At 36.8% G+C, this 259453-nt stretch overlaps 6 protein-coding genes and 2 long non-coding RNA genes across 40 annotated transcripts; 4 read left to right on the top strand and 4 right to left on the bottom strand.

Moving 5' to 3' along the window:
* Positions 1 to 21908: 21908 nt before the first annotated feature.
* On the bottom strand, positions 21909 to 53386 carry LOC135088591 (PDZ and LIM domain protein 3). Of its 4 annotated transcripts, none has more exons than XM_063983493.1 (11): positions 53156 to 53386; positions 52530 to 52646; positions 41986 to 42134; positions 39230 to 39310; positions 37385 to 37568; positions 27046 to 27192; positions 25313 to 25357; positions 24358 to 24446; positions 23191 to 23326; positions 22824 to 22892; positions 21909 to 22512 (listed from the first exon to the last, which is right to left on the bottom strand). In XM_063983493.1, the coding sequence occupies exons 2-11, from the start codon at positions 52623 to 52625 to the stop codon at positions 22426 to 22428; spliced, it is 1083 nt and encodes a 360-aa protein (XP_063839563.1). In that variant the 5' UTR covers positions 52626 to 52646; positions 53156 to 53386; the 3' UTR covers positions 21909 to 22425. The 4 variants fall into 4 exon arrangements, with proteins under 4 accessions (XP_063839563.1, XP_063839564.1, XP_063839562.1 ...); XM_063983494.1 differs by having other exon boundaries at positions 52530 to 52643; XM_063983492.1 differs by lacking the exons at positions 52530 to 52646; positions 53156 to 53386 and adding an exon at positions 51052 to 51244.
* Positions 53387 to 53679: 293 nt separating this feature from the next.
* LOC135088608 (calcium uptake protein 1 homolog, mitochondrial) lies at positions 53680 to 70818 on the bottom strand. The gene is made up of 10 exons (XM_063983514.1): positions 70442 to 70818; positions 70240 to 70366; positions 69542 to 69701; positions 69236 to 69273; positions 67955 to 68069; positions 63890 to 64050; positions 63076 to 63211; positions 62829 to 62934; positions 62014 to 62231; positions 53680 to 55407 (listed from the first exon to the last, which is right to left on the bottom strand). The coding sequence occupies exons 1-10, from the start codon at positions 70684 to 70686 to the stop codon at positions 55253 to 55255; spliced, it is 1461 nt and encodes a 486-aa protein (XP_063839584.1). The 5' UTR covers positions 70687 to 70818; the 3' UTR covers positions 53680 to 55252.
* On the top strand, positions 55835 to 192559 carry LOC135088609 (uncharacterized). Its single transcript, XR_010261063.1, has 2 exons — positions 55835 to 56063; positions 191591 to 192559. It is a non-coding gene; the product is annotated as an uncharacterized LOC135088609 (long non-coding RNA).
* Positions 65471 to 67356, top strand: LOC135071306 (carbohydrate sulfotransferase 11-like). The gene is made up of 3 exons (XM_063965098.1): positions 65471 to 65938; positions 66352 to 66601; positions 66680 to 67356. The coding sequence occupies exons 1-3, from the start codon at positions 65747 to 65749 to the stop codon at positions 67354 to 67356; spliced, it is 1119 nt and encodes a 372-aa protein (XP_063821168.1). The 5' UTR covers positions 65471 to 65746.
* On the top strand, positions 71284 to 111897 carry LOC135088559 (2-oxoglutarate dehydrogenase complex component E1). 6 transcript variants are annotated; one of them, XM_063983400.1, is made up of 23 exons: positions 71284 to 71413; positions 72860 to 72984; positions 74115 to 74249; positions 78799 to 78949; positions 79049 to 79116; positions 82571 to 82673; positions 84039 to 84117; positions 84486 to 84662; positions 86033 to 86181; positions 91018 to 91103; positions 91806 to 91985; positions 93131 to 93311; positions 93932 to 94150; positions 94811 to 95004; positions 95484 to 95737; positions 96496 to 96608; positions 97411 to 97598; positions 97898 to 97991; positions 98368 to 98560; positions 103388 to 103525; positions 106134 to 106298; positions 108250 to 108360; positions 110411 to 111897. In XM_063983400.1, exons 2-23 carry the CDS (start codon positions 72898 to 72900, stop codon positions 110508 to 110510), a joined length of 3165 nt encoding a protein of 1054 aa, XP_063839470.1. In that variant the 5' UTR covers positions 71284 to 71413; positions 72860 to 72897; the 3' UTR covers positions 110511 to 111897. The 6 variants fall into 6 exon arrangements, with proteins under 6 accessions (XP_063839470.1, XP_063839467.1, XP_063839469.1 ...); XM_063983397.1 differs by lacking the exon at positions 82571 to 82673 and adding an exon at positions 80979 to 81111; XM_063983399.1 differs by lacking the exon at positions 82571 to 82673 and adding an exon at positions 79868 to 79985.
* LOC135071460 (trans-1,2-dihydrobenzene-1,2-diol dehydrogenase-like) lies at positions 131407 to 134125 on the bottom strand. The gene is made up of 5 exons (XM_063965243.1): positions 134035 to 134125; positions 133514 to 133718; positions 132939 to 133224; positions 131851 to 132622; positions 131407 to 131493 (listed from the first exon to the last, which is right to left on the bottom strand). The coding sequence occupies exons 1-4, from the start codon at positions 134041 to 134043 to the stop codon at positions 132385 to 132387; spliced, it is 738 nt and encodes a 245-aa protein (XP_063821313.1). The 5' UTR covers positions 134044 to 134125; the 3' UTR covers positions 131407 to 131493; positions 131851 to 132384.
* LOC135071459 (uncharacterized) lies at positions 135301 to 135949 on the top strand. The gene is made up of 3 exons (XR_010257255.1): positions 135301 to 135388; positions 135476 to 135644; positions 135793 to 135949. It is a non-coding gene; the product is annotated as an uncharacterized LOC135071459 (long non-coding RNA).
* Positions 189886 to 229024, bottom strand: LOC135088587 (alaserpin-like). 25 transcript variants are annotated; one of them, XM_063983472.1, is made up of 10 exons: positions 228954 to 229024; positions 225666 to 225760; positions 221786 to 221929; positions 214487 to 214690; positions 213952 to 214050; positions 213440 to 213580; positions 212556 to 212765; positions 212306 to 212453; positions 208600 to 208732; positions 189886 to 189978 (listed from the first exon to the last, which is right to left on the bottom strand). In XM_063983472.1, the coding sequence occupies exons 1-9, from the start codon at positions 228970 to 228972 to the stop codon at positions 208602 to 208604; spliced, it is 1191 nt and encodes a 396-aa protein (XP_063839542.1). In that variant the 5' UTR covers positions 228973 to 229024; the 3' UTR covers positions 189886 to 189978; positions 208600 to 208601. The 25 variants fall into 25 exon arrangements, with proteins under 25 accessions (XP_063839542.1, XP_063839545.1, XP_063839552.1 ...); XM_063983475.1 differs by lacking the exon at positions 208600 to 208732 and adding an exon at positions 207742 to 207876; XM_063983482.1 differs by lacking the exon at positions 208600 to 208732 and adding an exon at positions 207122 to 207246.
* Between the last annotated feature and the right edge of the window lie 30429 nt (positions 229025 to 259453).

Below are 259453 nucleotides of genomic sequence, written 5' to 3'. Positions count from 1 at the left end.
CGACCTCTAGTTAACACGTTGCGGGGGACAATGTTCGTTCTCCATACATTGTTCGCCTAAGAACCAACAATTTTGACATATTACTACCCGAAAGCGAAATAATACGATTCTGGGTGTAATAACAATGATTCCTGATGGACACTTGCCATAAAATTAATGATTAAGAATATTAAATCACAGCGATTTTATAATGTCGTTTATGACAACATGGCGTCTAATGTATTGTGTGAATGTATGAACACCGATTCGCGAAAAATGTTTTGTATTGTCGTCACGCCGAGTCGCAGCCAAATAGTATAAAATAATAGAACAAGTTTTAGAAATACAACTCAGCATTCCACTTTTATAATATGCCCACATATTGCACGTAAATAAACAACATGAATCGTAGGTTGTTTCCACCCTTGTCATCTGACACATGAAATAAACTCCTATTGTATTATAGATATCGAAGCCGAATCGTATATAATAATAGAATGGGTTTTGGAGATCACTCGGGGTTCCACTTTTATAAAAAACCTACATATTGCATAAAAATAACACGAATCATGAGTTTTCTTTTCACCATTTACATCTGACACGAGATAACAAACTCCTATCTCCATGACTACCGTCGTAGTCTATGCCAAAGACTACAATATTTTAAGCAAGAAGTTTCAAACCTTAGCGGCTACAGTAACCCCTGGGCCACATACATCATGATAACATTCGGTCGACACCGGAACGAAGTCTTGCGATTATGCAAAAAAGCATCGTATTCTAGTGCGGCTATATCACGTTCAACCGGGGTTTTAATTCGACTAAAGTCCTGACTAAAGACTGGAAGAAAATACGCCGCATTGTATGAGCACTTCGTGTTCGTTAAAGCGGCTTCAGATCTAGAGCCCACATAGTTTTCTTTCCAATAATATCCGCAAGTAGCGCTGCATGATCTTTACAACAAAAACGGCAATAGTTATTAAGGTGCCAAAATTATATGATTACTTTGGCACGGTATTATACACGTTCGAAGTTTTGTCATTTTCATTCATTTCATCATCATCATCATCATTTCAGCCACAGGACGTCCACTACTGAACATAGGCCTCCCCCAATGACTTCCACATCGCACGGTTCGTAGCGGCCTGCATCCAGCGCCTTCCCGCTACCTTTATCAGGTCGTCGGTCCACCTTGTGGTGGGTTGACATTGCAGAATATGACTTTTGGTAGGTTCATCATAGAATTCGGCGGGGATATCCTCACGGAGGAAGTTCGAAAAAGGGCGGAACAAGATCTTATAATAATGCAAGGCCGAAGCTGTAACGCGCGTGCTCCTACGTGTAATCCGGCGAGTATGCAATAAATAGTAATGTCTGGTAAATAGTGGTAATACGTATCGTTCGTTCGTTCGTTTCAGCCGAAAAGACGTCCACTGCTGGACAAAGGCCTCCCCCAAGGATTTCCACGAAGACCGATCCTGCACTGCTCGCATACAGGCAGCTCCCGCGACCTTCACCAGATCGTCGGTCCACCTAGTGGGAGGCCTGCCCACGCTACGTCTTTCGGCTCGTGGTCGCCACTCAAGAACTTTCCTGCCCCAGCGGCCATCAGCTATACGAGCTATGTGCCCCGCCCCGTCTATGTCTATATGCGCTACGATTACAAGGTATCATTTTGCATAGTCGCAAGACTTCACTCCGCTGCTGTCAAATCAATGTCGCATAATGTTATCGCAATGTGTGTGGCCCTTGGCCAAATCACAGAAGCCTATGCGAAGAAAGAGCACTTGAATGACAATGAAAATCAGGGTTACCATTTTATAAGATCTCCTCACTATTGAGGGTAACAAAGTAACATTAATAATCTAGCCATTAATTACATTTATTACCTATACGAGAAAGTAAAGCAACATGCGGTTTTATTTTAATTTGTAAAATATTTGTAACAGTTTGTTCTAAGTTTCGTTTTACAACAGTATTGCTGTTTCAGCTGTCACTGTGAAGCTTTGGGAAAATAAATAAATAGAAAAAATATTAACATAAATATTTATTTAAGTTTTTATGTTCATTATCATAATATGCCAATTTAAGTTACACTGTGTGACAGTCTTTGACACTAAACAAACTCTTCAGCTTAATAATACCTACCTACAGGGCGTTTTTATAGTTACTCTTGCTGATGAAACAAGAAGGGTTGATTCTATTACTGAAATACAACTACTTTTCTTACAGGACCAATATCAAATTCTCAAAAAAATTCACATCCTCGTGATGGTGATAATTTCTATGGAGAGGTTTTTTTTTTATATTCGGTCTCTTGGGATAAGTTATTCCATTTGAGCAGTAGAATTAATCCTTTTTATTTGATCACATATAAAAATAACACAAGTGTTTAGGAAAACTTCTTCTTTGGTATGGTATCACTACGGAGTTATAATGGCGGCAACTCTGTATCACTGACTTGTAACTTTCAAACAGTATGAATAATAAGGGCACCACATTGGTTTTCTTTCTGAAAAAAGGCTTTCACTTTTAGTACTAACCCTTTAGCACTATTTCATTGAAATAAAAATACAATAAACGCACAGACATGGACCTATAAAAAAAGTCGGACGGATTCTCATCAACAAAATACTGTGACATTAGGATACACCAGCTTGCCTGTACGTACAGCCCGGCACGCACACATTCACACCCTGTTACACCACTTCGAGTGCAAACTTCACACAGTTGACACATTTAAGCAGCGAAAAAACAACACGAATACGACATGTCTTGTGTGATGAAATTGTGTAAAAACCGTTCTGTTCGAACAAACAAAAATTAAGGAATCACATTTCACAGGCAAAATAATAATCCAATCACTTATTTCCCGACATTAAAATATTGAAATTAATTGAAATCAAACGTCATTCACTCGAAAAAATAATACGTCAAAGACCAGTGTTCTCAGTTATTTACGTGGGAAAATTACCCGAAATATGGGAAATTAATAATAATTTTAGGACTTTTTAGTTATTTATTACGCATACTATGGAAATAAAATAATTTATCATAATAATTGTGTTTTAATGGGATATATTTTCATAGGCAAATTTGATCCTTCCCAAAAATGTGGAACTGCAAAATTCAAATTTTCTTACATTGATTTCAAGTCAGTGTCAGGTTGTATGTTAAAAAAAATCTATCAGAGATAATATTGATGATGCATAAGATTATGATTATAATGTACACAAGATTCGTAATTTGTAACTGCGTGAATCATTTTTGATCAACATTATGTACATAACTACATACCCTGACACACTGACTTGCAAACAATGTAAGAAAATTTGAACATTGAAAATTTCGCGCCTACCTCAACGCATTCACCTTTCATCCTTTTAAAATGGCACGGAATAATTCTGTCTACATTTCCAAGTAACATCTGCCGATCTATGTTTTTCTTAAAATAAATGGGTAAAATGTTTTGGCTAACATGGCATCCCTAAATTCACTCACACAATAGACAAACGCCAAAATTTTGCGTCACAGTTTTGTTGTAGCGCGAGTTCCGTCCGCCTTTTTTTATAGGTCCATGCGCACAGAAGACTGAAATTGAGTCAACTGACGTGACATTTATAATTTGTTGACATTATGACAGTTTGACAAGACTAGGGATTGAAAAAGTTTTAATTGAAAAAGTAAAATGACAATTTATTAAAACGATTCAAAAGGATATAATCGATTAAAAATATTTATAAAATGTTCTGATACTTGCCTGTAGCGATTATCCAATCCTGGTTTCTACTGAAAAACTACCTCGTGGCAAGATTTTAATAAAATAATAAAATCTTTATCTTCTCTTTCACAATCTATAAAAGTTCATTTGGTCTATTATTATACATGTGCTATGAATGAGGGTTTTCGCGATTGAAAAATCCGCGAGATGGCAATACGTAGACGCGAGGTCGAAATGCTGCATGATTGGTGGATTTTGACATATCTGTCAATGTCATGTTAAAAATAACCAATCATGCAGCATTTGGACCTCACGTCTACGTATTGCCATCTGGCGGATTTTTCAATCGCGAAAACCCTCATTGGCATAGATTATGAGAGACTGGCAACTATACTAGGTTGATATATGTTTCTCTCACTTCAACTGGCATTGGATTCAACATCGGATTCTGACACTTTTACAGTTATGATACCATGAATATCAGTTTATGGTCCTAATTATTTTTATTTTATTTACGACCTTCGACCAGTTGGACACTTTAGATAGCTTCTTGTAATAGTGTCAATATCTTTTTAGCTTTTAACGCAAATCTAGTCTTCAAAGCAGTTTAATCGATTTATTTTATTTTCAAAATCGATATTTTATTGTCTATGATGGCCGCAGGAACATCACTATACATGGACTCCCAGCAATAAAGTACGGTAATGCCTCGTACAGATTTTATCGGCAAAAATTATGGAACTTGATAGGTTTTAGACCATGCCACGCACCAAAACGTCCGGAAGTTGTAATAGTATTATAGAATAAACGTTAAAAGACTTATTTATTTAATTTTTCAATGCTTAAGTGTCCATTAGAATGAAAGGGTGCTTAATGTATTAAAAAAAATAGAAAATAATTATGATGGGTTAATGTTTTTGGGCGGTTTTTAGGCGGTTTCTGACAATGTCCTTTGACGAGTTGTAAATTCCAATGTAAACACATAAAAGGTTGGTAATTGCCAAACATTGACCTTTGTTAACCTCGGCGTGGTGTGTGTTGAGCTAGGTCGATTAGTAGGTTCTACTTTAATGTAAGAATTCATCACGATACGTACCAAAATAGTCGTGACGCTGGCGACAATAGCATATTAAAATATTTTTAATACGTTCTGCATGGTATTATAATGTGACCTGCGTTTATTTATTACTTACCGGTTTATTACGTCGATAATTATGTAAAATACCTGTTCTTAAATCAAATATTGATATTATATTCGTAATTGCATATTTATGTTCAAAGAATGATGAAGTTAGTCTTTTGTTATTATAATATTAATAAGTAATAACAAACCTTACCAAGTTTCTACATATTATTATGTAGATATTTGTACTAATATTTCCATAGTAAACAGTAATCTATAAAATTGAGGTATTACTGTAAACGTATTTTCCTTCTAATAGGTATTTATTTATGTAATAATATTTATTAATGTAATAATAACCATTAATATTATTGAAAACTTAAATAGTACATAGGTAAGTACTCTAAATTGAACGAAGTATCAAAATAAACACCATGACATCTTATGTAACAGTATTAGGTGCCATTTTCCAATCAAATCAAATCAAATCAAATCAAATTTCTTTATTTGCGTAATTCCAGGTACATAAGTGGTCTTACATAGATTTGGTAGGTTTCACTGAAATTTGCTCAAACTAGGAAGCGTGCAAATATTAAAAAGAGTAGTAGACTTTATATCGAAAATAATACTAACATGTCATATTACATTAATTGATTAAAAACAGAAAACTAATAAATTATCATTAATTAAATTATAAACTAATACAGAATGTCATATTGAAAATTATTGTCATATCATATTGAAAATGTCACCTCAGGATAATAATGTACTTATTGTATGTCACTTAACATTACAATTAAAATATTCATTTAATGAGTAGAACGACCTCTCCACAAGCCATGCATGCAGTTTGGTTTGAAACTGAGATCCGCTAAGCCCTCTTAATTCCGCGGGCAATGAGTTAAAAACTTTAATGGCCATATAATAACAATTTTTCTGGACCATTGTCAACCTGCAAAGGGGAATCTGAAGTAGGTTTATAGGACGTTCCCTCAATTGTTTTACAGTGACCACCTGTTTTGCTGAAAAAAGACCTAAGTTATTTTTAACAAATATACAAATCTGTTTGATGTATAGGCAGGTAAGAGTCAATAGTGACATTTTTTTGAACAGTGGTCTGCAAGAATCTCTAAATTTAGCACCACAGACAGCCCTTATACATTTTTTTTGGACTCTGAATACCATGACAATATCAGTGCAGTTTCCCCATATGATAAGACCATACTGCAGTACTGAGACGACATAGGCATGATATGTTTGTAAGGCTACCTCCACCGAGACTGTCTCTCTAAGTTTACGGAGTACGAACACAAACCTACTTAACTTTTCACATACACTATCAACATGAAACTTCCAACAACAGTTTTCGTCAATTGTAATACCAAGAAATTTGATCACCGGGACTTGCTGAATCAGTTGTCCAGCATGGGTAATGTCAATATTAGTACTTCTTGAATTATAAGTTTTAAATTGCATCATTTTAGTTTTTTCTATATTAACCCTTAAATTATTTACCTTTAGCCAGTTCATTGCCTTGTTTATTGTAACCTGCGCCTCTTTCTTCAGTACTTCCGCATCTTTGGCGCTAATAATAAAAGTTGTGTCGTCAGCAAACAATATAGTCTTGTGATTAGTAATGGAAGGCAAGTCATTTATATAGAGTACAAATAAGGTTGGTCCTAAAATGCTTCCTTGCGGAACTCCAAATTTATTAAGTTTGTATTCTGATCTATAGTTTACCTGTCTCACCTTTCCATTACTGTTTTCCGTTTTACTAATTTCTACGCATTGTTTTCTGTTATCTAGATAACTAACAAACCAATCCCTTACAGTACCTCTAACACCGTACTTTTCCAACTTTGATATGAGCCTCCCATGATTAACAAAATCGAATGCTTTGCTCATATCAAGATATAAAGCTATCACAGGCATTTTTTTATCAAGACTCTGTGTTACAGAATGTACTAAAGAAAAATTGGCCAAAGTAGTGTTATAATTTTTACGGAAACCGTTTTGTTCACTTTTCACGATACCATATTTATCGATAAAATCAGTAAGTCTAATATGAACTACTTTTTCGAAAATTTTTGATATAATTGGAATTAATGTTATCGGCCTAAAGTTATTGGGGTCTGTCTTATCACCTTTTTTGAGTATAGGTTTAACAACTGAAAATTTTAGTGAAGTCGGAAATACGCCTTCACTGAACGATATGTTAATAATGTAGCTCAGAATCGGAGCAATATGAAACGCAACTTGTTTCAAAATCATTGTAGAAATATCATCATATCCAACAGAATTGCTGTTTTTCAGCCCCATGATTATTTTGTGGACTTCTTCAGGACAAGTAGGACGAAGAAACATGCTAGGCTGGCAGCCGTCAGCGACAAATGTACTATTATATTGTCCTTGAATATCACAATTGGTGGTTTCGATAAATAAATTATTGAAAGTGTTTGCTATTTCAATCGGATGTGTTACTGTTTCGTTATTATATTTAATTTCACTAATATCTGTTTTAGATATTGAGTCCGATATATGTGATGTAATAATACTCCAGGCTGCTTTAGATTTATTTCTGGAATTAATTAATTTTCTTTTATTCCCCTGTCTTTGTATACCAGAAATGCATCGACGTAGAATTCTGGAATACATTTTATATTCATGTTTACGCAATGGTTTGTCACTTTTATTGGCAAATTGATAATTTTTATACAAATGTCTTTTAGTTTTGCTGCATTTTTTAACCCCTTTAGTTATCCATCTAGCATTATTGAATTTTTTAACTATCTTGACCTGTATTTTGGGAAAACATAAATTATAAAATAAAGAAAATATTGAATGAAATTCGTCAAATGCTTTGTCAGTACTTGTTTCTTCCAGTATATTGGAGAATGACAAAGATGTGATACAATTATGAAATTTTTTAACATTCTCACTACAGTAATCCCTTTTAGTCTGAAACCATTGTGAAATCGGGTTTTTCATTTTAATGTTAAACTCAACAAGTTGGGCGGTGTGATCTGATATGGTAAAATCATGGATCGAACATATAGCATGTTTTGTATTACTAATAATGTGATCTATACATCTATTGAGTCTGGTAGGTGCAGTTACATGAAGTGTCATACTATAAGTGTGTAACAGATTTGTTAGCCTGGTCGAGTGTCGAGTTTTGTTTATAGTATCAATGTTCAAGTCACCTGCAATGATTATTTTTTTTCTATTCTTTCTCATCAACCTAGATAATAACCCTTCAAGTTTAGAGAAGAAAATATCTAAGTCTGAATCTGGGGTGCGATAGATAGATAGTACAACCAGATTACTATTTTTAATCTCAATGCCACAACATTCAAAATGTTTGCAAGTAGCATACTCCTGAGCCAGACCTATTGTATTGAATAATACATGCTTTTTAACCAGAATACAAACGCCTCCTCTCCGTTGTTTTGGTCTAGAGTAATGATTCGCTAACTTAAAGTCTTTGAGCCTTAAATTTTTCTCATCTCCAGGTTTGAGAAAAGTTTCTGTGCCGCATATTACACTAATATTTTTACCATTTTCCCGAAGCTCATCCAAAGCTATTTCAAGTCTATTTAATTTATTTAATATGCCTGCAAAATTTTGGTGAAATATCAGTAGTTTGTTATTATTTTGTTTATTCACGAAAAAACTCATTCTTTGAGGAACTACCTGTGGGATTAGTATCAAGTGGAGTTGCCTTAGGTGATAATACTATATTTGGAGGGTGCCTGACCTTTTTAAAGTAGTATGGAATCGTACCCTTTAAGAACTGATGAGTTTTCGTAATGGCTGGTTGAGATTTGCAGTTTGAATTTCTTTTTACGCTCAGTGGTAAGGTCGTTCTTCCCAAATTATTTATAAAATCAGTTTTATACTTTGGATAGTCAATTACAACATTTAACTTGATGCACAAAAGGTTTTGAAATTGAGTGTGTCCGATATTTATCTGACTAGCGCTAATAAAGGAACTGTTTGAGAATGAAGATGTTAGCAAGTTCAATTCATTATTTAATTTTTTCTCATTTAGGTACTTGTTATCATTAACAGGCAATACAATAACCTTACAATGTCTTAATTTGTTGAGCGCTACACAATAACTTGAAAATACAATATTAGGATTTGAGTCATGGCGACCAGTCAATAAAACGATTATGTCGTCTTTAGTCAGTTTTCCGGATTTCCAATGAAAGTAGTTACCTAACATGAAGTAATTAAAAAGTTCATTATGTAAATAGTAACAGATTGTAATTGTAATTGTAATTGCTTTTTCAAGGGCATGACGTGTGTGTAAAAAGGATACATCGTAGTACCGAATAAATTCAATTTTTATTTTAGTGGAACATTTTCTCATACCTACGTGCGGGCTGCATTTTAAACAATGTCGCACGTAAGCCATGTCACGTTTGTGTTATTGCTAATGTGACATTACACTTAACGTGCCATTTTATCGCCGGAGTCACGGATGTACAGAGCTTCATAGCTGACTTATGCAATATGCGTTATATTTATTTGTTATCTAACAGTAGGATGGCTAGTTATGTACCTACCTACAATTAAAATGTCATACAGTATCATGTTCAGGGTATGAAGTTGATGTTTTAATCGCACGGTTATTGCAGTACGTGCTCGAGCAAATGGATGCATGATTCATTGTCATCAATATATTTTCAGCTTAAAATAGTAATATTGCTTCATCGTCTGTTGACTGCTTACGCCAGAGTTACTTAAGTTAATACAATTTAAACTGAAATGCAGTGTAGCATATAACTTCAATATATTTTTTTAAATGTAGCCTATTCTTTGAATATGTATTTCTTATGGTGGGTGTGGTCATTATCATTTACAAAAAATGTGGTAAAACATCCTGTTTCTAGTACCTAGTAACAATTAGATAACTGTTTATTATTGTGTACTAGATACGGGAATTCCTCTTAGTCATCATAAGGATAATGTTCTTCCTTATATTCAATTTATAATTAGTTTAGTGTAATCCAGATTTTTCAGCGTTTAGGCAGATCAACAAGTCTTAACATTGAATATACGTATGAGAGTTTAAGGAATTCTCAACGCAGCTTGTTTTGACATATCTTTTGCGGAATGTCCTTCCACACGGCCAAATTCAAAACACTACGCTGAAATAAGTGACGTCAGCAACTACATTGATGCTATTTTTGGATAAGAAAACACGGACAAAAAACTTGAGTTAGCAGAGAAAAATATAAAGTAATACAGAGTTATTGAAAAAAATACACAATTACATTTCCCAGAAAATCGATTTTGCATAAATCGAATACCGTGACGAGGTGTTAACGTGCCTTGAACTAGTTTGTTGAGTCACTGATAAAAGTATTATGTGTTTTTAATATTATTGTGCTATTGATTGCAGCTTGGCCGTTCTGGACGAAGTTGGTGGTGGTCGCCGTGGGCTTCACTGGCGGAGCGGTGTTCATGTACATCCAGTGTCGACAGTACCTGCACCTTTGCAATAGGTGGCGGGCTCACAATAGGTAAGTAATAATTGTCTTTTACATTTATTTTAATATTCATCATCATCATCATTATCATTTCAGCCATAGGACGTCCACTGCTGAACATAGGCCTCCCCCAATGCTTTCCATGTTGATCGATTGGTAGCGGCCTGCGTCCAGCCGGTTTTAATATTGATTTATTTAAAATTTTATTGCTCGTGATGACTTACTTGACTTATGGTCCTATGTCCCCTAGATGGGGCAGAGGGCGTCCACAACAGTCCTCCATCTCGTTCGGTCTTGAGCTTCTCGCTTGATCTCGCTATTTTCTTGATCTTGCTATTGCTCGTGATACGGGGTACAAAAGAACCACTAGACACCACGCAGAAAATTAGACTACGCTGTACAAGTTTATTTTGTAAGCTTTTCATACTAGCAGTTTTTCGATAGTATTACTTGGGGCATGCAGGCGGCATTTTCTTCGCAATTAATTATTATTTAAATCAATCTGCACGCCGTACCTACATGCCGCAATCTTGCCGACCGTTAAAGTCACAAGAAGCCCGTATATCTTTGATGGTTCATCTCAAAAAGATAATGTTGGCAGGGCTAAATGAAAATAGTGGAAAGAGGAGACTGAGGCGTTTCTTGTGTCAAGTAGAATAGGCATGAGTGGACTGCCGCTAGCTGAAATGGCGATATTATAAGATCCTCGTATTTAAGAATGCATGTTTCCTATTTGGTGAAGAGAGAAATATGCTTTATTTATTATATTTCTCCAGGATATTGTTAATCCAAAACGCGCCAGAAAAGCTGCCGATGGCGGGGTCGCCGCCGGTGCGCACCAAGCGGCGCGAGCGCAGCGCGCGGGGGCAAGTCGTGGCTAATATTGAGCCACCGCCGCCGCCGGCTGCGTACCACGAAGAAGTATGTTTTCAAATCTATCTATCTATATAAATAAAAATGAATTGCTGTTCATTAGTCTGATTAAAACTCGAGAACGGCTGGGCCGATTGAGCTGATTTTGGTTTTAAAATGTTTGTCGTAGTCCAGGGTAGGTCTAAACGGTGAGCAAATAAGGAAAAATTGCGATGGCTTATTTATTGTCTTAAGGCGGTGCTGTGTGGTTTTTGCAAAGCAAGATAGGACCACTCCCATTTTTTCCGCGGATGTCGTAAGAGTCGACTAAGGCAGAAATATACGAACATTAGGTCTCACCAACTTGTTTACGTTTTACGTGGAATATAGGCTACCTATATCCTCCATGGAGACTAAATAACCTGTACTGTCTAACTTTATCTAGGCATTTTATTGATTTTGCTTGATAAGTCCATCCATTTGTCATCTAAAATCGTCGATAAGATTTTATCACGGCGGGCATCCTAGCCCGGCTGGTAATGATGTCGTACTAAATCCTTTAGTTCGTAAAAAAATGTGTTCCTTTTAGGACGAAAGCGGCGGCTTCGAAGCGTACCGCGCCGACCCGCAACGAAGGCTGTCGGCGCGCGCGCCGCGACTCCGCGCCGAGCCCGACGAGCGGCGCTACTCCGACACGCGCCTCGTGCAGCCCGTCGCCGTCGCCGTGGAGGAGCCGCCGCCCGCGCACGCCGCCGAGGTCAGTGCGAGCTTGGTACACCATGCTGTGACGTCAGCACCAGCTGCGCCGAGCCCGACGAGCGGCGCTACTCCGACACGCGCCTCGTGCAGCCCGTCGCCGTCGCCGTGGAGGAGCCGCCGCCCGCGCACGCCGCCGAGGTCAGTGCGAGCTTGGTACACCATGCTGTGACGTCAGCACCAGCTGCGCCGAGCCCGACGAGCGGCGCTACTCCGACACGCGCCTCGTGCAGCCCGTCGCCGTCGCCGTGGAGGAGCCGCCGCCCGCGCACGCCGCCGAGGTCAGTGCGAGCTTGGTACACCATGCTGTGACGTCAGCACCAGCTGCGCCGAGCCCGACGAGCGGCGCTACTCCGACACGCGCCTCGTGCAGCCCGTCGCCGTCGCCGTGGAGGAGCCGCCGCCCGCGCACGCCGCCGAGGTCAGTGCGAGCTTGGTACACCATGCTGTGACGTCAGCACCAGCTGCGCCGAGCCCGACGAGCGGCGCTACTCCGACACGCGCCTCGTGCAGCCCGTCGCCGTCGCCGTGGAGGAGCCGCCGCCCGCGCACGCCGCCGAGGTCAGTGCGAGCTTGGTACACCATGCTGTGACGTCAGCACCAGCTGCGCCGAGCCCGACGAGCGGCGCTACTCCGACACGCGCCTCGTGCAGCCCGTCGCCGTCGCCGTGGAGGAGCCGCCGCCCGCGCACGCCGCCGAGGTCAGTGCGAGCTTGGTACACCATGCTGTGACGTCAGCACCAGCTGCGCCGAGCCCGACGAGCGGCGCTACTCCGACACGCGCCTCGTGCAGCCCGTCGCCGTCGCCGTGGAGGAGCCGCCGCCCGCGCACGCCGCCGAGGTCAGTGCGAGCTTGGTACACCATGCTGTGACGTCAGCACCAGCTGCGCCGAGCCCGACGAGCGGCGCTACTCCGACACGCGCCTCGTGCAGCCCGTCGCCGTCGCCGTGGAGGAGCCGCCGCCCGCGCACGCCGCCGAGGTCAGTGCGAGCTTGGTACACCATGCTGTGACGTCAGCACCAGCTGCGCCGAGCCCGACGAGCGGCGCTACTCCGACACGCGCCTCGTGCAGCCCGTCGCCGTCGCCGTGGAGGAGCCGCCGCCCGCGCACGCCGCCGAGGTCAGTGCGAGCTTGGTACACCATGCTGTGACGTCAGCACCAGCTGCGCCGAGCCCGACGAGCGGCGCTACTCCGACACGCGCCTCGTGCAGCCCGTCGCCGTCGCCGTGGAGGAGCCGCCGCCCGCGCACGCCGCCGAGGTCAGTGCGAGCTTGGTACACCATGCTGTGACGTCAGCACCAGCTGCGCCGAGCCCGACGAGCGGCGCTACTCCGACACGCGCCTCGTGCAGCCCTTCGAGGTCAGTAAGAGTTTTGTTTTTATTTTTGATCAGGCCAAGGTCAAACACTATACTGCTTAGTCATCTTCTCCTATGTTATTGCCTACTTTCAATAGTAGGTAACCTACCTAAAATATAAGTTTTTGAGATTCGTTCCTACTGGAACACGCCAAGGTCAAAAGCCATGCTGCCTAGACATATTCTATCCATAATCCATAGTATCGCCGAGGTCAGTAATTTTGTTCCATTCTTTTCTTCTGGAACAGGCTAAGGTTAAAAATTACAACATCTTCTCTAGGGTGAGATCAGAACAAAGCGGCATTTAGTGATGTCGTACAATGTTGGTGTTTTGAATCAAATCCATCCGTATTACAGGATACTGTCACAAAATCATTTTAATAGTTAAAACAATATTTTTATTTCTAGTTCTTGTATAATAAATAATAATAATAAAAAGCTTTTATTTCCACAAGTTTACAATTTTATAAATTAAGTTAGAAGCATTTGTCTTCACTCTTGTGGCACCCCTGTATGGGCAAAAGCCTCCTCCATTCCGCTCCATTTCTTCCTGTCCTGGGCTAGGTCGAGCCAATTTTCTCCCGCTACTCTCATTATATCATCAGCCCACCTTTCTTTGGGTCTCCCAACATTCCTCTTCCCCTTCGGTCCCTTCCATTCTGTTGATGTTATAGTCTCCATCTTCTATCTTTGTACCTTGCTAGGTGTCCAGCCCCCAGTACAGCCAGTTCTTGTATAACGTGTTTCTTATTTATTGCAGCCGGGCGGCGTGTACCACATCAGCGTGGACCCGCTAGAAGCTGACATCCGCTCGCTGCTAGCATTAGAAGCGCGGCGGGCCGCCCGCGCCGCGCGGTCGCTGCCCAACCTGCGGGCGTCGCGCGAGTCGCTGCTGCCCCCCCAGCCGGGCCCGCCGGCCCCCCCGGGCCCGCCGGCCCCCCCGGCGCACTCGGCCCCCCCGCCCGCCTCCTGAGGCCGCCGCCCGCCGCGCCCGCCGCGACGCCCGCTCACGCTCACGCTCACGCTCTACCACGACGACACAGTCTATTAGACGATGATAATAGTAAGATATTTTTGATTTTTAGATGCTGATCTTATCTTATCTTAAACTAATTTTATAACTAAAGTCGGGTCGCCGAATTTCGTCCAAGGGGCCATCCATAAAGTACGTCACACGAATTTCATGATTTTTTGACCCCCCCTCCGTCCTTGTCACAGTTGGTCACATTTCTGAGACCCCCCCCTCCCTAGTGTGACGTCACATGTTTTGCAATTTCAATTTCAAATTATTAAATTAACAGCAGTTCCGAAATTACTTTTAATTCCATTTAAATTAAGTACTTTTTTTATGAAATCAACATTATATCAAATATTTGAAACAATGTGAATGTGATGTGACGAAACTTAGGACCCCTCCCACCCCTTGTCACACTATGTCACACTTTGTCAACCCCCTCCCCCCCTCTTTACGTGTGACGTACTTTATGGATGACCCCCAATGACCCCGAGCTACCCATTCTTATCGCTCGCGTGTAGTTATATTGCTGTCGCGACTGTGCGACGGGTGGCCGCAATGTGTGCGAGCGGGTCAGTGGACGAAATTCTACGTGCTCGGCGACCGGACTTTAGTAAAAGTCGTGGGGTCAATGACCTAAGACACTTTCAGTTTTAAAATTTGTTTGAGATAAGTAAATCATCAACTGTCACCCCCGTTTACACTCACGAAGTTGACCTTTCAGTCACCGTTGGACGCATTCCAATCGAAAATTTGGCAGATACGGTGTAGTAGGTTACTTGCAAACGTGTAAATGTAAATTGGATCAAGAAAAATGTCTTGCTATTATCGTTCATTGTGCGAGTGAGGGAGTTCAAAATTCGAACGTGGTGCGGTTAGACTCTGGATTATGTGAAGTCGCGTCGCCTGCCTGAGGCCGCGCCAATTGCCCACAATGACACTAGGGCCACAGTTGAAGGTAGCAGTAAAACACCTTACTAGCGCGTCATTTTTGCTGCGTGTGTGAACGCAACGGCTATCAGATCTCGTCATTCATGTGATTTCAAGTAACCTGAGTGGATTTTATGTGTGCAAAATTATACGCTAGTTATAAAATTTTACTCTATGTTCATAGTGAGTTATAACTATTGAAAGTGGTGCGGTTTAGACTTTATTCGTTTTGGAATTACGCCGCCATTTTGAAGTAGTACTTACGCTTTATCACGAAGGTATCGCGTACCGAGAATAAGTTGAAGAGAATAGTAAAACATTTTATTAGCGCTTCTAATAGCTTGCGAGTATAGACGCAGCCGTTACATGGACTTCAAGGCATATTACTGCCAGACTTGTTTGCCTCGTGAGAATTCGTGTATCGTAACGTCACATTGTAAATAAGTATACGCGAGCTCATGTAGTGATGGAATGTCTTACTATTATCTTTTACTGTGCTCGAACGAGTGAGGGAGTTCTATACATTTATTGTGGTGTGCGGTTAAAGACTTTGATGGTTATGGAAACGGGCCGCGCCAGTCGCGACTTACACAGTGGTGAAACTGTAGAACCATAGGCGACGAGCTTAGTAAAATATATGGATACTATTCTCTCGTATTGCACTTGTTTGTTGCCGAGCAGATAGAACTTCGTCCAATGACCCCAAGCTACTCATCCTTATCACTCGCACGTATTTGTGTTGCTGTCGCGACTTTGCGACGGGCGGCCGCAGTGAGTATGCGAGCGATAAGGATGGGTAGCTTCATGGGTGGATGGGTCATTGCACGAAATTTTATCTGCTCGGCGACCGGACTTTACACGAATTCTAATCGGTCTAGATGACAGTAGAGGTTTGTAGCGGTGAGTTTATGTAACGCTAGCTGTTCCTTATATTCTACTATGCTCAATGCAAATGTGTTCCTTAAACAGGACTTGGTGCGGTAAGAGACTTGGTCATTTGAAATCGCGTTATTTTCTCAAGAAAGCCAGTCCTATATTCGACGATTTACACGAAATTAAAATTAATTGCTAAGCTCGAAGTCAAATTATTAACTACATATTCCGAACGCGTCTATTGTCGCGATTTTGGGTTCCAGTTAGTTTTCAATTAAATGACCGAATAATCTCAGTAAGGCAGGTAGATTGATAATTATCTTTATTCTTTATTATACAAAAAATATGTTGCACTACAAATTACTGACTATTGTGTTCTTTAACGTTCGGAATAGAACATTAATATAACAAATAAGGTTATTGTAACCCATTGTCCTTGTTACAGTGATGGGGTCAGATTCAGATAGGTATCGGCTTGTTTACGGCTGTAAGCCCAGCTCTCCAATGATTTACGGTATGCGAAAGGGAACTTAAATGTCTGAACAATATACTAAAATGAAGACAAATGATGATTTCGGCAACCGGCGTTTGCCGAAGTATTTCCCTTTATGGCGTAGACGTCGCGAAACCGCATCCGTAGCTTTGCTGAAATGACTCCTAACTGCGTTCGGTCAAGACATCCGTGGAATGTCGACGAATTCCGGTTTTAGATGTCGTTCGTCTAGTCTTTAACTAGGATAGCTTCTAGGGAGCGATTCTTCATCGGGTACATTTTAAAGATATTTACGCTAGTGTCACGCGTAGCTTTTTGAACTACCAATACGGTATTACAATTTTATCCAAGATACCAAACCTTGGTACCTAAATCATCAAAAGCCATTATAAATAAATATCTTTTTTATAATTGAAATCTTCGCTCCCAAAATCGACTCGCCGACATTTACCATTTTATATTACTTGTGCTGTGCATTATGCGATCAACATTGTATATAGTAGAGTGAAATGTAAATAGTTAATATACATTATTATTATAATAACGTGAACGATTTGTCCCTTAGATTGTAGATTGGCTGCGCGACATTTTCTCCCACCTATGAACTCTCTTATATTTCATATTTTAAAAGCATTCCATCGGAAATGGCACAAATCCTAAATGGATTGTGATAAACAATAATGAAGCGATCACCAAAAACAGTATAAATACGAATGAAAAATACAAAAATAATGTCATGAGTATACTGCATTATGTAACAATTCGTGAGTTATGAATATTTGCATATTGTTTACTCCTTTTTAAAAAAGTCAAGTTCGCAAAAGTAAGGAACAATGTGGTGTCAAGTTTGTTTAAAGGTCAATTAATGCTAACATCTTTCTCTTCCTTCCCAATGTCAAATCGTTTGTAAGTGTTCGTTCCATTATATTTATAGTCTCAACGTAACGAATTCATAAACAAATCGTATTATTTAAAACCAAATACATTGAATTTATTTATACCTTTACTAATACGAGCCTACAGTATAGTACGTGCAGTGGGTTTCTGGAAAATCAATGAAGCGTGGAAATAGCGCTTTAGCTATTCTTATTGGCCATTGGCTGTATTTATATTATTCCACTAACTATACCCGCCCATATATTCTGAAGTATTATTTCAAGTTCCAGCATTTTTACTGTGATGCGTGGTCACCCTATTCGCGATAAAAATGACTGTCGTTCGATGGATTTGAGTTTTAACATAAAATGTTTAGCCGTCATTAATTTGACTGTAGTGAGGGTTCGCCCTTTATTATATGGGAATAACATACATTACAATATGAATCATTTCAATCATAAATCATTCTGATAAGGGGCCGTTCAAGTATTACGTAAGCAGATTTCTTACCATTTTTTACCCCCCCGCCCCCCTTGTCATCAAAAGTAAGCAAAGCACTTACCCCCTCCCCCTATGCTTACGTAAACATTTTGTTATAAATGTTTTTTATATTGTCATTTTTAAAATAGGAAAATTCATGAAAATATTAGGTTTTTACTGATACACATAGAGTAGGAACAAAAAAATATAATCTGAAAAAAAAAAGAACACAACAAACATAATTGCATCAATTATGCATCAACATAAACACAAATGATAACTTTCAATGCTTACAATACGTTTAGTATCCAAACAAAACGCGCGCGGGAGGCCGGCTTCGCGTATGATAATATTTTATGCGGACTACGACTCTCAAATTTCAATGGGCAATGTTCGGCACGAGAGTTAATTTATTAGACAAGTGAATAGCGCACGGTAATTTCCCTAATGTGCGGTAATTCCCCTAATCAGTTCTCAAGGCGAGTGCCTACGCATATGTATTATTTGCGGGAATCCCCGAAAAAACGTAAATAACTAACGATGACGTAATCATCATCTAGACCCCCCTACCCCCCCATGTCATCAAAATAAGCAAAACAGAGACCCCCCCACCCCCCCTTGGTGCTTACGTAATACTTGAACGGCCCCTAAGCCGTAAAGAAAATTAACATACGTATATGTATAGCAGGGGTGGCCAACTTGATTAGACATAAGATCTACTGTTTACTAACGAAACCCTGGGCGATCTACCACTTACATACTTCTTGAAATCTTAAATGAAACAGCATAGTTTAGTACACAATCATGTAGTATTTTTTGCCTTGCCACGATCGACTGGACTAATAGTCGCGATCGACCGGTTGGCCACCCCTGATGTATAGCGTGGCTGTACACCACAGTAAAAACGCTGCTGCCTTGTTATTACAATCACATTATACTTATTAGATTTAGCGTATTTGTAATATACATTTATGTTCTCCGGAGAAACGGCTGTTATACAAAGATTTCTTGTATTGTTAGACAGGCTGTTCATATAAGATATGGCTCCCTAAGTTGATAATAAGCATGAACATTCTTTTACTTGATCGCGAGCGAGCGAGAAGAGTAATTGTAGTCGAAAGTTGTCATCATCATTAATTAATTAATCGATGAAACGTGACAATTTGAAGTTATTTTATGTAACCATTACTAACCATAGCTCAGTTTTTGATCTGAACAGCCTGTCTAGTAGTATATTTAGAATTCTTTGCTTTTATTTCAAAAGTAACAAAGAAAATATTATAAAAAATAAACGTACTGATTTTTAATGTAATGAGACATTTCATTGTCATCCATAACATCAATACTATTTTGGTTTACGATTTCTTACTTACTTACCATTTTAATCATCCTATATCATATGATTGATATTATGGTGCCGTGGATTTACCATACCATTATACCTCTTTCTCTTATTCGGAGATTCCTCACTTATTTATAAGTTTATATTATCATCGAATCTCTTGTTAACTACATCTTGTCATACAGCTCTCTTCCATATAATTTATTTACATGCTTTTCTTTTATTCATAACATAGTGAATCATATTAGCAAAACATTATGGGGGAGAATCGGTCTTTCTTCTTTCTTCCCCTTTTCTAGAGTGGGTGGGAATGTCTCTCATTAATGTGATATAGGTAATTCAACAAAGGATTTTTTAAATCAATGAAATTATGTGCATTTATTTAGCATTTTAGTAGTAGGTATGTAATTTGTAGTATGAAAAAGAGTCGATAGCATGTCCTGAAGAAAATCCATTACTTGTTATAATCTGGTTCGATATAGTTAACTTAAAACAATTTAAGAGAGGAAAAAAGGAGTAATTATGTATATGAAAAACATTTTGGCTAAACCATTTTTCCGAACCACATTTTACTAACTTGCAAACTTTGGTATGCTAGTTATGGTTGTCAATAAAATGATTACCCACGTAGTAAATGCCCTGATAAAGTCAATATTATGACCGAAATTTCCCCACAGTGTTGTAATATGTTGAAAATGTTCGTTCAGCTACGTTATTTACAAAAAATAATCACAAATTTATCTTAGCTGTTGTTTCTTAAACATGTAGACGGATATTATGTATTTAATTTCTTTTATGCACATCCGTAAGTGCTGTTTATTTGTATATAACATGTACCTAGTAATAATTGTGACGTATTCATAAATTAACATTAAATAATATTATGTTTACAAATCACAAGGAGCAGAATATTATATCGTAAATATCGTAGCTAGATCATAGTTACTTATTATATAGAATGGAAATTTGGTGCTAATGAATTAAAAGATTAATATCAGTCCAAAATTAGATTTATTACCAATGAGTTTTACGTTAGGCCAAAACATTATTTTAGACAAACTTATCATATTTAGCTACCTTTGTCATTGTTTCTTACAGATTTTTCGCCCATTTTAATGCACAATTTATATTTTTATCTGTTAATAAATATGTTAATCTTATTTACATTAAAATTAAATGTTTCAATTTATGGCACGTGTTATGAAAGGACACTCAAGTTTAAATCTTTACTCAAGAACACACTCAAACCTGTGTTCAGTCAAGATATTGAAATTCAACCAAACACTGGTTTGAATCTATTTTGAGTTTAAATCGAGTCTTGTGTGCATCATATCACGGGCCCAAATCAGCGACTGTTAAAAATACTTCCTCGGGTTAGGTTTATCAACCATCTTAACGTAATTATAACTCATTTTTACTGTGTATTGTGTTAATATTTCTTATTGTATATGATTGATGTATGTTCGATATTCTGAATTATTAGGTGTATTTATTATTATCTGTATGAATGCGATAGTACAGTCAATATAATTATGTTTATTTTGCAGTATGTATGGCAGTTTGGCTGTTACTTGAAATTTTATTCTAATTTCACAACCAATTTTACAGTTTACATTATAAACAGATAAAAACAAGATAAGTAGGTAGTGTTTTGTTGATACTGTGATTTTTGTTTATATTTTGACAAGTGATTGACTACTCATGTAATTTATTTGCATAACCTTCCATTATTACATATAAATCTGTTTTTGTCTGTTTGATACTGACTGTTATCTTGTATACTTGCAAAACACCATACATTTGGTCTTCAAAATATCCAGGTAGTAACTAGTCCATAGTGGTGATAAAACTAAATTGGTTTTCAAAAATATCGACATAGATGGCCTTAGACGATTTAGATGATATCCTGTTTCCACTCGTGAGTGTTGTAAATTTTATTGTATAAATAAATACGCTAATGATAATACGGTCACTCCTTGTATATTTGAACTAAGATTAAGTGGGCTATATGTGGGTGCTTGGACACATTTTGATTAATAATTATACGCATTTTCATAATTCATTTTGCGTACTTACTTTTTTTACATATCACATGTCAAATTTGAATTATATTAATCGATAATGTAAATAAAGCTTTCGAGTAATTGATGTATGTGTATTCAGGTGCAGTAAGTCGACAATTCTCCACGAGTCTCTTGCGCAGAAAATTGACAGTCGTAGTCTTTATTTGTCGAACGTTGGAAGACGTAGTGCCTTATTTAGTCGTTCCAGAGTTACGTTGAGAACTATCGAGTACAAAAAATAATGTTTGTGCAGTTTTAACGTACAATTCCCTTCCTTGTATCCAAATGTAGATATGTACAAATTTTCTGCGCTCGAGCGATTACCCGTCTGTGTATTGTGATATAAGTTATTAAGTGTTTTACTTTTGCTCAAAATTATTTTATCCCTTTTGATCTGTACTTATCATTCATGAAATTTGTAAGACTGTATTTTATTTTGTTGTGTAACATTGTTAGTTAACTTCAGGTTATAAATATAGTTATTTTGAGATTAATAGTGTTTAATTTATTTTTACTTTTAAGGGGCATATTAAAATAAAACAATGTGATAGATAAAAATAAATAATTTATTTCAAATTGTCGAATTTAATATTCGTAGAGACGACCAGAGCTCGGGTCGAAGTGACTAGACTGTACACTCAACATTTTCATTGTATACGTAAACAATATATTTCTGTACAAACAGAAAATCAACACTTAGTAATAATAAACGTTACATTGCTACTTAATGTAAATATAAATTATATCACTAATACTCGAGTATTAGAATAATTAAATCCACCGAAAAATATAACACACTGCCAGGAGTATTATAAATAAATAGCCTCCTAAATTATTTTTGTTAGTCTTATTCGTTGCTAATCCAACAAGTCAATTATATCTAAGTTAGGCGCTCGTCTAACCGCCATAAAACTGGGAATCAGTCAACTGGTGCGGGCGATCGTCTTCGTTAGCGCACGCTACGTGTGCTAAGCGCTAAGAGACGAGGGTCGACATGATAAGGGAGTGATAACGTCGGGGTGTTCGCCGTAGGCGTCGATGGGCGTGGCTTCATTGTGACCCGCCCTAGAACTCTGTGTCGCCCAACACGTTGTACATTAGTCGCTTGAAGGAGTTCGACTGCTGGATATGCTCTTCGTGGAGTGAGTTCACCTGTTAAACAATATTAATATTTAAATTAAGATATTGTTACTTTAAATTATTAACGGTATAAATACTTTTCAGGAAATTTAATCCTGGCAAGGAGAAAATGGGTTGCGAACATAAACAGCTCATTTAGTCTTCACTGTAGAAGCACGACCCTCTTTCATTGACCAGAGGCAAAACAAGGATTTGGCCTACGCTGGCCAGGCGGGTTGGAGAAAAATAACTCAAGACAAAAGTAATTATTGAAAGGTAAGATGGCTTCAATTTATTATTATTTCAATTCTAAGTATAAATGTAATGAGACGAAGGTAACTTACGAAGGTCGTTTGTTTTCCCTTCGGTTGCGCATCAGCCTGTTTCGTTGGTTTCGGGGTGGGCGCTGGCCTCTATAAAACATAAAATAAAACTAGTTTACTGTAACCACTCAATTGATAAAGTTTGAGAAATAAAAATGTATGTGTTGCCCTATTTATTAAATAAGGTTGTCAGTTAATTCTGAAAGTCTACGAAAAGGTTAAAATTATGTGAGCAAGAAACATGCAGTAATAAATTGCATCATGCAATTTCAGAACTTCAAAATTAGAACACACTGTGAAACTGTGTTTTAAAATAATTGGAAAAAGTTTCCATTAGGTCCATAGACTTTAGTTCTAGAATACAAATGAGCAAAGGAACGCAAGTTACCTTGTTGGGCGGCGCGGTGAAGACCTTCGGCTGCACGGGCACGGGCACCTCCTGGACCACGTCGCCCAGCCCCTCCTCTTGTAGCGCGCGGAACGTCTCGGACTTGGCCGGGTCGTACAGCAGCGTGGGCCTGTGGCTGCGGTCCGTCGGGCGCGGGGCGTGGGCACGGGGCGTTAGTTTTTAGTCGGTTAGCGGGCGCAACAGAGAGAAACGAATTAGACCCGTCGAAGGACGTTAGGGGGCGCGGAAGCGGTTAGTGCACGAACGTGTTTAGTTGTGTTTGTTTTTCAGGAAGGACAGGTCGATAAAAATACTAACATTAATCATGTAGAATAAGTTCTAGTCATTAAAATTAAATAGTGATAAACGTACTTAAGAACTAATTGTGTTCGCCACGCATGTTCACACACAATGTAGTCGCGTGACATGGGGCGAGTGAAGTGCTATGAGTGCGACACTTCGTTGGACAGTTCGGACGTCGACGTCGACACCATGCTCGACGGGAGTGTAGCGTGAAGTAGACAGATCGAAAGAGTCGAAAGATAGCGAAATAAAAATAAATAAGCATTAATGCGTCATGAAGATGGGCGTCGACGTGTTTTGGCGGCGTTTCTAGTAAAACACTTGCCTCTTGACAACGTGCGGCCGCCCGTAATGGCCGTTAGCGCTATGTGAGCAGATAAATATTGCGTTATTACATATTGCTAAATGTTCACTCGCTGCCACGACCACTGCTGATTGGCTAAACTCGATCTAGTAATCATAGTTGTGTAAAAATTTTGAAAAGTCGAATTTGTGTGATATGCACATAAAGCTTGGGAGATCTATTTCAACTAAGTTCACGGACACCACATGACAATTTTAAGACAAACAATATAATACAGTACATTTAATTCATATAGAAATTGTCCAGGCGTATGTCAAATATTGTCTTGGGTAACAGTTTCAGTTTGGCACCCAGCCATGTTATTGTAATTCGGTGCCAAGATATTCGGCGGCGGAATATGATGACACTCGCATTTTTTCACAATTACATGATATAAGGAGAGGGGTCAGTTGATTTTAAAATGTATTTAAACAACAGGGTCTGTATAAAAGTTAAAATATATTTATCGGACTGAATTGATTTAATATACAAAGGGTCGGATAATATTTAAAAATACTCACGGCAAGGGCGACGACTGTTGCCTAATCGAGTTGGCGATGTTTTGGTCCGAATACAGATTAATGGGAGAGTTGAACTGTTTGTGCACCACCTGAAGCGACAAGGAAACACGTTAATTGTCTTGACTATACAGAAGCTGGACGATACATTCAACATAATAATTGAAAATCGAAGAAATTGAGAACAAGTAGCTATAATGGATACGTAAAAGTTTTATGGCACTACGCATAAATTTGTGGTGTATGGGCTCTTACTTAACCATTTTCGATCAGTTTTTACAATTAATGATGAATAAATGGTTTATTAGTTCTTATAGCTACGTTTCTCGATTAACACATTGAGGAAATAAAAGATGAAGATGACCGAACGATGAAGAGAAATAAAAACTGTACATCGATGCAACAAGAAGCTCAAACAATGATGTATAGACACGTGAGAAAATCTACCATTGATCCATTGCAATAATTAACAGAAAATTCGTGCTAAAATTACTTTTTGATACCGCGCACATTGCTGAAGCTTGCCCCGAAATCTCGATTGGATTTTTCCATAAATGGGATGCTTAAAATAACATTGTTATTTGCCAAGTTAGCTGCACCAATATACCTACCTTGGCAACAATTCTGCATGTAATTATGAAATTGATACTCAATTTTCTCAGAGATCATAATATGATTTCACGTAGGTAGCATTCAAAGAGAGGCATATCGCTACTGGCACAGACAGTTCGATGTCGATGTTAGGTTTTCAAAACTGCCAAAGACTTAACGCAGACTATATTCATGCATATTCCCAACTTTATAACTATCCTGCAGATTTTTAAACGGTTCGTTCATTATTTACAGTGCGTCTATCAAACATTGCAGTGGATCAAAAGTGTAAAAGACGATCGGCTTCGTAACAGAAGTTTGTTGCGTCATGCTAGAAGCTGTAACGTCACACAACTCGTTGAACCACCTTGTTCTCATCGCCGACCACTCGCTGCAGCACCGACTCTGCCACCTGATTTTATTAAATATCTATTACACAGTGCTATGCGTGCGCTAGTGCATTGAATGCTACTAGTTAGTGGGTTTACTTGAGTTACTATCGCGTCTTGTGAAAGAAAAAGTTTAAGAGTGTATGTACAGATAGTTTGGTAAAAGAATTTAAATACTGAAGTCTGCAATGCAATCATATCATACATTACAAGTTACATAATTTAAAAAATCAAAACTATACTCTTACAAAAATAGCTGTATCTCGAATCAAATATGTTATTGGATATCAAGTGAGTGTGTTCGTAGTTGTTTCTAAAAGATAAGTGTTATTTCGCCTGCTGCTCTTTAACTAGAAATGTGTATGTGTAAAGCATATAGCTAGTGTGAGATAGTAAAAGTGCGTGCATATAGAACTATCTACAGAAACAACAAGGCCTAAGAAAAGTGTGACATTATGGTCCTTCGAACCGGATATAGTGTATGTGATCGTTTGACATTACATTTTGTGTAACAGTGATTTTAAATGCAATTAGCTATACTTATTGTATTCAATGTTGTTATCTGAAATTACAAAGTAATTTAATAATATTCTTGAAACTAATATAGTACTAATTTAAAAGACGTTAAAGTTAATTTACAACTTGTCATCCACCAAAATTAAGTGGAACGTGGACGAATTAACATTGAGAGTAAACTAAAAATATTGAGCAGCATTTTACATCGAATTAGATAAAATTTATTTTCCCACATCTGTTTTTTTGGGTCAAATTCAGTGAGCGCTTTAACCATTATTTTTTGATAGTTACAAATAGTGACAATCTCTTCTAAAACATAATAACCAATAGCTTGGTGCGAGTTTTACTCGATAGCTATATTAAGCAAGTTGAATTTAAAAAGAGTTTTAGTTTCGTTTAAAGACTTTCTGCTAAAAACCCAAAACATTAGTGAAGTTTCACTCGATAGCTTTTGATAAGTAAGTTCGTATAGAAAAACTAACTTTTCATCTTTGCCCTACATCATCGTCATCCAAAGTTTTGAATCTATCCATCTCTATCACGAAAACAAAAATGCCAGATTGTAACAATGGCAGATAGATCTGAAACTACGTAAAAGTCTTGAGGGTGTAGCCTTTCTGGTTCGATTTAATACAGCTATTGTTATTATATCAAATTAGATGACATATCATCAAAAATCGATAAAAATGCTTCGATAACAAAATACTGACTGAGTTTCTTCCGCCACTTCTTCTCAGCAGGTAGTAGGGCAAGCTATATTCGGGAAGTGTATAAGTGCCCTGGAAAGGGCCTATGTACGGAATAAACTATTTGATTTGATAGGATACCTTGGCCGCATCCTGAAAGTGTGAGCCTTCAAAAGCTATCGAGTATCACTCACGCTCGTATTCACAAACGATGCTTGCTTAAGTGAAGCAGCAAATCGAACGCACAGCGTATGTATGTCACCCTGTGCGTTCACGCGCACTGAGACCTCATAGTAATGTTTGTGAATACGGGCGTAACTTCAAAGGCTATCGATTATTATCACCGTCTTGTTGATGTTTTATGTGTGTATAGTCTGGTCCGGGAGCACGTAGAATTTTGTCCAATGACCCCAAGCTATCCATCCTATAAGGATCCTATAAGGATGGATAGCTTGGGGTCATTGGACAAAATTCTACGTGCTCCCGGACCAGACTATAGTGTTCCGTACCTTTTGCTTCATGAGTGTGTCGCGGTAGTCGTGGTGTGGGGGCGCCCGCATGGCCGGGTTGGGGTGGTGGCGGAGGTAGCTCTCGGTGGGGCCGGGCTCGCGGCGCACCTTTGCGCCGGGCAACACTAGGGGGGTGGTGCGGTAGGGCTGGAATATGAGGTGACGTTTAGGTGTCGAGGACTGTTAGATATTTTACGTACGTGATGAGTGATCGCGTTTTGTTTTGCGTCGAAGCAAAACGGTATTATTTAGGGCCCTCGCCCACGGCGACTTTTCGACAGCATCGCCACAGAATAATAATAAGTACTACGTACAGAAGTTTTTCTTCGCGAAGGTATTCAAAAAAATGTATGCTCAATGTCATCAACAATATGGTGTAATTTAGCTTGTCTTAAGAGTCGAGCACCGTTTTGTTGACATACGTCAGTGATCGGTACTGTCTTGATGCCATAGGGCTGACTGCTACAAGAAGCTACTGTGTCGCCATCTAGCGCACCACCACCACACTTGCATTCACTGCTCTTCGCGGCAACGCGCAGCTACATGCGGCCGCCAGTTATATAGTGTAAGAGCTAGCACCTAAATATTTTATAACACACATAACTGTGACAATTTATTTCACGTGGGCGAAGCCAAAAAGCTAGTAAGAAATAAAAATTCAATTCAGTAGGTATTTCAAACCAAATTTTATTACATAAACAAACATTATACTAATTTCATTATGGGCCCTTAGTATGTGAAAACTGCAATTGACGATATTTCGCACTGTTTTCAATATTATGTATTACATAACGTATGTGTGATGGGATGATATTTTCGAAAACACGATTAGAAAAAATTTTTCTCGAAAAAAAACATTTACCTCTGGATTTTTTTATAAAAGTTTAATATGACCGTGTTTTACAATAAAATTCCTATAAAATCACAAAGGTATCATGTTTGCCTCTTTGATTTCCTGGCTGTTTTAGATTTCAAAAACCTAAATATATTAATTTATTAACTTTCTGATAAAAATGTGAATGGCTCTTACGATGTCCCCCCCTTAAATCAAAATGTCTTTATTTGGTCTATATGCCCATCATCACTACGTAATAATTATAAAAAAAAGTCGCTTTCCTGTCTGTCTGTCCCTATGTATGCTTAGATCTTTAAAACTATGCAACAGATTTTGATACGGTATTTAGAGTTCCGTAGCCAAATGGCAAAAACGGAACCCTTATAGATTCGTCATATAGTCTGTCTGTCCGTCCGTATGAAACAGCCATTTTTTTCCGAAACTATAAGAAAAATACTGATGAAACTTGGTATGTAGATGTATTCTGTGAACAGCATTAAGATTTTCACACAAATTAATATAGAAAAAAGCAATACATTTTGGTTTTCATTAAACCCATACGTGTGGGGTATCTATGGATAGGTCTTTAAAAATGATATTAAGGTTTCTAACATCATTTTATATGTATGTACATACATTGTACATCATGAAAACTTCCAACGAAAATTGGTTTGAACGAGATCTTGTAAGCAGATTTTTTAAAATATTTTTGAAAAAAATTTAAAGTTGCTACTTATTTCCTCATGTACGCGTAGAGGTATTAAATTGAAATTCATATCAAATACTCAGGTCTATAGTACCTTTAAGCTGTAACAAAATCAAAGTTATATACCAACTGGCTTGTACGGAACCCTAGCGAGTCCGACTCGCACTTGGCCGGTTTTTTTTTAAATAGAGTGATTCAAGAGGAAGGTATAATAAATAATACATTGTACATTGTGGAGTAGTGGCGGGTCACTAGTACTATGATAAATCTAACTTCATAAATTGATTTTTTTTTTTTTATTTTATCTTTATTAAAGAAACATACAGCCTTATTTGACACATGCAGCTTAAAATTAAGTGGGTTATACATTGGCCATTAAAGTTTCTAAAGCTAGGTTGTACAGTCAAAGTTGAAAAGGAGACAGATGTGTAGCATAATTTATGCATGCAAAAGAAAATATTAACATTAAAACATTATAAAAAATTAACATGGATACACTAAAGATCAAGTAGATTGAAGGAGACGGCGAAACTTCACAATGCGTTCATGAAAGATGTCTAAATGACAAAATGCTGTATTATATTTGTTAGTGGCTCTAATGATGAAACTATTTTTACGATAATTTGATCTACAAATGGGTATACTAAAAGTGTTCCTGTGTCTGACTCGAGGTTTAATACATTTAAAGGCTAATTTACTTAATAAATAAGGACTATCAACCACATTATTTATGATCTTATATAAAAATATTTGATCTCTGTGTTCACGGCGGCATGCCAATGACTGAAGCTTTTCCGAGCTGAAATTTTTAAACCTATACTTCAGACGTCTCACAAATTTTGCTTGAATGCCCTCTAAGAGGTTTATGTATTTTAGGTACTGGGGATTCCACACAACCGAAGCATATTCCAGCTGAGATCTTACATAGGCATTGTAAAGTAATATTACGGTGTTCACATTTTTAAACTCTGTACTTTGACGGAAAATAAAACCAAGTAGTTTGTAAGCCTTAGCGGTAATTTTGCTGATATGAGATTCAAAATACAAACCACTGTCCAACTGAACTCCAAGATCCCTAACTTCTTGGACCCTCTTTAGAGTCTCGCCATTGAGTGATTCTTATAAAATCTCAAAAAATGCTCATAAGGAGCCTTTAAAATGTCTCATTATTTTTTTGCCCTATCAGTGCTTTGTGAGACAAACATATTTTGGCAAGTGCTGAGAAGAAACGAAATACTCAGTCACGACTACGCTTCTTTGTCACTTTGTTTACCCAAAATTATGCAAGCATCTATAATAAAAATTATAGATGCCTAATTTTTAGATATTTTTTTATTTCTTTTTTAGAATCTTTAAAACATCTGTTATTGAATTTTATTGTTGCGTATATGCGTAGCCTGGTAAACAATTTTAACAAATATTCTACCGGAAAACAAGAGCACGGAGTTTGTGGAGGTAAGGTTTTAAATAAATTATATATTTGTCTTCCTGGATTAAACTGAAGGAATTTTTCAAAGTTATGTGTAAAACTTGCTCCTAAACTCCGTATATATTCTATAAATTCTCTGGGAGGCATTTTCAAACTGGCTATTAGACTTGCACACGTCCGTCTGTTTTTTGTAGGATTAATATAATTAAGTAACATTTATTTTTTGCATTCGGCTCTTGGTCTAACTCATACGAAACACGAACAACTAATGAACTAACAATGAACAAAGTTGATAAATTAGTAATATGTAAATAATGAATTTGTTTTACGAGCTGTCCCGGCGTACTTCGTACCGCAAATTAATATACAGTTGTTTAAGTGATTTATAAAATCGCAATATTAATTTTTGAAAGAAGGGTCATTGTGCTGGTTTTCTATCTAACTTCGGTTTTCGTCCATTTCACTGAGCTGCCATAAACACATGCGTAAAATTTGAATACAAAGTATTGTATTCACAGAAGGCAGTAGCCATCCCGCGCTAGTTTTGTTGCAATCTATAATGCCTAAGCAACAGTTCTACCTAAATGAAAATGTAATTTAAAAAGTAGTGAGTTCCAAAAAATTACGTAAATGCGCGGCCATACACCGGTCACCGGTACATTGCAGAAATCATCGCGCTAGAAAAAAAACGTGCTGACAGGAAAAGTTTTTGGCACGTATGTCTAATTATTGATAGCATTATAAACACAATTTTAAGTGTTTATTAAACTTCTTCATACAAAATTAAATCTTAGATGACTAAGGGTCATTTTTTTAAAGCATAGCTCAGGTCATATAGCAGGCAAATCAACTCGGAAAGGGATCAACAACGTATCGCCTTTTGTGACATGGAGGTAATAGTGGAGAGGAAATATATGTAGATCTATACAAAAATTCGACAAATTAATGACAAACAGCTGTTTATCTCTTTCTAACTTACCCCTGGTGATGTATAAAAAAAAGAAATAGAAAATGTTTGGTCAGTACTCATTCTGGCAACATTTTCATGTGACGTCAATAACTACCTGACTTGTGCCGAGTAGGTACCTACATACAAGATTTAAGAAAACAACATATTTATAGGCAATCAGCTGACAACTACACGCACACACACACACACAAATACCTGTCAGCTGATTGCCTATATTGTGGCCATGTTGTTTTCTTAAATCGTGTATGTATTTATAATGCGTGTAAGTGTGTGCGTAATGTACCTACCGAGTACGTTTATTTTAAAGTTACGCCAAGTCCATGAGACATTGATATACGTCAGTGTTTTGCGAGCTGTCATTACCCTTCGCGCGCTGTCATCGGCGAGGCAAGGCGTTTACGTTACGGTGCGGATTGTGTGTGCGTTGCAGTATGGACTTTAGTTGACTGCCTTTATGAGCACTCGAACGACATAAAATAATATGATACATTTATGTAAGGGTATTTTAAGATCACAAATTTGGCAACTCCGATAGTTGGACGAAAACCAGCGCAAAGACCCTATCCTGTTTGACACCTATAATAATTGACAATAGCTGGCTCGGCGAACTTCGGCAAACTAATGTGTGACGTGAAGTGCCAAATCGCGGAAAATGTCGGAAGAAATACATGAATTTGCATGAATTATCATGAATAACAATAACCACTTAATTTACCTCTCAGTGTCCTCAGGCAACTTAAAAAAAGTACATTGTGTGTTTTTATTATTATTTAGGTAGTTAAATACTGCACAGTATTTTTTACACAGTATTTTTTTTTCCATAATACAAGAGTACGCGTGCGTGTGTCAATGCTCGCTCGTATCTCGTACGCCTTGTCGAATCGCCTCCTGTAGGTGGGCTATCGTGCGTGTTTTGTTTTCGATGTGAACTCGCGGAGATGAACAGGCCTGGCATCGCTATTAATGCGCGTTAGTCGCATTTGCAAGGCAATACAGAAGTGATGTCTAAGTAAACGAAAAGTCGCAGTGGGCGAAGGCCCTTAGGCGAATTAACATTTTTAAGGCCTAGTTCAGACACAGACATAACCACACGGTTTATGGGTGGTTCTCATTGTTAAGGCACTGAGGTACTGACACGGTTTCTTTTTGATGCAAATGTACGAGCACTGCCCAGCAATCGTGTGTGTCTGAAATAGGCCTAAGGGCGTAAGGGTTCTTTTAAATGAGACTAAGCCAGACGTTACTCGTTCGTTTGCAGGAAAATACGGAAAATTAAAAAGGCAACTTCCTTAGATAAAATATGACAATTCTGACAAGGTACGGTCTTGCAAACGAACGATTGACGTGTTGTTCACATGGACTGCTCGTAATTTAAGAGCCCTAAAACAATGTAGAGACGGTACAGTCTAGATTCCATATAAAATGTGTCAAAATGCTGTGCTTAATCTGAAATTAAAATGATATAAAAATGAAGATGGTGATTCATGAAAGTAACAGCATGGTCTTAGTGCGCTCACGCGGCGCGCGCGCAACGCCTAATCTAATTATATCCGAGGTTGTTCCATGTGGGTTATGATTTCTGACACTATTCCGTTATATTTATCGTATATGTGGGTCGTGGTCAACTAAACATATTAAAGGCCTACTTTGATATACCAATGTCGTGAAATCTCTCGGGCATATAAATTTAACTGGAAACCACTTAAAATAATAAAATGAAAAACAACAAGATGGAGGCAAAAGTAATAGCAAATAACTTCTGGCTTTGAACTTTGTTTACAGCGTTTTTTCGCGTTTTGTAAACGTCTGAGGAAAAAAACTGTTTATTATGATTATGTTATGGAAAATTTTCTTTTACTTTTGTTACTCATGCCACTTTTGTTTGTAAGGATTATGTATGTACGAGTACACGACATGGTGGAACCTATTTTGATAGGCTACCATTCTAATATACAGTCAACGCCATCTTGTGGCGGACGCAGTCTCAAGGAAGGAAGTCTACTAGCATTTCACAAATATCCTGAAGGATTTGTTACAGTTTACAGTTATTTGTGGCGGCCTTAGCTATTTCTCGCGAAAATGTTTACTTTTAACGCGTTGGCATGCAGCGTGCTATACGCACAGTTTAATCGGTTGGCACTGTATACGATGGTAGTCACCTACATAGGTCGTTCGTTGTTACAAATTTTCCTTTGGAAAAGGGTTCTCTTCTGGTTATACACTAGTAACACTTAGGAACTGTTATAGTTATTTTTAAATTCACAACTTATGATATACATAGAACTATTTAGTTATGAGGAGTACCTACAACAAACACGTGTAACTTCTCAGTAACACGCATCATTAGGAACAGATGGCGCTAAACGCAATTAAACAGTCACATTACCATCCACAAACGCCTTGAAGCTTTGATTACCCGTGAATCATGTTCTTAGAACATTACAGGGGTATTGTAGAAGAAAATGATGGCCGAGAAAAGGTGCCAATACGAAATCCAGCTGTTTATTTGCGTCCATGTTTACAAGAAGCTTTCGCCACTGACGCAATGTTCTATGTTAGTCATGCTTCCAATAGATTGTGCTTTGAGATGGATAATTCGATTATTTATTGGTATTAGTTTAGAGTTAGCAATATCCGTTCGCTATTCAATTCTAGCAGAATAATATTATGAAATTATTTACCAATTCTTGACTAGCAGCATCGTTAGCACTTTTCAAAGTGTAGAGACGTGTTTTGATTAGAAATTTATTTGATTAAAGGTCTGCCTGGTATCTAATATGCCTATATCTTTAGATGGATTCAATTCGAGCATTTAGCGAGACATGACATTTCATTTTCAAACCATGTTTTCATAAAAACTTGAACCCCTTTCGGCATCAAAATAAATAATATCGGCTTTAGGTTTTCGTATGCTTGATTTAATTTTATTTGAATCACTGAACGACTCAAAAGCCCAATATGAGAGTCCTAATTTTGAGATTTTATGCTAACACCGTACTTAAACATCTAGTTATTTTCAAAGTTGGATTGAGCTTTTTCATGAAATTGGACCATTTGTGAAACATTATGTTTTCAACAGTCAATTTGGTATGTGCATCAAGTGATGATGATGAAGATAATACTTTTATTTTTAAACATGGCACATAAATATGTAATTGAGAACTTTCGTAAGGCTCTTTTTATGAAAGTAACATTTCATATAGGCACACTGAATGTCCGTGATCAAATCGCAGTTCGTCACGTGTAAGCGTCTTACTGAAAGTTCAAGTGGGTGTAAAAATTACGTGACGTGGCATTGACTCGAAAATAGATTTACAGCTGCGATTTCATATCAAATGGAAGCCGTATTTATTAATTTCGAAAAGAAAGTATAAGCTGAAAGTATTTTGTCCTTTATTTAGTACACAGCTTGATGTTGAGTGAGATTTTATCTTTAGCAGTGTAATGTAAAAGAGGGCTTGGATTTTGTTTTGATTACGTGTTCGAATATATTGAGGATCGTGACGTGTTGTTTCGATTAATTAGACTGAACTTTCTAGAACTTTTTATTGTAAAAATATAAGTGAACTAAGCCTAGTTAAAGTGGAAGAGTGTATGTGATTTGGAATTTATTTGACCTAATCTTTTTATTTTATCCTTAGTAATGAGTTATGTTATTACGAACCCAACTGTAAATTGTTACTTACTTAATCAGAGGGTTAAGTTGTCTCTAACATTTTTAGCGATTCTACGGCATTTTTTGTTTTATTATTTTGATTCATAAAAATGTTAAAGCACTTAGCCATACATCATGTCATAGTCCATCAAACAGATCGTAAACCCGAGGACGCCGTTAATTACAAATTTTCCACATATCACAACCGTGCTTCATCACGGAAAATAACGTCGTAAAAGCTGGCGAGTTATTACATCACATATTTTGTAACAGCGCGCGACTTCAAGTGCTCCGAAATTAGATTGTGTTTGAATATTCCGGTTAATCGGTTAAGCTGATCCGTTGGAGCAGTTCCATTGATGGTTCACATCTTATCTTTAGAGTTTCAGCGTAGTAATGTTAGCGGTTGGCAGTTGACAGCTATGTTAGGTAGAAACGCACCCAGTTTGTGACAACTTCCTCTTCAGGATGCATGGGGTCCTGGTACCCATTGGGGAAGAAATTGGGGTTGACCGCCATTATGTTGAAGCACTTGCGCAGACGCGTGTCGTTCAGCGCACCGTCACAGACTGCCGCTGGAGCGGTCCCTCGCGAGTAAACAACGCGTTTTCAATGCATTCTATTTTGGAAATTAGGCGGGAAAATGGCGACGTGGGCGAGAGCTTCCGCGCCGCAGAGCCTTGCAACACGCGTAGCATAAATTTATTAAATTTATCAAATTAAAATGTTACGTCTCGTGCTAAAATAAAACAAGTGAGTTCAACATGTTATTTTAAGCATACTAGTGTTAATCGTAAAATAGTTTATAAAGTATTTGCTCAAATATTTCAAGAGTTTTCGAGATTATTCAGAGATTTTGATTCAGCTTAAGGCCGCCTGCAAACCCTTTATTATTAGGTACTTATTATATTATTACTTTCCTTAAACATTTCTGCGTTTTTTTTTTTTCAAATAATGAAATTATGATTTATGAGTAAATCAATCGTAGATATAAGGTCTGCTAGCTGTTCTGATATATTAACAGAATAGAACAGGACCTTTATATTCCTTTATAGGGCAGTGAAGCTTTGAGTAGGTACCTACTGTTTGAAATCTTAACTACGTATCCAAGGAGTTTAAAAAATGATTTCAATCAGTCTAGACTCTACATTCTGGTAGCAATGGAAAGCTTGAAGCTTATGAATGGACGTCTATAATTCTAATTCCATTATCCGTTGTTTGTACTTTGATTGTGGCCTCATTACTCATAATCCGATTTGAACAGCGTTAGAAATGCCGCCGGCGTCTATTAAAGTGATCGTGATTCACAATACCGATTTAGCACGCTCCAGAACATTCTGGAACCACGATAAATACCTGTACTCATAACATGTTCTAGGCGCTTTGCCCTACGGCTTGTTTCTGTAATGCCACCGTCAAAAACTAACTAATTAATAAGTAACATCATTAGACCTAAGACTTTCTGGCGCGACGCCAAATTACGTCACGCATCGGTTGAACGACGTTTGGTTAACCCATTTCGTTTTAACACCAAGGACGATTAACATAATATCCGTTTTGCAAAAGAGGTCGAAGCGAAGACGATTTTATAGGTTTTTCTAAGTCATAACCACATTTCAAGCTAAAATCGTCTGTACTCTCCGTTAAAAATATTTTGTACTATCTACAGAACATACACATTTTTGTGATGAAGATTGTTTGTATTACGAAACAAGGGTTGTATTTCAATTAACATTTGCAGTCTCCGGATACTGAGACGCAAGAGCAAAGTTCGTTGACTGTCACGTGTGTTTTAAAAATAATACAAACACAAATAATATTTTTATGACTGATGATTGCCGCTATAGCTATTTGACATTGACCATAACCTAAGCGTTAATGATGGACGTCAAATACTAATGCACTGATACATAAATGACGCATGATATTTGGCCTAATATCAAAACATGAATATAATTATGATTAATTGATATATCAGAGGGATATAGACAGATAATTTTACGGAGTCAATGGTGTATTGCCTGAAGATATCTTAACAGTACTGTTACTTTACATAATTTTATGCCGTTTATTAGCTATACCATACTGATCGCATGTCTGGTAATAAAATATGTAGGCATATTTCAGAATAGTGTCATTGCCAGTACTGTAAAGATACTTAGTGCCAAGAAGTGTTGACTGCAGTTCATATTGCAGTGACATAATGGATTTGGTTGGACTTACTAATTTTCATGATTGATAAGCGAAATAATTAAGGAAATTAAGATTTCAAAAGAAGTAGATTTCAACGGCGTCAGAAGATTATCTATTTAATTTGCACAAATTGCCACGTTGGAATTATTATGTTTTCAGCAGATATATTCACCTACTAGGATACAAAGCTTATAGTGACATAGTTCAAGTTTTTTGTCACCCACATTTTGGTATTAACACAACAAAACCAATATTTGGGGACGAAGAAAGTTTTGATACCTATATCCAGCACTGAGGGCAGAGCAACTCATTTCTTTCTAGTGCTAACACCAGATGCCAAATGGAATATTCCATTGGCTTCGCCCCTAATGGTGGAATAAAGTCTCAACTTTTTTCCCGATGTCATTCGTCATTATTGCAGAAAAATGAAATGCGGCGTCGATGAAAGAGTGCATTGCAAGTTTCTAAATACTACGACGTTGAGTCGTGCGTTGCGATGTCGCTGATTTCTGCGACGATCATTTGTTTGTTTATGTGTCACCCTTACTCACCTGGCTCTGAATAGACTCGTCGCAGGTGTCGTCGGTGCGCGTCGAAGTGGGCGACAGGAGCATGGTCCGGTACTCGCCCTCGTGTTGCACTGGGTACGAGTTGTACGGAGGCACCGGAGTGCGAGGGAGGGATTCCGGGCCCGCGCCGCCGCGCCATGCCGTCGCAGGAAGAGGGCTGGGGGTCCTGGTTTGTACAGAAATACAGATTAGTCTTACATAAATAAATAATATCCTTTGATATAATTTTAAGTTGTACCTAAACTAAATGTAAATCTAAGATATGGTGTCAGATAGAGACACAAACAATTATGCACAATCCGCGCACGTTGAATGCAGAGCGCAAGAAGAAAGTGTTCCAAAATCTGCATTAGATTCGCGCGTGAACTCTAATTGCTTTTTACCTTGGAAAACAAGATCGAAGCTCAAAACTCGATTCCATCTCAGACATTATTATTATTATTATTGGTTTTGGGCCTTCATTTGCGCCATCTCGACCAGGTTTGATCTATTGTGGCAGCCCTTGTCTTTAGAGTTCACTGCTTAGTCCCGTTGAGTCTATAAATTTCCAGATTCTTTGGAGCGTGATATCTGCTATCTCATCCGGGTGCATGATGTGTCGCCCGAGATGGATACTTCTTTTGCTCATAAGCGAGCCGCATGAGCAAAGAACATGCATGGCCGTTTCTTCTTCTGTGTGGCAGAATCTGCACAGAGTTTCCTCAGTCATGTTCATGTTTGATTTGTGTTTGTTTAGTTTGCAGTGGCCGGTTAGTATTCTAGTCACTGCACAGGCTTTGTATCTTTTGAACTTTAGCAGTTCCTTAGTTACTTTGTTGCTATATCCCTGAATGAGTGCTTTTGAGTGTTTTTGTCCCGATGTAGACTTCCACCACTCAATAGCCTCTTGTTTCTGATAGACATAGATTCTGTCCTAAATTTTGGACTTACATAATTATTGCACTCCAAGTCTCCAACTAAGTAATCATAACTCAATTTTTGCATGAGATGTTATCGAGTTTTGTGCTTCTTTCCATAACACAGGCCTCGACTCAACAAATACAAACATAAATGTTTGCATAGTGTGGGGATCGAACCCGCAACCTCTAGCATGTACTATATCCAGCACATAGGTACCATTGGGGTTATGCATCCCATTTTAACTTTTTTGTAAAGCATTTAGCACCAGAAAAAATAACTGCAACGCAGTAAGGAATTTTTACAGTATTTTTAAATGCGTGTATTTGAAGTGCCAGGTGTCTTTTCATCTTTTACGTGTCATAAGCTATATTTGAAAAAAAAAAAACATGGCGCAGTCCCGGTTTCATGACTAATTATTCTTGTTTTGGTGCAGTTTATATGCCTGGGGTGGTGTGAGTAAGCGTAAACTTTCATTATACATAATGTGTGCCTATGTATATTGCACAAATTTTGCATTCTTGCGGTATTCGTTTTATTCATTTCTGATTAATTGCGATTACCAAGAAAATCTGGGAACTATTTAAGTTGATAGAATGCTTGGGTTTCAAGTCTGACGTATGACTGTAACACTGAACAAATACTGAAAATGTGCCAATATACACTAATGTAAGTTAATAACTACCTCTTGTAGTTGAAAATGTTTAATTGATTTTCAACTTGGCAAACATGTTGATATTTGATATGATAAATTGGAATGTTAGGAAAATACGTTATACAATGTCAAGCTTGTAATGTAATATTTTAATGAAATCGGCAATGTTTTCTATTTAGAAAGCGCCTGAATCGTTTTCCATGTTAAAATTGCAAAGGTTAGGTTTGTCTACAGATTTGGGCTACCTGTAGTACAATGTATATGATATGTCCTACCTGTAGGGCGGTGCAGCCGCGTTGGGTATGGGCGACCTCGGCGCGTGCGGGGTGCCAGCGGTCGCGTCACGGTCCACGTCCCTATTACACATGCTACGTGAGCGACAACGAATGACACACGATACGATAGTGAAAGTTACGCCAATATGATTCGAAAACTTAAGTTCATTTTAAGTAAATTGAACTAAAACTAAAAAGGTATTAATTATGTTTATAATTTTTATTTTTGACAGAAAAAAAAACAAAGCCAGATAAAGAAATTACATTATGTGAATCATGTTGGCGTTGCTATAAGAAAACATACATACTGAAATATACAAATGCATTGCTAGGAGATACAAAATGCAATAACTAAATACAACAATAGGAAAACAACATTAATAAATTACCAATCATGTTCTATGTAAAGGACAACATAAAGTTTACATACAACAAAATAATATACGAGTTGTTACATGCAAATAAAATGTGTGCAAAAATATAAAAAGGTACTTTTATAAAGGAATGATATTTGTGTAAACAGAGAGATAGGTATTTTTAAATAAAATATTTTTTCTCAGGACACCATCAATTTGTTAATAGGGATGTTTCCTGGGTCAAAAAGCAAGAGTTTTAATTAGTCCGTCAGTTAACTTATCAAAAAATACTCTACACGTATTTTTCACTTTTTCAAACTAATGAAAATTTAAAGAGATAAAGCGCGCCAAAGTTCATAAGAAGAGGCCCATGACGTCAATGCTTGCATAAAAGTGCCGCACGTTGTGACGTCGTGCGGAACTTCAACGCACCATAACTATGTAATTATTTGTTAGATTGACAAATAAAAATATATGTGTCCAATATTTTTTGATATTAAACATGACGGACTAAAAAATTTTTTTTTGGAAACTAGCCTATTCTAGAAGATTGTTTAAGGCATTACAACATCAATAGATAAGATATTTGGAATCATGCCTTATAGTTTCAAAGTTGGAATTAGATTAGCTGGATTTGTGGTACGGAATCAATTTATACCCCTAATTCATTACGACATGCTTTCACGTAGTTTATTCAAAAATATTTTTCCTATAACAGTTAAAGAATTTCCTCAGCGATCAATTATGAATTTTATGAAGTCGGTAGAGCTTTTAGATCTTACACGTATTACTTTTTTTCCAAAACGATTGGTTCCGTACCACAATGAATAAAATTAATACACCTAATAGACACCTAGGGAGATGTTCTTACTCGGCGTACTCGTGATAGAATGTAGGCGTGGGCACGCGCCCTACAAAGCTGCCCGAGGCTCGCGGCACCGAGTAAAGGTGCGAGCTGGATCCGCCCCTGTGGTCACACTAGCCAGTTCAATGGGGCTATTCCTTATAAAATTAATACACCTGACAGGGCTAAAGACACTTAAGGAGTTGTTTAACTCGGTGTACTTGTGATAGAACAACGTGGGCGTGTGTACGCGCCCTACAAAGCTGCCCGAGGCTCGCGGCACCGAGTAAAGGTGCGAGCTGGATCCGCCCCTGTGGTCACACGGCCGGTTTAACGGGGCTAATCCTTACACATACACACCACAAAATATAACAGAAGACAAACTCCATACTAAACGCGCTCGAGCCACGCACACATTGACACCGCTCTAGCAAGACTGTCTTGGACGAACGCGAGCGCGACGTGGCGCGACAGACGTTCGCCACACGTTCGCTGTGGTTCGCTTGAGTCACGCGCCGGTCAACCGCCTGTGATATTATTTTGTTTTGCGAAATTGACGAAAATGAGTGAACAGAAAAAGTCGTATTATAATTGTTCGGTATTTGGTTGCTTAAACTCATCATTAAATACCGAATTTTCATTTTTTAAATTACCAGTTGATTCGGGGAGGTAAGTAAGTTATTTATTTGTATTTCAATAAGTAGTTCATTTGTTAAACGTTGACAAATAGAAGGCCAACTCAATTACCTACTATCAGGAATATTGAAGTGTGTTTTAAAGAATTATTAGTTAATGGTGTCAACTACCCACTTGCATAGGTATCTTTTCATACTATTTCTCATGTATTTGTTTGCAAATTATTACTATAAATTATCGTACAAACATAACTACCTACATAATTATACGTGGATATCTGTTATTGTCTTTCTTCCGTAGTATTAAGAGTTACATTATTCTATTGCAAATAAATAAACGTAACAAAGAAGTTTTTGTTAGGTAGGTACATAGGTAGGTAAGCGCCCCGGCGCGGCTCCCGGGCCGAAAAGTGAACATGACCTTTTGACCTTGGAATGTTGACAATGTCGAAATCGTCGCAAGATATTATCGTGACTTTGTAATCAAATTCAATCATTAAACTTGAGATATTATTTTAGTTATATTTGTTTTTATTCTGTTCACCCTGTTCTATTCGCAACAATAAATCAAACAGTATACGATGTAAGTATTTAAAAAAAATGCCACTACCACGACAGTTTTTTACCATAAGCCAAAGTTGACAACCCTAGCGCGACGGCTGAGTCACTCAGTAAGGCAGTCAGAATTTAATACGCCGAGTGTATTTTTGACGAACTAAACTTTGGACGATTGATCATGCCATACTGAATAATCGGCAAAAGAAACATTTTAATTTGTCGCAAGATCTGTCACATTATTTTCCCTCTATTTATGGCTGATCTACATTACAATTAACGTCTCCAGTAATCAACTCCCAAATTCTAGTACTTCCTATTTTCCTTCCAGCTCAAATGCCAAATATTTAAACAAAACCACCGTACCTCTGTACAACCAGCTTGATCTGGTTAGGGGAGTTCTTGAACAGGTTCTGCGCGTCCTCGTGTCGCAGGTCCCGCGCGTCGTAGTCGTCTATCTTGGCGATGATGTCGCCTCGCACCAGCTCGCGGCCGGCCGGGGTGCCTGGGGTCACCTGCAATGTTCATGGTGGATGTGAGATAGTGCTGATATGTCTGGTCTGTGAGCACGTAGAATTTTGTCCAATGACCCCAAGCTACCCATCCCTATCGCTCGCGCGTAATTATATTGCTGTCGCAACTGTGCGACGGGCGCCCGCAGTGAGTGTGCGAGCGCGACAGCAACGTAATTAATTACGCGCGAGCGATAAGGATGGGTAGCTTGGGGTCATTGGACAAAATTCTACGTGCTCAAAGACCGGGCTTTAGTCTAAAATTTGGGGGTTTTATAATAATAGCTATAGGGAGTATGGGTCGGAAACGAGACAAAGTGTTAAAAGAAGTTAAATTGCTTGAATTTTTTTTATCCATAACGAGGAAGCTCTTGGCCTGTATCTCACCTGATGGTAAGTGACGATTAGGGTTTCTGCTCGAGCTTTCTCGAACTCGAGAAAACTCGAGAAATTTGGCTTCATTCGAGACGAGAAAAAAATTACCGGTGCTCGAGAATTCTCGAGTTTCGATTTTGAAGCTTTAATATTCTTGAAAGCCTATTTTCTTAGACAAAAGTAAGTTTTTAATTATTTAATAGGTCAACGTTGCTTTTAGACTGGCCTAGTCTTTCCTTTTTTAACTGATTTGATGTAAGAAGAAGTAATGATCTCAATCGAAACTAAGTAAAAATGTTCACCAACTAGTATGCTATATTTATTATGTATGTTTAATCTGACTGATTAAAAGACTGAATAGACAGTCACCTTACCTAACAGACGTTAGGTTTTAGGTACTCGTGCCTCCTCGTAAAGTTTATTCAAGTCGTTATCTGTAAGAAATTTAAAAATTAATTAAAAAGTTTTTTTTTGTTCATAAAAAAAAACTATTTATCGTAATTTTGCTATTTGGACTTGTGTTCTTTAGAAAAAATTATTCAATTGTAGCTCCAGATTTTATTGTTATTTATCCTTAAAGAACACGCGACTTTATGACTTTTGCTATGATTATTAGTAAAAATTAATTATGAAAGAAGATTTTATTTTTTGTTTATTTCCTTACCAAATTAAGTGGTACTAAATTCTAATATTGACTGTTGTGCATGAAAGTAGGTAGGTATATTAGTTTAAAAAAACCTGTTTTTATTAAATTTTAACCGATTTCAGCAGTTTTCATTAAAAGACTCGAGACCCGAGAAAACTCGAGACTTTGGCCTCGAGAATTCTCGAAACTCGAGAAAAAAAATTGGTCGAGAAATCAGAAACCCTAGTGACGATCAGGCCGAAGGTGCGAGCTTCACCCGGAATCCTCAACCACGGAGGAACTGGCTATCTTACCTCTAACTGCCGGAACACAATAATGCTGTTAACATTGTTGTTATGGCGACAGACTTAGGTAAGATGGTGGTAGCTAGCCAAGCGGACTTAGAACAAGCCCTACCACCAACCAAACCGAACAGAAAAATCTGCCCCCACTGGAAATCGAACCCTGGACCTCTGCGTCTGAAGCAGGTGGTCTTACCACTAGACCACAGAGGCGGTTAATTAAAATGTTTTATCAATAAATTGTTGTGGCCTGCAACGTAAGTATGACGTTGTGTTGATGATTTTTTTTAATGACAATGAACTTTATTTGACGAATATTAATAACAGTAAGACAGTTCTAGTAGGATCTAAAAGATATGTTTTGCGTACCACATACCTAGGTAGAGCTGTATTTTATTACTCATAATACCTAATTAGGCATTAGGCAGGCAGGGCTTTTATCTGACTTGACATCAACGTTGTGACGTTGGCTTAGCATTTTGATTAACTAACTAGCCCTTAGCAGGCAAGGTTAGTTACCTTGGAAATTTTCAGAGATAATTTATTTAGATACACGTGTGTTAAAAGCCAGTACTCCCAATGGCACAGTCGCAACATCAAACGTTTCTCTAAACGTAAACATCAATTTTCAAGAAAAATCTAATTTGATTAATGGGCAAACGAGCACTAGCATTCCAATATTGATTTAAGCTCCTCTGAAAAATAATTCAGGCCAGAATTCGTAGAGACTGTACTTCAAAGACGTTAATTTTATTAGATTTCTGACTGACTGATGTGTTTCTGAAATTAGTTTACGTCGTGGTTGACCTAAAACTCTAACTCGTTAACCAAATATTTGGTCTCTAACATAAATGCATGCTACGGATGATCCACACTCGTAAACAAACGCAGTGACATACTTTAATGTCACACGAAGGTTGAGCAGACCATGACATTCTATTCGGATTGAGAGACCAGTCGATTTCGGTGACAAGGAATAAACAGCTGTTAAAATGTCTTCCGATTACATAGTTCTAGAATCTATTTTCAGAGTTAACCTTTCAGTTAAAAAATGCCTAACATGCCGGCACGTTTTAGTTTTTCTAAGAAGTCGTTTATTTTTCAGCTGGAATCTGTCTGAATGGAAATAAAGCTTAACTTCTAAAGGGTTTGTAAAGGGTGCTGTGAAAAGTGAGCTAGGACGACCTTGTGAGTGGGCAAGGGGGGAGGGTGGGGCGTATGCACCGCTTCTGGACCGCCGCCAGGCTAAATGCGTCGACCGGCGACGCCGCGCCAACCTGACATTTTTATTGAAAACAACCGCCGGATCGAGTGGAGGCCGCCTATCGGCGCGGGTCGACCTGCGCAAATCCATCACACTTCCTCAAGTCAATGGCGAGGACGTGCGACTATATTTACTCTTGTCCATCAACAATGTGCGCGTGCGACGGATGGCGTTGCGGAATTCTAGCGGCGACGTCAATACTATCGCGGCCAGCGGCGTCGGCTTAGGATAGGCTCAATGCAATATCAACAGTGCCAAATTCCAGATATATTACTGTTTTTATTTTAATTGAAATCATAATATGCCAAAAATTTCAAGAATTGGGGTCTTATTCATATCACCAGAAAAGGGTTTCGACAACGATTCCGAGATCACAAGAAGAGTGATTCGATGATTGATCAAAAGTAATTACATTTATAATGAGGAAGCAATAAAAGGTGACGAAACTCTATTAGGACATAATTGATTATTAAACTACTAATCACCGTTTTTAATGCATCGTTAGTATTATTCTAGGTCATAAGCAATGCCAAACCACCTGCGTCTGATGAATGAAATGAAAACGTGCGTGCGCAGGTGATCTACGGTGTTAGGTCTAGCTTCTACGATAATCATCTTTGTAGATGTAATCTTGCAATCTATTTTCGCACTTTAGTACCTATTTATATCACAAATACATTTATAAACAGAATAATGTATACCTCAGGTGACCTAAGCCTAATTTTTACGGTAGCTTTTCGATATAATATTCATTACGTGGTAATATAAAAGCTGATTTTTATAATAATATTTGGGCCCTAATTAGAAGTTGTTTCCTTATCAGCCAGATAGTTTTGACCGTTCTTCTAACCCCAGACACTCATTATGACCCAAACTTCACGGTGCATGCGCTGCGCTGATAAATTTTCAGCTTTTATAAAATGACGTAGGTCGGGCGTTCACTAGCTCTTGGTCTATAAGTCATTATGTCACTTCCTTTAGGTATTTTCTGAAATCATTTTTACAGTCAAAGTTACAGAAATAAGCTCATCGAGTCTACGTCATAACACAAGGTAATTCGTTGCATCAGTTATGTCATTGGCTAATGTTGGAAAACATACCTAATGAAAATTCTTATAACATTTAAAACTACATTATAAATATTATGTAACTCCCTCGCATAAATCAAGAGCGACATATTGCTGCCAAAAGCTGTCATTGTGCGCAGTGTTTACTAATTACACAGTTGTTGGAGGAAACATAATATGAATTAAGCTGTATTTATTTATACAATCTATTTTCCTTTAAAAAGTATGGTTGGAATGGAAATACATGATTCATGTAATATGTATAATGCGGGAAAATAAGGTGACTTTTTTCTAAAAGGCATGCATCTGCTACTTCAGGAAGAGAATACTTGTTAATTTGTATTGTGTATACCTAATTGCCATTGGGGGAGGCATACGTTCAGCAGTGGACGTCAATATGTGGCTGAAATGATGATGATGATGATACCTAAATGATAGAGAGTGAATATTATCTAGACTATACGAGGGGCGGCTGAAAAGTTTTGAGCCTAGGGTATTAAAAATGCCGATAGAAAAGTATAAAAAATATATTTTCCTATTTAATCTCCCTCTACTACAACGGACTTCTTACATTTGTGTAAAGAGCTTTTAACCCACTGAAAAAAAATTCGCAATCTTTGCCTTCGAAATGAGCCTTTAACGCCGCCTTCATTTCTTTGTCACTCAAAAATCTTCGTTCCTGAAGGTCTTTTTTCCAATTTGAGAATTAGACAAAATAGCTAAGGATTCGGACTAAACTGTGTGGTGGGTGATTAATTTCTTGAAATCCAATTTTACCCGAGGCAAGCCATGCAACATGCGCCATGTGCGCGGGCGAATTGTCTTGCAATAACAGATTTCCATTCGCCAGTTTGCCTCTCAATATTTCAACAACCACTTGACGCACTCTTATCAACATTACAGTATAATAATCTCCGTTTATAGTAGTTTTTTTTAAATAGGTAGTCAATGAATAAAATTCCTCCACGATCCCAAAAATAGTGACTATGAGCTTGGGTGTCGATCGCTCCACTTTGAATTTCCGCGGCGACGTTTTCCCTTTTAAATCCATTGCATTGACTCTTATTTTGACTCTACATCGTACTGCCGGATCTATTACTTATCAATAGTGATAATGTGAGAAAAATAATTGTTAGGATTATGGCCAAAGATGTCCTAAAACTCCTGCGAAGTTGTGACTCGACGCTGGTTGTCGAGCGGCGTGAGCATTTTTGGCACCCATCGCGCGCAACCCTATTTCATGTGCAAATTAGTATGAAAAATATCGCCAATACGTTCCTTGCTAATGCCTATGGCTTTAGCTATCTGTCACAGCTTTATTCGCTGATCTCTAAAGCAAGATTAATTAAATTTTCATTATTTTATTCGTTAATGGCGAAATCTGGCCGCCCTGACTTGCGGTCATATTTTAGCGACTCCCTATATATATATATATGCTATGCTTGAACTATCGGATCCAATATTTCATGATGGCAAATGAAGGCCCAGACTCCCCATAAACTGTAAACATCTCATCAAATGTTACCGTCAGCGTTTTGTTCCTTTTTTTGAGGAATTTTGTGACAACTGTGTACTTCAATTTCGTACATTGTGCGGATGACTGAGACATGATGATGTTTACGAATTAATTACTAAAAGCGTGATGACGCTAATGAAATGAAACTTTGTACATATACTATGGAGGTTATTGGCAAATTAATTAAATTTAGCGCGAGTCAATAATAACACTTGAAGATACTTAGGCTCAAAACTTTTCAGCCGCCCCTCGTATATATTTTTTTTTGTTAAAAAAGATTATTAGCAATTTGTATTGCCCAAATTACTAATAGTCCCGTGAGCCCCTCGTGGTAAGCTAAATAAGCTTGTGTTACGAGTGGACTCACCACAATAGTCGAGCGGCGCGGCGGTGGGATTCGAACCCGCGTTCCTCGGATCTCGAGGCGGCCGCTCCGACCCCTTCACCGTTCGGCTATCGTGTATGGTATTATTTAGGTAATTAATTTGTATTATAATCACTGAATAAGGACTTGCTATATTTTGATTGCGAATGTGAAAAACCGAACAATATCGCAGCTTTATTTGTTGTGGTTTATTTATTTGTTTTATACAGAACCTCATATTGTTTTTAATTTTATTATTACAATAAAATCTATTCTAAATGCCAGCAAAAATCTAGCACTTCAACATTTTTTACCTTACGGATGCAAATTATAATAAAATATTGAATCATCTGCGAGCCAAATGTAGAGGAAGCTATCAACTATTTATATTACGGAACGTAAAAGAAAATGGCTCAAGGCTACCATCTGTCGATCGGCTGATTTATAACCGACTTTCAGGAGATAACTCTAAGTGCAACGGTGTGTGTGCTATATACAAAAAACATTAACAAAAACCTTCGGCATTTTCGCGTGAGATACGCATTTTGCGCTCTCCTTTATTTAATTTGATTTAATTAAATCTTTACCTAGACATAGTGCCCAGGATTTTCCTCTGAAAAACTATTTACAGATAAGTACTTATGATCATTAAAGATGCTCTTAGGTCTCTCTTAAAGACACAATGAATCTAATGAAATTATTCAGATGATGGTTTGTTAGGAAGCCATCATCATCATCTCAGCCATAGGACGTCCACTGCTGAACATAGGCCTCCCCCAATGCTTTCCATGTTACCCGGTTGGTAGCGGCCTGTCGGTTAGGAAGCCATGTGGTCCGGAAAAATAGAAAATAGGTAGGAAAACTCCCAATTTTCCGGTAGATCGTAAAAGGAGACTAAAGGACAAATAATGTCCAAATTAGGCTTTCCCAACTCGTCTTATCAGCTTGTTGAGGGTAAACCAAATCCTACGATGATAATAGCACATGGAAAGTTTCATCAAAATTCGTCCAGCAGTGTATAGGGGCATGACACATCCATCCATCCATCCTCACAAATTCTCACGTTAATAATAATTAGCATAAATTAATAATATTTCCAAATTAATTTATCTCATAGTTTATTGGTGTTACCTTTGCTTGGGAATTAAAATTACTTTCTAATTACTCTACGTAAATTTTACAATCATTATAATTAGTACTAGCGGCCGCCCGCGTCTTCGTACGCGTGGATCCCGTTTTACCCCCTTCGTCTATCTTACATGGTTTATATTTTTTCATACAAATGTTTTTTCCCGCTAACTCCCGTTCCCGTGGGAATTTTGGTAACTAAACTTTAAGTTTACTAAGGTACCTGCATGCCAAATTTCAAGCGTCTAACTTAAGCGGTTTAGATTTTTCATACAAAAGGATTTTCCCGCTAATTCCCGTTTTCGTGGGAATTTCGGGAATTCCTTTCTTAGTGCACCTCTACGGTACCTAAGCTACGTCCTTTCCAAATTTCAAGTGCCTACATTTAGCCATTTAGGCTGTGCGTTGATATGTCAGTCAGTCATTAAAAAATGGAGTAACTTCTCCTGTTTTCCCAAAATTTCCCTTCACTACTTTGCTCCTAAGTATACTATAACCTGCCCAGGAGCATGAAGAATAATTGTACCAAGTTTCGTTAAAATCCGTCGAGTAGTTTTTGTTTCTATAAGGAACATACAGACAGACAAACATTTTACTGATTGCATTTTTGGTATCAGTATCGATCACTAATCACCCCCTGATAGTTATTTTGAAAATATATTTCATGTACAGAATTGACCTCTCTACAGATTTATTATAAGTATAGATAAACATTGAATTAATTTGTATTGTAATCGTTAAAAATAAGAATTTGAATCCCATACAGCATTTTTATGTAACTATGAATAAAAAGTTAGTCTCGCTAATCAGCAAAGAAAGCTTTCTAGCTGTCACCACGCGTCAGTATGCTTTCGATATAAATAAACCGAAAACAGCGCACTGCCCGCTGTAATAGAGGCTGACTCATAGTAAAAATTCGTAGCTGCATAATTTTTGATACATTTCCACTGATGCAATGTTTCGTTTTCGCTTGTTTATGTTTAAAATGGCTCAACCTCAATTCGATAGTAAGTATACGTTTGTTTTAAATAGTTCGTAAACAGACCACTCTTACGAATTCGAACCATTTTAGAAATATTTTAAATACCTCAACTGGTAGGAGACGTTGGAACTAATGGATGAAAGGATCCTCAAGAAGCTTTAATAGCCATAAATAAAATAAAATATGTACACTGATCGATTAGTTTTGATACTAAACAATCAAAATAAATCATCTTATTTTGTCGCGAAAATAAATGTTATCCTCGAATTTACTAAATTGGATTTAAAATCAAACTAAAAATTGATCCAAAACAGTTAATTTGAATTTGAAAAAAAAAAAAAGAAACAAAGTCGTGACGTCGTCGCACTGAAGTATTGCCAAAGCATAGAAGTTAAGCAGGTTTTTTTCATGAAAGTTTGGACTCAATCATCGTACAACATAAATGTTTATAAAATATGGTAGCGTAAATCTAAACGGTGAGGTGGATTCATAAACTTTGACAAAATCATAAATGTTTTAGTAGGAACCAAAAAAATTGAAAGAATTATCACCTTCAAAGGTATTTATTTTGGTGAACCAACAAGCAAATGTTTATTTTGTGCCATCATTATTTGGAATAATTATTTTTGTATGATAACAGAGTTCATTAATTAATAATGATTTAATGACAGAGGACCTTCATAAAGCATTGCCTACACGTGGTCCTTATGTCCATATCCGCAAACACAAAACTGAAAGTCAAATATAAACAAACATAAAGCATTTTTTAAGCTTACTTACATCTAAATAGCTATAAAATCATCCCAAAACATTACATACTTTCATATATTTTATAATTAAATTAACTGCGCTTTGCCCATTGCCTAGATAGAGTTTACCTTTTGCTCTTGACGTGTGATATATTTAAACGTAATATCTAAACGAATTCGCCTGCCAAAACAGTGTGAGGGCACAGAGGGCTAGGTTACATCAATCTGAGAGTATAATGACCGGAGACAAATAACTCTTATCAGTTTTTGTTGAACATAATGAGGTCGAGTCCCGACGGCGGCTGTCGAACGCCGGCGACCGATACATATCCCAGAATACATCGGATATAAAGAGACATCGCCGACGAACTAGACACTCGTTCTACATAATCTCATAAGAATTCTTTTTAATTGCCTCGCAATGATATTTTGAGACACACATTAGCCGTCGAAAGCTTCTAGAGCGCTCACGAAATGTACATGGGTTGATTGTTTACGTGGAATGGAGTCGCACTCCAGCGGTTTGTTTACACCGGTTAGCGTCGTACCCTCGTGACGATGAGCGGGGTGGCGAGGTCGGCGCCGCCCACGAGGCGCAGCCCCCAGTTGGTCTCGCGGCTCTCGCGCCGGAGGGTCACCACGAAGGTATGCAGCCGCCCCATGGCGGAACTGAGGTCCGATGCACTGCGCGGCGCGCACTCGATGCGCGGTGTGCGGTCACGGCGGCTATACGCGACGTTGTGCGCGCAAATTTAGCCGCAACGTAAACTTCGTCCTACCCCTCCCCTCAGGTTTGCATGTAACCCTGCCTTCGCAATCGACCCAATTCGATTTACCGAAACCGAGGGTAATTGATGATTCGAACCGTCCAGCGGTTCCAGCAGCGCACGACAGTTTGTTTACCAATAACGAAAAGTAACGCGATTCGACATGACTTAAATAAATTATGATTTTATTGCAACTCAGATGCCAAATGTTTCATGGCTTTGCTGTTATAACAAGTGCGATTTAAATCTTAGTAGCAAAATAAAAAGAACAATCAGTCGAGAATGCACACCATTGCATATTACTCAAACCGCTAAAAACTCCGATTAAACATCTCAAAGATCAATACGAATATGAATTTATTTTAGGCAACTGCTTTCTCTGCAGGTTGTTTGGAAGAGATCGCTTCTGAGCGAGAGCTTCTGAAGATATTTCTTGATTATTAATTTTCGTGTGATGAATGAATGATGAAAAGCATCATATAAAATGGCTTGAAATACATTGCAAGATTTTTAAAAAGATATAAAAGAATGTGCCACATAAAAGAAACAACGCTTTGGATCAAAAACTGAGTTATGAGTTATCTTCTCGAAAAGAAATTATCGGATGAATGACACCAATTCCTAGATTAATTTTAATAATTTGGTTAGATCTAGGGATAAATACGTATCTACTATTTAAAAATAGGAGCTAAATTAGATGAAAGAGATGTCAGTTGAATTTTTCGTATATTTAGACCACGAAATGTCTCAGACATTTAAAACTTACTTAGAAGAATCTAAGAACAGCTTAGAATGGGTACGATGCATTTCCATGCTCAACATTGTTCTAACTTGGACCAATACCAATCACATGTTATCAAAATGCAATCAAGATCAGATTTTTTTATGCGATCAGTCTAGTATGTATAAGACTAGGCGCAGATGGCGCAGACCACCGATTTTTAGTTGACCGATAGTTGTGCCCGATTTTAAAATGTATGAAGAATCGGCCAAATCAAATCGGTGTAATGTGCGCACTTCCATACATGCCCATAGTGATTTATTTATTATTTATGATCAACTGCCCGACTAAACTATCGGTCGACAAAAAATCGATGGTCTGCGCCCAGGTTAAGCTAAAACAGTGAATACTTCAACGCAGTCAATTGTTTTTTCGTCCACCACACGCATTAGGCCAACGTGTAAAAGAGGCAACTTATCAATGTGTAAAAGAGATAAGTAGCAGCTATAATAAAGTCATGAGTAGGTACTCAACTCACCCTCGTCCTTAATGTCCCGTAGTATCTAGGCTCGTCGTCTGGGTCGCGGCGCTGGTGCGGCACGCGCCAGAATGGTGGCCTCTGGTACATCGGCATTGTGCTCCTTTGGTTAATCTACTGAGAAAACATAATTATTAGTAAAGATGCAGAAACAGCCATAAAACAGAAAATACAATTGTTGTTTCTAAATAATGCGGGCAGCGCAGGACCGGTCGTTATGGAAAGCCTCGGAGAAGGCCTTTGTCCAGCAGTGGACGTCATTTGGCTTAATCGAAGGAATTTATATCACTACCACTTGAAACAAATAAAGACAACTTATCACATTTATTTGTACCTGACTGTACTTGTTTATGACATGTTTATCCTTCCAGTAAATAAAATATAAATGCAATCATTTATAAATAAATTCAATTTAAACACGAAAATACAACTCTATAAAACTCATAACTGCCCTTTAGAGTAGTTAAAATTAATTGAACATGAAGGTTATTCATAACCGCTCCTGGCGTGCCACGTAGGCGTTTGGCAGCGGGATTTATGCTATAAATCACAGTTTCGATGGCCGCAAAAAACATGGGAAAGTGGCGCCACTTATTATGGAAGCGAGAGTACAGGGCTGGACTCACCAGAGGGCGTCGCGGCGATGGCTCCCCGATGCGGTCTGAGGCTTGTATTATGCGAATTATTCCGGGCAAGATTAAACTATGTCTATTTTTCGCTGTAGCGAGTGGCAGCCGCCGGCCCGTGGTCCGTGGTCCGAGTGATGTACGAGGCGCGAGCGCTCTGTTTCTGGGGCAACCCGAAATTCGCAACAATCCCGCGGACTCGGTTCAACGCTCGGTCTTATTATGACGTTTTTAGAGACCGCCGAGAGCTTTACGAGCGGGACTTTTATTCCAATTCAGCCGGGATATTGTTTTAGCTGCATAACGAGACTGTTGGCTCAAACGCCGCTCCGTTTTACATATTTGAGTGAGATTGACATGATGTTTATTAGGGTAACCTCTTTGGCTCTGTAACGACGCTGTTTAATAAACACTTTCAAATACACAAGCAGTTATCGTAAATCATTAAAACTATAAATTTTTGTTAATAATTTATGGTTATTTGAGGTCATGTAGACGTTATTTTATTAATGTAAAAGACAAAATGAAATGAAATAGTTTAATTGAGAGTAAAAAATTACAATAAGATCTTATTTAATTTTATGTACACAGCAAAAGTAGCGAATTACGGACAGATAAACTTATAAAATACATTTTATACATAATCTAATTGATTTTGAATCAACGTCATAGTTTTAACTTAAAAACAATTTGAATGCGACAATAAAACAATATTAACAAAAACGTAGCTACCTTTTTATATACATATTACGTACACAAAATATTTAACGAGATTTATTTTATAATAAATTATTAATTTACAAAACTTTTAGAACGTGTTCAAAAAGATGTAACTAATAATATAACAAATAACTAACAATAATACATTATTTATTGTGTCATTTGGAACAACTAATAATAAAACAAAATATAAATTCGTATAATTAGGAAGGATATTTATTAAAGTTCTATTGCATTCTGAAATATTTTATCGCATAATTGATTAGTAAGTCCTAAAAACAGTATCAAGAGGAATTTATAAGCATCTCTAAATTTTTATTACTTCTTTTTTGTATTTTTTGTTTTTCGAATGAAATGCTTAATAAAACATTGTAGACATACAAAAACGATTGAAATAAATCACAATGCTCTATCTCTGGATTTTTTGACACCCTGTTTTCTACGAAAAGCAATTAACTGCGTAACGATATCTTTAAACACCTCTTCTTATACACAACTATGTTATTTATATACAATATCACAAATATTAAAGACGACCGAACGGTGCTAGATTATTATGTGATGTAGAGATTTCATATAATCAGATTATTTGAGAGAATAAAAACCGATAAATGAATGTCTTACAAATAGTAAGCATCAATACACTTTTTTTGTTTTTATTATGAGAAAAGAGTAAAACCTAATGACCAGTAAAGAGAGCTTAATATATTTTTGACAATACACTCGAATACCACGACCCAGTATTTTTTTGTTTTTGAAGCCAACTTATACGTTTTTTTAAAATATTGTGTATTATAAATCGTGGAACAGGCATGACGAAAGATACTTGCTTCATAAAAGCGAAATTTTTTATATAACCATGGTGTTTACACACATATTTTAATAATTGATATTGGGACAGCGAATATGAGAAAGACAACAACAAATATTTTTTATCCTCGTTTCTGTGGTTATTATTATGGTTATTAGCAAAAACGAGGATTCATCTTTGTTTACTTAGAAAACCTCACAATTTGAAAATAAATAGTTTTAAATGGATTCGAACGAATTGCTATTATTTATCTTGGCTTTTGAAGCCTAATCAAAGTGCTTTAATCATTAAAAATAGTGCTGCTTCTTTACATAGGATAAAACAAGTTGGTCCCGCTGTTTTTTAATGCAGTTTTCAGCAATAGATAGAGTGATTAATGAGAAAGCTTTAATGCATAATACATAGCTCCCGTGCGAAGCCGGACGGGTCTCTAGTTTATAACAAAAGTGGCAATTTATCAGAATGTAGCCCAAAGCAAGTACCCAACGTTCCCTACATAATCTGAATAAAAACTGTAAAAGTTATGCAATACTTGCGTTATCGGAGCCGTGCATTCGAGGGTGTCCTTAAAAGTCTAGTATAGCGGGCTTGGTGTCTCGCGCGCATTTGATGAGAGAGTGCATCAGTTTGACGAAGCCGGTGTCTTTGGGCTTCTCGAGACCTCGGAGGAGGCGGTTCTTCATGACAGCTACAAATTCGCGGTTGCTTAGCTGCCCGTCCACTGCAAGTAAAATGGTTATGTTCAAGTTGTGGTCTGTCTTTGTAACTAATTTTTATTTTATTTTATGACTGGTAAAGGGATTGACCACGGGCCTCAAAATTAACTGCCGGAAGACCCAAGAGATGCGATCTGGAGTGAGGAATTGCACACCATTACGGATTGGTGCAGAGGATGTGGAACGTGTCCACAATTTTACCTACCTCGGGAGCGTCGTGTCAGAGACTGGAGGTACCGAAGAGGACATCACTTCGCGCATTGCCAAGGCTAGAGCCACCTTTGCACAACTTCGCCCCGTATGGCAGTCACGGAAACTGACCCGGTCAAGATCAAAATCTTCGGGTCCAACGTTAAATCCGTGCTGCTCTATGGGTGTGAAACGTGGAAGGTCACCAAGGTCATCTCGCACCAGCTGCAGGTCTTCGTCAACCGCTGCACATACGTAGATTTCAACGATTTAGGCGGCCAAAACCCAGTTTTCCAAAATCAATCTATTGAAAAATAAACCATGTACGCGGGTAGTACACACTTCCAGGAATACCATGGTACCTTTTTCAATGTTCAACGAGCGCAAATCTACCCTCTAGAGTAGTCTGAATGCGATAGTTCGCTTAACGTGTATGTATTTGTTTTCGGGCGCTCTTAAACTTACAACTTTTGTAAATTGCATATTTATTTTCAAAACCATTGTTTTCGAGTAACAGTGTAGTCCAGTCAATGAATGCTTTAACGACGGTGTAGAGAGAAATCCGTGGAACACAATTTCTGACCTCGGGACTTTATTTAGACTAGTTAGGAGGTGAACATAGCAAAAGTCCCCGCCCTTAGCCCTTAAGCCGGCGGGGAGAGGGGGGTTTAAAGGTACCACTTTTCGGTTTTTTGCTTAATCCTCGGAAACTATGCGTCCTAGTGACATGACTACTATGAACCAAAAAAAGCTTATTCAATTTGCTACAGGTGAGATAGTCAAGTTTTTCTATATCTTGTATAGTTTTCGCGGCATCTGCTCTAGAAGGTCTGTAATATTGGAAATTTCATTTTTGTATTACATGTTCCCATCAGGAGAAAATCGACTAAATCAACATTGAGCTAATATTATAGACATGCGGGACCATGTTAAGCCTAGTTCCAGGGAGTGGACTGCACCGTGCGTATATTTAGACGAACCACTTGGAGCCACTTTTAGACTCGTCATCACTCAAAAAGTACTGTGCATTAACACTTCAAATTTGGCTCATGTGTTGAGACTTGCAAGATAAACATAAGCTTCAAATTTCATAAATATATCTCAAACGGTTCTTTAGGTATTCACGTTCAAAAATCGACATTTAGGGCACTAAAATCTATCCATCACCTGTGAAATGTTAAAAATTACTGATTTTTTATTTGTTCCTTTGTATTTACACAACTACCTATCTGGATGCCAAATTTGAACCTTCAAGGTCATCTGGAAGTGGTTAGAATTTGGTCTTATAGGTCAGCCATGTAGATTTTTGGACTTTAATACCTAAAGAACCGTTTGAGGTATGTTTATGAAATTTGAAGCTGATGTTTATCTTGCAAGTCTTAACACATGAGCCAAATTTGAAGTGTTAATGCACAGTACTTTTTGAGTGATGAGGAGTCAAAAGTGGCTCCAAGTGGTTCGTCTAAATATACGCACGGTGCAGTCCCCTCCCTGGAACTAGGCTTAACATGCTCCCGCATGTCTAGAATATTAGCTCAATGTTGATTTAGTCGATTTTCTCCTGATGGGAACATGTAAGACAAAAATAAAATTTCCAATATTACAGACCTTCTAGAGCAGATGTCGCGAAAACTATACAAGATATAGAAAAACTTGACTATCTCACCTGTAGCCAATTGAATAAGCTTTTTTTGGTTCATAGTAGTTATGTCACTAGGACGCATAGTTTCCGAGGATTAAGCGAAAAACCGAAAAGTGGTACCTTTAAACCCCCCTCTCTCCGGTGGCCCAAGGGCTAAGGGCGGGGACTTTTGCTATGTTCACCTCCTAACTAGTCTAAATAAAGTCCCGAAGTCAAAAATTGTGTTCCACGGATTTCCATCTATAATGCTTTATTGACTGGACTAGTGGTGGATTGCGATAATTAAGGATAGAGCCTATGTTTTTCAACAGTAATTTACTTAGTTTTTGTTTTCCTAAATATATTTAAAAATTGTCAAAGATAGCTGTATCAGAAATGAGATTTTTTTTCTATTTTTTATTTTAAAGTGGTCGTTTAACTAACTTCAGGGTCCGTCCGAGCAATAATTTCTTTATTTTTTAATAGTTTACATATTGTTCTTAAAATCTGCAAAAAAGTTTGCCGCGGAAACCCGCGCTTTTTTAAATTAACAGCATTTGAAGATTTGGAGAAAAAATTGAGCAAAATATCATTTTATTGCTACTTTGTATTAAATCCATTTACTTTTTATTTTAGGCCTCTCTAGTGCCTCGGGTACTAAAGTATTTACTCGGAATTACTTATTTGACCAGATACAAAGGCAAAATTTACCAAGTTTCAGTGATAAACTTGATTTTTATGAAGATTTTCTTTTGAGTCGTTATGGAGACACAGAAAATGCTGAAAAGAGTTTGAAGCAAAGTTCTTCTTATGTGAAAAGCTAATTCAAGAAGAGGTGGATGAAAGCCAATAAACATGAAGAAGTGTTTTTTAAAAACAAGCCGCAGAAGCCCCGAACAAGCATTTCCGGTCATATCGGCTTAACTTTGCTAGAAAGTTATCTAGAAAGGAACGCAATGTAGATAGGCTTTTATTAACATCAGACTCCTTGATCAGCTCCAGGAGACACAATAAGACCTTCTCGCAAAGCATTCCTTCCTGAAACAATGGAAATGTTGATGTCTGCCAAGCCAAGTAGCAAGTAGTGACCCAATGAGGAATGCTCTCAAAGTGAGATTGATATACCTACCTACTTATTGTTATTTTATAAAAATACAAAAATTTGCCAAGTGCGTGTCGTTCCAAGCGCAGTGTAGGGTTACGTAGTTGTCAGTCGTTACCATAATATATTTCAAAAGCAAGCAATTACTTCATCTAAAGTCACTTTTAATATTTTCTTCTAAGGATTTTTTATTAAGTATGAAATTTTACGCGAGTTAAACGACTATTACTCTTGAACAAACTGGTCTATCTTAACCGTCATAGTTTTCCTTAAAAGTTCATGAAAAGCACTATTATTATGAATTTTTCCAGATTTTTCAAACTAACACTTTAGTTTTTAGAGGGGGGGACGCCATTTTAGAAAAAAAAAATTATCACTTTAAACTTTAATATTTTGCAAACGGATCACTAAATCAAAAAATAGTCTTAAAAACCCCTAAGTCATTTTAAATGACCTATCCAACGATACCACACACGATGGGGTATCAATGATAACAATGAAACTTTTTAATATATATTTTTTTAAATTTCTATATTTAAGTGAAAAAATGTTTTATTATCATCTATACTTATAATAAATCTGTAGAGAGGTCAATTCTGTACATGAAATATATTTTCAAAATAACTATCAGGGGGTGATTAGTGATCGATACTGATGCCAAAAATGCAATCAGTAAAATTTTTGTCTGTCTGTCTGTCTGTCTGTCTGTCTGTCTGTCTGTATGTTCCTTATAGAAACAAAAACTACTAGACGGATTTTAACGAAACTTGGTACAATTATTCTTCATACTCCTGGGCAGGTTATAGGATATTTAGGAATTCCCACGGGACCGGGAATTAGCGGGAAAATCCTTTTGTATGAAAAATCTAAACCGCTTAAGTTAGACGCTTGAAATTTGGCATGCAGGTACCTTAGTAAACTTAAAGCTTAGTTACAACAGGATATTGCAAAATTCCCACGGGAACGGGAGTTAGTGGGAAAAAACATTTGTATGAAAAAATCTAAACCGCGTAAGATAGACTCTTCAAATTTGGCATGCAGGTACCTTAGTAAACTTAAAGCTTAGTTACAACAGGATATTGGAAAATTCCCACGGCAACGGGAGTTAGCGGGAAAAAACATTTGTATGAAAAAATCTGAACCGCGTAAGATAGATGAAGGGGGGGTAAAACGAGATCCACGCGTACGAAGTCGCGGGCGGCCGCTAGTTAATAATAAAAGAAATCAGTCAAAAATGGTTTATTTTAATTTAATTTTGTACTTATAACTAATTTCAAGCAAAAAATATTTTTGGCCGCCTAAATCATTGAAATCTACCTATCTGCCTTCGCCGAATTCTCGGCATATACTGGCCTGAGAAAATCTCCAACGTCGAGCTATTGGAACGCTGCCACGAAATTCCGATCGACCAGCAGATCAAGCGCCGCAAGTGGAACTGGATTGGCCACACTCTCCGAAGGGATCCCGATCACATCCCCAAGCAGGCTCTGGATTGGAACCCCCAAGGAAAACGCAAACGTGGTCACCCCAAGCAAACTTGGCGGCGCACTGTGGCAGACGAGGCGAAGAAGATCGGCAAGACTTGGAGCGAGATCAAACACATAGCTCAAGACCGAACGCGATGGAGGACTGTTGTGGACGCCCTCTGCCCCATCTAGGGGACATAGGACCATAAGTCAAGTAAGTCAAAGGGATTAACGTTGTAGATTGACCGTTAAAGCATTCCTAGTGTAAGTGTTTAGAAATTAGGTTCCTAAACCTACCAATAGATGGCGTTGAGCGGAGTTAACTCGCACAGTGCCCCTTATAAAGGCTAATAGTTGTTTGAGAAGTTGGCTTTTATTTAAGAAAAGCATTCCTAACAATTCTCTGACTGATAAACACACCACATATACACCTGGAAATGTGTAATTTAATGGATAAATTCAATATGTGGGCTTGTTGTTGGAAGTCCCTGCGATGCGGTAGCACGTCACGAGTCCGCATCGTATGGTCAGCTGCGGACCATTGGTGTATCTAGGGTATTTTTAGGGGGGGCCTGGCCCCTGACATGCCATGATACGGGGGGTTCGATTAGTATCATAGCTCATGAGTGAGTACTATCACAGAATAATAATAAGTACTACGTACAGAAGTTTTACTTCGCGAAGGTATTTAAAAAAATGTATGCTCAATGTCATTAACAATATGGTGTAATTTAGCCTGTCTCAAGAGTCAAGCACCATTTTGTTGACAAACGTCAGTGATCGGCACTGCGCCGAAGCTATAGGGCTGACTTCGGTAAAATGATGTGACGTGAGGTGCCAAACTGCGGAAAATGGCGGAGGAAATACATGATTTAGCATGAATTATGATGAATAATATTAACTACTTATTTACCTCTTAGTGTCTTGAGGCAACTTAAAAAAGTACATTCTGAGTTTTTATTATTATTTAGGCAGTTAAATACTGCACAGTATTTAGTACACCATTTTCTTTATTTTCTTCCATCATACACAAGAATACGCGTGCGTGAGTCAATGTTCGCTCGTATGTGAGGCCTTGTCGAATAGTATCCTGTAGGTGGGCCCTCGTGCGTGTTTTGTTTTCAATGTAAACTCGCGGAGATGAACAGGCCTGGTACTATCAACTAGCATCTTCGAATCAGTAGCCGAACATCCTGGGGTGAACATCGCGATGTGATAGCGCGTCACGTGTCCGCCTCGTCAGCCGCGGGACAACACTCACTGTTCTCGTCGAAGATCGTGAACACCACGTTGATGACGTGCGGGTCGAGGTCGACGTGCGCGACCGTGCGCGCCACGTGCCGCAGCGTGGGCTGGTCGATGGACGCGCGATGTGGTAGCGCGTCACGTGGCCGCCTCGTCAGCCGCGGGACAACACTCACTGTTCTCGTCGAAGATCGTGAACACCACGTTGATGACGTGCGGGTCGAGGTCGACGTGCGCGACCGTGCGCGCCACGTGCCGCAGCGTGGGCTGGTCGATGGACGCGCGATGTGGTAGCGCGTCACGTGGCCGCCTCGTCAGCCGCGGGACAACACTCACTGTTCTCGTCGAAGATCGTGAACACCACGTTGATGACGTGCGGGTCGAGGTCGACGTGCGCGACCGTGCGCGCCACGTGCCGCAGCGTGGGCTGGTCGATGGACGCGCGATGTGGTAGCGCGTCACGTGGCCGCCTCGTCAGCCGCGGGACAACACTCACTGTTCTCGTCGAAGATCGTGAACACCACGTTGATGACGTGCGGGTCGAGGTCGACGTGCGCGACCGTGCGCGCCACGTGCCGCAGCGTGGGCTGGTCGATGGACGCGCCCGCGATGTGGTAGCGCGTCACGTGGCCGCCTCGTCAGCCGCGGGACAACACTCACTGTTCTCGTCGAAGATCGTGAACACCACGTTGATGACGTGCGGGTCGAGGTCGACGTGCGCGACCGTGCGCGCCACGTGCCGCAGCGTGGGCTGGTCGATGGACGCGCCCGCGATGTGGTAGCGCGTCACGTGGCCGCCTCGTCAGCCGCGGGACAACACTCACTGTTCTCATCGAAGATCGTGAACACCACGTTGATGACGTGCGGGTCGAGGTCGACGTGCGCGACCGTGCGCGCCACGTGCCGCAGCGTGGGCTGGTCGATGGACGCGCCCGCGATGTGGTAGCGCGTCACGTGGCCGCCTCGTCAGCCGCGGGACAACACTCACTGTTCTCATCGAAGATCGTGAACACCACGTTGATGACGTGCGGGTCGAGGTCGACGTGCGCGACCGTGCGCGCCACGTGCCGCAGCGTGGGCTGGTCGATGGACGCGCCCGCGATGTGGTAGAACGTCAGCGCCGTGTCCACGTCGTTTATGTTGTTGAGCAAGTGGAAGAACTTGAGGTAGTCGTCCTTTGTTATTCCGACGCCGTGGTCGCGGAACCTGGAATTTAGATTAGGGCGTGTTATTTTTATTTATTTGAACAACATTTCACTGGCGTGACAGGAGGTCGCAATGGGTCCTGTCACGCCAGTGAAATGGTCTGTCACGGTAGTGAAAAAATATCTATTTGATATATGAGATTGAGAGTGGAAATGGCGCGGTCAACGGCGCTACCGCGCGGCACCGCTAGCAGCATTAGCTATGATAAAATGGGAGACACAGACAAAGGACACCTTCAAACTTATGCGTAACTGTAACGTCCTTCAATTTACCTATACGATGAACCAGCTATTGTAAACAGTGTACTGACAGGTACTGTTAATTGTGAAAAATCTAAAACGTTAAAATAACGGTATCGTTATAGCCAATAAGCTGCTGTCATAGTGACATTGATATAACGTCAATGTCACACTAGAAACGTCAGAATAGAGGGACGCGCGGAGACGACTCCGCGCGCTTTTGTGTTTGATGAATTGTATTTAAAATGAGGAAATTTAATGTAAAATGTAAAGTATCCAGTGTTTTATTTATGAGGATAGATCTATCGGCCTCTTATAGACTACAAACATTACAATTGTTCTTGAAAGGTGTACTTACGCTTTCTTGACACGTTTTAGCATTCTCGCCTTCTTCTTGGCCGGGTAGCCTGCGTATGCAAGTAATAGCTCGGCGAAATCAGCTTCAGTGATACGACCATTTTCATCTGGAATTATAAAATAAATGTCTCAATGTTGCGCTCTAGTCTTTTGGCCTGATTTGTGAAGAAAGTGATGGGACGTGTAAAAGTGCCTTTTAAAAACCTACTTGCAAAAATAAAATGAGTTTTAATTAAGTTTTTACGAACCTGGCTGCTTCCTCTGAAATTCAAGGGACAGTATTTCTTTTTGAAGCTGTTGTTGGAAGTCCAAAAACTTCTCGATGGTCAACTTTTGGTTGAGTTTCGGCCCAAAGAAGTATGTCGTGAGCGCAGAGTTGATGCCCTGTAAATAAGTAGCAGTTTAATTAACGACAGAGAAAAAGAACATGGAAATAGGAAACTAAGATCGCAGAAGACGCAAGAAAATGTTTAGAACCTGTATGCTTTTTTTCAGCCAAAAGACGTTAACTGATGGATTTCTCCACTTCAACCTAGTTACAAATTCTCCATTAGCACTGAATGTAGATTTGTGGAAGGAAAGTTTATAGTCCCCCATTGATGGAACAAGTCGATAGGGAATAGTAGAATAAGCCACATAACCAAGACACAGGTCTTCTTTTGGTTGAAAAAAACGATGCTTTTTTTTAACCTTGAATGTGTTGCCAGTATTGGTGATGATGATGGAGCTCGTTACTAACGTCTTAACCCTTTACAAGGCGGAGAAAATATTGTTGCCATCATACTTTAAATCTTATTCCATTGTCTTGAGGTTCAAAAACAACGAAAAATCTGAACTAGCTATGTCGGTATTCGGTAACTCGAAAACTAAGATCGAAGAAGTTGCAAGACTTACGCCCGTATTCACAGACGATGCTTGCTAAGTGAATCAGAAAATCGAACGCACAGTGTTGAATAGAGCTCTGTGATTGGTTCGTGTGTCATGCTGTCCACGTCCACGCGCACTGTGAGACATAGTAATGTTTGTGAATACGGGCGTTATTTTTGAACCTTTTTTTCTAACCTTAAAAGTGTTGCCAGTGTTGGCGTGGTCCCGGTGCCGGGATCCGATGGAGCTCTGCTGGCGAATGAGCGCGGCAACTTTCTCGAACTCCTCACAGTCCACGTCGCCATCGCCGTTCAAGTCGAACATGCGGAACGCTATCTCGAAGTGGCGACGAGACGCTATGTGAAGAATGTAAGTTGAGTTAATGGTGTTCGGAAGGGTTTAAAATAACGTGGTATGGTATGTCTACTACAGGAATTGTTGCAATTCACCAAGGCAAGTGAGCTTTACATGTATGGAGGCTGGCAACCATCGCTACTGGTTGTTTTACAAAAGTTTTTACAGACATTACACTATCTTTATGTGCATGTACACGTGCACACGTAAGTAAAGCTCACTCGCCTTCGTGAGTTGCAAGAACTATAGTGACAGTTTTATTTTCATCCGGGACAAACTAGACCTTCATTGGTTGGGTTTATATTGGCGGTCAAGCTGTAGATCCTGGCTACACAGGAGTTGCAGCGGTGGGAATAGTCTCGTTACAGGTAGTGACAGTTTAATTTTCTCCCGGGACAAATTTCACCAACACTGGTTGGGTTTTCATTGGCGGTCAAGCACATCCTGACTACACCAGAGTTGCAGCGGTGGGAACGAGAGGTGGGCATTGTCTCGTACTACAGGTAGTAAGGGTTAAGTTTATACAGAACGAAGCTCACAACTCGATTCAGTTTCAAGCAAATATTGAGACGTTTGATTTGATTAGTTAATTACTATAATAATTAGTGTGACGAACGATCAATTGTACCAGGAATAATCGTTCCATTGCCATTCATGCCATGCCAATTAGTACAGAGGACGAATAATAAATTCTTCTTTCGCTACAAGAGAATGGGCACGCCTAGGTGATAATTTCCACGTGTCTACGTCCCGACTTAGGTAGGTAACTTTAAATTACAGTAAAATTCCTTCAATAATCTAGCAAAATTCATTGGTGATAATGATATTATTTAAAAAACACTTTGTGGTACGCTTAAATGTAACTACTGTTATTAGCGAAAAGTTGCATAAGTATGTAAATTGTAACAGCTGTGTTAGAAGAGATTAACGATTGCTACTTGTTCGATAATATAATGGAAATACATTACCGTGACAAAAGTGATCGAAAATATAGATCGCCAAAAGTTTTATATTGCTCATATAATTTTTATAAGTTTTTATAATACGGAACTGATAAGTTAATTTATTATTTTAACAGGTTTTTTACCGGTAAAAAAGAGCAAAAGCGCTAAGCGCTACGTTTTACTGGTGGACCCACGATAGGTTTAAAAAACTGAAGTTTTTACGAACAAGACCTCAGACGACAAAAGCGAATCATCATGAGTGAAGCAATCTGTAAGAGTACTAACTAATAATATTACCATTGTAGTGTATCTGTGTCATTATTTTTCGTGATAAAGAGGACCATTGTCAATGTGATAATTATATGTTTCATACACATTTTGGCCATGAGATAAATTATTAACCATACGAATCGTCATACTTTCATATCTCATAAAGTTTTCATCTTTCTTTCCCGGTGAGTAAAATAAAAACTTCGGTAAACAACTCGAGTATTGAAAATGGCGGTGGATGGCGGGCGGGATGAATTTCGCGCGCGGGACAAAATCATTACATTCGCTCATGCTCTGTGCGCCCCTCGCGGATGCTGCGTACTGGACCTGTTAGCTCTGACGTCTCCGATAACAACCAAAGTATCTAATTAAACCATGTTGTGCATTTAACGCTCCATTAACAAAAAACAATAGCACGTTATTTACCTACGACAAATCGTTTCCCCTAAGCTCTATAACACTTCAAACCACATGACGCGCCAATATGGTATTCTCAGTGAAACGGTTCAGAACGAGATTGAAAACAAAAGGCTTCTACTATCTGAGATGCGGCGCGAAAACTGCAACTTTCGTGTTTTGGGCGGCACTCTACATGGCGGTGATGAAAATGACAATATTCAAAACCAGTGTAAATACGCCAATTGTACGAGAACCTGACAATTACACAAAGTGGCTGGTAAGAGTTCACTTTTATAACATCTTAATTATAAGGCGGACATAAATAGGAAACACTAAACTGATATATTATGAGGGTCTATCTGCTGAAGAAATTAATTTAAAAAAAAATATATCAACCGAAAGTTAACCAAAATAAATCGTTTATTGCTGAGATAAAAACACGCATAAAGGTGATAATGTGTATTTTGCGTTATCAGAGCAAGTGAAGGACATTGTTTGCGTACTTAGTTTTGATTTGCGATTTGTTTGGAAATAGGAATGAGGCAAGGGTTAAGGCAGAGAAGGATGGAGAAGGCAATAAAAAATCACATTTTTGTGTATGAAATAAAATAGTTAATAACACACCTTATGAAAACTAAGGTTTTCCTTCCAAGTATGACCTTCCTGATCGATTTTTGTGTTAAGTTGCAGGGCCCAGTTTTAGGTGATGACGAAACAGATACAGAAGTGTCCGAAGAAGAATGGGCAGAGCCAGATAATGCTACGATAGTTGAACTAGAGAAGCGTAAGGACAGAGTCAAGAATGTTTGTCGATTGCATGCCATCAACACCAAAGTAATTAACAGTAAAGAATTCCTCGTGGATCACGTGCATAGTCTAGTCTGGTGCAATATTTTCAAAGCTGCCAGCACATATTGGCTGTACAAATTCAATATTTTGGGTAAATATTTTTTTTATAGTTGTTAAGGTTAATAGCTAATGTCAATTTCATGGATAAAGCTTTTCGTTTACATTTCAGGAGGATACGACAGAAAATTCTTAGCAAAGACAAGAAAAATGCCGCTCATATTAGCAAGAAAGAAGTTTCCTCGGCCGAGCGAAGAAGAATTGAGGGACGCAATCAACACGCCAGGTGTTATATCGCTCATAGTCGTTAGAGACCCTTTCGTAAGACTTCTATCGGCGTATAGGGACAAACTGGAACACTACACACCGCCCTTCTACAGAAAACTAGCAGGGACAATAGTTGCAGAACACAGAGACAAAGCCACAAAGATTTTCGGACCAATAAAAAGTATCGGACCCACTTTTTACGAATTTATCGCATATTTGACCAGTAAAAAAAATAGGATGAATTTTGATGAACATTGGAAACCGTACTACCAGTTTTGTACGCCGTGCGGTGTAAATTTTAGTGTTGTGGCAAAAGTGGAAACTCTGTCGAGGGACTCTGCGTATGTGATACAGCAGTTGGGGTTAGGGCCCGTGCTGGGGAAAAAAGTGAGTGACGAGAAAACCCGGCTTCGTATCTATTTAAACAAGTCGAAGGACGGGCGGAACACAACGGCCTTATTGAAGCATTACTACAGTCAGATTGACAACAAAATGCTTGATGATTTGTTAAAAATATATGGATTAGATTTTGAAATGTTTGGATATGATGCAAAAGTTTATAGGACATATGTTAGAAAATAAAGAGTTTATTCATTATTAACTTGTGGCTAAAATTTTTTACCCATTTCTAAGTTGAAACATAGTACTAAGTAGTAATAAAATGCATTCTGCACCTAGTCTTTAGCAACAATCAGACAAATAGACATAACCAGAATCTAACGTGAAATATGTACAAATACTTAAATGTAACGTAAAACTAAAAAATATAGCAACAAAAAATATCCTGAGGCAAATCAATTGAGAATATGGCCGGACCGTGAATTTAGGGGGCTCTAGGCTAATACTACTTAGGGGCCTACCTACTATACTCTTTCACATTATCGTCTATTTTTGACTTTGACTTGACTTAGCTGGGGGCCCCTTGAATCATCGAACCCTGGGCTGAAGCTCAAAAAACCATAATAATTATGGTAGATTCCAGCCCTGATTGTGAAGGCAATTTGTTTCTCTGAAATAAACTTCGCCGAATTGGGTTCAAGAAAAGTGCAGTTTGGTGTCAAAATTTTACAAATCGTAAGTCCATGTCATGTATGTTTTTGGGAATATAAAACTGTGATGCGCGATGGCTTTCTGCTAAGGATAATTTTGATTAAATATATGAAAAAAAAAATGTACTTACTAGATAAAACGGTGAGCAAGAATATGTAGTCACTAAACGTGATGAGTCCTGATGAACCAAGTTTGAAAAATATTGAATCCTCGTCAAGATCAAGATTCAGGCGTTGGCTGATACTCTGTACGGACCAAAGAAAGAGGTAATTAGCACATCGTAGGTAAATAGAAAATAATTGAAAAGCGGAATTATTCTAAGCACCCAAATGAATCTAATGATCACAGAGTACTTAGTACGCATTTTCAAACTAGGTAATGAGAATATGTATGAAATCTTCAGGGTGGAATTTATGAAGTTCTAACGAAAAAAAATCCTGTATCTTAAAATGCAGGGTATCTATTTTTCACTAAATAATTAAAAGTCTAGTACCTACAAAAATAACAAATTCCAGAAACATATCAAAATTGCAGTCTGAATGTTGCATGGAGATTCAAAGTAGTAGGAAATAATAAAATTAAAATATGCTAACCATGCTAGGAGACATACTGTGACTTTGGAAATAGCATTGACCTAACGAAATCCAAAAAGCGTTTAAGGTAGGAAGGTGGCGGGCTACACATTAAATGAAATGTGAGTAGGTTTTCCTAAAACTATAGTGTTTGGTGTTCACTAATCTAGGCATTTTAAAACGTGGCCAATGGCACTGAATAAGGGAAAATAATCAATTCAAAATCTGTGCACATAAAAAGAAAAGTATTACAAAAATCGAGAGCAGCATAGAAAAGGAAGAGGAGATAGACAGTACCTCATCGATGTTCTGAAAAGACAAGAAAGTGACGTGAGTGGCCGGAAGAAGGTGCCGGTGCAGTGTTGACAATGACAAGTTAGTAAAATATTCGACTAAAATACGCAAAATTTAGGGTAGTAAATAGAATAAACCAACATTTATTTATGATGCTTTAAATGAAGAACAGGAATTGCTTTAAAATGTTGGTAATTTTTTTGTAAGCAGGTTGGTAAATAGAATGTTAGAATATTGAAAACAAAAATTTATTTGCAAATTGGAAATGTGCAACATATCAATAGAGTATACCAGTTCAAATCATGTATAAAATCAAATTATACTTCATAGATTAAAAAAAAACTAATTAGGTATGATATGAGAAGAATAGACACATTACCAGTATTAATTTCAATGTAAAAGTGCTTATTTCAAAGTTTGGAAGTATTCACTTTTAATAGCAATAAATAATTTTGATTTTGACAATAAATTTATAAATAGGGAAGATAAAATAAATAAATTATGTGCCACAATTAATTATTAAATACTATGTAATAATACATTACCTTTGGGTCATATCTTCTGTACTGATCAAGGCCAAGACCTGTAAATCAATAATTACATAAATAAAAATAAAAAAATGCATGTAGTTCACATACTAAACTACAAATAACAGTTCAGGAATTATCTATTTCAAAGTTGTACCTACATTCTAATGGTCTTATGTCTATTTTTTGTTAAGTAAAGGTTGGCATACATCTGCTAAACTAAATTATAATTATAAATTATTAATATGTGTACATTAATTTTAATTAATAAAATATAATTAGTGGAATTGATTAATAAAGTTAATAGGATTACACATTAGTTACCATCTGGCTGCTTGACTCCAGGTGTCATGGAGCGGAGAAAGTCATCCGGTGTCATAAACACCTCATGCTGATCATGGTGCTGAGCTTGAAGGGTGGCAAAGTATCGGAAAACCTTATCTGGAGTAGAGTACTGCCTCATGCGATTTTCATACTCGATGATCTACGCAGCAGCGTCCAAGGCAAAAATTGCACATAAGTATTTAGAAGCCTTCACCGAGAAGTGAGTTTTACAAGGGATTGAAGAAGTGTTAAAGATCAGAGATGAGTAAGTAAGCTTGTTTGTTAGTGTCAGTCAAAACGTTAGTGCCTTCAAGAATAGTGTTAGTAGCACCCAAACTAGAACAATTATAAAAAAATAAATACCATCAGGCTGTTTCATGCCAGGTGTTATAGCTCGTAAAAAGTCATCAGGAGTCATGTAAACCTCCGTACTATCGCCATAAGTGAGTTTCACAGTGGCAAAGTACCTAAATATTTTGTCTGGGGTTGAATATGACCTCATACGATTTTCATATTCAATTATCTGTGGTAAAAATAATAGGTAAATTGTTATGTACTGGCAAATGAAGTTAAAATACAATAGGTAGTGAATTTAAGACATTGCATGAGGGCCTAATAAAATAAGTAGTTATTTAATTTTATCAACTCTACAACTGACAGTGAATCTATAAATATAAAACAACTCTACATTTATTCACCTTTCTATCTCTGAATCCAATTTTTTCTTTCCTATATCTTTTCTTTTTGGTGTCGATTTCACTATCAGAATCTGAGTCGGCTATTTCTTCAGCCGCTGTAATTGATGGAAATACTTGATATCTTAACCTGAAATAAATATACATTGAGAAAGAGAGGGTCAAAAGTATACGTAAACACTTCACCATGTAAAAAAATACCAACCAGATTTTGTAAGATGCGTACGCAGTAGTAGCAAATAGAACTGAATAACACATGTATTTGTATGAATACTTTCGGAGGTTATCAGTGTTGTATTTCTTTTTATCATGACTATATTCTCGAGACAAAATTAAAGATTTATTAGCTGTTGGAGTCACTACGTTGACAGGATAGGTCAATTTTGGTATTTTTCGAACTGCTGTTATACCCCTGGGGATTTTCATTAGTTGTGGAGAAATACAATACATGTTTTCGTTTAGATATAACACAAACTTAAATTTGATATTAATAAAATGGACTAAAAATTTTAATTTTCTTGCCACTTCATGTCTTTTAATTTTTTCTTTGACAATATTATTCCGAAATGTCAATGTCAAAAAAGGTTACTGGTTATGTCAGTCAGTCAGCTGTCAGCAGCCATTGATATGATAATTAATCATGAAGGCAGTGTATCATCAGTGATGATACACTGCCTTCATGATTCATCACTGAGAAAGTAATTTTTTGAACAAAAGTTTAGCAAACAGAGCGGCTTGCCAATATAGTGCAGAAGAAAGGTTTACGTATTGTGACGTTATGATTAAGTAAGTTCACGCAACAAAAGTTGAGGCCATCAACACACACAAGTATAATATTCACAAGAGCGAGGGAGATTGCTATTGTTATCAATATTTGAACTTAGATGTGAAAAGTATGTATTTTAAGTACATAATTATTCACTTTTTCCACTCGACTATCGTTTAGCAACCTTTAAATGGAATAATTCCACTTACAAAGTGGAATTAATGCTCTATCCTCCCAATCATAACTCTTTGTCCAATAAGATTAAGCCATAGACACGATAGATTCACTGAAAGTAACAAGGAGGTTTTTTGAAGGGAGTGAACGTGAAGCATGATGCTTTTTCTTTGAATTTTTAACTCTATCTATCAAATTTGACGGCGCTTGCGAGATTACATACGAGTAGTGTCAAAGGTAAAAATTAGTTCAAGAGAAATTAAATCAGAAATACATCCGCAGTGTGTTATAAGTGCAAGAAAAATGTATTAGTTCGGGTTCTAGTGAGCATTTTAATAAATTTTGTATGTTCTTGAAAACCGAGTTATATAACCTTGAATCACGGGACCACAGTATTGATCATTTTAATTTTATCGCAATTCAGTTATTTTTGTGAAACGTGTTAAAGCTCAGGTAAGTATCCAGAAGCCCATTATCAATATCTGCGTTGCTCCTCATTGTAGGTACTCTAAGTGGTCTTATAGACCCAGACTTAAAATTAGCCACATTCATCAAAATTGTGCAATGCCAGGCTACGTTATGTTTAAAAGCATGTAATACAATAATTTCGATTGTAACAATTAATACACCATCACTTAAATGATTGAACTTAACATAATTAGAAAGTAACCTTTATAGCCACCATGACACAGTTTCTGCTAAAATTTGATTTCCTTTCTAAAATTATTAGGCATTTATTAATTTAATTTAGAAATATACAATTTTATGCATATTTAAGTGCATATAAAATAAATATGACAATATTTTTTGAAACAGTGTCCCATATGTTTCACATGTTTTTCCAATATCAGTTAATATGTTATAATTTTCCTTGCCTTGGCCATCATCTTAAATGCTAAATTATGAATAACTATCACTAGCTGAAACTGCCTAGAACTAATTAACAATATTATTATGCTAAATTTCTCTGTCTTATCCTGGTAAACTAAATCTGAAAAACAAAATACTCTTTTCATTCATAACAAATGGAATACACAACTCCTCTTTATTAAGAGCTGTTGACTTAAAATACTTAATTACTTTTATGATTGTAGGTATGAATAACAATATCATATTTTTGTGTTGTCCATGGAACTGATAACAATTAATGATAACAATATTTACTTCAAGAAACTGGTACAAAGTTGTTAGTTTACGAAAGAAAAGAGACTATGTTTGTAGGGCAGTAGACATTATGAAAGGCCACAACGTTCATACTAAATTATTTTAATTAAATAATTTATTTTTAACCTCATCACATCCAAATAGTACAAAAACAAATTAAAAAAAAATTGCATTATTATTTCAAAGTTATGTATATTGAAATTATTAACATAATATTACTTAGCTATCCAATAATTTCACTTTAGGCCTTGAACTATATTGTTTATAAAAATACCATAGTTCTAATACCAAAATAGATCTTTCCAACATGAATTTGAATGGTTGCCAAACTGGGGAGGTGTGTTATGTCAGAATGCAATCGAGTTTTTTAAATCATATTTGTAATTTGTATGGAATTATGTCATTTGATTATTCCTATTGAGAAAATGGGAATTAATTTACATAAAACTGTAAAAAAAATCAAGTACCTAAGTGTAATTGTTTTAAAAATATATTTTTACATTATTACCTTGTCCACAGATCTGACACTTGACTAGGGGCCCCCATAAACAAACAACATGCATCGTGCAAGATTAGTATTTCAAGCAACAAACAAAGTAGGCAACACAGAAAGATTTGCGTCATGGCTCCTCAACAAACCACAGGTTTGTGACATAATAAGCTACAATTTATAGTAATAAGTCTTATTATTTACGGTTTTGTGGCAGTGACATATCTAAATTGCAAGACACCTAAGTAATAAACACTTTTACTGTAAAAGTACATTACTGCATTGATTTTTTAAGTAAGTTTTTAGTCCAATTTTTTATGTAAACGGCAGGGTTCGAGGATATATATCAAGGGATATATATCAAGATATATATCGGATATATATCCGATATATATCAAGCCGGTTTTGATGATATATATCAACTTTTAAAATTTGTTACTGCATTTGTACTTTTTGACATAAGATTTTTATTTTTTTAGTTGATTTTGCCGTATTTAAAACAGGGTTCGAGGATATATATCAAGGGATATATATCAAGATATATATCGGATATATATCCGATATATATCAAGCCGGTTTTGATGATATATATCATTTTTTAAAATTTGATACTATATTTGTACTTTTGACATAAGATTTTTATTATTTTAGTTGATTTTACCGTTTTTAAAAGAAGATTTTATGTTTTTGCTTTATTTGTCTGATTTTAAGTTTTAAAAACATTAAAAACATGTTTATGTAACACATATGCAATAGTATTCATAAATAATACAATAAAATAATAGTATAGCTTTCATACAAAATTGATATATATCAAAGTTGATATATATCGGATATATATCATAAATATCCGATATTTTGATATTTATAATAAATATCGGATATTTTCGAACCCTGATTTAAAAGAATATTTTATGTTTTTGCTTTATTTGTCTGATTTAAGTTTTAAAAACATTAAAAACATGTTTATATGACACATATGCAATACTATTCATGAATAATACAATAAAATAATACTATGGCTTTCATACAAAATTGATATATATCAAAGTTGATATATATCTGATATATATCATAAATATCCGATATTTTGATATTTATAATAAATATCGGATATTTTCGAACCCTGGTAAACGGTATATTTTCCAAGGACATAGCAGTTTAGCTGTTACAATATTTGTATTATCTTGACCTTGACATATTCCTTGATAAGCCTGTTGCACTATGTCATTATTTGACCTATCTAATGTACCACAAGAATAACTTTTTTCCATATTGCTGTAGAATGCCGCTGTGACAGTAAACGCCAGCAGGTGGAAAAGTTCCACAGCGGCTGAGCCTTTCCTCAATGGCTCCAGTTCAGCGTACGTGGAGACCATGTACAACTCATGGCTCACTGACCCCAATTCCGTGCATGCGGTGAGTTTTTTAGTTTAATTATTAGTTCTGAGTTCATATACTATAAACACATTTTTTTAAACATCTTTGTATGTTTGTAAGCTACTTAAAATGTGATAAGCTGATTATAAAGTAGAAATGGTATGAAGGATGAAAACTATTTGCTTACATATTTAATGACACTTAAGTGGAGTAAATGTTTGTTGCCAGGGATATGTATTAAATAGTCGTTTTCTCTTGTAGATAGCAAAAACGTCTAATTTAATTAAGTGTAGATAGCTTTAAAAACATATAATCCGTGTGAAAACATGCGTTTAAGTCGCGTTTAAAGACAGCTCGTTAGGCAAAACTTAATTAAATAGTTTTATCAATCAAAACAATTACAATGACCCGTTACGACCATGACATAGAAATTGAGGTCTTTTGAAATTCGAGGTTTGTTCTCTGTTACCGTTATGTACGAGTATGAGATGAAGGTCAAATGTTCATTCATTTTTGTTACTATCAAAATAGCGCACACACACGTCAGTTTGAGTATTCATAAAAATAAACTAGGTGTTCTACATAATGTGCAGTCATTAGGGGCGCAGCAGTAAAGAAAAACGTTGCAAAAACGGGAAATATTATTCAATCTATTTTCACGCGTACGAAGTCACGGGCACAGCTAGTTAATTAATAAAAAATATCTCAAGTTGCTGTGCACCTTTTTTATAATGAGTATGAACTTAGTAAACATTTTTAAAGCGGTTTGTTAACTTATTGTTTTCCTCTTTGCCGCAAGTCCGCTGCGGAAATTGTGACTCACTATACTTGCTGTTCTCGTGATTATGACGTCATAAAATCTTAATTTTAAAGAGTAAATAACTGATGCCTGTTGTGCGGATTTCACCTGTTATGTTCTGGTGTTTTCGAGTAAAACAATATAACAATTTATCCTTATGATTTATCATTTATCTGTTTCTTCTTAAATGATGTCATAGTCCGATTTTGTATCTTGAAATGTTGATAGGCGCTCCCGGAACCGAAAAGATGTTTTTCAGTTGTTTTCATCTAGGGTTGAACAAATTTTAATTGCCTACAAACACTGAGATAACGTGTGTTGTGTCTAGAATAGTTTGTACTCTGAACCTTAGTAACCAAGATCGAGATTAAAATATGTAATTGATGACTTACTATAATAATTGATTTTGCGTATAATCTTGTAGTGTGATGAACAATCTTAAAATCCAACGTAAACCTTCCTAACCACTAGTTCTACTACACTCGCGAGCAAAAGTATGGAATCACTTACATGAAGTTGTTTTCACGCGATCTTATGTACAAACGAATTTGTTAGTTACAAAAAAAGTAGCACCATTTTAAAGATGAAACTTTTAACTTTAAATTGATACCAAATTCATTTAAATCACACCAGTATTTAAAAAGATATCCCGGCTGATGTGAAGAAGTAAGGAAAAAGACATGTATCAACTGTTTGATACGTCGCGAGTTGCGGCCTATTTACCCCCTATAAAAGCACGTGTTTTCGGATTTTTGCTTTCACACGTTGATCCATACACATCTCCGCTTCTTTTGACACTTTACCTGGGATTCTACACCTTCAGAAGCAGCAAAAATCTTTGCACTATTGCAAGAAGGGCTCAGCCAGCGGGCTGTCGCACGTCAGCTCCACATAAGCCAGTCCTGGGTTTCGAAAGTTTTAAGACGCTTTCGGGAGACTGGTGGCTTTATCCCGAGACCAAGTTCTGAATAGCACCGGTGCACATCGCAGAGGGATGACAGTTTTTTCATGTCGACCTCTCTATGAAATCGTCATTTGACTGGTATCGACGTCCAGCAAGAGCTCAGAAATGTTCGTAGGATAGCTGTTACCAAGTGGACAGTTCGTCTAAGATATAAGCAATAGAATTTGACTCCAAAAAGGCCTACCACAGGCTCGAAACTGACGGCAGGTCACCGATAAGCACGCTTTCAATTTGCTCCTACACATCTCGATGGGAAGTCGAGCAGGCCACCCCCATAAGCCACTGTTTCAGCGAACCAGCACTGCACAAATCGCTCCCCAGGCCGCCTATAAACCCGAGCTCTTCGACTGCTGCACTGCAAACACAGTCTGCATTCATCGGAGAACAAAACTCGCCTCCATTATTCGCTTTCCCATCAAAATAACTGCGAGATAATTGAAAGCGTGCTAGTCGGTGACCTGCCGTCAGTTTCGAGCCTGTGACAGGCCTTTTTGGAGTCAAATTCTATTGCTTATATCTTAGACGAACTGTCCACTCGGTAACAGCTATCCTACGAACATTTCTGAGCTCTTGCTGGACGTCGATACCAGTCAAATGACGATTTCAGAGAGAGGTCGACATGAAAAAACGGTCATCCCTCTGCGATGTGCACCGGCGCTGTTCAGAACTTGGTCTCGGGATAAAGCCACCAGTCTCCCGAAAGCGTCTTAAAACTTTCGAAACCCAGGACTGGCTTATGAGGAGCTGACGTGCGACAGCCCGCTGGCTGAGCCCTTCTTGCAATAGTGCAACGATTTGTGCTGCTTCTGAAGGTGTAGAATCCCAGGTAAAGTGTCAAAAGAAGCGGAGATGTGTATGGATCAACGTGTGAAAGCAAAAATCCGAAAACACCTGCTTTTATAGGGGGTAAATAGGCCGCAACTCGCGACGTATCAAACAGTTGATACATGTCTTTTTCCTTACTTCTTCACATCAGCCGCGATATCTTTTTAAATACTGGTGTGATTTAAATGAATTTGATATCAATTTAAAGTTAAAAGTTTAATCTTTAAAATGGTGGCACTTTTTTTGTTACTAACAATTTCGTTAGTACACAAGATCGCGTGGAAACAACTTCATGTAAGTGATTCCATACTTTTGCTCGCGAGTGTACTTTCTACCAGTATAAGACCCAATTTATGCATGAAATAAGTTATGCAAGGTTACTCGTCAAACTGTCTTTGCGTGCAAGGTCAATTTGCGCGAGTATCCTAATTCCATCTGGTTATCACTTGAAATCGCTGGTCTACGTTGACGACTCATCATGCGGTTGTATTTGTGCAAGTATAAGTTAAAGACATTAACGTTTGAGCAGTTAGGTCGAAAATATGACGAGCAAATATTTTAGATGTCACAGAATGTTACAATTCTACAGCTTAGTGCGTTACATTTAATTTTTTTCGTTAGTAATGTACAGTCGCGGAATGAAAAGGTTCGTCACCTTAGTGTCGGTTTTCGCTTGCACTAGGTACTGTAAGAGTCAAACCTGCCAACATAACAGTGCAAGAAACAGTGCTGCTAACATTTAAATAAATATTCATGACGTTTGCTAACGAATAAGGTTTTGCTTGTTTATTTTTCTATCCCATCAGTGCAATGCAATGATGACATTGACCAATTGATAATAGTTTTTTTTATTTTATAGAAATAATAATGGCAGGTTGAACCAACAAGAAGGTTTTAGTTTATCAATCATAATAATCTTCTTGACAAGATAAATTGTCAAACAAATTTGATCTGAATAATTTTGAACTTTACTGACGAACAGTTAAAGATTATTTTCTCTAACTCGAGATTATTCTGTAACATAGTTTCAAAAGGTAATATGTGATCGCGATTCATTGAAGGAATCAATTTGAAAACTGACGAACCTTTTCATTCCGTGACTGTACACAGACGAAATAATTCATATGATCCCAAAGGTCAAAATGAAAAAAGTTACTATTCCTAACGTTATTAACTGGTTACGATTACAAATAAACATTATCCCACAAATAAGTAAGTAAATACAGAATAATAATGTGTAAAAGTTACAATTTAAGCCTGCGAAGCCAATTTCGGCGAACTGTATAGCCATGTTTGACGGTGCATAGACGTCATCGAGATACAATTGCATGCGTCATCATTATTGATGTCCTTTTGGTTGGGCTGTGATTAGCTAATTGTCATCATGACATATCTACTTATCAAATTGGGTGCGTACACTCGACTTTGTTATTTCTGTGTCACTTGTTTACCGGCAGAATGCCCTCGGAGTGATAAAAAATGCAAGAACCAGTCTTTGGCGGTCGATTTCGATCGAAGAAACATGTTCTTTTAACTGCAATATTTTTTGTTTCAAGGGAAGCATTTTAGTTCAATTGTGTGTTATTTAAACGTTTATTTTGGATAAAGATCTAAAGTTAGACATAAAATTGAGACGGCAAAAAGTCAAATTCCACATCTTGTAGACACATGCTGTGTTTTATGCCGTAAGGCCGATTCTTAGTAATATATGACTAATTTGATCCTTAACGGTGAGACTGATGAGATCAAATAAGCGTAATTACGTAACATTTACGTAAACTTCCCTTTTGCGTCGGATAACAGCGTAAGTTACGTAACTCAACACTCGTTTGGCCTCTCCCTAACACTAACCCACTAACTCTGGGTTGCACTATATCTTAATTTAACTGTAACAAACGTCAACTCCAAACAAAAACACCGGTTAAGGTTATAGTTACGGTTAAAGTTAAGGTAATGCAACTCAACTTTGTATTTCTTCTGACCTCGTATATGTCTTGCAGTCGTGGGATGCATTCTTCCGCAATGCGACCAACGGGGCGCAGCCGGGCGCCGCCTACACCTCTCCGCCGAACCTAGCGCCATACAACAAAAATGAAGTGCCACTCACAGCGCTGGTCCCAGCCTCTGGTGGCATGCCTTCCATCGCCTCAGGTTTGACAGATTAAACTTCACAATACACTCAATAAGATGTAGAGGTAATAACGTATTTGAACTCGACCGTCAGTATTGCAAAATGAATACATTTCACAGGATCCCCTATCAATGAGAAGATCATCGACGACCATCTTGCCGTGCAGGCCATCATCAGGAGTTACCAGGTGAACAATGCTCCTTCTTACAACTTATCAAATATTGTACACAGAAACCTAAGACACGTTCCTTATGGTTTGCACATTATGTTTAGTCTCATATTTGCCATTCCCTTTGCGCTAGTTCCCTTTTGTATTAGATCCTCTAATGTGCTACTTGACACATACTCGTATGCTATGTTGCACCTGATAGTGTTGCATTGTCATAAAAACGTTAAATTCTGATGATACGTACATAAATTGCGTTTATAAATCATAACCGATAAGTTAATATCGGTGTTAAGTTGATACGCAACTAAGCCATCTTTAGAATATACGAAAGCCGATAAAACGTCATTATCAAAACTCTTGCAAAACAATGTACGGCTGTTTTAAATAGGCTATATTAATCAAATCAGAAATTAATCATAGATTAGAATACAAACTTATGAATTGTTTCGATAAGGCGACAGAAATTCTAAGATTTAATTATGTATTTATATTCGATGCAACTGCATGTGTAATAATTGGCATTGCGGTTTCGTTGGTGACATTATTGTGATCGAGTCCAAATTGTAAACCACGACCTGGCGACTGTAAAAAAATAGGCACCACGTTGGGCGCCATCAATTGTTAAAACCCCACGTTGGGCGCCAACATTTGTTTCGAACCCCACGTTGGGCGCCAACTTATTTTGTTGGTGCAAATGAACGCGATGTCGTCGGGTCGTGGTTGCGACTGCTTGGGCTATAGTGACGATGTGGTGGCGGGTGCGTGGCAGGCTCGCGGTCACCTGGCGGCCGACGTGGACCCGCTCGGCATCACGACGGCCAACCTGCCCCAACTGGGCATGCGCGCTCCAAGCTCCGAGCTCATCATGAGGAAATATTTCAAATTTGGTACGCTTCAGTCGAACGAGAAGTGTCGCTCTCGAGATATTTGGAAGCAATCACTTTCGTAAAAGATCATGCCATACAACTAACTAGCTAAGCGTTGTTTTGCGTGTCACATGATTGTTGTTTTACATTCAGCGATAATATTGCATACATATGTACCTACATACCAAAAAGACCGCGACGAGCGACTGCGGCGATCCTCTTTTCTCGGATAAACTTGTTATGGTGATTGTTTTCAATTACGAAATTAAAGTAGGTTCATTTTATGATTAAATTTCGTAATGCACAAAATTGTATAAAATTTTTGTTTGTTTATGTAACTCAAAAGATTTATATGTATATGCATGTGTATGAGACATTACGCTGTTACAGATATTCCTAGTTAACTTGTTTGCTGTAGTATATCATATTAAAAATCGTTTTAGTAGAGTAATTACCTAACACTACAGTTATTCGTTTCACAAAATTATTCCGCCGTTTGAACTAAAAGTAACAAAACATAGCTTACATTGTGTTCCAAGTGTTCCTTCTAAATTTTTTTCTACTAACCATCTCTGCGGACCGATGTCAAAAGAATTGCTAGTCTCAAAAATGATATTTACCAAAAGTACCTAATCATAGGTATTTTAAATAGTTTTTAGCTTCACGTTAGCATGCGTACTAGAGTACAATTTGTATTTATTGGTTATATTTGGTTAGGTTTCTTTATTTTCTTTTATTTTTTTATTACGGTTGGCTGATTTTCAAGGTGGCTCATATATTTTAGCTTATATATTTTGGGGAACAGCGAAGTACCTATTACGTGAATAAACAAAATGAAATATTTCCTTCGAAATGCTAATACATTTTCCTCGTAGCTCGGGCGGTAGCCTTATCTCTAGATCTAATAAAATGTGACCCGTTTGCAACTAAACTCGGAGTGTGGCTTTTTGAGTATCGTGAGCCTGTGCACATCGCACTGTCATTACAATGTCGATTGTTTTCACGTGGCCATAGTCCCGGGGTCACCTCGTGGCGCACCTCGATCCCCTGGGCATCTCGACCGGGGATCCCACCTCGAGCGGCGACTGGCACGGCGGCTTGCGCGCCTTCGCCAACGAGGCGGTTATTAGACAACACGTGCGATTCGGTATGAAGTGTTCCAATACCAACATATTGCTATTGAGGTTCAGCGGGATGTCAACTGGCATTGCATTCAACCTTACACCATGTCTATTCAAATGCGACAAGTTATCTAATCTACAAGACGCTGTCGCGATCATGTTAGCTCATTTAAGATAAAGATGCTCTTATCGCGGTGAAGCATTGTTATGGAGAGATATGATTATACACAAACGTCCTAGGCGCCGTTTTTGAGCGCAAACCAGTTAACATTTTCTTAATTTTCAATTAGCAATATGAGTTTCTAAATCGGTATAGGGCTCAAAGCTTCGTTTCCACACGCAATGTGACAGCACAAGCTCTCTACATAAGGGCAGTCCGTCCTTCTGTCTTGTCGCCTTATTACACTAGTAGAAGGGCTTAGAATTTGGTACCTCTGGCTTTTAGTTTGGTGCTTGGTTTTATAAATTGTAGTTTTGGAATTTGAACACCTTACGCGGTGCTTGGGCTGTATAATTTTTATAGCATAATTTTATGATCTATTCAAATTATTTTTATATTATGTAAATGAGTTCAATCCTATTTTTGTACCGTATAAATGTGTATTTTATGTAAGTATAATTATATTCCGTCTTATTTGTAAATACATATAATAATATTAATAAAATTGAGACTAGCTTTTTGAATAAACGTTCGGTCGGCTTTCTACAAACTAATATGTAACACAATTAACAGTCAATATTGTTTACATTAGGAGTTCAAGGTGTTAATACGATTAATAATGTATTGATAGTTTTTATACACTATATTCACTAATGCAAATCATATTCCTTTACTAGAATAATCTGAATGTATAGTACTGTTTAGTTAATCCCTGCAATCCTACATAGACGTAACTTGAATGTTACATTGTAAATGTACTATTAAAATTAGAATAAGTCACTGAGTAGGTAGGATGACCCGTAGAAAATATGTCCGATCGGTTTATGTGTTGTCTTTTTTTTTTCGTCCGTGTATGATACAACAATTTTGAGGTGAAGCCCCTCACAGATGTCATCGTAATAGTGATAATATCCAACGCTTTATGTTCACGTTATCATCCACACTTGACAAGAAATAATTCTTGTCGGCAAGGTACTTTAATTCGGCGCACATTGTTTTGTTGTCAAATAAACTACTGTTGAGTTGAGGGAAATGTATTTAAATGTGTATCTATATTTATATGCACCAGAAGGAGTCTTCAACACACTCTTACGAGTGGACATGCCGTTTTTATATTTTATTTATTAACTTTAAGTTCAAATATTATAATGTGTATGAAGCTTATAATGTCATACTAAACCAATTTTGTCAGGCTTTGAAGTGTTTGTTTGAACATGTATTATATTTAATTTCGCTTATTATATTAAAAATATACAACTAACATCAATATAATAACAGCAGTCACACTTGCATACTAAACCAGTATATTATGAACTAAAAAACAGATCCGAGGACACCATATAGCGAAACTCGACCCGTTGGATATAGCAAACATCGATTCGACGACTAAAAACCCGCGGGAGGTGATACACAACAGCTACAGATTCGGTAAGGAGACGCATTGAAGCACCCTGGCCCGTCGGTGTCCTCCGGTAGTTATGGCGGCGCGATCAAGGCGATACTTTATGAACAGATCTCGAAGGCCTATATTACGATACGCTCAAGACAAGATTCAATCTCAAGCATAGATTCCACCGTTTTTTGAGGCATGGTAGTTCGACGAACCCTGACATTTGCTGTGATTTGCTATTGGGGTGAGCCTACTCCTAACAAGCATTATATTTACCTTTCCAGTTACCTTATGGGATTAATAACGGGACCATTACTAATGTTCTTAAAAAACAGCCTTTGGCTGAAAAATATTTATACTAATCCCAGGAAAAAATGTATGCTTGAGTTGGAATCGAGTTGGAGCGTCGTTTCGTAATACGGGCTCAACACCTTCATTTAGAAACTGTCTCCTTCATTTTCTATTTCAAACTGTTTTTTAAAAAATCTTTGGACTTTGACTTTATGTAAAAACAATACTCATTGCAAATATTGTTAGCTGAATGTCTGTAGCGGTTTAGGAGTATTATATTTACTTTATAATGTTTCTATGATTTGCCTTTTTGTAGTATGATTTCTGTTCGTAAACTATTTTAGCGTCTGAACGCCATAACTACGTACATTTGTCTCCATGTGTCCTAATGCACGGTACTAGGCAAGCATGCCATTTATACAGGTTTTATGTTTCCACACAGGCACAACACCTTTATCCATTTATGTATCTATTTATTGCACGTTATAAATATGAGCATGTTTATCATTGCATGGTAAGAAATGCATGTTTGCTTGAACATTATAAAAATAACATGGATATAATGCGTAATTAGATTCCTTTGTAAAAAATAGTACTAGTTAAGTGACATTGAAAAGCGTCTGAGGGTCACGTGGACAAACCTCATCTCTCGTTGGACCGTTTCCAATGAATCTTCGCGCTCGACTTCATTAAACATAGCTCCATGTGAATAGCCATTGGACAATTGGACTTGTGTAATATCATGGTTAATGCACGGTTTGGGGATAGATAGAGAGCTTGGATATTCGTAATATGTTTACCGGACCTCGTCATCGTTCATTGTCATGTGATAAAATACTAGTAAAGGGATATGACGTCACTACTCTTGAAGTACGCTTCTATATGTGCTTGTTCTGGGTTAATGATTCTCAACTGTTATTGAAAAATTTTACCCAAATACATCCATTTCATGTTTTGTTTTATTGCTGTAATGCATAACGATAATACTGTTTCGATTGTAAACCAGATAAGAAATGGGTGTATTTTCATAACGTCATTATGTATTTTAGTCTAGAATGTTATATTTTCATTCCCTGGACGTTCATACTCTCATGGGCACTTATGTATTTTAGATGAAGCTGATATGGACAGGGTATTTAAGCTACCCTCCACCACGTTCATTGGTGAAAAGGAGAAAGCCTTGCCTCTGAGGTAAATAAATTGAATAAACTTTACTAATCTAATAGATAATGACAATGTAAAGGGAAAGTAAAATAACATCTGGTGTATTATGAACTTAGGTATTATTTATGTGTTTAATTAAAGCATTAAGTAAGTAAAACAGTAAATTTTCTCAGCGAATTGTTTACGTTCTCATATTTAACCAGATGTGTGAAACTTGATTGCCTTAATTAGTTTCTTTATTGGTAGCCTCAATACAATTTAAAATTAAGTCAATACTATATAATTTACCGATATCTGGTCATGATCTTAGTTACCTTGATAACGGGTCATTGTTCTTTGAAGGTTCCTAGACTGAATATAATTATGAGTAATTAATTTTATATTTTTTGCTAAAGGGAAATTCTGAACCGCCTGGAAGCTGCGTACTGCGACAATATCGGCATTGAGTTCATGTTCATTAACTCGTTGGAGCAATGCAACTGGATCAGGCAACGTATGGAGCCCCCGAATGTTACCAAAATGAGCCCCGACCAGAAGAGGCTGATCCTGGCCCGTCTTACCAGGTCTGCAGGGTAAGTATTGAAAATTTCATTCGATATTGATAACACAGCCGTGTGGTGACGGCAGAGTAGAATACATTTGTCACCAACCCCTACTCTTCCCGCGGGTGTCGTAAGAGGCGACTTAGGGACTACACATCAAACAGAGAATGGGCAGCAGCGCTCTCTGAAAAACATCAATCTTTTAAACTGCGATCTCCAACCCGCCTGCCAAGCGTGGAGATTATGGCAAAACCCTCCACTATAGTGGAGGAGGCTCATAGTCCAGCAGTGGACTGTAAAGGGCTGTTGATGATGATGATGATTGATAACACACAATGTGTCAATAATGATTACTCACAACTACACTTTAGATTTCGTGACAATTGATCGCCAATCGATTGGTATCACTTTTACCAAATCTTTATGAGATATGATACTCAAAAATTATGTTCGTGATGATTAACGAACACTTTGTGTGTCTCCTAACTTTTTAAACTTATCGAAAATCTCTGAAAAAGGTGCTGCTGAAATATAAAGCTTCAAACATTACCATCTAATGCATTGCAGTTGTTAAAGACAAAAACAAACTCATTTTCATTACATAACATTTAAATAGTTGCTGGCAAGAAGTTGATGTAGTAGATGAGTCGGTAGTGTCTCTAGTATCACAGGTCAAGATTTGTACCGGTCTGATTGCCAGCATAGTCTAATTAAAGAATGTAATTAATTGGGATCACGCATGTTTAGTATCTACATTATGTAAACATGATAATCTAGACATTCCTTGTTTGTTATGGGAAGTGAAAACTGTTTTAAGTCTTATTTTGAGAGAGAAAAGACAATAGAATAATAATAGAGTTTCAAGATGTTAAAAATGTGGAGCGTTCAAAATTGAACACTATAGCTTAGCCATGAGGTTTATTGTCCCTTTGACATCGACAGCCAAGTCGTGTTGACATTGACATTGGAAGCAGCCATGTGTCTCACTTCAGCGCTGGAAGCAATTATCTGTTTACTGGGTGACCTTACGTGTAAACAGTGACTACAGTTATACAGCTCCTTTTACGATTGCTTTACGAGTTTCCGTATTGATCTCTCTTTGAAAATAGCTGTTCTTTCAAAGCTTGTACTTTTGATAACTTCAAATGCAAGATGTACAGATATTTGATATATTTTTGGAGAAATCTAGAAATTGATATTTGCGATTGATAGATAAAAGACGAGTTTATTTGATTAATAGTTCAGCCATGGGCTAAATAATAAGTTAACACTTTCCTGGTGGTACCAAAATGATTTTTACTTTAGTTAGATAAAACCAATGATAAAATATTTTCTCTTGGCCAGTTAAAGGGTTAAGTACAGCAGTGACTGCAACATCTAATAAATTAATTTTCCTTTAGATTCGAGAACTTCCTCGCCAAGAAATGGTCATCAGAGAAGCGTTTCGGCCTGGAGGGCTGCGAGATCCTCATCCCGGCCATGAAGCAGGTCATTGACGTGTCCACTCGTCTGGGTGTTGAGTCCATCATCATGGGAATGCCCCATAGAGGTTGGTTTATTTTATACTATGAGACTCACGCATACCCTAGACCAGGGTTTCCCAATTATTTTTTGCCAAGGAACCCTAATTGATTATAGTTTTCCTAGCGGAACCTCCGTACTACTCCGCCTGCAAGCCCTGCCCCTCCCTTGCGTAAACAAGTCGGTGCGAGCGAACAACGTCGTTCACGAAACATGGGATAATATTTTTTACGGAACCCTTGCGGCCTTTCCACGGAACCCCAGGGTTCCGCGGACCACCTTTCGGGATCCGCTGCTCTAGACTTAGGCCCAGAACAGACGGTGAAACGCAACTGCAATGAAACTGCAACTGCTAGTTACTTTTAAGTTTAGTTGCATCTAAGTTTCTGCCATAGCGTCCGTTGAGAGACCACACATGACGCGACCAGTTTGAAACTTTCAGTTTCGGTTTCATTCATAAGCAGGGTGTCCACATTCTGGAAAGTCAGGGAAAATCAGGGAAAAGTCAGGGAAGATCATAGCAGTCAGGGAAAGTCAGTGAAATAGAGGGGTCACCTGGAAAGTCATTGAAACATTGAGATTTTGTCTACCAAAACACTGTTTGTCTCCTGAAATTTCCCAGTGTTTGTAAAATGAGGGATTTAATTAATTTATGCTCTAGAAAGACCTTTGGTCTTGACTATCGAAGCATTTTTTTTTCAGGTTTGGAGTGATCTACATTATGACTTTGTTTTCAACCGACTTCAAAAAAGGAGGAGGTTCTCAATTCGACCCGTGTTTTTTTTTTTTTTTTTTCTATGTTTGTTACGCGATAACTCCGCCAATTATGAACCGATTTGAACAAATCTTTTTTCGGCGTATATGTAATACCTCAAGGGTGGTCCCATTTAAATTTAATAATAAAAAAAACAACCCCCAAGGGTGGAAAATTGGGGATGAACTTTTTTATACGCAATATCTCCGCCGATTATAAACCAATTTGAACGATTATTTTTTTGTTGAATAGGTATTATCAAAAGGGTGGTTTCATGCGAATTTGAAGAAAATATTTCACCCCCAAGGGTGGAAAATTGGGGATGAACTTTTTTATACGCAATATCTCCGCCGATTATGAACCAATTTTTTTTGGTCTCAGTTTACTGCCTACCTTCAGTGGTAACATCAAGGTAATAATTAGTTAACTAAAAAGCAAGAAATAAGTAAAATTTTATAAAAAAAAAAATAAAACCGACTCCAAAAAACCTACACTAAAACGTAGAAAAATAATTACTAATTACCTTACTTATTTATTAGGACGAATTATTAATATTTATGTAGGTATACCATGATTGATACTTCTGGAGTCGGTGCCAAGATTATGAAACATGTAAAGTTTGCCTGCACCGACTCCAGAAGTATCAATCATGGTATACCTACATAAATATTATTAATTATAAAATTTTATTAGTCATAATTATATTACTCCTTTTTAGTTTTTTATCTAATGAAGTGGATTGATCTAAATTATGACATAATTTTGTTCTTAATTAGATTACTTTCATATAGTTTTTTTTTCAGGATTAGAGTGATCTATGTTATGATTTTTTTTTTGTCATAACTAGATTACTCCTTTTTGTTTTAATAGTTGTACTTTTTTGTTTCAGTAAAATGATATATTTTCTATTGTCGATGTGAAAGTGCAACTTATAACTTATGTTTATTTATATTTTTTTTATAATTATTTATTGATTTGTTTATTGAGTGCAGACTAGTGAGCAGTTCACTGTGAGTGCTATTAATACAGGGTGGAAACGATAAGTGATCTCATTCGATTATTTCTAAACTACACAAGATATCGAAAAACTGATTATTGATCTTGAAAGTGCTTCACGAGCTCTTTCAAACGATATCAGTAATAGGTTACAGAATTAACTGGATCTATCCGAAAAGTCAACGTGTCCCAAAATTCAAGGATAAGCCGGCGCCGCAGGATGGACATAGTTATGACTACTTTAGGAAAAATAAGGAAAAAATCTATCTCAATTATTTTTTAAGTTACACAATAAATTACGAAATTCTTCGAATATTGACACCCTTTATGATATTTTACATTACCACGACCACCATTTTTTAAATATTTCTGTTTTTTTGTTTGTATTGGCAACTTAAGTAGGTAGTGTTGCTGTCCACCCCAACTCTTAAAACCCCCAGAATCCTTGCAGTTTTTACACAAAAGTTAATCAAAATATTTTATTTCCTTAAAATTTTGAACGATTTTTACTTTCACTCCACTTTGACTCATCGTTTTGTAAAAAAAAAGTATGAACACTACTGCAGCAAGTTTTTTTATAAAGTTGACGCAACTATCCAATATTCCAAAATGGTATAATACTCTAAGAAGTCTAGTCGCAAAAAAGATATGCGTACGATTTTTACAAGCACTTCGCTTGTTAGTTAGTATGAGATAAATCTTGCAACTGAATTTAAAACCAGTTCTCCTCATCCGATTGAGCTGAAATTTGGTACACTTATGTAAATACGATGAAAATGCAATATTATGGTACCAATCATTGAGCTGAATGGAGACTGGAGGTGGAATGGAGACTGGAGGTGGCCACAGGAACTTCTAAACGAAACGGCGGAATTGCATCTAGTTTGGGTTCGTTGGATATGTCTTTTAGAGCACTTTAATGCTAGATGATGTCCAGGGTCCTGATGATGAAGTCAATTATAATTTTCAAACAAAGTCAAGCTTGTTTTTAAAAAAGTTTTTTTTTATTACAACTTTATTTTAAACTTTTTAGTTGTTTCTCAATCTCATGGCCTAAGTGCTCGGGAAGACAAATCCAACGAACCCAAACTCGATAAGCTTCCGCCATTTCGTTTAGGACTTCCTATGGCCAGCTCCTGCCACCTCTTGACTTCATCATCAGGACCCTGGACATCATCTAGCACTAAAGTGCTCGAAAAGACAAGTCCAACGAACCCAAACTAGATGCAATTCCGCCGTTTCGTTAAGAGTTCCTATCTCAATGTCTCTCTGACTCTGACTCCATCCAGCTTAATGGTACCATAATATTGCATTGTCATCGTACTTACACAAGTATACCAAATTTCAGCTCAATCGGATGAGGAGAACTGGTTTTAAATTCAGTTGCAAGATTTATCCCATACTAACTAACAAGCGAAGTGCTTGTAAAAATGGTACGCATATCTTTTTTGCGACTAGGTTTCTTAGAGTATTATACCATTTTGGAATCTTGGATAGTTGCGTCAACTTTATAAAAAACTTGCCGCAGTAGTGTTCATACTTTTTTTTTTACAAAACGATGAGTCAAAGTGGAGTGAAAGTAAAAATCGTTCAAAATTTTAAGGAAATAACATATTTTGATTAACTTTTGTGTAAAAACTGCAGGGATTCTGGGGGTTTTAAGAGTTGGGGTGAACAGCAGCACTACTTAAGTTGCCGATATAAACAGAAAACCAGGAATAATTGAAAAATTGTGGTCGTGGTAATGTAAAATATCATAAGGGGTGTCAATTTTCATCGAATTTCATAATTTATTGTGTAAGTTAAAAAATAATTGAGATAGATTTTTTTCCTTATTTTTCCTAAAGTAGTCATGACTATGTCCATCCTGTGGCGTCGGCTTATCCTTGAATTTTGGGACACGTTGTATACATAGTTGGTCAGGGAATTTTGAAAAAATTGTCAGGGAAAGTCAGGGAAAAGTCAGGGAATTTTTTCGAACATTTGCAGTGGACACCCTGATAAGAATCATCAGAAACTTGCAGTTTCGTTGCAGTTGCGTTTCATCGTCTGTTCTGGGCCTTAGTCGGCCGATAGTTGAACCCGATTATAATTTTTATGCAGAATCGGGCGATACCAATGTGCGCACTTTCATACATGTTCATACTGTTCAAGAAGCCGACCCAACTATCAGCCGATAAAAAATCTGTAGTCTGCGACTAGGCTAAAAAGGTTAAAAAAAAATGTCTGTCGATCAGATATATATTTTTTATCTTCATGCTATTGCTCGCAAAAAGGATGATTCTGGCCAATACAAATCGCCCCGTTAAAAAAAGTAGTATTCACACTTCTTGATTGAAAATCAAGCTGCATACTTCGAGTGCTGCCAACTTTTTAAGAAAATCTATTCTAATAATGCGGACTCATTGCCATATTGTCACTTACATTGTAGCGACTTTAAAACACCACAACGTGTATGTTTCGTGATCTTGACTTTAAAATGTTTCGAAGTACTTTTATCAAAATCGATTAATTTTTTTAACAGTCATTAGGTAGGCAAGTTAATTACAACGTTGTACGCTTAATTTAATAGGCTTATATTATAATTAAGTAGCGATAGCCTGAACGTTAGTTGTTAGGCAACAATTCACTGTTCAGTCACGCTGAACTGATCGTCTGGTTCAAGGAAAAAACCTGCATAAAAAGCCTCAGTGCAAGGGGGTCACTAGTGAATTATAAACAGTTTCATGAAAGATGAGTACTAACTCGGTTATGTTGCAAACTGGTATTGTTTCTTGGGAAAATGAATCGTTTACTATGTTGTGAGGAACAATGACAGATTGATTCTATTCAATATAAGCCGAATTATTGGCGTGAATCTCTTTTTTCGTAGATTCATATTTTCACTCCATTTCAAATACAGACCTTTTACGGAATAGTATCAAATAGCTGTCATATTGTTGAATATAGCAACAGTACAATAATTATTATGTAACAACCGCTAAAATTGTTATAACCTTGCTAACCTTTGCCTCGTCACTGATTCAAGAGAAACAAGGCCAAAGGTATTTTATTGTTTTTTGGGATTTGTTGTCGGTTTATTTTTAAACATGTTATAAACTCGTTTCTTATCAGGTCGTCTGAACGTGTTGGCCAATGTTTGCCGCAAGCCCCTTCATCAGCTGTTCACGCAGTTTGCTGGGCTCGAAGCCGAGGATGACGTAAGTTAGAATTACCTACAGTTGACAGCATATTTGTCTACCAAAAATGACGTTTCCTCCATTGATATTGAACCTTACACTTAACTCATAAAGTCCAATTTTGAAGAGGGAAAGAACTGGGGAAGTTCGTCATTTTGGGGTACACTGTACAAATTGCGTGTAACTCATTAAAAAACATAATGGGAAATGCAAATTTTTGCTAGTCATTGACATGGTAACCACCTTCTAAGGTTATTCATAAACCATAGTATGCTTTACCTACGCAATCGCAGCGCTGACTTTTTTTAAAACCAAGTCATCCGTTTTATAGAAACTTTTTTGAAATATTGGTGTTTCGAATTTATTTTTCATTATTTAAAAGGTTTTCGAATCAATTTTGCGTTCATCTCATAGAACGCAAAATTCATTCAAAAGAATGCAAAAAAATAAATCAAAATACATAATTGAAAGGGGAATTAAAGTATTTCATTCAACACTACCCTTGATGTCATTTATGGCCGGTATAAATCGGTTGAAGTGTCTCACCTAAGATACGGTCAAACATAACAAGATTATAAATCGCAAGTGGACAAGCGCTGACATTTATCTAAATTGTTTGCCATTAACTTAACCGTTGCCATTGTATCGTAATCGATTATCACAATGGATGTGCGCTTTTGTTTTACTAAGAGTTATCGCTGAAGTGTGGCTATTGTTTTGTAGGGCTCTGGTGACGTCAAGTACCACTTGGGTACCTACATCGAGCGTCTGAACCGCGTGACGAACAAGAACATTCGCCTGGCGGTGTGCGCCAACCCATCTCACTTGGAGGCCGTTGACCCCGTCGTGCAGGGCAAGACCAGGGCTGAGCAGTTCTACAGGGGAGACAATGAGGGCAAGAAGGTAAGGGAATCCTTTTTTAACTGGTTGTTATTTGTGACCAATTACAGATAAAATCTTGGGCTCAACATAATGCTCCAGCGGTCGACGTAGATAAAACTATCTCTCTACTACTCTGCGTAAATCATTCGAATCGCCACTCGGTATGTGTATTATAGCTGACATTGTAAAGTATGATTACAAAAATGGCGGTTAGGCAGAAAAAAAAAGACTACAAATTGAGCTCATTACATACAAAATTACCTTCTTCTAGTTAGCGCTATCTAGTTTGGACCGCGATGAATGAAAAATGTGGGCTGTTAAATATGCGGCGTAGTAACCGCCTGAAAATAAACAAAAAATCGCTGAATATGTAATGGGGGCGTGTTTTGCGGATAACGTAATAAATGTAAAATAAAGGCAGACGTTACGTCATGACATAAAAAATTACGGCCGGCGCTTGCGCCAAGATTTTGGCGAGAGTTATTTTTAGCTAGAAACAACAAATATTGATATCTGTACCTACTATGTTCTTATCTGTGGAATGTTCGAGAACTTAACAACAACCTATAAACAATGATTGTAAAATGTTGTCAAGCTTCCTAACATATTTTCATGTAGGATGTCTACATTTTTGTGACAAAATAGTGGTCGGTTCTTTTCGAATATCTATTGTCTTCTATATTTGCTTTGTAATCATGACTTTTAAAATATTTTCATGTTTTGGAGATCGCTCGACTGCAAAATTATATGTCATGTGATAATAAAAGTATTAGGATCTTGTATTATTTAGGTGAATTAAGGTTTATTCAGGCGACAGCACATCCGACTATAAATGTTTGTTGCAAAATGGCCTCTATTACTAGTGTTTAAGACCCCACAGTGTTTAGCTAGATGTGCTGTCGTCTGTACCTTTAAGTTAAGGTGTATACATTACCTGCTGCGAGCAGTCTTGTACCGTTATAAAACTAGGCGCAGACCACCGATTTTTAGTTGACCGATAGTTGGGCCCGATTTTAATTTGTATGAAGAAACGGCCAATCAAATCGGTGTAATGTGCGCACTTCCATACATGCCCATACTAATCAACTGCCCGACTAAACTATCGGCTGACGAAAAATCGATGGTCTGTGCCTAGGCTAATACTTACGTTAACATCATATTCCCAGGTCATGTCGATCCTCCTCCACGGTGACGCGGCGTTCGCCGGCCAAGGCGTGGTGTTCGAAACCATGCACTTGTCGGATCTGCCCGCTTACACCACGCACGGAACCATCCACATCGTCGTCAACAACCAGATTGGATTCACTACTGACCCTAGGCATTCTCGCTCGTCTGCTTACTGTACTGGTGAGTAAATTTTTCGTGAAAATTAAAAGTTATGTGGTTTCGCCAGACAAGATAGGCTTTAAAGGTGTCTAAAAGATGAATAAACCTAAGAAAGAAAGAGGCCAAATCCATCTCCACCCTCTAGCATATTTAAAAGAGTCGTCAAAAGATCGTGCTCGTGCATTAGATACTAATATCCTCATGCATGATGATAAGAACGATTTCGGCAGATAAAGAAGGAAGGATGATTTGGTTTTGATTCTTCCAGGACCAATGACCGTGGCATTAGTGCAACAAAATACCCACACTCGTTCGCAAAATTTCAACACATTTGTAGCAATCACAATGTAGGTATCTATCTTGTGGTGACTGAAACATTGCCACCTTATTTTGCACTTTATTTCAGTTGAGTAAGGTTGCCATAGTTGAAAGTCTTCACACTAACCAAAGTGACTTCTAGGCCGCTTTCACATTAGGGCGTCAGAAGCGCGACAGCAGCGCGGCAGCGATGTTTTTATAATGTGAAGGCAGGCATCCGCTGTCATTTAGTATGAAGAAAGCAGCGCGTCTGTTGCGCGTTTGTCGCGCTGCTAAAGTCGCCTCAATGTGAAAGCGCTCTTAACCTGTTTTTATTCTAACAGACGTGGCCCGCGTAGTAAACGCGCCAATCTTCCACGTGAACGGCGACAACCCTGAAGCTGTGATGCACGTGTGTAACGTGGCGGCCGAGTGGCGCTCCACCTTCCACAAGGACGTGGTCATCGACATCGTCAGCTACCGCCGCAACGGGCACAACGAGGTCGACGAGCCCATGTTCACGCAGCCGCTCATGTACCAGAAGATCCGCAACACTAAGCCAGGTATATGTCGCAGCCATAGAGATCTAGACAGATGCCAACTAATGCGCCGAGTTCGAAACCCAGTGTCGAACTGACGAAACGATTAGTTTGAATATGCTCATTATCCACTGCGGTATCAGTACTCAACGTTCGAATAATCTTTAGTACTACGCAAGCAATGTAAACTTTACACATGTACCGTCGCTTCTGTCATCATTGCTGTCGCGAGCAATGTGTTCTGTTTTTGGGCATATTGCTGCGAGACTGGCCCCGCCCCCTTTTCACATCTCCCTTTAGTTTCTGTGATCTGTGATCGCAGCCAACTAGCTTAATTAGCCGTTCAATAAACATAGCCTCTTCACTAAACGGCGCCGGCCTGAAGATACTCAGCCATTTGATCAAACAGCTGGGCACATGATTTGCATCGATGACGTTTCATTACTTGCCTAATGTCCTGTCCAATGACTTTATTTCCTAATGCTGGCCCGGTCAAAACATGGACTTCACAGATATTATGTTCCGAAAGAACGAGTTTGGCATATTCCACAGTGCTGGAAAAATAGAAAATTACCCAATCATAAGCCGCAATCTATGCTTGACATTGGATCGAGTCTTATGCTTCGTTCTGTATTATGTACCGAAAACCTTGAACCTTGTTCTAAAACTTGTCATATTCGGCAGTGCTCGAGAAATACGCCGACCAGCTGATCACCGAAGGTGTAGTAACCGCCGAAGAGGTTAAGGACGTGAAGGACAAATACGAGAAGATCTGTGAGGATGCCTACAACCAGGCCAAGCAGGAGACGCACATCAAGTACAAGGACTGGCTCGACTCGCCCTGGTCCGGCTTCTTCGAGGGCAAGGACCCGCTCAAGGTAATTTACATTCATCGCTGTCATCATCATTGACTTATCTATAGCAGTCAACTCCTGGACATAGGTCTACACAATACGCTCCAGTTTACTCTCTAGCCAAAGTAATCACCATCAACCTATTAGCAGTCAGGACATAGGTCTCTCCAATATGCGTCAGTTTTTCACTGTCTTCGGCTTGACGCATCCAGCTTCTGCAATCGCAAGTTATCACTCCATTTAACTGAAGGCATTTGTGTACTAGCTTTTGCCTGCGGCTTTTCCAGCGTGAATTACAGTCTGACACATAAAGTGTATATGTCACGCGCTCTCGGTCATAAACATTTTATCGATCCAGAATCATTTTTCGGTTGAAACGAATTGCTCACCAAACAGCCTTGCCGTTGTGTTTGATAAGAATACAGTTACCGTTTCCTAGAAGTGGCTCACAGGCACTATGTTGTTATTTGACAACTTGTTTATTGAAACCGTCTTCTTTCTAGATGTCCACAACCGGAGTGGTCGAAGAAACCTTAGTGCACATCGGCAAACGTTTCTCCCAGCCGCCACCCAACGCAGCCGAGTTCGAGATCCACAAGGGTCTGCTCCGTATCCTCAAGGCTCGTATGGAGATGGTCGAAAACCGCACTGTGGACTGGGCCTTGGCTGAGGCTATGGCCTTTGGATCACTGCTGAAGGAGGGAATTCACGTCCGCCTGTCCGGAGAGGATGTTGAGAGAGGCACGTTCTCGCACAGGTATGATATTTTGTTATATTTGGGTAAAAGTGATTCTCTTGCTTCTGTTCATGGAGCAGAGGTATTAAGGCAGTTTTTTAAGGTTCGGCCAAACCAATGCGATCACACGCGATCAATGCATTTAAGTCTGGTCGCCATTGCTGCACGCTGGCTGATCGCGAGTGATCGCGTTGGTTTGACCGAACCTTTAGTGCGTTGACTGATTGGAACTAAGTACGTTTTAGCGAGTCAGGTGATAACGAGTGATTTTACTTACTTGTATTTTAAAGTGTTAAAGTAAAGATTTTGAGGCGTTACTATGAAAGGGCATAAATAAATATCTAATTTAAAGAACCTCTCACTCGTTTAACGGCGAAAGATTAATAAATCTTTTGCATTTCCAAGTCCCATAAACTTTCTATGGAGGTTCTTTCAAGATACATGACCTTCACAAAAGTCCGGTCTGTGAGCACGTTGAATTTTGTCCAATGACCCCAAGCGACCCATCTTGATTGCTCGCGCGTAATTATATGACTGTCGCGACTGTGCGACGGGCGCCCGCAGTGAGTGTGCGAGCGCGACAGCAACATAATTACGCGCGAGCGATAAGGATGGGTAACTTGGGGTAATTGGACAAAATTCTACGTACTCACAGAGCAGACTATAGTTGGGGCTTTACTTGCGGTAAATCCTGGCCACACAGGAGTTGCAGCACTGGGAACGAAAGTTAGGAATAGTTCTTTAATAGTGAGCTAATATGACGTCATTGCTTCCCGCAGGCATCACGTGCTGCACCACCAGAAGGTGGACAAGGCGACCTACTGCGCGCTGGCGCACCTCTACCCCGACCAGGCTCCTTACACCGTCTGTAACAGCTCGCTTTCGGAATACGGTAAAACAGCAGTGACATTTTTATTGAAAAATCACACCTATTATAACTACGTAAGACGCCAGTGTCTGGCTTTAGCAGTCGTCTGAACATCTGTAGTTTTTTAAATGTCATTTGTTTGATCGCACTCGCTTGCCGCGCGCAGACTTAAGCTAAGCGCCCACTTGTCGGTATTGTACGCAACGAACGCATCGTACGAAACACATCGTATCGGATGTGCGATGCGTACGATGCGGACAGGTGGACGCACTTATATGAGTTTCCATATAAATAATACTACGATCCGTTGCGTGCGATACGTCCGATGCGTACGATACCGACATGTGGACGCTTAGCTTTAGAGCACCACGATAAAGTTGTCCTACACTGAATCGTCCCAGCCCAGCTATGACATTGTCAGGAGGGCACTATTATTAGTTCCGATTATTTTCACGTTGGACAACCATATTTATGACATTTACAGGAGGGCGCTACAATCAGTACTGGGTTGTTAGTTTTTGATTTTCGCCACTTGACGTTTCAAAATCGTTGGACTATAACAAAAATTGACACCGTCTTGATAAATCTTTGACAAAAGCTCTTAAAAACAAATGAAGGATGTTACTATCATGTGATGTGTTGATGTTTGTATTGGACTGGGTGTTTTCTATGTATAATATGTATGTATTTAAAAAAAAGATTTAACTATGTTTATATCCGTTGTCTAGTACCCATAGTACAAGCTTTGCTTAGTTTGGGACTAGAAGCTCAGTGTAAAATGTCCAAGGATATTTATTTATTATTTATCACGTGTTAACTTCACCAGGTGTGCTCGGCTTCGAAGTGGGCTACTCGGTCACAAACCCGAACGCGCTGGTGCTATGGGAGGCTCAGTTCGGAGACTTCAACAACGTGGCGCAGTGCATCATCGACCAGTTCATCTCCAGCGGCCAGGCCAAGTGGGTGCGACAGTCCGGCATCGTCTTGCTGCAGCCCCATGGCATGGAAGGCATGGTAAGTACACACATGTAAAGCTTCAACCACACCTACACATGCAGATCGCCATTGCCAGCGCGATCATAGGCCAATGCCAGATCGCGCGACCCATGACAGTTCGCGCGACCTGTCATTGGGCTATGATCGCGCCTGCACGCGTTGGCGTGGTTGAAGCATAATACACGAAATAAGACTACATCAATAAAACAAACTTTCAATATTGCAAACATTGAAACTGGCCTATGATGATTATGTTTATTGTTCGGTTGTCAATGAATGACATGAAATGCTATAGAAAAATGGTATTTTTGTTTTAGGGCCCCGAGCACTCATCGGCTCGTCTCGAAAGATTCCTGCAAATGAGCTCCGACGACCCCGACTACATGCCCCCAGAGAGCCCCGACTATGAAGGTAAGAATATAAATTCACTCACAACGGAGAAGTTTATACGTGTGATACATAAGTAAATAGGGCATAGCTTCCCATTTAAATTTTTAAGAAAGCTATCGTAAACATATGGATTTTACTCGTATTTTTGTGTTTAATATAGCAAAGTAGCTAGAAGATTGGATCGATTCTACAAAAACAATAAACGCTTATCTCAATACAACATTATTGTTTTGTTCAAACGAGTCACGTAAATGGTCCTTCGAGCCGGATATGTATTTATAACCTAAATGGTCCTTCGAGCCGGATATGTACTTATAACCTAAATGGTCCTTCGAGCCGGATAAGTGAACATAAATGGTCCTTCGAGCCGGATGAACTAATCTTCCCCTCTCCACAGTCCGCCAACTGCACGACTGCAACTGGATCGTGGCGAACTGCTCGTCGCCCGCGTCGTACTTCCACATCCTTCGGCGGCAGATCGCGCTGCCCTTCCGCAAGCCGCTCATCCTCATGACGCCTAAGTCGCTGCTGCGTCACCCCGAGGCCAAGTCCTCCTTCGACGATATGAAGGACGGCACCACTTTCAGAAGGTAAGATACAAATTATGTACAGATACAGTAAGGCTACTCTCTAATGCCATTTGCGTTCAAATTCTGAAGGGTTAGTGCCTATAGTTCTTGCAACTCACGAAGGTGTTTTTTTTTTTTTTTTTTTTTGACAATTTCACACAGCGCCAGCTAGCCCCAAAGTAAGCAACTTAATGCTTGTGTTATGGGTGCTAGCTTAACGGATATACTACTTATATACTTTTTTTTTAAATACATACATATTATACATAGTACCTAACACCCAGACCCGTCACATAAATTAAAATTCATCATTTCAATTTCTGCCCGGCCGGGAATCGAACCCGGGACCTCTCGGCATAGTAGTCCGTTCTGAACCACTACACCAAACGGCCGACTTGAGTGAGCTTTACTTGTGTGTGTACGTGTAATGTCTATCAAAACTTGAAGAACCAACAGTAGCGAGCCACCACATAATACGTAAAGCTCACTTGCTTTCGTGAATTGCAACAACTATTACGTTTATGTAGTTTCGGATCATTACATTGTAGAGGTGGGCGCCGATATAAAATTGGCCGGCGGCGGCGCGCCGACTTTTTGGCCTCGGCGGCGGCGGCGTCGGCGGCGTGACCTTGTTTGACCTTTGTTCATTAGGTTTTTTTTTTATATTTGCATTTTAGTATCTGTCGTCAAGACTAATCAGGTGATTTGCAGTTGGTTGGGGTTTGAGCCACTAGAGCAGTGGTTTACCTTAGTAAATTAGCTCTCTTGATCATAGATACTTCGATATTTGGATAGCGGGTTTGGCTGAGATCAGGTTCTCGTGTATTTCCTGAAACATGTATTTTTGAGCTCTTTGGAGGCACATAGTTAATGTTGGATTAGCTGACTGTCGGTGGAATATTATATTCAGTTCTGTTTTATTTATATTTATGGTCTTTCCATGTCATCCTACTACCACCTAATGTGTCGAGGTCTAGATTGGCCGGAGGATAAGTTTCACGTCTTAAATGACAATATGGTGAGACTTCGGGGCTTAATTACATGCGCCACTTGGTCAGCCAAGCAGCTGACTTTGCAACAGTCTAGTCACTTTAAGATCACAGTTACATTTGAGGAAGGCCGCAGCTTTCTGGTGTCTGGGCTACTTTACTAGAAGATGTTATAGAGTATCGGACCAAGTACAGAGTCCTGGGGTACTCTAGCTCTGCAGCTAAAAAGAGTAGATTTTGTCACCGAGTTTGATTTAAAACTGTCTGTCACTGAGATAAGAATCCATCTGCAGATAGTAGAAGTGTGCTAGAAGGTACTTTTAAATTTCATAGAGTAGTCCTTTATGATAAACCCAGCCGAAGCCGCAGCGAAAGCAGACGTATAGGATTTTTTCTTTTCCAAACATTGTACTGATTATGGTTGATATGGTTTCTGCCAAAATTTATGTTCGGGTATACCTACTATATTACATGGGTCATACTTAGGCAAGGGAATAAACGAGCAAGAATGATCCTTTTCCATAATTTTAACAATACAAATGTCAGATTAATTGAGCGATAAGAGGATTCGTTAGGCGACTTGCCAGCCTTATGGATCATTTCCAAAGTTAAGAGACTTGCGAGGTTCTCACTCAGTGTGGTCATCGTCAAGACCATGGACTTCATGGTGATCAGATCAAATGCAAGTGCTTTACGAGGGTCCATTTTGGCTATTTCTTTAGCTTAGCCATCTCTCTTAGCGTTAGTTCTTTCGTTTCAGCCGAAAGACGTCCTGCGCCGCTCGCATGCAGGCACTTCCTGCGACCTTCCCCAAATCGTCGGTCCACCTAGTGGGAGGCCTACCCACGCTACGTCTTCCGGCTCGTGGTCGCCACTCAAGAACTTTACTACCGCAGCGGCCATCAGCTCTACGAGATATGTGCCCCGCCCACTGCCACTTGATTTTAGCGATTCTGTGGGCTAAGTCAGTCACTTTGTCCTCCTGCGTCTTTCGTCCTCAATTAGCGTAGTAGGGATCAATCTTCTACTTTGAACTTGAGGTGGGTAAGCGGAAACATGGCGGTCAACTCCTCAGATAGTCAAGTACAAAGATGTCCAGAAGCAGCATATGAAAATATACTAAATGAGCCCTCTCAAATCACAATGGGAAGGTTTGGCAGCACAGCACCTAGAATGGCGGGAGATTGTGTTGTGTAGAGGCGAGTCCGCGAATTCAACGAGCAGCGCACAACTGAATTCGACGCAAAACGCGATGATGTAAATCCCGTCCATCTGCCGCCATTCACTATAATTATGTTGGCGGCGGGTAATTACTCTCAATGTGCGAGAAGTTTAGGTACCGCGAAGATCGGCTATGTAAGCCATCTTCGGGCGCACCAGCGCCGCTAAGACAGCTAAGTCGAAGTGGTCACCATGACCGTAATCGGTCGGATGAATCATCATCATCAGTAGGAATCAAAGGCAGGGATTGTTGCAAGTCTCAGATCAAGTCCAATGCTTGATCTTATTTTTTTGATTGAATTATTAAATGTGCGGAAGCTAACCTGCGAAAAAATTATACCAACCACATAATTTACATTAACTCAGACAGTAAGGCCGCGCTGATGGCCTTAAACTCCAACTTAATCACCTCAAAGTTGGTAGAAAACTGCATGAGTCGACTGAATACCCTAGGAAAACGTAACAGAGTAACGCTGAGATGGGTTCCAGTTCACGCGGGAATCGTGGACAATGAAAATGCCGACGAACTGGCCAGAGCGGGAGCGGAGGGAACACAATATGGTCCAGAACCCTTTTGTGGCATTCCCAAAAGTCTCGCTCGAATGACCTTGGAGAACATTTATTTGAACAAATCCTTTAAGGCATGGTCAGACACGCCAGGATTAACTCATTCCAAAGCTCTCATAAAAACCTATGACCGAAAATGCTCTAAGCAGATCATAGGACTGAGTAGGATCTTTGATGCGCAAGCGGAGCTTACACCTGGGCAAATACATCCTAAGCCCACAAGATGTAAAACATATCGCCCCCCAAAAGATACTGTAAGGAAAATAGCGGCGATCACAATAGATCGGTCCGGTCGCAGTGATACTAGGACTTTATTGAACTAGAATAGCCGCTCAACTCAATAAAAAAATAGTTCTTCTGCGTTCGAAACACAAATTAGTGCAGTAAGGAGAGAAATAAATTTCAAATAGTTTGTACAGTATCAGTATCGGCGCGCCGACAGCTGGTCGTCGGCGGCGGCGGCGTGAAAAAATTCGCGGCGGCGGCGGCGCGCCGGCGTGGCGCCCACCTCTATTACATTGTCACTCATCCTGACATCTCGCTTTGCATGAGAGGGATAGAAACATTCCTTACTTTGGATAACGTTAGGAATAGTTATTCATACAATTATTAAAACAGTATATTAATTATAAATACTCCTTACATCATTGGCTACATCTACCATTATCATGGGTAGTGACTATTGTTGTCAGTTTTCTTTTTCGGTCTGCTTGTTATTTCAAAGTTTATAAGAGTTTTAAATTAGACGGCTAACATAATTCATACCAGTATAGCGCTGCTTACTAGCCGGCTTCACTCCGCAAGATATACCGCGCTCCGATCGCGACACGTTCACATTTGGATCGTGCGCCTGAGCACAGAATAATAATAAGTACTACGTACAGAAGTTTTACTTCGCGAAGGTATTTAGAAAAATGTATGCTCAATGTCATTAACAATATGGTGTAATTTAGCCGGTCTCAAGAGTCAAGCACCATTTTGTTGACAAACGTCAGTGATCGGCACTGCGCCGAAGCTATAGGGCTGACTTCGGTAAAATAATGTGACGTGAGGTGCCAAACTGCGGAAAATGGCGGAGGAAATACCTACATGATTTAGCATGAATTATCATGAATAATATTAACTACTTATTTATTTACCTCTCAGTGTCTTGAGGCAACTTAAAAAAGTACATTCTGTGTTTTTATTATTATTTAGGCAGTTAAATACTGCACAGTATTTAGTACACCATTTTCTTCATTTTCTTCCATCATACACAAGAATACGCTTCCGTGAGTCAATGTTCGCTCGTATGTGAGGCCTTGTCGAATAGTATCCTGTAGGTGGGCCATCGTGCGTGTTTTGTTTTCGATGTAAACTCGCGGAGATGAACAGGCCTGGCCTGAGTGCCTCGCAACTGTACCGTAGTGGATCATCCAGTGTGAACATCAGCCGTGCAATAACACAATTTCTTGTGTATCGTGACCATTGAAGACTTTCTTACTACATTGAACTCTATTAACCTGCTTCATTTTGCACATTCAAACTAGTTCCGTCTCCTTTTTGCGAGTGTTCCACTGATGATGTCAGTCATGAGCAGTCTGCCCATCATATCTTGTGGGAGTGTGATCTTTGGAAACATGAACGTGATATAATGCTTAATTCAATACAACATACATCTGTTTCCGCAATTTATTACACCGATCTTGTCGCGACAAGGAAAAATTTCCGTGCTTTTAAGCGATTTTGTGAAAAATATTATTGGCAGGTAGTTGCTAATTGCTCATAAGATAGGCCCCTTAATTTAATTTATTGTCCGTGGTGCATAATCTTTTCTTAAAGGTTTTAAACCTTTGTTTGTCACCTGTCATCCGCTTTGCAATGGAACCTTAATTTCGAACTCCTCCTATGTTCTTCTGATTAATTTCGTTGCGGGTCCAATGACAGTTTAACTTTCCCCCGGGACAAACTTGACCTTCATTGGTTGGGTTTTTGTGGCGGTCAAGCTGTAGATCCTGGCTACACAGGAGTTGCAGTGGTGGGAACGAGAGGTGGGAATAGTCCCGTATTAACCTGCTTCAATCTTCCACAGAGTGATCCCCGAAGAGGGCGTGGCTTCCCAGAACCCGAGCAAGGTCCGCAAGCTGGTGTTCTGCTCCGGCCGCGTGTACTACGACCTCATCAAGCAGCGCCGCGACAGGGGACTCGAGGCTGACATCGCTGTTGCCAGGTAAATAATAGAAAAGAGATAAGAAATGGCAATGCCAGATTTTGTATGGAAGAAATTGCAACAAAATATTGCGCAATTTTTTTATTGCGCTGATTCTACTCCATACTGATGTCTGGAGCCTTTAATGGATGGTATTGTTTGTTTACACATACATACAATGTCACTATTTTGTTGCAATTTCTTACAAAACTTGCGCGCAAAAAGCAAATTAAGTATGTAAAGTCATCAAACTTCTAATGCTCGTAACTCAGTTCAGACTGAGTTTATAGGTATACATGTCTTACGCCCGTATTCACACAAACATTACTTTGAGGTCTCACAGTGCACATGGACGCACAGGGTGACTCACAAACCAATCACAGAGCTCTATTCAACGCTGTGCGTTCGATTTGCTGCTTCACTTAAGCAAGCATCGTTTGTGAATACAGGCGTTAGTAAGTTTGGTTTATTACACTATTTTGTAATCAAAAAACAAGGTTTGGTCGATGGCCGCGCGAAAAAAATAGACGCCAATTTCCGGCATTGTCTTTTTTTGTTGTTTCGCCACTTCTCAGCACCAGCCCATATGTTGTCCCGAAGTGGTGGTAGGGCAAGCTGTTTGGGACGTGTATAAGCGCCCTGGAAAAGGCCTAAGTACTGAATCATCATTTCAGCCATAGGACGTCCACTGCTGAACATTGGCCTCCCCCAATGCTTTCCATGTTGATCGATTGGTAGCGGCCTGCGTCCAGGGCTTCCCCGCTACTTTAACGATGTCGTCGGTCCACCTTGTGGGTGGACGTCCCACGCTGCGTTTTTCGGTACGCCGCCTCCATTCCAGAACCTTGCTGCCCCATCGGCGTACTATGTGGCCAACCCTGCCCTAAGTACTGAATATAAAACTGATTTTGACTATCACCGTAAATATAAATGACTTCCCTTGCCGGACAAGGGCCTCACCCAAGGATTTCTACAACGACCGGTTCTGCGCTGCCCGCATCCAGGTACTTTCCTATGACTACTATGACTTCTGAGGGCTTAGTGCGAGTTTACATCAAACGTTGTCACTAGTGAGAGCGTTTAAAATATGAATGAAAATTTTAGTTCTTGAAAGTTTCCGCTAGGGGCGCTGTACAATCCGTCATGCTTTCGAAGTCATTTTTTTACGCGCTCACTAGTGACGACGTTTGATGTAAACTCACACTCAGCCCTCTGGTCTGTGGTCGCCACTCGAGAACTTTTGTGCCCCAGCGGCTATTGACTTATGACTTGTGTTGATATAAAGCCTGGTCCATAAGCACGTAGAATCCCGTCCAATGACCCCAAGCTGCCCATCCTTGTCGCTCGCACGTAATTATGTTGCTGTCGCGCTCGCACACTCACTGCGGGCGCGCGTCGCACAGTCGCGACAGCCATATAATTACGCGCGAGCGATAAGGATGGGTAGCTTGGGGTCATTGGACGGGATTCTACGTGCTCACGGACCAGGCTTTAGACACTTAGACAGTGATAAGTGTAAACTTATTAAATAGGACATACGTATTCATGCAATGCATAAAGGGATGGGATACGCCAAACGGTAGTATTTACCTAACCAATCTATACAAAATGTTCCGCTCTTCGAAGAGTAGGTAAATTTATTTATAGCAACAATAACATCGAAATTGGGCCCATTATGTAACCATAAAGATTATCTGCTCTCTTGTATCTTTATATCGGAATAATGATATCTGGCATGTTTAAAGCATATCTAATCTTACTTTCTCTAGAGGGTTTATTTATCTAAATTTTGTATCATTTGGGTGTGGCGGATTTATCGATATTCTGTTTGCAGTATTTTTCATGGTCATTTCATTCAAAAATTCTAGAAGAGATTAGAATGTACAAGTCATTGGGTTAATCTTTTTGCGATACCTATCACATTGATTAGATAAAGTATTATTTTGTTTAAAGATTGGCCTTTAGAAAAATCTGATATTTGATTAGTTTATTTTGACGGCCGTGCTTTTTTATGATGATGACAAGTTACGATGAATGAGACTAGGTTTTAGAACAGGTAGGTTTTCGGAGTGTTAGGCCCAGTGGCCTAATTCACGTATTTTGACAGTTAAGATCTCGCTGACGTTCAGAAGTCGTCCCATTGAAAAACAGTTCTAAATCTGTATTCACAAGGGTCATTTTTATAGAACGATTACTCGATAGGATCGCAACTCAGCGATTTGTTGTCATTGACGTTTTGTTACGTCGTCCCATTGAAAAACAGTTCTAAATCCGTATTCATAAGGGTAATTTCGATAGAACTATTACTCGATAGGATCGCATTCAGCGATTGGTTGTCGTGCGAAGTTTTGTTACGTGAATAAGGCTTCAGTTTCCACCCAGGCGGAGCGGAGCAGAGAAGTTTTTAATTCAAATTCAAATTCAAATTATTTATTTGCAGAATGTGGTACATTAGATGTTACATAATTTTGAATAACTAATCAAATTCCATTATTTACACATCTCCACTCTGCTCCGCTTCGGTGGAAATGGATCGAGCGGAGAAGTGTCGGGCGATACCCATTCTTAATTTATTGTCATTTCGCTGTCTCCAACACCCTGTAATCACTCACTGCTCATTCCCTTGCAGAGTGGAGCAGATATCGCCGTTCCCGTACGACCTGATCAAGGCGGAGGTGGCCAAGTACCCCAACGCGCAGCTCGTGTGGAGCCAGGAGGAGCACAAGAACCAGGGCTCTTGGAGCTACATCGAGCCCCGCTGCCGCACGCTGCTGCAGAACCAGAAGACTATTAGGTGAGGCATATACTTGAGTGTTTCGTCGACTTGGCCCACGGTCCAAGTCAGCTTCTTAGATCGTTTCATCCACGAAGACGCGCCCCACCAATTTTTTGGTCGAGTTAACCCGGCGTCAATGACGCTGGGTCATATTGACCCGAGGCATTTTCAAACGTACATAATTTTTTTTTGCGTCCATTTTGTGGTTCGAGCGTTCGTATAGCTGGAGATAGAACCTCCCTAAATCAATTCCGTTAGTTAACGTATTGTGACCCCGCTTGCGTAGCGAGATACACAGGCTTCAAATTAAAACGGGTCATTATGACCCGGCGTCATCGGTGGCGCGGTGATTTTGTGACTTACTTTTATTCCCTTATTTTGTGTTTAGTGCTAGCTTATGTTGTTCTTTTTTAAGTTTTAGTCAAAATGTCTTTGTTAAATGACCCAGCAAGAATGTAGCGTTGCTGGAAGAGTCAGATTCCGAGATTGAAGAATTTCAGGCTGTAATAGCCAGAACTTAGAAATGGCAACGAATGTGAAAAAGACGCGAGTAATGGGGACTCAGTCTTCGGATAATCTCGAACTTGCATTAGTAGTTGCGGAAAGTGCGTCATGCCACATTTACATGCCCAGACCATTTGATTACATACTGCACCAGCTGCAGCAGTTCCATGGCTCTGAATGATGAAGTAGAAGACTGATCTCATTGTATCTGCATATAAAAAGTTGATTTTATCTCTTTTTCACTATATAACATTGTTGATTCCTATTAATACTAAAAATCTTTACCAAAAATAAAAAATATAGACTCAAATGTGTTTCTATACATGATTTTTTCATGTTTTGTTTAAAAATTAATAAAAAATTATTTACTTTATGTATTCGTTTTATTTTTGTTTTATTAGCTCAGTAAAGAATCCTTTATACATAGACAGTAATTAAAATTAAGATAACTTGCACAATATCCTGAAAAATGATCGATGACATGTGGGTCAATATGACCCGGGGTCATCGTCTTTGCAATTATTTTCACGTCATTGGCGCCGGGTTAAGCGAGGGGAGTTTGATCCGAGCAATCCGAGCGTCATTATTCTAGTGTGCGTGTATCGATAACGCTCAAACTTTAGCAGAAGAATGGTGGGGCGCGTGTTCGTGAAACGATCTTTTATTTATAATTAATAAAGACTATTAGGTGAGGCGAAATGAGTATTAACTTATGAGTCTTCCGTAGACTTATTAATTTAGTCAGCTTATTAATTTTATTGCATAAAATAAGGTTGCTCATTTTTGAGACTATTACGTGAGGAATGGACTTACGAGTCTTGACCCACGGTCCAAGTTAGCTTATTAACTTTATTAATTAAAATTTATCCTTGTATAGGCTTATTTGGTGAGGTTTCCCGATTTTTTTTCTTCAACCCTATTTTCTATCTTTATTTTTGTACTCTATTATAATAACATTTTAAATAGACAATCGAACCCTTAGTTAGCTTGTAGTTTAGTATATTTTTGGCGACATCTTTTGTATTTTTAGTTTATTCACTCGGAACTGTTATTTTCATCCACAATGTTTTCTTATTATTTAAAAATGTATAGCATGGATTTATTTACAGCAACTATTTACCAAATGTCTAGTAGCTTGCAGTAAGAGTGCGCTACTTGTACTTGCATGTTTAGCATGATATTTTCATTCAAAAATAGTGTTTCATACATAGATTGAATTGTCGTCGGGGCTTTCATAAATTTTGGTTGTTTTTAATAATTAAAAATTAAAAATCATAAAGCATCTTATGCATGCTACGAATAAAGTTTGGCATACCATTGAGCTTATTCCAAACATTTTCATAGAGATAAGCATTCTCTTTAGATACTAAGAAAGTTATAATCGAGGCACGTTATTCATAAGCGCAGGGTGTTAGAAATAATACTACTAATGGTAATGCCGTAACATCCTGGCAATTGGTTGCAGGGCAAAGTCCCAATCGCAGGGGGGTAGTTGGTTAAGTCAACTGTTCGGCGGCGAGAAGCCGGCCGCCCCGCATAGCGATTCGGACTCTGAAACTGTGCCACGCACCATTAGGTGAGAATAGAACACACTGTACTGCATAACGAATGGTTAACATCAATAAAAAAATATTTAAATATCCCGAAACGTATGTATGTAACATCCCTGTTATGGATATCTGTTCGTTCGTTCGTTCGTTTCAGCCAGATGACGTCCACTGCTGGACAAAGGCCTCCCCCAAGGTTTTCCACAATGAACGGTCCTGCGCTGCCCGCATCCAGGCTCTTCCCGCGACCTTTACCAGATCGTAGGTCCACCTAGTAGGAGGCCTGCCCACGCTACGTCTATCATATCTATATCTACGTCTATCGTATGGATATCTGTAACCGTAATAAAATATCCGAAACCGTAACCGTAACCGATTCAAAAGTTTCTGATAGTTTCGGATGTAGGCAGTTTAAATTGTTTTCTGTATAGCATTATTGTAAAGGAATAACAGCCTGATTTACCTTTATAATGCTATCTAGTATCAATATTTAATTATTATATGTAAAGTGTGCGGCCATGAATGAACCGTGTTGGACAACTATTGCAAATTGCATTCTAATGCGCAGATATCCGTAACCGTAACCGAAACTTTCGGATATCCGAAATAAAAGAATATTCGTAACCGTAACCGAAACCGGTATAATATTAATCCTATATCCGTAACCGTATCCATAACCGAAACTACATATCCATAACATCCCTAGTATGTAGAGTCGTCGATTTTAAGTCCCATATACATAACGCCACCAAATCTTATCCTAAAATTTTTATATTGGTGCACTGTTGATTGCAAACAGATCCCTTATTAACTCACACTAAGATACTAACGGAGCGACAGTTATTAAAGCCATAAGTACGGTTATCGTGAAGTAGGACTTTGTTAACATTATTTATGTTACTAGCTTTCCGCCCGCGGCTTCGCCCGCGTGGAATTTTGTCTGTCACAGAAAAACTTTATCGCGCGCGTCCCTGTTTCAAAAACCGGGATAAAAACTATCCTATGTTCTTTCCCGGGACTCAAACTATCTCTATGCCAAATTTCATCAAAATCGGTTGCGAGGTTTAAGCGGGAAAGCGTAACAGACAGACAGACAGACAGACAGACAGACAGACAGACAGACAGACAGAGTTACTTTCGCATTTATAATATTAGTTGGGATTAGTTGGGATTTAGTCGTCGTATAACTTGATAATTTGTCGATGTTAAAATGTAATACAGATAAAAATATCATTAACACTTTGTCTAATCCTACTTCTTCTTTTTCAAATCGTTATGCAGTGCACGTTGTAATGTGGCTATGGTTTGCTTTTCCGTTTCTTTACGCTATCTATATTATATGGTGTATACTGAATTATATGGTGGCTTTTATGTTAATTTATTTAACTGATTATTTATTATTGATTAATCCAACTGCAAGCTACTATGTAGAAATAATAAGAAAGAAACGGCTCAAATTACATTTGTGTAAATTGTATATTTATTCTGGTCTGTGTCACTCGAGAATAGTAAGAATGATACATTATGTAGCTATAAGCATTATAAGTATTATTATGTATTTTTATTATTTTTTTGAATTAAAATCTGATACAATTCAACAAGTAACTCTTAACAATCAGTGTTTATCTATTTGTAGCTTGCCTTTATTTTCTATATGTTAATAATGTCATTATTACATAGCTTAGATTATTGTATCCTGTTAAAAAAACCGACTAGACTGACATTCTGACATTCTGATAGAAGAATTCAGCCAATGTCTAACATTGTATTCACAAAACCGTCTATTACTATACCTACGAGCAATAGTATGGAATCACCCCCTTGTGTTTTGTTCAGAATGATCTTAAGAACTTAATGACTATGTATGTATCTATGGTATCAATTTAAAGTATTTAATGTTAGCTTTAAATGGTCCCATTTTTATTTATGTATCTAGTAATTTAGTTCTTAAAATCTACTAGTAATTTAGTTCTTAAAATCGCTCGTAACAAAGAGGATGATTAGTGATTACATATTTTTGCTAGCGAGTGTAGTTGAGTGCAAGATTGAATTAGTTTTAACCCGATTTGGTGTTGACAGCTACAACGGCCGCCCGACCGCCGCGTCACCGGCCACTGGCTCGAAGGCCGCCCACAACAAGGAGCTGAAGAATCTACTCGACGAGTTCTGCGTATTATAAACGAACTAATCTCACGCGAATAAACTATTACTGTGTAGGCAACCGCGCTCTGCGGCCTAGCCGCGTTAGGATAACCATTTCGTAGAATAACTGTAAAGCTATATTTGCTGGGCCGCAGTGTGCCACCGCCCTTAGTCGATAAACACGCCATACACGTAATAGTCATTAATCCACTCGCTATATCTCGAAACGAAATTTACCCTTGACTATTTATTACCATTTTTTTTCGAAAATATTAAATGTAAACATTCACAATTTCATTACTGTCAGTATTTTGTTGTAATCCTCTTCACGGTTAGGTTAGTCTAGTTAGATAAATTCTTATTTATTTATTAAACGTAGCATAATACGTGGATTAGACTCGATGTTATTTATTTTACTTGTTAAAGCAATATAAAATAGTCGCACGTAGTAACTTAAGACATTTTTTTCTTAATCATATTTCATTTTGGAGAAATAGTACATGTTATTTGTAATGTAGCGTTATTACGCTATTTATATTATTTTGTACATACATATTATGAACACTTTATTTTCTTATTTGATTTTGATTTATTGTTAATCAATGTTTTATTGTCGTTGACGGGTTTAAGTTATTACGTTCCTTCTACTAGTCCGACATTTGGAATTCGTAATACATTAGGTTATTGCACAGTGGTGCGACGAGGCGGTAATGTTGCGCCTACAAAGCGCCTCTATTTGTGTAACGATCGCTTCGCACCGCTTTTTCGGTCGTAGCCTAAATCCTTGTACCGTAATTCGTAATTCGTGTAACGATATTGTCTGAGATATTATTAGATAGTAATAAATATAGCCAAGCACTAGTTTGGAGTAAATTGCACCGTAGTACATACATACGTATAATTTATATTAGTGTCACTGTGGTCGTTATTTGTTGCAACCGGCGGGCCCCAGAGATAGGTTTAGTTCGCTCATAGTTACCGCCGTTCAGAACGGCACTTGTAAGGAAAAACACCAACGCAAATGCTTTGTATAAACCTACGCGTATAATTGTCTAACTCTAATATGAATGTTACCTAATCTGTATGTAGAATTAAAACTTCATTGATAACGAGGTATTGATTAAATTGATTGTTGACGTATGAAGTTAGGTCGGAACATTGTAAAATTATTATCTGGTTGTTTAATCGGTGAAATGGCTAACGTTTCAGGATCTAATTTAGCTTCGTAACACTTAACGCATGTATTAAATGCACTGTAACTTTTTAATTTAACATGTATTTTTGAAACTTTGCTCAGGGCGGCAGGTGAAAGGTATGAAAAAGGTCTGAATGCAAGGTCTGTTTGGCAGGGATAACCTGGGCTATTTTATCACTATGTTAGTTTGAAATAGTTAATTTACAAACCAATAAACAATATTCACGAATCCAGAGTTTTTCATTTATTCTGACTGCTCCTCACCATGTTTTAAAGAAGTCAAAAACAAGTAAAATAGTTTATGGCGCCGAATTTTGTAGCAAGAACGTAGGTATCGCGAGCGATAAGGATGGGTAGCTTGGGGTCATTGGACAAAATTCTACGTGCTCACGGACCAGGCTTTAGTGTGTCACACTATTCAAACGTCTTGATAATGTTATTCAAAAACGGTATATTTTATCATTCTCCCAAATTATAAATTGCGTATATCCTACACTCCTGTATACTAAGCGGTGAGTGTAATGAACCATTGTGCGTCTTGAATGATGTAATCGGCGATCTTGCGTCATGAACGCACGCATAAAACGTATCTCCTAATGAAAAGCGCAATAGATCAGCGCCCTTGACGGCTCGCGGCTGCCGCCCACCACACTTGGAGCACTTTCAAGATTGTTATCTCCCTCTAGGCTCATTTCAGCGTACAAAGAGTTCCCGACGCCCTATTTATAAACCGCTTGGCTAGCGACGAGGCGCGGACCACACGAAAAGGTGCGAAGATTAAAGATGGTATCAGTCACAAGTGCGTTTCACACGTCAGCTCAATGACGCGCGTTTCAATAAGCGTTGCGTATTGTGAGTATGTTTTAGAGGGCTTTGAAATCTCCCATGCGGGTTATATCAACGTTATAGAATTCTTCATTAATCTTCCTGCGATCTCGTTAATGACAAGCCCGCATCGCCATTGTAGCAAGTTTAATTAGGATGGGACTCGCAGTTTTCAGGAATCTTTAATTTCTTTTAATTGAAAGCATTTGCTAGAAATCGAATATTGATTTTCGAGGACAGGATTCATTAATTGAGTAGGTATTTCCTTTGATACTATTTTTTCACTAATTAAACGATCAACACGTGTGCTGGATATTTAATTAATTCACAGAAAACACGAAAACGAAACTGAAGAAAAAAGAACAAACTTCCATAATGTTACAAGAAATTAATCTGCCAATGATGCCATCGAATTTAATCTACCATAATCAGCTCGTTAGTGTCCAATTACAAACCAAAAAATAAGAAAATTTGAAAATAGGCAGGCACTTAATCGTTAAAAATGTAGAAGTACACCCGGGCTGCTTCAGCAATATTTCCGTAAGGATTATTATTTTGTGAGGCTGCGGCAAGCGGATGATTTACAAATCCCCGTCGCGCCCGCGGGTACTTAATGGACACACTAAGCGTTTCTTAGCAAAGAGATTTCGCTTTAAACTAAAATGTCATCCGTGAAGACTGCAATCCACGGAAGTATCAGAGCACTTTGTTGTTGTTCCCGAGGCTTAGTCCTTTGTTTCTAAAACCTCCCCGAGCTCCTTTAATACTTTGTAATGGCGGTACAAATTCTGTGTGTCTTGCCGTCTGGTGCGAGTCGAGATGAGCTCTCACACTACCTAAGTTACTACTTTTGTATGTGTTATGTTTCGTCGCATCATCCCACGTCGCGCTGGCTCTATGTCTGTCTTTTTCAGCAAACAATGATTAAAGATTTTTTGTAATTAGGTCGTTTTTACAAAAATAATTTCGCTTATTATTCTCTTTCTATGAAATGGAAAGGAAGAATGCACCCAAAGCTATACCAAACATGTATATTATAAAGTAGTATCATACCTACGTAGTTCCTAGGGTATTAGGTAGGTACCTAATGATTAATTATTGTACATTAGGTATTATAATAATGCAATACATTAAGCAAGTAGTTAGTTTAAAGATTTTTGCTCCATAAATAATTAAATACTTATTATTTTGTTGTGAAAAGCTAGGTAAGTACGAGAATCTTAGTGACAAGTTTTCCGAGTAACCTACCTAATGAGAATTTTGAAATTTTTTTTATAATGGCTTGATTAAAATAAAATGAAACCTACCAAGTTGAAGTAAATTTTGTCTTAATTATATTAACTTTAACAATCAGTCTCTATGTTAAATTATATTACCTACTTAATTATTAAGTTTTATAATTTTAGCGTAAGTAGGACTAATTACTTAACTTAGAAGACGTAAAGTTTATTTACACATTAGAGACACTAAGTTTACTTTAGTTATAGAATTCAAAATTAATATAATAATACTGGAAAGTACGTTACGTACGTTAGCTTCAACAAAAAATACTGTTTAAAAATTCTGTATAGACGTTCTTTCTTTGTACAAACCGAGTGTAGGTACCTGTTTGCCTCAGACTCCAAGCTAAGTTTTATTAAAATGGTAAAGTTAGTTCATTACATTAGTATTTCTTTTCTGCCAATATTGCCTACGAAACTTGTGTAAAGTTGAACCTTGTTTAACTAGACCCGTTTGTTTACAGACGTAACAAGTACCTACCTATGAAAATAGCGTAAAAATATTCGGTTTGTTGTATATTTACTAGAATTTTTGCATATACCTAAAAGCTGCTTGAGTAAAGAATTTGATCTCAACAGCAGCAACACAAGGACCAACCAAGTACGAAGTATTACTCGTAAATAAATAATTCCTACTAAATAAGGAGATTTAATTACCATTCTTATAAAAACACGCATCATAATTTATTATTAGTAACCTTAATTTTAAGTGACCAATATTACACCTCAAAGATTATAGTTAATTGTATCGTAGTATGTAGGTAACTTAATTCTTCCAGTTTTATACTGGTGACACGGAAGGTGACTTAATCAAAGTTTACAAAGCTGAGACAAATCCCAGATAAAACAAAGTTGTGCAAATGAACCAGAAAGGGGCAATTTTTAAAGCAGTTATTTGTCAGCCCACCAGATTTGTTTTGGCTAAAGAAAAGTTTCAAGTGCTTTATCAAGCTTTATTAGGGTAGTACAATGGTGTCTGGAGAGAGGTCGCGTGCGTGCGTGCTGCGGGCGTACCTACTTAGCTAGATAGCATCTTTAATCTTCAGTATTCACACTGTTTGTGCTATAAAAAGTTATTCGGAAACAATAGTTCGGCGATAAGGACAAACAGAAGTTTTTATTCTTGGTATGCACGCTCGTAGGCTGAATTTAGAACAATTAAGCTAAGTATTACGTAAGTTGATTAATAGGAAATAGTTATAACTGCATTTGCAATGTGTCTCAGAGGACAGGTAGAGACAACTCTTGCGATACCTAAAAGAACAAAACATTCGATTATCACGATATCTTTCGATTAATTAAATGAAACGAGAAATAGTACCTATTTCTTTTCAGGAGAATAAAATATGAATTTTAATATAAAAAAAAGCTCTACTAATAATTTCCAGTCATGTAGAGAATGAGTCCCCTGTGATGTAGCTTAGTTCCCCTAAGCACAAACGAGCCTATGCGTTTGATGCGCATGGTGACACATTTTCCTGCGGCGAGATTTTTTTTATTAAAAAAGCAAAGTTACGCTTCAAGTCACAGTATAATAACGTGTTGCATGAGTTCTTTCATGCTACAAACCGTCTTTGTAGGCGCATCGAGGTATAGCTACGGTATTAATCGTTTTTATGCCGGGACTATAATGCGGCCGTCACGTCATGTATAATGCAATGTGCACTGCAGCACTTTGCTTGCCTTCGCTTTCAGAAAGGTTATGTACTTTAAGAATATCCTGGATATAGGGATATTAGATTTGCCTGCTCTAGCTGGCCCCATTCCGCTGTATTTATAACCATCGCTTGAGCGAAATAGGGGCTCTATATAAATATTTATTTGTGTATAAAAATAATATCAAAAGCTTTTTGGTTTTCGAAAGATATTTAAAAGTTACATCCTACTTAGATTATATCGGTACAAATAAGACATTAAAAGATAAATACGATACAGAAGATACACTACTACCATTCGAACTAAGTAAAGGTAAGTAGAATTCAAAAACTTCTTGAGACTTAGAAGAATTCTAATGCTTAAAGAAAGGTACGTTACCACTCTCCAGCCTTACTAGCAAGGATAACGATATAACGTCACGATAAAATTATATCAGGTGATGCAAGCTAGCCCCAAATCTCAATTGACTCTTCCATGTAAAAGAAAAAGGCCCATATAAGGAAATTTTTTCACTCAAGGAAACCTCTAAAACCTCAGGCGTCATAACGCCTGAATTTGACATTTTAAAGTTTTTTGAACTACAAGGGATACTTCACAGGAACGAATTAGCGGACGGCTAGTGACTTTATAAAATAAACATAAAGCCAAAAATGAAACGACAAAAACATCACGAATTTAAACGCTTTTGTGTTATTAAATCGTGTCACTTTGTTAAAGTTTCCCTCGAAAAACCGTTTCACATAAACCCCCCATATGTGTCAGTTTGTAACAGGCTGAAAACAAAGGCCGCTCTTTGTAGTGTCGGCGACATTATGCTGCAAATCCGACTCCTTTGTCGGCGAACTATTGGGATAAATGTCACCGGCACGCCTCGCGACCCTCTTCTACTAACTACCTGAGTATCAGATATTACATTTTCTTTTGTAAATGTATCACTTTTACACACCTGAGTGACGACTTCTGTCTAGGTCTGGGTAGTACTTATTATTATTCTGTGGTCTGGGTAAGCAACGCATTATTGTCCCGTAGATATGATTCAAAGAGCTTTTGAAAAGTTTTATAATAGTAATTGGAAAGCCCATAAATTGTTTATGTTGTGGCTTTCTTGAATCTAGACGAGTCTGCTTGAAAGATACAATATTATAAAGTATCTTGTCCTTATTATCCTTAATAATTTTCTTCTTTGCCTCACTAACCATCTTATTTCAACTCTTATCTGCGCAAATTAAACACGACAAAAAATTCTACAAAGGAACGTTGGTTAGAGCAAGTTTTTAAACTGGACAGGGTTTTCATTACAACTAATATGCATATCTCTGGTGCCTGTAAGAAAAAGCTTGAAAAATCGCGCCGTACCTATATTTCAGCCGGGCGAAACATGAATGCACACTGCATCCAAAAAATAATAGCTGCTATTTCAACAGAGGGTAGTCGGTACTGTGGCTTCAGAATTCCCGCTTTATTTGCGGTGGCAGGCACTTTGGTTTTGCAAAAGAACCGGGTGTTTGGCATTCGGGACTGCGCCTGGAGTCCGAGGAGACAGTTTAGGCGTTTTTACGGCGCCGCAACAGCTGTGTGGGGACGTGATGACAGACAAGAGGGTACCTTATTACAACACACGGACAGACCCGTTTATATCTGTTACGCAGTCACTAGATTTGCTTGTTTTGTATTTGCATCTTTTTTGTTTTTAGGGCTCCGTATAAAGAACTAGAAAAGCAAAATGCTTTCTAACTTTTAACGTAACGTAAATAACGTAATTAGATACCTACTTTTAAATTAGTTGGTTTGTCAATCTAAGGGCCCTCACCCACGGAGACTTTTTGTATAGCAATGCAGTCGCGCTGCTGTAGCGCGTATGTAGGTAGCGCGTTGGCATCACTTCTACAGTGCGTTGCAAATGCGACTAACGCGCGTTAGTAGCGATGCTGTCGCAAAAGTCGCCGTGGGCGAGGTTCCTAATGGGCGTTTATAAGTATCTATCAACAAAGTATTTTTTATTCGTAAAATCGCGATAAACAAATCATTAAAAATCTGTCAATTTATTACAACAATGATATCCTAGTAGTTCAAAATCCGCAATAAGCCTTCAAAGAAAAATCGAAACCCCATTATAGCCAAGCAAGGAACGCCCTCCCAATCCGCCCGCCCGCCCAAACCGTGTCTCGCAATCCGCGCGCTGTTGTCGTCGCATTCTTCTAGTCATTTTCTATTATGACCGAATTAGATACGACTGATGTAACATGGCAGGTTTCCACTCGTACTTTAATGTTTCTTTAAATTAAAAAAATATATTTCTTACCTATCAACACTAATACTAATACTTCAGCTTCCGCATTTACATTCAACTTTATGTACGAAAAATGTTGATAGCTCACGCAATAAATCGCTAATTAATCACGATTCGTTTATAGAAAACTGAATCGGTCAAACCGTTACAGAGATAGAACCTTTGCAAACTTAAACTAGGGTGATAACACATTAATGAACCTACCTAATTTACTTCTTGGTATCTTTTTCAAAGGAAACTTAAATAAGTTAATTGTTAAAGTTGTTTGTTAGAACTTTATGTAGTGTCCGATAAATTGAGAATAATATAATAAAATTAATATACCTACCTACTGCTCTCATATTTTATAGCAGTCCGCAAGGAATGGCGCCGTATTACGAGGAACATCTCTTTGAATCGTAATTCACAATGATGACCACGACCACTCTGATAAGAGTGTACCGACTGAGAAGAAGCGCTAAGTTTAAAAAATATTGTTGGTACTTAAGTTTCCTTAGTTTTCCATAAGCAGGATTATTCCGTACTTAGCTAGTGCTGTGTCATCAGAGCACCTGACACCTGACCGCGGGCGACTGTCGCCTCCAATATTGATATTTTCCTCACAAACTTTTTATCTTTTTCTCTCCGCCGCTTTAACATCTCGTTAAGACCTTCTGAAACTCGTCGTTATGTTGGAGATGAAAATTGAATTACATTAACAAGGTCGTGAACAAAAAATATAATTGAAAAGGTATCTGTCTACACAGAAATGTTCAAATATAATTTCTAGTTGGCTTTGAAGTTACAATTCGTTTTAGCAAACTTAAGAAAAATACCAATATTTTTAATAATTTACCTAGTCAGTTTGTTTGTTGCCTGTGTCAGTTTTATAAATGTAACAAACGGTGAGGGTGTGTTCATAAATGCAACAAACACCTTTAGCATTGTAAAATTATATTTTTTCAGCCGTAACTGTATTTAGTATGCATACATTACATAGGTGCTTGGTCGTAATTACCCGTTATAAAACGATCACTTTCCCAACCGTATTATCAATTTAATTAGGTATACAGGTTTATGTAATAAAATGTTTCTAACAAATAATACTGTAAACGGATGGACAAATCAACGTGAACTTGTGGATGTTAAGAGCCATTTTACATTTTCGTGCGAATTTCTAAGATTTTGGAAGCATGAATTACTATCTTAAGCAACACCCAGAGATTATTTAATAACTGCGAAAGATAGGTCAATCCTTGGTGTTGACCATTAATGAAACGGATTTACTAAAACTCTTTTGCTTAATTCACAGTGCCCCATCTCCCACAACCATTTTACGGAAAAATTGCCGCAGACTCATTTTCAAAGTCCTGTATCTATTATTTATGCTCATATAATAAGCTTAAAAATATATAGTAATCATCGGACATATATTCTTGTAGTTCATTAATGAAATAGATTCTTGAATTTCATTACCATTATTGAATAAAATCTAAAAATAATTTGGCAAATTTGAAGATTAACGTCACATTTTGATCGTGGTTTTTGGTTTAAAAACACAGCAATAACTGCAATAAAAGTATCCCAAAATAAAGAATATTCATTGTAGAATTGATTTCTACAGTTATTGTTTAAATATTAGTAACCACTTTGTCAAAATATTGATGTGAATATCAGTATAAATTACAATACGCAAGCCGACATCGATTAGTATGGCGCGAGCGCCCGTCAAGGCAGGACCTGTGTCATTTTTCCCGCCGTGACGTTTACGTGCGTTCGTGTCGTGAAGCGGTGATTTGTACGGCGACCAAATGCATTTGATACTATGCCGAGAGGCTGTTTCGAGTCGGCCGGCCGAGCAGAAATTGAAATGATGAATTTTAATTTCTTTGACGGATCTGGGTGTAACTATGTATAATATGTAGGTACCATGTATTTAATTTAATAAATAAATTATAAAAAAGTATATCCATTATGCTAGCACCCTTAACACAAGCATATTGGTTGCCTACTTTTGGACTAGATGGCGCTGTGAAATTGTCCAAAGATTTGTTTATTTATTTATCCGCTTTGAGTTTTGTTTCGTGAAGAAGAAAAAGAAGCGTTTTGTTTCGAGAGGGAAGCTTTGTTGTTAAATCTATACTAATAAAAGAGGAAAGATTTAATTGTTTGTTTGTTTGTTTGGAGGCAATAGGTTCCGAAAAAAAATTCTTTCACGATTTAGAATCCTAATTTTTTTCTATGTAGGCTATAAAATATTTTCAAAAACTTTAGTCCAAAATCTTTGATAAAATTCGACGTTTAATAAATAAATTAGATAACATATTATTAATACTTTTTTTTTCAGTACGATTTTAGTACTTGTTTTTCAGAAATTCTACGATTTAACTAAACTTGAAAATTACAAATAACTTGAAAAAATTTAACTAAACTTCTTAAGTGTTTATATTTTATGCATAATTTATTAACTTCTAAAATATACATAATATCCTATTGATAGATGACGTGCTTCGTATTTTATTAAAATTATTACCTGACTAGGTTAATTTGGAGATAACTTGGTTCCATAGAAATATAGAGAGATGCTAAGTAATGCGCTGAGTTCGAAACTCAGTGTCGTATTAGAAATTCACACACACAAAGAAATCAAATTATGTGCTCATTATCCACTGCGGTATCAGTATTCAACGTTCGAATAATCTTTAGTACTATGCAAGCAATATAAACTATTTACATAATGACGTCGCTACTGTCATCATTGCTTTCACAAGCAATATGTTCCAATTTGTCCCTTGTCACATTTCCCTTTAGTTTCTGTGATCTGTGCTTGTTTCTAAGTTGATATCAATGAAATATTCCTTAGTATTTTTGATTTAATTTTTTTTTTATTTTGACACGTGTTTGAAAAATCAAGGTCAGATAACAATAAAATAACAAGTGAAAACGTAACATTGTGTAATGATTTTAGAATTTATATTGTATTTTATACGATTATTGGTTACTTTTAAATAGTTATTGCAACAATTTTAGTATTTGTATTGTATTTTAGAAGAACCTAAAAACCCATTATTAAATTAAAATACTTTATTTGATTACTTCCTAGGCATTTTGCAAACATTAGAATGATTTTAGAATTTATTGTGTATTACATCCAATTATTTCATATTTATTATTTTATTTAATTATTTTAGATTTTTATTGTATACATTTTAGTATTTTAAAAATTAAAAAACAGCTAATTATGAAATAAGTATTGCATTTGACTAGTTCCGGGGCATGCCGTCGATAAGTCGTTTTGAACCGGTCGACTTTCACTGATGGAACCGAAGTTACCTTATCGCTGGCATGCCGCTGGACAGTCAGTTCGATTTGAGCGTTCGAAGCGAGAGGTACTATTAGGTTGACGTCATAATGTCGGAATTGTGTAAATCAGTGGTGCTGAAATACAAGTTAAACAACCTACAAGAGTGTTTCATTTCAACTGCATTGCAACTCGCAATTTTGCAATATTGATGAGGAGATTCCATTGGAAAGTCTGTATTCATTCCTAGGATTCCCCTAACACCATCAAATTCAAGAGAATTCAAGAGAGTGCAGTTTCCCATCTCATGCTTATGGACCACGGTTTAAAATAGTGTGGTTGCATAGAGCCTGCAACGGGCAACCGCGTGCGCAGCTGCTCATACTAATTTTCGATACAAAAGTAAGTGTTGGCGCCCTCACGAGTTTTAGCGGAGTTCTATATGGTAGCGGGAGTAGACTTAATGGAAATCTATGCTTCTCCGACGACCAGTTGTATGTGGAATACTCCAGAGTATGCGCACACAATGGCCTGGTGATTTTAGCATCTGAAGGAAAAACAAAAAAACATTGTTTACAAAGAAATCTGCGGCAGGTGTAGTGTTTTAATTTTGTTTTAGAAAGATCTCATAATTTTGTAAGTATTCAAATATTTAAACATAATAATTTGTAGATTTTATATCAAAAAATATAATCATTTAACAAAATTAATTTTCTTAGAATATTTTAATTCTATTAGAACCATTTTCCACTTCATCGCAGAAGAAGTCGCGGGCAAAAAGCTAGTATGAAATATGTAGTATTGCCCGCGGCTTCACCCGCTTGAAATTTAGTTTGTCACAGATCGTCATAAATTATAGCCTATACATTGTTATTCTGGTCGACGCCAGGGATGGATGAGCGTCGCTGTCGCTGGCGACAAGGTCTTCTGGTTCAGGGTTCATGGCGTAGGTCTCAGTCAAAATGAAATCCACTCGTAGAAATTAATAAACTCAGTGTATTCACGAAAATGATTACACACAGCACTAGAGTCGTATCGGAACTGAGTGAACCAAAGGTCTTGCGATAGGAACGTCCGACCCGAGTGATAGTTGAACACAGACTGCCTAGTACTGCTGTACTGTACTGTAAAGTTTCATCAAAATCTGTTCAGTAGTTTTTGCGTGAAAGTGTAACAAACACCCAGACATCCACACAAACTTTCGTATTTATAATATTAGTAAGACTAGTAAGAAGTAAGATAGTAAGATGAATTATTTTAGTTATTTGTTTACTTATAATACTTAATATTTATTTATTTATTTCTTAGCTCTGTCTGATAATGGATCTGGAGGAGATGCAATGGCCACCTCCGTAACAAAACAATAGAACCCTATGGAGTTTGGGCTTGTGTGATTCGCCTTGACGAATAGTTCGTATCCAGGGTCCGATGATGGAGCTGTAAGGGGGCAGATTTTTTTTTCACTATGTGACTGTCTTTATTTTGTACTTAATATATATTTTACATATTATACCTATTCGTGTTTCATTATTCGTATCCAGGGTCCGATGATGGAGCTGTAAGGGGGCAGATTTTTTTTTCACTATGTGACTGTCTTTATTTTGTACTTAATATATATTTTACATATTATACCTATTCGTGTTTCATTATGAATCGAAATATAAAAGACATAATAAACTCTATTAAAAATTTAAATTAATTTATCAAGTTTGAATACCTCATTCTACCTTAAAATTAATAACTTAAATCAAGTCTTAATACGGTCACGGCTCAAGATTTTTTTGTCCATTTCAGCGTTCTTTTTACTCTTTTGACGTTGCGTTGACAGCTTTTACCTAAATTCGCGCGGAATATTTTTGTGAAATGGCTCTTAAGGGGCTTTAGTTTACAAGATTCTTATCATCACCACCGATAACAGGACTAATATTAAATAAAATAAAATAAATACCGTGTTTAGGTTATTCCAGTAAGTCCCATTACCATAAATAATTCAGTTGGGCGATATTGTCGCGGCGACGTTCGTCGATAATTCAACGTTTGAATAATTCAGCGGCTGTTTGGGATAATTCCCAAATTGAAGGTTTCACGGTTACGGCCGTACTGTAATGAAGTGAGTTTTTCTCCGACTGAATAAATACTGGCCAATTTTGAGTAATAACTTCAAGAAGGTCACGTACATTGGGTACAAAGGGCAGATAAAATGGCTAACTTGTGTTTTAGTTTTTTAAATTACGTGCAAAGCAACTTCAGGCTGTATAATTTAAAAGCTTTGTTAAAATAGGATTTTTAGAACATTTTTGCTTGTCTAGCACTAAAGTTAACAACTTTTAAAGTTACATGTAAACTATTTATAAAAGTAGCGACAGCTTTAAAACAAGGCAACTGTAAAAAGATGAAAATGAAATACCTACCCTGTGAAAAAAATACTAAATTTAAATAACATTCAAGAGATTTTCGGCAGAAGAGATCAAAGACATTAAGGCTGAATAGATCTCTGCGCTTTCAGCTTTATTCAATGCCGATCGTTCAGCGATCAGAGTCATTAACAGGCATATTATTAGATGTAATTCGTCGCGTGCGTCACTCAAAGGGCACAAAGAGTGACGTAAAGACCGATTTGATAAAAGTATTAAATTTCAGTTACTTTTTATCTCTCCTTTCGATCTTGATTTAACGTCTTTTGAGGTCATTACCGAGGCTCACCGGAATGGCTTCGCTTAATGAACTCGTGAAAGAAAATTGAGTTTAGTTAAAGGGGCGAATTTAATTCGATTCCAAACTTTTTGAATGAATGTCGCGGTTTAAGAAAGCCACCATCGAGAAGTCACAAAATAAGATGGAAGCGAAAAATGGAAGTGTCTCCCTTGGTTAATTAAAATAAATTATTCAGTGGCCTCTTAAATAGATTGCCGCGCGTCTCCGTTACAAATCGTTCAAGTTAAATTGTGATTCAGGGCGTCTAATGACGTAGATTAGATAATAGTCACGTGATTACCCCTTAATGCTAAATGACGCTCATATTTTTAGTTCAGTCCGTGATTTTGGTGTTAATCTTTGGAACTGGATAGGGCGGAAATGATTGAGTTTATCTTTTATAGTAATTTACGTGATTGTTTGGTAAAATGTTTGTGGCAGGCTCTTTTAATGAGGATGAGTAGGTACTTAAAGTGTATTATTGTTCTAGTTCGATTGTTTACAGGTAGATACCATATTCGTCCCCGAAATGTAGGTAGGTAGGTACGTGCGTGAAATTCATTGCTACGAAGTCTCTCAGCTAGCGTCTTGAAGGTATAGCATGAAGTTCGAGCTACTTTGATCAATGAAAAATAAAATCTTATTCAATCCCCATCCACGTAAAATCAATTTACAATCATCAACCTATAGCTATTGTCGTACAATATCACACAGGTGAGCCATATTTACTGGCCTAACAAGCCGAGCCGTTAAGCCGGCGGATTCTATGACCGCGCTTGCAAAGTTAGATGGAGCTACGAGTTCGCGGCGTGTAACAATGTGCTGTACCGCTTTGATTGCTCCTGGAAGTCGATGCCGCTTGTTACTGTGGAGTAAAGTTCAGGCGAGTATGTATCGAGCGATAAAAGTTAGCAATAATGTTTGTGCCAACAATGATCAATCACGGCGACTGGGATAGTTGGTTTTCTTATAACGAGGGAGTTTATAAATCATCACGTGGCTAGTGGTTTGACCGGAGGACTCTCAGAGGTCGTGAGTTTGATCCCTGCTCTAACAAATATGAATGCATGAACATTTATCTTTGTTTTTTTTTGGTCTAGCTGTTTTCTATGCCAAAAAGTAAAAGACCCTGGATGGCGCAAAGTAAAGTGTATGTTATGTGTATAATTTATTTTTTATTTGGGACAGCATTTATTTATTTATTTATTTAAACTTTAATGCCAAAATAAATTTGTACATAAGGCGAACTTAATGCACTAAAGCATTCTCGACCAGTTTACCTTTGGGTTGAGCAGAAAAGAAATTTGTTTGGCGGTACTTCTAGTGCAGGAAAGAAAACATTAACACTTAGCACCTAATGCTCTTATCTGAGTTTAAGCTCCTCGTAGATTAAACCTGGTTACGGGTATTCTTCATCGTCTGCATCAAAATGAACGCCGATTTGTCTTCTAACAGTGTCTTCAAGTTTAGCCAGCATAAGACTCTCTTTGTGCGGCATCCTTGGGGACTCAAAGAGACCTGCAAAAATAGGCACGTCCGGGAACACCGATCAACAAGGACGCGTTTTATTACGCTCCGCAAATTTTTAATCAGAAACCATGGAAAAAGTGCAGTTTTTCTACAGTGTTTAGTATCATCGTAAAGCTAACAAACCCGTCGATCTATCAGTGCAAACAGTTCTCTACAACAACTCTTCTATCAAGAAACATAAGCAAAAACAGTTCGAAAATTTTACCAACGGCCGCGTATTACTGACCTACGACAACCCGCAGCTCGCTCGCTCGCGGCTTGACCCGCGCCCTGCCTCCCGCCGCTCCCCGCCCGCCTCCGCCTTTACGTCGCGTGAAATCTAAGTGTCGAAGATGTCTAAGGGAACTAAGTCGCAGGCTTTAAAATCTAAGATGGCAGATGAACACCCATCCCCAAATGCTGATATGACTTCCTTGCTTGCTGAATTGCGGCAATTGAGAAACGAACTAAGTGAAGTAAAGCAACAAAACTTAGACATAAAAAAGGAAATGTCCTCGATCTCGGACACCCTACACCAAACCCTGAAAGAGCACTCTAAGCAGATGGAAAGGGCGAAACTGGAGATCGCGGACCTGAAGACCACAGTCGTAATCCTCCAACAACAAATCGCTTCTCATGAACAAGAAGGTATGAAAAACCACCTAGAAATAGTTGGTTTAGCCGAAAGAGACAACGAGAACCTTTACCATATTGTTATGACGGCATCTCATAAAATTGGAGTCGACTTGACTGAATCGGACATTGACGAGGTAGTAAGAGTAGGCGCTAGAAGCCGCCAGACCACTAAGAGGAGTTCCCAAAACAACTCGTTACGTCCACGCCCTATTGTTGTTAAACTAACAAGGAAGAAGAAACGGGACGATGTTATGAATGCGGCAAAAACCAGACGAAACGTGACTTCGGAGGGTCTTGTAGACGGTGAACCGGCTAGAATATTTTTCAACGAGAGACTGTCCAAGGAAAATCGGAATTTATTTCGTGAAGCTCGGACACGCGCCAGCGAACATGGGTTTCGTTACTGCTGGACCCGAAACGGCTACATCTTCGTCAGAAAGGCAGACAACAAACCGGCAATCCGTATCTCAACTCACAAGGACCTGGAAGAGCACGTCGGGCCGGCGGTCCAGAAAGAAGTCACAGCTGCTTAAGCCGAGTCTCTCAGATATGTATAAGCCTTACAAAAACATATTTATTCTATCGGCCTTTTTGATGTATCAATTGTTATTTTCAAACGTGATAATAGCTTTATCTCAAACACGATCTCATTACTTTAAGTTACCTCTTTTAACTCATTTTTTTAACACTACACTCTCACACACACACACACTACACATGTACACACACACACAGAGAAGAAAACCTAAAAACACAGAGAGTCCCGTCCCGATCGAGCGAGTACAATCTATTTTCTATATTTCCTACTTAAGACATACTATCTCCTTTAAGCACTTAGGTATACTATTTAAAAATGACTAACTTAATAAGAGATTTCGACGACACTCTATCTATAGATTGTCACTCGCTCGACAATATAGAATCTTGCGCTGGCTTTTTGAGCCAGGAACTAAATTTTAAATGCCTAACTTTAAATATAAGAAGCATTCAGCTTAACTTCGATTCGTTTTTGATAACTCTTAAACGCCTAAATATGTACCTGGACGTTATAATCCTAACTGAGTGTTGGTTAAACGAGAACTCTATTATTCCAGAATTGCCCGGCTATAGCTCTTTTAGGACCCATAAATTCATAAATAAGAGCGGCGGAGTTACTGCCTACATTAAGAACTCTCTACAATATTGTGTCAACGAGTCTTTGTGCGAAGACTGTAACTGCCTGGAGATTGAATTGGAAGGTGGTTTACTAGTGTTAGGGATCTATAGGTCACCCGCTTTCACAAACGTAAATAAGTTCTTGTCATCTCTTAATTCTATCTTAATAAACAATAAAAATAAGAAACTCATACTCTCAGGTGACATAAATCTAGACCTCTGCGCCCAACCGCTGAGTGAACAGAGTGCTGAGTATGTCTCGCTTCTGAGCGAACACCAACTTATCCCAGCAATAACCAAGCCAACCAGAGCGAGTGCTTGTCTAGACCATATCTTTGTGAAAAAACCAGACCAGGCAGTCGGACTGGTCTGTCTTACGGACATTACAGATCATTACACATGCTTACTTGGTTTAGCAGTCGGTCAATATAAAAACCCTTTAACCCGGTTTAGACTCAAAATAGAAAATGAAACAGTCGTGGACAAAATTTCAGGAGCAGATTGGACAACAGTAACTAAATGTCAAGATACTAATGAAGCAGTATCCTTTTTCAGTAAAATCATAAACGACGCTATAGCAAGTAGTACAACAAAAATCAAAATCAGCCGCTCGAAGTTTAATCTTAAGCCATGGATTACTCCTGGTTTAATTAGATGCCAGAAACATAGGGATCGACTCCACCTTAAAGCTAAGCAAAATCCGGAAAACCCAGTAATTGTCACATCGTACAAAAGATATCGTAACTTCCTAAACAGTATCCTCCAGAAGACTAAAAGTACCTACGAAAACCAAATATTAATTGCTAACAAAAATAACCCGAAGAAACTCTGGCACACGATAAAAGACATATGTCATTTAAACAAGCCTTTAAATAATTATTCTTCTAATCTCATACAAAACAAAGATGACCCGAAATCCTCCGTAAATCAATGCAACAGTTTCTTTGCGAATGTCGGAAAGGACTTAGCTGACAAAACTCTTAATAACATGTCAACTACTCAAGACTTACTAGCTGCCGCAGTACCACCTCGACAGTCGATATCAAATTCATTTTTCCTAAATCCCACTGATGAGAATGAAGTCGACAACCTTATCGGGGATCTGAAACTCGATAGCTCTCCTGGCATTGATAAGTGTTCCACACTAATAATCAAACTTGCAAGAAAAGCCCTTGTACCACCATTAACACATATTTTTAACCTCAGTTTTGCTTCTGGTATTTTTCCTGAAGATTGGAAACTAGCCATTATCACTCCTATACACAAAAACGGAGATAAAACCAGTCCAACTAATTATCGCCCTATTTCCTTACTTACAATTTTCTCGAAAATGCTAGAAAAACTGGTAAACAAAAGAACTGTCACGTTCCTCGAAAGCAACAATCAAATACCAAACAACCAATTTGGTTTTAGATGCGGAAGATCCACCGAAGACGCTGTAATGCTACTATCTAATACAGTTTCCAACGCACTAGATAACAACAAGGCTTGTCTGGGAGTGTTTCTAGACCTAGCCAAAGCCTTCGATACAGTTTCAACCCCTATCCTCCTTCGAAAGCTATACCAAGTAGGCATACGAGGTTTAGCTCACGACTGGTTTTCCAGCTATCTCTCTAACCGTAGACAGTGTGTTCGAGTGGGTTCGGTAGTTAGCGACCAGATCCAAGTTGAATATGGCGTACCTCAAGGCAGCATACTAGGCCCCACTTTATTCATATTGTACATGAGTGACATACCAGCACTACACCTCGAAGGTGCAGAAACGCTTCTCTACGCTGACGATACGGTTTTGCTTTTTCAGGGAACCTCCTGGAAAAGCGCATATGACAATGCTGAACGTGGCCTGGCAATAGTTACTGATTGGCTAAAAAACAACCTGCTAACACTAAATACCAAAAAAACAAAATACGTAGCATTTCACATGACAGCTCGCACACAACCACCTCCTACGAGCACACTTAAATTACATACACACACACAAAACACAACAGCATGTTGTTCCTGTAACGAAATAGAGAGGGTAGGTAGCATCAAATATCTAGGAGTAACCATAGACGAAAAGTTATCCTATAAAGAACACATTTCCCAACTCTCTGCTCGGACCCGAAAAATTATATTTGTCATGAAAAACTTAAGATACTCGGCGTCAAAGGGGACTCTGCTGCTAGTATATAAGACCCTTTGCCAATCCCTACTAATGTACTGTATAAGAGTTTGGGGAGGAGCTGCTAAGTACTTAATGATCGAGCTTGAAAGAGCCCAAAGGGCTGTACTCAAAGTGATGCTTAGAAAGCCTTTCAGGTACAATACAAATCAGCTATATTCAGAAGCAGGAGTTTTGAGAGTCCGTCAATTGTTCATACTACGGGCTGCCACTGGCATGCACACTATCACCCTCAAGTCACCTGAATACGAAAAGCTCTGCAAACTACGAGTCTTCAAGATCGCGGTCCCAACAGTACGCACAAAATTTGCTAAACGTCATCCTATTTCTCTGTTACCGTTTATTTACAACAAAATTTGCCGCAAACTAAAAATTAAAACTTTGACAACTCACCATGCTAAACTTGAAATTGAATCTTGGCTTAAAAGCCTTGATTACCTGGACACAGAATGTCTTCTTACTTAACGAGTATAATACCTCTGTCACACACACACACACACACACACACACACACACACACACACACACACACACACACACTACATAACACACAACACATAAACTAACTAATTTCTAATTTCTTGTTAATTATTTTAAATAATTATATAACCACATATTATATTAAATAATATTATACATATTACATAAGATGTAATTTTTAATTGTAATTTTAATTGCAATTTTCATTGCAATTGTAATTTTAACTGTCGGTCTCTAATAGAGTAAGTTTTATAAACATTGACCTCATTTTAAGCCTATTTAACAACTATTTTTTTTTGATACCACGTTTTATATTTTAATTTAACTACAGTAATAAATTGCCTGAATTTGTGTTCCCAGACCTCAAAGTAAAGATAATACATATTATGTAAAAACTTAAAAAGGCTACTGCGATACAAGCTATGCTTAGTGCAGAAGCCGCTAGTTATAAGAATATTTTGTATTAAGATTTATTGGCAATAAACATTTTATTATTATTATTATTATATTATTAATTATAAGGATGATTATCAGAATGTCCATTATGAGGTAATATTAGAAAATTTTTATTCGTTGGCAATCAGCATTATTAGGGAACTACTTGTCTGTGTTGTGATGACGTAATTTTCAGACACCCCGCCTAAAAATTACGTCATCATTATCAGATCATTATGAGATCACTATTGGTTTTTTATAATTTAACAAAGGCAAATTGAAGATTTGGCATAAACTCTCCACGCTAGCCAGAAGGGTTGGGGAGGCCTGATGTTCGCATATTTGTCCCATATTCGCGTATTATGACCCCCACGCTTAAGATAATTACCTGGACCTAATCCTTACCTTCTCTAATGCATTTAGCCACTTCAAGAGTCTGGTACACAAGTCCTGCGCTGTTCATAAAGGATGATGGGCATATTGGGCGTTAAACCAACAGAAAGAAAAAGTATACTAAATTAAAGCTTAATACTAGTACTTCATTTCATAGTATGACAACAACCCTGAAATACGCGGGGATACGGAGATAGAGGTCGTTGAATATGCAAAGTTTCCATAGTATTTCACATCACATTAGGGTAATAAAAATAGTATTAATAGGTCAATTACATTGCTTTTATCGATCATATTGAGAGTATTTTATCATACCTTACTATCGATTCTATCGATTTAGTAAGTATGTATACCGAATAAATCATAATCGATTATTCGATTGCAATAATCGATTATATTGCTGAAAATAAGGAATTGAATTAACAATCAAATGATAGTAATGATGGTAATCAATAAAATCGATTAATCGAATTGTTAATCGATAAATCGTTTTTTGGCAATTCGATTAATAATCGATCCGTGATCGATTATGCGACAACACAACAACTTAACTGGTAGAAATCCCATTGAAACATGACTGTGTTCATGTCATTTCTCTAAATGGTACCTAGATATGGTCCTACGCTTATAATGTAGAACATGGTTTAAATAAACCATTTGTTGGCCCCACTCCTGAACTGTTGGACATAATAATGGATAAATAACCTAATGTATTTAAAATGTAAGTAGATAAGTATATTAATTAATAATATTTTTTGTTTGCGTAATAAAGCACCTATTACTATTACACATTATTTCAATTTCCAAGCAAACCCGGGAGTTTTTGGTAGTTATTTATATGAAAATATATTTCTGATATTAAGTCCTAACAAATAATAGTAGTTACATTTCTGTTGGTTTTACGCCCAGATTCCATAGAAAAGTGCCCATCATCCTTTAAATGGGATGTTGGACGTATGCATGGGTATTTTTTCAACTGTTCCATCCACGCGGACCATAACTTCCGGAAAATGGAAAGGGTCTTCAAGCTGTTGAAAATAACAAAAGAAACACCACATGAAAAAAATAATAATTGCCTAGGTGTTTTCGTTTAACTGATTGTTACACAATAAGGCTGAGTTTCACCACCTAACTTTGACCGTAACTCTAACGATAACCGGTTTTTTGTATGGAGTTTGACATATTTTTGACGTTTGTCAAAGTTAAAGTAAGATGGTGCAACCCAGCCTAAGTATTATAGGTATTGGAAATAATATTTCTGATGAATTTTAAGGATCACTTTTTGACAGTTTATTGGTATCAAAGCCTGGCAAACGGTCATTGATCGTAGATGGTAAGGGTTAGTTTTCAAGCACAGAAACATTGTCTACAAAATGTGTACTCACCGTTATCCTGCCTTTAGTCCCTACGACAGTTGCTTTATTCCACAACTTAATTGTCGAATCCACGTTGAGGACAGCGCGTCTACCACCTTCGTACTCCACAACTACTGTCTCAGTAACATCACAGAATAATAATAAGTACTACGTACAGAAGTTTTAAGTTTCGCAAAGGTATTTAAAAAAATGTATGCTCAATGTCATTTACAATATGGTGTAATTTAGCCTGTCTCAAGAGTCAAGCACCATTTTGTTGACAAACGTCAGTGATCGGCACTGCGCCGAAGCTATAGGGCTGACTTCGGTAAAATGATGTGACGTGAGGTGCCAAACTGCGGAAAATGGCGGAGGAAATACATGATTTAGCATGAATTATCATGTATAATATTAACAACCTAATCACCTCTCAGTGTCTTGAGGCAACTTAAAAAAGTACATTCTGTGTTTTTATTATTATTTAGGCAGTTAAATACTGCACAGTATTTAGTACACCATTTTCTTTACTTTCTTCCATCATACACAAGAATACGCGTGCGTGAGTCAATGTTCGCTCGTATGTAAGGCCTTGTCGAATAGTATCCTGTAGGTGGGCCATCGTGCGTGTTTTGTTTTCAATGTAAACTCGCGGAGATGAACAGGCCTGGTAACATCTACACCCAACTCGTTGAGGTTCCCAACAGCCGTTACTTTGACAGGCTCATCTTTGAATATGAATTGTGCGAATTGGAGCGCGTATATTCCAATAGTTAGTATCGAACTTCCACCAAGTTCCTTCTTTCTGTGGAGTCAAAACATGAAGATATACTTAGCTTTTTGAAAATTTACGAGGTTATACATAAATTACAAGTTACTTAAACTGCACTGCTCTAATACAGCAACTTTTCTGGGACTAACCTTGATTGACATCTTATAACGAAACCAAAAGAAGTTCTTATTGCGGCAGATATTAAAAATAATATATCCACATAAACCAAAGAAAACAATAATAAACTCTCGATTATGGGTAGTAATAATTTTAAGTGAAATGGTAAATACGAGTAATGAGATTTTGGCTGTGTATTTATAAATTTTATTTAAATGAAGCCATTACCTACCTATTTTTTTCTATCATCGCAATTGGGGTTCCAAAAGTGACGTCCACGTGTTTCACCTCTCCCAATTCCCCAGTTTGCACCGCTTTCTCCAACGCCAAGTAAATCGGCGAGAATCGGGACCAAACTGCTTCCATTAAAAAGCGCTTCTTTTGTTTGGCGATGTTGACCAAACTCTGCACTTGCTTCAAGTTTAAGCAAAGTGGCTTCTCACATAGCACGTGCTTGCCATTCTCAAGGAAAAGCTGATTATAATGGTCAGGGTTCAATGCACCGATGTATGCGATATCTAGAGAAAAATACAAGTAAATAAATAAATAACATTCAACCAATGTTTATCAGGTGATAAATTGTAAATGAGTTGGTAATAAACCTCTCAATAGTGATACATTCTGTGCCCTAGACTCGTCCGTCACATCAATATTCTGTGGGATTAGGCAATTATCTTCGGGAGCCAACAATTCTTCAACTAAATATGTAATATTATTGAATGTAATCTCAGCTAAATTTTCAGTAAAACCACCAGTTATCTCATATTGATTTTAACAGATCGTTATCATTCGGATTCTGTAACATACCAATGTCATTGCTCTTAGCCATATCCTCGTAGCTGTCAAATACTTTAGGAATCTTGTGCAGTGTGGCAAACTCTTTAGCTCTACTCCTGTCTCGAGCGGCAATCGCGGCTAAGACCTGGTCTCCCACATCTGGGAACGTGTTGAAAGCATTCGCGAAGTCATTGGTGATTTTTCCAGCGGATACGATGCCCCAACGTAGAGTCATCTGTCGACAAAAATATTAAGAAAATGTTTGTTATTTATTATAGGCTATTTTCAGGGCACTTATACACGTGTCCCACTGGATGCGGGCAGCGCAGGACCGGTCTTTATGGAAATCTCTGGGGGAGGCCTTTGTCCAGCAGTGGACGTCATTTGGCTGAAACGATACACGTCCCAATACATATACTCGTAGCTTGCCTTACCACTACTTCGGGAAAATATATTGACTGGTGCTGAGAAGTAGCGGTAGAAGAAACTGGAAAGAATGCGATTGTTACACTATTTCCGAATACAATATCTAACTATTTTATCACATATACCATAATCATGGTGAACTCAGCAAATTCATGGTAGCTATCTTTTCTAGACAAATCTAAAATGATGATTACTTCTTACGAATTAAATTTATTAAATTCCACCACTGTTTTGGCGCTGAAAATTAAATAGAAGAGGTAAATAAACAAAACTATTGAAAGTAACTTAATTGTATAAACAGTAATAAAACTAAGATAATATTTGAAATAAAAATTTCGTACTCACTTTGCGATCAGTACCTCTAGTAGGAAAAACTTTCGAGTTCGTTTCGTTGCGTATTCAAAGTGTCATCGAAAAATTTTGTATGAAAAATTAAACAGCGCCCCCTATATTATAGCCGCCCTAGGGGGCGCTGTTTAATTTTTCATACAAAATTTTTCGATGACACTTTGAATACGCAACGACACGAACTCGAAAGTTTTTCCTACTAGAGGTACAGTACCTCTAGTACGAAAAACTTTCGAGTTCAAGACGAGGACGAATTTTTGTACGTTTCGAGTTCGAACTCGAAACGTTCATTCTTGTTTTATTAAGGATCGTACTCGTTAGCTTAACTTTCTAATTTCTTTCGTCGGCACGCAAGGCCAAGAAGCTTCTTTCGACGAGTCATAGAGTATTTTACAAGTTTTTTTTTATTTAACATGGAATGGTGTGTTCCGTCCGAAACATGCTGCGTTATTTTAAGATGTTGTTATTAAATTTAAAAAAATAAGTTACAAAGATGAATAATGCTCATAACGCCTCATTAATTGTTTATACGTTTTTGTGTTATTGTTTGTTTAATATGTAAGTATTTAAAACCATTATTATTTATTACCAATCAATATTTATATTGTTGGGTAAACAAATTTCGGAACATCTTTCGTCTTGTTAATGTAGCTGGCAAGCAAAGCGGCGTTATGAATAAAAAGAAGCAAACTGGAAGCAAACATTTTATTTTAACGACATGAAAGAATATATTGACAACTTACAAGTATTCGGCCAATGGTACAAATTTCCAGGCCAGGAAGGTTTAAAAAAAAAAAAAAATATGAATAAATTTAAGTTGCTATAGAAACAATGTTCTGTTGATTGTCACTTGTGTCATAGAAAATAAAAAGAGCTATCCATTGTGTATTCCTACTGTTGTAATAAATTAATTTGGTGGACAAATCTATCTTCTATTTTTCTACTGTAAAATCACACTCAGCCACACGCTCACACACGTCTGACATTGAAAAGACAGGGATTTTTCTTGTTTTGACGTATTTTCTAACCTCTTATAATGTTATTAGAAGTCGTAATAAAATAATTTGAATATAAAGCTATGTTTTAAAGTAAATAAAGACCATTTAACGATGTTAACATGATGAGACATCGGTAAGTAAATTAAATTAGCAAGTGAAAAGATTTTTTAGTTAAATCATGTAGTTAAATATGTATAATTGTAATTCTATCTTGTTTTAGATTTTATGGAATGGAGGAGAAGATTTAACAGCTAGAAATTAACAAAAATCCTGCAAGAGCATCGAGATCTCGCTTTTGGCGAGTGGAAGTCCAAAGGCAAAGTGCAGCGGTTTGCAGTTCTTAGCCTCACTTTTTTGGACCTAACAAGACAGGAAAAGAATAGTCAAAGGTATGTTGATTGCAATAATTGAATCTTTATTATTTAAGTAGGTACTTACCTATGCATTCTCTAGACAAACTGAAATGTTATGCCCTTTCATATTGATTGTTAGGATGGTTAAATTAGTATTTAGTTAACATTACTTTTTCTTTTACAGAGGAAACCCGAGTAGCCAGATGATAATATATGAAACCATGAGCAGCCAGCCATTGAAACTCTCAGCAATTTGAATAACAATTTTGATTGATTACCAATCATGTATCATACCTATTAATAGAAAATTAAAACTGTTAGGTACCTATGTTTTAATTGAAATTCAAAATATTGTTTAATGTTTTATAAGTATTTATTAAATAAATTGTCACACATATAATTTGTTTTAATCCCATTAATGTCTATTTGCCCGCAAGTGTTGATGGTATTTCTTAAGTGTGCCTAGGAACCTTAGTTCTATTACTTATTCTGTGCCGGAGCTGGATCTTTGTAAGGTTTGGGTAGGGTAGGTACCTGTAATGATTAATAAATGTTGATGAGTAGAATACTATAACATTAATTTTATAGTTATTAGTTTAGGTAAATAAGTTTATTAAGATCTAAAACTTTCTGGCTAAAACACTTACGAGCAAAGGTATGGAATCACCCTGTTGTGTTTTGTTCTGTATGATCTTAAGAACTGAATGCATATGACATTTGTATAAAATAGTTCATGGATAAATCTTATGTAGGCATGAGTACCTACCTACTTCTCCGAGTATGTTGGGGGTATTGAGAGCATTGGTTAAGTAATTCCAAATGCTTCTTCATACCATCAGTGCCTTGGTATGAACTGGATGCATCTTAATGCATAGCACATAATATAACCTGTAATAATTATTATCTATCAAATGACAAAGAAATCATGTGGTATGTAGAGTAGACAGAATGTATGAATAAATTATGTACTTGCCTTGTGTTCCAAGGACACTCTTTTTGTTGCCATAAGACTATCTTTCCGGCAATTTGTCACATAAGTAGGTATCTTACAGGGCAGATATGTACCATCCTAGACTGCATCCCTCTTAACATCATGTGCGACTGTGGTCAAATACCTGCCTTGTTATGCATAAAAAAAATCTACTAAAATGCAGGTTTATTGACTTTGAGGCGGTATCGCTGCAACAATCACAACATCAGGATTTAAGTTTTTCCTTATTATGTTGCCCTATTAGATATGAAATAAACAAACATTAGGAAAAATGTCCACAAAATATATTTTTTTACTCACTGTTGGGATGCTTCCTAATCTCTTAACTTAAAGCATCTAAACAATCTAAATGATGCCAAACAAGGAAATAAATTCGCCGACCACATAATCTCCACATTTAAGCCTCAAAAACACGTAAAATTTTATATCAACGTAATCTTCTCACAACAAAATTGACAGTGACACAACATTCGATGATTTCAACGACAACGAAACGACCGTTGATTGTCAAAATTAGGTTCGTACTACGTTATTTCATACAAAATCCATCTTTCGTCACGCCTAGTATTTGAACTCGATACGAAAGAAAATCGAAAGTTAGGTGTTTTTTTCTTTTTATGACCTATAGGGGGCGCTGTTTAATTTTTCATACAAAATTTTTCGATGGCACTTTGAATACGCAAACGAAACGAACTCGAAAGTTTTTCGTACTAAACTGACTTGAAACAAACGTTATCTAAGTGACAGCGCGTAGTGTTATCTGTGGTGTTATACTCGTATTTTAGAACTCAAGGGCGCCATTAGAATGAAAAGTAATTTTGATGTTGAAAAGGGTCCTTCCTACTGGGAACTTAAATAAAAGAGTGGACTGTATTTCGATAGGACTGGTTTAATAGCTGTTTACAATTAGTTTTAAGTATTAAAATACGCGACGTGGTGATACAAAATGGCGATCGTGAGTTGGAGGTCCGAACGATTAGTATACGTGCTATGTATGCATGCTAGTGTGTGGCGCGCTCGGCGGACGGCGCGCTGCTCGTGGTGGTGGGATTCCTCCCGCACGTCTCCTCCCATGCGTCAAGACCGGTTCGCGACAGATGTACGTACATATTTAAGAATATAGGTATGTTAATTCAGTGATCTATTACCACTTTATGACACACTAGCTTTCCGCCCGTGGCTTCGCCCGCGTGGAATTTTGTCTATCACAGAAAAACTTTATCGCGCGCGTCCCTGTTTCAAAAACCGGGATAAAAACTATCCTATGTCCTTTCCCGGGACTCAAACTATCTCTATGCCAAATTTCATCAAAATCGGTTCAGTGGTTTAGGCGTGAAAGAGAGACAGACAGACAGACAGAGTTACTTTCGCATTTATAATATTAGTATAGATTTAATCATTGGTGCTATCCCGTATTTAACTATGGCATCTACTTAAATAATCGTATTATACCAGGCCTGTTCATCTCCGCGAGTTTACATCGAAAACAAAACACGCACGATGGCCCACCTACAGGATACTATTCGACAAGGCCTCACATACGAGCGAACATTGACTCACGCACGCGTATTCTTGTGTATGATGGAAGAAAATGGTGTACTAAATACTGTGCAGTATTTAACTGCCTAAATAATAATAAAAAGACAGAATGTACTTTTTTAAGTTGCCTCAAGACACTGAGAGGTAAATAAGTAGTTAATATTATTCATGATAATTTATGCTAAATCATGTATAAATTTCCTCCGCCATTTTTCGCAGTTTCGCACCTCACGTCACATCATTTTACCGAAGTCAGCCCTATAGCTTCGGCGCAGTGCCGATCACTGGCGTTTGTCAACAAAATGGTGCTTGTCTCTTGAGACAGGCTAAATTACACCATATTGTTAATGACATTGAGCATACATTTTTTAAATACCTTCGCGAAGTAAAACTTCTGTACGTAGTAGGTACTTATTTATTATTCTGTGATTATACTTACAGTTAGTGCTACTTATTATAGTATAGATGTATAGATTTGCTAGGGAAGCGAAATAAGTGGAATGAAACAACAGTATAATAATATAAAAAACGACTGTAAAAAATAGGAGTTCCCTTGTTAATCTTCCTATGTCGATTTGTTTACAGCTCGTATCGTAGTATTTTGAATATAGCCTTAGTTTTATGTCGTGGAACGAAAAGCTTATACTTATTTAATAAAAATGTTTATTAAGCAAGCACCAACATTTCTAGGAAAATGTAAGTCGCTCGCAGATTTTTCTGAATAATTTATTTACAAAACAGTTGTTATGAACACTCTATTTCGGGCTTTTATTTGTTTTTCAATCTAAAAATTAATATTTTGCATTTAATAAATATTCCTATCAAATAAAATTAATTTACCTACGATATTTAATGAATAATATCTAAGATAAAAAGAAGTAAAAATAGTAGGCAATTGAATGAAAAATACAGAAATTAAGTAGTCATGAACTTACGAGAATATCATAAGTTATTGGAATTTGAATAAAAGTTACACTTACTTTAGGTGGTATTTATACAGATTGCATTCAAAAACGTCTCTTATATCGCAAGAACATCGTAATCACAACCGAGGTACCAACCCTAAAGCCTGAATAAAAAATCTGTGCTTGAAAAATTTACCACGTAACACGACCTAACCACTGTTCTTTTTCATCCCTAGCGTGTACACGCTATAGGTTTTCTTTTCAGCCTTATTCCAGGGATGAGCCCCTGAGATACTTGTGGCTGTCCGACCAATCTCAGCGGTATATTGGTATCTCACCTCGATACGTAGGAAAATAATTTATTCACTGGCATCTCGGCCGCTTCGCCCCTGAATTTACAGGTGGGACTGATTTTAAATTTTCAAGGAGTGTAACAAAGGACGGAGCAGTAAAGAGAGTACAATGTATCGGCTGCACAAACGCAGCGTTTGCTCCGACTCCTGGTAAACGATCCTGGCAATGAGATGCATTCGAATTGAATTAAACTGTCAACTAGAAAACAAAGAGCTGACGTTAAACAAAGACATTATTTACCGGTTAAAATATTAGGAAAATAACGCCAGACAGAAATAAAATAAAAAACAGACGTCTATCCTAGCAAATGATTTACGTTTCGTCGCTGAAAAATAAGATTCTTCTATGTATTTTTTGTTGTTGTGTAGTTTAACTATGGAATGTTACTACAAATGTAAAAATCTTAAATGTGTTCTTAGAAAAAACTGAAAAGCGATTGACTGTTATAAAAGCGTCTCTATTATTCCAAACTTGTAGGTATACGTTTCATATCATGCAAAATCAGCATTAAGCAAGTCTACACAAAGCCAAGATTTAGGGAGATGACTAAACAAAATAGTTTTAATAGGTAAGAGCTGCCGAAATCCTGGGAAAGGGGACGACACAAAACTATTCAACCTATTCTAAGTCAAGTAGGTATTTGTGTAAGCCGTCTCCTTTGTATAAGGAAAAGTTTTCCGCTAAACGTTTTACTCTATTTAACGTTTCTAAAGAAATCCTTTTTGAAGGTAGACTGTTTATGTAAGTGTAAAAGTAAAGTACCGAAAGAGTACGTGAATAACCGTGGCTCGTCACGCTTGGTGTACTTCCAATGGGCAGGATGATGAGGCTATCCATCCGAAGCCGTAAGATTAGAGAAATGGAGTAGAAGGCACAGTTTTGGAGACGAATAAAGGCTGGTCATTAAAGGCACTAAATATAAATATTTGGCTCATAACGACCGAGACTGGCGATGATATTTGACGAAGGTAGAGCCGTAGAGATTCTCATCATTATAAAAAAGAAATCTACACACGCGGTCGCGTGTCAGTCAAGTTAAGTTAAGAATAACTTACCATTTTTCAAACTTCAGGTTTTGCAAAGTAGGAGATTCATTCGTAGTGGAATCTGTAAACATGTCTAGAAAAGGACCATAAAGAGAATTTAAATTACAAGAGGGCGTCAACTTTAGCTGTTTAGCTCGTAGGTACTTAAACATCTGGTAATTGTGTCTTTTTCCTCCTCATTTCATTTTTGTTGTTTTCTACATAGTAATAAAGAATCTTAATTTGCTGCGATCTAAATCATATTGCGAGCGAAGATAAAATAAATCGGACGTTTGGACTGCACATTCATAACTGGAAATCATTTCAAATCAGCTTATTAGTTAGATTAGAAGAACCTTTGTTAGATCAAAGGATTTTGAACTTGCCATTTTTGACCTCACGAAATTCAAGTCGACTTGGCTATTGTTGTGTGGAATGTCTACATTGCCTGCTATGCTTTGACCCAGTTTGTGAGCAAAGTGAAGTAAATTATTCGCCGATAGAATGAAGCAGATAGGTAGAGGATCGGCTGACTCCGCTGCGAGCTGGATTAATATTTCATTAGTTCAGCTTAGCTTAGATTTACTAACTCTTGATCCTTGCGCTTGTTTTATAGATTCTAGGCTTACGTACTTACTCTTTTCTCATTGCTTTGTGTTTTTCACGGGAAGTTGAGAAAGGAACAGTTAAGATAAAACGCGAAACAATTTGTCTAGCATAATATTATAGAGGTAATTATTAGCTTCATAATTCTTCGCACTTTGATTTTGCAACAAAATATTGTTTTAGTTTTCTTTGCTATCCATAATCATAGCATTATACTTCTAAAGCATTATTTAGTTTCCCTTAAAGATGCTATTTTTTGGTTCCAAGAAAGTAATCAACTCTGTACAGCGATGTTTATCCAACTTTCCTGCTTGACTTACTGACATAACCCCACTAAATAAGTCCGTATTTCCTGTCTCCAATAATACTTATCATAGTGGAGTGCTCCACGAAGCACGGGCTCACCAGCTTTATCAGACAGGATTAAAATTGCATCGAGCTAGAAGCTATCGTTGCGAAAGGTTCCCAAACATTTAGAATTAAGGCCCCACTTTAAAAATTAAGCAGCAAATAAGAAAGAAAGAAAGAAATATTACGATGAACATCACTTATTTAAGGACAAAGAAGGTATACGGAAAAAAGACAGAAATAGCACATACCTATATTACAAGGAAATAAAAAGTAAACTGAGCAGTACTACCCTGTCGCAACAGCGATGCCCATCGCAATGGAACTCCACTCGGCATATGCCGTCGTGGCCCACGGTGGGGAAGGCCAAAACCCTGGTTTTCAGTGTGCCACATGTCGAGTGGAAAACACGGACACTATATTCTCAAAAAACAATATCTGTTCCGACTCTGTACTAACAGATTTATAACATCAAAAACTTGATTGAGAGTAAGTAACTTTGTCTATTTTCTCGAAGCTTGTCGAGGAAACTACAATGAAACGTCGATTTATACTTCTCAGAAGAAGACTTTTTCCTTTCTGCCAAGTTGCGGTGGAGGTTCACAATATTGAGATTCTCTGGGTTTAAGATAGGCAGTGAGTATCTGCTGAGAATGAGGCGCAATGACGCTCTAAATAAAACGATGAGTTTAAGATCAGATTGATTGCTACTTCTAATTTAGGGAAATAGGTGCCAGACCCGTTTGTTCATCTGATATTTCCATTAACTAATCAAGGTGGCACCTACAGAATACCAGCGTCATGTTTAGAGCATAATACACGCTGAGTAGATGACATTTTGGTTCAGCAAATTTTATTCCGTCAAATATCCACTTAAAAATGATTGTTTGAACCAATAACTTAATTTTCTTTCTTTCCATCTAAATTTCAAATCTTTAAAAATCACACAGAAAGAAGTTTTATTATGATGTTATTTTTTTTGGCCAAAAGTCATAGAAGAATTAGATTCTATAATCAAAAAGTCGACACAAATACAAACAAAGCGTCGCTAAACTGTGCAATCAAATTGAAAAAGTGGCTCAGATACCATCGACTTATCACCAATATCTTTCTAATAGACTCCCATCGGCCAAATAAAGGCTTAAGAGGATTCCACCGGGTATTTTTTAGGTTAAAGATGGTCATCGACGGGGTAAATAATGTGTGTGTCCTTTAGCTTCCGACCTAGCCATTATCTTTAATGGTGGGTCTGAGGGCCTATCGAGATGAAGCCGGACCTGAATTTGTTCTTGTATAGTCGAGATTTACTCTTCGGTTTATTGGAAATATAAACAAGCGGTATTTGTTATCTTCTGGGCTTCTTTAAGAATTAGGTAACTACCGTCTACATAAAAATAACTACAAATACAAACTCTAATACATAATTGTATTAACAGTAGGTACTCAAGGATCGATGTAATATTGTGTGACAAGAGTTATTCAAAACTTTGTGATGTCCCATTTTCAAAATCAAACTAAGGTTTATACAACTTAGTTTACGTAAGTTAGGTTTTTGAAAATTGGGTGTCTTAAATTACGAGAGGTTTCCTGATGTTAAGTTTTCAAAAGATAGGTTTCCAAAATTAAGTTTCCGAAAGTAAGGCTAAGACCTTTTCTAAAATTAGGTTTTTGAGAGTTAGGTTTTCAAGAGTCAGGTTTTAGGTTCTCCAAATTAATTGCTTAAGCGATTTGCGTCGCTTACCCAGGTATTTGTCCACGCCAATAGGTCTTCAGGCTGGCGTGGTATTCATTAAGCCGTCCAGGGTGCAGCCCGGAAGCCGACTGCGCCGTCAGAGCCTGCCCGCGATTTATGGCTCGCGCGGCGTAGTGTTGCCAACTGCGTGCATAGGAAAAGCACTATTATAGCAACAATACATTTTATTTTCCAACAATTCATTTTCCATTGCAATAAGTAGATGAATGAGCCCTAAATTGAACTAGGAAAAGTTACCTTTCCTAGTTGCACAACTTTTTTTATTTGGTTTAAGAAAACATTTGACGCCGAAGTTACATTTTTCTCTCGTTTCTCGGCTGAGTTGCACCATGTTACTTTAACTTTGACAAAAGTCAAAAATCTGTAAAACTCCATACAAAAAGCAACGGATATTATTGTTACGGTTTAAAAAAGGTGGTGTAACTCAGAATTGGTCATTTGTGGCTGTCCACTGCTGAACATATGCCTCCCTCAAAGAAGGGACATTTATTTACTTACAAAGCTTCATTTTTCTGTTATCTAACCAAGCAATTCTTTTTTATTGTTACTAAAGTCCCATAACTGGCAACACTAGCGAGCTTCTGGACGCAGAGTGATCGCGTCGACTGTTCGGATCCCTAATAAATAACTAGCGTTTCGTGTAAAGCGACATTGCCAGTTTTTTGCCTCTAAACTGTACTAACATTGAATTGTTGGGCTGTAAATTCAGTTTAGAGCGGTGGACTATGTGTGCCCCGAATGAAATACACTTACGGGCGAGTAATAAAAGCGGAATGAAGTCCGAAGTTTTATTTGAATGAGAAAGATGTCGCTGGTCGAAGAATGTATTTTAAAGTATAATCACAGAATAATAATAAGTACTACGTACAGAAGTTTTACTTCGCGAAGGTATTTAAAAAAATGTATGCTCAATGTTATTAACAATATGGTGTAATTTGTCTCAAGAGTCAAGCACCATTTTGTTGACAAACGTCAGTGGTCGGCACTGCGCCGAAGCTATAGGGCTGACTTCGGTAAAATGATGTGACGTGAGGTGCCAAACTGCGGAAAATGGCGGAGGAAATACATGATTTAGCATGAATTATCATGAATAATATTAACTACTTATTTACCTCTCAGTGTCTTGAGGCAACTTAAAAAAGTACATTCTGTGTTTTTATTATTATTTAGGCAGTTAAATACTGCACAGTATTTCTAGTACACCATTTTCTTTATTTTCTTCCATCATACACAAGAATACGCGTGCGTGAGTCAATGTTCGCTCGTATGTGAGGCCTTGTCGAATAGTATCCTGTAGGTGGGCCATCGTGCGTGTTTTGTTTTCGATGTAAACTCGCGGAGATGAACAGGCCTGGTATAATACAAATAATGTATTTGATTACTTATATTTACATTATAATTATTATGATAGTTAAGTAAAACAATAGTGAATGACTTGTGTCTGAAATGGTTAATAACGGGACTCTATGACTCTACTCAATACACATAAATAATTATCTGAGATAATACTAATGAAGACATAGTAGTAGACATATTAAGTACAGGCAATTTTTTTCACGGATGATTTCAATCATGATTAATGACAAACTTTAAACATATAGGTACACACACGAAATTAACACGTTTGAACAACAAAGAAACAATACTTTACCATGTGCACTGTATCCAATAAGGAAGTACCGAACAGAATAAATTCTAAAGATAACAAGATAATCGCGTCCGAAGTTTCCTATTGTAAGTTTAAGTGGAGCGGAGCCGGGTGAGACAATTTAATCTTGTCGGCCTCAGCGACCTGGGATAGTTCTTAAACGGCTAGACCAGGGATGGCGAACCTTTATGTAGCAATGTGCCATTATTCTAAAAGAAATGTTTGATGTATTCATACGTCCGTATTCTATGAGGTCTCACAATGCGCGTGGACGCACAGGGTCACACACGAACCAATCACAGAGCTCTATTCAACGCTGTGCGTTCGATTTGCTGCTTCACTTAAGCAAGCATCGTTTGTGAATATAGGTGATAGACGTGCCACTTGAATGCTAGCAATGAGGGAGCATCGTACAAGAGTGGCGCCACTGGCGAGTGACAGCACCTTAGTCTACAGTGGTGCCAACTGATGAGGGCAAATACGATAGCCCTCATTCAAAACACATAATTTTACTATATTATTTCGTACTGAATTTTGGGCTAAATATTGAGGCGTGTGCCATCAATGGCACGCGTACTATTGGTTCGCCATCCCTGGGCTAGACTTTCTTTCGATGGCTCCTACGTATAAAGGCGAAACTGCCGCTTACGCCTTTTTCCAATTATTTAAGCAATGATTTCATTTTGCTCTAATCTATAACGTCAGTAAGAAAAAAAAATTTTTTTTCCATTAGATACAAAATAAAATTTTAGGCAAATAGGCGTATGTGCGAAACTACGCCACGTATAAAGCCCAATCATACGATTCGTCAATCTATACGAGTAGTTGCTTACATAAATACATATTTTTTATAATCCAAATCTTAAATAAAGCCATGAAAATATTTAGCAAATTGTTTTATTTATAAATTATGACACATTATATAGTTATTTAATTTTTAGCGTTAAGAGTCGCATCTCAAACTAATTTGAAAATTATAAATAACTTGAAAAAATCGAACTGCCTAAGGCATCGTGGGTTCAATTCCCGCTTAGGCAGTTCGATTTTTTCAAGTTATTTATAGTTTTTAAAAATATGACACATTATGTTAAAAGACCTAACTAAATCTCGAGCACAGTATATGGGCGTATTTGCGTTAAAACGTAATAACGATACATTAAACAACTTTTTCTAACTGATTTATTATTGATATAGCACATGATAACAATTAAAATAATTACATGCATAAATAAAGAGAGTAATCGCTTAAAATATTATATTTATGTTGTCATTTAAGTCTCTTTACGTTGAACAATATACATGAAATTATAGAAATGTGACGACGTAAAAGGGCAATGCGTAAAATCTCAAAATATATAAGAAAAATATAAAAATTGATAACAGCAGTAGCAAAAGCATTACATGTTAAGGCTAAATGTGAAATTTCATTAAATTCGTTTTAGTAGGTCAGAAGATATGACCCAAAAATATGGTTCTGGCCACTAAAATGGCTCTCCTGTAAAATTTACTTTTTTCACTTACGCCAGTATACGTAGGAGCCATCGCTTTGTCATCTATCTAGTGAGTCTAATTCGCTTTTAAAACTCTTAACCGAATCGCCCCCGGTTAATAAACTGTTTTAAACGTGTATTTTTTAAACTGCGACCTAAGTGGTTTACCTTTGTTACGTAATTACAAGAACGCTGTTAGAACTGCTCCAACATTGTTGAATAAACTTTGCTACTGGGTAATTTAGATGATAAAAAACGCTTTTTTTATTGAAGTCTATTTAACTGGTAATTAACAAGGTCCCTTTGATGTGCGTTTATTTTAGAAAAATGTTCTTTAAGATCGGTCGTAGCGGCGTTTAAGCGGCGACATTTAAGATTGTTGTTTTATAATATGCTCGTACCTCTAGGGGCTGACTTTGCAATCGAGATAACTTTTAACTCAAGAATAAAATTTACGTTTTGACATACAAAAACTCCAAGGCAAGTTGCACCACCTAATTTTAACCGTAACTATAACGATGACCAGTGTTTTTGTATGGAGTTTGACAGACTTTTGACGTTGGTAAAGTTAAAGTAAGATGATGCAAGCAACCCATCATTAACGTAAACTTAATAGGTACTGCAGACAAAAGTTATCTGGCGATTGAAAAAAAGTTCATAAGCTATAATAAAACATGAATCACACAAAACTCAATCTCATAAAAATTTCAACTTCTTAATTAGTTTCACTAAAATTGTCCTTTGAAGTTTGAACTAAGCTGACAAAAGTGAGTTGAGCTTTTAAGCTTCAAAAGCTATGTTCGTAGTTATATTTCATTGTGCGCTTGGCTCCGTTTGTTTCCGTAAGCTCATCTTTAGCTTTATACAAAGCTCGGTTAGAATACATGTATGACAGTTCCTGAATGTTGAATTCAGTGCCGGTATTAATTAATAATTCAAAGGATGGTGTGGAAATTGATACTACGCCTTAATTCATTATATCTCGTGATTTAATTATTGTATCTTATCTTACCAATATCACCTTTTGTAAACATTATGGAAGCAATAAACTATTGAGTATTGAGTATTAAAAAGTGATTGACACGAGAATGAGGAAGCATATTATATATTTTCATCAAGTGTTTTCTAAATATGTATACAAGTTATTTAAGTACAAGTAGGTAAGTGTGTTTATCCGTCGTTTGGTATCTCTATTATAAATTTTGCTTAATTTGGAACTAATAAATGGTGCAGTGTAAAATGTGTAATATTAGAAATTGACACTAAATGGCTTGTAGATTATTGCTTTTATTGCATTTACTAACATGGTCTGTAATAGATTAAATATTTGTTTCAATTCTAAGTTTTGCCAGATCGGTTAATGAAGATCACAAATATAACCAAATTATAATACATACTAATAAATATTTGTGTTCCAAGTTTGTCCCTACCAATTGCGAAGACAGTTGATTGTTGAACAACGCAGTCATTATGTTCCTTTGTGTTCAGCGGAGAGTCACAATCGCGAAGACTGTCCAAGCAAGGCCTACAGCTGTCATTGTTTCGAATAACTCGAGAAAGTCTTGAACAAAAACTTTGGCGAGGAGCCGGCGAGTTGTTTCAATATTTAGAATAATTGTATTTTTTTACTTTATTTCACTTTTAATTTTTAGATACTATTCTGAAAACTGTTCCAGTAATGTAAAACATCAAAGACACACCAGGGTTTCTTTGATGTTTTTGATGTCGTAAGCTGTGAATTACGAGTACATTTGTTTTTAAGTTTAAGGTTATTGTTGTTCCTTCGCCAGTCAGATCAGGAAGCGATTGATTGACGAAAACAAAAAAATACCTACACAAAGTACCTACTGTATAGGACCGTTCCTTATTTTCATTTGGAAAGAAAAGGTACTATTTACTTTCAATCATGCAGGAAGTAAACATCTAATATTTTCCTACTTTTGGAACTACGCGCCTATGAAGCATTCCATTAATTGGGCCTGCAATAAACTACTAATATTATGTTTTGTCCAGACCGTAAGGTAAATGAGCCAGTAAACGTTACAATCGATTTTTTCCGTATCGATGCCATTGAATCGAGTGATGGTTCTTTCATTCGCGGAGTTAATTAAAATGTCTATTATTTTCATTGTTCTCTGTGTTATTCCCAGAAGAAGCGACAACAATAAATTCCCAGTATTGCGTCATTCATACTTTATTTGCTTTATACCGGCTTACCTGCGAATGTAATATTCTTGGAACGCCATTTGCTACTTTATTGCTGATATACAATACTAATTTGTTCTATAGAATTAATGCTTTCAGGATTTTACTACTTCATCAAAGCTCTAACAAGCTCTACGTGCAGTCTACAGCACATCACATATAGGTAGGTATATTTGTTTAAAAATATAGAGTATCACAGTGTTTACCTTCATGTGCAATAACGATCAATTTTTACTTTCAGTGATTAGGGCTGATTTTTCAATCGACGGCTAACTTTAACTGAAGAATAAGTTTGGCATATTGACAGTTTTAATATGGGAAATATGTGAAAAATCAGCTCTTAGTTAACAAATACTCGGTCTAATCGGTCTTCATTCTGCGCCAGGTCGTATAATAGCACCGCTACTTGGCTTTGAAATATAATAGGTGCTAAAAGCCACCTACCTGGCTACAAACACCTAGTCCCATTGCACATGACTTCAAAGAAACCTCACACTCCCGCTAGTTCAAAGAATATCGACTACGGCTAGCGTGCAAGCCCGCCAGCCACTTAGTTTAATATTAATTGCTTATTACAACAGGTTTAATCAGTTTACTTTGCTCAACCTACGAACTTTTAAACTGAAAATGTACCTACAATATCAACGATGTAAACTCGATCAATTCGTTGTACAATGCAATATTACGGTACGAATACCCTGTTCGTTTGTAGAAACATATCACGGTATTGTTTACTTTAAAAGCATGACCTTAGTGCGATACAGTATAATGGCTACCGACCTTATTTTATATAGGTATTTCATAACAAAAAAGGGAGCGGAACACAATATTCCATTGACAAGGCAAAGTAAGGATTTCGTATTCCTGTTGGATTTGCCTATTGTTATTCACGACCCGAGATATCAATACCCATTGATATTCAAAAGAATACTTACCCTAGTTTTGAGCTCGTATAATATACACAATAGTGACACGACCGCGGTAAAGAGCGGTACCGTGCTTCTGATTTTATTGAAATCTGGTCTAGATTTATTAACAACGTGGTTAATGTTAGAGAGATCTTATCTGAAGGTTTCGAGTTAAAATTCTAGGAGAAACATACTATACTTAGGTAAGAAACAACGAAAAGAAAAGAAAATAATATTATGCTTAGCTTGAAATATTAAAAAACCAAACTGAAGCCTATGATAATGCGTCCGTTTATTCAAATTATGGCGTCAAACATAAAATCCTGTGTCTCGTAGGGGTCGTAGTGTTAATCTCTTTAAAAGCACCAGTAAGCCAATACATGATTTTCCGCCGCTACATAGGTAATGCCCAAACAAATAGGTATCCATTCCGGCGCTTCACTCAACTCGCGTAAAAATTCAGCAACCGCTGTAATTCAGCTTAATTCGGTGTAAAACATCCGTGTTTTTGCAGCGAGCGCACTAAAAAACTTTTACAGAATGCCGACTATGCTACAGTGTTTCATGTTTAATAAAAATAAATGGATTCAAAAAGCGTAAGTCTTGGAAGGAGGCGCTCCTTCTTTTGTAGCGAGCCCGTGAAGCTTCGCTAATTAATTACACAATACTAGGGCATCTTTACGAGGAAAATCGTAACATCCGAGGCACACAATCTTAAGGAGCTTTGGTGTGAGCCCGAATAATTCAAAGGGTTCGGGCCCTAATTAATCAGGCTCCCTCAGGCCTGCGCTATGCACCTGAGACGATGAACTACGTTAATTTGTATTTATAACCGACTAAAACTATTTTACACTTGAGATATCTGAGGGATCTCATCTACAGCTCGTCGTAAAACGGCGGTGTTTCACGTGAACTGCTTACAATCAGTTTTGGGACACTTCCTTGTTAAATAATAAGGAAATATTGTATAAAAAAAAAGATAACGAAATGAGCAAAAATAGGTAAAATGTTTGTTATGGCATGAAGGAAAGAGTGTGACAACCTCGATTCTTTTCTTTTCTTTTTAAGGTGGAGCAAAAATATTACCATTTCATTTTCCCGTTACTCAAGATAAAAGATATTTAGTATTTTTGCATTTGAGAGATGCATCTCACTTGAGGCAATAGATTTAGATTTTTGGAATTAAAGAAAAAGATAATGTACTGTAAATGATAACCATGAAAGCATAAGCCTAAAATTTTAAACTGCATCCAAGTTTCATAATATCCAATGCAAAAGGCAGTAACAACTATTCGAATATATTCCACACAATTAACTCCGAGAGATAAGTCAATTGCATTGCACAAAGTACACATCCGTAATACAAACCATTTGAAGTTGGGAATGGCATAATTACGGTCCGTTCCATAAAATAAACTTTGTACAATCCAGAATTGGACTACGAGCTCTTGGGTCGTTGGACCGCTAGATTACACATTCCTAAATCAATTACCGCTGACGAAATAAAAAAAGTTGGCTAAGTTTTAAACGGCGGAGCACTTTAGCAGATAGATTCAATCTAAATTTAATTCCGGACAAAGCGCCTCTGCTGTCCTTAATAGAGTTTCCTGTTGGATTCTTTGCGGATCTTTCGGAGCCAGGATATCCACTTCCGCCCGCCCTCACCGCTGATTTGCACTTGCAGATTTTCATGCATATTAACGAGACTGTTACACGCTCTTGGCGTAAATAAGAGCAGTGGCTAAGTAAATTAAACTTAAAGTTTATGTTCCGTCTCTACGTAAGATTGTTTTAATAAGGTTGTGGCTAGTGTGCTGTGCTGTGTAGCGCTTCCTCTTCATTTGAATAGCTAATTAGTAAGTTGTGCGATGCATTACCCGAAAAATAGACTACACCAATGTTTTTGTAGCTTAGTGGTTAAAGCAGTGTTTTGCCATGCAAGGGGACCACAGCATGGTGTCTCGTAGAAATATTTTGATTTTATTTATATGTAGGTATGTAATGTACTTAATAGAAGCATTTAAAGGAAGAAATAATATTTAGAAAGAACCTTAAACGACACATTTCTCAGTTTTTAAAGTAAAACAGTACAGTCAGTCAGTTTTCACCTAAAAGTTTTCTCACACCTCAACCAACTCTTTATCTTTAATCTTCACTTGTGAAAATGAAGAAACAAAAGTAATAGTTAACTTATAAACTATTTAATTAACTTCGCAAATGAAAGAAACATCAGTCGATTCGATTCGATAACATCGATTCGGAAAAATGCGATTGTTTCATTTCCTGGCTCATTTACCGTATGTTCATCCAATTCATATTTGTTATTTATTTCGGGTTCAATTAATGGAATGGGCGTAGCTGCTTCGTTCCAAGCCGAAAGAAAAATATTTCACGTTCATTTCGGGTGATTTATTTATTTATTTAAGGACAACCAACGCGTGCACGTTACAAATACAAAAATGCAATGCGACACTGTTCAAAGATTTTCATAGTCTTACACAATATATTTCATTAGATACTAACGTCCGTATATACAAACATTGCTATGAGGTCTCACAGTGCGCGTGGATGCACAGGGTGACACGTGAACCAATCACAGAGCTCTATTCAACGCTGTACGATCGATTTGCTCCTTCACTTAAGCAAGCATCGTTTGTGAATACGGGTGTATAATCTAACAACCAAAGTAAATATAAGCTAGGTTTGAACTTCAACATTCTCCAAGTCTATTGGGAAAATTCGTAATTTTTGGTAGCTTTATTCGTAATTGTTGGAGATCGCCGATATTTCAACATAGAATTAATACTTATCTAGTATGACAATTAAGACAGTATATTGTGAAAAAGACATCTCTGAATAATGCGAGACACGCGTAATTAACACTGCTGTTGCTTATTGACGGAAAGTGCCCTCGCTCTAAGTATCTTGATCGAGAATAATAACTCGTAATAAGTGAAATAAGTAGACCCACAGATTCTTCCTTATTGATATTAATGGACGGCGCAATCGTTGTGAGTAATCGGTTGCTCGAGTAATTAATCGAATCCTGACCCGAGTAAACAGCGGTCCGGACCTTGATCTCAAATCGGTATTCAGAGAAAGGAATCGATTTTCTCTGTTTCGTTTGTTCAGCATTAAAGTTGTGAGCTGGGTGCAGTGAGTTTAGCTACACCAACTTTTGTCTGTGTTACCGCTTGGGTGATTTTTAGTTTGTGATACAACTGGTTTTTAACTGTCTGACCACATTTTACACACGGGTAAATGTATACTATCGAAAGAACGACTACAAGAAAATACTTTATTGTTTACGAGACATCTTATCTCTTCCAAAATAAAATCAGTAATATTTTACATTCCTGCTTTCTTTCTTTTTCACCTTAGACACTATTTTTTTTTATACGAAAAGAATAAAAACAATACCTAATTTACAATGTTTTTATGTCTACAGAATTTAATAACATATGAACCGCCCGTTTTAAAAGTTTCCTGCAACGCATCTAGAAACTATGGGCCATTCTCGTATCAGACTAGAGAAACTGTATAAAGAATATATGAAAAGAGAAGCCGAGTAGCGTTGTAGTATGCAAATGACCTAATAAGGAGCGAACCACGCGAACGCACGCGAGCACCGGCCAATATAACTTCTACATTCGTTGGTACTTGCGAGACTATTTCAGTCTATTTAAGTTTTGCTACGAAAAGACGCAAGTAGTTATGTCATTTATTTTTGTTTCATTCATCTTCTATCACTGATTGCAATATAGGCTCGACTTTATCAATTAAGTTTGAGCTACAATAGATGTCTAATTTAACATTTCTCTATGACAAACTTGGCCTTTATTGGTTCTCATAAAACCTTTTTCCATTCAGTGATACAGCAGTTACCCGGTGTAGAATAATCTCATTACTTCGTATTCAGTTCCTTCCTTAGCACGTACATCCTTTTTCCATGGCCTTATTATAAAAGTGCTAGAATACCTTCCGAAGATAGGTAATTTAAAATGACATTATTACTTTAGCAGGTACTTAATTTCGACAAAGCTCTATCAAAATATAATTTGAAGCTTTTTTATCAAGAGATAATTGAAAGCTGCTTGTAAAACATGTACCTACTATATTATTCTTCAATCAATAGGTACCTCTTATGTTATTGATACAGAAACTTACCAGTACAAAAATACTATCTATTCTTTGAAGAAAGTGCGTGGGTTTACTTTGAAGTTATTTCCAAAAGTTTACAGTTAAATTAGTAAAGTGTGGGGTCGGCCAAGGCTATTTTCAGGTCTGAATAAATGCTGTTAGAATATACATAATTACATAGAGAGCAAACAATAGAACACAATCGTCCGGGTCAAAACGCCGACTATATTATTATATTATGAACTAGCTTTCCGCCCGCGGCTTCGCCCGCGTGGAATTTTGTCTGTCACAGAAAAACAATATCGCGCGCGTATTTGCTTACCGTTTAGACCTACCCTGGACTACGACAAACATTTTAAAACCAAAATCAGCTCAATCGGCCCAGCCGTTCTCGAGTTTTAATCAGACTAACGAACATCAATTCATTTTTATTTATATAGATAGATTAAGAGACCTGTCATGTATCCAACCCGACTCGCTCCACCTTCACCAGAAGAGAAGATTAAATAAAATAATTTCTAAAATTGGCCATACTTAATTTGCATGAACAACTTTATTAAATATTATAATTTAATTAATTCAAAAAACAAAAATATTTAATCAATATATTTTTACGTAACATTATAACGAAAAAAATGGTAGGTACTGAAAAATAATTTTACTTGTTTATCAAAATTTTTTCTTCCTTTCGTTCTAAACCCCACATAAAAATCATTATCAGTCTTGTCTCGCTAAGAGGAGAATAGAGCTCCATTGTAATTTCTCTTTCTCCTGTAATGCTTACATAGTTCATGGTTTCCTGCTTATGAAGTTTCTTTGAAGTCGTGTGCCATTACGTGAATCGTGTTTTCTTACGAGATGATCCTGTCAGCTATACCTAACCACGATTTATTTTACCAAAGCTCTATTATTTTTAATTTTGTAGACGAGGTAAATTCTAAATATTTTGTAACTAGCTATGCCCATGACTTCGTATGCGTGAAAATAGTTTGAATAACATTTCCCGTTTTGCAAACTTTTTTTTAATGCTCCGCCCCTATTGGCACAAAAAAAATCGGAAACCAGTAGTTTGATAATTATTAGCGCGTTCAATAAAATAAACAAACTCTTCAGCTTTATACAATACCTAGATAGTAATAAAAAAAAAAGATAAAACTTGCTCACTATTTAGCTAATTTCATAAGAACATGCGAAACTAAGTTGTAGTCAGTTTGGAGTAGTAACACCTTTTAAAACCCGAGCTAACTTAGGCTGAGTTGCAACACTTGCAACATCTTGACTTTAACAAAAGTCAAAAATCTGTCAAACTCCAAACTAAAAGCACCGGTTATTGTTAAAGTTAAAGTTACAGTGAAAGTAAGTTGGTGCAACTCAGCCTTAGTGTAGTGCGGTTCGCTTACTTATTCAGTTTTATTTGTGTGCCTTGCCCTAAGACTTAATTGTATTCATAAAGAAGTCGTTCAACTATATACCTACGCACGGGTCTTTTAGTTTTAGGAGACAGTAGAATGCGGACCGAGGCTCTATTTAGGTTTAAACTTCTTTAGGCATAGTTCGTTCGTTCGTTCGTCCGTTTCAGACAAATGACGTCCACTGCTGGACAAAGGCCTCCTCCAAGGTTTTCCACAATGCACGGTCCTGCGCACCTGCGCTGCCCGCATCCAGGCTCTTCCCGCGACCTTTACCAGATCGTCGGTCCACCTAGTAGGCATAGTACCACAAGATAAATGCGACTATTATTTAATCATCAATTAGCGACTAGATTAATGTTGTTAAATTGAATTTTTTAAAAGGCTATACTAAATAATTTAAAAAACCAATTTCCATCAAGTATCACGACGTCTGGAATTGGAATATTGGATTATGTATTCAAAATAATATGGTGATAACAGTGAAACGCTTACAGCACTGTTACATGCTCAAAAATACAATTTAATAACTAATAAATATGAGTGTTGTGGCAATATTATGAGCCAATGACGACAAGAACCGAAAACTTGATATCAATCGCGGTGAAATTTCGTAGCAACAATTAAAGTTTCCTTCAGCAATTTGCTTCCTCCAACGTCGCTCCCCACCTATGCACGTTGGCTATCGTGGTGCCTAATAAACATATTAACACCTTTGCTGCGGCAGTAACTTTCTAATACTTTCCATTCCTTCGGTACAAGGTCGGTAAACCTGGTATTAAAACTTACATTGTGGCGGCACAAGGCTTAAAGACCTTGTAATATTTAAGATATATTAATTTTATTTTTGGCTTCATGTTAATAGATATTGTGTTTTTTTTCTTTGAATATTAATAATAATGCATTTATTGACATACACCTGAAGGCGTTCGTGAATAACTTTTTTAGTATAAAAATTATAGCTATATTCAAAATACAAGGCTTATGCACCCTGTGCCGCACTGAAGTAGGGAAGTCTGGTGGGTATTCTAGGGATGTGAATTACAAATATCGATAGTTTGAATTAAGTTTTAATAAAAATTTAAAAAAGTAACAAACAAAGATGTTTTAATCATTTAGTCTAAATATTTTACAAATAAGACATACGTGCATAAATACTTAAATAAGCTATATTTAAAGAAAACATATTATTTAATAACATTTAGTTACAACTTCAAATATTTGTCACGAAAAACTATTTAAATTAGCAATAAATCGTGTATCAAATTAAATTATAATCAATTTGCAGTTTTGATTTTGTTTGTTTCTCTTGACGCCATGTCGACATGTGCGTTTCTTACGAATGCGAGGCAACACTGGCTGCATGAAGCTAGCGTGGGGTGCGGTACCAGGTGCGCAGGGTACAAGGCGCTTCGACCTGGTTTCGCATTGTGAAGACATTTTATTACTTCCGTGCGGTACCAGGTCTAAAAACCTGGTATTAAGGTAGGTACATCATTGGATTCTATTTTAAGAATACATCATAGATATATATTTATCACTTTCCTACACCGGACCCAATTGAAGTTATGCCTTTCGCACGACAAGGAAGACTATAATTTTCTTAGCCGCACGGTAAGCGAGACGTACACAAGGTCTATAGACCTGGTTTCGCACTCAACGTGTTAATTGACTCACTACACATTCATCTTTGCTTCCCAAATTCATCCAAATTATGGACACATTCGAGCCAGCTGAAGTCACTGACATTCCCCCAAACCCAGCGTTTTGCTTTACGTCTAAAACTATGTTTGCCCAGGCTTAAACTATGACAAATTAAACAGTTTTCTCTTAGTCTGAGGGGAAAATTTTAATCCATGCTTACACTTTACTTTGTCAAAGGACCTTTAAGTTTCGTCTGTTATTTTGTACGGAGAGCTGAAAGCTCGATCTTAATATTTTTCCACATGAAAGCCTGCCTTAAGGCTTGGTATTTCTGCTAAAGTAGGTATTTCGCGCTGTCAAAATCTGCGCGCGCAATTCTTCGCCGAAGACAGCGCGCCAAAGAGCTCCCGCCACAATTTCCAGCTACACAGTATAGAAATACGCAGTTGGTTAGGTTAGGTTGACTTCCTTCCCTTCAAGCGTCACACTCACAACACTTTCTAATACAAATCATATCCAAGTGATACAAATTAAAACACCTTTCAGACTTTTTGGGAATATATTCTAGAATCGAATAAATATAAAATATAACTGCAGAAGTAAACACAGTTCAAAGAGGTCCCTAGAGTTTGACTTTGAGCTTTGTTTATAGTCATTACGAAGCAGACTGATGGGAAACTGCACTGTCTTGAATTCGAAAGGGTAATTTGACGGTGTTAGGGGAATTCTAGGAATAAATACAGAGTCTCCTCACTGAGATTGAGACATTTCAATTTGAGATTTAACTTGACATTGAACACAATCTGACATGGAGTTTCTTCTTCTTTTTTGATGATGTTGGCAATACACGTCGACGTCGACTTGATTTTTGCCATTTTCAAGTTTATAAGTGATACGAGATCAAGTAATGATATAATGAAGGATGATAGATGATACCCCTTCCCACCCTTTGAGTCTCAGTAAAGTTGTGGTGCTTTACTGAGACCTCCTATGGACAACTTGAGAGAACCCGAAGAATCACGATGCACTGTTTTGCTTCACTCGCCCACACTCATGCACGTTCACGAACACTCAATGGTTAATAACCCACCATTATTACACATTAATAGTCGCCTAAACACGAATTTGAGGAAATAAAACAAAACCGCTAACATGACGCTTCAGATTCCCGCCAAGAAGTCCAGACATGGAGTTTTCAAACACTTGTAAAAATAAAAAGTAATTAAATCAAAGGCACTAAGTAGTATTGATATCAACTTCGAAGAAAATGACTGCCAAAATTACTTTCTGCCCGTTCCACACGTCTTTCATGAATTATATTATTAATGAATTATATTAAGCTAAATTTCAAGTAGATTGAACCAAGGAATCACTTTGTCCCATACAAACTTTGCCCCCTTTTTCACCCCCTTCATTTCATGACCCCATTTCGGAAAATCTTTTCTTATGAGATGCCTACGTCATACAAAGAACACACCTTCCAACTTTCAGGTCTCTACGATATCCGTCAGTCATTTAGGACAAAGCATTTTTATTAGTTGCCCAATACTCTATCGTTCCAGGTATGTCATTGACAGGAGGGCGCTACTATCTTAATGGGTTATTCATTAGTCCCAACTTTATGCCACTTGACATTTTAGAATCGTTTGACTTTAGATACCTAAGCGATTTGATATTCGGAGTCTTTTAATGAAATCAAGTTCTGAAATAACTTGAGGCGTTGTACCCGATCAAGCTTTTCATTGCAGGACAGTTAAATAGTTTTATTATTAGTTTCTTCTCTAAGTCTTAATTTGTCAGAGTAGGTAAAGGCTCCATGAGAGCAAAATTTAGCTTTATAATAGTTTTTAATTTCTTGAAATATTTGACGCCTTGTAATCTCTCGTTAATATAGGTCCACACAAATAAGGAATGTTTGACTTCGACTTAAATAATTATGCTCTTACATAATTATAAATAAACTAGCTTTCCGCCCGCCGCTTCGCCCGCGTGGAATTATTCGGTTTCTATTGGTGAAAGATTGTTTAAAATCGATTCAGTAGATCCCGAGATTACTCCTTACAATTTAAAAAATATACAAACTTTACCTCTTTATAATATTAGATATAGATAGGTAATATTTTGAAACCCTATTTTGTATTCTTATTTTTTATTTTAAATATTTCACAATCCAAACTAATATTTACTGTAAGTAAATGCTAAATAGTAAATATTAGTTTGGATTGTGAAATATCCTACTAATATTACAAAGGCGAAAGTTTGGATGTCTGGATGTCATGATGTCTGGATGTTTGTTACTCTTTCACGTAAAAACTACTGAACGGATTTTGTTGAAACTTTACAGTATTATTGTTTATAACCCAGATTAACATTATGACGATATGTGGCAAATAAATTTCAATAAATAAATAAGACGTGTCTAAAAAGCGCCATCTATCGTCATTGGTTAAAAAAATCTACAGCACTGGACAAACTACGGTATGACGTTCGTAAATATTCATTCGGGGGAAGCCGTAAAATGCCATCTATCAACATGGGTAAAACGAGGTAAAACATATCTAACGGGGGTAAAACGAGGTCCACACGAACGAAGTCGCGGGCGGCCGGTAGTTTATAATAGGTAGCTTTCCCTCCGCAACCTTATTGGTATTCCATGTATGTGTCTTTTAACTGATTTCTGTTAAACATTTCATGTCAAATTTGTCCAGTTCTCTATTTACATCTGCATCTGTAAGCAAGGATTCATGTTCTCCAGCCCAGATGCCGAGTAAACAGAATCGTCTTTCAGTGACGTGCAGCTGCCCCTATATTTGACCCACTGACCTAATTTTTTATTATTTATTTGTGTCAGTGTGCTCTTTTAAAGAGTGTAAGACGATTGTATGTAGGTAGGTACTATTAAAATGTAATTTTAAATAATTGGTTTTGTCTCATATTTGAGGAATGTACTGTGTATCATGAGTAGAGTCTTAGTTTAAAAGGATGCCAACGATGTAAATTTCAATAGGTAGACAAAATTCATAATTCTTAATTATCAAACATTTTAGCTTTCTCCAGTAACACTGATATTATTATACTGTGACTCATCAAAGTCATCATTGTCAAAAATATTGACAAATCGCGAACTGTCACGGCCATAAAACTGACACGCGTCCGTCCTCCGTAAGCGCCACCGCGCGACTGATTGAGATTGTCCAAGCCGTCATGGGCGATTTTTTCCACATTTTTTAACATAGTAACTAAATAAGACGCAATATAAAAATTTCATCCGTTAAAAGCCCTCAAGTTATTTCTGAACTTTAGTTTAGTAAAAGATTCAGAAACTCAAATCGCTTATTTTAAAAATAAAACCATATATAGAAAACGAATAGAGGTAACTTTGGGAATTTATTCTATCGAGTCAACTTCATCAAATCGTGTTTCCATCCGTTAATAGCCCTAGAAAATATCCTCAACTATGCCCAAAAAAAATCTTAGCCTTTAATTTTACTGTTTAGTACCTCAAAAATGAAAAATGAAAACCTCATTTTCGCCATTTTCTCTGCTACCCGGCCTTAAGTATGCATTAGCCAAGCTTAAAAGGTTTTAAACCATAATTCTACTTTATGATCATGGGAAATTGCTTCGCGTGATTTTCCGTAGGTATTAATTAACTTTGTATATTTAAATTGGCAAATTAACAGGTGCAATGTTTTAATAAGCGTACTTTGTGATTGTAATTGTAATTATTCAATATTTGAGAATGATACAGTAATTAAAATAAACGTTGAAATTAATCCAAATTATTATGAACAGCTTTTAATTTATTGTATCGTGCGTTCAAAGTTAATAGTTATTAATACTGAGAGTCATTAACATGTATAAAAAATAGATAGAATAACTACGAGTATAATCAAAACAATGAAATTGTCCAATAGAATTTGTATGGAATTTCTGTAATAAGTGATAAGGAAATTGATGTCATGCTTTTAACAGAAATAAAGAGTTTTGGAATATTTAAAATTGTAAGACTTTTATCTGAATTATGTATTCGAATAACAATATCATGTTATCGCTTTACCTTCCTTTCATGTAAGCAACTATTACCGTATGGATATGCTTTATGGCCACCCTTTAAAGTTTAAGACCACAGATAATCGCCCATGTGGCGTCGGCCATTGCAACCCTAACGACGTAATGGCGCAAGTACACTATGCGGGAAATTGTTCAAGTTGAAGCGCTAGCCCGCACTCCGAAGTATGGGTGACACACGGGTGGGGACCCAAACCTGTCCAACGGACACGGCCTGAGCCGAGGTCCGAGCCTACCGTGGCGCCCTCAGGCCGCGTCCGTGGTCACCTTGATCGGGCTCACTAGAGTGATCCCACCTTAGGCTGGACTTTGGTCCAACACCGCCGGTGAGCAACCCTCTAGTTGGGTTCGCCGCTGATCGGGCGCCTTATGCGCTCGATACGGCCCGATCGCGTAAACCTTCTGTACTCGCCACTCTGCCCGGTGAAGCTGGAAAAGCTCTTCAAGCGACCAGCGCGCGTCCCTTAAAAAAAACGGGTGGGGTAAGGAGATAGTAACCGAAATTGTGTTCACACTATTACGTCTTGGTCAATTTCGCTCTTAGTGTACTTGCGCCGTAATGCTGCCAGCTCCGGCAGTAAAACTGCTCTAATCCTCGGAGGTGTGATGGGTTTTAGTTAAGTCTGCCTCTAGGGGACTATAGTTTTTATGCCCTCGCTTAGCATATTAGTTGGTGGGAATAATTAATGGGAGATCCTGTTTTGTCAACGGCTATTGTGAAGAAGAGAAAACAATAACGAAATGACAGGTCTTTCGTGTTTCAAGTGTTAAATTAAACATTTTATTGGTATCACTGTTTGTCTGAAAGTTTTCAGGTTTTAACTGGTGAACCGATTTTGATGAAATTTGGTATAGGTAGAGTAGAGGCTACTTTATCGAGGTACTAGCTGGGCCCGCGACTTCGTACGCGTGATAACCCGTTTTTGCAACATTTTTCATTGTTGCTCTGCGTCTATTACTCGTAGCGTGATACGATGGTACGATGGTATGGTGGCCTATAGCCTTCCTCGATAAATGGGCTTTCTAACACCGAAAGAATTTTTCAAATCGGACCAGTAGTTCCTGAGATTAGCGCGTTCAAGTAAACAAACAAACAAACAAGCAAACAAACAAACTCTTCAGCTTTATAATATTAGTATAGATAATATTTGAAGACAACTGAGGAATAGGGTTCCTGTACCTAGGGAAATTGACATACCCTGTCGGATATTAGAACAACGAGCTGCTAAATATTATTCAGTTCAACCTTATGACATAAAAACGGTATCCTTCCGTTTGGCCAAATTACTTTTCGCCAAATTTCACTTCGCAAACAACTTATCGCCAAAGTTTCATTTCCCAAATGAACTTTTAGCAAATGTACTTTTCGCAACTAATTCATTTGGTCAAATTATCATTTGGCAAAATTTTACTTGGCAAATGTTTATATAGCAAATGTTTTATTTTGCCGAATATTATATCCCAAATAATTTATTTGGTCAAATTGACATTTCATATACTTACCCATCGTTACCCACAAATCAAAGCATAAGGCAGATGATCATGGTTTTCACAAGAATTTTATGTAAACAAAGAGATTGCTGAAAATAGTATGGATGCAGAAAAGAAAGTAGGTATTGCAGAAGATAGTAGGTTAGGTTAGGTTAGAACAGTGACCCTTAACGCGCGAAGGCGAGCGAAGCGTGCCGCGGCAGCGGCCGCCGAGCGCTAGAATCACCTCTATTGTTAATTAATCACTTGGTTTCGATAAAAAGAATGAAATATGAAAATTAATAAAGAACAAATTTTATATTTTTTACTACCCACTAAACAAAATAATAACCACAAGCTAATTTGTATTCCATTCTATGCACCAATCAAATTATTTTATAAATAATTTATCGTCCAATATTTAAAACATACTTTGCCAAACAATAATTTGCTAAACAATAATATGCCAAAAACGACATTTGCGAATTAAAAGTTTGCAATAAGTTGTTTTGTAAAATGAGAATTTGCCAAATGAAAATTTGCGAAACGTTGTTTGCGATGTGAAAATTTGGGAAACGTTTTTTGGCCAAACATTAGTAATCCCATAAAAACCCCATTCGATAAAAAAGTTGTCTCTAAATAATCTTTCTGTTTTTGGTAAGAAATTATTAAATGTGGAACACGCAAATAAGACGACTTTTGAAGGAAAAAAGTATTCTCAAATAAATTAATCAAAGCTATGGCACAATACGCCCCATCACCGGCGCATCCAACAAAACTGCGTAAAATTCTTTCCAAATTAAAGGCAAGGAATTGGTATTCTGATAAAAACGGTTAGTTCATTATCGACAGTAGGTTTCCTCTCAAACCGACTCGTTACGGAGACACGGCTTCATGAATAATGTACAACGAATAATGGAAGTACCGCGAATATCTACCTGCATGTTTTAAATGGTACGAATTTCTTCTTTTGATACCACCCCCATCGGGGATTGGTGTGAATATTTTAAAGGTTGTTAAGCGATAGGGTGTAACATTGTTCACTTTACTTAATAGACCACTTATCTACTCGCTTCTTTGCTGTAAAAGCTCCTTACCTCTGGGAGGCAGTTATAAGAAAATGGGCTTCCGAAGTGCTACCATTTTGACCCATTGATCCATTTAAGAGGTGTTTTTATTTAATAAATATTATAAAGTGGATGAGGAATAGGGGATCTTTTGAGATATCTTTATTGCTAATTCTATACATTTAATTTTATAATATTAAATTAAATAGCACAATATTATTGTAAAATAACGCGATATGAAACAAAATAGTATTTAAGGCCGGGTAGCAGAGAAAATGGCGAAAATGAGGTTTTCATTTTTCATTTTTGAGGTACTAAACAGTAAAATTAAAGGCTAAGATTTTTATTGGGCATAGTTGAGGATATTTTCTAGGGCTATTAACGGATGGAAACACGATTTGATGAAGTTGACTCGATAGAATAAATTCCCAAAGTTACCTCTATTCGTTTTCTATTTATGGTTTTATTTTTAAAATAAGCGATTTGAAATTCTAAATCTTTTACTAAACTAAAGTTCAGAAATAACTTGAGGGCTTTTAACGGATGAAATTTTTATATTGCGTCTTATTTAGTTACTATGTTAAAAAATGTGGAAAAAATCGTCCATGACGGCTTGGACAATCTCAATCAGTCGCGCGGTGGCGCTTACGGAGGACGGACGCGTGTCAGTTTTTTGGCCGTGACAGTTCGCGATTTGTCAATATTTTTGACAATGATGACTTTGATGAGTCACAGTATAATAATATTAGTGTTACTGGAGAAAGCTTAAATTTTTGATAATTAAGAATTGTCAATTTTGTCTACCTATTGAAATTTAAATCGTTCGCATCCTTTTAAACGAAGACTCTACTCATGATACATAGTACATTCCTCAAATATGTGACAAAACCAATGAGTTAAAATTACATTTTAATAGTACCTACATACAATCGTCTTACACTCTTTAGAAGAGCACACTGACACAAATAAATAATAAATACTGTCTAAGGTCTGTAGCTAAAGGTCTAAGCTGTAAGACAGAAGAATCTTCTAGCCAAAAAGATGGCAGATGCAGCAGATGTCAACGGATTTAAAACTGGAGTTCATATGACTCCTTGTAGACTTGAGTCTCTAGAGCGTCCCTTCCTCCACCATGCGTAAGAATGTTTCAAAAATACTGTCTAAGGTCTGTAGCTAAAGGTCTAAGCTGCAAGATAGAAGAATCTTCTAGCCAAAAAGATGGCAGATGCAGCAGATGTTAACGGATTTAAAACTGGAGTTCATATGACTCCTTGCAGACTTGAGTCTCTAGAGCGTCTCTTCCTCCACCATGCGTAAGAATGTTTCAAAAATACTGTCTAAGGTCTGTAGCTAAAGGTCTAAGCTGCAAGATAGAAGAATCTTCTAGCCAAAAAGATGGCAGATGCAGCAGATGTCAACGGATTTAAAACTTGGAGTTCATGTGACTCCTTCTAGACTTGAGTCTCTAGAGCGTCCCTTCCTCCACCATGCGTAAAAGTTTTCCAAAAATACTGTCTGAGGTCTGTAATAAAAAGTCTAAACTGCAAGATAGAAGAATCTTTTAGCCAAAAACATGGCAGATGCAGCATATATCAACGGATTTAAGCCTGGACTGGCACCACCTTGCAATGTCATCCTCTCATTGTTATCTGTAATGTAAATTATTTTTAAAATGTATTTAAAAAATAAAATGTTCGTTTTATTATTTCAATAATCTGACCTCTCAACTCAACTACACTACACAAACACCTTTGTTCGCAACTTTACTGACGAAACCTCGATATTATACCGTTCATTTAAGACGGCAAGCCTTATACAGGGTGACTTTTGTATCAGTATCCAAATTTTTTCCTGACATTAGGTATCGTTTATAGATGACATTTTTAATAAAAAATAGGTAGGTCAAATTTTAACATCAACTATTTTTTTCCTAACCAATTAATCACGTAGTGTGGTTACCGCGCTTAGCGCGTAAACATTTTGCGGGAGAGCTGGTCGAGCGGAGAGCTGGCAACGTGTGGCAACGCTCGACCGGCCGGCCTGGCCGCGCGGCGCTTCAATCAGTCGCCCGCGCAACCCATTACGAGACGCGCGTATCGCTGCGCGCGCCGATCGTTCCGTCGTGCGGTCAACGTAACGATGTATTCGCAGCGCGAGTGTTATGAAATGATTCGGTGCTACATTTTAAGTGGAGAGAGTTTGAACCGGGCCCAGAGGAATACCTCGACTTCGTAACCAAGGACTAAACCCAACAGTGCCAAACCGGTGAACGATTTTAGCGGCAAACTGAAGCGAGATCCGCGAGCAAGTAGGTAAGTACCTACACGAGACGCGAAGTGCGAAATGACACTGTAGTTTTAAATAAACTCAAAGACAATGTACAAAAGCGTGCAAGTCTGTCTGGAGAAAAATGGTATGCACTTTGGGCAATTATTAAAATAACTACTCATAATTTGTTAGTTTGTTGTTAGGTTAGGTAGATTTGGTAAGCAATCTCAATTATTGCACATGAAAATAACGATAAATACCCCCGAATAGGTACACAAGAAAAGTAGTGTTACCGCTCTCGGTGATTTTATTTTCTTTTTGATAGCGTAATTATTGTCGTAGGTATTTAATTTTTCTACCATAAATTAGTAAGTCTGTTTAATTAAAACTAATTACCACTTTGAAATCTTTTGCATTTTGACGGTCCTAAGCCCGTGAAAGTATGAAGGGAAAATCGACAACTTATAAATCGTATCGCAATGAATGAAATGCGGCGCGGGCAGGCGCCGTGACCACGGTGTAAGTGTTTTTTCAGACTGTTTCTGGGTGCTTTATTTTGACATTTTTGTACTGGACGATACAAAAATAAAAAATACGTGTTTTGTCTTTCGCTTCATAGATTATTATATTAAAATTTGGATACTGATACAAAAGTCACCCTGTATTGTATGGAACGGTCGCTTTTTTGTAACCTTTATAATTTGGTCGGCTTATAGAAGAATTCCTGATATTTTTTTGCAGTTCGATAACTTTCTTATAAGTCGTAATATAAAGCTAAAATTAACAGGATAGCTTATTCAAGGAACTTTGAATTTTTAATTTGTCCATTGTATGCCATGTTCCCTTGTTATAAGAGAATCGCGTATTCGGCCACGAAAGTAAGACTGTTAAAATAAATTAGATTTCTTGAAATCTCTCTTTTGCGCAAAGCCACATCATTTATATTTACTGTGGTTATAAAGGTGTACCAAGAGTACATGCTACACCTTTTTATTCGATTGTAAGAGTACTGGTTTACTCACAAATCCGTTTTATCTGATTTTCGAAACCTTTTAATTACACTGGTGTTTATCATTCAAATCAATGACTAATGTTTGAACTAATTTGGACATATCAAGGTCTATCATTGGTATTTTTTTTCAAACTTCTGCGTTGAGCCATTTACGAGATCTGGGACATCACAAAACATTACCCCAGCAAAATTCTAAATAACTTGAGAACCGGAACACGAACAAATTTTGCTATTCGTGGACAAATTACTATGCAACAAGAGCTATCTATCCATGTATTTGGTTCCGGGATAGAACGACTTTCAAAAAAAAATTTTGCCAGGGTAATGTTTGAAACGTTACCCCAGCAAAATCTGTTTTTTCCTAATAACTTTAAAACTATAATTTGAACGAATTTTGCTATTAGTGGACAAATTTCTGCTCACGATGGACTAATTATCTACTATACTCTCGACTCTCTAAAGCACAACATTTATAAAAATTTTGCTGCGGTAATGCATTCCAGGTAACCGTGTGTGATTCTCATTGCTCATAGTGATTTTCGATACAGAGCCCCGTACATACGTTATACATAAATTATGGAAAGAAAACACACAGACCAATACAAACAAATATGTATGCAATTTTAGTATGATATTTTTATTTATTAATAAACAAAAAGACTGAACAAAATTGATGCGTGTACTGATTAATGTAATTAACCACATGCAAAGCTTTGTGAATTGCAACAACTATTAATTTATTATCCAAGCTCTAAATAATCGCTACTACGAGTAACTGATCATAAAATGTTGTTTCAATCGCTCAAGCTCCCGAGGATCTACCGATAGGTCGGGTGACGTAATCTTGAAATTCTTTTAGCCGGCGCGGAACTTCCGGAAGGTCGGGTGACGCCACGCCTCTTTGAACCGTGTTTACTTTGACAGTTATATTCTATATTTATTCGATTCTAAAACATATTCCCAAAAATTTTGAAAGTTGTTTTAATTTGTATCACTTGGATATGATTTGTATTAGAAAGTACTGTGAGTGTGACGCTTGAACTGAAGGAAGTCAACCTAACCTAACCAACTGCGTATTTCTATACTGTGTAGCCGCGAGAGCTCTTTGGCGCGCTGTCTTCGGCGAAGTATTGCGCGCGCAGATTTTGACAGCGCGAAATACCTACTTTAGCAGAAATACCAAGCCTTAACTCCACATTCTAGATTAAATATAAAGGAAAATAATGAGCCAGTTTTGTAAACAGCAGCATTCTTTTCTTTACAATAATGGCCAAGTAGGTACCTACTCAGTTAATCACCTATACAAAAACAGGGTCAACACCTCAACAGAACAGATGACAGTAAAAAGTCAGTGCTTTTGTTGTAGATTTACAAGTCCCTTGCTCATTATGCCTATGGGTGTATGTATCACATGTAGTAAATATGTCTATCATGGCGTCAAATAATGCCATTCATACAAGGTACTACGGATGTGTAGGGCTTAGGCCCGGACTACAAGCATCCGGAAAGCATCCGGATCGGACGGGCGGACCCTAACAAATGTGATCTTCGGAAATTGTTTGAACGACGCATTGGATCCGGGCTATTCGTTAGTTCCGGGTGATTTTTAGATGTTCAGGATGACGGTACCTACATCATGTTAAGCATTGTTACACCTTATATTTTTGTAATAGGTGTGATTATGCAACAAAAATGTGTCTGAAGGTGCTGTACATATAGCAAAAGGTAGAGTGCAGCTACAGACCTCCTTCCAAAGTTGCTAAGAAAGCTGAGGGTACACAAGGAGGGAACAGGTACGTGTCTTGCATTAGTTCTTTATCAAAGGGTATTATGCAGTGGCTTGTGGAGGGTCACTCATAATGAAAACGTATTTCACCAATCTTTTTAATTGCTAAGGAGGTAACCTCACCGCAACACAATAAAGAGCTCAACAAGGCTTCAACAAACATCGTGAGACCCCAATCTAAGATCAGTGTGAAAGATCGCAGCACCTCCGTACATATTCAATGAGTATAAATTACGCTTGGATAAATTTAAGACATGCTGTCGAGGTATCAGCCCTTGTGGGGTAGCCCAACCAACCGTGTTGGGTGGCGAATTCTCACCCTTATGATAAATATGATAAGGGCATAATTGTGAGTCGTATGTGAAGGGCAAAGCGACCCCGGAGGTCACAAGTCGTTTATTTCAATAAGACAAGCTTACCTGTCACCTATCGCGACCCTTTCCCTCGGCGCGGTCGTGTAAATTATGAGCCTTATTTATATTAATTAACGAGGCAAAATTCATTTATTATGAATACGGAGTTTTGGGGCTTTGTCTAATTTATTGGTAAGAGTTTTTCTGTCCAAATTAATTGCTGTAAAGATAGGACAGACTAATGCAGTTTACGCATTACGCACCAAACCTGCCAACCCGCCGACTAGAGTCGTCGACTTTTGGTATAAGTCGTAGAAAGTTTAAGGCTGGGTTGCACCATTATAGTTTAACTTTGAGATACGTCAAAAATCTGTCAAACTCCATACAAAAAACACCGGATATCGTTGAAGTTACGGTCAAAGTTAAGTGGTGCAACTCAGCCTAAGTCGTCGACATGATGCTTTTGAAATAAAGCCGCCGACACCGGGCTGTGTCCGGGCTCGGTGTGTATAGTCCTTATGGCTAAGGCTTAAATTTTTTGTTGTGTTTAATATTGTATCTCATAGCCCAATAAATAAATTTACCAAGTATTCAGTGGTCTAAAAAATAATTTATTTCGTTCTCAGAACAATATAATAAGATCTTCTAACTTAAGTTAGAATTCTTATTAACTACATTTCGTTGTACCAATAAACAGATGTTTACTTATAGGTACTAAAATATGTACAATCTAATCATAGTTCCAGTGATTTCATATTATGTCTAGTTCTTAGAAATATTGCTCATATTTGAACTATGATCTACTTTCTACTACCGGGAAGCATCAATATTTCAGACCTTATTAACGTTACGGGCCAGCAGGGCTAGCTATTTGTAAAGACGACGTACAGCAATGTAAACACTGTGGCAACTTATTTTAGTTGTAATAAAAGCGATTTTTCAACAAATATGTATAGTGATGTGCTGTCGTCTGTATGTTACCAGTTACCACACAGTAAAAACCAAAGATCAATTTATCTATACGTATCAAAGGCATGTACGATGTTAAATCATACGATGTTAGTCATAGGCACTTGAATTCATATACAGGGTGGAAACGATACGTGATCTCACTCGATTATTTCTAAACGAGGATCCTGAAAGTGCTTCGCGAGCTCTATCAAATGGAATAAATCTGAATTTGAACATTTAGTGATCTCATGCCCGTTTTCACCATCAATCCCTAATGTCAATTAGTTATCGTATGAAAACAAAATTCCTGTTATGTTTTACCATAGGGGTCACTTAAAAATTAGGGATTGATGTTTGATGGTGAAACTGAAAACGGGCATCAGTCGATTATTTCTAAAGTTTCACACTTATCATCACTTATCGTTTCCACCCTGTAGGTAGAAATACTTGGGTATATTATGATTACGAGTATATAAAATACCCATGACTACGATGTAAACATGCCGTTGTCATTTCCAGTAAAAACTCATATAAAATATCCTCATTTAAGTCGATCTTTCAAGGGAAAATGATCAACGAAAACCCATCGACGACTGAATGAGCTCTCTCTAAGGATCCCTGATTGAAGAGCGGGGTCAACCTGTTGTTTTTAAAGCAATTTCGCGATCAAAGTCCTCACCTCCATAAAAGGAGGACAAACACGGGGCATAATCGATTTAATGAAAGGGGGAATCGAAAGGTCCCGTAGGTTTGCGTTCCCAAATTTACGACCACCTCTAACGTTTAATTGGATATTCCTGCCGCAATAAAAACGACTTGATGACCCGAAGATTAAAATGGGAACACTTTAAAATGAAAGTGACTAAATGGGGATGGGCTGGTCCCCGTTTACAAATGGCGGGTTTACTAAGTCGGGACAACATTTGAATAAGGGATAAAGTGTCGATACAGCTTGATTTTTAAGGATGTAAGTGAAGGTTTTCGGAATTTTTTACAGATAAAACCCGAAATTAGTCATTCTCAGTTTGCTAAAAATTCTAAATCTTACTCAAGTAAGTTGGTCTTACTGTAAAAACAGATTTTCACGCTCGACGATAGCTAAATATTCCTATTGTGTTTTATCGGTGTTAGGATTACATTAGTTTGCGCTCCCCTTAATTGTATGTAAAATGGTATTTGCTACCTAAATTTTAAGCAAACCTGTATTAATTAAAGGATAAAATTATGTTTTACGAAAGGCCTAGGCCGTATTTTAAATTTACATATTCATGTGTTTATGTAACAAATTGTGTTAAATTTCTGAAGCTGTGTTATCGTTATTATAAATTATAGCTGAGATTGTCCTAGAAATGTCCCACCCCGCCATTAATGGTCGATTTATCACAGAGAAGTCAAAGGCGGCATCTCATTACTGACATAAATCTACTATTTCACACAAAGGCGAAATACTTGTTTCAGGTAAATGAAAAAGGCTGTCAGATTTTACCGAGTCAGCTATAACTTATTTTTCACACAATCCGAGTCCCCACTGGTACGTACTTTAGGCAGTGTTCATGCCATAAGCTGAGCGTAACGCGGAGCGGAGCGCGAGCGCGAGGTATTGGTGGACTGCCTAAGGTTTAAACTAGCTTTTGTTTCGTTTCGTCACATAAAGTTCATTTTTAAAGCTTATAAACTTTACATATAAATATTAGATTAGTTAACGCTAAATAGGAATCACACTCGAGACAAGATTCGAACTTGCGATCGGTTTTAATATTGAGCTCCAAGACAGAATGTAGACGAATCCACTACAAGAAGAATGTGGTACAACTGCTATATTTTATGATACAAGATACTGTTTACAAAAAAGAGTAAAAAAATAAGTGTTTAGTGCTCTACCACAGCGGCGCTAGCCAAATTACTAAATGTAAATCCTAGTTTTAATAAGGTCGCGTCTAATATGCATAGAATCCAGTTAAATCTTACCTTATATTTAAAAAAATAATTATGTACCTTATTATGGTAGTTCCCTCCTAAGATAAACCAATAAATCACTGTTCAACACACACAACTTATTTCACAAACATTAATACACAATTTACAACAATATAACACCATAAGAGAGCACCGTACGCTTCGAACGCTCAAATCGAACTGAACTTGAACCGGATCAGAACCACTTATCAACCGGAAGCAGAAGAAATACTTTTGTTAATAATAAAAATGTTATCACTGACTTATTAGAAAGGCAATTTAATTATCAAACAATTTTTAATTTATTTTAATTTATATTTTTTTAAAATTAATCTACTTTTTCCCATTGGGGAAACTTGTAATGTTAGATGAATGATTGTTACAAAAACAAATAAATAAAATAACAGTAACATTCGAACATGATTTACATACGTTTGATTTTCCGCCAAAACCCCCTCCACTTACGCTCCGTTTCTGTATGTAGACGTGCCTTTAGGCGGCTAGAGCGGAGAGCTCGAGCGGATCGCGAGTTCTTCAAATGAACATTCATACAATGGGGCGGATACTAAAATAAACGTTTTTCCTACTCCCGTAAATCTCTCTAACCAACGAATAGGGAACGAAAATGGTACAATCTTTAACTTTCTGACAGTTTAATAAGATAATAAAAATATAACCAAGGAAAAGAGAAGAAAGTTTCCACCAAATGGATTTCCCAGAGTTTTCCACGATTTACTTTTAACCTCAAGTGGTTGGATATTGGTTTTAATATACTTCGTTTGAGATATGAGTTTGATACGTCATTTTAGAGGATAAATAGAAATCTGAATAAATTATGGATTTTCATTAAAAATAGATAACATACTTATTATGTCTATCCACAAAGTAGAGTTAAAAGGAGCTAAAGTTGAGTCTGTTGTCTTTTTTGAGTTATTGTTTCAAGTTAAATGGAATTTCAATAGCAAACCCAAGATAAACAAAACATAAACCACGTTGAGTATGTACAAGTGATTTTTAGGAAACGACCAAATATCGAGAGCCCGTCGCAGTTAGGTCTCACGCATTTAAAATATTTACAAGGCGAAGCCCGGGCTACACAGCACTGCCAGGCAGAAAGAACAGCTAGTACAATATGTATACGTGACGTTAAAGATCAATAGGAACACAGAGCTAGTCCAAAAAGATGGCGACGAAATGAAATAGGTACTTACTTTCCTAAAATATTTAATTATCATAATGAATTAATTATCGCAAGCCAAGCAATCACAACTCGTGACGACCACAACCACTCTGTCAAGATTGTAATGACTGAGGAAATAAATGCTTTGATCGAAATATTTTGTAATCCATTCATGTACCTACCTATAAGTGAGTCTGCATGTCGCCGTAATATTATCCGCAGTTTTGTTGTGTTCCGACAGAGATCTAAGATCCTCTGTGGCTAAGGATTCCGGGTGAAGCTCGTTTCCAACTTCGGCCTGATCATCACCTTCCATCAGGTGAACTTGACGCCTGGCCACAAAACCGATGGGCAGCAAGGTTATGGAGTGGAGGCCACGTACCGGAAAACCCAGCGTGGGACGTCCACCCACATGGTGGACCGACGACCTCACAAAGGTAGCTGTAAGGCGCTGGATGCAAGTCGCTACCCACGATATAGAAAAAGGATCATTATTAGGGTAGGCCTATGTTCAGCAGTGGACGTCCTGTGGCTGAAATGATGATGATGATGAACAAAGCCTGCCTACTTAGCTGACGTATTCGATGTTGTTTCCATAGACAGCTGTCTGTTTTGGTTCTCCTACGCGTAGCTCGCTTGCTGCAATAAAATGTTAATGCATGTTATGATTGGCACTAGCTAGCATCCCGCGCCGCGCGATAGGTCAGTTAAATCGGATTCTTTATTCATGAGCTCGCTGCACCCACGGTTCTGTCCGGAAAACTGGATTCGGTGGTTTAAATAGTTTTAACTTGAGGCGAAAATAACGGGGGTATTTTGCTACCAATAACAAGAAAAGACTAAGACCATTCATACATTCGCGCATGCCGCAAGATAAAACTCATTCCCCAAATTCCAATTGTTTATTATTTGGGAAAATTCATTTAAGTAACTTACGATTTATGTTTCTAATACTGTTTAATCCTTCAAGCTCCGCGAATCTAGACACAATAGATAATCAATTGTTATGACATTAATTAATGCCGTCTGGGACTCAATCGGTTAATAAACTACAAAAAAAAACATATTTACCAGTTTAAATAGAATTATTTCTTCGTACCTATACATGACGTCTCTACCAGTAAAGTTTGGCACAGTTACGCTTTTAATTATTTTAAATGATGGTTCTTTTGAAGAAGAATAAAAGACAAAAACTTGTTCTCTTAAATGGAAAGAAAAACTGCTTCTTAGAATGTTCGCTAGCTTAATTCATAATGTTAAACTTTGAAAATAATTTTCTCAAGAAAGGTTTATGTTGAAATGAAATGAACTATCTGTATTTTGCACTCGCACGCAGTGGAGGTGGGTTTGCTAGTCTATAATAATATAAATCCTAGAATAAGCTTCGAATAAGAGATGTCTAGCGGCAGTATAGTAGGAACCCTAAGTCAATAATCTCTATTTATGAGTACTTTTCAATTGCTGAAACCATTTCGTCGAATAAAACTATGTATAGTATCTATAATGCGCCACACTAAAATATTGGTTACGTGTTATGATTTGCGCTATGGCCACTAGTATCATTTATATACAGCCAATAACTACTCTAGGATTGGTAAATTTTATCGTATAATAAATAATCTTTGGACAATAAATAATCTTTGGACAATTTCACACAGCGCCAGCTAGCCCCAAAGTAAGCAACTTAATGCTTGTGTTATGGGTGCTAGCTTAACGGATATACTACTTATATACTTTTTTTTTTTTAAATACATACATATTATACATAGTCACACCCAGACCCGTCACAGAAATTAAAATTCATCATTTCAATTTCTGCCCGGCCGGGAATCGAACCCGGGACCTCTCGGCATAGTAGTCCGTTCTGAACCACTACACCAAACGGCCGACCACTGTATAAGCTGGCGCTGGAACTATATTTAGTGTCGAGGTAATGCAGTTGGGATAGATATTAGGTTGAAGTGAAATGGATTTGTAGAGCCGGCTAGTAGTAGTGGTGTATTGGTGGTATCCCTTTTTGCTTTTTTCTGCGTAGATAGGCGGTCATAGGCGTCAGATAGAAGGCTCTATCGAAGATTGGTAGCTCAGGCAAAGTAACTTTAGTAACGGATTAAATTTCTTCTACTTCTTCTTTTCTTATGACAATGACTTGGTTTTGGGAGAGATTAAATTTCATGACGGCTTCCCGGTACGAAGCTACGTTTGAAAAATCGTAGCAAAGCAGAATTTACCGACTTTAAACTGTTTAAAGTTGTATAAAAATACGTATGACAAATCGATTTGCATCCGCAGTATTAAAATTTAATATAAAACGAACTATTCATTTACACGTGCCACATGAAAAGCATGGAAAACCCACTTCCACAAATTGCCGGATTTGCTTTGTTTGGAAAAAGTTTTTTCATTGCTATAGTGGTTTGACAAGAGGCCAATAAGAATTAGATTTGTGAAAACTTTGTAACTTTACTTTCGCTTTGCTTTATCGAAATAATGATCACCATCACTATTTTTATGCTCTTTTAAAATGCGAGTTTATTATCAAAAATGTCATGGTTTTTGCTCACAGTTTTAGTTCTATTATGTAATTTTTAAACGTAATTTATAAGCCTCCGTGGTTGAGGATTCCAGGTGAAGCTCGCTTCCACCTTCGGCCTAATCATCACTTACCATCAGGTGAAATACAGGCCAAGAGCTTCCTCGTTGTGGATAAAAAAAGCACGCTAATGCTTTTCAATATACAATTATTCGTTTCAATCTCGAACACATTTTCATTCATATGTATGTACGAGTATACCTAAGTAGTATAGGACAACACATCATAGTCCAGTCAATAAAGCATTATAGATGGAAATCCGTGGAACACAATTTTTGACTTCGGGACTTTATTTAGACTAGTTAGGAGGTGAACATAGAAAAAGTCCCCGCCCTTAGCCCTTGAGCCGGCGGGGAGAGGGGGGTTTAAAGGTACCACTTTTCGGTTTTTCGCTTAATCCTCGGAAACTATGCGTCCTAGTGACATGACTACTATGAACCAAAAAAAGCTTATTCAATTTGCTACAGGTGAGATAGTCAAGTTTTTCTATATCTTGTATAGTTTTCGCGGCATCTGCTCTAGAAGGTCTGTAATATTGGAAATTTTATTTTTGTCTTACATGTTTCCGTTAGGAGAAAATCGACTAAATCAACATTGAGCTAATATTCTAGACATGCGGGAGCATGTTAAGCCTAGTTCCAGGGAGGGGACTGCACCGTGCGTATATTTAGACGAACCAATTGGATCCACTTTTGACTCCTCATCACTCAAAAAGTACTGTGCATTAACACTTCAAATTTGGCTTATGTGTTGAGACTTGCAAGATAAACATCAGCTTCAAATTTCATAAATATACCTCAAACGGTTCTTTAGGTATTGACGTCTAAAAATCTACATGGCTGACCTATAAGACCAAATTCTAACCGCTTCCAGATGACCTTGAAGGTTCAAATTTGGCATCCAGATAGGCAGTTCTGTAAATACAAAGGAACAAATAAAAAACCAGTAAATTTTAACATTTCACAGGTGATAGATAGATTTTAGTGTCCTAAATGTCGATTTTTGAACGTCAATACCTAAATAACCATTTGAGGTATATTTATGAAATTTGAAGCTGATGTTTATCTTGCAAGTCTCAACACATGAGCCTAATTTGAAGTGTTAATGCACAGTGCTTTTTGAGTGATGAGGAGTTAAAAGTGGCTCCAATTAGTTCGTCTAAATATACGCACGATGCAGTCCCCTCCCTGGAACTAGGCTTAACATGCTCCCGCATGTCTATAATATTTGCTCAATGTTGATTTAGTCGATTTTCTCCTGATGGGGACATGTAAGACAAAATTAAAATTTCCAATATTACAGACCTTCTAGAGCAGATGCCGCGAAAACTATACAAGATATAGAAAAACTTGGTTGTCTCGCCTGTAGCAAATTGAATAAGCTTTTTTTGGTTCATAGTAGCCATGTCACTAGGATGCATAGTTTCCGAGGATTAAGCGAAAAACCGAAAAGTGGTACCTAAACCCCCCTCTCCCCGCCGGCTCAAGGGCTTAGGGCGGGGACTTTTGCTATGTTCACCTCCTAACTAGTCTAAATAAAGTCTCGAGGTCAGAAATTGTGTTCCAGGGATTTCTCTCTACACCGTCGTTAAAGCATTCATTGACTGGACTAGCATGTCACTTCAAATACTGTAATTTCCTTTACAAATGACATAAAAACAAAACAGAAGACGGTGCCGCATCAAATTTCAATATTTTACCATTAACTTTTTTGTAAAACAATATTCTTTTGTTTTTATCTTTGCTCGTAGTTCGTAGATCGTTTTCAAACTAAATTATTGGAAAATCTGACCTCTATTTTCTTTCATTTCAGATACAACTACGAGTACTGTAGTACCTAACTAACTTGAAGGTACAAAAATGTATTAAAAATCTTTGTTATGATGCTACTGATAACACATAAAATTCTAATAAATTACTATGCTTAAGACTTTGACTGCCAAGACAGTCACAATAGATCGAGGCTCACCGGTGTGCCACGTGGCGTCTTAAGTATGTAGCACTTAAGTACTGCATGTTCAGCACTGATATTATTACAAACTTAAGTTTAATTTCCAAAAGTTCTCTAGCAGCTCGATTACTTGTTGCTATTTCTGAATCCGGTAGACAGTGGTGACTGTTTGTTGTTTCTTCTCAGCACTTACAAAGCAAATGTTTGTTTCGAAAAACTGTCCTGCTGGTAAAAAATGAATGCGTGGACGCACAGGGTGACACACAATTTCACACGAACCAATCATTCTAGAAGCAATTTGAAAAAGGAATAAGAATTTTTCATGTGTTTTAACCACCCCCGTATCAATAAATATTAAATTGAAACAGAAGGGAATGGAAACACTTGCTTACAAGTCAACTTTTTATATTTCGCACAGTAATCGGACAGAGTTTCAGCTTAACTTAGTATTCGGTATCGAATGTCTCGGAAAATGAGCTCCTCAGCTATATAATACAAAACCCCCACCCAAATGGTGTGGCCATCGATAACCAACCGGTAGTGACGTGACAGTCTTATGGCGGATGTAGTCAAATGGCGTACTCTGCATTACGGATGTGGCGGCGTTGGCTTGGCGTTGGCTTGGCATTGGCTTGGCGCTGGCTTGGCGCTGGCTTGGCGCTGGCTTGGCGCTGGCTTGGCGCTGGCTTGGCGCTGGCTTGGCGCTGGCTTGGCGCTGGCTTGGCGCTGGCTTGGCGCTGGCTTGGCGAGGCAGGCATAGGCTGGCATACGGTGTTGCGTTACAATCGGCCATCCTGAAACAATTGCTCCCGCAATGGGAACAGAGAGGTTTGTGATTAGCTTTCCATAGCAGATCTATTAAATCTTCAGTCTCCAACTGCTCGTCCGAGCTGCTGGCACTATCAGACACAGGAGCTATACTTTGGTAAGGCCACAAAGAGTCTGCAGAAACTAATGCCGTAAAAGTTTTGTATCTTCTTAAACCCTTGATGCTTCTGAGTTTGTACCTATCATTGCCAACAACTTTGGTTATAATATAGGGACTAGAATAGAGCTACATATAGCTTACTGTTGGCCTTAGCAGTCCTACTAGTAGGAGCCTGTCTCCAAAGCACCAGATCACCTTCCTTACAAACATGAGCGTTTTTTTCGACGTTTATTAAAATTACGTTTCATCCTGGCACTAGCTTTTGTTATACGATCACTTGCTTTCGTAGGTTTGCTCTTGTGTGGTTTCAACAACACGCCCCGGTATAGAAACATCGCATACTGACCTACCACTACGAGAAAACATTAACTCAAATGGTTTAAACCCAGTAGTTTCATTAATGGTATTGTTTACCCCAGACTACATCAGGCAAGGAATTGGACTAGTGTTACCCGCAGCCTCGCCCGGGTCCGTAGCACGCAAAGCATTGCGAATAGTTCTGTTTGTGCGTTCAACTTACCCATTAGCACGCGGGCATGAAATAGCTGTCAACGTATGTTTAAACTGTTTATCTGTCCCAAATTTCTTAAAATATCTGCTAGTAAATGCCTTCTTATGATCGGTTATTAGTCTATCAGGATATCCAAACAAACTAAAATCCTTTTTAGTACTCTGATAGTTTCTATTGAGTTTACTGTTCGAGTTAGTTCCGCAATAACAAATTTACAAAATGCGTCAGTTATCACTAACATTTGTACGCTTGCCCTTTTTATTTTGTTCTACAGAATGGACCAAGATGGTCTACGTGGACCATTCGAAAAGGCTCGGTTGGTTTGGGAACAGGGTGCAACATACCTTCCTTATTGCCATGTTCGCCTTTCCCATAAGCACAATGTAAAAAAACTTACATATTTACGAATAAATCGTGACATTTTAGGAAACCAAAAATCAGTTTTGATCCTACCGTGCCCTTTTTCGTCATGATGCATTTGAACTAGGTATTTACCACCTAGCTGTTCTGGGGCATCTTATTGAATCTTACCAATTAATGGGAATTACTACAAGACGATTCCCGTATAGTGTTTTTCGGTAAAACATATCATTTATCAACACAAAATCTTTTGTTATATCGAGGCCTGCCGTACTACTTTTTAACTGATCAAGTATAGTTTTTAATTTATCGCCTTGTGACTGAAATTTACTGAGGTTTACTGAGACTTGAAACATTAAATAAATGCTTCTAATCCATAAGAACTCCAAAGGAATAAAGGTTGACATTGTAATGTGTATTTTATGAATCATATTGTGTAGTTATTATATTCAATTTAAGTATATAACCTAGACATAATAATGGAATCGGAATTAATCACTTCATTGTATTTTTAATTATTTACTAAAATGTGCTTTATTAAGTAACTATTTTATAATCAAACCACTGTACCATATTCTTGGAAATAAATGTTATCTTATCTTGAACTGTATGAAACCAATCTGAAACTTGTAACTGTATGACGACTCAGGGCATCGACGTGACGCATCCTCTCGCCTGGTTTGTATTCAACACTTATCTACTTATCTACTTATATCATAATCTTGAGTAAAAAAAATAACCACAACCTTGCGATTCGTAGGATAATATCACTGCACTGTAAAGTAGCTCGCACTGCAGTCAGTTACAATTTTGACATGTTTACCTACTACATACACACGAAATTTTCGTAACGACTCGACTACCGCCAATGTTTCGAGTTCATAGCTAAGTATGATACATGCTCTTTTCCTTACAAGTAAGTAACGCCGCTGAAGTACATGACAGGTCGTAAAGTTTCATCAGATTTTCGTTGTAATAATATAAGTACCCGCTATTCCTGCTATGCATGCATCTGTACGTATTTCTGTCGGCAAGGCGGAATCTTATAATGCTAAAACCGGCTTAGCGCAAATACACTTTTTCAGTTCCTCAAAACTGGCGATTTGTTTACTTACGATCCCAAACACAAGTATTTTTTTGTTTTGTTTAGATCAGTTAACGGACGAGCTATTTGTGCGAACTTGTAAATAAATTTTCAAAAATGACTACAAAAACCGATATATTGACGGACGTCATGAACATTTTTGGGTGCTGGAAATTGTGAAACTGCAGTCAACTTTGATTCTGCAGACTGTAATCCGTGTTGTGAAATTTCATGACCTAAATAGGTGTACTTATTACTTTTGTTAAAAGGAGCATTTTTTTTATTTAGAACTTTTGCAACACCATTTGTAATATTTGAATTCCTGAATCGACATCTACCAAGGGCAATAAGAGATCATCTAAAAACGCCAGGATTTCGTTTTGAGGACCGTCAGTATTAGATGCTGTTCCGTTTTGGTTAGCGTTCACGAGTTTATTAATAAAACGCATAAAAACAGCCGGTGAATTGGCTAGACTGAAGGGAACGCGGGCATATTCGAATTGTCCTTGCTTACATATTCGAATTGTCCTTGCTGACATAATAATGAAAGCACTTTTGTGAGAGTCTTCAGGAGACAGTAAAACCTGATGGATACCCTTGTGCCATATCGAGACAAGTAAAATTTACCTTACCGGCTAATTTTGAAATGTGATCTTCCTATATTTTATCGTTACAGTGTTCAGGGCACGATAATCTACGCAAAGCCTGCTGTCGCCGTTCTTTTTCTTTACTAATATTACGGGCGATGCCTAATTAGACTCAGATTCTTTTATAATAATACCGGCATCTAATAATTCCGAAACTTTAGACTTTAGTATCTCTTGCTTACAATGATAATCTATAAGGTTGTCGATATATGGGCTGATCAGTGGCGAGTTTAATTTTAATTTGAACTAAATCTGTACATCCTTGGTCGTTTGTACTACTTGCAAAACTATCTTCATACTGCATTATTAAAGGAATCAAACTACTACGCTCGTTTTCATTTAATTTTCCTATCCTTATATCACTTATATCGGTCAGCGAAACACCACCTATCATAGGGTCGGACTTTTGGTCTACCGATGAGACATAATGTGAATCTAACATATGCGAGGCACTTTTGAGTTGAGACTGGCTTGGCACTTTAAATAAACAGAAATCATAAGATGACATGGCTTGGCTACTGACCTGGCTTACTGTTGACTCCTCGCAGCTCAAGGCGCGCGTCAGGACTTGACCAGCTTTCCACACGACGTCCTTTCCACCAGTGTTCACCACCTTGATGTTATCGTTCGAATCGTGTATATTTCCAAGCTGATCGATTTTCTTCAATCACGTAGATATTATTTTTCTTCTGCGTCTGGTTCAAATTCTGGTATGAGCGATGCAGCACGATGAGCACAGTTTCTTGTTCTAGGTCACGTATCGCCCTGTCCACTTCATTTTCCAAAAGATGCTTCAATAATTTTCTTGCCGGGGGTAGTGATAAATCACGGTCATCTTCGTTTTCGTTTTGGTGTGGTTCTCGGTCTGAAGAATTCCATCCAGGTGGCTGGACCCCGTAGCCTCCATCTCCAGGACGATTACGTTTCATATCCCACTTCTGAGTGAAACAGAAGGGAATGGAAACACTTGCTTACAAGTCAACTTTTTATATTTCGCACAGTAATCGGACAGAGTTTCAGCTTAACTTAGTATTCGGTATCGAATGTCTCGGAAAATGAGCTCCTCAGCTATATAATACAAAACCCCCACCCAAATGGTGTGGCCATCGATAACCAACCGGTAGTGACGTGACAGTCTTATGGCGGATGTAGTCAAATGGCGTACTCTGCATTACGGATGTGGCGGCGTTGGCTTGGCGTTGGCTTGGCATTGGCTTGGCGCTGGCTTGGCGCTGGCTTGGCGCTGGCTTGGCGCTGGCTTGGCGCTGGCTTGGCGCTGGCTTGGCGCTGGCTTGGCGCTGGCTTGGCGCTGGCTTGGCGAGGCAGGCATAGGCTGGCATACGGTGATGCGTTACAAATACAAAAATTGCCTTGGCTCAAGATATTTTCGTATCCATTTTAATACGTTATCCGTCGAGTTATAAATATTAAACAAATGACAATCTTTTGTAACCCCGAGCTCATAATTACGATTGATAAAATATTCACACATTTTAATTCTCACGGTGGAGTCCCAGCGGTGGCGCGCTAGTGGCAGAATAAACAAACCCTTGGATGCGCTGGGGTAGGGTCGCCAAACGTTGAGGAAAGCCTGGATAAACAAAATAACATAATTTATTTATTTATTGGGCTATCAACATGAGATACAGTATTATACACAACAAAAAAATAATGCCAAAGGTCTCTAGCTCACTGTTCCCACACAAACGATAACCACAGCATGCATATTATTGTAATGTAAGCAACCCGTGAATTTTACGAATTTATCTGGTAGGTAAGTAAGTAGGTAAACGCTTTCTAAAATTCCACTTGAATCAATTCAATTGAATTAATTAATTACTTAAAGCTGTTATTTATGTAAGTGCTTGTGTTGTGTTGTGACTATGATTAATCATCGTTGTCAGGTCATTTAGTATCCACTGCAGGAGGACGACCCTCTGATTTAACAGAAATATAGAAGGATTTGGCTTGTCGTTTGCTGTTTTATATGAAAACAAAGACTGAAAGATTGGGTTCAGCGTTTTTTACCCGACTGCGCCAGAAGGAGGGTTATGTTTTTTCCTCTTTTGCTTACTTCCTCGGCACACTGTAAACAGGCTTATCACTTAGAAGGTTTTGATACCAGTTGTTGCAAGAAGAACATTCTGTTCACTTTTAGTGAACCAACATGTACGTCGTGTAATTTCAGTAAGATCAACTTTTGGTTGGTCAGGTCTCATTCTCATTTCAAAACGCTTTCATGTGAGTCTGATAATTTATTTTTTCCAATCTGGTAACCCTACACGAGCGGCGAGCATTGACACAGAGTAACGAGGGACCCGCGGCATTAAATTTTCACATATCCCCGCATCGGCACACCACATGCGCCCAAATTGAAGTAAATCCCTCTCGCCGACCTCTCACTGCGTCCGTACACAAATCGAATCACAGTTTGAGACCTTTTGTGATTTTGAGGCCTCACAGGCCTCTGAGATCTCACACTTCGGGCCTGATAGGCCTCGGTTTGCGGTGAGAACGGATCCAAATCTAATTCATTGTTGCTTGCTTGGACGTGTTAACTCGTTTATGGGTAAGGAAATAGATACGTGATGCCTTTGTGAACGTGAATAAATGTTGCGTTTAACTTTAGGAAAACTCATTTTATGTTAACGATTTTAGAGTAAATTCATCCCAACTATATAATATTATAAATGCGAAAGTAACTCTGTCTGTCTGTCTGTCTGTCTGTCTGTCTGTTACGCTTTCCCGCTTAAACCTCGCAACCGATTTTGATGAAATTTGGCATAGAGATAGTTTGAGTCCCGGGAAAGAACATAGGATAGTTTTTATCCCGGTTTTTGAAACAGGGACGCGCGCGATAAAGTTTTTCTGTGACAGACAAAATTCCACGCGGGCGAAGCCGCGGGCGGAAAGCTATTATTAATAATCATGCTATATTATGTTCTGACTTATAAAAGAGCACTAGTCAATTTCACTAAAGCAGTAAGTGTAGGTAATTGTGGTAACTTGTAAATAAAAAAAGATTTATAGTACCTACTATTCATGTTGTCTATCCACCTATATGAATATTCTTTTCATAAAATAAATAAATTTAAGGCTCATTCACACCACTAAAGTATGAAACTGTAGGTAATTGGATCATGTTAGACCAGTTTTCTATTAAACTCCAGTGCCAGTATCGTTTACCTGGCCGGATAATAATATGGCGGCAACTGCCCCGATTGGTCAATTTAATCGGATCCTTTATTCATGAGACCGCTGCACCTACGTCTGGCCACAAGATAGATAGGAGCAGAAGACAATCTACGAGTACGTACAAAATGTAATAACCGCCTCTGTGGTCTGACCACCTGCTTCAGACGCAGAGGTCCTGAGTTCGATTCCCAGTGGGGGCAGATTTTTCTGTTCGGTTTGGTTGGTGGTAGGGCTTTTTCTAAGTCCGCCTGGCTACCTACCACCATCTTACCTAAGTCTGTCGCCATAACAACATTGTTACAGCATTGTTGTGTTCCGGCAGTTAGAGGTAAGATAAAGATAGACAGTTCCTCCGTGGTTGAGGATTTCGGGTGAAGCTCGCTTCCACCTTCGGCCTGATCATCACTTACCATCAGGTGAGATACAGGCCAAGAGCTTCTTCGTTGTAGATAAAAAATAGACAACGATCACGGGCATATCGCGCGAAGTGTCGCAAACCAGTATAAACCAGTGCGAGCGCGAATGCCGCCCGCTTGAGACTCGCGTCTGTGTGCGTATGCAAAATGAAGTAGGTACATAATTACAGCTTATTGTCTTCTGTCACTATCTATTTTGTGGTCTGGCGCTGAAAATGTATCTGGGATATTATTTAAGGGTTTACGGGGTTTATGCGAGACTTCAATTTACTGTAAAATTGTTTAGTATGTTGATAAAATTAAACGATGATTGAAATGTAGTTTATGGTATGTTTTACATAAACTTGATTGGTGTACAGTGTGAGTCACGTTAAAGTGTACATATGAAAATAGATGAAAGTAGACCTATTTTTATCGACAAAAAAGAGGTCAAAAATTTTTTGAGATTTTTTTTTAATTTTACTTCAAAATCTTTTGTTTTTATTTGAAATCTAACTTGTCTTTATCAAAATTACAAATCTAGAGCCATTTTCAGTTTCGTTGTTAATGAAGCATTGAATGGCGCGCCCGGAGAGGCTTAGTTCAAACGATCATTGCAAACGTTGTGATAGGGATAGAGACATGCGATTTTTGGTTTTACGAAGGTAATACGATAGAAAATAATACAACGTAATAAAAACCACCGGTTATAGGGGTATTTTTTGGAGAAATTTATCAAATAACCAAAAAAACACGAGTTTTAAAGCAGATTTTTTGTAAAAAGTATCATTTTTTATTATTTGTTGGTCTTTTTTGTGTATTTTATATATTTTTTTAGTATTGCCTGTTATTTAGCATTATTACTGTTTTTATTTTATCAGGATATACCGCTTAGTTTAAATGTTATTACGTTTTCTTTACAATAAGTGATTCGAAGAAAATAAATTCTATAAAAAATTAAAAAAAAATCTCAAAAATTTTTTGACCTCTTTTTTGTTGATAAAAATAGATCTAGTTTCATCTATTTTCATATGTACACTTTAGCGTGACTCACACTGTATAATAATTAATTGTATTAAGTTACAAGAATATTTCAAATCCACACGTTAAATAATTTTACTTTGATGTCGTAAAATTTTCTACCTGCTCTTATGATGTCATTTAAATCTTCATTGATTGACTTTACTTGCTATTGTAATTCATTTGTGATAATTAATTAAACACAATACTTTTGCCCAGTATTGAATTACGAACCATGTGATGTCTGAATAAGTGATACTTTTGTTTTGATATACCTTCATTTAATTAATTGGATAAAAAAAATACACCGAAATTCACTAACGTCTTCTCGACAACGCTGGTGTCAGGTGTCGGGACACAAATATTATGTGTTGTATTAGGGCTTTTTCCCAGGAACTGTTTTTTGTAGGATCCCATTTAGTAGTAGGTCGTCGTTTCAGCCAAACGGCGTCCACTGCTGGACAAAGGCCTCCCCCAAGGTTTTCCATAATGAACGGTCCTGCGCTGCCCGCATCCAGGCTCTTCCCGCGACCTTTACCAGATCGTCGGTCCACCTAGTAGGAGGCCTGCCCACGCTACGTCTTCTAGCGCAGCAGTAGTAGGTAATACGTGTTTTAATTAATTTGTTAACGTTGACACGAACATCCAGTTACCAGTGCCCCGCAAGAAACCGATCCATTTGAATTTGTAATTCGAGTTTCAAACACACATTCCTGTTCATACGACAGTTCAGTTTTGCAGGACGCATAGACACAACATATTTTGCAATAAATGTATGACATGCTCGGTGTTTCTTTACGAGATCGAATCAGAAATGAGGAGATCCGTAAACGAACTAAAGTCGCTGACATAGCCCGACGGATTAGCAAGCTGAAGTGGTAGTGCGCAGGGCACATAGTACGCAGAACTGACGGCCGATGGGGCAGCAAGGCGTACCGGAAAACGCAGCGTGGGACGTCCACCCACAAGGTGGACCGACGACATCATAAAGGTAGCAGGGAAGCGTTGGACGCAGGCCGCTACCAATCGATCAACATGGAAAGCATTGGGGGAGGCCTAGCAGCAGTGGACGTCCTATGGCTGAAATGATAATGATGAAATGTATGACGTTTGGTTCGTGATGGGTAACACACGCGCCTCGTTGTTCTGTTACAAGTGCTCTAGTCTATACTCACCTTTAGGTAGAGCCGCCACATAATTAATTACGCGTGTAATTCTGATCTCAGTAATGCGATATTTGATGGCGAAGTGTTGTACCATTTTCGGCGAAAGCCTTTATACACTGAGGGTCTTTCAGTATAGGGAATGTCGATATTTGATCATGAAATATATCCTACCTATCGACAGGGCCTTTACTAATTAATGGTATTGAAGTGATTTTGGAGTTCTTATATAGGTATGTTTTATGAAAAGCGTATAGCACTATAGGTGTCTGTGTTTTCTTGGTTTTCTTTTATATCTAAAAGGTTTGGGTACTTATCTAAGGTATTCCTAGTCAAAGAGACAGAGCTCTATGAATTCTCTTAGAAAATACTTAAATGTGAATCAAACTTACAATGTCCTAATTAAATTGAAAAACAATAAGCTAAGATTTTCAGGAATGTCCCACATTGGAATCGAACCCAGGACTTCTAAGAGACACAAAATCACTAACTACTGGACCACAGAGACGTTCATTTGGAGACTCAATCGGCATTTTATTAATTAACATCATCACAACAAGCATTAAAAACTTTTGGTTTGTCACTCCAGAAAAACCCTAGGATTTTTTACATCAATTGGACGAGATTAATATATTTTATGCCTTGGGTGGGAAGATTAACTATCAATATAAAGGTTGTTGTTCTATTTATTGTTAAATAGAACAACAACCTTAATATTGATAGGTCATTTAATCAGGTCAGGATCAGTGCAGTTAACCCGTCACCTGCATACAGCAACAGTAGACTAGCTAGCGGGCCCATTGTCTCGCTCACTCGTGGCTAATTGCTTCTTTCAAGCTGCACCTAACTAGAAAACGCTGTTAAGACTTCCCGCATTGTTCCTTAATTGAACCTGTTCCTGCACGGATAAGGAATATTAAACGGTGATTTGCTAATTAGTTACTGCAGATTGTATAATGAAATAGGTATTATTTTAAGACCTAAAGAAGGTCGCGGGAAGTAGGTACCTGCTGGAAGGATGCTTTTCTCCAGCAGTCGACGTCCTTTGGTGGAAACGACGAGTCTTCAGAGTCTTCACTACAGGAGCATGACCCTCTCTATTTAATTTTTACAGGACGCATAATGAGGAATTGGACCTACATTCCCTATGCTGGCCAGGCAATAGGCTGAAGAAGTCTGATGTCCGCTTGCCTTTTACGACATCCACGGGAAGAGTGGGGGTAGCCCTATTTTATTTGCCACAACCTACAGAAAAGACTCATTTTTTTACAAACTTTTTGATAACTGTTTTATGCGATATACTTAGGTACGTATGCAGCACATAAATAGTAGACCGCCATTGTCTCGCCCTGACTTGCGGCTAATTGCTTCTTTCAAGCTGCACCTAACTAGAAAACGCTATTAAGACTTACCGCATTGTTCCTTAATTGAACTTGTTCCGCAGAATACTCGTATTAAGCGAGCTTATAAGGAATATTCAATGATTTTCTAATTAATGCTGCGGCATCCGATAGTAGATTGGATTGCTTAGCTTGGACAGTGGTATTAATTACCTGTAACTCGATGTTAAATCGGCCATTAACAATGCATGTTTGTTTAATTTGTTCTGTTAACTTGTTATTTCTGTCTTTTATTGTATACTATTGTTTAATGATTTGTTTTTATTCAATTTACCAGTTACGCTCATTTTGCACTGATTGTATAAATTATCCCGAAAACAGCCATGTAAAAAGTTATTTGAATATTATCAGTAAAGTACTTGTCTATACGTGTGTACCTAAGTAATATTCGTAGTTTATCATACTTAACTAATACTTATGAAGCAGACTATGAGCGTTTTCACATTATAGGCGTACTCGTATCCATACATATTTATGTAGCGCAGTTGCAGCGCTACATAAATTATGTATGAATACGAGTCGCGCTATTACAGCGCGACTTAGAAGCGCTACAGTCGCGCGACAAAAACGCCTATAGATATGTGAAAGCGCTCTATCAATAAGTCTACAGATTTTAAATCAATCTTTTTACTTCTATATTTTACCAATGGAATCGTTAAATTAAGTTTTATGTAAGCATTAAATAATTTAAGCGACTTTAATTAAACCTAATCAAAAACAGTACTCTATCCTAACGAGCGCCATAATTGCGTTAGTCTCCGCAATAATATCAGCCATCTAAAGTACGACGACACTAATCCGGCAGGCCATTTCAGGCGCCATTACCAGTTCACTACTGCTAAATTTACTGGACTTGTCGCCGCAACCGTCAATTCATTAACTCGCCAAGACAATACAAATCATGACACCGCTCAATACAAACAATGGCTTCGCCCATAAAGATAACACTGAGGTGAAAGGTGGGGTGAGCATTAATCTGGCAGGGTACCGTTGTTCCTCTGAAAGCGTTCATTAGAGCACAAAAGAGCAGTCTATCAGCTAGTTTCCGTGGTTCCTTACTTATACTTTAACAAATTGGTGTCTGGGTGTGGTAATGCTCGGACAATGCTGGCTGGTGACTCGCTGAGCTGAAAAGCGGCCGCAGATTGAACCTTAAGTCCATATGTTAAAGTGCACACACATGAGTCATGGTTGCGCCATTAAACTTCAGTCGGAAGTAAGGAGTATTTTGGTGCGGTGAATAGGTACTAAAGGTGGGGGCAAAATGCTTTTGCACGTAAAATGACGAATGTGGAATCTCACGACTGTTTCCACCGAGACTGTCCTAATTGTGGATATTGTGTTATTTCTTACCTAGACTTTATGTCGGTTGATCTTAAACTTAGGCTGTAATTCGAATTTACACTCAAAAGTTTTGTCGCAAGATTTCTATTTTTGTCTATCTTTAAAAGTTTTGTACTTTCGTTTTACTTTCCAAGTTCCATGAGGGAATCGAACCCAGGACAGAAATGACTGAATTTATACAGGGTGTTAGGTAAATGGGTATATGAGCCGACACTAGCCCATGTTAACATGGTCATATAAATGGTGTGGTGAAGTCAGAAAATTGATATCTTCATTATAATTATTTTAATTTTCATACAAATCGGATCTTATAAAATTTATTTTGTATGAAAATTTTAAAAAGTCAAATGATGATATCAAATTTCTGACTTCACCATACCATTTATATGCCCAAGTTAACATGGGCTAGTGTCGGCTCATATACCCATTTACCTAACATCCTGTATAATGATATTATACTATACTATACTGGGTTGCACCATCTTACTTTGACTTTAACAAACGTCAAAAAACTCCATACAAAAAACACCGGTTATCCTTAAAATAACTGTTAAAGTTAGGTGGTGCAACTCAGCCTAAAAATTATGGGATTAAGTAATAAAACAATGTTTTAAAAGTATCAAATTTATTAAAACCAATAAATGGCAAATTCATCCAGTCTTCATTATTATTACAATGATAATTTTCATTTGTCAAATTTCCTGAAAACATAAAAATACGTTAATAATCACGAAATTATGAAATAAACATTAATTTTAAAGCCCAATACAGACTGATACTTATTTGGTGAGCTTTTTAAAATGTACAATGAGATCCAAGTTACGTTACGAGTATTATGTCACAGATAATGTAAAAGATATTTATTTAACTTAAGACAAAGAAAGAAAAAACTTATTGTTATATAAAATATAGATTAATTATCTATTTCATAGTCACAAGTTGAGGGGTTAACTTTAGTATTTTTATGGAGTTCATAATTAAATTTATTAAAAAATAAAAAACAATACATATTACTTATCAGTCAGTAACGAGCTGTAATTACCTATTTTATAATAAAAGTACAGTCAACAGCATATCAGACTATATTTTTGTTGCAAAATGGCCTCTACACAAGATCGTACTATTATGTATTTAGCTGGATGTGCTGTTGACTGTACCATCTGTCTCAACACAAACAAACTCTTACTTTAAATTGAAACAGTTTCTTGAGTAAGCCCATTGCTAAGCGTTTATGTTAACAAGAATGCGCAAGCCACAACACATTTCAAATGGTTTCAATGAAATTATTTATTTCAATAAACAAAATGAACTGAGATATTAAAAATAACCGAGTCTGACACTTTTTTGCTCAAAGATATAAATAATAGGTAGATATTTCTTCAGTTCTTTAAAAAATATTTTTATACAGACGTTTAATTAAACCATTTAAAATGTGATGAACACAAACCATTTCAAAACATACAATACCCAACAACTACACATAGTACTCGAGTGTTAAAATATTTTTGTATCTCATTATAAATCTTCATAAAAAGAAATATTTTCTATGTAGAGTACTATGAGTAGCACAAAATATTAGGGGCTTATCTATAAATAGCCTTAAGGTATAAGAATCCAAGTATCTTTATGTTTAAATATTTATTTGAAAATATTTTGGAAATTAAATTACCTAACTTAAAATAACACAATAAAGAAACTGAAAATAATATTAAAAGATTCATAACTCGAAACTTTTATAGGAATTTAGGATATTTCAGCATTTTCATAGATAAGTGCCTAATAAAATATCTAATTGAAAGTCCATTCCCAGGTCATGCACCATTCAAGAGAACATGCGAAAGCAAAACACATAAAACAGACCAAAAACCAAACATGCGCTTTGTGCTGTGTATTTTGAGGAGTGTAGAAGAGAAGCAGTAAAGACAGAATAATAATAAGTAGGAAGGAGATTAAGATAAGATAGGTATTTCAAGATAATTAATGAGCAAAAAATAAGGTGATACTTTAAAGTTTATCGATGAAAAACATAAAAAATAAATTATTTTTTACGTAAAATACTTATAATTTCATAATGATACAGAATTAATATGTAACATATTATACACACATGAGTATGTGTATAAATAAATAGAGTAATAGTTAAGTAAGTGCAATGTTTAAAATATCTTTTCTATGTTATTCGCACCAGTATTCGCACTTTTATATATTTTTATTATGAAATTAAGTGATTTTTTTTTATCAAAATGGTCTTTATTTATTTTTTTGTGTGCTTTTGTTGTTCTATTTGTCACATAACGCAGCTTAGAAGAGTAGGTATAGCCTGACCAGGAACATAAAAACCCTCGCCATGTTGCGGAAAACTAATGGTACTAATTTCTTTTAATGGCAACAGTAACTGAAAACTTCATTGACATGTCACCTTGCATGTCAGTCTATTGCTGTCAAAGTGTAAACAAACTTTATTTTAAATGTGCGCAATTGGTTTTATGAATTAAATTGCTAAAATATTTTTATAGTCGTGAAAGAAAAGTGGTTCACAATGTGTTAAAGTATTTGTCGAAGAGAAATACTAAGGGTTCGGACAATATTTTCATTGAATAATGTTTCCGACAAAGGTTGTCAAATTGACTGACATGTTTATCGTATAGTACAGTCCACTATGAAAATTAGCTGTGGTTTGTTTCAACTACCTATTTTAAAAATTTTGTCACTTTCTAAGTGTTGAATTTTATGGGATTGGGAAAGAAGTACCGAGTTTGAAGCGTTCATGAGCAGACATTGCAGTTGAATATTCAAGTTCTGAATTTGATTATTGATGAATAATAAAATAAATCTACTAGCTCGATTGATGGTTTCATTTAATTTATTTAAATCAGGTTACCTATAATAATATTTTTTCGTTAATTTATGAAAATATTAAATTAGCCCGTAATCCTGAATCCTGATACATAAAGTTAGCCTATTAATTTAACACAGGTACGACTGTACTCAGTGTTGCACTATCAAATGCAATTGAAGCGCCTCTATGCCAGGGTTTTTATGTTCCTGGTCAGGCTATAGTTGAAAAATTTTGAAAAAAGGCCTTTTGAAAATTCCCCGTGGTTAAAACGGAAACATAAAGGTTACCAATTCGAATTAAGATTATTGAAGAATTTGGAAAGATTTTGAAAAAGTTTTATTTTAAGTAGAATAGTTTTTATATCTAAGTGCATTAAGCGTGGAAAAACTAATATAAATGTAGGGCTTTGCACGGTGGCTCACTAAACATGGGTTAGATCAAAATAAATAAGTACCTATGTACTGGTTAGATTACAGTTTCTAGAAGCTAACTTAAAAAATATAGGATCTAAATCTTATTACTTTATACGTTACACCTACTACCTATTAGTTATTTAATATGGTAAATTAGTACCTAGTTCAATGGATTCAGTAATTTAAAAATTAACAAACAATAAAGGATAGAAGCAGTTAAAAACGACGAGACAAATAAAAGCCAATAACTAACAGATTAAATATGGTGACATATAGAGGCGTGAAATCATTTAAATTAAGGCAAGAATGAAGTGGAAATCCAATTTTCGATGGTTCAACCATCGAAAATGCTCGTTTACTTCACGACAAATATCGTGATGTACGGTAGGTAATACAAATTACTGTATCCTAGAGAGACCCAAGCACAGTCTTATAGCGTTTAAAGTCAACCACCAAGTTAAAAACGGTTCGTTGCATGAAAGGCACTTCTATACTTTTTCCATTTGTCCTACGGTTTTTAAAGGTATGGTACCTATCTACAATGACCAAAGAACTGGGCAAGAAGGAGCAACACTATCGCAACACAATTAATTTAAAATTAGAGCCCAATAATTGGGCGCTATTTTACCTAAAAGTAGACAGCTCCAGTAAAAAGAGTATTTTTCTGTTCCTTAAGAACGAACAAGAACGGATGATCAGCTTTGAATTTGATCGGCTGCGGAGAGACGGCAGACGATAGCAACGTTATGCCGTATTCTGTAAATAAGACAAATTCTTTTCTATTCTTCTTATTTATGATTTAAACGTTTCATTATTTGGGGTTTTCATAAAAAAATGCAATAATAATAATGAAGTCTGAAAAAAATCTAAATATACGGGTTTCGAAGAATTGGTAGGTACTCGACTTATTTTTCAAATATTGAAAATACGGAACGAAATTACAGACTATCCCCCGGTTTCTGAATTGAAATTTTTAGCTTGAGTGTGATCATTTTCTAGTTAAGCCTGTATGTTCATTATTGTTCATACTTGAAAAGAAAATGAGAATGATCCTAAAATCAAACCGGAGGTGTGGTCATAAAAAAATGTTCTTTTTTTTATACCATCTTCATTCTTCACCTTCAGTTTCGGATGAAGGCTGGCTAAATTACTAAGTCTTCTGTGCATAGATGTGACCTTCAGAATAAGTGCACTGTGGTCAAATTCTTTTTTTTTCTCAAAGGTAAGTAAAAAGAGTTTCTTCTGCTATAATAGCTCGAATGGACCCAGTATTCAGGTAGAAGATGGTAATACTATATTAAAATTAAAAGTCTGGATATAGCGAGGTCTTTCTTCAAAGTGCAAGTCGGTTTACTTCAGTCAGACTACTTATAGCTTAGTTTTTATAACTTTCTATTTACAATTATTTGAACCTAAAATCTACCTCCGAGTACACTAGTAAATTCAAAAATATAAATTATAGTTTATAAAATCGAAAAATTAATTCACACGCTTAATAAATTTAGTGAGTTACCATGCAATACACAACCTAAAAATAAATTAGTTTTTTATGTAGGTAGATATTTTATTTTATGGTTAATACCTGAAACTAAAAGTTTGATACTGTTCCGGTAAACAATGTGTTTTTCTGATGCTTTAGAATAAAATAGAATGGATGATCAGCTCTGAACTCTTTGGGTACCGGCTTGAAGTTGACAAATGAAGTTGCAAATGCTACGCCGAAAGCTGTAAATTACGAACAAAATTTTTAAATAATACTAACTGACCCAGTAAACGTTTTGCACTGGGAGGGGTATCAAAAACAGTTTACGTCCTATTTTCAGACCTACTCGGTCATCAAACAACATTAAACGATTATTTTTTAGTTATTTAAATGACTTAAATAATATAATAATTGCGCCGTTCCCGATTTGTGTTATTTATATTATTATCTGCTTTCTACAGCCGACATATTAATGACCTTCCTTTTGTTATTTTTTTTTATTGTTAGGTACTAGTTTTCTATTCTATTCTATTCCATATTTAAGCCGGCAGACAGTGACTGAGTTTGTTGAATGTTTGTTATCAGCACTGCCAAATGTTGTAATCACTATTGATCTTTGATGATTTTTTGTTTTAAAAACTTATTTTTTTCAATCATTGCCCTTAAAGTAAAAAGAAGAAGAATAGAAATTGATGCATATTTCCGTGAAATGCAGCTACTTTATCATTTATCGTGCAATTTAAACATAAAGCTAAGTATTTTTAATCTTAGAATAATACCTAAAAGTAGACAGCTCCGATGAAAAGTGTATTTTTCTTTGCTTTTAGTATAAACATGAACGGGTGGTCAGCTTCAAAAGACTCGGTGCGAGAAATTGACTCTATCGACTCAATGAATGCTGTAAATATTTCAAAATAATTATTTGTTTATGACTGGGATTTTAAAATTAAATAGTGACATATTATGAACATGAAAATAAAATAAATTATTACGAACAATTTGAGTACATAAAGTGAAATTACACTAAGTCTTTTGTTACCAATTGTAATTTTTTGTGATCTGCAAAAAGAGGGTATTAAATGATTGTGAGGGGAGGTTTTTATGTTTGCAAAATTTTTGACAAGACAGTGTATTTTTGTGTTGATTTGTATTATTCTCTATCGTATTACTTTTGTAAAACCAAAAATCGCTATCACAACATTTGCTATGATCGTTTGAACAAAAATAATGAAAAAAAAAAGTAAAAAGAAGAAGAATAGAAGTTGACGCTTATTTGCGTGAAATGCAGCTACATTATCATTTATCGTGCAATTTAAACATAAAGCTAAGTATTTTTAATCTTTGAATAATACCTAAAAGTAGACGGCTCCGATGAAAAGTGTATTTTTCTTTTCTTTTAGTATAAACATGAACGGGTGGTCAGCTTCAAAAGACTCGGTGCGAGAAAATGACTCTACCGAGACAATGAATGCTGTAAATATTTCAAAATAATTATTTGTTTAGACTAGGATTTTTTTTGCAAATAAAATTCATTCTGGGAGTGGGTAGTCAATGCGAAAAAACGCTCAACGGTTGGAATGTGCAGGTGTCAAAATGTCCATACGGACCGGCTGTTAGTGTGGCAAAAAGTATGAACGTCAAAAAGTCCCAGTGTCAAAATGTACATTATTAGCATGGTTACAATGGTTTAGTGACAAATGGTACACATCACAAAATACAAGTACAACAAAAGGTGTGATAGATAAAATGATCAACTGATATGTTGTGCTCATGATTAAATTAATAAAATTAAATGTCAAAATGTTCAATGTTCTTGTAGTCCAGTAAATAAAGAGTTTTTTGGATATTTTTACCTTGATGCATTTAAACACGTGTTCACGTTAGCTATTATACAATAAGACGCTTGTTCGAATAAACTCGAAGACATTTTAACTTCAGATCATTTTAACCATTGCTCATTTCGACGTACATACTTTTTGCCACACTAACAGCCGGTCCGTATGGACATTTTGACACCCGCACATTCCAACCGTTGAGCGTTTTTTCGCATTGACTACCCACTACCCGAATGTAAATAGTGACATGAACATGAAAATAAAATAAATTATTACGAACAATTTAACAACGAACAGAGTAAAGTGAAATATAATACCTATTTTATTACCAATTGTAATTTTTTGTGATCTACAAAAAGAGAGTAGGGTTTTATGTTCGTAAAAGTTTTGACAAGACAGTGTATTTTTGTGTTCATAGTTAAATATTGTGCTGTTAACGAAATTTATAGTGTCATCTTGTGAGTTAGTCGAGTAAGCAGCAAGCTAGCCATAGAAGCCTAGAATTGATACCTCAAATAGGACCATTCCGATAAATAATCTGTTTTTCTGGTGCTTTAGAATAAAATAGAATGGATGATCAGCTTTGAATTGTTTAGGTAACGGCGGGAAGTAGTCGACTGAAGTTGCATACGCTACGCCGAAAGCTGTAAATAAATATGAACAAAAATTATGTCCCCACAACATTTTTACTCGAGGGACGTCGGTCTTTCATATTTTTTTATTTATTTAACAAAAGTTATATTATTATGTAGTTGCCGTTACCGAAAATTGGTCATAGATAATTGGATTCAAAATAAAATAAATTGTTTTTTTTTTTTTTTTTTTAAAGTACCTATTTATAAAAATTAAATACATTGTGCTGTTAACGAAATAATTATATTAGAAATAGTTATGGTCAGTTGAGAACTTGCGAAACAGAAAGCAGCCAGTTAACCATGAAATAGATACCTAAAATAGGACCATTCCGGTAAATAATGAAGTTTCATAATGCTTCAGAATGAATATAAAGGGATGATCGGCCTTGAAGGTGATTGGTATTGAAATGTCGTCCACCGAATCTATCCGGTCTACGTAGTAAGCTGCAATCAATCAATAATTTTATTATATATATTAAAGTCGAAAATGCAAATTACACTGATGTTGATTCGACTGCTCTTCGGAGCTACTTATTATACACTGAGTGAATTCTTCGAAATTTCATCAATGCAGGGTAGTAATACCCTTTAAATATTCACAAGATACATTGTTACAAGATAATTTATTTGTAAATTTTCCAAGTTTTTAATTTGTTCGACATAATATTGTCATTGTGACTGTTTACACTAAATAATTTCAATAACTAATAATTTTCTTGGAATGAACACGTTATTGAAAATAAAAAAAAACTGGTTACGAACTAATCGACTGATTCAACAATATAGGATTTTAATGCTGTTTATTACATACATCCTTAACATTTTTTTTGCTTCTTTTTGCTATTTCTTGTAGTTAATTGCATTTTTTTGCGATTGGCAAATAATTATATGCCTATGTAGGTATATCTCATGTTAAATGTTCTATGTCAGATGGTTGGTTGGATGGTTATTTTAAGTAAAATGTATGATTTTTATCAATCATCGTGCAAGTCAGCGTAAAAAATAGCAGCTGGGTAACCACGAAAGTCTAATAAATAGATACCTAAGATAGGAAATTTCCGGCAAATAATGTAGTTTTATTTTCCCTCAGAGCGAATATAAAGGGATGGTCGGCCTTGAAGCTGATAGGCAGGGTTTCCATCCGCTCTACTTGGTAAACTGCAATCAATTCATATTTTTATGACCTTTTGTTAAAGTCGAAAATGGTATGCAAATTAATTCCACTGCAGTTGGTTCTATTTTTTGTAGTAGGTAGTAACTACAAGTTTTATTATTTTTTATTACTGCTTTCAGTCAGTTGTTTAGATTGTGATAATATCAATTAAGTATTATAATGAATGATTGCGTAAAACACATAAACACACACAGTTTTAAGTAATTGTCTTGTTATGAACCAGAAAACGTTATGGTACTGATTATGTACAGGCGACAGTAAAACAATGTCAATAAATTGACGCCAAAGGAATATAGGCACTATGCCACTTTGGAGTAAGTATATAATTTCATGTGCTGGCGGCTGTACATCCTCAACATTTGTATGGAAAGTGTAATATTGTATCATGAATTATGTACACATACTATCTACTAGTATTTATTCCAACCACATATTAGCACATATCATGCTAAAAATACGAACAAACGTTACAATACCTAATATGAATTAACTATTCATATAAGGCTCCGCTGAACATAACTTGATCTTTAATCTTAAGGTGGTAGAGAAAAGGATGGTTGGCGTCGAAAACCGTCTTCGGCTTTATGATAAGGCTATATCCGACAGCGTGGAACGCTAGAAACAAAATAAGAAAAAAAAATGTGCTTAGTTTTAAATTTAGTCGTCAGTGTGTAAACACCTTAATACTCGTTTATTAACTCCCGTATTCACAAACATTACAATGAGGTCTCACAGTGCGCGTGGACGCACAGGGTGACGCACGAGCCAATCACAGAGCTCTATTCAACGCTGTGCGTTCGATTTGCTGCTTCACTTAAGCAAGCATCGTTTGTGAATACGGGCGTAAAAGTCCACAAAAAATGTGCTTGGTTTTAATTTTACTCGCCTGTGTGTAAATAGTTAATATTAAAAGTTAACACGTTTTTCAGGCCATTTAATAAGTCAAACAGTCGCTATTTCAACTAATCAGGATGAATGGAGTAGCAATTAAAACCTATATTTTTTGGCGAAATATTAACAAATAGGTACCTACTCCACTTATTTGATATTCCGTATGTAACCACGTTTAATCATGTTTTAAATGAATAAATCTCTTTAAAAAGTTTTGCTGAATAAAGTAATAAAAATAATAGTTTATGGCTGCATCTATAAAAATTTATATCAATTAATTTTATGAAAATGTGGTAATATCATGCTATATTTGATGATTTCGATTGTTGGTTTCATTAATATAAACAGGTTTATTTTGTAAAAATAATGCAAATAAGAATAAATAAATAAATATCCTTGTAATGTGTACCTACTCGTAAGTACTCTAGTCCCAAACTTATATTTCTTACTAATAACCCTTTTCAAACTTAAGCTTCTACAGAGTTAATGTATTTTAATTTTGAATTTATTTTGCATGCTTCGAAATGCGAACCGAGCCAAATTTTTATACATATTGGGCTAATACATTGTATAAGCCCAATGTGTATACATTTCTTGCAATCAATATAAAAACTTTTCTAACCAAACACAATTTTACCTATTTTATTTCTTATGGTGTTACTACAACTCCATTGAAGAGGGTAACGTGTTTATGTTTTAATTCGAAGTAAAATGGCCTGTCTGCGTCAAATAGAGACTTCTGTTTTAACATAGTCGGTACTATGATGCCGTACTCTGAAATAAACAATCATTAATTTATTGGCTTATTGATGTCAAATTGCACTGCTATACATCATACATATATATATAATCTTACTTCGTTTACCATTTGTAAAAGTCAAACCAACTTCTTATTATTATCTTTCCATATTTAACATAAGTATCTCTCTACATATCTTTCCATATTCTTAAATCTTAGATAATCGTACGCGTGTATCCTAAGTTCATCAGTAAGTATTTAGCCATTAAATATATACATATTTTTTTACTAATGTGCCAAAAGATTTAGAAAAACCATAAGTGAAAAATAAAATGAAAACGAAATGATTCATTCAGATGCTTTATGAATTATATTGAATGTAGAGTAAACGAAAATAACCGCAATAAATAAATATACATAATTATATTTATAAAATAAATTAGTAAAATTTAACCTAAAGCAGGCAAAAGAGAAAATTTAAATCGTACATGTTACACTAATTAGTGTTTGAAGGGTCCACTACAACGCCGTTGAAAACGTTTAGATGGTTTTGCTTCAATGCAAAGTAAAACGGCTTGTTGGCGCGGAATTCTTTGGGGATAATGTAACTTGCTGCTTCTATGCCGAAAGCTGCAATGAACGTCAAACATCAAAGATTTGTTTAATAGTTATGATTATGACCACTTTCCTAAAGTTATCAAACTTTTTTTAACTGATCTATCTATTTTTTTTTCACTTTGGTGCAAATGGCGGATATTGTAGTATTTGAACAAATGTAGTCCGTGTCTAAAAAAATTAAAATAAAATAAAATATTAATCAGTATAATATTTTGATGCAGACCTACACAAAAAACAATAGATTTTTTCCCAAATTAAAAAGCATAATATAACATTATTATAGCCTGTAAAGCCCAGTAAGGTATAAATTATAGCCTATTAAGCCCATTTTTCGTACTAATACAGAAAACTTCAACGTACTAGCACCTTTCTGTTGAACTATTCATGGAAGGCTCCATTAAATACAAGTTGATTTTTAATCTTGAAGAAGTATAGGAAAGGATGGCTCGCGTCAAAAATTTTCTTCTCCATTATGAGTTCACTGTATGTCACAATTTGGAATTCTGGAAATATTTTAATTAAGTTACTTTTATAATCAAGTTTTAAGTAGTTACCTACTAATTCCAAGCCAAAGAGATAATGAATCTGTAGAATTCTACAAAAAAAAAAATTAAAACAATATAAGACTGCTGACCACTTTTAAATTTGATCATAATTCGAGGAAAAAATAAATAAATTAAAAATATGTATAATATTTAATACAATTTGTGCATATTAAATAATGCATATTGTACCGAAGGATATTAAATAAGTGAATATTAATATTTTTTTAGTTCTCTTAGTTCTGGTGTAATGGTGGTGTACAAAGATGCATGATGCATAATATTATACTAATAGTAGGTATCTTTTTGTTTGTTGTGTTACATATTGTTTGTATTTGTAATGTTAGGCCTCCAGACACTATCAATAAAAATAATAATTTCTTTTTTTCTTTCCTTCGATAATAACATTCTTAATCTTCCCACATACAAATAGCATTGTTGCACTATAACCCTCATTCCTTACCAATCACCACAGTGACATTAAAATAATTGAAGTAATATCATTACTACCTACTGATAGTGTCTGGTCCGCTACTTATTGAGTATTCTAAATATTTTAACTACTTTAAAAAATGACGCCCATTGAGTATTCTAACTACGATTTTAAAATATGACCGTAAAGTACAGACATAACCCAATCTGTAGGCTAGGTAATTGTTGTTAATAATAAAAAATAAAAACATTAAATAAGATTGTTAATTTAATTATACCTAGTTAATTTAGGGCATCATTACAACTCCATTGAAAACCTTAAGGTGGTTGTGTTTTAATTCGAAGTAAAACGGCTTATTTGCGTTAAAATTAGGCTTTGTAATTAACATTGCTGGTACAATGGCGAAAGCTGAAATTAAATGTAAAAAACAAATAAAATAAAAGGAAGAAAAAAGTTATTTTATTTTTAATTAAAGAAGACTATACATTGATTTGATTTATAAATAACAACGCTAATGAAAACGCTTACATGATTTTGCTACAATTACATAAATAGATGTCTGGCCACGGAAAAGGCTGGAAGTAAAGTGTGTGAAGGCACTTTACGATATACCTAGTCATCTTATAAACGAATGTATGAGTATGTGTGGTGTGAACATCGGTGTAGTTCAAAATAAGGGCATGCTGAAAAGCGACTCCAATCCCTATGCAATTCTCAGTAATCCCTTTTTGAAAACCCAACTAAAAATAAAAATCTGATATTTACGGACTATGTTCAGTGTGCCTACCATGAGTTTACGTTAGGTGAGCTCGCTAGCGAATACGTCAAAAAATTCTATGAAGATTTTATTTCTTGAAAGTAGCCGCTAGGGGCGCTGCACAATATGTCATACATTTAAATGTCATTTTTTTACGCAGTCGCTAGCGAGCACACCTAACGTAAACTCATGGTAGGCACACTGTTGACTATTTTACGACGACTTTTTTATTTTATTTATAAGCTAGGTTGCTTAACTGCGCCGTTGAATAGACCAAAGTTATTTGATCGCAATTCAAAGTAAAACGGCTTATTGGCATGAAATCTTCGTGGAAGGCTCATAAATTTAATACCAAATTCTGAAATTAAAGAAATTAAAAACGCGTTTATAAATTGACAAGTAAAAAGCAGAATGGATCGATTTATATGAGGCTTTTCTATACAGCCAGGCATTAAAAACAGATGTATTTATTAATGTTTACACGCATAATCTACTTCAATAAATATTACATTAAATGGTAAACCTCCTTATTTATTTTTATTATAAACTAGTGGCCGCCCGCGACTTCGTACGCGTGGATCCCGTTTTACAACCTTCATCTATCTTACGCGGTTTAGATTTTTTCAAACAAATGTTTTTTCCCGCTAACTCCCGTTCCCGTGGGGATTTTGCAATATCCTGTTGTAACTAAGCTTTAAGTTTACTAAGGTGCATGCCAAATTTCAAACGTCTAACTTAAGCGGTTTAGATTTTTCATACAAAAGGATTTTCCCGCTAATTCCCTTTCCCGTGGGAATTCCTAAGTATACTATAACCTGCCCAGGAGTATGAAGAATAATTGTACCAAGTTTCGTTAAAATCCGTCGAGTAGTTTTTGTTTCTATAAGGAACATACAGACAGACAGACAAAAATTTTACTGATTGCATTTTTGGCATCAGTATCGATCACTAATCAGTAATCACCCCCTGATAGTTATTTTGAAAATATATTTCATGTACAGAATTGACCTGTCTACAGATTTATTATAAGTATAGATAGATGTGAAATAAATATAAAGTGTTAAGAATTAATTATTAAATAGTGAACAATCTCCAGCACTGTAGAAATCATTAAAAACAAAAAAGAATACAAAATAAATGCAAAAAACAATCAATACGTAACGTACGTACGTACGCAAATCTCATAAGCAGGTAGATACGTTTCAACGGATGCGAGGGCGTAAGCGACAGTATTATTTTTTAGGACAATGAAATTGTTAATTTGTAATTATTGATTAGTTAATTAGTAAGAAAAATTTCAGTAATCAAAGAATAAAATTAATTATGTAATTTTAATTGAAGTTAATAAAAATGTTAATCTTGTGCATGTACTTTTGTTATTCTATAACGCTCCAATAAAATAAAGCGTCCGTTAAAAAGGGGCACGGTGTAGTATGTCAAATAGAATAAGAAAGGTTTTTCCGCTTTAAAGGTTGGTGTTTTTCCACCGATGATTCTTGAACCGAATGCTGAAATGTAATATTGATCAGGTTTAGGCCGAAAATATTATTTTACTAGCTTTCCGCCCGCGGCTTCGCCCGCGTGGAATTTTGTCTGTCACAAAAAACGTTATCGCGCGCGTCCCTGTTTCAAAAACCGGGATAAAAACTATCCTATGTCCTTTCCCGGGACTCAAACTATCTCTATGCCAAATTTCATCAGTTCAGTGGTTTAGGCGTGGTTTAGGCGTGAAAAAAAGAATAATAACAATCCAAAATATAAATAGAGATATTGTATAATTATTAGTATGTATTTTTTACCAACTTCAGTCCCATAGGAAACGGTGTTGAGCTGAAGGTCCCAAAAAAGCAGTAAAGTAATCGTATACATAATATTGTTTTCACTGTCCGAGTACTTACAAGGTATGATGAAAATTTAATGTGCATGCAGCGAAACCTCTAACCTTAAGGTAGTTGAATAAAATCAAATATATATTTACAACTTAATTCTTGCGTTTCCAATGCTTTATAAGCCAGGTTGGATAACTACGCCGTTAAACAAGGTGAAGCGATTTGATCTTAATGCAAAGTAAAACGGCTTATTGGCATTAAATGATGGTGGGAGACTGGCCAGTTTTATACCAAATTCTGAAATTCAAAACGATTAAATAAAAAGATGTCTGGGCACCGAAAATTATTGAAGTAAGGTGTGCCGTGTGAAGACACATTACGATAAATACCTATTCCTCTTTAAAATGAATATTATGAATATTATGAGTACTATATGTGATTTAAACATCGGTATGTATAGTTCAAAATATTTTAATTAGTAATCCCTTTTTTAAATACCACAAGAAATAAAAATCTGTCAGGATGATTATTAATTTTGTTACAAGCTAGCTAAGACAACTGCGCCGTTGAATAAAGAAAGGTTATTTAATCTTAATTCAAAGTAAAACCAGGCCTGTTCATCTCCGCGAGTTTGCATCGAATACAAAACACACGCAACTACCCCTCCTGAGATCACTAATCGACAGGACAATCACGAGCGAGCGACGTTTGTCAACAAAATGGTGCTCGACTTTTGAGACAAGCTAAATTACACTTACATATTGTTAACGACATTGAGCATACATAGCATACATTTTTTAAATACCTTAGCGAAGAAAACATTCTGTACGTAGTACTTATTATTATTCTGTGGTAAAACGGCTTATTAGCATAAAATCTTGGTGGACGGCTAAGTGAATATACAAATTATAAATTGACTAGTACCAGGCCTGGCTCACTCCGCGCGGTACATCCGATAATTACCTACAGCGAAGCGCCCCGCCGGCGGGTATTATATCAGTCGAGTGTCACGCGCGCGCCCGTCAGGACGCTGGCTTGCGTTGTAGTACCTAATTCTATGATCGAAGTATTATTTAAAAATGGACATAAAGAGAAATAAATATTATTGTGCGGCGTTCGGGTGTTTAAATTCGAAAAGAAATCTACCGGATTTATATTTTTTTTCGCTTACAAAAAGATGCTGAAAGGTATGTTGGCCATGTAGGTAATCAATAATTCTTAGGATAGTATAGGAACCTAACCTACCATGACTACTGCTCAGAATGCGTTCGTTCGTTTCAGCCAATTAATGACGTCCACTGCTGGACAAAGGCCTCTCCCAAGGTTTTCCATAATGAATGCGTACTTACCTACATACGTACCTCATTACAAATAAGTAGATTAATTATTTTTTTACTAGACACTACTAGACAGCAACCCTAACAGCGTAAGAAGAGTTCAGAGGCACGCGATAGAAAGAGACAAAACTTGTAGGTGAATAAAATTGTAGGTACGTAGTGCTGTGCGAGCTGAATTCCACTGTATCGCGTCGTAGCAAGACTCGCATTTATTTAAATCGTCTTGCGGAGTAATCCTTCTGTACCTGTACTATTACTTATTCTGTGCTAGTACCTAAAAAGTAGTAGATTTTTGTGGCTTTTCGATACGGACATATTTTTATTTACACGCATAATAACCACTTTAAAGAATAAATAAATATTACATAAAGATGTTAAGCTTCCTCACGAAGGTAGGTATGTTTGTAAATGTGAAATAAATAATAACACGTTATGAATTAATTACTGCATATTATTAAAAAATGGGTTTAATTAATAATCCGATATGAATAAAAAAGTATCGGAAAAATATTACGTAACAGAGTTACGATTGATTAGGAAAGTTGCTCTGATTTTAATATTAATGGATTGTTAAGGTTATGAAAATTAATTGCATTAGAAAAATAGTTAGGTATTTTAATGATAAGTAGTCCCATGCCCTTTAATTTTAACAGTTAAAATGAAAATGGAAACTATACATGTCAAATTAAGGAGTCGGCCAGGACCACTCCATTGAATAAATTGATCATGTCAAAACCATAGCGTAGTTCGAAGTAAAATGGCCGATCTGCTATAAAATTTGGCTTAATTTGAAAACTGGTGAATATGAAGGAGAACTCTGCAATAAGTAAAACAATAAATTTAAAAAAGTAACAAAGCCCTAAATCTATTATTCTTTTATTTCTTTCGTTGTAATTTTTAAGGAAAAATACTTAACGCTTTTATTTTTCATTGTTTTTTAAATATTTGATAGGCAGGTTTGTTTTCTGAAGATTATAACTGTTATTATTTTGATATTGTTATTTTATTTTTTGAATAAAAGTTTATAAGAATAGTCTAAATAAAAGCAGTAAAAAACTATGATTGAACGCGGTTATAAGTGACTGAGCATCTTTGTTACGAACGTCAGTCCTATAGGAAACGGTGTTGAGTAGCAGATCATCTCAAAGAAAGCAGCCAAATAATAAATATGATAATTTAATGGCCGAGTTGATTGAGATGGTGTGTTTTACAACACGCGCATGCAACGAAACCCCTAAAGGAAGTAAGAAGAATCAAATATTACGTATTTACAACTTGATTCTTGCGTTTCCATTTTTTATAATCCAGATTGGATAACTGCGCCGTTGAATAGAGCGAAGTGATTTGATCTTAATTCAAAGTAAAACGGCTTATTGGCATTAATTGTTTGTGTGAGACTTGGCGGCTTTATGCCAAATTCTGAAATTCAAAACGATTAAATAAATAGATGCCTGGGCACCGAAAAGTCTTGAAGTAAAGTGTGTGAAGGCACTTTACGATGTACCTAGTCATTTTATAAACGAATGTATGAGTACGTGTGGTGTGAACATCGGTGTAGTTCAAAATAAGGGCATGCTGAAAAGCGACTCCAATCCCTATGCAATTCTCAGTAATCCTTTTTTGAAAACCCCACTAAAAATAAAAATCTGATATTTACGGATTATGTTCTGTTGACTATTTTACGACGGTTTTTTAATCTTATTTATAAGCTAGGTTGCTTAACTGCGCCGTTGAATAGAGCAACGTTATTGGATCTCAATTCAAAGTAAAACGGCTTATTGGCATGAAATCTTCGTGGAAGGCTCATCAATACAATACCAAATTCTGAAATTAAAGAAATTAAAAACGTGTGTATAAATTGACAAGTAAAAAGTTGAATGGATCGATTTATATGAGGCTTTTCTATACAGCCAGGCATTAAAAACAGATGTATTTATTATTGTTTACACGCATTATCTACTTCAATAAATATTACATTAAATGGTAAACTTTCTCATTTATTTTTATTATGAATGAGAAATTTAATATAAAGTGTTAAGAATTCGTTATTATATAGTGAAAAATCTCCAGCACTGTCAATCATTAAAAACAAAAAAGAATACAAAATAAATGCAAAAAAAAAGTCAATAAACTTATATTTTATAAGCAGGTACGTTTCAACGGATGCGAGGGCGTAAGCGATAGTATTATTTAGGACAATTAAATTGTTAATTTGTGATTAATTATTTAATTAGTAAGAAAAATTTCAGTGATCAAAGAATAAAATTAATTATGTAATTTTAATTGAAGTTAATAAAAATATTAATCATGTGTATGTACTTTCTATAACTCTCCAATAAAGCGTCCGTTAAAAAGGGGCACGGTGTAGTATGTCAAATAGAATAAGAAAGGTTTCTCCGCTTTAAAGGTTGGCGTTTTTCCACCGACGATTCTTGAACTGAATGCTGAAATGTAATATTGATCAGGTTTAAGCCGAAAATATTATTTTACTAGCTTTCCGCCCGCGGTTTCGCCCGCGTGGAATTTTGTCTGTCACAGAAAAACGTTATCGCGCGCGTCTCTGTTTCAAAAACCGGGATAAAAACTATCCTATGTCCTTACCAGGGACTCAAACTATCTCTATGCCAAATTTCATGAAGATCGGTTCAGTGGTTTAGGCGTGAAAGCGAGACAGACAGACAGATAGACAGACTTACTTTCGCATTTATAATATTAGTATAGAAGTATAGATACTTTGATATTATTTATGTAAGGAAATTAGGAAAAGTATTAATTTTATTTTGATTATTATATTCCAATTTTATAAAAGAGTATCGAACAATTTTGGTTGGGTCTACATAATAATTAAAAGTAAAGAAGTTAGTAAAAAATGTTTTAGTATTTTAGAGACAGATTGAATGATACATTAAAATTAAGAAAATGTCAAAACAAATTGTTACATGTCATCTAAAATGATTGAACAACGACTCCCGTGAAAACAGATAAACTCTTGTGGTTTAAACGGAAGTAAAATGGCCTATTTGCAATAAACTTTTCTTTATCTGGAATACCACCTACAATAAGGCTTACATAACCTGTAATTGGAAAGAAGTAATAAATTATATCATAATACATAAATTAATAAATAAAAATAATATTTATCAACTTAAAAGCTATATTTAAATCACAGTATTTTTATTATGTATTTCGAAAGTAAAGTGGGTTTGTCAGGGTGGATTTGATTTGGGTCTATTTATTAATTTAAACGTAGGGAGTTGGTATTTTTTTAAAGAAATATTTCATATTAATATTTAAAGTTAACTACTTAATTAACCTAAACTAAACCTAATTTAAAAATTAAAAATAAAATGTATTTTTATTTATAAGCCTTGTATTTTAAGAAATTGAAAAACAGTTTGCTTTAGTTGTAAAGTTTGAAAAGTGGCTATATCTAAAAAAGGCTGCACAAAGACTCCCGTAAATACAGATACGGTTCAAAGAATAGTATAGTCTATTGGCAACAAATTGAGTCTTTTCTGGAATGCCACCTAAAATTCTATCAAAAAATCCTGCAATTGAAAAAATATATACTCAGGATAAAACCATGCCCAGTAGTTTCTGTAGCACCAGCAATTTAAGGAATAATAAGTGTTCATTTATTATTATACTCGGAAGATTAAAAAAAAAGCAATTTTTAGTGCAGAAAGTTACTAAAACTAAAATGTGTATGTATTTTTTTGTTTAGCTTCTACTGAAAGAGAGGTTTATTGCTATGTAGCATTTTGAAGTAAAAAAAATAATAATAAAAAAATGGTTACATTTAAAACGGTTGAACAAAGACTCCCGTAAATACAGACACGGCGTTTTTGTTTAAAGAGAAGTAAAATGGTCTATTTGCAACAAATTGTACATTTGCTGAAAATATGCCTCCTACTATCCTCGAAGTATCTTCTGCAATCAAAAACAATATGATAAAAGAATTAAATTTGGAAAAACATCTCTTTTGATTATAATTACCTACCTAAAGAATGGTTGAACATAAATGCAAATCATAATATTAATTAATATTTTTTATACCTACACCAATAAAGAATAATAAATAAACATGTATGATGTTCAACATTTTTTTTTAAATAGGAGGCCTTTGTTAAAATAAAAAAACAACACAATAAAATGTTATGCGTGTAATAATGTAAAAAAATAAGAAACAATAAAAAACACTTAATATAACAATAAATTACAATGATTCCATACTTATTTTATTTACAATAACTTTGGTGTTTTTAAGAAACATCAGACGTCACTTAGCGTTAGCATAATACATTATATTTTTTATAAGATTGTCATGTTTTGGTTAGTTTATATTATATTAATTATGTAATACTATAGGTATTTATGTTCAATTTATTTTTATTTTAAATTTTTAAGGCTTGTATAGACCGCTAAATAGGTTTACCGAATTATATCTTAATTTATAATAAAAGGGTCGGTCTGCGTTAAAAGTTATACGTTTAGGAACGACGCGCCCGGAGCGGAAATATACCGTAAATTCTGTAAAGATACAAAAAAGTACAATTAGAATTTAATATTTGTTAAAATTTAATGATTTGATAGAAAGGCCTCCTATTTTCAATGGTTACTTTGACGAATCTAAATAAAATGACGTTTTGTAAGTGTAATTGCACCGTCATAATATTATTAGTCTCTTTCGACTATGGCATACTTAACGAATGTATTTCAGTGGTTTTATTGAAAAAGTATGCTATAAGAATATTGAAAAATCAGTCTATTTCAAGTATATTCCAAAGATTTATAAACATTAAATATCGTTTAAGTTACAATACTTATAATTTGCACCATTTCCAATTATGTTAATTATTTTCTACGCTACACAACCTAATTATTTTACTGTATTAATGACACCAATATTAACCACAAATAAAATCATTTTTCCATGAACACGGTATTCCTAAGCCCAAACCGCTGAACAAACAAACGTAATACATATTCTAGGCGTTTTATTATCTTACTTTGGAAAAATCACCTAAAGCTTGAATTCTCCACTAAATAATTCAATACATAAATGTCTGAGCACAAAATAAAAGGGACGATCTGCTTCAAATATGTGTGCTGGCATTGGTTTTGTCCTTTTAGTTATTTTAAAGGCTGTAAAAAAATATAGCGGTAGGGATGTATAGAAGATTATTCTCAGTGGAAATCAAAATATTATAATGACACGTATTTTTATTACCCCTTGACATCATCGGTTTAAAATAGGTAAAATGAAAACCTCAAAAAATATATAAACTAATTGAAATTTATAATTTTGGAATCATTAGAAGCAATATTTGGAGATTTAATTGTTTGTCCTATGTAATAAATTTTATAGCTTTAATTTCTTCGTACTATTAACGTAGAAAAATTTGTTACCCAAACCAACAAACCTAAAGATCGGTACCGGGAACATTGACATTAATGAAACTAATTAGGTAAACTAAAATTCTGGACTAGTAAAATAACATAAAAATATACTAGATTTTATCAAGTGACATCCGGATCGGTAAATAAATAAGGTCGTATCTAGGACGTATTTAGCCTTCTAAAAAGGTGGTTTTTGAACTTATAAAAAAATCTTCACCTAGTCATGTCTAGTGACATGGATGGATGATTTAACCTGTCGTAGGTTTACTATATGATAATATGATTAAATGATTTGTGAATATACAGTGTGAGTCACGTTAAAGTGTACATATGAAAATAGATGAAACTAGAGCTAATTTTGTCGACAAAAAAGAGGTCAAAAATTTTTTGAGATTTTTTTTTAATTTTTTATCGACATTTTTTTCTTCCAATTACTTATTGTAAAGAAAACGTAATAACTGTTAAACTAAGCGGTATATCCTGATAAAATAAAAACAGTAATAATGCTAAATAACAGGCATTACTAAAAAAATACATAAAATACACAAAAAAGGCCAACAAATAATAAAAAATTATACTTTTTGAAAAAAATCTGCTTTTAAATTCGCGTTTTTTTGGTTATTTGATAAATTTCTCCAAAAAATGCCCCTATAACCGGTAGTTTTTATTACTTTGTATTATTCTCTATCGTATTACCTTTGTAAAACCAAAAATCGCATGTCTCTATCCCTATCACAACGTTTGCAATGATCGTTTGAACTAAGCCTCTCCGGGCGCGCCATTCAACGCTTCGTTAACAATGAAACTGAAAATGGCTCTAGATTTGTAATTTTGATAAAGACAAGTTAGATTTCAAATAAAAACAAAAGATTTCGAAGTAAAATAAGCATTTTAGTTAAAATTAAAATTGTCTCTACCTGTAGCGGAGAATAATGTTGTGGCAGGCCTTTGTTCAAACGATCATAGCAAATGTTGTGATAGGGATAGAGACATGCGATTTTTGATTTTACGAAGATAATACGATAGAGAATAATACAAAGTAATAAAAACTACCTGTTATAGGGGCATTTTTTGGAGAAATTTATCAAATAACCAAAAAAACACGAATTTAAAAGCAGATTTTTTACAAAAAGTATAATTTTTTATTATTTGTTGGCCTTTTTTGTGTATTTTATGTATTTTTTTAGTATCGCCTGTTATTTAGCATTATTACTGTTTTTATTTTATCAGGATATACCGCTTAGTTTAAAAGTTATTACGTTTTCTTTACAATAAGTAATTGGAAGAAAAAAAATTCTACAAAAAATTAAAAAAAAAAATCTCAAAAAATTTTTGACCTCTTTTTTGTCGATAAAAATAGGTCTAGTTTCATCTATTTTCATATGTACACTTTAACGTGACTCACACTGTAGAAAAGTTATTGTTTCAAGTTGTTATTAGTGCATTCAGTACACTGTTTTGCCAAATCATAATCAGTTGTAAAATTTGTAGTGGACGAAGGATTTAAGACGCAGAAATAGAATTGCTTATTTGTATCGATGGAAAAAAATAATCAGGTGATTTTTGTGTAATAGAAACAACTGATACGTAATTGTATGAATTTAGAAGACTGTTCCTTCTATTTATGTCACACTAAGACAACGTATTTTATCAAATTCAATTAACAATCACGTCCTTTTTTTTAATGGTGACTGTAATTAAGTTCCTATCTTGTTGAAATCTCATCAGACTAGTAGATACTTTCTCTCTATCTCTGCCTGCCTAATACCAGAGTAAATACAAATGAGTAGGTCATCTTCATAGAAACGCACCGAGCGCGGTTTGTATGATTGTGAGCGCGCGCCAATACGTAGGTATGCGGCGCGCACGCACACACTGACAAAATTCAGCGTACTTCACCGCTAATCCACGCTAAATTTTGTCAGTGTGTGCGTGCACGCCGCATACGTATTGGCGCGCTCACATACAAACCGCACTCGGGCGTTTCTATGAAGATGACCTACTCATTTGTATTTACTCTGCTAATACGCAGTAGATTGATTAAGATAAAGTTTCTTCTAGCTTCCCAGTTGATAATTAATTAGTTAAAAATGTTGGACTCACCACTAGCCGCGGCAGCCTCAGCGCCTTCCTCGTTGACTTCAATGAACGCCTTCTGGATAGCGTTGCTCACATACAAACCGTCTCCCTCACCCTTCAAGAGGTACTCCAGTCGGGCGTCTTTAGGCGAAAACAACTTTGTTACACCAATCTGGAAATGAAGATAATAATATTTAGCAAAAATAAAAGATAAAGAGAACTCTTTGAGTTTTGCTGATGAATAGCAGCTACCTCCTTATGACGTTATGCTCACCTTTAGCAGAACATCCTTCAAGTCAATAGTAGTTTCAATCTTGAATTTTGGCAGAAACACGTCAACGTCCGTATTGTACATGTTCTCTACGGCTTTGGCCAAAGCTGATGGGTCCTTAATTTTTTCTTCCAGTTCTGTCAGTCCATCAATCTTGTTGGGCAATACGATGAGGAACGCGGAGTCACCACCTTCGTAGTAAAGCTCCAATAACTGTAAATATATTTCATATTTTTATTTCAATTTCAATTTTGGGAAACAAAAGCTTGGTGGTACACGCTTTTATGTTCCGTTGCAAGTTAATTCTCTCGAATCAGATGATATGGCTTCTAATCTAAACCTAGCTAGAATACACACAGCGTATTGTAAGATATTGTATGTATCAATTAACCTTGTAAAATAAACTCGATTCTAATAAGTAGTAAAATTAATTTAGGTTGAGTCCCAGTAAGTATGACATCAGTTACTAGTGAAAACGTTAACAATAGCATTATCAGAGTTGGTTCGATCGTTTCAGCCAAACGACGTCGCCAAAGGCCTCCCCCAAGGATTTTCATAACGACTGGTCCTGTAGCCTTATTCACGTAACAAAACTTCAACGACAACAAAACATTGAGTTGCGATCCTATCGAGTAATCGTTCTATCAAAATGACCCTTGTGAACACGGATTTAGATCTGTTTTTCAATGGGACGACTTCGGAACGTTAGCGAGATCTACGTGAATTAGGCCACTGGACTGCCCACATCCAGTTTCTTTCAGCAACCTTCACCAGATCGTCGGGCCACCTAGCGTAGGAGCTTGCCCACACGTTATCAGAGTATCACATCTAATGAACTACAACTACCTTCGCTAGGAATCATGCACACGCGCGGTGTGACCACTTACCTGAGCGTCAAGTTCTTGGCTGGTGCCGTATTTGAAGTTGCCATTCTTGAACATGGTGGGCACTTGGATGGTCTTGTCCTTGGATACGTGGAAGTCCTTGTCTTTTGTCAAAGCCTTGTCGAACTGTTCCTCCCAGGTGCCCTGTTGGAGAATTTGGGGTATTAGATAATAAATACATAACCATACATTATGTCAGTGTGATAATTATCATAGCAGAAGTGAATTTTATTGTGACTGTCTTAAATTTTATGGAATAATTGATAATTCTGTTTAGTACTGTTGCTGTTGTAGTTGGACTGTTAGTACTGTTGCTGCGGCGCCCTTGGTTCAAATCTCTAAAGTTACTGTGGACACAAGATCTGATACAATACAGTGTACCAAATGTATATTAATTTGAATCTATTTTATTTTGTCCGTGAATTTACACACTAAAAGGCCATATTGTCACCACGATACAACGATATAACGGGTATTTGAAACATTAAGAGATAAATCAAAAAAAGCTCATTCACCTTGAAGTAGATCGCGTTAACAAGAACAGCTCTGGTATCTTCGCCTAAGGAATCGGGACTCACTAAATCTTTGATGCGCTTGTTAGTGTTATCTTCAACCTGGAAAACAAATTTCATTATTTATTATCAAAAATTGTAACTCTAAGGCTGGATTGCACCATCATTAACTTTGACAAACGTCAAAAATCTGTTAAACTCCATACAAAAAACACCGGTTATCGTCATAGTTACGGTCAAAGTTAGGTGGTGCAACTCGAGCCTTAATATTGTTCCTGACATCGAAAACGTGAGGTGCATGGGCTTCATGAACTTTCGCGGCGTTTAAAGCAATTTTTTTATTATTTGAAATCCTTGTAGCACCCAGAAAATCTAATGATACAACAAGTAAAACGGAATGGCGCCATCTCTTGGTTAGTTCTACTACACTAACCTATCCTTTACACAACCCAAATATGTCAAAACGGACGATTTATTCTGAGGTTAATATTTACTCTTGTTTGATTGAATCCCCCCTTAGACAGATAGTTTTAATTACCCAGGCGTTGATAGCGGCAGCAGCCTCGACGTTCTTGGCGAAGTCTACATTCTTGACGTCAGAGCTGAATACGTCCCTGGACATCTGAGCGAAGGTGCCGTTGAGCTCTCCATTGTTCGGGATGTAGATACGGTTGGCCACCTTCAGCTCGACGCCTTTGGCGGAGCGAAGGTTGCCGTTGACAAGAGTGAACGCGTCTTTAGTCTGTTGGTAAAAAATCCAAGTTGAAATTGCTTTCATCATCGTCATTATCATTTTCAGGACACATGGTAATGTGCCCTTTGAAATTGCTATAATTATTGTTTATTTCATATGTCCTCCCCAACCCATTTGACCAACAGTTCAGCTTGGGGAGTGTAGGACAATCCCTCATCCTCTATTTGCTTCTGGTATATTAAGAGTCGTGCGCCTATAGTCGAGACTAAATGGGTGAATATCAACAAACTCGTTTTTTGCCTAATTCCGGTGGCGAATTTTAATTTCCACTTTCCAAAACTTTTTTGTGGCAGAAATAATAGTAAATAACTTGTATTATTCAATGATATGGTAGAGATCAAAATATTATTAATACTTCTCGAGATATGTCAATTTGAAATTATCAAGAGCCACCGAAATTGTATTTGAGCCACCGGAATTAAGAACCAATCCACCGAAATTTATTTATACAGCGGACTTCGGAATGTTACGGATGATTGTCTCAAATTACTTATTTATTTGTAATCAATTAAGTATTATTATCCAGTAAAGATGTTTATAATTAAAAACAATATTCAGGCCTGTGTTGTGACCCTAAAAAAGCATCAAATCTTCCCACGTAAGTCGTAAAGTATTCACTTACTGAATACTTTATTATTTAATTTGACTGTTCGTCATAGCGACAAATTTGTCTATTTTGACACTAATAAATTTATTAATAATAAGTTCATAATGACAGGCAGCTCTTTACACCTGCCTCAAAGCATAAAATTAAAACTTGCTACATTGTTAGCTTATAATATTAACTGTGTTATTAACACAAAACAAGTAAATTCCACTTTTGATATTATTAGTAGAAATACTAATACTAATATTTCTGTGACGACCTCTGATTTAAACTGAGAGGGACGACAACAGACAGGTCTATTAAAGGATTTAATATTGTTCATCAAAATTTACAAGGCCTGGCTGGCAAAGAATTAGAACTAGAATTGTTTTTAAAAAAATACGATGTTCATGTATTATGTTTAACCGAACATTGGCTTAAAAATTATGAATTGATGTTTCATATAGGAAATTATAAAGTTTGTAGTTCGTTCACCAGGGAGTCTGCTATTAGAGGGGGGTCACTCATATTATTAAATAATCAATTTAAATACAAGGAAAGAAAAGACATTGTCTTACTCTCAGTCGAACGAACTATAGAACTTGCGTGTGCAGAGCTAGAGCAGTATATAATTGTAAGTGTGTACAAGCCCCCATCTGCAAATTACCAATTATTCGAATCCACTATGGAGGAGGTCTTAAAAAAGGTATTTAAATCAAATAAGAGAGTAGTTGTATGTGGAGATTTTAATATAGATTTATTAGATAATACTCAATATAAAATAAGATTCTTAAACCTTTTTAAATCTTTTAATTTATCACACCTTTTCAATGAGCCTACTAGAATCACTCCAACATCAGCTACTTGCTTAGATAACATTTTTTGTAACTGTGATATTCAAAGTAAATCAATAATTAATTGCCTTAGTTCAGATCATAGTGGACAATTGGCCACATTTGAACACCATCATGTCCCTAGTACAGTGGATGTTGTTTGTAGGCCAATAACAACTAACCGAATTGACAAATTTAAGAAAAATATTTGTGATGGTATTGATAAACTTATATTAGATGAAAATAATGTCGATCAAATTTATGAGGATCTATTCAGTGTTGTGAGTGAGGAATTCAAAACCACATTCCCACAGAAAAAGATCCGAATAAATTCTGTTAAATGTAAATTTGATGACTGGGCTACAACTGGCATTCACAAGAGTAGAAATAAAATGTATGAATTATATAGTCTTAAAGCCGATACGCAAGATCTGAGTGTTATAGAATATGTTAAAAATTACTCAAAAATATTTAAAAAGGTTTGTTTGGCTGCTAAATCAAATCATCTTCGAAACATGATTTTAAATTCTAATAATAAAGCTAAGGCTACGTGGAACATAATAAATAAACAAACATGTAAAAATAAATCGAAGGATAACACTTTTTCACTGAAAATCGGAAACGAAATTATAAATTCCGATACAGAAGTTGCAACCACATTTGAGACATTCTTCTCCAATATTGCGTCTGAAACAACTAAAGAACTGAATTCATCACCAGTTCTTGCAGAGTCTCTTTTAAAATCTAATGTCACCGAGTGCCAGTGTCTGCTCCAGTTCAGGCATATAGATTGTAATACAATAATTAAAACCTTTAGAGAATTAAATATGAAAAAAACTGAGGACCTTTGGGGAATCTCCGTCAGTATAATTGGAACAATTATTGACACCATAGCTCCTCACCTTGCATTCATCTTTAATACATGTATTGATCAAGGTTGCTTTCCTAGCTTAATGAAGTTAAGTAAAATAATTCCATTGTTCAAGGCTGGTGACAAATGTGACCCCTCTAATTTTCGACCGATTTCTATTCTACCAGTACTTAGCAAAATTTTCGAGAAAATTATTTTCCACCAACTTCTATCTCACTTCATTTTTAACAAATTATTACACAATAAGCAATTTGGTTTTACGAAAGGTAGAAGTACTACTGACGCTGGGGTAGCACTATTGAAACACGTCTTTGATGCTTGGGAGAGTAAAAAGGACGCTGTTGGTATTTTCTGTGATCTTTCAAAAGCGTTTGATTGTGTAGACCACCAAACCTTACTAAACAAATTGCGACATTATGGTGTTTCGAATAAGTCACTTGATCTGCTGAACTCGTATCTCACAGGCAGAAAACAAAAAGTTTGTATTAACGGAACTGAGTCTTCTGGAGCACCTCTTACTATGGGTGTGCCGCAGGGATCAATACTGGGACCTTTGCTATTTCTTATTTACATTAATGACCTTCCTTACTTTGTAAAAGATCTGTGTGATATTGTGTTATTTGCTGATGACACATCTCTCATTTTCAAAGTTGATAGAGGTAAAGTAAATTTTGACGATATTAATAACACACTCTCACAGGTTCTACATTGGTTCACTGTTAACAACTTATTGTTAAATGCAAACAAAACTAAGTGCATTAAATTTACCTTACCTAATGTGAGGCAGGTTTCCACGCAATTAATGGTGAAGAATGAACCATTAAATAGCATAAATTCCACAACATTCCTGGGAATCACTTTAGATGCTAAACTTCAATGGGGTCCTCATATTGAAACTTTGTCAAAAAGGCTCAGTTCGGCTGCTTTTGCAGTGAGAAAGATAAGGCAATTAACTGACATTGAAACGGCAAGGCTAGTATATTTTAGCTATTTTCATAGTATAATGTCATACGGCATATTGTTGTGGGGCTCAGCCGCGGACATTGAAACTGTGTTTGTTCTGCAGAAGAGAGCAGTGCGGGCCATTTATAACCTTGGACCCCGATTTTCCTTGAAAGATTTTTTTAAGGAAATAAACATACTGACAGTAGCTTCACAGTTCATTTATGAAAACCTTTTATATGTCCGCAAAAATATAGAGCAATTCACGAAAAAGAGCGATTTGCATAACTTTAATACAAGAAACAAAAATAAACTTGCCGTTCCAAATTTCAGATTGCATAAGATTGGTAATTCATTTATGGGAAAATGTATTAAATTCTTTAATAAATTACCACAAACTGTTGTAGAACTACCCATTCATAAATTCAAAGCACATATTAAAAGTACCTTAATGAAAAAAGGCTACTATAAAGTCGATGATTATTTAAAAGATAAAAATGTTTGGGATACGTTACTGCCTAGCTCGCATAAATATTTATAACTTTGTACATTTTAAAGCATGTAAACCTTTGAAAAAGAGGCTGACAATAGTGACTGAGTTTCTTGCGCTGCTTCTTCTCAGCACTGGCCCATTTATTGTCCTGAAGCAGTGGTAGGGTTAATATTGGGACGTGTAAAAGTGCTTTTTTTTAAGCCTATTTACAGAAAAAAAAAAAAAAAAAAAAAAAAAAAAAAAAAAAAAAAAAAATAGCCGACTAAGGAATCAAAATACTGGAGGGTGGGCTGCAGGATCTTTCCGGGTATTATACTACCATACTGGAACTACCAACCAGCCTGCTAAGCATGGTGATAACGGCAAAATCCCTCCATAGAGAACAAATCCAAAACTTTCTAGCTCTAGCCGCCAACAGCCCCGTTATTCTAGAGTCATCACAAAGACATCATACATGACCCTCAAACCCAGAAACCAACTCTAGTCCCGGGAGGGCGACCAACTGCCCCAGGTTGGTGTTAGGTTTATCTTCCATAAGTAAAAATATTGGTCCAGGCTAGCCAAGTTTTCATGATGGTATCATACCTATCCTATACTCAGAATTACGCAACTAATTATTCGCTAAAGACCATGCGAACTGGAGATTAAGTATGAAGATATTTCTAGATCTATACCTGCTACTGAACTAACACATTACATATTTGTGACAGGGTAATTTAACGGAAAACTATGCAAACCTAGCGACAATGAGCTAGATGAAAGTAGTACAATTAAGAAACGGAGGACTAAATCCAGCCAGCCTCATAGAGAGAGAAGGCTTAGCAAAAGATGCCAGAACTGTAAAAGCGTACTGAGCTGCACCCTAATAGTACTGCAAAAATCAAAATGTAGTAATCATTTTTAGACGAACAGGCAATTAATTTAATCACATTTGCATTCTCCGATCACCACACAGCTTATGACCGCAGTCTATGAAGGAACACTATCTGCGGTTGCGATCCTCATCAGTGAGGGACCGAGGAAGAAGAAGAAGTCATCACCGAAATAGAAGAATGCCGAATAAAAGATGCTCAAAAGCTGTCGACTGATGAAGCCTAAGCCACGACCAGTGCCAATCCAGCTCCAAAGCCCCACGAATTTTCATCTCGAGTGGCAGAATAGATTGCAACCTACGAGACTAGGGAAATTTTAGCTGTTTCAGGACTATTCTCATCTGTTTTTAAGATTCTGCTTAGTATCGATGTATAAATAGCTATCCAAGTCCTCACGCTGATACAAAGTGTATTATAGAGACGATTTTTTGTAATAAATCGAAAGTATGTATTTGCGAGGACCAAATTGAATATACCAACATGAATAACGAGGATAGCAGAACCATTTTGGTAAATGCCTAAGCTGCTAGGAGAGATTAAGTAAGAAGCACTACTAGTAATTAGGCTGAAGATCGAGATTATTCCGACACTTTAGCGAAGATATCCTAGACTTTAGCTTGAGTGAGATTAGAATGCCCTATTAAAAACAACAAGGTATGTACCAGGAGATAATGAAATCACAACTGAGCTTATGAAATCAGATGGAATGCTAGTACTAAAGTTCTCTTAAATACCACCATGTTTATTGGTCGATAAACCAAATGGAATGGAATGGACGTTGGCGATGGTCCAGAGTCAGGTGAGGCAGCTTTTTCCTGAAACATGACACTCTCGCTATCCAACATCCAGTCTCCCAGACAACCTCATTTTCGAAAAGACGTTCGTAATACTACGTACATATTTAATGCTGCGTCAAATTATGCAGAAGACTGAGGACTATAATCAGTCATTATTATTGGCCTTTTTGTACCTTCTTCGATTCGGTCAAGACCTGGGCTGTGCTACAGTCTCTTTAATGGCGTCAAATTGACTGTCGATACATGCAACTTCTGAAGTATTTGTATGAAAACTTCATCATATCAGCCCTCCCCCAAGATCAGAACTCGAAACTTATCTGATTGCTGCGAGGGTTCAGAGTTGGAGACACCATAATCTCTTAAAGTCTTCACTACCTCCCACTTAGAGGTTTTCAAGCTTCTGAGCTAGACCGAGCTCAGTATCAAGATACGGCGAGTACATCACACAACTTCGATTCACTGACGATATTGTAGTTATGACTGAGACCTTAGTAGACCTAGGTACAATGCTCTAGAGCCAATAAGACCAATTCCGGCAATAGATTCGCCACCGGAGCCACCGAAATTGCGCCACCGGAATTGAAAAACTGTTACAAAATTCAAATTATAAAGAAAACTATAATTCTGATCAATAATTTCTGTATGCAGATACAACAAAACACCAAACTTTAATCATGTTAAAGAATCGTTTAGCATCTAAGTAAGTAGCTTTCACTCATACACTTGCCAGCGAAATTGAAAAATTTTGTATTCCTATGCCGCTGATACAAATATTTACGGGTCTGCTGGAAAAACAATACCACAAGTCGCAAGTCTTTATAGCCCGATCAGGAGGACACAGCTGTGTGATGCAGGGAAGAAGAACTCTACGTCTCTCAAAGCTTCTTTGGAGAAGTAAGAGAGTGTCGAAATTGAGCCACTGTAATTGCTTTTTTTCGTGGGACAGTTTTGAAAGGCTATTTAAAACACTTAAAATATGAAATATCACATTTCTTTCATATCATTTGGAAGTCTTATTTAATGTATTTTATGGCTATACTATTTTTAAATTACTAGAATCCCCGAGAAAGAAGGAATAACACAATTTATGAGTAGAAATAGAGTTAGGACGCGCCACCGCTATTAGATTTTGGGTCTTTGAAAATTTTTTTAGTACATAAAATAACTAGGTACCTATTGTCCTGAAGACTTTGCTATCGTGTAAAACGCTGTATAAACTATATACAGAAAAAAAATCATCGCTCTAGTTACATTTCTCCCATCGATTCTCAGCTCCGCCGCGTAAAAAACGTGTTTGGGATATTCACCCAAATGAATAAATTACCATTGTAAATGATGACGGCATTTTAAATTATTAACAACACAGACACAGACGTCTGGGAAAATATTTATTTTCCATAATAATTACCTTCCTCCTACTGTACTCGTAACGTCTAGCGTATGCCTTTTGTTTTTACTACGTAATCCAACACATTTCAAAATCCAATTTGGATTAATTGTAGATAATGCTTCAGACTCCCATCACACACAAGCAAAACAAAAAGTTGTCTTCCGTCAGATTTTTTGCGAGCCACTAAAAATTTTATTGTTGGCAATTTTTTTCCAAAGTTCGCTACACCAGTGGCCATCTATTTTTATGGAGAACAATAAAGTTGGTGGGAATCTTTTTTATAATGGAACTATACTTACAGCTTCATCATTAGGCATGCCAATGGTCTTCAAGATTTCGTCGTGTGAGTCGCCCACCGAAGCCAGGCCGAGCTGCGCCAGAGGGGAAAGGGCAGAGAAACCCGACATCACCACACTTTTGCCGACATTATTTTTTGCTACCTCCTGTAAAAAATAATATACTTCATTAACATTAAGAATAATAGTATAAATAAGTCCTTAGCATACTCCGAAACTGGTCAGCCGTGTGACGTGTGTTGAGGAAAAGATATTTGTTTTCCTGTTAAGTATCTGTTCGAGATATTGGCATGTCAAGAAGACGGCATGTAAAATAAACGTGTATTATACCATCTATGTTAATTTTAAAAATCCTAGCCCATACAGTCAACCCAAAGTTTTGGTGATGATCAATGTAGTGCCGTTAACGCTAAGTAGCAAGTCGTGGAACTTGAAGAACGCGTGTACATAGCTTTATTTTTGTTGTGGAAAAGGAAGCCCTTTTAAAAAGTGTATTTCTACCTATGTCGAGTAAACTGTAAATAGACATAGCAATAAAATAAGGATGTTCTAATTCTATTGCTATTTACGAGTAAAAGTAGGCTTCAGAGCCCATCGGATCCAAAGCGAGTTGTCCACACGCCAAGTCACATATAATATAGCTTACTAAGTAGGTGCTAAGTGTTGTGTGGTGTTCTAAGTATTACATAACAGCTGTTGTCGGTGTTGTTGTTGTTGACATGACAACTTTTTGTCACGTTGTTCGTTCACGGAATAATTAGTCATGCAACGTGTTAAGCCCCCATGGTTATTTCCACAATATTGTTGTAGGTAACTATTGATTTTTGCTCTATAGGTCAGGTAGTGCAAAGCGTAGCTGCACCCTAGCAAAGCTTTACATGGATTGTTTTATTATAACTACTCAAGTTATTTTAAATCAATATCAGTATTTTAGCTGGCTTTATTAAATAACACTTTATAACCAAGACTTTATCATCATAGTTTCAGCCCTAGGACGTCTACTCCTGGACATGATTGACGTTTATAGCCTAGATGTGGCTTCAGTGTGCTTACCAGGAGTTTACGTTAGGTGTGCTTGCTAGCGACTGCGTAAAAAATGACATACTGTGTAGCGCCTACTTTCAAGAAATAAAATCTTCATAGATTTTTTTGACGTACTCGCTAGCGAGCACACCTAACGTAAACTCATGGTAAGCACACATATTCCCTAATTTGCAAATGTTTATCATCAACGTTGTACTTAGTTATTATGGATTAAAAGTTCAATCAAATGTTTCGCATGGAATTGTCTTTATTTATATTCTATCATCGACAGCAGAATACCGTTTATAAAAAGTACCCGTTGCCACTGTAACGACAAAATCCCCAAGTGAAAAGCTAATTCCAGATTCTCTCGCAAAATATTTCCAACCCTTTTCCTGTTCCGAAGTGGATTAGGGAATCACATTCCAATGGCTGTGAAATTTAATTTACTCCGTGACGTAATGCTTTTTATTTGACGTTTCGTCCTTTCTATTTTGATGACGTCTTGCCTTTTTTATTTGCCGATTGATGTCACAATATTCAAAGCTACATGTATCATTAGATATAGGTAATGAGGATATTCTACACTAAGGGCCCTTTCACGAGTAAAGTGTAGTTATTACTTCCTGATTAACACAATTTGGCAAGTTAAAGTAAGAAGTATTTTACCGTCAAAGTCGTGTTGGCTGTAATGGTTTTGTAGCTACTCGTGACTTTAAGAAATGAGTAGACTACTTGACACTTCACTCAGAGATGCAAGTGAACGAGGTTCTAAAGCTTCAACCAGATCAACGCGTGCAGATCGCCGTCGCCGGCGCGATCATAGGCCAATGACAGGTCGCGCGACCCATGACAGTCTGCGCGATCTGTAATGAGGGCTGTCGTTTTTATACTTAACAGTTGGCACCCCTGGCGATTGACAGGACCTTACTCTACAGTGGCGCCATCTTGATGAGTGGAAATACGATAGTCCTCCTACCACTTTCGCGCTCACCAGTTGGTGCCATTGTCTTCGCTACTAGCAAGTGACAGGACCTTACTCTACAGTGGCGCTAACTGGTGAGCGCTAAAACGATAGCCCTCATTGGCCTATGATAGCGCCGTGATCGCGCCGGCGATGGAGATGCACGCGTTGGTGTGGTTGAAGCTTAAGGTGTGTCTATGTTCTCACAAAATATACGTTATACAAAGCTCTCTAGTTTTGTATTTGCAATAGACTATTTTATTAAGCTCTACTCAAAATAGAGATACCTTACACGCTTAAGAGCTACAAATAAACTCTAGTTTGAGCTACCTAGCTTTCTCTTGTTTGCTAGTTGTTATTTTGTTAACAAGAGATTACGCCAATTAAACAGTTATAGTATAGGCAAATGCCGTAGGTTAACTATGAATATTTCATCAGAATAAAGATTAGTATTTTAAGAAATTGCATTGTTCACAAAACTTTCGTATTGTAAAATCGAACTATACCTACAATAAATAAAATTATTCCTTTGCTACACTATACCACAGATACACAGGCCTGCAAAACTAAATAAGCACACTTAAAATTGCAATAACTTTTTAAGCACCTACCTACTAAGGTATACTTTCGAAATAAAAAGGACTTGACAAATAAAAGAGTTGTATTATAGTATCAAAGAAAAGTGATATTTTTTTTTTAATTTTATTTCGATAATAAGTATCTATAGTATAGTTTAGAAAAAAATGAAATGTTAAAAGTAGTTAGGTAGTAGGTAGGTAACTACTTATTTTTGCAGACCAATGAGCAATGTAAAAAGAACAAGAAAAAACCGGCCAAGTGCGAGTCGGGCTCGCACACCGAGGGTTCCGCCGTACAAACGTAGCGGTTTACAATTTATGACGTATTAAATCAAATTACTTACTTGATTCCGTTGCGAGTAGTGGCGAATTTCAAAATATGCGGTATGATTATTTTTTATTTTTCCTATATTTGCATTATAGGTAGGTACCTACCTCAGCGTTTTGAATTTTTGCGTTGATTTAGAATTTCTCACAGTTTAGAGGCAATTAGATTTAAGAAGTGTTTGATATGAATTTCAACTTTAATATCTCTACGCGTTCATGTGAAAAAGGGTAGGTAGTAAGTTTATAATTATTAAAAAAATATTTTATGTCATGTAAGCAAAAATAATATTTTAAATTTTATATAACTTCAAATTTATCATTTTCGCAATTTTTCCTTTATCTGTACTATATAACGTTGCTTCGTGCCGAATTTCAAGATTCTGAGTTCACAGGAAGTACCTTGTAGGTTTTGATTCCCTAGCGTGTGACGGAAATTCGTCTAAGGTGTCATATAAACTGCTGTATCTTTTGATCGCGTTAACTTAGAAGTTTGATTTTTTTACTTCTTAAAGGGACAATAGATCTAGGTATTTGGTATAAATTTCAATTTGATACCTTTATTCGTTCGTGAGAAATAAGGTAGTAAGTTTCATTTTATTAAAATATTTTTATTATATTATATAACTAAAAAAATGTAATTTTCGCAATTTTTCCTATATTTGCATTATATGACAATGCTTTATGCCAAATTTCAAGATTCTGAGTTTACGGGAAGTATCCTGTAGGTTTTGATTCCTTTGCGAGTGTCGAAAATTTGTTGAAAATATCGACATAATCGGCTGTATCTTTTGATTGGCTTGGCTTAGAAGTTTGATATTTTCACAGCTTAAAGGGACAATAGACCTGAGTATTTCATGTGAATTTCAGCTTGATACGTTCACGCGTTCTTGAGATAAAGGGTCTTGACAGACGGACGGACGGACAACAAAGTGATCCTATAAGGGTTCCGTTTTTTCCTTTTGAGGTACGGAACCCTAAAAATTATACTCACACTAAAGAGTTTAGCTGTGAATTGGTTGTTTCCATCGACGAGGAGTTTCTGCGTGCTGGCATCGTCGGCCATGGCCTGGGCCAGAAGGGGCAATACTGAAACAGGAATAAAAATAATAAGTACAGTTAAATACAATAAACAACCTATTTAAGTGTATATTAAGCGACCTGGAAAGGGCCTTAGTACTGAGGGCTAAATGTGTGAGTTTACATCAAACGTGCTCACTAGTGAGCGCGTAAAAAAATGACAACGTATGACAGCGCCCCTAGCGGAAACGTTTAAGAACTAAAATTTTCATAAAAAATTTTAACGCGCTCACTAGTAGCGGCCTGCACCCAGCGCCTTTGCTACCTTTTCGAGGCCATGAGTGTGGTTCTTCTAAAATGCAATATTTTAAAGAAGTCTTGCCTTACAACAATGATACCTACCTACTACTCGTACGTTACTCATTTTTGTCGGAGACCATAAAAAATGCCTGTGTCTGATTTTATTTTCCTCATAATTTTCCACGAGTTGCTTGTTATTTATTTTTAAAAGATCATCAAAAACTTATTTATTTTTAAATGATTATCGTTACTACCCAGTCATTTATCTGTAAAAGTTATCGTTAAGCAAACTATGTCAGTAAGATTAAGCTTGAATCACGTAACATTTCTCCTTATGGTGGAGATACATTGGAGTGATTAATTGTAATTGAACTTCAAGACCATTTAGGTACGATTTTTCAAAAAATTAAAGGTATACAAAATCCCCAAGTAAAACTTTAATAAAAAAATATATCTGTTTGGGCTTTATTTTTTGTGATCTTAAGTGTTGCTTTCAATGTGAATAAAAAACAAGACAAACGTTATTATAATTCAATCAGACATTATTCTTTAATTTTAAATATTTTTTTTATGCAAGACAAGAAATGGTCTTAACGTTTTGCACTTAACATTAAAAATACATTAAGTAGAAGTATCTTTGAGTGTTTACTTGTGTGGGTAGGTAGTTAGTTATCAAATGTAAAAAAAGAACGTTACAAGAAAGTGATGTAATGTTTACCCACCTTTTAAATTATTACTTATTACCAAGATAATTTTTGAGACGGGTTAAGGTCAATGTCAAGTCAATGTTTATCTACATTGTTTTTTATTTGATGATTCTAATAATTTGTTTCGATTTTGTTGTTTGTCTGCTTAAAAAAAGTTATTATTACAGTTGAAGTTTTTTTTAGAAAAAAGTAATTAATGTGTCGAATGTTTATTGATATATAATTAGATGCACAGTTTGCACAGTTTTGGATCTCAATACAAGAATTTAAAGGCGGGTAGATGCATTTCTGTTACAAAAATAAAATTATGAATATTTATTTTTACATTTAGAACTGGTTTGGACGCAGATTTTAATACGGTGTTTTTATGTTGGATGCTCCGCTGTTGCTAGGTTTAGTTCATAAACAACAGGAAATAAAATAAAAAATCTTTGTTGATACCTACCCGCAGTAATTACTTTTTTAATGCACTTAACATTGAAAATACATTAAGTAGAAAAGTGTCTTTGAGTGTTTACTTGTGTGAATAGTTAGTTATCAAATGTAAAAAAAGAACGTTACAAGAAAGTGATGTAATGTTTACCCACCTTTTAAATTATTACCACGATAATTTCTGAGCCGGGTTAAGGTCAATGTCAAGTCCATGTTTATCTACATTGTTTTTTATTTGATGATTCTAATAATTCGTTTCGATTTTGTTGTTTGTCTGCTTATAATAGTAAGAAGTAATTATTACAGTTGAAGTTTTTGGCTTTTGTCGATTTATAGAAATAAAGCTCGATTTAGCTTAAAGCTTAGATGACTTGCAACTTTGCATCTTAGAAAAAAGTTATAAATGTGTCGATTGTGCCAATTAGATGCACAGTTTGCACAGTTTTGGATCTCAATACAAGAACGTAAAAGCGGGTAGATGCATTTCTGTTACAAAAATAAAATTATGAATATTTATTTTTACATTTAGAACTGGTTTGGACGCAGAATTTAATAGGGTGTTTTTATGTTGGATGCTCCACTGTTGCTAGGTTCGTTTAGTTCATAACAACAGGAAATAAAATCAAAAATCTTTGTTGATACCTACCCGCAGTCATTACTTTTTTGCAAGCTAACGATTATGCAAATTCATTCGCATTAATCAATCAATGCATAAGACCCATTGGTTTTTGTTTCTAAGACTGAGAATTTGATTGGACTTAAAAAAACAATGAGACATGTAAGGGCATCTCCAAGGGCATTTGACAACATGTAAGAACTAATCTTAATTGGAGGTTAGTCAGAATATTTATACTAATAAAGATATTTTTGATTTTATTTTGATCAAATCGAAAATATCTAGATAAAATCGAGATTTTAATCAAATGAAATAAAAAATGCTGTAAAGTTTTATCAAAATGTTATAAATAATTTAAGTAAATTATTTGCTTTTACAATTTTATAATAACCGCAGTCTCGACAATCGCTGAGCCGTTGGCGGTTACAAAAAAATATCAAACTACCCACATTTTCAAAATTGTTATATTAATGTCGGTACTTAAAATATCATCGATTGTATCTACATAAAAACAGCAGACTATACAATGGCTGTGTTAAAACCGGTCTCACCTTGAGACTCAGGTTCACAAACAAAGGGAATCCCAAGTTTGTATCACTACGTGTGATGTAAGTCGATATACAATAATATACTGTAGTATAACTAGGTACAACACGCTGTTAATAGACTGTAGCCGTACTACTTCAAATTAGGAACCTTATTATGCATTACAAAACAAAACACTACAGCACTACAATATGAGTTGTAGTCATAATGTAGGTAGTCAAGACAATCATTATTACAACTTTAAAAACTAAATTTAAAATAAAAATAGTGAGTTGAGAACAATTATCATGGGAAATGTAAAGAAAATTAGTTAAAATACCGTTAAAATTACGTTTAAGTACCGGTTTTTAACAACAATATCTATATCGAGGGTAAACGTAAATACTATAAAAAGCCGGTAGCGTGATAAAACTCAAGGTTATAAATGCATTAAAATATAGAATTCAAAGTGTGGTAATAAACGATTTGAATGATTGAAAACTGCATGAAATGAAGTTATAAAATCCCGATTAAAATATCAATTTACACAATCACATTGAAAACCGTGATAATTACGATGCAAATTTACGCAAAAATTTACTCAAATAGAAATTATTTATTGTGTTTTGATTATAAAAACTAAAAACTGGATATTAAAAATATAAAAAAGTAATGTACTTACAGCAAATTAATAACTTCATTGTGTCTTGTTCGTGTAACTACTGGACTCACACTGAACGGTCGCGCCGTTGGGATTCTTTTAAATAACTCACACATCACGCGCCACAGTGGTTCTGTAACTCAGTAACCCTTCTTGTTCACACTAATGCAATTAAGCTCATTATTTTGTTAAAGTTTATTACATTTATTTTATTTTATTTACTAGGAAAACATACAGCTTATATTATAACACACGTAGCAAAAAACGAGTCTTACACAAGCCTAGAAGGTTTCACTGCTAATTTTTAGCTCAATTCTTCTGTTTTATTGATTGTAGTGTATTTCTTCATAGGATTGGACACTTTTCATCACCTATCACCACTATTGGTAATGTGACATGCAATAAACAATATACCTAAGTAATAAAAAAAAAAAATCTTCGTCATCATCAGGTCAGTTAGTCCCGTCGACTAATAAGACCCTCTTTAATTTTATCAGAGATAAAACAAATGGTGGACTTGACCGCTGTTGACGAAACCTAGAGGAAGAGTCGGAGTGGTGACTGTGTATTTCGTTGAAAAGTAGTCCTAAACCAAGAATACAATCAATTTTTTTTCAGATTCCTACGAAAAAAAAATACTATTTTGTTCAATTAACAACAATGTGTCTTATGTTATAAATGTGTTTTTTTAAGATGTTTTTTTTTAATTAAGAAATAACACTTCTTCTGTTTTTCATTGTTTTATTTAATAAAAAAATTACGTAAATGTAGTTTTAAAGGAAAACCACACTCCCTCACAAGATTGATCCTACTGGTATTTTTTGTACAACATTGTATGTATTTGTTGACTACCATCCATACAAATAAAAAAGTTCTGAGAATACGAGTATACCCGTTTATAGAAAATAATCCAGAATATCTTTATCTTGTTTCAGAATAGCTGAATTAACAGAATAATTAATGATATTCAGAATCTAAGCATTTATTTTTATACATAGCCGTTTTGTAGGAAAATAATTATTACTTATTTGTTTAGCAGATTTTAGGTGTTAGGTGATTTTTGTCATTGAACTTTTATGATTAAATAGTTGAAGGAGACATTGAAATTCCAAGTGTACTAATTTGAAAAGGTAATTATACCGCTTATCTTTACACAATTTAAAAGAAAATTGGTAAATTAATCTTAAATGTTCGTTACGACCAATTTCTGTAACTACCTTCTAAAATATTTTATCACAGGAATATTGCAATTTGCTATTTCATAATTTAGTTTTTATTCTATAAAGTATAAGACCTTTTATCCTTTAAACCTACTCAGTTCCCGAAGGATGCCTGCAGTAGTCGTGTGATAAATAAAAAATAAAAGCGCTTTTTAAAAGACTACCTGCAAAAATAAATGTGTTTTTTGTCTATAATAGAAGCGTACCTACGCTTGAATACCAGGAAAATAGTAGATTTAGATAATCCTATTATTAATCACTGCTAGCAATTTTTTACAGGAAATGTTTGCAAGGTAAATCAGAGGCAATTGATTTTAGTAATGCAAAGACCCCATGACGTCAATGAGTTTAAAGGTGTGGTGCATCCTCAGGGTGCATCAGTAAATAAATACTGTTGGCACACTGTTGGCGAACGAAAGTAGGTTACATTTAGTAGTGATGTCACAGAATAATGTAATGTGGTTATTCTGTGACGTCACTATTAAATAATGGTGACGTATGATGACGGATTGACATGATTATCGTAAAATTTATTAATTTGAATTCTATCAGTAGAAATAAAGGCAGGACAATAGCTTTGTACCGTTTATCTAACGAATATGATCTGATCATATTGAAAGTTAGGAAATAGGTAGGTAGTTAGATACATAAAAATTAATAAAACAAATAAAATGGAAAATGCCATTGGGAACATGTATGTAAACACCACGAATTTGAATTAATATAAAGTTAATTTAAGCACTAGGTAATGTTGTTATCAAACGTACAAATTCACATAAGTGAATTCACAAAAAATACCTAGTATTCCAAGTTTGCTCGTAATAGGTACGTAGCAAAAACTCACTGTTATTGGTCTGAAACAAACAAACAAAAAAATCTTGCGCGAAAACTCTGGAACGAAACAACCAGAGGTTGAAAAATCTACATTCAAGTTACTCACAATTAGCACCTAGATACAAAACCAATTAACTATTGGATAAACTCTATTACAATTTTAGCATAACCTGTACCAAAGTCAAAGTCAATGAACGTTATACAAAACTGGTTTAGTCATTCTCAATAGCAAAGAAAATAAAAAAAAATGCGCGCTGCCTCAGCTAATAAGACGAGGCATATGATTTTTTATGTTTTTATTGGTCTGTAATGTAATTTATTTAAGTGCTAGTAATACATTAGTTCCCAAGAGCGGCTGGAAACTAGGGAATTTCTACTATCACTACGAGCTTGTTCCGAAGAGGTTTTAGTCATTCAAGACTTTTTTATTACTTTTGCAGGTTTAAAAAAAATATCACCAATAGATGCAAAGGAGGTATAAGACCATATCTAATGTTTTGCATTTATTTTTAAATTTAGGTATTATAATATTCAGTTTTCAATTTTTTTCTTCAATGCAATTAGGTTCTTGTCTTTGATTTTATAAGGATTTAATGAACAATTCATAGAATGCTTTAACTTTAACAGGTTTCTCGGTACATTCAAAGGTTTTATTTTCGAAGTAATACGCTAAGTAAATAAAGCAAATGAAAGGCAGAAAATGTTTCTGAGATCTAGTAGATAACGAAATTAGACTTTTTATTTTATAGGTATCTATTAGGTAAATGAAGTTCTTTTAACATTTTAAAAAAAATTGTTAAACTCACCTTGTGACTGTTTATTGACTAATTATTAAGGGTTTTGGAAATGTTGTAGGTATCTGCATTTATGTAGTTTTATGCTATTGATGACATTAATAAAATGAGTAAATTCAAATATAGGTCCAAAAACCCATTTATTTAGGGCTTGGGCATAGAAACGGGGAGCCAGCCCTATCTCTTGTTTCAGCCACATAACCACCTGAAGTGTCTCACTCTTTCTAAACAAAAAATATATAACAAAGGCGTAAAAAATCTTAGACATTTGTTAAAAAAAGAATAAACTCTACATGCGACTAGTTACGTCAAGTAACAAATTCACCGGAGTCTGAGAGACCCCTGGTAGGTTAAGGGTTCAGTATAAAGAAGATACTGAACTAAAATGATATAATATTATTATCAGCCAAGACTACTCCTCCAGAGTGTTCAAATACCGAGTAAATACTCATTTTCGTAATATTGGCTTTTTCCCTAATTTTTGTGACCACTTTATGTAGAAATATTTTACTTAACTTCTTCTTCTTCCTCGGTCCCTCACTGATGAGGATCGCAACCACATATAGTGTTCCTCCACAGATTGCGGTCATAAGCTGTGTGGACGTAACTTTGCGTGGCAAAATACTCTCAGGTCAATATTATTATACCTAGACTCTACCTACACACGCGGTAGCGTGTCAAGCCAAGTTCAAGCAAAGGAACTGGCTAGCCAGCGCCGAGTGTAATATAATAACCACTTGATGCCACTTTTGAACCTTCTCTAACTCAAAACCTATTTAACGTAAACACATAAAACTATGTGTGCTTATCTAGAAATTAGCATATTTTATTCAGTCTCGAGTAGATCACGTTGTAGGTATTCCTCATGTAGCCTCGTAATGTAAAGTGCGTATTGTCTTGGAGCATTGTTGCCTTGCATTGGTTCAGTTTGAAGTTTATGGACGTCGTAAAACTGAATGACCGTAAACCGTTTACGTAATCTTGGGAAAACTGATATTATTATATGACTAGCCATTGCCGTGGTGATTGTGATACCTAGTCAATAAGTTTCAAAGTGCCTACTTAAGCGTGTAAATTTCTAGCCCCTACACTAGTTACTTTACTTTTTGCCCCATTGTTTATTAAATTATCGTATAGTTTGATAAAACCTAGAAGTCCCAGGTTCGATTCCCAGTGAGAACAAAATTTTTGTTAGTGGTAGGGCTTGTTCTAAGTCCGTCTGGATAGCAACCCCAATCTTACCTAAGTCTGTCGCCGTAACGACAATGTTGTATTCTGGCAGATAGAGGTAAGTTGAGGATTCCGGGGAAGCTTGTTCCACCCTCAGCTTGTTCATTACTTTCTATCAGGTGAGATACAGGCCAAGGCTTACTGGTTGTGTATAAAAATAAAAAACAAAATTAAAATACCTATTTGAGATAAAATGTTTCCTACAAAAGTGTTTTTATTTTCGTATCATCATGATACGTCACATTTAATTTTGCAAAATCCGAGCGCTGTCGGTAGGTGATTCGTAATTTGCAGATACCGTATCGAGATCGGAATCGAGTCGTCTATCCGTGGAACGGTCGAAGTTCTGAGCGAACCGACCGGGGCAATGAATGACGACGTCCGGGGCAATTAGGGAGATAATACGCGAGCAACTTGATATAATACGCGAGCAACTTGACATTATACGCGAGCAACTTGCGCTACCACTACAGTTTAATGGCCGATCGCTTTATTTATGAGGATTTATGCGCATTAAGATTAAACTAGTGGAACGGTACGGATATTCTTGATTCATAAGATGTAAAACTGCTTGAATCTTCGGAGATTATTTGGGTAAAATATGAAAGCTCTATTAGTTAAGCAAACAGCTTAACTAATAGAGCTTACATTATTCTTATGTTATACTAGCTTTTGCCCGCGGCTTCACCCGCGTGAAATTTAGTTTGTCACAGTCACAGATCGTCATAATTTATAGCCTATTTATGTTATTCTGGGTTATAAACAATAATACTGTAAAGTTTCATCAAAATCCGTTCTGTAATTTTCGCATGAAAGAGTAACAAACAAACATCCAGACATTCAGACATCCACACAAACTTTCGCATTTATAATATTAGTAGGATAGTACTTGTATGTTGTATACTCATAGGTTGTATAGTACTTGTAGTAGACATAAAAATAAATATTTGCAACAATATGCAGTCGTCTGCACCTAAACTTAAAAAATACGAACACCTAGGCTGAGTTAAGACAGACGTGCTCGGGGCAGGGCACCGACGAGATAGTCAGACGCGGTGAGGAAGACGGTGCCGCGGTGGGTGGATGCTTGCATCGTGCGGTCCACACAGCTTATGACCGCAGTCTGTGGAGACAAACCATATGTGGTCGCGATCCTCATCAGTGAGGGACCGAGGAAGAAGAAGAAATTAAATTTTCTATTATTTGATTTCCATTATGTTACGACTATACTACGCTCTTTTGACAAAGTGCTGTGCGCTTACCATGAGTTTACGTTAGGTGTGCTCGCTAGCGACTGCGTAAAAAAATGACATTAATTATATGACATATTGTGCAGCGGCCCTAGTGGCTACTTTCAAGAAACAAAATCTTTATAGAGATTTTTGACGTACTCGCTAGCGAGCACACCTAACGTAAACTCATGGTAGGTACACTGGTCTCTTTGTCAATTTTGACTGCCAAAGCGATTGTTCTCAAACCAATGCTCATTAAACATAATCTTTGATTGTTTACAAGTAATACAGCTGTATATTCCTCAACAGGCCTAAATGCGAGTAATTGGGCCAGCCCACTTACGAAGTACGAGTATTTTGGCCACAAGCCATCAATTACGTATTGTTGTTCCGGCTTGAAGGGTATAATTATAGGCAATATGGCGGCATTAACATCTTAGGCTGGGTTGCACCATTTTACTTTAACTCTAACAAACGTCAAAAATCTGTCAAACTCCATATAATAAGTACCGGTTATCGTTATAGTTAGGTGGTGCAACTCAGCCTTATTCTTTAGGGTTGAAAATGAAATCATGAGTACAAGAAAGTAAATTATCTAAACATACAATTTAACACGAGTCCTTGTTGTTAAATGCCAGGAAAAACCAATATCAATGTAAAGCAATAATATAAAATAATGAAGAATTTTAAAACAATAACAATAAAATTAAATCGTTAAAAATACTTGCTCCATGCATTTAAGTTAGGAATTTAATATTTATGTATATGTTACTGTAAAAGCTCGAATTGCAGTAAATCCTAAGATATTCCAGTAAAACCTAAGATCTACCAATTCCTAATGGTAAATGTCCCAAAAGGTTTGCGATTCGAACTCTTACCAACATTTCGTTGGTAAATCTTAGGATTTACATTAATGGCACGGTAAATGTTGAAAAACAAAACAAGCATTTTTGACAGGTAACAATCGGTCTTATCTACGCATTACATGAGCGCAGCCTTTTTGTATTGTTTAAATGTACGAACAATTTAAGAACTAAAAAGAAAGACCACGGCATCACTTTTCATTTTAATACAATTAAACAAACCCATGATGTCACTGTCTTGTTTTTTCTTTAGCAACGTAAGATCATGTCATATAAAATACTAGCTTTTGCCCGCGGCTTCACCTGCGTGTAATTTAATTTGTCACAGATCGCCATAAATTATAGCCTATATGTTATTCTGGGTTATAAACAATAATACTGTAAAGTTTCATCAAAATCAGTTCAGTAGTTTTTGCTTGAAAAGAGTAACAAACATCCACACAAACTTTCGCGTTTATAATATTAGTAGGATGCATGCAGTACAAAATTTCAGTGTCCTAGATAGGCTAGATATGATATTTACAGGTATGCGCTACTATAAATGCTGGGTTATTATAATTCCGATTAATACCATGAATTCCATGGTATTATCATTTTTGTTATAATCTTACTAATTAAAAGTTCTGTAAACTTTTACGAAAACAACATCGTTGGTAATGAGTCAGAAGGAATAAAAAAAGGAAACAGTAAAAATGTGAACACCAAAACACAAGAAAAAGAAATGATTGCAAATAATTTAAATAAGTTGGTATTCATTTGTACTTATTACTATCATATGATACCTTTATAAGAACGATAACATAATAATTAGCACCTTAGTAACTACTTTAAGTACCTGTTTTGTCTAATAGTTGATGAAAGTAAGTAATTAAGAATTACTCATTGTTTTATTCCTAAAACCAACATCTACCACCTGACAGAGGTAAAACCTAGCATATACTGAATTCGAATGGTAAAAGCTCGAAAAAATCGTCGTATTTTCAGAAATACTTACATTTACCAACTCATGTCGGTAAATCCTAAGACTTACACTTAAATCTTAAGATTAACCGTAGTTCGAGCTTTTACAGTAACATATACTTAGACTACAAATGGCATATTTTATTATTTTGTTTATTGGGACTTTTCTATCAAAGACGTACGAACTTAGTGTTATATTAGTGTTCTCACGTTATTTTTCCTGATCTTCAAGTTCTGTTAAACATAAAACAATAGATTTTCCGAAGAAAGTTGTATCAAATTTACATATTCTGAGAATATTATGCTAGCATAATTATATTGATATGGAATACTAAAATGCTAGATTTCCGAGTATTTACAATCATTATCTTAAGTAAATATTGTTCATTTATTCATGTCTGCTCAACTTGTAATATCATCATAATACTTATATTTGGTTCTATTTGACTTATTGGTATGAGATAAAATTCTGAGTTTATTCATTTCAACGAATGGATTTTATTTTGCCATGAACCCTGAATATTTGTAGAACACTGAGCATTTGTTAGGAATATAATTAAAATAAGATTTTAGAAGAATAGATTAAAGTATCAAAAATCTACCGGACCTAATAACGAAATAAGATGCGAAGAAGATTATTAGAAAAACGGCGAAGTTAATCGTTTCGTAACAAGTGTCGTAATTGTGAGTTACAATTTACTAAACTTTTTAACTAAAAAAATAGTATTGATGCTGTCTAAATAACCATCAGATGATATTGAGGTGTGACGCAGTCTATGTAAACACATAATCCTCCTTCCGCCATAGTAGGGTAAAAATTGCCCCGACAAATATTGTGATGCAGTAGAAGGGGTTTGTATTAAAATATTTTGCAAAACATAAATAAAATCCGACCTTTGACCTCTCTGGTTAAATTCGGGTCGAGTGGAGTTTATCAGGTGTTATCCTCATATAGCCGTGTACGATAAACGTTATTTGTGAGCTTTAGGTATAAATTGAGTGATAATACCTACTTTCGCTTCTATATTATCATGTAATGTAGTATTCCTCGAATATCTGAGATAACTGTGATTTTAGTTTCCTACTTAGTTACAATAATGTTGATTTTTAATTTCAATGTGTGATAAATTTTTCTCAGAGACGTCGGAAGACGGATAATCATCCCCATGGACAACGACTGGTCGACTTCATCAGATCGTCGGTCCACCTAGTGGGAGCAAAGCTTTACGTTTTCATTAATAAATATTTCTCAATGTGTTATGTAAATTTTAATGAAGAAGAGATCCTTTTTGTTTGCACACAGGTGTCATAACTCAATGGCACCTGCTACATGATTAAAAGTAAAGGTACTTAATAGTAGGTACTTATCGAGGAGGCTTGTGGTAAAATTAATTTTAATTGCTGTATTAATATTCAATAAATTAAATATTTATAAAATTTACGTCGGAAGTATAATAACTTCGACTGAAAATTAACGTCCATTGGTTCTCATGAAATGTTCATTCATGTTGTGATTCAATACACAATAATATGTTATTTATTACTTTCTGTATCTATGTACTTACAGTGTCATTAAATGCCATTAGAAATGACTCACTATACACGTTTCCTAGGTGTTCAGTACATACAACAAACCTAAGTTTAGTAAGTGCACGTGAATCTGAAATATCTAACATTATTGATGTGAACTCAAGGACTTTTTACATAACTTATTTTATATAGGTAATAAAGGTTTTATAATTAATTGTTTTTTTTTCTATTATTTACCACAATTTTATTAGTCATACATTTTGCTTTGCAAATACCTATGTTATGTATTTTCTAGTAAGAAATACAATAGTGGCCTTTTTGAAGAGAATTCTTCACTTACTACTAGAATTTTCAGGTATATTTCGTAACTTCATTTCTGCTGTTAACAACATTAAGGTTAATAGTATAATCTTAGTAGCCGATAAGTTATAATGAAGTGGTATGTACCTGTATAAAACATTTTAAAAAACCCACACGAATGTAACGCCATATTCCTCCACCATTCTGGCATTGCTAAATGGAACGAATCGGAAAAACAAGAGATGGAAAGTGCTTACCGAGGTTTGAAATTGGAAACGCGTTCGTCAGATTCCGGAAATTGTCGGTTCGTCGGTGGCTGGGGGCGCTGGGGCTGACGTGCCGCGTGAGCCCGACCTCATTACCCTGTCACTGTCGCGAAGATGACTCGTGCGCACGCTGCTAATTGTTGCGGCGCGTGTTTGATCAAACAGAAGGATTTAAAAGTTAGCTGTCCCGGAGCAGTGGTAGGGTTAAAATAATACTGAGACGTATAAAAGCGTTTTAAAAAGCCTATTTGCGGAAAATAAAAAACTCCTAAAACTCATTTATTTATGCAAGTTGACTTTTAAAAAGCACTTTTACACGTCACAGTATTAACCATACCACTGCTACAGGACAATAAATGGTCCAGTGCTGAGAAGCAGCAGCGCAAGAAACTCAGTCACTATTGTCAGCCTCTTATTTAAGGGTCAATAAATGATTTCTGAGACTTTTACATTCACCACCCTTAAAATTTAATGGCAATTTTTGTGTTTCAGATTGAAATGTAGGTCTAGGCTTTCCTGATGGCAAATAAATGTTTGTCATTGCAACGAAATGTATTTATCTACTCTATTCGAATTAAGGAATAAAAAAGTTCTGATGTAGTACCCTGTCACTGTCGCGAAGATGACTCGTGCGCACGCTGCTAATTGTTGCGGCGCGTGTTTGATCAAACAGAAGGATTTAAAAGTTAGCTGTCCCGGAGCAGTGGTAGGGTTAAAATAATACTACGACGTATAAAAGCGTTTTAAAAAGCCTATTTGCGGAAAATAAAAAACTCCTAAAACTCATTTATTTATGCAAGTTGACTTTTAAAAAGCACTTTTACACGTCACAGTATGAACCATACCACTGCTACATAAATGGTCCAGTGCTGAGAAGCAGCAGCGCAAGAAACTCAGTCACTATTGTCAGCCTCTTATTCAAGGGTCAATAAATGATTTCTGAGACTTTTACATTCACCACCCTTAATGGCAATTTTTGTGTTTCAGATTGAAATGTAGGTCTAGGCTTTCCTGATGGCAAATAAATGTTTGTCATTGCAACGAAATGTATTTATCTACTCTATTCGAATTAAGGAATAAAAAAGTTCTGATGTAGTACCCTGTCACTGTCGTGAAGATGACTCGTGCGCACGCTGCTAATTGTTGCGGCGCGTGTTTGAACAAACAGAAGGCATAGAAGGGGTTAGCACTAGGTTAAAGTAATATCTGTGGTAATACTGAGACGTTTAATACCGTTTTTAAAAAGCCTACTTGCGGGAAATAAATGATTTCTAAGACTTTTACGTTCACCACCCTTAATATTTATGGCAATTTTTGTGTTTCAGATTGAAATGTAGGCCTAGGCTTTCCTGATGGCAAATAAATGTTTGTCATTGCAACTTTATGTATTTATCAACTCCATTCGAATTAAGGAATAAAAAAGTTCTGATATAGCATCATGTGCACCCATTACGTGCCATTAGCCTGTCACTGTCGCGAAGATGACTCGTGCGCAAGCTGCTAATTCTTGCGTCGCGTGTTTGAACAAACAGAAGGGTTATAAGTTAGCACTGCATTTATTTGCTATCACACCGTCGTGGACGGTACTTTCATGTTTCAGTCACTGAAATGTAAGTTTAGGCTTTGCGGCCCGGCAACTAAGTTGCTATTGCAAAGTCATGTAATTCATGCTTGCGGTTGATTTACAGAAAAGTTCTGATTTGACGTCATGAGCACCTTCATGCAATGGTCGATCAATGATAGGTCATTCAAGCTGCCAATTCGTGTCTGCTTTCGTAAACAGTAGTATCAATGTAAAGTAATAAACAACAGAGACGTCGCAATATCGTCCAACACGTCATCGTGAATTTGATGGATGCTTTAGCTCGTGGAAACCTAAGTCACTAAGTGGTCGCATGAGACCGCGGTAACACTTGATTTCTATTGTGTCTCGACTCGCTGGTACTTGAAGGGTTAATAAATTTTAATTTTTGTTAATTTTGAATTTTTGCACAAATACACGTTTTTTTTAAATCTTCATGTACGAGTAATTAGGGAGGCATTGATTGCTTACCTACTCCTAATCTATGTATTTTTCCAATGGGTCTTCAACCTTACTCCTATTTTTACAAGATTCATATTATTAAAGATTTGAATGTGTTCACAAGTAACGTGATATTTCTTACTAAATACAGTTGATACAGTGGAGATCCGTCTATTTACTCTGTGTATGTAGCAGCCGTTAGCTATTTAGCCGGAACCCAGTGGTTGAGGTTAGAATTGGATCGAAAGCTACGGTGCAATATGCCGGAGGTTATACAATGAACACCGCACATCAACTTACCACAAAATTGCGAATTTCACAATGGACTTTGAACTTCATCCTTTTAAGGTTCAAAATTAATTGAAGTTTTGTTGATTGAACAGAGCCCATAAAGAATAACACTTGCGTCTTGTGTAGTTGGAATAATCTATTCAACAACAAAAATGTATAGTATAATCGGATGTCGACTGTAATAGGCTAGGTTGCACCATCTGACTTAACTTTAACAAACGTCAAAAATCTGTCAAACTTCATACAAAAAGCACCGGTTATCGTTAAAATTAGGTGACGCAACTCAGCCTTATTGTCGCGTTTTATGATGAATGATTTATGCATTTTATCTTTTTAAATTAAAAGTTTCCATTATTCTACTTTAGGTGCCATAAGTCATGTTTTATTGAGGAAAGGACACGAAAATTTATTGAGTACCTAACTACATCAATCATTGAGGGAATTGTATGCGAAATATGCAAGTCAATTGTTTTTAAACACTATGGGTCATACATTTTATCAACAACAAAACATATTAATCACCACAACAATTAGGTTTATTTGGATAAGGTGTAATATGCGCATTACTCATTAAGAAGTCATTTGTCACAGGGCAGCCAAAAAAAACATACATAGGAGCACTATGGAAGTTTCGGGGTAAAGTAGTCATGTATCAATTTTCGAAGAAACGTGCTTTCGAACTCACGCAAAAACTACTGAAGTGATTTTTATGCCAAATTAATTTCACGCGGGTGAAGCCGTGGCGTGGGCAAAAGCTACTTAGCAATAACAATAAGTGTGACGATTTATCGATATTTTTACTTTCAATATTATCGATAGTATAGCATAAAAGACGTTATTCATAAAACAAATAAATAGTGTTCATGTTCATCATTCTATCACTATTTTAAAGTGAAGAAAGAAAAGTGAGACAATTTAACAGGACCATTCTAGCTCCTTTGAAACGTTACGTAAAAGTCAAATTTTAATTTGAATAGTTGAATACCTACTATCTAGTTAATCTTAAGACGATACAAAATTAATTAACGATTGTCAAACAATCTTTCTGCAACAATCTAATTGAAAGTTGTTTCTTCTTCTACAGATTTATCAATTTATTAATTAGAGACTGGTGGAATATCACAGCCATCAGTATAATAAGTAATTAAGGGACTGATGCCGACGGAATTGAAATTACCAACATTGGGGAAGTCAAACAGAAGTTTTAGTGATCTCTTCCAAAACTCAAAGTCAATATTGAAACTTCATCGGATTGTAATTAAATGGGCAGTTTCCGATCAAACTTCCCCCGAGTTTTATAATATCTTGCACAGATTAAGCGGAGTTCGTTCTGTCGCTTCGTAAATCAGTTATTCTCAACTAACGTAAAGAACATAGCTCGTAGATAAGATGACCGTTGGGGCAGAAATGTTCTCGAGTGGCGACCACGGGCTGGAAGACGCAGCGTAGGCAGGCCAGACTAGGTGGACCGACGATCTGGTACCCTCAGATTTACTTATCAACAATGTTAACAACATTGTTGTGTTCCGCCAGTTAAAGATAATATAGCCACTTCATCTGTGGAGAGGATTCCAAGTGAAGCTCGCTTCCACTTCTGATCATCACTTTCCATCAGGTGAGTGAGATCCAGGCCAAAGCTTCATCGTTGTAGATAAAAAAATCAATCAAGGGTTAGGTACCTTATTATGTAGACTTTTTTGCTGCAAAATTGCTGTTATTCCAACAATGTAAGATCACACGTAATTCTTTGTAGTCTTATAAATGGTGAAGGTCACAGAAAGAGCCTGGATGCGGGAAGCGCAGGACCGTTCATTACGGAAAACCTTGGGGAGGCCTTTGTCCAGCAGTGGACGTCTTTCGGCTGAAATGAACGAACGAACGAACATTAAGAACATTGGCTCGTTCTCAAAGCAATCCAGTTTTGCGGGACTAGTGATGCAGGACCCCGCAAAACTGGACTGTCGTGTGATCACACATAATGTGTGTCTGAATTTGAAATTCGAATGGATCGGTTTTTTTGCGGGACTCTGCAAACGGGATGTTAGTGTGTAAGTATGTTAATATTAAAACACGTATTTAAACTCCTAAACGTCAAAATCCTGCATAAAACAGTTCCTGCAAAAAGCGGGATGTCCCCGGACTCCGTGGGAACAAGCCTTTAATTCTAATACTTACTAATCTTTTCACTTATAGCTATTTTTTCAATCGCCAGAAAACTTTAGTTTGGCACGTTGCCAGTTTCTGAGGTACTTGAATCACTATCACAGTAGGTACATTATTATTCTGTACTATCACCAAGATATAAGGGAGTCCGGTAATTTGGACCAGGCTTTTTCAATCCCATTTTATACATAGTTTTCTTTTGTTTTTGCTAATGTTCATGGTATATAATAATTAAAGAGAAATTATTCAACTTACTATTTCATAGGTATTAATCAACATAATTGTTGTATATTTAGCACAAATCAACAAAGTACGAGTTCAGAGCTTCGGTCCAATTTAGCCAACCGGTTCGATAATTTGTACCACAGGGTTACTAAATTGGATTTCAATAAATTTCAAGCCTATAAAAAAACTATGGCAAAATATTATACGATACATTCTTAACAAATTAGGTAACGAAAAGGAACAGTAGTTAATAACATAGACAATCGATATTGTTTTACACGTTATCACGATTTTCAGTAAAAGTTTTGTAATTCCAATTATCGTAACGCACACTTGTACCTAATCTACTTTGCCAGTATTTTGCTATCATTTATTATTAGTCAAACATAACTACGCTACGATAACTTCAAAATATGATTTACTAAAAAAAATGACAAAATCCTTTGGTAAAGTTCCATACAACTTGATGTGGTACAATTTAGCCGACTAGGTGATAGTGCTTTTAAAAAATCGGTAAAAAATATAGCTTATAAATACCGAAAAATGTTTCAAATAATTGTAATCCACGCTACTTTACGCTTCTAAATAATATATTAGAAACACCCTGTGATTAAATTTAACAAAATTACAAACTAAACATGCATTGTCAAAAGTTACTTGAAAACAATGAAAAAATACTTTTCAAAATAAAACACACGTGTTCGTTGTCACGCCAAAAACCACATGGCCGATATTAATTGAATTTAGTTGTGTATCGCTGAGTGTTGCAATCACAGACATTCAATAAATACTTTACGAAATATGAGGGTGGTACAATTTACCCGGCGGTACAATATAGCGAACTCTCCCCTAATAATTATTACATAACTTAATAATAATATTATGTGCATTATCAAGTAAACATAATTATTTTACATAGTTGGTTGATAACGTGCAAGCTACAGTTTAACTACATAGTAGGTATAATACTTTAAGTTTGATAGTTAATCTCATTTTAATTTTATTTCAAAGTTGCAGCTTTGTCACAGAATAAAAGTACTATAGGTACGTAGTTTTGTTATTTATTTATGTAATAAATTATGTAAAGTGAGTTGACTGAGTCAGTTTAAAATTGAGTTTAGACTACGTACCTGTGTGAATAAGTGAATTTTCCCCGAAAATTCATGATTTTCCCAGAAACAATAAATAAAAACGTTCCTTTCAATTCCAGGAAAACAGAATTACGTCGAGTTCAGGAGCAGTGATCCGAGTTCACTGTTTAAGAATTTCCCAAATTTTCCCTTAAGAATATAATATAATATTCTTTAATCTCTGCGTAAATAACTGCACCAATGAACTTTGAACCTTTTTTAAATACAGTGGGATAAATATTGACTTATACTCAGATTAGATTGCCTCAATATTTACTAACCTTTCTTTAGATATGATTGATTACCTGTCCCAAAATATTTGTTTTTAATTTTAACTAATATACCTTCTTACATCATTTAACTGATTGATTTTACTATGAAACCCCGAATATGACCTAGACCCTAGAGATATGAAATGTGTCTATAATAATTAATCGGCAATAGAAATAATATTGTACAAGGAAACTTCCTATTTTTTATACTTATAGGTAATCTAATCTGACCTTGTAGTCGTACTGTGTCCATCATTATGACTTATTTTGCTTTGTTATCTTCGTGTTTTTGTTATAATTTATCAACGTATAACTTTAAGTAGACATAAGAATTGGTACTTCACGTAATACTTACATAATTTAGTTTCATACTCGTTATGTAAATTGATTAGTGTTTTATGATATTCCTCTAATGACACTTTACTTCTAATGAACTGCTGTTTCGATTTCAAATTCCGCTTGGAGCAAATGTATATTTTATCTACACTGTTTATAAAGAGGAAAGATTTGATGTTAGTTTGTTTTGAATAGGCTCCGAAACTATTGGACTGATTTGAAAAAAATCTTTCACCTTTAGAGTCCACCATTATCTATGAAAAACAAAGGCCATAGAATTTTCATTGGCGGTACGAAGTTCGCTGAGCCAGTTAGTTGTCTAGTAGTAGTAGGTATATAATATACTAGCTTTTGCCCGCGGCTTCACCCGCGTAAAATTTAGTTTGTCATAGATCGTCATAAATTATAGCCTATATGTTATTCTAGGTTAAAAACAATAATCAATAATTAACAAAATCCGTACAGTAGTTTTTGCGTGAAAGAGTAACAAACATCCAAACATTCAAACTTTCGCATTTGCAATATTAGTAGGAGATAGGAGTAGGATTAGCAGGACTTATTTGAGGAGTATCGTAACAATAGCTCGAACTCAAACGATTTAAACAGGGCAAGAGAGCACTGATAGACGCCAAATTCCAGTTCATATTTGACGAAATAATTAAGCTATCAATAGTATATCTTCGTTTAACGTCGGATCATTCAATTAACTCCGGGCAGAAGCAGTTATAGATGTTATGAACTGCATTTAATTGGATCGAGAGAAGCCAGGCTCGCTTGGTTTAACGGAAACCTGAATTAACTAACTATCCTAACTGAATCAATGTACAGAGGACGGTATGTCAAGTAGAACTTACGTTCGTTCGTTTCAGCCAAATGACGTCCACTGCTGGACAAAGGCCTCTCCCAAGAATTTCCATAACGACCGGCCATGCGCTGCCCGCATCCAGGCTCTTCCCGCGACCTTCACCATTTATTAGACTACGAAGAATTACGTGTAATCTTACATTGTTGAAATAACAACAATTTTGCAGCAAAAAAGTACGTAATAAGGTAACCCTTGAGTTGATTTTGTATCCACAACGAGGAAGCTCTTGGCCTGCATCTCACCTGATGGAAAGTGATGATCAGAAGTGGAAGCACTCACTCGGAATCCTCACCACAGAGGAAGTGGCTACATTACCTTTAACTGGCGGAACACAACAACGCTGTTAACATTATTGATAAGTAAATCTTAGGGTCTCCAAAATCGTGTTTTCAAAGAGGGCATGTAGCTTTTTAAGCTTATCTTTATCAATATTTTATCAATTATTGTGCTCTAATTTAAAAGTATGGTAGGTAATTCCTACTGCTTTTAAAATGTTGTTTCTGTGCAAAACTTCAATTTACTTATCTAACTTTTTCGTTACATGCTGTCATTGCTGATTGTTTTATTCAACTGGCAAAGCAACAATGATAATTGTTCTTGAATATTTAAACTTGAAAACAAACTTTGAAATTAAGTGACCGTCTTCTGTGGTAATGAGAGCTCCGACTTGTTTTTCTGTTTAGGGCGATGAATTTAAATTCAACATTAAGATTTCATATTTCTCGGAGATTTCGGCTCCTCGATTATTTAGCACCGTACTTACTTAATTAACGGAGTTTGAAATTTAATTAATCCTTTTGTTAACTGAATTAGATAAGACATTATGACGAAGTTTTTGGTGGACTGACCCTTTGGTTGCTCGGATTAGAGTTGTCTGACCTTCTAAGTTAGGAAGATTATTAAATTTGCGTTTGATTTTGCGAAGTTCAGACGCCGACAGAACGTTTGCAACACTCCACTTTGGGACAGGGAAAGACCCAAAGTTAAATACGCGATTGGCAACTCTAAAGCGCTTATTGTTAGGTTCCTGATCCGGAATCCGGAAGCTTAGTTGGGGTTCTGAAACAGAAAGTAATAAGGAAAGTCATGGAAAAGTTACCGAGTTATTAAAATTATTTTAAATTGTAGGTAAGAATATTTTGAAGAATTAGCTTATTTCTTACATAGGTACTTCACTTACTTACTTCACCTTCCCCTGTAGGTAGCTGTATAGTGATCACAAATGACAACTGCAATTCAAAACATTATTCGTCTTTCTCACTGGCAGCTATCTCTGGAATATAAAAGCCTTTCCTAAAATCTAGAGCACAGCGCAAACTCGTAGTGAAATCTATATGACCGCTTTATTCTCAGTTCAATATTTCAGGAGCAACATGTTCCGTAAGTGAACTATTGCTCGAGGAACTATTGCAGGCAATTCAGCTTGATTTATGTTCGCGTTGCGGCGGCTAATAACATATAAATCCTCATCCGGTTTGCATACATCTCACTATTTGTCCCGTGTTTCGGTGGTAATGAATCTAGGATGGCGTTAGAGGAAGATGCGGCGAGGTTCCCAACCAAACTATAAATAAGTACGCCGCTAATGTTCCCTGGATCCACTTACTAGATACTAGTAAGTATTTCAGTAAGTTTTCTTACTCTGGTCATTATCAGGTCATTGGGACTCCATTGCAAGAGTAGGATCCTCATCTTAATTATGTCTTCCATATCCTAAATTAAAAAAAATACACTCCCTTCGCTGGCCAGAAGGGTAGAGAAGGCCTGTACTGATGTTCGCATTGGTAATCTTACCTCTTACTCTTAGTTGTCTCTTACGACATGCGCTGTAAACTGGAGTGATCCTTCTGCTTTGCTAAAACCACACGGCAGCGTTTTATAAGCCAAAAACCCTTGTAGGTTTATCCCAATTAAATCCCTACAACCCACCCACGAACCAGTAACTTAGCACATCATTTACGCCCGTATTTACAAACGATGGTTGCTTAAGTGAAGCATAAAATCGAACGCACAGCGTTGAATATAACTCTGTGATTGGTTCGTGTGTCACCCTGTGCGTCCACGCGCACTGTGAGACCTTAATAATGTTTGTGAATAAGGGCGTTAACATTCAGAAACAGACAACTGACTGTCCAACCAAACTTTACTGTGATTAACTACAGTTAGAGGGGCTCATAAAGATTTCGGCCAGTTTGCTGCGCAGTGAGCCAGCCTATCGTTGGCTGCTGAAGCAATAACAGGGGCCTGTCACTTGCATATGGCGGCAAAATGGGTAATGGGCCAAACATTAGGTAAGACGATGTACAATTAGGATCAAACAGACGCTTGGTCACTTGCCAATTAAGCCGGTGTTATTAAAACATTTTGCGTTATTAAATTTCTATTGCAGAGTTTTTGGCAGAGAATTCAGATTTTCTAGTAGGTAATTTCCACCCTAATGACTCAACAGATATAAATTATGTACACCAAATCAATTAGATGCCCAGCTGCTAGTGATTAGTGCTTTGTTCGTTAAACATCATAGTAAAAGCATTATCACAACGAGTTTAGCTCAATTTAGCATCATTGCAGCCATTATTCGAATTCGCATGCACACCACGCACGACTTTCAGTTCATTTAACAAACATTTAGGTACAAACCACATAATATTTGCGTTATCAGCCTCAACTCGACCACCGAAAATGGGGAGTTCATTGACCTCTACGATCCATATCGCCTGAATCCAATGGCTGCCTGCAACCTTAATTACATTCTCCGCAAGTACGGCCGGCGTATCAAGGTAACTGCACTGTAGCTTTTGTAGTTGAAATAGGGCTTAATTTGCAACAGATTTTCTGTACTTGGTTGGAACAGTTCCGGGGATAGTCGGAGTTAGTTAAACGTTCATCGCTTGTACCACCCGAGTGAAAATAGGCACAAATACCATCACAATAGAGTGAAACAGTCTATGAGGGATGGACGCAACTGTCTTGGACAGCACGTGTCAGCGAAGAACGGTACGATTGCAGTTTACGACTCATGACCGCTGCTGGTGTATCTATCAGTATTTTGGACAACATCCAAGGGATGAAACAATTTGAGTAGATCTTTAGAGGATTTGCCTCTTGCATAAAATAAGGAATTTTATTGGTCTACTCGTGTACTTCATTATTACTAATAGATGTGTCCTTGACGAAATTCCTTCGTAGATCTCACTCTATTTCTCTCGACTTTTGGCTAACCATATGTCTTGTGCGTTATGTTATTATGAAAACGAATACATATTATTATCTATTGATTGTTGATCTCTCTGAGCACTAATGTGTTCCAATCCAACCAGCATTCTTGGATATGATTAAGATACAATGTAGGTATAATCTAAAATCTTCTAGAATGCAATCCGACGCCAAGTTATGAATAATGTAGTTCAGAAAACATTTTAAAAACTTATCTTGCAAGATCATGACGTAGGTACTTATTTAATAGATGAGGAGTACTCTTGACATTCTGTAAATAATTTTAATACGTTAGCAACCAAATATTATAATTTTGAAAGTTTTCCATTTACAGCCTTATTCCAAATGGTGGTGTTACTGAACCCATATTTGTTACACTAGTGCCTAAATCAAACAGCTGTTTTGGACAGGATGTCACATGAGCCCAAACGAGATGTCTGCAGATCTGCAGATAATGACGACTCTGTAAGTAGGTGACTGTTTTGTTGTGCATGTGTCGCAGAATATTAAGAAAAAGGAGTTAGAGATAGCAATTAGTATATTTTTGGAATTGATGATTTTAAATACTCATAAGGATCAGAATGAGGATCAGTGATTTGCATTTCAAAATCAGCGATGCTTACTTTAGATTCTTAGGTAAATATATCCAATTAAAACTAAGTCGACACTGTATCAAATATTTTTGGTTGAAAAATCAGATCTATTACAACTTTATTTATAGTATGCAGCTTCATAATATGAATTCTCTACAATAAAAAAAATACTGACCTAAATATTATGACTGAACGAACATCTCATCCCTTGCATGTATCATTTGAAACAGTAGAGAGCTTATTTTCATATTTATTTCACAAGTCATTACATATGAGTTTATCATCCTGACAACATTCCCACACGAATAAAACCGTCCCCAATAGAAAACTGAATTTCACGCTCGCCCATAAATATTAAAATATAAAGGGCAGTACAAAATTTACAGTTTGATTTGGCGGTTGCACACGACCGCGAGCTCATAAAACGTTGAATATGAAAATTTCCCCACTTTTCAAATAAAAAGCTAAGAGTTCATAAGCGATTACGTCAGGGCGCTTGAAAAATGACTTTTGCAACGGACGCGCACTCCGCGCACTTAAGATGAATTGTTTAAAATCGACGCCAAGATTAGCTAATTTCCAACCAAACGGGGAGTTTTTTTAGGCACTCAACCTCCCCTTTGAAGATACAATACACTTTTTACCTTCTCTCGCTTTTTATAAAGTGATTGTGTAATATTGTTTCGAGTAATGCTTTAGACGTAAGAGCTGCGATTAACGTTAATTGACGATTTTTGCTTAAATTCGTTACATTTAGGCATAATTTTACTGTTTAAATTGCGTGGCATTATTACGTTGTTAACGCTGCGTATTTTAGCCTCGTTTCAAAGAGATATAAATAGGAGCATGTTTTTTACTTTACATACTAAATTGAGTTTTTACAGTTAGGAGCGCGTCACGTAGGGCCGCGGCTATGTGTCGAGCGGGTCCGGCGGACGTGACGACAATATCGTCACGTCTCCAGAAGGCGCAAAACCCCAGTAATGGGAAGGTAAACAAACTGCTTCATGAAAAGCTTCATAAACCCGGTCAAGGACGAAGATTTGGTGTTGTTTATCATTGTATTTCTTAAAAATTTTCAGCTGAAATATCTTTTTAATCGAGTTATGGTTTCTTGTTACGGAAGGTCTTCCGTCCAAAGAAGCATTGTTAACATAATTTTTATAAATTAAAATATAATTCAGGGATAATTATACAATGTGAACTCCGCCGCCGACGTCCTGACACCTCTCATCGAAAACATCTGGATGGAAGAGGAACTCCCAGACGACTGGAATAAGGGGCTTTTAATTACTGTGCCAAAGAAAGGGGACCTAAGCCAGTGTAGCAATTGGAGAGGTATCACTTTGCTCTCGATACCGTCAAAGGTTTTCTGCAAGATTATCTTGGATAGGTTATCGGGGGCCGTTGAACCTCTTTTGCGTAGGGAACAGGCTGGCTTCCGCCCGAACCGCTCGTGCACCGACCAGATCAATACTTTGCGTATCATCTTGGAGCAGGCATCAGAATGGCAAAGGGAAGTCTATCTTACCTTTGTAGACTTTGAAAAAGCCTTTGATACGCTAAAGTGGGCAAGCATATGGTCGCGACTCGCTGACATTGGTGTCCCGCCGAAAATTATCGATCTATTGAAGGCCATCTACAAGAAATATTCTTGTAAAGTCACTCACGACGGCCTCATCTCCGAAGACATTGAGGTGCATGCGGGCGTCCGGCAAGGCTGCCTGCTTTCGCCGCTTCTCTTTCTGGTAGTCTTGGATGGAGTCATGTGTCGTGCATATCAAAACCAACGGCGTGGAATAGAGTGGGGTATAATCGGAGTCTTAGAAGACTTAGATTATGCCGATGACCTCTGTTTGCTGAGCCACACGCATCACGATATGCAATCCAAAATTGATGACCTACATCGAGAGGCGGGCATCACGGGGCTCAAAATTAACTGCCGGAAGACCCAAGAGATGCGATCTGGAGTGAGGAATTGCACACCATTACGGATTGGTGCAGAGGATGTGGAACGTGTCCACAATTTTACCTACCTCGGGAGCGTCGTGTCAGAGACTGGAGGTACCGAAGAGGACATCACTTCGCGCATTGCCAAGGCTAGAGCCACCTTCGCACAACTTCGCCCCGTATGGCAGTCACGGAAACTGACCCGAAGGGTCAAGATCAAAATTTTCGGGTCCAACGTTAAATCCGTGCTGCTATATGGGTGTGAAACGTGGAAGGTCACCAAGGTCATCTCGCACCAGCTGCAGGTCTTCGTCAACCGCTGCCTTCGCCGAATTCTCGGCATATACTGGCCTGAGAAAATCTCCAACGTCGAGCTATTGGAACGCTGCCACGAAATTCCGATCGACCAGCAGATCAAGCGCCGCAAGTGGAACTGGATTGGCCACACTCTCCGAAGGGATCCCGATCACATCCCCAAGCAGGCTCTGGATTGGAACCCCCAAGGAAAGCGCAAACGTGGTCGCCCCAAGCAAACTTGGCGGCGCACTGTGGCAGACGAGGCGAAGAAGATCGGCAAGACTTGGAGCGAGATCAAACACTTAGCTCAAGACCGAACGCGATGGAGGACTGTTGTGGACGCCCTCTGCCCCATCTAGGGGACATAGGACCATAAGTCAAGTCAAGTAAGTCATACAATGTGAACAAGTCAGCCGAATTATGCTATAAACTGAAAGCATACGTTTTCTGGTATCTTCATAATATTTACACGTATAACATTAAAATTGCAATACATTCTAATGGTCGCTTACTATGGGCCTCATAAGAAGGCTCAAGGTCACCCAAAGGGCGATGGAGCGGGCTATGCTCGGAGTTTCCCTGCGTGATCGAATCAGAAATGAGGAGATCCGCAGGAGAACCAAAGTAACCGACATAGCTCGCAGAATTGCCAAAATCAAGTGGCAGTGGGCGGGGCACATAGCTCGTAGAGACGATGGCCGTTGGGGCAGGAAAGTTCTCGAGTGGCGACCACGGGCTGGAAGACGTAGCGTGGGCAGGCCTCCTACTAGGTGGACCGACGATCTGGTGAAGGTCGCGGGAAGAGCCTGGATGCGGGCAGCGCAGGACCGTTCATTGTGGAAAACCTTGGGGGAGGCCTTTGTCCAGCAGTGGACGTCATTTGGCTGAAAACGAACATTCTAATGTAACTTCCCTATTTGAAATTACTAACCTTCGTTTGTTTCCTTCGTTTCAGCCAGATGTTGTCCATTGCTGCAGCTAGCCGGACAAAAGCCTCATCCCCCCAAGGATTTCCACAACTACCAGTTCTGCGCTCCCCGCATCCTGGTACTTTCTGCGACCTTCACCAGAACATAGGCCCGTTTTCCATTGGCTGCCATTCAAGAACTTTTCTGCTCCAATGGCTACCACCTAACTTTGACCGTAACTATAACGATAGCCGCTGTTTTTTCTATGGAGTTTGACAGTTTTTTGACGTTTGTCAAAGTTAAAGTAAGGGTGCAACCCAGCCTTGGTATTGCTAATAAATAATTTACCATTTCCTTCCAGGTCAATATGACAAAGCGTCAATTACACAGCAACGCCATCCGCACCACCGATTAATTGCTGCGCACCACATTAAAACGTCTAATTGAATAGTGGCCTAACGGACAAACGGACAAGTAACATCTACATACATCAGAATTATTATGATGTGCGCTGCTATCGCGTAGTACCAGCCATTAGTGCGGGCACAAATCATCGATAGATTGGACACATTTGTCATCCGGTAATGAAGCGAAACTGCTATCGAGTACAGATGACAGCACATCAAGGGAAACTAGAGCATCATGTTGAAGTAAATAGGGTCTATAATGCAATAAATAAAGTGATCCGCTGTCGACTGTACAATCAAACAGATTCGGGAAGTACGAGTTATACCTAGTATTGTCAAGCCGCTTCCTTTGTTTAATTATGTAGGTCTTCGCTATGTCATTATAACGTTAAAAATTAAAGAGCTAGCTTCTAAAGTGAAATTGGTAAAATTCAGTTAGTATTTTGGTAATTGGCTACCAATTAGTCGTGCCTCTAGGCTAGAGTCTGATGTAGATCCATAAATATTTTTAAATAATAAAAAAAATCGTGAACCTGGTATAATATAATTTTGTTACAAAAACAGTTTCTTTATCGGCACTTTTTGTTACGCAAATAAATGAGGTTTTTTTGCCTTAGGTGTCTGATATTTTTAACAGTTTGGCTGTTTCAGAATGTTGGTTGTGTCAAAGGTATGGACTAGTATGCTGTCTGCTGGTATCTTACTGATACAATTCGTGATTCATTGAGTTTTCCTTCAAGAACCACGCTTTACTTACACCAATGACCAAAGGTTGATTTCTTCAAGCATGCACAGAAGTATTAAGTAGAGCATTACTATAGAGCGTTCTAAAGGCGGAAGTAACCTACTTTTTTTTAATTTTATGGCACAACTCATTTTAAATGTCAAATTATGATTCTAATTTTAAAAACGTCAAAGAAACTCAATTACCATGCACATGCGAATGCAAATGGCTATGGGTATGAAATTTTCCTTCAGATTAATCCATTAGCCGTTCAAATAGAGCACATTATTTGTGCTTTATGTGATGAAAGTTTTACGATACTAATATTTTATGTTGAAATTTCCGCAACCCTGTTTAATCTACACGCGAGCTATAAAGCGGGAGTATACGTACCGACACACAAGATATTTCTAGAATTTTGCTTTAGTGTGGCATAAAAAGCAGCAATAAGATGCTGTGGTATAATACAGTTGTAAACCTCAGAGCTAGTGGATGAGTATTAGAACGATTTTATCTGATTTTACAGCTGCAGTAGCATTAATGTTGATTGTCAACCTCAAACGTCATAAGAAGTCTTTTGTTTTGCCACCAGTGAGATAAGTCCGCATTACGAAACGACTGGAAATAAAACTATTTCATCATTTCAGCCACAGGACGTCCACTGCTGAACATAGGCCTCCCCAATGACTTCCACATCGCACGGTTGGTAGCGGCCTGCATCCAGCGCCTTCCTGCTACCTTTATCAGGTCGTCGGTCTACCTTGTGGGTGGACGTCCCATGCTGCGTTTTCCAGTACCTACGTAAACGAACTAAAGTCACTGACATAGCCCGACGGATTAGCAAGCTGAAGTGGCAATGGGCAGGGCACATAGTACGCAGAACTGACGGGCGATGAGGTAGCAAGGTTCTGGAATGGAGGCCATGTCCCGGAAAACGCAGAAAACTATTTATTTATTTATTTATTTATTGAAAAAGATACACCAACGATATAAAACTATTAAAATTTATTGAACTAAATATCATATCAAACAATACGCTAGAGATTTGATTGAATTTATTTGTGTTTTACTTAAACGGGCCTGAGTTAGAGAAGGATAAAGTTTAGTTTTCTTTGCGATAAACTGGAAGGGTATTCCTTCTCGAGATATTTTACATTTTTGCTAAAAGACTTACGCCCGTATTCACCGACGATGCTTGCTTATATGAAGCAGCAAATCGAACGCACAGCGTTGGATAGAGCTCTGTGATAGGTTCGTATGTCACCCTGTGCGTCCTCGCGTACTGTGAGACCTCATAGTAATGTTTGTGAATACGGGCGTTATACGATTTTTCACATATGACGCACTACATAAACTTTTCGTTACAGATCAAAATCCACGCAAGGAGCCTCCGGCAAAAATTACTTATTGATAAATAGAATACTCATAACTTACTTTCTAAATATTTCTTCTTATTCAATACTTGATTTCTAAATATTTGTTGTTGACCTTTAAGCTAAGGATATTGAGATACAAAGATAAGCTAAAAGACTAGCTCCGGATATTGAGTCTTCAGAGAAATAAATTGGCAATTTGACAACCAATAATCTGTCTAGTAAATTGTGTTATAGCTCGTTACAGAGCAATTGAACGTTATTATCGACTACATACGTTAATTAATGTGTTTGAATCAGCCACACTATAATTATTACTACGAACCTGAGGTTCATTCCTGGTATAACTCACATAAAGGACGCAGCACATTTATCAACCCGGAAAGGGATCGTAACCGTATCAACTCGAGGCGGTCAGTATTCTTTGTATGAAACTCCATACGCGCACCTATCCGCACCGTAATGTAAACGCCTCGCGGTTGACACCGTGCGAAAGGCGATGACAGCTAGCAAAAGGCGATACGGTGTTGATCCCTTTCCGAGTTGATAAGTCTGCTATGACCTTTACCCAATTTGTCGAGTCTAATATTATTATAGGATTGTCTCAACAGCTTCCGACTACTTACTTCAACTAATCCTCACACATATTATTATTAAATATCTAACTGTCTGTTAACTTTTTATTAGAACCAGTGCACAGTGTAGCATTAGTTTAAGAACATACTAGTTAAACCGGGATAGTGACATAGAACTAATCTGTGAGTAAATTATGCTTGTAGTTTGGATTTAATTTCTCTATTTACCTACTTGTAATTAATTTAATTATGGTACTCAAGACATCATCTTACCCCTGAGGCTGTCGGGTCTTCACTAGTTGGGGTCAAAGGCGCTCTAACAGTGTGTGTTTAGGTAAGTAGGTAATATCTCGTCAGAAAACGCAAGACTCGTAATTTCACAAACGTTTTCATCTATTTGAATACGCTCGCCATTTTGTGAAACGCCGCAGGCAATTTGAGGATTCTTCAAATAGAGTTGATTTCAACGTGTGTCAAAATTAAATGTTACTATCCCCTTAAGCTGAGGATTGTGGCGTATTCCACATTTAAGTAGGTTACAATACAATATACCTACTCTTAAGAATATATTAAGGTTTGTAATTGGTCTAAATAAACAGAGCATATTTTATGTAGCTTAACACAAGAGGGGTTCACTAGACTGTTCTTTTATTATAAAAACAGAAAAAATTAACAATCAATAATATTAACTACCTAACGTAAGGTCATAAGAAGTGTCAATTAATTTTTGCAATTTTTATTTTGGCTTTCAAAAAGCGCCTTTACCCAAAATTTGAGTTGAGTTTTGAACATCGTCTCGTTATAGTAACTAGTAGATAAGAAACTGTTTCTGCTAACCACATGATTTATCAAGACGTTTTGTAAGTGGAAATCTGTTTTATGAACTAAATTGTGTCGTATCGATTTGGTACATGTCTTTTTTTGGTATTCAATAAAGTATTCTAACAATATGTTGTTTTATTTACAAACAGACAAAAGCACATCGACCCTACAGAAGTAGGCTAGGGTCAATGTGCTGGCGACCTTCCACTCCTTAAAAATACACTGATATCTAAATAGGGGGCGTGCCTCCTATGAAGCTGTCATAGACCACCTACCTAGTTGTCATTATTATTTAACTTGACAGTGACGACCCTCCTTTATGATTAGTGTGTCGAAATGCCTTGTTACATAATTACAGTTAGGGCTTACCGACTCATCCATCCATTTACTAGATTTAGGGTAAATTTCAGTTACAGATACTTTTTCAACTTAATATACTTTTTACGTGGATGTTATTACATGAATAAGCAAATGAACGCTATCTTATACAGGGTGTCCCAGAATGGGTGAATCCCTAAAAAATATGAAAAAAAAATTTCGTGAATTCGGATTTTTTTAAAATAAAGTGCTCTAAACTCGAAATCTAGTCATTATTTTCAAAAGTACAAATAAACTCCAAACGCAGCAATTATAGCCAGATACTTAGGCAAAGCTGATTTATTTTCACTTTTTCAAAAACATATTTTTTGTGTCCTTATGCGCTTTATTTTTTTCATATTTCTTAGGGACAGTACATTAGTAGAGCTACCTCCCCTAGCGGTTTGATTCACTCATTCTGGGACACCCTGTATAATCTGGGTCTATTATAATATTTTCTAGTCTGCATAGAAAGGGTTAGACGTAAAGTTAGCTTCTCATATTAATGAATAAAATAATAATAGATTTTTTCATTCTCGAAAGAAAGGTTCTCGAGTGGCGACCTCGGGCTGGAAGACGTAGCGTGGGCAGGCCTCCTACTAGGTGGATCGACGATCTAGTAAAGGTCGCGGGAAGAATCTGGATGCGGGCAGCGCAGGACCGTTCATTGTGGAAAGCCTTGGGGGAGGCCTTTGTCCAGCAGTGGAAGTCATTTGGCTGAGACGAGACGAGAGAGACGAGGTTTTTTCATTAATAAAGGAATTTGATACGCAAAATTTTAATTATTTTGTCAATTTAGGTAGAGTATTTTATTTATGTAGGTTAGGTAGGTAGTACATTATGTCATAGGTACTTGTATTATTTTGTATTTTTCAGTATCATCATCGCGGTATAGTAGAAAAGGAGATGTATCTAATTACTGAAATTAATAATGCTATGATCATAATTTACAAATATTGAAGCCCATAGTAAGTCTGTGTATTGTTATTTTCAAAGGATCTTCCTTCCTTATTAATTAGAATCGTCAAAGGCAGAAAATATTGAAAACCTAATTATTTTCCGCTTAGGGTAGCAATGAAAACAATGAACGTTGTTTATGGAATATGTTTATTATTATCCGGGTATAAGTTATTGTGAAAAGTAAATAAGGTTCATAGTTAATTAGATACCTAAATAAATAAGGTTGTATTTATGGTGTATGAGATAGTAACCTGAATTTCTTTACAAAGGGCCACTAGATGATTAATATTATTTCTCTGATAGAAAGAACGCTATGCTTGGTGTTGTTCTGTTACAGGCTGAATTCGTGATCTATAATATTATGTTCTGTATGAGGGGTGCAGTTTATATTTGCTAATTAAGCCCAAGAATTCCTTCTTAAATCTTTTTTCATTGTTTTTGATTAAGTCGAAAATGCAAATAAGTAGGTACCTACTTACTTACTACTAGTAAAATTCCCTGTATAGGTAATATTATTGTGAATACAACCAATACAGACATTTAATGATATTGGCACTATCAGATGAACTAATTCAAACTTCTGAACTCACAACTTCAACAATAGCTTCAACTTTTGCAGTAAATTGCAGTAAAGTCCATTTATCAGAGACTATGTATTGCTTAAAAGTAGCCACCAAAGCACCGACCTTAGTATTTCCAAAATATAAACTTTTTATATCATATCAATAGTAGAAAATATTTATTTTCATATGCCTAAAATGATATTATTATATTTCTACAATATCAACATATACTTATTCATTATCTAATTCGCTACATTGATGCTAACACTGGTGCTCTCACTCGCAACTGGCTCCCAAACCTGGACAGCATCAACCAACTTTTCGCTCAGGCGGAGCACTCCTTCCACCTGACACAAATTCTTACCGGTCACGGCTATCACCGACAGTACTTACATCGGTTCAAGATAGTTGAGACCGATAAGTGCAATTGCGACACAAATGCTGTTCAGGATATACTCCACCTACTCAAAGAATGTCCACGTTTTGCCCGGCAAAGAGTACAGCACATGGCTATATGCCAATACGTTATAGTTAATCCCTTTGAAATATCGGACCTGTTAAAGAGGGAAAGCGCCATCCAATCATTCATACAATTTTGTAAATATATTGTAAATAATTTAAAAGAATATAATAGTACGTAAGTAAAATTTTGTGTAAGTATACATAAAGTATTTAAGTATAAATGATATTTAAATTTATGTAAATATTAAAAAAAAAAAATTAAAAAGAATATATAAAAAGTAAAAAAAAAATGTACAAAAAAAAACTACTGTAAAAAAAATAGTAACTTCATTTGTAAATTTAAAACCTTGTACATAAATAAACGTCTATAAAGTTTGGAGACTACAAGTTTGCTCGTAGACATTAGCGAGAAACTTCCAGCACTTGCTATAAAAAAAATATACATTGTTGTTTAATTACAAGAAATTGTTTGCCCTCAAAAACCGAACTCCGGCAATTTCAGCCGGAGATTAAAAAAAAAAAATTCAATCTTTTGGTTATTTTTTGTGAAAAACGTACCTCAATATGGCTCGGCATCAATGTTCGCTGGCGAATATTTGTCATCTTGTCACAAATATTCGCCGTTTCTTCATCCTGTGCATCTTACGAATGTCTTTCCATCTTCAGCAGTTTAATGTTAAGTTTTATTTATTCCTTAAGCTGTAAATAAATGGTACGTATTTTGTAGTATCCCTAGATAAAACATTTTAAGCGGTTTCATGAAAAAAATCCACAAAAAGA

Source organism: Ostrinia nubilalis, chromosome 4 (assembly GCF_963855985.1).
Source record: "Ostrinia nubilalis chromosome 4, ilOstNubi1.1, whole genome shotgun sequence".
NCBI lineage: Eukaryota > Metazoa > Arthropoda > Insecta > Lepidoptera > Crambidae > Ostrinia > Ostrinia nubilalis.
The sequence above is the reverse complement of the archived record's forward strand: the minus strand, read 5'-3'. Positions and strand labels throughout refer to the sequence as shown.

What these genes read in the sequence shown, in the direction of transcription:
- LOC135088608 (XM_063983514.1), bottom strand. Translation starts at nt 70,686, where the DNA reads ATGTATTGTATTTCTCCACAACTAATGAAAATCCCCAGGGGTATAACA. An exon ending in TACGCATCTTACAAAATCTG is followed by an intron (nt 70,367 to 70,441) that starts GTTGGTATTTTT and finishes TATTTATTTCAG; the next exon opens with GTTAAGATATCAAGTATTTC. An exon ending in CTAAAACGTGTCAAGAAAGC is followed by an intron (nt 62,232 to 62,828) that starts GTAAGTACACCT and finishes TCTAAATTCCAG; the next exon opens with GTTCCGCGACCACGGCGTCG.
- LOC135088591 (XM_063983492.1), bottom strand. Translation starts at nt 51,165, where the DNA reads ATGGGGCGGCTGCATACCTTCGTGGTGACCCTCCGGCGCGAGAGCCGC. An exon ending in ACGAGTCTATTCAGAGCCAG is followed by an intron (nt 27,193 to 37,384) that starts GTGAGTAAGGGT and finishes CTCATATTCCAG; the next exon opens with CCCTACCGCACCACCCCCCT. An exon ending in ACACACTCATGAAGCAAAAG is followed by an intron (nt 25,358 to 27,045) that starts GTACGGAACACT and finishes TAATAAAATCAG; the next exon opens with GTGGCAGAGTCGGTGCTGCA.
- LOC135071460 (XM_063965243.1), bottom strand. An exon ending in GGCTAAGAGCAATGACATTG is followed by an intron (nt 133,225 to 133,513) that starts GTATGTTACAGA and finishes ATTTTTCTCTAG; the next exon opens with ATATCGCATACATCGGTGCA. An exon ending in GCGATGATAGAAAAAAATAG is followed by an intron (nt 132,623 to 132,938) that starts GTAGGTAATGGC and finishes TTGACTCCACAG; the next exon opens with AAAGAAGGAACTTGGTGGAA.
- LOC135071306 (XM_063965098.1), top strand. Translation starts at nt 65,747, where the DNA reads ATGGTATTCTCAGTGAAACGGTTCAGAACGAGATTGAAAACAAAAGGC. An exon ending in ACAATTACACAAAGTGGCTG is followed by an intron (nt 65,939 to 66,351) that starts GTAAGAGTTCAC and finishes GTTAAGTTGCAG; the next exon opens with GGCCCAGTTTTAGGTGATGA. An exon ending in GTACAAATTCAATATTTTGG is followed by an intron (nt 66,602 to 66,679) that starts GTAAATATTTTT and finishes TTTACATTTCAG; the next exon opens with GAGGATACGACAGAAAATTC.
- LOC135088559 (XM_063983397.1), top strand. Translation starts at nt 72,898, where the DNA reads ATGCATCGTGCAAGATTAGTATTTCAAGCAACAAACAAAGTAGGCAAC. An exon ending in TAGACAACACGTGCGATTCG is followed by an intron (nt 81,112 to 84,038) that starts GTATGAAGTGTT and finishes TATGTATTTTAG; the next exon opens with ATGAAGCTGATATGGACAGG. An exon ending in CAGCTCGCTTTCGGAATACG is followed by an intron (nt 96,609 to 97,410) that starts GTAAAACAGCAG and finishes TAACTTCACCAG; the next exon opens with GTGTGCTCGGCTTCGAAGTG.
- LOC135088587 (XM_063983464.1), bottom strand. An exon ending in TCACAGCTAAACTCTTTAGT is followed by an intron (nt 221,930 to 225,665) that starts GTGAGTATAATT and finishes TATTTTTTACAG; the next exon opens with GAGGTAGCAAAAAATAATGT. An exon ending in GCCAAGAACTTGACGCTCAG is followed by an intron (nt 212,766 to 213,439) that starts GTAAGTGGTCAC and finishes ATATATTTACAG; the next exon opens with TTATTGGAGCTTTACTACGA.